Source organism: Leptidea sinapis, chromosome 2, assembly GCF_905404315.1.
Source record: "Leptidea sinapis chromosome 2, ilLepSina1.1, whole genome shotgun sequence".
Classification (NCBI taxonomy): Eukaryota; Metazoa; Arthropoda; class Insecta; order Lepidoptera; family Pieridae; genus Leptidea; species Leptidea sinapis.
The window spans coordinates 24,561,990-24,850,347 of NC_066266.1; the positions used below are offsets into that span (position 1 = coordinate 24,561,990).

General features: G+C 36.0%; 6 protein-coding genes and 2 non-coding genes across 8 annotated transcripts; 5 read left to right on the top strand and 3 right to left on the bottom strand.

Annotated features, from left to right (window-relative positions):
• Nucleotides 1–2,792: 2,792 nt before the first annotated feature.
• LOC126977853 (gelsolin-like) lies at nucleotides 2,793–22,714 on the top strand. Its single transcript, XM_050826494.1, has 11 exons — nucleotides 2,793–2,932; nucleotides 6,483–6,563; nucleotides 7,890–7,964; nucleotides 9,109–9,301; nucleotides 10,483–10,598; nucleotides 12,883–13,060; nucleotides 15,241–15,341; nucleotides 16,987–17,103; nucleotides 18,348–18,416; nucleotides 20,708–20,770; nucleotides 22,007–22,714. Exons 1-11 carry the CDS (start codon nucleotides 2,816–2,818, stop codon nucleotides 22,121–22,123), a joined length of 1,227 nt encoding a protein of 408 aa, XP_050682451.1. The 5' UTR covers nucleotides 2,793–2,815; the 3' UTR covers nucleotides 22,124–22,714.
• Nucleotides 22,715–38,618: 15,904 nt separating this feature from the next.
• Nucleotides 38,619–80,416, bottom strand: LOC126973975 (prion-like-(Q/N-rich) domain-bearing protein 25). Its single transcript, XM_050821324.1, has 12 exons — nucleotides 80,413–80,416; nucleotides 80,163–80,312; nucleotides 77,199–77,402; nucleotides 74,304–74,308; nucleotides 71,385–71,532; nucleotides 68,292–68,462; nucleotides 66,221–66,367; nucleotides 65,250–65,369; nucleotides 63,235–63,363; nucleotides 61,394–61,534; nucleotides 60,121–60,249; nucleotides 38,619–38,788 (listed from the first exon to the last, which is right to left on the bottom strand). The coding sequence occupies exons 1-12, from the start codon at nucleotides 80,414–80,416 to the stop codon at nucleotides 38,619–38,621; spliced, it is 1,518 nt and encodes a 505-aa protein (XP_050677281.1).
• A 6,029-nt stretch (nucleotides 80,417–86,445) lies between these two features.
• LOC126973983 (serine protease snake-like) lies at nucleotides 86,446–113,591 on the top strand. Its single transcript, XM_050821333.1, has 8 exons — nucleotides 86,446–86,450; nucleotides 102,741–102,833; nucleotides 104,343–104,410; nucleotides 105,570–105,730; nucleotides 106,865–107,056; nucleotides 108,033–108,222; nucleotides 110,133–110,302; nucleotides 111,738–113,591. Exons 1-8 carry the CDS (start codon nucleotides 86,446–86,448, stop codon nucleotides 111,912–111,914), a joined length of 1,056 nt encoding a protein of 351 aa, XP_050677290.1. The 3' UTR covers nucleotides 111,915–113,591.
• Trnav-uac (transfer RNA valine (anticodon UAC)) lies at nucleotides 86,553–86,625 on the top strand. Its single transcript has one exon. It is a non-coding gene; the product is annotated as a tRNA-Val (tRNA).
• Trnaf-gaa (transfer RNA phenylalanine (anticodon GAA)) lies at nucleotides 106,548–106,621 on the top strand. Its single transcript has one exon. It is a non-coding gene; the product is annotated as a tRNA-Phe (tRNA).
• A 2,570-nt stretch (nucleotides 113,592–116,161) lies between the features above and the next one.
• Nucleotides 116,162–120,222, bottom strand: LOC126974637 (transmembrane protein 267). The gene is made up of 2 exons (XM_050822170.1): nucleotides 119,718–120,222; nucleotides 116,162–116,713 (listed from the first exon to the last, which is right to left on the bottom strand). Exons 1-2 carry the CDS (start codon nucleotides 119,994–119,996, stop codon nucleotides 116,384–116,386), a joined length of 609 nt encoding a protein of 202 aa, XP_050678127.1. The 5' UTR covers nucleotides 119,997–120,222; the 3' UTR covers nucleotides 116,162–116,383.
• Nucleotides 120,223–120,367: 145 nt separating this feature from the next.
• LOC126973989 (tubulin beta chain-like) lies at nucleotides 120,368–153,936 on the top strand. The gene is made up of 12 exons (XM_050821341.1): nucleotides 120,368–120,811; nucleotides 125,721–125,832; nucleotides 138,203–138,325; nucleotides 140,662–140,763; nucleotides 143,228–143,355; nucleotides 145,057–145,224; nucleotides 146,914–147,028; nucleotides 148,198–148,268; nucleotides 150,103–150,242; nucleotides 150,890–151,049; nucleotides 151,849–151,950; nucleotides 153,850–153,936. Exons 1-12 carry the CDS (start codon nucleotides 120,755–120,757, stop codon nucleotides 153,934–153,936), a joined length of 1,365 nt encoding a protein of 454 aa, XP_050677298.1. The 5' UTR covers nucleotides 120,368–120,754.
• Nucleotides 153,937–240,247: 86,311 nt separating this feature from the next.
• On the bottom strand, nucleotides 240,248–249,117 carry LOC126973998 (uncharacterized). The gene is made up of 5 exons (XM_050821354.1): nucleotides 249,109–249,117; nucleotides 246,737–246,901; nucleotides 245,042–245,671; nucleotides 241,411–241,557; nucleotides 240,248–240,837 (listed from the first exon to the last, which is right to left on the bottom strand). Exons 1-5 carry the CDS (start codon nucleotides 249,115–249,117, stop codon nucleotides 240,730–240,732), a joined length of 1,059 nt encoding a protein of 352 aa, XP_050677311.1. The 3' UTR covers nucleotides 240,248–240,729.
• Between the last annotated feature and the right edge of the window lie 39,241 nt (nucleotides 249,118–288,358).

Consider the following 288,358-nt stretch of genomic DNA (forward strand, 5'->3'; position numbering starts at 1 on the left):
ATATCAACTAAATAAATAACGTTTGCCCGGAGTCTATAAAGTATTTTTCTTATATTCAGTATTATTATTCTTAGAACACACAGCAAGCAAAATTATTCAAGTTTACGTGATTTTTATGCACTAACTTGTAGCCGGAACTAAAACAAAGCCTATATAGATATATCTAATTGAGGAAAACATTGTATTTCTCACAACACGACCTTAAAAGCCTTTTGTTAACGTGCGCTCGTGATTCATTTTATGGCGTCACAGTGAAGTGATTCACTGACTCAGTGTTTGTTTTGATTCCTTTTACGGTCTAGTAATTAATATAACAAGCTAAACAAGACAAATCGAGTCTGACAGTCACAGCGAGGGTTCCGTACAATTTTTTAATGATTTCATTACAAATTGGTATTCAAACAAAACAAATCTTATAACTATATTTACAATACTATGACTACACACACACACACACATACTCACGCCTTGTTCCCGTCGGGATAGGCAGAGACAATAGAATGCCATTTGCTTCTATCCTTACAAACCTCACGCGCTTCCTCCACATTGATTACTCTTTTCATACATGCTCGCCGGTTGCGGGTGCTTCGGACCTCTCCTTTTCTCAAAACGTCCCCGATCGACGAATGTTCTACGAGGTCTCCCGCGACCGACTTGCCCACATACACTTGCCTTATATATTTGATGCGTCATTCTTTCTTCACTCATTCGCTCCACGTGTCCAAACCATTTAAGCATTCCTTTTTCAGTCCTTGTCACAACATCCTCTTTCAAACCACAGCGCGCTCGTATTACCGCATTCGGAATTCTATCAGTCAGTCTTAGCCCACACATACTACGCAGTGATCGCATCTCAACTGCGTTAATTCTGCTTTTATGCTTCTTCTGCCATACCCAGCTCTCACTTCCATACATTAACGTGGCGACAAGCACTCCATTATGTACAGCCATTCGCGCTTCTATTGGCACAGTCTGACCGTTTGACTACATATAATTAAAACTATCATTACATTATTTTAATGATAATACGGGACCTAACTAAGCGGTCTAATCGTGGAAACAGGAGCCCATTACCAGTGGGAGGCTCATTTGCACCGGAAACCGGCTAGATTATGAGTACCACAACGGCGCCTATTTCTGCCGTGAAACAATAATGTGTAAACATTATTGTGTTTATGTCTGAAGGGCGCTGTAGCTAGTAAATTACTGGGCAAGTGAGACTTAACGTCTTATGTCTCAAGGTTACGAGCGCAATTGCAGTGCACTCACAATTTTTAAGGGCAGGGCGCATCAATTACCATCAGCTGAACGTCCTGCTCGTCTCGTCGCTTATTTTCATTTAAAAAAAAGTCTATATGCAGCAATTATATATCGAATTTCGAAGGCACAAACCCCATTAAAATATACTGTACTTTAGCAAATCTTATATCTTAAAACGCAAATCTTTTTTTTTTTGTTTTCATTTATTGCAGTAGCCTTTACAAATCTCATGAGTACAGTCTGCCAAACTACGTAAGTAGTTTGTCGGCAGCAGCTTGTATATATATATTCTGCATCTCGAAAACGGCTCCAACGATTTTAATAAAATTTAGTATACAGGTATTTTCAGGGGCGACAAATCGATCTATAGGTTTCATTTAAACAAAACCTAGTTAAATCCGTATTTTAATGAGAAACAGCTACAATAACATTAGAATACAAAGGTAAATTTCGCCACTATATACAATAATATGACTATAATATCCAAATGATTTGAGTTTTCTTTAGTGTTAATTCCGCCAATATTTGTCTTTAAACAATTCGACACGTGTTTCGCCTCTACACTACAATAGTCTCATGCCAGATTTTGGCGACTATAGAGACTATATAGTCTCATGCCAGATTTTGGCGACTATAGAGACTATATAGTCTCATGCCAGATTTTGGAGACTATAGAGACTATATAGTCTCATGCCAGATTTTGGCGACTATAGAGACTATATAGTCTCATGCCAGATTTTGGAGACTATAGAGACTATATAGTCTCATGCCAGATTTTGGCGACTATAGAGACTATATAGTCTCATGCCAGATTTTGGAGACTATAGAGACTATATAGTCTCATGCCAGATTTTGGAGACTATAGAGACTATATAGTCTCATGCCAGATTTTGGCGACTATAGAGACTATATAGTCTCATGCCAGATTTTGGCGACTATAGAGACTATATAGTCTCATGCCAGATTTTGGCGACTATAGAGACTATATAGTCTCATGCCAGATTTTGGCGACTATAGAGACTATATAGTCTCATGCCAGATTTTGGCGACTATAGAGACTATATAGTCTCATGCCAGATTTTGGAGACTATAGAGACTATATAGTCTCATGCCAGATTTTGGAGACTATAGAGACTATATAGTCTCATGCCAGATTTTGGCGACTATAGAGACTATATAGTCTCATGCCAGATTTTAGAGACTCAACATGTCCTGAGGATGCCTCGTGTAGAGGCGAATCACGTGTAGAATTATTTAAAGACAAATATTGGCGGAATTAACACTAAAGAAAACTCAAATCATTTGGATTATTATGGATTTCCGCAAAGTAACGCCTACTTCAATAAAAAAATTACTATAATAGCCCAGATGGGACATTGGGTGATCCGGATAGCAGAAGACCCCGGTTCGAATCCAAATGCCTTATAAGTTTTCTTTTGTTCAAGTTTTGTACAATGTTAAAAATCCAAGCAAGGCTCGGTCGTCCAGATATTATGTTTAAATCGTATAAATTATTTGTAAAACAGGTTTATAACAATACCGATATGATTTCAGTATGAAGCTGTTGTATGTTTTGGCGTTACTGGCGCTTTCTGTCTGCGTCTCTGCCAGGACTACAATGAGACAGAACTCCTCACCAATCTCGCCACAGATAACATCCCTCAATGACAAGGTATTTTTTTTTAATTTATTTACGGCTTCGGAGATCAATTGTTTAAGCCAAATTATTTGAATATCATACACAATATATTGAATACAATACCACAAATTTAAATAATTTTATTCAAAATAGGATGTGACATCAATTATTGAAAGTAAAATCTACCACCCATTCAAAAACGAATGCAGCAGTCCTGAGAAGAATGGACGCAACAAACTCAGCGGGCTTTTTTTTCATCAAAAAATATGTTTATAAAGTAATATTGTACAATACTTGGATACTTATTATTTAATTAATTAATTATTTCACTAGTACGTCGTCCCATTGACATACATTGTGCACTCACCTTATGTGAGTTACCGTCGATAAGTTTATTGTGACGGAAAACTCAACGATAGTTACGATTTTCATCTCAAGTAAGAGATAGACTGAATATTGGGAGCGGCCGTAAGTTCATCAATCCTTTTTACTGAGATATTTTATACGTCTACATATTCTGTGACAGCTGTGAAAACATCGAATAATTTTACGTAATTCCAGAAAAACTTTCCAAACCACAATCATGTCGAAATTGAGTTAAGAACACAAAACGTGATTCATATTAACAGACTGACAAAAAATGGCAGTCCAACTGTCACTCTTTAAATGACATCATGACTTAATAGCCCAACCCACGTGTATGGAACACACTACTTTAAACACGAATTCCTTAAAATGTCATGTTTGTAGATTGGAACGTTTTTTAGGAACTATATCCAATTGAGGTTTACAGTTAACCTGTATTTTGAGCAATGCACGCACACTAACGCATAGCTACATTCAAATCGCTTGTGTAAGACGTAGCTTGTCACGCACACTAAAGTAATAAGCCTGGCCTGTTTTCATCGGTTGTCTAGCAGCAAGAGGCGTATAAATTATCTAAGCCTAATATTAATACCATTAAAAATATTGTTAAGTAACCACTTCTTCTCAATAATTACTAAAGTTTGCTACGCTTTCTGATATATCTTTAATTAATAATTTTCAACAAGAAATTTTGTCGGCTATCTTGGTAGCCATATTGGATTTATAATGACAACTGTTTCAAAATTAATTGCATTATATTATCTTAACAAGTGGGAGGCTCCTTTGCTTTGGAGGGCGCCGCAGCTAGTGAAATTACTGCGCAAATGAGACTTAACATCTTATGTCTCAAGGTGACGAGCGCAAATGTAGTGCCGCTCAGAATTTTTGAGGTTTTACAAGAATCGTGAGCGGCACTGCATTGTAATAGGCAGAGCGTATCAATTACCATCAGCTGAACGTCCTGCTCGTCTCTTATTTTCACAAAAAAAATATTATGTTCTATATATCCTTACGTGGCATGTAAAATAAAATGATGTTAACTTAGCTTAAGGATTGGTCTCCGCTGCTCTTCAACTAGATACCGCACTACCTAAGAAAAATAGCTATTTTTATTACGGCAACTATTAGATGCTTGTGTGCGTGGCATCTTTACACTCAATGGCATCTTTAAAATATCGTAACATACGCTTAGTGTTGTTTTACATTAAAATTAATAAAATATAAAATACTTTCTGATGATATTATGTGATCCCAGTGTCTTTCTTATTTCTTGTCGTATTATTTTTACAATGTTTTACTACTCGACCCGGCATTTTAGTTTCAATTGACACACTTTTTACACAAATTATCTTGCCCCAAGTGAAGCATATATAGCCTGTGTTATGGGTTACAAGACACTGATATATTTAATACAATATACTTACTTAAACATACATAAATATATTTAAACATCCATGCCTCGGAAACAAACATCCATATTCATCATATAAATGCTTGCACCTACCGGGATTCGAACCCGGGACCTCTAGCTTAGTAGCTAGGATCGCTAACAACTCGGCTATACAGGTCGTCAATTATTAGCAAAGTTTAACAGAACATGTGCCACGTCAACATTGTTCGAAACGGGCTCGAGTACGCCCACTGGGACGTAGTATTAGTTACCGCACTTTGCGACTACGCCTGCGGTATCTAGTTGGAGCGCAATGGACACCAATCCTTAGTCTACGGATGTGAAATAAACTTCTGCAAACAGAACAGATAATGAGGAAATATGTAATTGTAACATACTTGTTCTATTCGAGTTATCATCTACCGATTAAATGATTGCTATACCAGCCTTCACTTAATTACCATTCGTTATTACAGATATTTACAAACTTATTTTAAAAGTAAGGTTGGTATTTTAACTTTTTATGTGACGTACTAGGGCACTATTAAACGATTTTAAATACTAGCTGACCCGGCAAACGTTGTTTTGCCATATAAATAATTTTTAGTGTAAAACCGTTTCTTGGACATTGCTACTTTATTATTCTAAAATAAATGATTTTTTCTAAAATAAACGTAGCCTAAGTTACTCCTTATTACATAAGCTACCTGCCTATAAAAGTCCCGTCAAAATCGGTCCAGCCATTTCAGAGATTAGCCGGGACAAACAGACAAAAATTAATTGTTAAAAATTTACATTGGCATATGTACCGTATATATATTCATTTACATGTAGTAAAAAACGGTTATTTCAATATAACAAACAGATAGTCCAATTTTATTTATATATAACGGTTATTTTAATATATATATATTAATCGACTTATTTTTTTTTAATTTTTAGTGATATTGTAATGTCACAGGTACTCAAATAGTGATATTGTATCGGCCGTTCCCATTATACTATCTACAGATAAAGATAAATTACTACCTCCCTCTGTCAGTAATTAGCTGTCAATAATCTGAAGCTATCCCAATATACCCGATAAGTCATTCTTATCGCCTTATATTGGGACGCGTGAATTGCAATTTCCATACAAACTTCTATCGCTGGTAAGCTATACGTCGTCCCATTGACAGACTGCGTGTACGGATAAGGTGAGTTACCGTCGATAAATTTATTGGGACAGAAAAGTCAACGATAGTTACGATTTTTATCTCAAGTAAGAGATAGACTAAATATTGGGAACGGCCGTAAGACAATTATATTTTGAGAATTTTACTGGTCGTTATTTTAAGAGGCCATCGCAGATTGGCCAGTTTCTTGTACTTATTGTATAGCCATTATTTTTAAATTATGCATTAGTTTAATCAAGTAATTGTTATCTAAGTGAGTCGGCCTTTGTTTACTAGTAGGTCCCAAAACATACTAACATTGTTAATCACAACGCACAAGCCGAGCGTAGCGTGCCGCGGCAGCGGCCGGCGAGTGCCAGAACCGAATCGGCCCTTGTTCACGTTCAGTACGTCCCAAAAACATTTGTTTTTGTTTGTTGTAATTTTGTAGGTAGTTTTCACTTTTGGTTTAAAATATCTTTGTTGTTTTTCTTATAACTGTCCATTGTAAACATAATTAGTATTTAATTTATGGACCTGTTTTGTCTTCTAGTTTATGTAGGTATATTTGTAACCTAATACTGTTTTGTTCCTGAATAAATAAATAAATAAAAGAATAAATCAACATATATTTATTCAATAATTTGATAGCTGTTTTTGTGTGTTACTTCAGGATGCTCGTGAAAAGGCAAGAGTTCATCCAGCATTCGCAAATGCAGGCCAAAGAGCTGGTGTGGAAATCTGGAGAATCAATGTAAGTATATATGTAATAATATTTGTTATTTGTTTCGCTTGACAGCCCTAACGTAATATGGCATTAAATGCATAAGCTTGGACAGGAGACAATTGAGAGCCCTCACGGGGTTTCTATCCGGCCATTGAAAGCTGAATGAACCTAGCCAGAATGGGTCTCAATGAACCAAACCTGTGCAGATTCTGTTGCGAAGCCGCTGAAGACCCCAAACACATCCTTCTGGATTGCGAAGCCATTGTCAGAATCAGGCTGGGGTGTTTTAAAATACCTTCACTTAAAGCAGAGGACGTGCCCTGCCTAAATAAATCCTCTGAGGACCCTACGCCTTTTAAAAGTAATAGGTCTCGAGGATATAATTTAAATCTCGGCACAGTAACACGTTTCCTAGTTAGTAGCCTCGATTCTCCTCCTTAACTTTTGAGTTGATGGTAATCGCGCTAGCGTAAGCAGGGGCTCAATAGATCCTAGGATTTAAGTGCATTTTAATCCCCAAATCATAATAATAATAACGTAATATGGTGATGATTATGGAAATAATCAGTAGTGGACGAGCGGGGTAACAAAACGGAAGGGTCCATACGGAAAACGTATTAGAGATAGACCTCACACAATATGGGAAGACTATATAACCATATAGCTGGCCCCTACGCCCCAGCCCTCCCCTAGAGGGGCCTCCTCTACCCTCTTCACCTTCTTGTAGAAATAATTTACTTACTTTCTAGTTTTTTTTTAAATAATATTCTAATAAGCATTTATCATGGAGAGTGTTCCGAAGAGCTGTTTCACCTGATTCCTGCCGCCGAATTCCACCTTCGCACGACACGCCACAAGTTAGGATATCATCCCCACCATATGGATGTGTGGCGGTCCTCCATAGTGCGGTTTTCAAGGAACTTTCTTCTACGTATTACAAAGCTGTGGAATGAACTTCCTTGTGCGGTGTTTCCGGGACGATACGGCATGGGTACCTTCAAAAAAAGCGGGTACACCTTCCTTAAAGGCCGGCAACGCTCCTGTGATTCCTCTGGTGTTGCAAGACGATGTGGGTGGCGGTGATCCCTTAACACCAGGTGACCCGTACGTTCGTTTGTCCTCCTTTTCCATAAAAAATTGCCTATTTTGATAGCTGCTAATTGAATAGGTATATAAAGTATCTAGCAATTAATTGAACAGTCATCTGCATCTATACTATATAATCAAAAATTTGTATTTTTCGATGTTGATTACTCTTTCAGCATAATCTTTTGAACGAATTTTCGAATGCACATAATTATTTTAGGACCTGTACAACTCATTTTAAATACAATATGATTTTATACTTGACAGAACTTCGAACCAGTGGCCGTGCCACAGAGTGAGTTTGGGAAGTTCTACAAAGGAGATTCGTACATTGTTTTAAAGGTATGTAAACTTTTAGAAGCTATATTTCTTTTGGGCAAGTTAGAAAAAAAATATCACAGTGAATTTTTACGATGCACGTGCAAACCGATATCTAAAAATGGTAGTCGATACCCTGACGTTAGTTGGTCAACTAGACCATTTATATCATACTTCAGCTACCATAAAAAAAGAATATAAATACCACATAATAAGAGACGGGACTGCCTAAGTAAAAATTGAATTTTGCTTTAGTACGAAACGTGCAGTCATTTGAAATAAGTGTGAAATACACAGTATGGCGATTGGCGATGAAGTATAATCCGGCTGAGTTTGAAAGCGAAGAGTTGCATAAAACGTATTGGATTACTCCTTTGTTTGCAAGATTATAGCCGTCATCTGTCGATCTCTCAATGACTGCACGTTTCATACAATCGCTTTATTCTTATAGAGTTTCGGTAGGCTGTCCGCGACGGTCAAAGTGAACGCACGTTCTATCGGTTCTATTTTGTCGAAATCGAGTTCAAGCACGAAGTAGAAGATATAGAACAAAGAAGGATATAGAACAGTTTATCGAGTCACCTAACCAGTGGCAAAGATTACCTACTGCTGGATCTGAACTTCAATCTAGACAGGAGTACCCGCTGTGTGCGGAAGTGTGAACGCGGAAACGAGAACGCGGAAATTTGACTGCTAGAACGCGCACAGCGGGGTGGACCCTTATAATAAGAACCCGCGACCGCTTAAAAGAAGGATGACAAGATGAGATGAGATGATTGATGATTATGCAAAAGATTTAATTTTGATATATAATTAAAGCCTCTAATTGACAGATAAAATTTAATATGACATACTATATTTAGCTTTATCTTTATTTAGTGAAGTGAAAACTTCTTTAGCGGGGTTGAGCACTTGGGATGGGTATAAAATGTTAAACTCGCGTCAGAACACGTGGCCTGATTGAAGATTCGTAAGACAGTCGTTGAAATTATGGATGAAAGATTTACAAAATATTTTTTGAAAAAATGCAGTTCTTGAAAATTATTATTCTTAAAAACATCAAAAAAAGTCTAGATTGGAAGGCCTAAATCAAACTCTTAATTATAAAGCTTAACAAATAAAAATAATGAAAGACCACTTATTTACAAGGACAAGTATTTTGTTTTAGACAACATCGGATAAACGCAACAATCTTTCGTGGGATATACATTACTGGATCGGAAGCGAATCCTCCCAAGACGAAGCTGGCGCGGCCGCCATTCTGACAGTTGGTCTTGATGACAAGTTCGACGGGAAAGCTGTTCAGCATCGGGAGAGCATGGGACACGAGAGCCAGCAGTTCTTGGGATATTTCTCATCAGGTACCATCATCATCATCAGCCGGAAGACGTCCACTGCTGGACAAAGGCCTCCCCCAAAGATTTCCACGACGATCGATCCTGCGCTGCCCTCATCCATCGTATTCCGGCGATCTTGAGCAGATCGTCGGTCCATATTGTGGGGGGCCTACCAACACTGCGTCTTCTGGTTCACACTCATCAGGAATAAATACCTAGATGGTATTATATACTTGATAGTTCATAGATTTTTAGTAATTAAATTAATTAGGGTAGGGCGCTGGTGTGGTACGTGACTTGCGTCGACACTCGGGCTCCTTCTCATGTCCAAGTTACGTCAGTTGGTGCTGGGGCTGCTGCTTCGACTGCCGAAGACAGCTACAGTAGATCTTTGTACCGTTTGCTGTCGAGACACTTGTCCGCCCGTGGGGCCCAGAGGCGCGGAGAATGTACAAAGTACTATCTTCTCGCCTCAAAAGGGCTACTATCAAGCGCTGGTAGCTATTTGGGTCAACGGATCAGCCCTAGCTATCCAACGTGGATATGCTGGCAGTATTTTTGGTACGCTACCCCGTAATGATAGTCTTAATTTAATGTAATCATAGTAAATAGAATTATAAGTTTATTATTATTTTTTAAATTATTTTGAAATTTGCACTACAACTGTTTTGAACAAATTCTGTTAAGGTTCTGGTAAGTGATACACCCTGCCCATTACAATGCAGCGCCACGGGGGGTTTTTCGATGGAACCCATATAGAAAGATGCATCGCACAGGTAAAACTATCCTCGACTGGTAAAACTATACTCAACTGGTATAACTATACTCCACTGATAAAACTACGCTCTATTGATAAAACTATCTTCCACTGGTAAAACTATCCTCCACTGGTAAAAATATTGTCCACTGGTAAAATTATCTTTCACTGATAAAAATATCGCGCAATGATGTAAGACTCACTGAGAACTTATTTGCAAAGATTGCTAGCTTCGGTCGAAGCATAAACCCCAGCACCCACTGACGTAACTTGGATATGGGAATGAGCCAGAGTATCGACGCAAGTCGCGTCCCACACCAGCGCTCTTCCCCATGCTCAAGCCCCCATCATTCCGTCAGGTCGCTTTTAATATCATTTGGCTATAAAAAGGCTGCTTAATTAAGAGCTGCAAATAACAATAATATATATTTATTTTCTTTTATTTAAGCCATCCGATACATGGACGGCGGTAACGCATCTGGCTTCAAGCATGTCACCACGAACCCTGGTGCGGAAAAGAGACTGTTTCAGGTGAAGGGAAAGAGGAACATTAGAGTGAGACAGGTAAGTTTCTATTTATATTTATTTTGGGCGTATTAAGAAAGAATTATCAAAGTGAAGTATTACGATGGGCGCGCATACTGCCACGAAATTCGACACCCTGACGTCAACTAAACCATTTGTATCCAAGCCTCAGGCTAGCGAAACTCTCTAAGAAAAAAAAACTGCTACTGTCAGCCGCATTTTCTGACGTAGCATTCAAATGAATGTATTAAAGATTTCTAGTTCATTAAAACAAACTGTTGTTGAAGTACTGTCAAATTAAAAATATTTGGGATTAAACTGTTGGTATTGTTTACAAAACGTTAGGCACTCGAGTGGTTTTGACTTATCATGTGATCAAAGTACTGCGAGTACCTTACCTCGAAAACGCCAGTGCTCACAGTAGAATACGGCGGCGATTTTTGACGTCATATATTTCCCTAGGGTACCGCGGCAGTATACTGGCAGTCTATAACGGAGCTAATTTTTCTACAGTGATATGGCACTGTGCAGTGCTCGCAGTGCATATCGAAACATACCTTAAGAAAATAGCGATTCATTTAATTGTATAAAACGTGCAGTGATTGACAGATTGACAGATTGACAGATGAAAGCTATTGTTATTGATTTTGTTAATCTTGTAAATAAAGGAAATCAACTACGTTTTAAGCATCTGGTCGCTTTCAAACTTGAGCGGATTATACTTCGTCGCCAACCGCGATACAGTAATTTAATTCATTCAAACTTATGTCAAATCACTGCGATTTTCATACTAAACTAAATTTCAATTTTTACTTAGGCAGCCCCGCCTCTTATTACGTAGTACATCCTCTTTGCAAAGCCAAGTTACACTATAACTCATAAATGTCTAATGAATCACAACCAATGGACGAGAACTAAATAAATTTCAGTGAGTATAAATTGTTAAAAAAATCATTTCTTTTTTATATTTTAAAAATAATTTAGCTCTAAAACAGCTGGTATATTAAGAGTGGCAAAAACCCTGCGAATGACTTCATTATTGCTGGCATGACTGATACGGCCAGCGTATATAAAAAGATTAAAATATAAAATAGGCGAGAATTGACATAAACCATATTATAATGTCACAATGCATTTGAATATCGTTTGCGATTTCTGATGACGAGGACAGATTAGGAATGGAGCGACAAAATTGTACGAAATAATTTGATTAAAAAATGGAGTCCGCTGAGTTTCTTGCGCCCGTTCTTCTTGGGATTGAGGCAGTATAGTCTCGAATAGGTGGCAATTTTTACGTTTAATATATAATATGCTCATGGTTAGTTTGAGAGAGGAGGAGCCTCTACCGATGCCGTATGTATTTATGAGCAGTGAAAGATATGGAAGCCAGGCAGACTGGCGCCGTAACGCGTTCGGCGTTACGTTACGAAGTGGTAAACCCGCCCATAAGAAGTTATCACTTCAAAAAGTTATTGATATACTAATTATAAACCCATTTATTCCGAAACTATATATCTTAATTTATATAAATTATGTGACACGTTGTTTGTCCATCGCGGACTCCTAAACTAATGAACGGATTTTAATGGGGATTACTTCATTGAGTGCAGTTTGGTGCAACTTGAGAGATAGGATAGTTTTTATTTCGATTTGGGACTCATAATTATTTTTATTTTCAATATTTGTTTTGTATGGACATATTATCTATGAGAGGATTTAGTGACGCACGGTTTGACAGTTCCACTGTGAAACAATTTCATTATAACAACAGGGAGCATTTTTTACGAAATAATTCTTGATGTTTTGAAATATTATTGGCAAATTCCTAAAAAACAGTATTTTTTTATTATCTACAGAACAACGTCTGCTGGGCAGCTAGTATTCTATAATTTTTAAATCAAATTTACAAAATATCTCTAACTTGGCGTGCCTATTGGCCTCTTCTTAAGTTTTCCATTGTTACCAATCTCACGTGACACACTTCCATTTAGCACCCGCTATCAACTTTATTTCATCTTCACATGTAGTAAACTGTCTACCTCGGCTTCGCTTGCTATCTATTGGATACCATTCCATCACTGCCTGTCTCCATTTTCTTTTTATCTCTCTCATCAAGTGCCCTACCCACCTCCATTTCTGTTGGCCTACTCTTTCCAGTATCGGTGGGTTTCGTTTCTCATCCGAAAACAATGTTTATCACTCTATCTCTTCTTTTCCAGCCTGATATGCTTCTCTCCATTGCATTGACATTTGGCTAATCTATCTCTTAGAGATTTGGTCACCCGTGTTTCTAGTGATAATCTACAGCTTCCTAATTCATCAGGTGGACCCTCTTATCTCATCAATGAACAAAGGAGATTGCTTCATCCTTGACATCGGGAACGAGATCCTCGTTTACGTCGGAGATAAGGCGAAGAACGTCGAGAAGCTGAAGGCAATCTCAATGGCTAATCAGATCAGGGACCAGGATCATAACGGAAGAGGAAAAGTCGAAATTATTGGTGAGTAAGAAATACCAATTTGTTTATACATGAAACTAGCTGATGCCTGATGAATTGAAGATTATCTCATGTCCTATTCTTTTTTTTATGGAATAGGAGTACAAACATGCGTACGGGTCACCTGGTGTTAAGTGATCACCGCCGCCCACATTCTCTTGCAACACCAGAGGAATCACAAGCGCATTGCTGGCCTTTGAGGAAGGTGTACGCGCTTTTTTTGAAGGTACCCATGTCGTATCGTCCCGGAAACACCGCACAAGGAAGCTCATTCCACAACTTAGTAGTACGAGGAAGAAAGCTCCTTGAAAACCGTACTGTGGAGGACCTCCCCTCCACACATCCAGATGGTGGGGATGATATCCTAATTTGTGGCGTGTCGTGCGAAGGTGGAATTCAAGTTCCGGTTCCCGTTTTCCCTCCCGTTCCCAACATATTATAAGAATCTTATTTCGAGCAAGTTTGCCCTGGCAGACTAAACCAACTATTGGTATAGTTATAGCTCATCGACGTGAAAATCAGTTTTACACAAATCCCGCAGGAACCATGAATTTTCCGGAATAAAATGTAGCCTATTTCCTTTCCTAAGATCTTATCTATCGCTGTACCAAATTTCATCAAAATCGGTTCAGTAGCTCTGACGTAAAAGCGTAACAAACTTACATTCACATTGATAATATTAGTAGGGATGTTTCTTTCGGTTTGGGAATCGAATAAGCTCATGCCACTATAAAGCATCGGCCAGACCGGCAAGACGGCGACCATAGCGACTGCGAAGCGGAAACATCAGCCGCGCGGCGGTCGCCTCCCATTACCCACTAGGGATGGTCGATATTAGAAAACCATCGATGTTAATATCGATGTAAACATCGAATCAAAAGTATCGATGTGTGATAAATATCGATTGAAAAACATCGATATATCTGAAAAAATAGATGTTTTCAGTAACAAATAAAACTGTCTATCATATTGAGAAAATGTGTTTATTATCACAGAAATTCCAAAGGTAAAGTGTCTAAATAGTCACCTATTGGAAAGTAGTAAATAGTCATGGCTAATAACTATGTAACTTGATAGTTTAACGTAGTATATCCGATACACACCTTTGTGGCGCCCGGAATGTGTATTATAGGAATGAATGAATTATAGGAATTATTGACGTTTCGATATATAATTATTATAATATTGATGTGTTAAAGCCAACACATCGATATCAAAACATCGATGTTTATTCACCATTCGATGTATATTGATCATCCCTAGCACACACCTACAACGCGATTCGACCGCGTCTGCAGAGTGAGACACACGTCGCTTCTAATTATCGGTTATATATATAAATATTTTATCCCAGAATCACGTAGTTCCTATGGCATAGTAAACAAAACAAAATCCACTCAAATGCAGTCGCAGGCATGATCTATTAACACAAAATATATTATTATATATTTTGTAACCGTACTTACCGTGTGGTTTGTACCGCAAGGGCATACAATAAAAGGTAAAAAAATATGAAAATAAGAGACATTATTATCATGCAGCGCCGTTCAGGAAACAAAACAAATCTTATATATATATATAATTAAAATACTATCACTTCATAAAAATAAAACTATCATTACGTGGAAGCGTACCAAGAATACTGGCAGCAATACCGCGTTGGATAGCTAGGCTGATCCGTTGACCGAAATAGCTGCCATCGCTTGGGTTTCCAGTAGCCTTATTGAGGCGCGAAGATAGTATTTTGAACATTCTCCGCGCCTCTGTGCCCCACGGGCCAAGTGTCTCGACACCAAACGGCACAATGATGTATGACTCACTGAGACCACCATATTTGCGACGCTTCGGTAGTCGAAGCAGCAGCCCCAGCACCAACTGACGTAACTTGGACATGAGAAGGAGCCAGAGTGTCGACGCAAGTAGCGTCCCACACCGGGGCATTTCTCCATGCCCAAGCCACCAGCGTCATTCCATCAGGATGCTTGCCAACGGTTTTGAATTGAGTGCTAGTACAAGAGCGACCTTGAAACATATAGTTAATTATTATTGTATTGTTTGTGTAAGTGTTTTTATACAAAGTAATTAATTAATTATTTAACATTTATTGAAATTGGAGATGGTAGTGGCTTGTGATGATTTAAAGTGTGTGAGGTGATAAAATCATTCGCAATTATGATCCGCAGATAAATATTCAAGTGATGTGGATATCGAGAGGTTCTTCACAACCCTTGGATCTGGCAGCAAGAATATAGTGCCCGAAGACAGTGCTGGCGGTGACGACCAGGTGAGTTATTTGACACCTTTTTTCTCAGTTTTATTTCTACGTACGAAAATACCTTTTAACTCATAGACGACTCATCATGAATCATGATCATTACCTGAACAATAAATATATATTATGACTATTACCTTTTTTATGGAAAAGGAGGACAAACGAGCGTACGGGTGACCTGGTGTTAAGTGATCACCGCCGCCTACATTCTCTTGCAGAACCAGTGGAATCACAGGAGCGTTGCCGGCCTTTAAGGAAGGTGTACGCGCTTTTTTTGAAGGTACCCATGTCGTATCGTCCTGGAAACACCGCACCTGGAAGTTCATTCCACAGCTTTGTAGTACGAGGAAGAAAGTTCCTTGATAACCGCACAGTGGAGGACCGCCACACATCCAGATGGTGTGGATGATATTCTAACTTGTGGCGTGTCGTGCGATATTACACGTTGTGACCGATTACAATATGTTGTGTATTATTTATCTGACCTGAAGTATACTGGGTTATATGTCGATGGTTCAAAACAATGACGTTCTATACATATAGACAATGCACCTCATACAAAATCAAAGCCGAAATATGGCACATGCCACAAATGACCACATTAATCAGCTTCGACTGCTATGTCTATACATTTCCGATTGTGTCCTTTCATCTGTGCCATTCTGACAAGCGGGTCTTTTCTGGTGACTTGTCAATAATATTGTACCATATTTAATGAAAAAATATTCGTTTTTGCATATCAATCTTATATAATAAAATTACCTTACCGTTGATAAGTCTCACCATCTTTTTTTTAGTCGTTATTGTATTATTTAAGCACTTTTTATAGCACACTTATGCTTGTTGATTGACACACAGTTGACACAATACTAAGGAGAAAAGTGTGCTTAAGCACACTTTTGCCGTTCCGTTATCAGACTGCGAATGATATATATGTATAGAACGTCATTGGTTCAAACTATAGTTATTGTCAACTTTATTGAGCGAAGCTGAGCGGAGCTCCCACCGGGTGACTCCAATTGATTTCTATGTTAAATTGTTTCTCGGCCATTTCTTGACCGATTTTAAAAATTATTGAACTCTTTCAAATATTATATGCATTACAATCGCTATTTATATTTATTTAAAAACTAGTTGACCCGACAGACGTTGTTCTGTATATAATAAATAATATAATGTTTTTTATGAATTTGTCAGTAATATATCATAACACCAAGAATTATTTCGTAAAATATGCTCCCTGTTGTTGTAATGAAATTGTTTCACAGCAGAACTGTCAAACCGTGCGTCAATAAATTCTCTCATAGAAATTATGTACGGACACATAAAAGGAAAAACAAATTTGTTGTTTTTATTTAATTTAGCAGCATTTTCCTATTTATTCACCTTTTAAACCTTCTCTGGACTTCCACAAATAATTCAAGACCAAAATTTGCCAAATCGGTACAGCCGTTCTCGAGTTTTAGCTAGACTAACGAACAGCAATTCATTTATATATATATAGAATAGATTAGCCGATTCATCAAATCACATTAAGTTTTTAATGTTTTGTTTTTGTACACAGACTTAGTTTACCTCGCTTCGCTCAAATATATACCGCAGCGAAGTGGTTCGACGAACCACTGCGGCATCCTAGTTTTTCATTCTTTCGTTTCAGACCTTCGAAAAGAGTGAAGAAGACTCGGTGACCTTGTACGAGGTTTCAGACAAGTCTGGCTCGCTGAAGGTGACACCTCTCAGCAAACCGTACACCCAGGAGCAACTCAAGCCTCAAGTACGTTTGTATATTTTAAATTATACTAGCTGACCTGACAGACGTTGTTCTGTAGATAATAAAGAAATACTGTTTTATAGGAATTTGCCAATAATATTAACAAGAATTATTTCGTAATAAATGATCCCTGTTGTTATAATGAAATTGTTTCACAGCGGAACTGTCAAACCGTGCGTCACTAAATTCTCTCATAGAAAATATGTCCATACAAAACAAATATTGAAAATAAAAATAATTATGGGTCCCAAATCGAAATAAAAACTATCCTATCTCTCAAGTTGGACCAAACTGCACTCCATGAAGTAATCCCCATTAAAATCCGTTCATTAGTATTAGGAGTCCATCGAGGACAAACAACATTTATATATATTAAGACTTTGCCTGATTAATCCAAACATTAAAGTGAACGGGTACTGCGGTAGTTCTTGACTTTGTTTTTATATTTAAAAAACAAAGTCATAAATATAAAAGTGGGAGACTCCTTTGCACAGGAAGCCGGCTAGATTATGGGTACTACAACGGCGCCTATTTCTGCCGTGATGTGTAAACATTACTGTGTTTCGGTCTGGAGGGCGCCGTAGCTAGTGAAATTTCTGGGCAAATGAGACTTAATATCTTATGACTCAAGGTGAAGAACGCAAGTGTAGCTCAGATTTTTGGGTTTTTCGAGAATCCTGAGCAGCACTGCAATGTAATGGGTAGGGTGTATTAATTACCATCAGCTGAACGTCCTGCTCGTCTCGTCCCTTATTTTCATAAAGAAAAAAGAAAAAGAAAGAAACACAATTTTAATCAACCTTACGCGGGTGCTACTCACCTACGACTTCTGAACGGCTACGCGGCGTGGACCACGTAGGCGTCATTACCTACGATAGCGCGGATACTAGATTACTTACAGGTTGTTCCAAAATGATGTTGATTTATTTAGATGAATTATGTAATTTTTATTTTTGAGTTATTTTATGATTGCGTATTATTATGAAGCCCTACGCTGTATATTTTAAAAGGCATAAAATGCATTTATTTTCTCAAAATTTATTTCTTTGCAATTCTTTATGATGTCATTTCTAATATAGTAGGTACTACTACCGATTCTGAAACAAATGGCGCTGTGTAAGAGAAGAAGCGGCGCAAGAAACTCTCCCAGCATTCTTTTTTTGAGCTCTTTTTAATGAAATAGACAATATTGTACTGTCATTGCTAAGATGCCGATTTAAGATGTTTTACACTGTTGATTGTTACAGGAGAGCTACATATTAGACACAGTTAGTGGCAGCATCTATGTCTGGGTGGGAAAGCAGGCGACACCTAAGGTGAGTGCGAAAGGTTTTCTCACTCTTTTTTATAAGTTTACTTTATACCAGTGTAAGAGACAAACACTCCTCTCATTACGGCGAGACTAAATTTAAAATGTTCATGCGTGATAGTTTTACAGATGTGTTGGTGAGTTAGTGAGATATGCAGTATTTTGTTTTCTTGATTCTTTAGTTGTGTGCTAAACAAACTTGACAGCGTTGCACTGATATTTTGAGTACTTTTATTTGCGTCTATAAAAATAAGCTATAAATAATATATAATATATAAATAAGCTAAAAATAAGTTGTGAAACGTGGGAAATATTCACAATTTATTCAACTTCAGTGACAGTTTTAATTAGAATCGAAGGAAACATGGTGCGATGTTGTGTTTTACGATGTAAAAGTGATAGTGAAAGTACACTTGTGTTATATTATGTACCTATATACAGGGTCTGTCGTAAATAATGGATAATCGGATAAGTGGAGGTAACCCCGATGTCAGGCTACAATAAAATCTAGTTTTTACGTCAGTTTTACCAACAGTGTAAAAATGATGCATACTTTTAGTTTTTTTTTCTAAATTTTTGCTCCTTTGACCATTCAATCGATTGCCATTTCTTTAAAATTAGGTATTTTTGTGTATTTTTTTTGGCATCGTACTCCTAAAGACTTGTTTTATTAAATTTAATTACATTTATAGTCGTTGTTATCGTAAAATATTATTAAAACTAACATTTTAAGTAAATTATTTCCGTTTTTTTGTAATTACTTGTAGTTTTGCCCCTTGATTGTGAAAAAAAAAAGTATGGTGCTAAAGCTGCCCATTATTTTAAAAACATGGCTAGTATGTGTAGATTCTAAAAAGGTATGATAGTGGGTACCTAAGCAAATAATATTAGCTCCAGGAGCAAAAGAACTAAGCTAGGTCGGGATTTCAATTTCTCAAGTAGTGTCATAATTTTCGTGATTCAAGCTATAACACACCAAGACATGATTTTATTCCATTAAAAATGCAATTTTAATCTAAATAGTGTCTAATCATCTGTTAATTTGCATTCGTAAAAAATACATGCGACTATGTGTAAGGATAAAAAACCAAAGCTGATGCGCTGTCCTTCTCACACGCAAGGAGGCCTTTGTATAACCGTCTTTGTTGTTTTTTTTACCTGAAGATCCCTTTGAATTTGGAATAAACTTATAGTAACTGGTTACACATAGTCGCATGTATTTTTTACGAATGCAAATTAACAGATGATTAGACACTATTTAGATTAAAATTGCATTTTTAATGCAATAAAACCATGTCTTGGTGTGTTATAGCTTGAATCACGAAAATTATGACACTACTTGAGAAATTGAAATCCCGACCTAGCTTAGTTCTTTTGCTCGTGGAGCTAATATTATTTGCTAAGGTACCCACTATCATTCCTTTTTAGAATCTACACATACTAGCCATGTTTTTAAGATAATGGGCAGCTATAGCACCATACTTTATTTTTCACAATCAAGGGTCAAAACTACAAGTAATTACAAAAAAACGGAAATAAATTACTTAAAATGTTAGTTTTAATAATATTTTACGATAACAACGACTATAAATGTAATTAAATTTAATAAAACAAGTCTTTAGGAGTACGATGCCAAAAAAAATACACAAAAAATACCTAATTTTAAAGAAATGGCAACCGATTGAATGATCAAAGGAGCAAAAATTTAGAAAAAAACTAAAAGTATGCATCATTTTTACACTGTTGGTAAAACTGACGTAAAAACTAAATTTTATTGTAGCCTGACATCGGGGTTACCACCACTTATCGGATTATCCATTATTTACGACAGACCCTGTATATAAGATATTATGTCGACGTCTATTTACTATACTTTGTCTATGATAATTATGGAGGGCAGAGACAAGGAGAATCATCTGTGTGTGTATATGAAAAAGTGTCCGTCAAAATATAGAACCTCATTGGTCATAATGCATAAAATTAGGGTGGCGCTAAAGTAGCAACTTGTGGAAATTTTCAATAATTAACTACTTATTCGATAGTAATATTATTTTTTTAACTCGGCATACTTCAATTGGTTTACAATTGCTACATTCATAAATACCTCATACCATACCCTGTGCCTACACCAGCTCCATTGTGGAAGCTTTTTGAACTGTTATTTACAGCTCAAGCTGGACACTTTTTCAACTTTACTCCCTTAAGAGACGATTCTCCTTTCCTCTACCCTCCATATCTATAAGGCGAATTGTGTCGTTTTAACTTTTTTGTTGACAGTGACGCTTATATATTTTTCAGGAAAAATCTGAAGCTATGTCTAAAGCGCAACAGTTTCTAAGTTCAAAGAACTATCCATCCTGGGTAAGTGATTTTTGTTGATCTGAAAAACAAACAAAACGTATATATTTATTTATTATCCGATTGGCACGGCAGTGCAACTTAATTACTGTCTAATTAAACGAAACGCAAAAAAGGAAAGAAAAACAAACAGAGAAAGGAATAGTTAAGAGTAATTGAATGAATTATAAAATTTCAATGCTTCAGAAACTAGGGAAGTCCACCCAACATTGAATGGGTCCCATTAAGCATTCTTGTCCAAGAGCGCGTTGAAAGATGCCAATGAGCGCTGTATAGGTGCCATGGCTCGGGCAACGGTGCGATGATGCGGGACTATGAAAAGTTTATGTTTTCGTGGGTGAAAATTATTTCATTTAGGAACACGTATACAACTGTGGGCCTTATGAGAAAGCTCTTGGTCGCTCAGAGGGCAATGGAGAGGGCTATGCTCGGAGTTTCCCTGCGCGATCAAATCAGAACTGAGGAGATCCGTAGGAGGACCATAGTTACCAATATAGCCCAAGTGATTGTTAAACTGAAGTGGCACGGCACATAGTTCGACGGACAGATGGCCGTTAAGGCAGTAAAGTCCTCGAATGGCGACCATGTACCCGAAGACGCAGTGTTGGTAGGTACCCCCACAAGATGGACCAACGACCTAGTCAAGGTCGTTGGATGAGTGCAGCGCCGTACCGATCGTTGTGGAAGTCTTTGGGGGAGGCCTTTGTCCAGAAGAGGTCGTCTTCCGGCTAGTGATGAATTAAGTGACAAGATGAGCAGGACGTTCAGCTGATGGTATTTAATACGCCCTGTCCAATACAATGCAGTGCCGCTCAAGATTATTGAAAAACCCAAAAATTCTGAGTCATTCAGGATGCCGGCTAGATTATGAGTATCACAACGGTGACTATTTGTGCCGTGAATTAGTAATGTGTACGCACTACTATGTTTCTGTCTGAAGGGCACCGTAGCTAGCGAAATCACTGGGCAAATTAGATTTAACATCTTATGTCTCAAGGTTGACGAGGGCAATTGTAGTGCTGCTCAGAATTTTTGTGCATTGTAATGGTGTATCAATAATCTTCAGCTTAAAGTCCTGATCGTCTCATCCTTTATTGTCGTAAAATAATATTTTGCCATTAACTTTCGATAAATATGATGATTTTTATGGTTAAGTAAACATTTATCTACAAATAATAAATACTAAAATAGTAATAATAAATACTAATTCAAAGAAGTAATTGATTCTTTCTATCACAGGTTCATGTCGCTAAAATTCCTCAAGGAACCGAGCCGGCAACATTCAAGCAATACTTCACGACCTGGCGTGACGTTGGCATGTCGCATTCAAGACTCGTACGATCAGCTGGCAACTAATAAAAAAAAATAAAACTCCCGCCATTTTAGTTTCTAGCATGCTCCGTAGTCTCTGGTATTTTGTTATTTAATGCGTTGCTTAACTACCATAAAATGTGGCAGTAAAAATACTCGTTATACCAAAAAGTTTGTTACAAAAAATTTTGTAATATCATTTTGATTTCATCCCGCTATTTTAGTTTCTATCATGCTCTGTAGTCTATGGTATTTTGTTATAATACTTCGCTTAAGTACTATTAACTGTGGCAGAAAAAATACTCGTTAAACCTAAATTAGTTTCTATATATGCTCAGCAGTCTATGGTTTTTGTTATAATGCGTCACTTAACTAACTTAAATTGGGGCAGTAAAATACTCGTTACACCAAAAAGTTTGTAATAATAAAAATAAATATGTTGATTTCATGCCGCCATTTTAGTTTCTACCATGCACTCTATGTTATGTTGTTATGCGTCGTTGGCATAAAGGTCTCGTTACCAGGCCATAAAATATTGTCTAAAAATATGCGTTGTATAACTTCCAAATACTGTGGTAGTAAAATACTCGTTAAACTAAAAAGATTGTAATAAATAAATAAAGTTTTATTTTGATATCATAGAGTTTATTTACTAAATTAAATATTATTTTACACGCAATTAGACCTTACTGCTTCACGGCAGAAATAGGCGCCGTTGTGGTACCCATAATCTAGCCGGCATCCTGTGCAAAGGAGCCTCCCACTGGTCAATAATATTACTGTCCCATCCCAATCTTGTCAATAATATAAGTGTCTGTCTACGTGTTGATATTTAGCATCAAATAATTTACTTTATACTTAAATGGTTGAATGGAAATTCAATATAAATTAATGCTTCAGCCGATTTATTGCAGTGGTGGCGCGATGGTGGTTTGGTTCTTATTCCTGCACAAGTTGAATCTTGAAAGCTTTTAAACCAATATCCTTTTTTATGGATGAGGAGAACAAACGAACGTACGGGTCACCTGGTGTTAAATGATCACCGCCGCCCATATTCTCTTGCAACACCAAACGAAGCACAGGAGCGTTGCCGGCCTTTTTTTGAAGTTACCCATGTCGTATCGTGCCGGAAACACCGCACAAGGAAGTTCATTCCACAGTTTGGCTGTACGTGGAAGAAAGTTCCTTGAAAACCGCACTGTGGGGAACGCCACACATCCAGATGGTGGGTATGATATTTTAATTTCTGGCGATCGTGCGAAGGTGGAATTTGGCGACAGGAATCAGGTCAAACAGCTCTTCGGAACACTCCCCGTGAAAGAAGAGACATATAATGAAGCGACGCGACGTGACTACGTAACGCAAGGTGATTGACCCGTTGACAGAGTTCTGGATCTCCGGAAATTCGAGCAGCTCTGCATTGCAGGCGGACTGGCCGTAGATGAGAGCAACGCATAGTGAGAAGTCTGGAGGCCCACTTGCATAAACTCTCGGGAAGCCCAAATGAAAGAAGCTTTGAGAGAAGTGTCTGGTGCCATACACGATCAAAGGCCTTCGCTATGTCCATCTATGTGTTAGGTATACCAGAAGATCGCCTGCCAACTATGACTATGGCGAAAGCCGTACTATCGGTCGTTGATCAACTGGTGACCCTCTAGATATACCAGTAGCTGGCTGGTTTATTATGCTCTCCATGATTTTGGAGAGCAGAGAGATAACAGCCATAGGCCTGTAGTTAGCTGGACCAAACTGTCTCCTTTTTTTGGATCGCATGGACCAGAGCTGATTTCGACGAGTACCGCCGTCAACTCAGAGGCACATAAGGAGTGGAGAAATACCATCCGATCCACTCGACTTCCTGACGTCCAACGAAAACAAAGCTCACCGAACAGTTTTCTGTCTGAACTGTACTTCAGGCATAGCGCTCTGACACCGCGGGATGGTCGTCGATGTTTTTCCGTTGTCTTCAAGGGTCGAGTTGGAGGTAAAAACTAAGAGCCCACAGACGATCGGCTTTCTCTTTTGCCGTAATGAATAAAACAAATGTATAAACATAAATATTTCATGTACACAGGTAGATTTATTAAATTACGAATTAAAATATTTGTATGAATTTCAAGAGCAAACATACAAAAAAAAATATTCAAACAGGTAGATTTCATAAATTAATTCCATAAAGAGTGATTAAGGCTACAAGCGTCAGGAATGTTCCGCTGAATGCGACTGCCGATGACACTGAAACGAAAAAAAAAATTTAAAATCCGAGCGTCACTCTATAAGGATATGTTCCAATATGCACTGCGACCACTGTACAGTGTGACGTCAATTTAGTATACTGTGAAGCCGTTCCTTTATAGCCAGTTATATTGGTTATTATTTAAAACGGAACGCAATCCCGTATACTGTCAGCCGCATTTTTGACGTAGTATTCAAATGAGTGTATTAAAGTTTTCTAGTTCATTATATAAACTATTGTTGGAGTACTGGAATCAAATTAAAAATATTTGGGATTAAACTGAAGGTATTGTTTATAAAACGTGAGGCACTCGAGTGGTTTTGACTGATCACGTGATCAAAGTACTGCGAGTACCTTACCACGAAAACGCCAGTGCTCACAGTAGAATATGGCGGCGATTATTGACGTCATATATTTCCCTAGGGTACCGCGGCAGTATAAGGTAACGAATTTTTCTACAGAGATATCACTGTTCAATGCTCGCACTGCATATATATAAAAAGGAAACATACCATAAGAAAATAGCGACCCATTTAATTGTATAAAACGTGCAGTGATTGACAGATTGACAGATAAAAGCTATTGTTCTTGATTATGTTAATCTTGCAAATAAAGGAACTCCACTGCGTTTTAAGCACCTATGCGCTTTCAAACTCAGCCGGATTATATTTAGTCGCCAATCACCATACTGTAATTACTATTTACAATCTTATGTCAAATGACGGCACCTTTCATACTAAACTTTATTTCAAATTTTACTTAGGCAGTATACGTAGTATTTACATCCTCTTTGTCCGATGGAAGTGAAATCGTAAGCTGTTTAGTTTCTTTAAAATTCGACATTTCGATACAAATCCGTTAAGTATGTCTTATCTTCACGAGTCCGAGTGAATGTTTTTATGCTCTGGGGAAGCACAGGGCAAACATATCGAAAACAATCACTACTGGATACTGCGTATTATATTCAATCTATGTTTCTAATGTTCGCTATTTAGGTCTCTATGGGTTATAAAGTAGATGCGTTTCTAACATAATCATTTTTTGGTATACATTCTAAGATTCAAGTGTTCCCTACTGCTAATACTATGATATGGAAAAAAGGCATGAATAAATCATTCCCGACTCGTAGTCACACCAGTTTGTTGCACCAGTAAAGGAAGGTGTACGCACTTTCTTTGAAGGTACCCATGTCGTATCGTCCCGGAAACACCGCACAAGGAAGTTCATTCCACAGCTTTGTAGTACGTGGACGAAAGCTCCTTGAAAACCGCACTGTGGAGGACTGCGACACATCCGGATGGTGGGGATGATATCCTAAGTTGTGGCGTGTCGAGCGAAGGTGGAATTCGGCGGCAAGAATCAGGTGGCTCTTCACAACACTCCCCGTGATGAAGCGATGTCTCTACGTAACGCCAAGTGATCCAGCCGTCCACAAAACACTAGGTCCCCCGACTCGAACTGCTCTGCGTTGCAAGCGGTCAAATGGATCGAGCTAATACTGGGGTGAGCCAGACCAGAGATGACAGCTCCAGCAGTACTCTATGTGTGGCCGGACCTGCGCTTTGTACAGCGCTGGAATGTGGGCTGGCTTGAAGTATTGCCGTGCTCTATTTGTGACGCCCAGTTTCTTCGAAGCTAATTTGACTTTGCTCACCAGATGTCCACTCTCCAATGTGACTTCGAGTAATTCTTTTTCCTCGTCGTAACACCAAGGGTTTTACATTCTGTTGGTAATTGAAATAAGTTATGTGTCTATTTATATTCTCATGATCTCGACATTCTCGATAATTTAGATAACGAATGACTATGGACGGAAAATGTTTTTTTCCTCGTCTTCACACCACGGGTTTTACTACACCATTTATATCTTGACGCCAGTGGTGTTATGTTGTATAAACAAATGGCGCTCTGAAAGAGAAGAAGCGGCGCAAGAAACTCTCCCAGCATTCTTTTTTTGCGCTCTTTTCAATAAAAATATACAATATTGTACAGTCATTTCTATCGCTATAAAATAATCACAATCTAGTCCCAGGCTGTCCGATCATTTAGATATTCAGCAGTGGAGTAACAGGATTTACTACAGAGCCAATTTTTTATAAATCATTTAAATTTATTTATAGATAATGCCTGAACAGTCGCTGGAAGTTTATTATAAAAGTGTATACATTTACCATTAAAGCTATTATGTATCTTATGAAGCCTACTAGAATTAGTTACAAGCAATCCCTTATTCCTAGTGATATAATAATGAAAATCTTTGTTTTGAAAACGATTTTTGTGAACGTATATTAAATTTTCATAAATGAACAGTCATAATATATATTTCTTTAAATTTTTCTTTGAGAGACTGTTCAGCTCTGTTTTGCAGAGCAAACACTATATCAATGTCAGCAGCATGACCCCATAATAAAATACCGTACGTCATGATGCTGTGAATATAACTGAAGTACACTAATCTAGCAGTCGCAACATTCGTGTACTCTCTAATCTTTCTAACGGCATATGCCGCAGAGCTGAGTCTATCTGCTTGATGGGCAACATGTGGACCCCACTGACTGGCAATATGTGGACACCTGAAGCTTTTAATCTAACGTGATACCCAAGAACACCGTTCCGTGTCCAGAAGTTCCGATCTCTGGTCATTTATAAGTACGTTGGTTCGTACCTCCGCTGTGTTTGGTGTAAGGAATTGTAAATAATTTGTTTTTTTACTGTTCAAGTGCAGATTATTCGTCTCAAACCAACGCACTATAGAGATAGTGCTCAGAGGAGAGTGCATTGTTTACCTCGTCATCAATATCTGCACGTCGCTTCACTTTAAAAATAAGTGAAGTTTCATCAGCAAACAATAGAATCTCATGGCTATCATCTACCACAAACGGTAGATCGTTAATATGTGTGAGACCCTGTGGAACACCTATTCCCACAGGTTTACCCGAAGACCGTTTGCCATTTACATCGACTATCTGAACTCTTTCGCTTAAATATGATTTTAACAGATTTAGAGCTTAATTTTTCATTCCATAATGCTTTAGTTTTAGGAGTAAAGTTTCATGGTGGACGCAGTCAAATGCTTTGGACAAATCACAAAAAAGTCGCTTTAACTTTATGACTTTATGACTGTTTTTAATTTTATCTGCAATGAAACGTGTATTCGCTTCATGACAAACTACTTTAAAGAGCTTGGAGTATTTTTTGTACATATATTTTAAATTCTTCAGTATTATTGTAATGTTTCTCATGATAAAGGTCATATGAGCGTTTACGACTTTTGTGGATACCCATTGTTGCCCAATCACTAAAACAATGTTTGTTGTTTACTTTTACCGTTACTGGAGTAAAAATCCTGTCAAATTCCTCACAGAAGGAATTGAAGACTAAGTTATATTGAAAATTAGCGGTTTCACCAAAGTGTAAAAATGGTATCCTATTTACCAAATTATTTCTAAACCTCTCAAGACGGCTATGATGCAGTGGGGGGCGGTATACATTTACAATATGGCTCTAGTTCTATACAAGCTATCTCCATTTGTTGTTCTATAGAGAGATTAGCAATATCTCTTCTATTTTTACATTTTAATCTATTATTAATAATAATTAGGGAACCTCCATGTATTGCCCTACTTCTACAAAACGAATTTACTACTTTATGTTCTCTAAAACTAAACTGGAGCTGATGACTTTTACGCCAATGTTCTGTTATACATAATATATCTATATTACAGCAGCTCAAACAGTTAAATTTCTAATTCCTTACTTGAGATACCTTGTATATTCTGGTGAACAATATTTATGAGCTTTTTATTATGATTATCTCTAGCAGTAACAGTTACATTTGGTGAATGTTGCCTGTTTTGTATGATATTGCAAGAGTTGTCCTCCCTTGTCGAATAACTTAATTTAAATTATTTGAAGAAAAATCTTCATTGTTATACTTTTGTACATTAATACTAATACATTTCCCAATAGTGGCTTGTATGTCGATTATTTTACAATTATGCCCAATAGAGGCATGTTTAATAAAACTATAAGCTACTAACGTAGCCAGCTGTCGCTTAAATATAAGTGGTAGGTATAGGCTACCAATTCAAATTCAAATATTTTTATTCAAAATAGGATTTATAATCACTTATTGAACGTCAAAATCTACCACCCATTCAAAAGAGACTGCCTCAGACCTGAGAAGATGGGCGCAAGAAACTCAGCGGGCTTTTTTTATATAAAATATGGATTACAATGTAATATCGTACAATAAACATTTACAATTAAAGAGCCTGAGGGTGTTCGCTTTAATCCCAGTCCGTGGTGTCATTAAGAAAGTCGCTTATGCTATAATAACCTTTCCTACACAAACGATTTTTAACAATTATTTTAAATTTCGTAACACATTTGTTTTGTACATTTTCTGGGACCATATTGTAGAAGCATATACATCGCCCAACAAAAGACTTACTAACTCGACCCAACCGAGTAGTAGGCATAACAAGTTTATGTTTGTTCCTCGTGTTAACATTATGAATGTCACAGTTTCTAGAAAATTCCTCAATGTGCTTATGAACATGCAAAACATTATCAAAAATGTATTGAGAAGCAATGCTACCATTATTTAATTTCAGCTTATAATTAATGAAATTATTTGTATCAAATAAAATAAAAGTTTTTCTATTGTGGAATGTCGCATTATAAAAGTAGTATTCATATTTTTATATATATTTTTCTATATTGCTCCTGTGTCAAATCCGCGGAGTATAGGAATGTACACATCATCACTTTATATCATCATTAGTTTTTCTATTATTTTTGTACTTATTAACGGTATCATCGCATTTAGCAAGTACCGCATCCCAAAAATAGTCAGTAACAAGAAGATGAAGTAACGACACTTTCGGTTCATAACGTTGGTGGATACTCACCAGACAAAAGTGTTACAAATTTTAATACCGCGTCTGAATTCATATGTGAAGTTGTACTAGCGCCATCTATAGATGTTATGCGAAACGATAATAATCACAGCCAATAAATAATAAGGAAGATAATTACCTCACTAACGCTTAAAGTTAGAATATCATGGGTTAGGATAATCATTTTCCATATAAATATGGATATAAAAATACAACCCTAAGGGTAAGAAAACAAGAAAGCAGGGGATGGTTGATTGTTCACTCTCTGATTGTAATGTATAACCACCAGAGGTGGGCGTTATAACACACAACACATTATATATTACAATATATTTTTACAACAGTATAACACATAAAATTTGCCACTAGACTGTTATAATATAAATTATTTACATAGTGTTATAATCCGTTTGAAATTTAATGACAGCGCCATCTATGCACACGAGCGAAAAGTGGTGCGTTTCTTTAATGAAATAAAAATTTTGTAAATTTAATATTTTTAACAGGTGACACTTTTTCTAATTCGCTTTAGTAAGTCCTTAGTCTTCAAAATAATGTGAACACTTCCAATATCACAATAAAACCTATTTTTACTTGCAACGAACAAATATAAAATTATAATACTGTTGTTTTAGATTGAAAGGTATTGTAAACACTCTTGCTATAAACATTAGAGCTATTTCTACTTGCGATGAGACGAAGATAAATAACATTTTGGATAAAACAACACTTTCATTCATTATAATATTTACAATGCGAATCATTATTTTCGAGTTTTTAAATTGACAAACTGCTAACTTTGTGTTTCGAAAATTATTATTATCATTTTTAAAGCAAAATGTTTGTAAAAACTATAGTATGAATTGTAAATTAAATGGATATGTGTATTATGTAATACATCTTGAGTTGTTTTTATTTTTTTATGTAAATAGACAAGTGTTAGTGTAAAGATAAAAGTTTTGTGAATAGTGTAAATATACGTTTAGTTAATAGTTTCTTTAACTCATTAGTCGATAAGATTGTTCTGTGTAGGTAAACAGGTAAAAAAAGCTTTCTCAAAAGCACAACAAAACAATACCATCTACCCAGTATCTACTTAGTGTTAAAGTAATTATTCCTCTTCAAATATGTTATATTATAACACTAAATAACTTCAAACCGCAACAACAACTATCAGCGTAAATAATTTCGATTAAAATTTATAACATCTAATATATAATAAGGTATAACAGTTTACAAAACAGTTAGAAAAATATAACACAACAGTATAATTATTCATTGAAAAATTATAACAGCTTAGCCCACCTCTGATAACCACGCATATTCCGATTTTGATATTTTTTGAAGTGAAAGTTCTTTGCACACCTGAGGGTAGATTTTTTACGGATGAAAAGCAATAATGTGACACGTAAATGTGGGACATTTTTGTCCAAGAAGAGGAAAGCGGTTGACTCTCTCAATGGGGACTTCTCGGTAATGGCTCCCTCCGAGCCAACTCGATACCCACATAACGTAGAACACAGACCCGACATACTTGATGTTGCTTTATTCAAAAATGTAACACTTAATGTAAATTCAATAGAAGTAGTTCACGATCTAGACTCAGACCACCGGCCGGTCATTGTAAACCTAGGCCCGCCCGTTAATTACCAGTCACCCACTAACACAGTGATCGACTGGCAACGGTTGGAGAAGGAACTCGAGACCACAACGTCCGAGCACCTGGATTCAATACCTGACGTCATTGACTCGGTTGACGTAGCCCAGAGTTAACGTAGATCTCCATCGCGATCTTGAGCTGCCGACCATCGCTCAACATTTCAAGGAGATATCGCGACGCTACTTTGATAAGGTTGCCGAGCACCCTAATATCTTGGTTAGAGAGGCATGTGCTTACACTCCTCTAGACCACAGTCTGAACAAACAGAGGCGACCTCGACACGTACTTTCTTCAATACGTAAATGTATTTTACTCCTCTCGGAAAAAAAAATCTCTCAATGGTATGAAAGGGCGAACATAGCATTGGCATTAGCATAAGGCCTAGCACGCACTGCGGAAAAAAAACTCGATTTGTGTCAGTTTGTACTCAGGTCTCAGCCGAGACGCATGTAAATGGACAACAGCTTATATTAATTGTTTGTCCTTGCATTATGTATTATATATCTATTAAGACGTATCAATAGACACTGGAGGAGGAAAAAATGATTACTATTATTTATTAACGAAAATTAAGCCAGTATATTTTTTCCCGCCCATATACCATGCCCATCATACGACTTGTGTCAACAACAAAAATAACAATGCACTAAAGTTTGCAGATTAATAGGCATTACATATGTATAATTCTATCCAAAAATATATTTATATAATTATTTGTCTATAGGCTCTGTCTGTACATATTTTTTTATACATTATGATAACTATCGGCCTTCCAAATAAACTTGGTATAAAGTTATAACTGATGATAAACAAAGAAAATGCAAAATGTTTACAATATCGTTGACAACACTGTCAATACAATGATAATTCTGAAGTTTTCCGAATGACAAGCTGCCTTGCAAATAAACGCGGGAAACGTTATACGTCCGAACAAACCATTCGTAAGCAAAAGTCTATTTGTAAACATTTTACTTATTTGTAAGGCCATAGGTTGTTATAGGTTGCAGGTTCAGTGCAAAGCCCTAAACAAAATAAAACTTAATATTATAAACAGCTTACTTACTGTTATTATTTAGGTTGTCTGGCCCGCTTTTGTTTTATTCTAGACGAAGCTATCCCGTTCAAAGTCACGCGTGGCGAGTGTAGGTACCTTTATAACATTTGGCTTGGCACCGAAAAAGATCTCATAAATCAATAGAACAAATACCAATTAATTTAGAAAATGCCACCAGTAATATCACTAAATTATGAATTGAATGAAAAACCATTAAAATCTCATCTGACATATATACAAAAATAAATTCTCTGCCACAAGTACATATTATTGTAACTAGTGTGACTTTCTGCAGGCATTTCAATGCACTGAAACTTAAAGATATGTTGCGATAGATATGTAACAAATTTCCTTATTGTACGTTTCTTAATCTGGAGGGAAAAAAATATCGAAATAGCACGCCGTATAATGTGTGAAATAAAATTAATCTTATATTTGACCAAATAGACTACAATAAAAGGTTTTTTAATTTCAAAAAACAAAGACCTAAAAATCGTTGCACATTAAAAGTAGCGATACTATATTATTTTTAAAAAGTGACTTATGACATAACTACAAAAAATGATCAAACTTTAACTTCACCTCAGGATGCACCAAAGAACAATTCCTTTTTATTTTAATCCAATTAAAGTTGACGACAGTAAAAATGGGGAAAAACAGTTTTTTCGTCCCAAAAATAATATTAATTCAACATACATTTGTAAAGTTCTTCACCCAAATGTTGCTGACTTTCTAGCAAAGAAAGACTTAATAGAAATCATGGTTGAAGATCTGCAAGATACAAATAAAATTGACATACTATGCTTCACGGAAACGTACATTCAAAAGGGCATGAAGGTAATATAAAACTAAATGGGTATCTGGTAGCATAAAATTACAGAAGAATAAGAAGAAGTGGCGGGTAATACCTATATACCTTGTGTGAACCGAAAGCAGTGAACAGGTGCTGCAGTAGTTTTTGACTTTGTTTTTATATTTAAAAAAAAAAGTCATAAAAATACCAGTGGGAGGCTCCTTTGCACAGGAAGCCGGCTAGATTATGGGTACCACATTCGCGCCTATTTAGTGTCAAGTTGACGAGCGCATAATTGTGGTGTAGCTCAGATTTTTTGGGTTTTTCGAGAATCCTGAGCTGCACTGCATTGTAATGGGTAGGGCGTATCAATTACCATTAGCTGAACATCCTGCTCGTCTCGTCCCTTATTTTCATAAAGAAAAAAGAAAAAGAAAGAAACACAATTTTAATCAACCTTACGCGAGTGCTACTCACCTACGACTTCTGAACGGCTACGCGGCGTGGGCCACGTAGGCGTCATTACCTACGATAGCGCGTATACTTACTAGATTACTTACAGGTTGTTCCAAAATGATGTTGATTTATTTAGATGAATTATGTAATTTTTATTTTTGAGTTATTTTATGATTGCGTATTATTATGAAGCTCTACGCTGTATATTTTAAAAGGCATAAAATGCATTTATTTTCTCAAAATTTATTTCTTCTGAATTCTTTTTGATGTCATTTCTAATATAGTAGGTACTACTAGCGATTCTGAAACAAATGGCGCTGTGAAAGAGAAGAAGCGGCGCAAGAAACTCTCCCAGCATTCTTTTTTTGCGCTCTTTTTAATGAAATAGACAATATTGTACTGTCATTGCTAAGATGCCGATTTAAGATGTTTTACACTGTTCATTGTTACAGGAGAGCTACATATTAGACACAGTTAGTGGCAGCATCTATGTCTGGGTGGGAAAGCAGGCCACACCTAAGGTTAGTGTGAAAGGTTTTCTCACTCTTTTTTATAAGTTTACTTTAACCACTTGGTTGAAATCCATGAATTATGTGGAAATGGAAGAGCTATTTAAATGCACGGAGTAAATTTTAGGTATACCTTCTTGATAGTACAATAAGTAGTGTTTTACGAAAAGTAACAATGACACACACCACACACACGCAGTCATGCTCACACACACACACACACATATCCTGTTTGTGTAATATTTTTCTTTTGTTACATCATATTTTTAGTTTTAATATGTGATCCCTAGTTTTTGGTACTGTTAATTTTAATTGATATGGAATAGCGTGGCCTTCTGGCTGTTTCTCACTTAATAGAAGGTCACATCCACTATTATGTTCAACTTCAGTGACAGTTTTAAGTAGAGTCGAAGGAAACATGGTGCGATGTTGTGTTTTACGATGTAAAAGTGATAGTGAGAGATCACTTGTGTTATATGTAGCTATATATATAAGATATTATCTGTCTCATGTTGGCTACGCCAAGCCGATGTCTATTTACTATACTTTGTCTATGATAATTATGGAGGGCAGAGACAAGGATCTGTGTGTGTATATGAATAAGTGTCCGTCAAAATATAGAACCTCATTGGTCATAATGCATGAAATTAGGGTGGCGCTAAAGTAGCAACTTGTGGAAATTTTATTTTGTGGAACTACTTATTCGATAGTAATATTAATTTTTTTAACTCGGCATACTTCAATTGGTTTACAATTGCTACATTCATAAATACTACATACCATACCCTGTGCCTACACCAGCTCCACTGTGGAAGCTTTTAGAATTGTTATTTACAGCTCAAGCTGGATTCTCCTTTCCTCTACCCTCCATATCTATAATGCGAATTGTACGGTCTCAACTGTTTTGTTAACAGTGACGTTTATATATTTTTCAGGAAAAATCTGAAGCTATGTCTAAAGCGCAACAGTTTCTAAGTTCAAAGAACTATCCATCCTGGGTAAGTAATTTTAGTTGATCTGAAAAACAAACAAAACGTATATATTTATTTATTATCCGATTGGCACGGCAGTGCAACTTAATTACTATCTAATTAAACGAAACGCAAAAAAGGAATAAAACAAACAGAAAAAGGAATATTAAAGAGTAAATGAATGAATTATAAAATTTCAAAGTCCACCCAACATTGAATGGGTCTCTGTATAGGTGCCATGGCTCGGGCAACGGTGCGATGATGCGGGACTACGTAAAGTGTTTTCGTGGGTGAAAATTATAACATTTAGGGGCACGTACAACTACGGGCCTTATGAGAAAGCTCATGGTCGCTCAGAGGGCAATGGAGAGGGCTATGCTCGGAATTTCCCTGCGAGATCGAATCAGAACTGAGGAGATCCGTAGGGCATTGGGCACGGCACATAGTTCGACAGACAGATGGCCGTTGTGGCAGTGAAGTCCTCGAATGGCGACCATGTACCGGAATACGCTGTGTTTTTTTTTGTATTTATTTATAACATATATCAACTTACATTTAAATTAAATTTATTTACTCGCCAAACGTTATGTTTATCGGCGAGATGCGCTCATTAATTTTATACATAACCTACTAATAACCTAATCATATACAAACATAACATAAAATGGTTCGAAAATTAAAGTATAACAATGCAAGCTGCGAAAAACTATATTATTATGATATATTATATTTCTATATTTATTAACTAATATTGTCTAATAATACATTCTTAAGCTTTTTCTTAAGTAATCCAATTTTTACCTTCGGGGTCTGTCTTAATATGTCTATATTATTAAATACATAGAGTACCATATATCTATCTGTACGTTTACCGTTATAATTTGATATTTTATTATTAACTAACTTTTGTTCCCTAACCCTTCTAGTATTATATTTATTATGCAGAGTCTTTTTATACCTATCACTATAGTAGTTTCCACGCCTATTAAATATTCGACTTTCTGTTCTATCGGTAGTATTTCACATATATAAAATAACTTATTGTACTCTTTTTTGCATGCCATTTTTACTTTATTACTTTCTAAATATTTAATCAACCGAATTTGTAGATTCTTAATGTCTCTAATGTAAGATATAAGTGTTTGCCCATACACTACCAAACCATAAGTAATCAATGAGTCTGCGAGCGCGACTACGACTTTTAATGTGTCTAAATTTAATATTTTCATATGTGTGTCCTATTATGGTAAGATGCTCTCGGTTAATATGTTTTGCGTTTTTATTATGTGGTGAATGTATATGCATGCATTTTGTTTTATTGAAATTAAGAATAATACCGTTGTCACTTCGTGATATTTTCAAAGTCGATCTGCACGTTTTTTTGTACAATAGAGATATCTTTTGACCGGTATATTACACACATATCATCCGCATACATAAATACTTGACAGGTTTTGACTACGTTTGCCACACTATTGACATGCATTACATACCCTACTGGCGCAAATACTGATCCGGTCGGGACACCTAAATTCACTACTGCGTCCTCCCCAGCGACTCCAATTATCATAGTACGTATTTTCCTATGAGCCAAATAGCTTCTAAACCAATTATTAGTAGGGCCACGTATCGCGCATTCATGCATGGCCTGTAGTAGTATATTATGGTCCAGAGTGTCGAAAGCCTGTTTGTAATCAATAAAGAGCGCTATCAGCTGTTCACCTGAGTCTAATGCTTCATTTACATACTCGGCAAAGCTGGTAAGGGCAGTGGCAGTGCTCCTTCCTTTTCTGAACCCGTGTTGCGAGTCAGACAGTATATTATGTGTTTCCAAGAATTTACTTACTTGTCCCACTATTATTTTTTCCACGATTTTATCAATTACTGATAATATTGCTATTGGCCTATAGTTGGCGAATTCTACGTGGCTTCCGGACTTGTATATAGGGCGAATAATAGCACTTTTAAGCTGGTCAGGATATACGCCTTTCGTTAAACACATATTAATGAAATTAGCTAATATGGAACTTATTTGTTTTCTCAAATATTTAATATCTTGCACTCTTATTCCATCTAAGCCTGGTGATTTCTACTTGATAATGAAATTATGATTTTTTCAACATCTGACGGCAATACCTTCATAAACCTGAAACTTACACTACTTTGACATACGTACTCCTACTTACTACTCCCATACGTACTACTCCATTTTGTTTTACATATATGTTTAATATCATGTATTTCTTTAGTAAATGTCTGTGTAAAATTATTACAAATATTTTCAATGCTTTGTACTTTCCCTAAATGTTTCATAATAACACTATCTAAACTAGTTTTATGCCGACCCAACCATTCATTTAAATTTTTCCATATTTTTCTAAAATCCCCATTACATTTTAATATTTCTGACTGTCGATATTTATTCTTTGCCTCAATAATTAATTTATTAACTTTATTTCTATACCGTGTGTATTCTAAACGCTTATTCATGTTTTTTGGTTCCGCTTTCCAAATTCTAAATAAGTAGTTTGTACGCATTAACATCGAATACAAGTTGTGATCTATCCATGGTTGTCTTAATCTTTTATTCTGTTCAGTCACAGTAACTTCACAGGCCGTATAAAAATTATTAAAAATACTACACAACAATTGAAATAATATTAGTGGACATTCTAATACAAACAGTTGGGTCCAATCGTACTCGTCAAACTTTCGTTGCAATAACTTATCACTAATAATTGTTCGCCTAATGACACTGTCTTTACTGCTTGATATTAAAGCGCGACTATCTCCTTCACTCTCAGACAAGTTTAATGACAGTCCTACTGCATGATGGTCCGACACGTGAGTTTCGAGTACAAATGAAGTTGCATCACCGCGGCCGTCTATGTATCTCGCTCGTACCCACACGTGATCACGAAGCACGACGTGTCATTCCGCCCGTCCACTATCGCTTCGCGTGTAACTCACTCACTGCTGGGTATTACTCATTGAAGGCCCCATTCACACAGGCTGTTTTTGTAATTCGTCGTTACTGGGTTTGTGATCCCGTTTAGAGTATTTATGTTTGTGTCGCCGATCAAGATTATAGTTTCGGTTTTTGGTATAGGTTTTATTATGTTTTGAAGTTCATATATAAAGGTTAACTTGTTTTTCTTTGGTGGTCGATATATGGCAAATATATGTGTTTTAGTCTTTCCACTTGTCAACTGCCCGTGAATTACTTCAACGGATGTTTTATTTATTCCTTGCGCCTCGAAGGCAAGAGTATCCTTGGCGTATATTAATATACCTCCTCCTCTGGTTGTTTCTCTAGTCAATATATGAGTAACATATCCATTTATTTGGTAAAAAATCAATTCTTCCTACTTAATATTTATTTCACTTAGGATCACTATATCTATTATATATTTACTTTCTTCTAATAATATAAGTATTTCATTATATTGTTTCCGAAGTGATCTTATATTTTGATACAAAATATGACTGTGTCCTTCTGCCTGTCTAATGTCTGCACTAAGTGTCTTCATATCAAAGTACCTTTTGTATGTAATATCATTAATTAATATTTCTTCTAGAGAATCGAATGTTATAAATAATCACCTAGTGTGTACCGATCGTGCTAGCAGCACTGAATTAATCCTTAATTTGTGATTTCTCTAAGTCTATTTCTGATCTTATGTTAAAAATTCGTTTCTCTTCGCTATTTTTTTTAACTAATATATTGCCATTTTGTACCCAAATGGCAATAACCTTTTGGTTTCAATTTATTTCTCACCAACCACATAAGTTGACGTTTATACTTTGGCAGGGATTCGTTAATATATATTTGATCATTGTTATTATTATGGTAGATATTAGTATAAGTAATCTTCTTGTCCTTTTTCGCCATCATCCACATTCTACGAGTGTTTTTAGACTTGAGTGTAGCTACAATAATTTTGTTTTTAGCGCCGCTAGTCATTTTGTTTTTACCCTCATAGCATCTTCGATATCATCCGGGCTTACATTCAATATTTTAGCTACACCTTGTACAACCGATATGGTGTTTTCATTAATCTTCTCTTCTATTCCGTGGATTTCCATTTCTTTTTCCTTTTCTTTTACTTCTAAGTCTTGTACTCTTTCTTCTAGGGCTTTATTGCATTTTTCTAAATACATATATATTTTTTTGTTCTAAGGCCTTAATCTTCTTCTGAGAATCCTCTTTGTATTCCAATAATTGTTGGTACATTTCAGCATAGAACTCGACACTATTGGTCAGGTCCCCCAACTTTTTTTCGACGCTATATAGTACTTCGAGTTTTTTGTTTACCTCATACAAAACCTTCGCGCCTGATACTTCTGATGGATTTATGTTAATTTTTAGAGATTGTGCTAGATGTGTAGAGGTACATTTATTCTTCAGGCAATCATCACACATTGTGGTTTGCATAAACTGCTTGTTTTGTTGTACACATTTTTTGTGATACACGCCTTCACATAAACCTTTACACTTCACAAAATCATCTTTATTAAGTGACATAAAAAGCTTACATTTCTTGCACTGAACCATTATTACGATTATTACTTTACACTTAAAATATATATGGTTTAAGAATCTTTATTTCTCAAAAGAAATTACAATTCACTTACTGAGAAAACTTAAATTATCTTAAAAGTAAAAAGTAAGTAATTTACGTACAAAGCAAACGAGTATGAAAAGTAACAAAAGAAAGATTTACTAATATCTAATAGTACAACAAAATATAATAACACACTAATAATATGAGAATCGGTAAGTAGTCACAATTACAATTAGTCACAAACCACTAGAACAATAAATGAAATATGGCAGCACGAACAAAGTGAACAGAACCGGATCGCGCGTCACAGAATAAGATAACTGAATATGGCTTGACATTAGGAATGACAAGTTTGGAAAAATTTTAACTTTAAAAGTATTGTGTAGTATATTGAAGTACTTACTATGGATATTTTATGTTTTTAATTATTTATTATATTATCTGTTTCAATGATTAAAAGTACTTACCCAAAAATATTAATTTTATGTTTTTAATTTGTGCTTAATTAATTCCTTTAACTTAAGAATTACATATGTGATTTTCTTATTATTTATTTGTATCTATTTAATCTAATTTAGATGACCGAAATATTTTTAGTTATATATGATTTTAATAGCCTTTTAAACCGCAAACTATTGACGGTATCTTTTATGTCATTTGGAATATTATTATAGAGATGATCACCTTCATACATTAAGCTATTTTTACCATAATTCGTTCTTGGTCCTCTAAGAACCAGGTTATTAGCACTCCTGAGCCATCTCTTTTGGATTTGAATCTTCTTGGTGAAAGATATTTGAGTACGTATGTCTTTATTAAGTATTTTTCTTATAAGTAAGCAAGTCTGGAATATAAATATTTGTTTTACGCTTAATATTTTTGTATTTTTATATATTTTGTCAGTCGCCGTTGAGAAGTCTAAGCCAAATAATGTTTTTAAGAGCTTGTTTTGCCTTATTTGCAAGGTTTTTAAATTTGTTTTTGCGGCTGATCCCCAGATCTCAACCAGATACTCTAGATGTGGTTTGACTAGAGAATTGTAAATTATGTATCTTATGTTTGTTGGAAGACATTTAACACAGCCATTTAACGCACCTGTTAGAGATCGTATCGTAGAACAGACCTTCTCAATATGTGGCTTCCAGTTTAGTTGATTATCTAATATGAGACCGAGATATTTTTCACTTGATTTCTTGCATATCACTTGATTATTTATGCATAATGGTTCATAATCCGGTACCTTTTTATTTTTGGCCGCAAAGATAACGTAATTTGTCTTATCAACATTAATTGTCAGAAGGTTACTTTAAAACCACATGTTAAGACGGTCGAGATCTGTTTGTGCTTTTTGGATAACTTCCTGTATAGAATTACCAAAGTAGAATAAACATGTGTCGTCGGCATAGAGACTTAGATCTCCTTTTAGACCTAAAGCACTAACGCTATTTATGTAAACTAAAAAGAAAAGAGGTCCTAATATCGAACCCTGAGGAACTCCATACGTAATAGGTTGAGGTTTGCTTTCATTCTGGCCTATTCTAACTACTTGGTACCTATCAGAGAGGTATGACTTTACTAAGTTGAGTGCACTGCCACCAACACCGATTTCATATAATTTATTAATTAGCTTTTCATGGCTGACAGTGTCAAAAGCCTTTTTTAGATCTATAAAGACTCCAAGTGTAATTTGTTTTTGGTCAATGTTGATTCTAATGTTTGTAACTAGGTCGATTGTTGCTGACAATGTATTTGACTTAGGTCTAAACCCGTACTGTTTTTCATAAAAGAAGTTTATTGACTCGAGGTAATTTTGAAAGCGATTATAAATTACCTTTTCAAAAACTTTGGAGATGACCGGTAACACAGAAATTGGCCGATAGTTATTAGGATTTAGCCTACTTCCACTTTTAAAGATTGGTGTCACTTTTGCAACCTTTAAACTATTTGGAAAAGTTCCTTGATTTAGGCATTTGTTTATGCAAAGTGTAAGTTCGCCTATAATTTGGGTTTTAACACAAATCAGTGATTTCGTGGATGGTGTCAGTACACCATCCAGTCCAGAGCTAGTATTAGTGCTTAGTTTATCAATTATCTTATTTATTTCATCAATTGATGTTAGTTCTAAGTGAAGTAGGGTCTTTGGGTTAACTTGGTTACGTGTTTCTTCGTACGGTTGAGCGTGATGGTAGATAGTGGGAACAGAACTAGCCAATTGAGATCCTATAGTAGAGAAAAATATGTTAAAATGTTCGCAGATATCCTTTTCGTTTGCTATTTCTCCAATTTCGGTCTCTAGCTTCAGTGGTTTAGAGTTTTCTTTGGATTTATTAAGAGAGAGAGAGTTGATTAGGTTCCACATTTTAGATGGCTTTTTTATGCAGTTTATAAACTGTTTCTTGTAGTACGAGCTCTTGGCTTGACTGATTTCTCTACTTACTTTATTACGATGATCTTTAAACGTTTTTTCTATAATTTTATCATTAGGTTTCTTTCTAAAGTTCACCCAAAGTATATTTCTCTCGTTAATCAGGTTTAATATTTCTTTGTTTATCCAGTCTTGCCTGGGTGGATTTAAAATTTTATATTTAGTAACTTGACATTTCTTAAGGCTGGTTAGTAACGTCCGTTCTAAAACTGCATAGTCATGGTCAATATTTAGATTTTTATTTTCCTGTATGATTTTATATAGCTTTGTGTAGTCAGTTGCAGTTTATTTAGTCTTTTCAGTGGGTTTGGGTTGCTATTGGTAAATTTCTAAGTACATCTGCTTATGGTCTGACATCGCAGATTCTATTATGCTTAGATTATACTTAATGTCCTTTATATTGGTACACACATGATCCAGTATAGTTTTAGATGTCCCAGTTTCTCTAGTGCAAAAGATTTTGCTGATTTTGTTCAGAATGTTAAATCCATTTTCCTTCAGGAAATGTTTAAATTGCTTCGTGCTGTCATCAGTTTTGAGCAGATCATAGTTAAAATCACCAAGAATAAGGGCTCTCTTTCTCTTCTGTACCTGTGCCGAAAACAACTCAATGAAGTTTTTGTCATTTGTGCGTCCTGGTTTGTATACAACGCCTATTTCTAGAGACATTTTTTGTATCTGTATCCACAAAAAATGGTTGTCATCTACTGTTATATCCTCTCCTATTATTTCTATGGTTGCAATAGTGTGTACATCCTTGAATATGTAATCGTGTGGCGGCTTCATCACATTTGATCCAGGTCTCAGTCAAAACCACTAAATGAATTGTCACAGGAAATTGATGTATAATGAATTTCAGCTTATCAAATTTGCCCTGCTTGACAATGCTGCGTGTATTTGCATAGAAGCATTTCAAAGATTTTTTGGTAGGGCAAATATCACTGTATGTCTTAAAGATGTTATGTTTAATAATATCACTGCTTGAATTCTTTAAATTTTTATTTTCTTGATTGGTTAGTTTTTTGTTTGGATTATTTTAGGAACACCTTTTACATATTTTAAAACTAAGTTGGTTTCACCTTCTTCTGTCCGTCGACAAAGTTCTGCTTTGAGATCTTTGAAGAGCTGCTTTTATTGTGGTGTTTGATCTGAGAATATCAGAACTTCTTTTGGTTGGACTAGTTTCCTGTGACGTAGGATGTGCTTTGAAGTTTCCTCGGACTCAAAGCATACCTTGAGGAGGCGATTTTTTCCAGTTATATACTTTCCAAGGCGTCGTACATTTACCGGCTCAGATATATTATCAGCTATTGTATGTAGGAGTTTTTTAACTTCCTTTTTATCCAATATTTGTCTTTCTTCAGCGTTTGTTGAATTTGGCTCTATGATACCAGAGATAATTATGTTCTTTGAACGAATTATGCGATCATTGACTTCACGGACTAAAGTTTCTTGATTCATAGAGGAGGGCACTTGCAAATTATTTGAGGGTTCAGATGCTTTTAGTGATTGAATATCCAACTCTAGGGATCTTATTTTTTCTTGCATTTCCTTATTTGTCGAGGCCAACTGTTCCAACTTAGATTTAAATTGATGTTGTTCATTTGTAATTTTTTCCATAGAACAATGAATGTTTGACACTTGTTCTTTAATTGTATTAACATCTAGACTAAGTTGTTGAATATTTGCTGTTTGGGTGTTGCTGGTAGATACTATCAAAGACATCATATTGTTTATTTTTATACTTAGTTCTGAGAGCTCAGATTTAATACTGTCATTACTGTCCGGAAGCTTACGTTTGTTTCGAACAGTGACAGTTGATATATCAGTATCTGATGCTGAGTTTGAATTTAATAGGTTTGATTTAAGGAAGTTGAATTCTGCTGTTTTGCCACTTCCAGTTAATGACGACTGTACATCTTTGTTGTCCATGTTTCTAGTCGTAGTTTACTCGCCGTTCAACAAAACTTGTTTAGCATAGGTGGAGTGGGGTGGCATTTTACCGCGTTGTTCTCACTGCAACAGAAACTTAATGTCCGAAGCGCCGTAAAATGTTGTTTTCAATTTTTTAACTTATGCTCTTGACTTTAATATCAATAATTAGTTGAACACAATTTATAATTTTTATAAATAACTGCATACACGTCCGCTCTGTACGCACTCGTCTACGTCTCTGAAACAACTAATAAAAAAAATTAAAACTCCCGCCATTTTAGTTTCTAGCATGCTCCGTAGTCTCTGGTATTTTGTTATTTAATGCGTTGCTTAACTACCATAAAATGTGGCAGTAAAAATACTCGTTATACCAAAAATTAGTTATTACAAAAAATTTAGTAATATCATTTTGATTTCATCCCGTCATTTTAGTTTCTATCATGCTCTGTAGTCTATGGTATTTCGTTATAATACTTCGCTTAACTTCTATTAACTGTGGCAGAAAAAATACCCGTTAAACCTAAATTAGTTTCTATATATGCTCAGCAGTCTATGGTTTTTTTTATAATGCGACACTTAACTACCTTAAATAGTGGCAGTAAAATATTCGTTACACCAAAAAGATTGTAATTATAAAAATAAATATGTTGATTTCATGCCGCCATTTTAGTTTCTACTATGCACTCTACTCTATGTTATGTTGTTATGCGTCGTAGGCTTAAAGGTCTCGTTACCAGGCCATAAAATATTGTACAAAAAAATGCGTCGTATAACTTCCAAATACTGTGGTAGTAAAATACTCCTTAAACTAAAAAGATTGTAATAAATAAATAAAGTTTCATTTTGATATCATAGAGTTTATTTACTAAATTAGATATGATTTTAAACGCAATTATTTAGTATGTGGAATGTATGTAAGAAAAGCAAAATAAATGCGGAATAAATCTCGGACTTTTGTGCACTTCTTATACTACAAATTGACCTCTTGAGACATCCTTTTTTTTTTATGAAAATAAGAGACGAGACGAGCCAGACGTTCAGCTGATGGTAATTGATACGCCCTGCCCATTACAATGTGCCGCTCAGGATACTTGAAAGACCCTAAAATTCTGAGCGGCACTACAAATGCGCTCGTCACCATGAGACATAAGTTGTTAAGTCTCATTTGCCCAGTAATTTCACTAGCTACTGCGCCCGTTAGACCGAAACACAGTAATGTTTGTACATTACTGCTTCACGGCAGAAATAGGCGCCGTTGTGGTACCCATAATCTAGGCGGCATCCTGTGCAAAGGAGCCTTCCACTGGTCAATAATATTAGTGTCTGTCTACGTGTTGATATTTAGCATCAAATAATTTACTTTATTATAAAATTGTTGAATGGAAATTCAATATCCATTAATACTTCAGTCGATTTATTGCAATGGTGGCGCGATGGTGGTTTGGTCTAATTCCAGCACAAGTTTAATCTTGAAAGCTTTTAAACCAAGATCCTTTTTTTAATGAATGAGGAGAAAAAACGAACGTACGGGTCACCTGGTGTTAAATGATCACCGCCGCCCACATTCTCTTGCAACACCAAACAAACCACAGGAGCGTTGCCGGCCTTTTTTTGAAGTTACCCATGTCGTATCGTCCCGGAAACACCGCACAAGGAAGTTCCTTCCACAGTTTGGCTGTACGTGGAAGAAAGTTCCTTGAAAACCGCACTATGGGGAACGCCACACATCCAGATGATGGGTGTGATATTTTAATTTCTGGCGATCGTGCGAAGGTGGAATTTGGCGACAGGAATCAGGTCAAACAGCTCTTCGGAACACTCCCCGTGAAAGAAGAGACATATAATGAAGCGACGCGACGTGGCTACGTAACGCAAGGTGATTGACCCGTTGACAGAGTTCTGGATCTCCGGAAATTCGAACAGCTCTGCATTGCAAGCGGACTGGCCGTAGATGAGAGCAACGCATAGTGAGAAGTCTGGAGGTCCACTTGCATAAACTCTCGGGAAGACCAAATGAAAGAAGCTTTGAGAGAAGCGTCTGATGCCATACACGATCAAAGGCCTTCGCTATGTCCATCTATGTGTTAGGTATACCAGAAGATCGCCTGCCAACTATGACTATGGCGAAAGCCGTACTATCGGTCGTTGATCAACTGGTGACCCTCTAGATATACCAGTAGCTGGCTGGTTTATTATGCTCTCCATGATTTTGGAGAGCAGAGAGATAACAGCTATAGGCCTGTAGTTAGCTGCACCATACCAGGAGATCATACCATCCGATTCACTCGACTTCCTGACGTTCAACGAAAACAAAGTTCACCGAACAGTTTTCTGTGTGAACTGTACTTCAGGCATAGAGCTCTGACACAGCGGGATGGTCGTCCGATGTTTTTCCGTTGTCGTCAAGGGTCGAGTTGGAGGTAAAAACTAAGAGCGCACAGACGATCGGCTTTCTCTTTTGCCGTAATGAATAAAACAAATGTATAAACATAAATATTTCATGTACACAGGTAGATTTCATAAATTACGAATTAAAATATTTGTATGAATTTCAAGAGCAAATATACAAAAAAATATTCAAACAGGTAGATTTCATAAATTAATTCCATAAAGAGTGATTAAGGCTACAAGCGTCAGGAATGTTCCGCTGATTGCGACTGCCGATGACACTGAAACGAAAAAAAAAAATTTAAAATCCGAGCGCCACTCTCTAAGGATATGTTCCAATATGCACTGCGACCACTTTACAGTGTGACGTCAATTTAGTGAAGCCGTTCCTTTATAGCCAGTTATATTGGTTATTATTTAAAACGGAACGCAATCCCGTATACTGTCAGCCGCATTTTTGACGCAGCATTAAATGAGTGTATTAAAGGATTCTAGTTCATTAAAAAAAGCTGTTGTTGGAGTACTGACAAATTAAAAATATTTGGGATTAAACTGAAGGTATTGTTTATAAAACGTTAGGCACTCGAGTGGTTTTGACTGATCACGTGATCAAAGTACTGCGAGTACCTTACCTCGAAAACGCCAGTGCTCACAGTAGAATATGGCGGCGATTTTTGACGTCATATATTTCCCTAGGGTACCGCGGCAGTATAAGGTAACGAATTTTTCTACAGAGATAGCACTGTTCAATGCTCGCACTGCATATATATAAAAAACATACCATAAGAAAATAGCGACTCATTTAATTGTATAAAACGTGCAGTGATTGACAGATTGACACATAAAAGCTATTGTTCTTGATTATGTTAATCTTGCAAATAAAGGAACTCCACTGCGTTTTAAGCAACTGTGCGCTTTCAAACTCAGCCGGATTATATTTAGTCGCCAATCACCATACTGTAATTACTATTTACAATCTTATGTCAAATGACGGCACCTTTCATACTAAACTTTATTTCAAATTTTACGTAGGCAGTATACGTAGTATTTACATCCTCTTTGTCCGATGGAAGTGAAATCGTAAGCTGTTTAGTTTCTTTAAAATTCGACATTTCGATACAAGTCCGGAAAGTATGTCTTATCTTCACAAGTCCGAGTGAATGTTTTTATACCCCGGGGAAGCACAGGGCAAACATATCGAAAACAGTCACTACTGGATACTGCGGATTATATTCGATCTATGTTCCTAATGTTCGCTATTTAGGTGTCTATGGGTTATAAAGTAGATGCGTTTCTAACATAATCTTGGTTTGGTATACATTCTAAGATTCAAGTGTTACCAACTGCCACTGACTTCTACTTTAAATCACTGGACTGGCGGCTGACAAAGTACTTTTGTGCCTGTTTGATATTCGCCACTTTGGTGCTGTTGGCCATGCAGCGAGAGTCTGCGGTACTAAAACTAATGATGACAACCTCAGCAAACATAGATAGATGGTAGGAAACTATTTACAAAAAAAATAAGTACTGTATTACGTTGATTCTTGAAGTAGATAAAACACGGAAAACGAACGAAATTAATTCAAAATGCAAAAATACTTCAGAGTATTGCACGTTCCTTCGCGACCATTTGTATTATACGTTAAAATTTGTTCTCTAGAAGCTCGCGAGTGGCGCTTCAAATAGGCACCAAAAATTTGCTGTCAAACATATGGAACAGCCTGTCCAGTGGTATTTATACAGGTCAGTGCCTACTGCTAATGCTGTGCTATGGAAAAAAGCATGAATAAATCATTCCCGACTCGTGGTCACATCACCTAAAGTCAAATATTAAACAAAGAGAAAGCTGCAAACCTCATCTTCAAAAAAAAAATATTCTTACATTACCGTGCACGTTTATATTCGAAATATGTAAGTTTGTAAGAAAACACCCAAATCTATACACTAAAATCATAGACGTGCCCCGGCACAACACACCTCGCTATAAAAATAATCTTATGCAAACTAACTCTAAATTAACATTACACAGTTCCGGTTCCTACCCAATGTCAGTTAAAATTTATAATAAGTTACCAGAACACTTAAAAGCCGAAACCAGTATTAAAAAATACATAACCTCTATGAAAAAGTTACTTTTGTAAAAATGTTACTATTCTATTAATGAATAACTAGAGGAAAAATATATTTGAATGTCTGCCCCTCTGTCGTTCATTGCTATGCCTTATTACGAGTTGCATGTGATAATTACTTAGTACTACAGTTTTGTTTAGTAACTAAGTCGCATGTAACGCAATTTTATAAAATAAATAAATACAAAGTTTGTAACCAATGTGACTACAAGTATTTCTTTTTCCTCGTCGACACACCAAGGATTTTACATTCTGTTGGTAATTGAAATAAGTGAAGTGTCAATTTATATTCTCATGATCTCGACATTCTCGATAGTTTACGGCGGTTCCCAATATTCAGTCTATCTCTTACTTGAGATAAAAATCGTAACTATGGTTGGGTTTTCTGTCTCAATAAGCTTATCGACGGTAACTCACCTTATCCGTACACGCTGTCTGTGAATGGGACGACGCGGACGTATAGCTTACCAGCGATACAAGTTTGTATGGAAATTGCAATTCACGCGTCAAAATAGGCAAAGATGTATAACTTTTGCACGTAGTATTTCCATACAATTGTCTAAAGATGAATAATTATTTATAAGTTTCGTTTGCGTATTAATAACCAATTTATCTTTTGCAATTTCCTTTCCTTGGGCATTTTACAATGTCAATTTACATGTCCTCATTTAAGAAAGTTAATTAGTGTATTAATTACTGTCACATAATAATTTTTGTTAATTATTTCGTTTAGTGAGGAGTGCTAACTTTCGCAAACATTATGTGTTCTGTGTCTTTCTCCGTAAACGTTCCATTCTGCAATGAAACTTTCATGTTTGAGCCTGTATTTCTTCATGTACGGTAATGATGAGATAGCAATATTTATTTCTTGATAATGCACAAGATGATTATGATTAGAGAAGATGCACAAACAAATGAAAACCTTAATGAATTTATTTATACTGATATACTTGGTTGTTTTTTATTTGAATCATGAATGGGAAAGAGTCGTAGGACAGTTACAGGTATAAATGTATAAAATGGTTATACATTTCATAACTCAATTTCATTCGTAATTTAAAAATTTTGAGGCTATGTCAAAAATTTGTAAAAACAATAGTTGTAGTCTGTAGATCTTTTTATTACCTACCTACAACTTTGCCAATTGACTTGCAGTTTTGCCGGAAATCAAGATAAACCGTTTTTTATCTTAAAACACCCTTTTCCACTTCCCGACCTCAGATCGCCCGTAATCTATTTTTCCTTTCATTTTTATTATATATCTCTTCCGTTACCAATGGGTTTCATCCTACTACTATTAATTCATTTTTTATCACTTTCAAACTTCAAACTTCATAATAATAATATCAATAATAATTAATAGTAGAACATAAATTTAAGATTTAAACTTTAAAAGTTCGCTTAATAGCACTGTTTTTAATTGATTAATAATGGTATCATTGCATTCAGCAAGTACCAATTTTTCAAAAACAAGTAAAATTCTATGGCAATACAAATTTGAAGACTTTGGTAAGTTTCATAAATCATGAAGTTGCTAGATACTGACCTGACAAAAGTGTACAAAATTTTAATACCGTGTCTTAATTCACATGTGAGGTTGTACTAGCGCCATCTATAAATGTTATGCGAAACGATAACTTAAGGTTACAGAGCCAATAAGGAAGATAATTTAGTCACCGACGCTTCAAATTAGGATATCATGGGTTAGGGGATAAACTTTTCCTATATAAATTTGGATATCTATATATATAAAAATGAATTGCTGTGCGTTAGTCTCGCTAAAACTCGAGAACGGCTGGATCGATTTGGCTAATTTTGGTCTTGAATTATTTATGGAAGTCCAGAGAAAGTTTAAAAGGTTGAATAAATATGAAAATGCTCGGAATCAAATAAAAAATTATAATTTTGATTTTCCTTTGTTGTGTCCCCCGTTGTTCAGAAATCAAATAAAAATAATTGTTTAAAATGAATAACTAATTACAATTTTTGTATCTTTCTAACTTGCTCAGAAGGTCAAAAATAAACTTAATTTTAGTTAGCTATAGAAAGTTGTTAACTAACCATCAGATTATTTTTATCTTAGGTTTTGTCAAAAAATAACATTTCTTTTTTTTTATATATATTTAGTTTATCAGAAAGCTTTAAATTGATTAACAGACTGTATCATAACTGTGTGTGTCTATCAATATTAAATTGAAACCTTATAAATAGTCAGTATTTCAGGAAAACTATGTTTCGTAAGTAAACAACATCATGTGTAAGTAATCGAAAATAATAATAAAATTTAAATAATACCGAGCATTTCTTTTTATTTATTTTAATAAAAAAGGATTCCTTTTGTCTGTATTAAGTTGATTTCATACAAAAGTTTAGGTCTTTTATTTATCCATTGAGGCAGTATGAAGTCTGCTGGGTCAGCTAGTTCTATATAAAATTCTCGTGTCACAATTTTAGTTACCTTACTCCTCCGAAACGGCTTTACTGTTATTTACGAAATTTTATATGCATGTTCAATAGGTCTGAGAATCGGCGACTATCTATTTTTCATCCCCCTAAATGTTAAGGGTGATCCACCCCAAATTTTTTTAGACGTAGTTTTTTATTTTATTTTTTTATGATAAAGCATTAAAAAATACATACAATCGTAAATTTTCAACCCTCTACGATCAACCCCTATTTTTTTATCGCGATTTTTATATTATTCTGTTCCATCCACAAATCCGCTATAGGGTTGCAAGATGGCAATGGATCAATACTTATAATAATTGTAGTACGATAAATTTGGTAGGTCTGAGAATCGGTTGCATCTACTTTTTACACCCCAAAAATTTTTTAATTACTTTATATAGCAATACAACGATTGCTGGGTCAGCTAGTTTGGATATAAAAATACAACCCTAAGGTTAAGAAAACAAGAAAGCAGGGGATGGTTGATTGTTCACTCTCTGACTGTAATGTATAACCACGCATATCCCGATTTTGATATTTTTTGAAATGAAAGTTCTTTGCACACCTGAGGGTAGATTTTTTACGGGTAAAAAGCAATAATGTGACGCGAAAATCTGGGACGTTTTTGTCCAAGAAGCAGTTGACTCTCTCAATGGTATGAAAGGGCGAACATGGCAAAAAGCACATAGCGCCGCTCGTAAGTATAACATCTTCCCTACTGCTTGTTTCATGCGGCCAATTAAAAATAATTTAATTAATAATTTATAATAACTATAAACGAGTATTAAGAGTTAGTTTTCCAAAGAAGTTTCACTTCTGACATGTGTACGCACGCATTTTTTTTATTTTTATTGAATAGCGTACCTAGAAGGGGGTCCCATATAAATTTGAAATGGAATCCTCCCTTAAGGGTGGGAAAATAGGGGTTAATGCGGAGTTGTGTATTACATAAAAAAAGCTCACGTTGAGCTTTAGACCTGTCAGTCTCTTGTTGTGTATTATAACTCTCTGTCTTTGCATTTCTGATAAAGCTCGTTCATCATGAAGTTTTTAGTAATACCTTATTTGGTTTAAAGATACTTTCGCGTTTATATTCTATATCTTTATTTAAATATAAGAGATTTCCTACGATAATTGACTCATCACGAAGTCTCAGAAACTTGGAAGGTAGGTTATTTCTAGGATGTAGGTGTCAGCTAAGAAACGGAATTGAGAAACTCCTCCCCTTAAGGGATGAAAGAAGGGTAGAAGGTTGTATGAAAGTCCTATGTTTTTGAAGTTAGAGACGTGGAAATCGACATTTAGGTTATTAGCTTTAAATAATAAAAGTCTGTGTAAGTCATTTTAGGAAAGGTGGTAAAGTTTGTTTAAAAATGGAAAATGATCTGTAGGTTATTTATAGGGGGCAACTGCTAGTTGTATTTAAAAGAGATATAAAAAGCGCTGATTCACTCTCTCACTGACTAATCATGAAATCAGTCGTTGATCAACTGGTAACCCTCTACATATACCAAGAGCTGGCAAGAGCAGAGAGATAACAGCTATAGGCCTGTAGTAAGCTAGACCAAACTTTCTCCTTTTTTGGATCGGATGGACAAGTGTGGAGTGGAGAAATGCCATCCGATCCACTCGACTTCCTGATGTCCAACGAAATCAAAGCTCACCGAACAGTTTTCTGTCTGAACTGTACTTCTGGCGCGGGATATTCATCGATGTTTCTCCGTTGTCGTCAAGAGTCGAGTTGGAGGTAAAAACTAAGAGTCCACAGAAGATCGGCTTTCTATTTTGCCGTAATGAATAAAACAAATGTATAAATATAAATATTTTAGTTACACACGTAGATTTAATAAATTTAAAATATTTGAAAGAATATCCCGTAGTCAACAATACAATAACAGATTTTATTTACACATGTAGATTTAATAAATTACGAATTAAAATATTTGTATGAATTTCGATAATAAACATACAACAAAAATATTCAAACAAGTATACTTCATAAGTTAAATCCATAAAGTATGAATAAGGCTGCAAGCGTCAGGAATGTTCCGCTGTTTGAGATTGTGACTGCCGATGACACTGAAACGAAAAATATAATTAAAATCCGAGCGAAACTCTAACAGCCGTTCTCAATATACTATCTTTAGAGAGAGATAAATTACTACCTTCTACTGTCAGTAATTAGCTGTCCCCATATACACGATAAGTCATTCTTATCGCATTGGGACACGTGATTTGCAATTTTCATACAAACTTCTATCGCTTGTAAGCTGTACGTCCTCCCATTGACATACAGCGTGTACGGATAAGGTGAGTTACCGTCGATACGTTCATTGGGACAGAAAAGTCAACGATAGTTACGATTTTCATCTCAAGTAGGCCACAACCGGAGATAGACCGAATATATGGAACGGCCGTAAGAAAATAGCGTTTCATTTGATTGTAAACGTGCAGTCATTGACAGATGACAGCTATTGTTCTTAATTTTCTCAATTTTGTAAATAAAGGAATTCCACTACGTTTTAAGCAACTATTCGCTTTCAAACTAAGCCGGATTATACTTCGTCGCCAATCGCCATACTGTAATTACTATTTCAAACTTATGTCAAATGACGGCACGTTTCATACTAAACTTGATTTCAATTTTTACTTAGACAGTCCCGTCTCTTATAACGTAGTATTTACATCCTCTTTTTGCGAGGGAAGTGAAATCGTAAGCTGTTTAGTTTCTTTAAAATTCGACATTTCGATACAAATCCGGAAAGTATGTCTTATCTTCGCGAGTCCGAGTGAATGATTTTATGCCCTGGGGAAGCACAGGGCAAACATATCGAAAACAATCACTACTGGATACTGCGGATTATATTCAATCTATGTTTCTGATGTTCGCTATTTAGGTCTCTATGGGTTATAAAGTAGATGCGTTTCTAACATAATCATTTTTTGGTATACATTCTAAGATTCAAGTGTTCCTACTGCTAATACTATGCTATGGAAAAAAGCATGAATAAATCATTCCCGACTCGTAGTCACACCAGTTTGTTGCACCAGTAAAGGAAGGTGTACGCACTTTCTTTGAAGGTACCCATGTCGTATCGTCCCGGAAACACCGCACAAGGAAGTTCATTCCACAGCTTTGTAGTACGTGGAAGAAAGCTCCTTGAAAACCGCACTGTGGAGGACTGCGACACATCCGGATGGTGGGGATGATATCCTAAGTTGTGGCGTGTCGTGCGAAGGTGGAATTCGGCGGCAAGAATCAGGTGAAACAGCTCTTCAGAACACTCCCCGTGATGAAGCGATGTCTCTACGCAACGCCAAGTGATCCAGCCGTTCACAAAACACTAGGTCCCCCGACAATTCGAGCTGCTCTGCGTTGCAAGCGGTCAAATGGATCGAGCTAATACTGGGGTGCGCCAGACCAAAGATGACAGCTCCAGCAGTACTCTATGTGTGGCCGGACCTGCGCTTTGTACAGCGCTGGAATGTGGGCCGGCTTGAAGTATTGCCGTGCTCTATTTGTGACGCCCAGTCTCTTCGAAACTAATTTGACTTTGCTCACCAGATGTCCACTCTCCAATGTGACTACGAGTAATTCTTTTTCCTCGTCGTAACACCAAGGGTTTTACATAAAGTTGGTAATTGAAATAAGTTATGTGTCAATTTATATTCTCATGATCTCGACATTCTCGATAATTTAGATAACGAATGACTATGGACCGAAAATGTTTTTTTCCTCGTCTTCACACCACGGGTTTTACTGCACCATTTATATCTTGACGCCAGTGGTGTTATGTTATATAAACAAATGGCGCTCTGAGAGAGAAGCAGCGGCGCAAGAAACTCTCCCAGCATTCTTTTTTTGCGCTCTTTTCAATAAAAATATACAATATTGTACAGTCATTTCTATCGCTATAAAATAATCACAATCTAGTCCCAGGCTGTCCGATCATTTAGATATTCAGCAGTGGAGTAACAGGATTTACTACAGAGCCAATTTTTTATAAATCATTTTAATTTATTTATAGATAATGCCTGAACAGTGGCTGGAAGTTTATTATAAAAGTGTATACATTTACCATTAAAGCTATTATGTATCTTATGAAGCCTACTAGAAATAGTTACAAGCAATCCCTTATTCCTAGTGATATAATAATGAAAATCTTTGTTTTGAAAACGATTTTTGTGAACGTATATTAAATTTTCATAAATGAACAGTCATAATATTTATTTCTTTAAATTTTTCTTTGAGAGACTGTCTATAACCAAGCTGATATTATATTGCAAGAACAGCTCTCTTTTGCAGAGCAAACACTATATCAATGTCAGCAGCATGACCCTATAATAAAATACCCTACGTCATGATGCTGTGAATATAACTGAAGTACACTAATCTAGCAGTCGCAACATTCGTGTACATCTTTCTAACGGCATATGCCGCAGAGCTGAGTCTATCTGCTTGATGGGCAACATGTGGACTATCCCACTGACTGGCAATATGTGGACACCTGAAGCTTTTAATCTAACGTGATACCCAAGAACACCGTAGTGTCCACAAGTTCCAATCTCTGGTCATTTATAAGTACGTTGGTTCGTACCTCCGCTGTGTTTGGTGTAAGGAATTGTAAATACTTTGTTTTTTTTTTACTGTTCAAGTGCAGATTATTCGTCCCAAACCAACGCACTATCTCTGAGAGCGCATTGTTTACCTCGTCATCAATATCTGCACGTCGCTTCACTTTAAAAATAAGTGAAGTTTCATCAGCAAACAATAGAATCTCATGGCTATCATCTACCACAAACGGTAGATCGTTAATGTGTGTGAGACCCTGTGGAACACCTATTCCCACAGGTTTACCCGAAGACCGTTTGCCATTTACATCGACTATCTGAACTCTTTCGCTTAAATATGATTTTAACAGATTTAGAGCTAAATTTTTCACTCCATAATGATTTAGTTTTAGGAGTAAAGTTTCATGGTGGACGCAGTCAAATGCTTTTGACAAATCACAAAAAAGTCGCTTCAACTTTATGACTTTATGACTGTTTTTAATTTTATCTGCAATGAATGCAATGAATGAATGAATGAAATTTAATTTTATCTGAATGAGCTTGGAGTACTTTTTGTACATATATTTTAAATTCTTCACTATTATTGTAATGTTTCTCATAATAAAGGTCATATGAGCGTTTACGACTTTTGTGGATACCCATTGTTGCCCAATCATTAAAACAATGTTTGTTGTTTACTGTTACCGTTACTGGAGTAAAAATCCTGTCAAATTCCTCACAGAAGGAATTGAAGACTAAGTTATACAGAAAATTAGCGGTTTCACCAAAGTGTAAACATGGTATCCTATTTACCAAATTATTTCTTAACCTCTCAAGACGGCTATGATGCGGGGGGCGGTATACATTTACAATATTGCTCTAGTTCTATACAAGCTATCTCAATTTGTTGTTCTATAGAGAGATTAACAATATATCTTCTATTTTTACATTTTAATCTATTATTAACAATAATTAGGGAACCTCCATGTTTTGCCCTACTTCTACAAAACGAATTTACTACTTTATGTTCTCTAAAACTAAACTGGAGATGATGACTTTTACGCCAATGTTCTGTTATACATAATATATCTATATTACAGCAGCTCAAACAGTTAAATTTCTAATTCCTTACTTGAGATACCTTGTATATTCTGGTGATCAATATTTATGAGCTTTTTATTATGATTATCTCTAGCAGTAACAGTTACATTTGGTGAATGTTGCCTGTTTTGTATGATATTACAAGAGTTGTCCTCCCTTGTCGAATAACTTAATTTAAATTATTTGAAGAAAAATCTTCATTGTTATATTTTTGTACATTAGTACTAATACATTTCCCAATAGTGGCTTGTATGTCAATTATTTTACAATTATGCCCAATAGAGGCATGTTTATTAAAACTATAAGCTACTAACGTAGCCAGCTGTCGCTTAAATATAAGTGGTAGGTATAGACTTCCAATTCAAATTCAAATATTTTTATTCAAAATAGGATTTAATATCACTTATTGAACGTCTAAACCTACCACCCATTCAAAAGAGACTGCCTCAGACCTGAGAAGAATGGGCGCAAGAAACTCAGCGGGCTTTTTTTTATATAAAATATGGATTACAATGTAATATCGTACAATAAACATTTACAATTAAAGAGCCTGAGGGTGTTCGCTTTAATCCCAGTCCGTGGTGTCATTAAGAAAATCGCTTATGCTATAATAACCTTTCCCACACAAACGATTTTTAACAATTCTTTTAAATTTCGCCCAACAAAAGACTTACTAACTCGACCCAACCGAGTAGTAGGCATAACAAGTTTATGTTTGTTCCTCGTGTTAACATTATGAATGTCACAGTTTCTAGAAAATTCCTCAATGTGCTTATGAACATGCAAAACATTATCAAAAATGTATTGAGAAGCAATGCTACCATTATTTAATTTCAGCTTATAATTAATGAAATTATTTGTATCAAATAAAATTAAAGTTTTTCTATTGTGGAATGTCGCATTATAAAAAGTAGTATTCATATTTTTAAATATTTTTCTATATTGCTCCTGTGTCAAATCCACGGAGTATGGGAATGTACACATCATCACTTTATATCATCATTAGTTTATCTATTTTTTTGTACGTATTAACGGTATCATCGCATTTAGCAAGTACCGCATCCCAAAAATAGTCAGTAACAAGAAGAAGAAGTGACCAAACATTCAGTTCATATCGTTGGTGGATACTCACCAGACAAAAGTGTGACAAATTTTAATACCGCGTCTTAATTCATATGTGAAGTTGTACTAGCGCCATCTATAGATGTTATGCGAAACGATAACTTTAGGTATCACAGCCAATATTAAGGAAGATAATTACCTCACTAACGCTTCAAGTTAGGATATCATGGGTTAGGATAATCATTTTCCATATAAATATGGATATAAAAATACAACACTAATGGTAAGAAAACAAGAAAGCAGGGGATGGTTGATTGTTCACTCTCTGATTGTAATGTATAACCACCAGAGGTGGGCGTTATAACACACAACACATTATATATTACAATATATTTTTACAACAGTATAACACATAAAATTTGCCACTAGACTGTTATAATATAAATTATTTCCATAGTGTTATAATTCGTTTGAAATTTAATGACAGCGCCATCTATGCACACGAGCGAAAAGTGGCGCGTTTCTTTAATGAAATTAAAATTTTGTAAATTTAATATTTTTAACAGGTGGCACTTTTTCTAATTCTCTTTAGTAAGTCCTTAGTCTTCAAAATAATGTGAACATTTCCAATATCACAATAAAACCTATTTTTACTTGCAACGAACAAATATAAAATTATAATACTGTTGTTTTAGATTGAAAGGTATTGTAAACACTCTTGCTATAAACATTAGAGCTATTTCTACTTGCGGTGAGACGAAGATAAATAACATTTTGGATAAAACAACACTTTCATTCATTATATTTCCAATGAGAATCATTATTTGCGAGTTTTTAAATTGACAAACTGCTAACTTTGTGTTTCGAAAATTATTATTATCATTTTTAAAGCAAAATGTTTGTAAAAACTATAGTATGAATTGTAAATTAAATGGATATGTGTATTATATAATACGTCTTGAGTTGTTTTTATTTTTTTATGTAAATAGACAAGTGTTAGTGTAAAGATAATAGTTTTGTGAATAGTGTAAATATACGTTTAGTTAATAGTTTCTTTAACTCATTAGTCGATAAGATTGTTCTGTGTAGGTACACAGGTAAAAAAAGCTTTCTAAAAAGCACAACAAAAAAATACCATCTACCCAGTACCTACTTAGTGTTGAAGTAATTATTCCTCTTCAAATATGTTATATTATAACACTAAATAACTTCAAACCGCAACAACTATCAGCGTAAATAATTTCGACTAAAATTTATAACATCTAATATATATTAGGTATAACAGTTTACAACAACAGAAAAATTATAACATATAATTCATTGAAAAATTATAACAGTTTAGCCCACCTCTGCAAAATACTAGTTGTTGTTTTAATACTATCTGTAATAATAAACTAGCTACTGTACTGGAGCGTATAATTTACGTTGTTTGGTGTTACTTGTTAGCGCCATCTATACGTATTCCATAGTACTTTCTCTTGTGGTTAACTTTGAATTTCAAAAGCTGTGTTTAGGTAAAACTGTACTGACCTAATTATTTTAATAGTTCTGATGTAATAAAAATAATCATTATACTTTCGTATTCATTATATTTCAATATTACCTATGCTTAAACAGTGATCCTAACCTAGTACATAATAAAAATGTGCCCTTATCATACAAAGAATTCAAGAAGAAATAAACATCATATAATATATATTTCAGTAGGCACTATCAAGTTACCAATATAGGTTTTTCTTACGAAGAGGTGAGCCGTGATACGAATACGAAAAATGATATGAGAAACAAAAATTTAAGGTAGATACATAATGGAAATAAATATATAGAGTCTTTCATTTGAAATTTACTTTTTATATTTTAATTACCTACCTATTTTATCTAATAGTATGTTAAATAAATGTATGAATATGATGTATCTATTATTTACGAATACGTCTGAAAGAAAAATATTCAGTACACAATATAAGTAATCAGGGTTTTTCTTATCCCACATTTAAAAGAAGAGATTAGCCATAACTATTTTATTACCTATTGAATCAAAAATAATACAACAGACCTATACATCATACAATTATAGCTGTAACAAAATACTAGTTGTTACCTACTAAATACTCCTAATCATTTGTCCAGTAACAGCTATTATTTAAATATCTGTTGTTACTAAAATACTAGTTTTTAGTAAATACTTGTTCAGTAACAGTTGTTACTCAAATATTTGAGTACTATATAGTCGTTACTAAAATACTAGTTGTTATCAAATACTTGTTCAGTAACAGTTGTTACTTAAATAACAGTCGTTACTAAAATAATAGTTGTTACAAAATACTCCTAATACTTGTCACTGTTATTTTTGATATCCTGTCACAGTGACAACCGGTGATATTTTAATAGCTGTTACAAATACCTGTGACGATAAATACGTCTCACCCCTATTCAGTAGTAGTAAGTAATGTATTGGTATACAAAATACAATAAGCGGAAAACGCGAAGGCAGTTCAAGAGCTCAAACCATAAAATATGGAGGAGGGCTTTGCCAAGAAAAGGCAAACATCAACTGTGGCAGTGGGTAGGGCACATAGTTCGATGGACAGATAGCTGGTGGGACAGGAAAGTCCACGAATGGCGATCACGTACCGGAAGACGCAGTGTTGGTAGACACAAGATGTACTGACAATCTGGTCAAGATCGCCGGTATACGTTGGATGAGGGCAGCGCAGGATCGATTGTCGTGGAGATCTTTGGGGTGGCCTTTGTCCAGCAGTACACGTCTTCCGGCTAATGACGATGAAGTAATTTTCCTTAATAAAAGGCGAACAAGTAAAATGAGTAACTAAGTAAAAAATTATGCAAATACTTACTACAAGTTCCTAGTTCTTCGGAGAAGGGATAGTCAAAATCACACTGACATAGTCCGTTCCTGCAGACTGTCCTATCTGTTAAATCAGCCAGATAGCATTGACTAGTCCTCGAACAAGGCGAAAATAATTCTGAAATAAATTACATATAATCAGGGACGAGTAAAAAAAGAAGGTCTCCGTGTCGTGATATTAGCAAGTGAAGCACCGTTACGCTAGTGTGTGTGTGCGGTTTCGGGGGATACTAGTTACACAATTTTTTCTCCCTTAAATAATCATATATGCAAATACTTATACAGTATCGTTTTTACAATTTTTCACAAGACAAGACGGCATTTTTAAAATATTTTATTGAGATGCAAACTGATCTGACACAGAAGATGACAATTCTCATAATGGCTGCCTATCGGCCTGTAGTAGTGTGTGTGCGTGGGCCTATATATTTACACGTGTTGTTTTGGTGCTACACTGTTATGTAAGTGACACGTCTCTTTACCTTTGGGGAAGTGGTGCTAACTCCTATCCTACTTTCCAAAACCCTTCCGCATCGCCCCTTCCATTAAAGATATCATATTATTAATTACGCACTAGGCCCTTTTCAGTGCAATTATCTGATCTTACAATCGAGGACTATTATTATGGAAGGGTAAGACAATACGGATCAACTAATGTTAAGTGGACTATATAGGACGTTAAATGAACATTGTTATATTTTCTATAACTTCAAAAATTTTTAAGTTATACTTCTTTAGTCGCGTTATGAAAAGATTATGAGAGTGAAATTTTAAGATGCGCGCGCATCACTATAACACAAAAGTAGCAGGTTGAAGTTGGTTCCTAAAATTTTCTGACGTTTGCGTCATTCGTTATTTCATTTGGTTTCTTCGTCCATTATTAGGCAGGCAAAGGGTTCAAGCCCATGCAGCCGTATTCATTATTTTAATTAATTGTCAAAGCCAATTCCTTGCAAGATTTTTACAAAATTGTTGTTTCTTAAAACGTAGAATAGCACTAGGAATAAATAATTTTAATGATATTTGCTTCGTTAGGCCAAATAATTATAACTTCTTGCGTGCATACATAAAGAACACAAACACTTTTTATTCTAAACTTGATCAAATGTGAAAAAATCTTCAAATATATCTTAAAATAGTTTTAACTCAATGTGTAACGTGATCAAGTGAAATAAAAAAAAAAAACGAATAAAAAATTTAGTCTAAAGAAGTCTCCATGTATGTACAACAATCCTATCCGTAATTTTATAGGGTAAACGTACCAGTAACAGGCCAGCAGCTTCCGTCCCTGTGGTGGTTTCCATGTGTGCACACGCACTGGGAGCTGACACAGGCCGACGACTTGCCTAGACGTTCTGTGCATTGTGCTGATACTGTGCAGTTCGCTTCGAATCCGTTTGCAACTGGGAGGCAAAAACAGTATTAATAAATACCTATATTACATTACACTTATATGTAATACTCTAGCTGAACCAGCAAACGTATTGCCGATATTAAAATCGCGATACAAAAGTAACTGTTGATCATAGATGGGTGAAAATTTGAAGTTTTATGTATTTTGTTTAATGCTGACTCATAATCAAACAAATTTAAAAAAAATTGTCAAAAAAATTAAAAAAAAAACTGTTAACATTTAGGGGGATGAAAAATAGATGTTGTCCGATTCTCAGACCTACCCAATATGCACTCAAAATTGCATGAGAATCGGTCAAGCCGTTTCGGAGGAGTTCAAAGTTGAACACGAAAAGAGAATTTTATATATTAGAAATTACGTGAAAATGCCAGCCATCTGTATATAATTACTAAATTAGAATTAAACATTGCTAAATGTGGAATTATAGTACTAAAACTACTGTAATTAAAATAATATTTATTTACTCTAAAATAAAAGGGAAAATTGTTTGTGGTAAATATGTCTTGTTTTTACTTATTAATCGATCTCTAATTTTATGTAACAGTCAAATCACTCATTCTTTTATTTGCCATCAGACAGATATTTTTATGCATTAAAATACTAAAATAAAATTTATTGAAGTAGGCGTTACTTTGCGGAAATCCATATTTATCCAAATGTTTTGAGTTTTCTTTAGTTTTAATAAACAAATTCTGTTGAATGAACAAACAAATTTGGTCCCTTCACCATTGTTACGTATCTCTTCCGGGTCAACATGTCCTAGAGAGAGGCAAAACACGTGTCGAATTGTTTAAAGACAAATATTGTCGGAATTAACACTAATATTTGGATAATACTAAAATAATTAGTGCTCTTATGTATTAGCTAAACGTATTCGGTATTCCTATAATTAAAATAATATCCCATCCTGCTCGCACCTTGGTAGTACTGCATTGGCAGGCAGAAAGACCCAACCTCGTGTGGTGTTTGGCGCAGTACCGAATTAAGCAAACGCGGAACCCGTAGCAAATTCTTTCAGAGAGCCCTTGGTCTATATTGAAAATAGTCATGTCACCGACTGTCTCACGTAGATTGTATTAATTGTAAAAGTTTCACGTTTTTGTGCCTTCAAATAAATTCAATAAACCACATCTTAATAAGTTTCATTCATAAATTACGCTTAAGCAGAGATGAGTTAGAGAGAGATGGTTTAAATATGCGTGGCCCCCTTTCGCGCGGGGCCCGTAGCAATTGATACTTTTACTACGTGGCTAATCCGGCACTGGTTTGGTGTGGTTTCTTCTGTTGGTGTTTCATTTTGTGTATAAGTATAATGGATGTATACATGAATGGGGAGTATTTAAACTGGTATTTGTTGCATACATTTTGCTGGTATGTATGTTTCTTGTGCTCTCAGTATTATATAGTTATTTAAAGAAAATTAACAGTAATTGTAGACAAGTTATATCACTCCTGTCAGAGCACCAGAGCCAGGATAAAGCTTGTAGTGCAAGTTTTGTCTCTTTTGAAGTTGTAATTCTTAGTAAATCATTAACATATTAAAATTTATCAATTTTTGCTTTCAAGTAAAGCAGAAAACATGATTAAACAAGAATTTGGCGCCGTTAGTTAAGTTATTAAAGTAATTAATATGACAACAACTGCCGTGATTGAATTAATGTTTATTCTCTTGGAATATATTTCACATACCTTCCCAACATATATCTTCATACGCGACGAATTCATCTTCACATTGACATGTTCGACCCGTCGTTCCATTTTTGCAAACTGTATTCGCAATAGCGCAGTCTTCGTTCACCAAACACGCACCGCCAATAACTGAAATGATCCGTTATTGACATATTTACCCTGTTTGTTTATATTATGTGCTGTGACTGAAAAAGAGAGAAAATAGAAAAGGATTGTGTGGTTTTATGAAACCACGGTAAAAGTGAAACTTTTTTTCACATTATAGACATTTAACTAAAAATTTTTGGTATAATATTCCATAATGGGTATAAAAATCGCTTTATCAATCTTAATTTTATACTTGGAGTAATAATGGAAGACTCCAACTAAATGAGTAATAGTCTATACACAACACGGTCAGCTGCTGCGAACTATAGGCGTCGCCCGACAGTCACGCGACGTGGAACACACAGACGGAAAAGTTTGAGACGGTCGATGTAATAAAAGTTTCACTTTAACAAGAGCAGTTGATGCATCAATTCGCATGCATTGTAAATTAGTAAAGATATTATGTGAGAAATGATATATCTAAACTAATAACTTAAAATTGCATATTATCGATATAAAATAAAAATATATGAAGACAGGGTAGGACCCACCAGGCACCCCAAACAGAGCCCGTTCACGAGCATGACGCATATCTTAGGGAAGGAAAAGACCCCCACGACGCCGCGACGAGCAGAAGAGACTATAGGCACAATACCAGTAATAGAATAGTACCGTAACTCAATGGTGTCCTTGTAATTTATACCAAAGTCTTGGCGGGGAGCTAGGATTGGTGTATACAAAAAGATTGACGGCGCGGCGCTGCTAATTTAACTCGGACAGCGACCAGTCTCGGCGGCGTACGGCGTGGCACTTATAGTATTGTCTTCCCAAGATTGCTTAGCGGACGTGTAAGACATGTGTATGTGTGCGTGCGTCGATTCGGGCGCTCTAGTATAAAGCTTATGTTCCGTTCTATTCTTGTTCTGTATTGTGTTGTATTCGTTGATTCGATCAAGACCTGGGCGGAGTTTCAGTCTTTCCAGAGGTGCCACATTGATTACCGATATATCGAAGCGTGTTTGTATAAGAACGCCACCATGTCAGTCCGTCTCCAGGATCAGATCTCGAAGCCTATCCGACTGCAGCGGAGAGTCAGACAAGGCGATGTCATATCTGTTAAGCTATTCACCGCTGCGTTGGAAGATATCTTTAAGCTTCTGGACTGGAACGGACTGGACATCAACATCAACGGCGAATACATCACTCACCTTCGATTCGCGGACGATATCGTAATCATGGCAGAGACCATGGAAGACTTAAGCCATATGCTCGATGGCCTCAATACAGCTTCCCAAGGAGTAGATCTCAAAATCATGTCAAATGTCCATGTCGCACCTACTCCCATAACAATTGGGAACTGTACTCTCGAAATTGTCGAGGATTACGTCTACCTCGAACAAACAATCCAGTTAGGCAGGTCCAATTTCGCACGAAGGTTTTCAACCAGTTTGCGTTGCCAGTAATGACTTACGGTACGTGGTCGCTAACTATGGGCCTTATGAGAAAGCTCAAAGGGCAATATGTGTCCCTGTGAGATCGAATCAGAAATGAGGAGGTCCGTAGGAGAACCATGGTTACCGACATAGTCCAAATGATTGCGAAACTGAAGTGGCAGTGGGCAGGGCACATAGTTCAACGGACAGATGGCCGTTGGGGCAGTAAAGTCCTCGAATGGCGACCACGTACCGGAAGACGCAGTGTTGGTAGGCCTCCCACAAGATGAACCGACGATCTGGTCAAGATCGCCGGGATACGTTGGATTAGGGCAGCGCGGGACCGATGGTCGTGGAGATCTTTGGGGGAGGCCTTTGTCCAGCAGTAGACGTCTTCTGGCTAATGATGATGATGATGAACTAACTCTTCCATAAAAAGTGAATAAATACGCATTGCTTGCAGCTTAAATTAAGATACAATCTCTTTCTTATTACCTGGTGCGCAGGTGTCCCCTATTTGCTGGTAACCTTCAGAACAGCTGCAAGTTCCATTGGTGCACACAGCGTTGTCTGTTCCTGTGCACTCTTGACTCAACTGACACGATTCCCCAAGCTCTGTTATGAAAAATTTATACATAGATTTACCTATATCCAATAAAAGAAAAAGTATTTATGTCATACGAGTAGTTCAATTGATTTAGCCCTGTGCTTCCCCGGGCCATAAAAAAATAGGGAGGGCCAGGGTCCTAGGGTGTCGTAAAAGGCCACTAAGGACATTTACCAGTGGGAGGCTTCTTTGCACAGGATAACGGCTAGATGATGGGTACCACAAACGGCGCCTTTTTCTGCCGTGAAGCAGTAATGTGTAAGCTGTACAATGTTTCGTTCTGAAGGGCGCCGTAGAGATGAGACTTAACAACTTATGTCCCAAGGTGACGAGCGCAAATTTAGTGCCGTTCAGAATTTTTGGACTTTACTAGAATCCTGAGCAGCACTGCATTGTAATGGACAGTGCCTATCAATTACTATCAGCTGAACGTCCTGCTCGTCTCGTCCCGTATTTTCATAACAAAAATACATGAGTCAATCTCCCCTTCAACTTGAAGCATACGATGGACAATTTCAATAATAAATGGTTTATTATCGAAATGTAAAGTAATTAAAGCCATCAATGTAGCACAATTCCTCATCAGATTATTCAAAATCTGGCTAAGGCTAAACGAGGATGAACTCGCCACTTTTTATTTTTTTCTCATAAACTTTCTTTTCCTACGTACACAGGAGTGCTATCCCTTCGAGGTCCAATTTGATACTGTCTCAGTATGATGTCGTGACTGTGGTGTCTGTATGGTATCTAGCTTGGTATCTTACGATCACCATGGCCGCGCGACTGGTTGCGCCACCGTGGTCTCCCGGTGAAATATAGCCCTAAATTGTAGTCAGATTTTTAAATACATCATACTCACTCAAACCTGAAGTGAGGCACAGACCCTCATACTCTGTAAGGTGCGGCGGACACCGGCAGTATCCAACGCCCTGGTCATCTTCCACGCACTGAATCTCAATCTCTCCCGCCAGGCAGTCGCTATCCATGGTGCATGTCTCACCAACACCTGAATATAATCATATTTATCACAACAAATGTTCCAAAGAGCTGTTTTACCTGATTCCTGTCGCCAAATTCCACCTTCGCACGACACGCCATAAATTAAGATATCATCCCCACCATCTGGATGTGTAACGGTCCTTCACAGTATAGTTTTTATGGAGCTTTCTTCCACGTGCTTCAAAGCTGTGGAAAGAGCTTCCTTTTGCGGTGTTTCCGGGACGATACGAAATGGGTGCCTTCAAAAAAAAGCGCGTACACCTTCCTTAAAGGCCGGCGTCACTCCTGTGATTCCGCTGGTGTTGCAAGAGAATGTGGGCGGCGGTGATCACTTAACACATAGGTGACCCTACCGTACGCTCGTTTGTCCTCCTTTTCCATACAAAAAAAGAACTGTTTGATCTTTTATACTTTCCGCTGAATTCCACCTTCGCACCAACTTATTCATCATCTGTGGGATTTTTCCTGATCGTTCCAGAATAGTGTGATTTTCAAGGAACTTTTTGCCACGTATATACCCTAACGCAGTATACTTAAGCCGGTACGACGTGGGTACTGGATACCTTCAAAATAAGCGCGTATACCTTCATAAAGGCTGAAACTCTCCTGTAATTCTACAAGCATCATAAGGGAGAGCGGGCGGTGGTGATCACTTAACACCAGGTGACCCATAACTCCTCTTCCATAAACAAAAGACACCTCTAGGGATTATTGTTGTTTTGAAACATATCTGTTCAGATATTCCCCTCTACTACCCTCGACTAAAGGCGTTCTCAATATTCAGTCTATCTCTTACTTGAGATAAAAATCGTAAGTATCGTTGACTTTTCTGTCCCAATAAACTTATCGACGGTAACTCAAGGTGAATTATGTCTGACGCAATTGTAGTACCGCTCAGAACTTTTGGGTTTTTCAAGAATCCTGAGCGGCACTGCACTGTACTGGGTGGGGCGTATCAATTACCATCAGCTTAAAAAATAAACGTATCGACGATAACTCATCTTATCCGTACACGCTGTCTGTCAATAGGACGACGTATAGCTTACCAGCGATAGAAGTTTGCATGGAAATTGCAATACACGCGTCCCAATATAAGGCGACAAGAAAGGCTTATCGGGTATATTGGGACAGCTTCGGATTATTGACAGCTAATTACTGACAGTAGAAGGTAGTTATTTATCTCTATCTGTAGATAGTATATTGGGAACGGCCGTAAGACTACTACGCAGTCTACTAGAGAAACTACTATTCAACGGTAAAGAAAATTAAAAAAAAAATTATACTTATGTAAATTGTTATCTTCTTTGAGATAACTAAAACGTATCCCTACTTTAAACTAGTTAGACTTGGATTAGGTTCATCATAGAATTAGATCACATTTATATTAATGTAACTCGATATAAAAATAAATATAAAAATATAAAAGAGTGGCAATGAGTTTCTTGCTACTTCTTCTCATTAGCTCAACCCTTTACGAAGTAACGGTAGATTCAATAAGAAAAATATTTAATTTTTTTTTGACATTCATAAGTGTCATTTCCGTGACCTACGTGAATAAACTGATTTTGATTTGATTTGATAAAAGAATATACAAATGTGTATACAATATGTTAATTATCGATAAAAATTATGGATTGATCCCAACCCTTATATTTGGTTTACTGTATTGGCAGCTCTGCTAATACGTCATTAGGTGATTATGTTGGTATCAAGATATAGACGCGTTTCATCCAAGTGGCATTTCTCGCCATTTTCTATGGCACTCACGTCTCATGAACGTAGTGGTTCAATTCTCTTTGTAAACATGTTCTTCTACTAGTAGACTAAATTCGCCCATTTTTTTTAGTAAAACTTCAGCATGAAATTTTTGAATAAATTTATAAACATTACACACTTTTTATGTTCAAAACAAAATAAAGTCATGCGGGTACCTGCAAAAAGCCTGCAGAGATTTCTTTCAGCATCCCAGACCGAATCCTCAGGGATACACTCGCAGTTCCTCATTTGCCAAGGGTCTTGAGGCTGGCCACACCTTGCAGCGACCCCGAAGGTGTGGCAAGCCTCATCTATCACACAGGAATCCACCGCAAGGCTGCGGGAAACTGGAATCGGAAAAGATCATTGATATATCATTGTGTGCCATTTCTCAAAACTGCGGTTTAAAAGGAATTTTTTCCGCATGCAACAAAACTGTGGAATAATGACAAGTCAAAAAGACAAAGAACAATGGCGAAATTTTACCTGACTATAGGAATAACCGTCTAAGGTTAGGATAGTTACTAAAAAAACTTCGTAGATAAATTGACTTGTTAGATAAAATTGTATTGCAAAAGGAACCGGGGAAATAAATAAAATATTTATTTCATTTTCACATTATATGCTGTCACGACTATAAATGACTATAAATAATACTATATGAAATCACATCCATTTTAGGTTAGATCAAGGAAAGCTATCTGTCAATATGACTGACAGCGATGATCGAGTGATCAATGAGTTTCTAATTTCTATACCTGTCACATATGATGCTAATAATACCTATCAATTATAGTTACCGCTGTTGTGTTGTTTTGTGCTTTCTTTATTTTAATAAGTAGTTTCTATTTTACATGGCTTGGTTTTGCACTTGAATAATATCTTTGTCTCGTTTTAAACTCTGAACCTCGTTTTGAACTACTTCTGCTCTCCATTACCGGACTACGATATGCCCCACGATTTGGTATAACGTACGCTGTTTATATAACAATAAACAAAATAAAATATTTTGCATGTTTAATTTACTGCTACTTACCTACTTCTACAAAATAAGATCTTGGATTGAGAAAAAGACATTAGAAAACTAGGTACTTATTTTACCAGTTTTTTAAGATTATAAAAATGGAAGTACTTAGTTTAAAAGTCGACCCGAGCCTTAAATTCGGGCGTAGGTTAGGCACACTTTAGAAGTACCTACGACTATGGATTGCGCATTTGACTTCCCTCTTATAAAATTACTTATAAAGCTATGGACAACCAACTCTGGTTTGTTGTAAATAAACTGTTATTACCATTGCATTAAGTAACAAGTTTCCATTTTATCATAATATAATACTCAGAGTTGTTGACCGTAGACAGTAGTACCGTAGACGTTAGTAATTAGGTAGGTATTTATTAACTATTTGCCTATGGTTACTAGTTCCTATCCTTAAAGATTTTTGGAATTGGTGTTATTCAGTGTTATTGTTGTTGAAACATGTTAGTTGGAATATAATAGATAAGTATAATATAGTTAGAACGGTAAAGTTATAAAAATAAAAACCTAACCTAAAAACTCAAACAAAATAATCATTTATTTCTCCATTATCCCGGTTCCAAATTAAAAATGAATAATGTCAGTAGATGCAGAAAATTATAGAGAATTAATTAGTACACGACAGTTCTTGAGACGCTTCCATTCAATTTCAAATATTTTGTAGTATGAAACATCGCCATTGTTCTTTGTGCGTGTGTCGTGTCGTATATCGATTAGAGATCACGCCTCTACCTGCCGCAGCTTTTTCCGGTAGACATCGCGTCGATATAGCGTGCAAAGAGAAGTGGAAGAGAACGCCAAATTTGCCTATAAAAAGTTTGATGTACTAAGGGCAAGACTTCTTCTGTAATACGGCTCCACATGGAGTACTGTCCAGGCAATGCAATATGTATCCCACATTGGTTTTCTAGCAAGGTAGGCACACGGACTAGTAAAAAATAAGGACTCCTTGTCACCTTATATAACAGTGTAGCACCAAAACAAGCCGATTAACGTGTAAAAACATAGCCCCACGAACACACACTACTACAGGCCGACTGTCTACTAACTACTATCGCCATCGTCTGTGACAGATCAGTTTGCGTGGCAATAAAATATTTTAAAAATGCCGTCGTGCGTTGTGAAAAAGTGTAAAAACAATAACATAAAAGTATTTGTGGATATATGACGATGAACATAAAGGTGCTTCACTTGCTAATAATAATAATATGTCATTTATTTCAGGCATTTTAAAGCCATTACAGTAAACTCACCTCCTATTAAAACTTTTTGTTAGAAATCTTACCATTTTTGTTGATATTCTACATACATACATAAACTCACGCCTTATTCCCGTCGGGGTAGGCAGAGACAATAGAATGCCATTTGCTTCTATCCTTACAAACCTCACGCGCTTCCTCTACATTCATTACTCTTTTCATACATGCTCGCCGGTTGCGGGTGCTTCGAACCTCTCCTTTTCTCAAAACGTCCCCAATTTGATCGACGAATGTGCTACGAGGTTTCCCGCGACCGACTTGCCCACACACACTTATGAATAGGCAATTCGCGCTTCTATTGCCACAGTCTGACCGTTTATGCATGCAGCGCTCCATTCACACAATTTCCCGCAGTCACTCTCCTTTCAATATCACCTTTATATCTTCCGTCTCTTATAAACATGCTACCCAAATATACGATTGTTGATATTCTATCGAGGATAAATCCTGCCATTTTGAACAACTTATTAGTTAGGTAAACGTGAGATATGAATCGCATTTTGTATTTTTTTTCTATCTGCTTTCATTTTTAGAAATACATATCTTTTCAAAGTTTGTTCCTTATCAGCAACAGAATCCATTGGTTGATGTATTTTTTTTTTGCAAAATCATTCGGGTCGATTTCCGTCAAATGTTCAAGAAATTATAAAAAAAACTGAATATGCAGTTGTCGCTTTCTTATAAATCGAGAGCATGACTTCTTTTACGACTTTTCACTAAGTCTCGTAGTTTCCGACTTGGCCATCACCGCCCCTCTCAAAAAACCAACCTGTATATATATATATATATATATATATATATATATAAAAAAACCAAACTTCTATTGTAATTAACGAGTACTTACATTAAACCTTTTCAACAATTTATTCGGTATTATCATTTTAAATAAGTACTCCAGTGTACGAGTGACGACCGTGTCAGGACGCGACCGTGATAGGACACGTACCAAACGGTATTTGATCACATCAAGTTACCTTTAATACAATCCCTCATGTTGATATCGTAGAAGAAGTTAGGTCTGCAGGCACAAATACCGTCGATAACAACAGAGAGCAGTCCGTCACACTGCTCAGGAGTCGAAGGTGAGCCCAACTCTGAAATACAACAATTAAAAACCTTAGCCTTCGATCAAATCTTAATATATATATAAATTACGTGACACGTTGTTTGTCCGCGATGGACTCCTAAACTAATGAACGGATTTTAACGGAATTACTTCATAGAGTGCAGTTTGGTTCAACTTGAGAGATAGGATAGTTTTTATTTCGAATTCGGGACCCATAATTATTTTTATTTTCAATATTTGTTTTGTATGGACATATTTTCTATGAGAGAATTTAGTGACGCACGTTTTGACAGTTCGCTGTGAAACAATTTCATTATAACAACAGGGAGAATTTATTACGAAATAATTCTTGATGTTTTGAAATATTATAGGCAAATTCCTATAAAACTCTCGACTGGGACAGTTGGACCACTGCCTGATCTGGAGCACCGATTGTACGCCTTACAGGGTTCCGCTTTTTAGGTTGATGCCGCGTATGTAAAATTCCTCCATGGCACCGTGTTTAATTTGCTTTTCACCTTGGACACTAACAAATCGATGGCATTGCCGGGAATGAGTCCGATAGTAATGGAATGGGATGCCGGGACATGTGCTGCCGTCTTTTGCCTCACCTACACATCATGAGTAGTCTCGAAATTATGGATGACGGCTTTAGTGCACCCAATCCCTAAGAAAGGCAAATCTGCCATGCTCTGGGATTCCCGAGACAGAGTAATATTGTCCGATACTACTCACCAGCATAACACATTTGATTGTACATGTAGTATCCCGTCCTGCAGACACAGACTCCAGAGCTACACTCCTGAAGCTCTGCGCAGTCCTCGCTGGAGGCACAGGATGTGTTATGAACAGCATCCACATCCCGATCCGATAAGCCTGAACGTTGCTCTGGCGTGGCGAGTTTTACTGTCAAATAATAAAAATATAAATAACTAACGTCTTTTAACCACCCCATTTCTTCTTGTGTGTGTCGTAAGAATAACAAGAGCATCTTTCCGAGAAACATCATCAGCTAATGCGATCGCCAACCCGCCTGCCAAGCAATGTGACTAAGGCAAAACCCCAGAACTCAATGACTCACACTAAAAGGCCATGGCTTTCAGTCCCAGGTGGATCCGCTCGTGATGGCCGCGGTAGCAGCCATATAAGTGACAGGGTAGGGGGTGCTAAGAAACCCCTTACTTGATCTGGTCGATCGCCGGGATAGGTTGGACGAGGGCAGCGCATGACCGATCGTCTTGGGGGAGGCGTTTGTCCAGCAGTGGACATCTTCCGGTTGATATGATGATGATGAAGTCAGTATATTGTCTATTGTCTATATATATAAAAATGAATTGCTGTTCGTTAGTCTCGCTAAAACTCGAGAACGGCTGGACCGATTTGGCTTATTTTGGTCTTGAATTATTTGTGGAAGTCCAGAGAAGGTTTAAAAGTTGAATAAAAGGGAAAATGCTGCTATATTAAATAAAAACAACAAATATGTTTTTCCTTTGATGTGTCCATACATTATTTCTATGAGAGAATTTATTGACGCACGGTTTGACAGTTCTGCTGTAAAACAATTTCATTACGACAGCAGGGTGCATATTTTACGAAGTAATTTTTGATGTTATGATATTATATTATTGACAAATTCATATAAAAACATTATTTTATTTATTATAATATACAGAACAACGTTGTCTTGCACCCATACTACAGGCTATGCCTAGTTTGGGGCAATATAGGCTTTTACTGCCGTGAAGCAGTAATCGGTAAGCGTTATTGTGTTTCGGTCTGAAGGGCGCCGTAGCTAGTGAAATTACTGGGCAAATGAGACTTAACATCTTATTGCAATGTCGCTCTGAATTTTTGGTTTTTTGTAATGGGCAGTCAATTCCCATCAGCTAAACGTCCTGCTCGTCTTGTCCCGTATTGACATAGTAAGATTATATTTATAGCATGACACTGTTCAAGAACCATGGAAGTACTTGCTTACAAGTTAGTGTTTGTCCTTCACCGATGCAAGTGAAGCTGCCCTGGTCACAGACACCTCCAGGAAACTGACAGTCTTCGTTCACCACACAGCCACCTCCAACACCTGATGGATGAAAACAAAAAAAAATAATCGCCACATAAAAAACCACAATCTGAGAGTTGAACAAGACATATCAAGATTTATGAACGTGACGTCACTCGAACGGTTGGCGCAGTAGAAGAGCGCTCAAACAGAACGCGAAAGGTCGTTGTGAAATTAATCCCAGAAGTGAGGGTTATCACTTTAAAAAAATAATACATTGTTAAATTTGAAAGAGCGACATCTCAAGTCAATTTCCAAATATTGGGGTTGAACAGGTTATTAGCTGTAAAGTAGAGGATCTATATATACAGGTGTAGATGAAGCTACGACCTGAGAGTGACGTCACTCGAACGGTTGGCTGAGTGGAAGAGCGCTCGCACGGAACATGGGAGGTTGCGGGTTCGAGTAACGAATAATAAATAATGTATTCATCATAATACAGTGCTCCCAAATTAATAATGCGCATAACAGATCTTCGCTAATGGGCTATTCTATTCCCGGAAACACCCGAATCATTCAATCATAGACATAGACATAGACATAGACATATTTTATTTCACATCATCATCACACAATTTAATTAACAAAGTTTTATTATACACCTTAAAGTAAAACATAACAATATCGCTTAAAGTTAAATAATATTTGTGAACATAATTATATATTTTACAATAGAATCGATAATGATGCGAAAATGGACACCGCTCAGCGTATGCTGTAGCAAATGCTACAGCGCTGGTTTTCAGCGTAGCCCATTACGAGACAAACTCGCGCTGTGGTTTAGAAACGTTTTAAAATTTTTAATTACTTACAGCATAACACATACTTACTTAAAACTGAAAACCTACCCAAATACCTTATACGTAGAAAAACCAACATTAAAGAATAAAGAAAGACAAAAATTACCAATATAAAAGATACAAAATATGCAAAACTTGATAAAAAAATATAGTACACAACAAAAAATACAAACGCTGCGATTACAATATAAAATTAAAATAAAATAAAATAAAGCCAGTTCAGAAAATATATATATTCAGTTTACCTAAGATAAGTGGGGACTATTTTGCCACCTATTTGTAAATCTTTTTGATAGTTTACTAAATAGTTTTTGTATTTTAATTTAAAACTATATATGGAGCAACTATTCCTAACTGGTGGTGGTATATTGTTCCAACACTTAGTGGCAGCGTAACGGAAACTACCACGAAAGGCAGAAGTGCGGTGAGGAGGAATAGTAATTGGAATACTTCCTGTTCTGATAGGATACCTTGTTTCTGATGCATGGCGCCATTTCAGTTTTTCGTACAGATATTCCGGGCGACCTTTGCGTATTACACCGAATAAAAGAGTGGCCAAATGAAGCTCCCTACGTAACGTCATCTTAAGTATACCGGCGTTGTTTAGGTGTGGAGTGATATGAGTTCGAGGCGGTAAGATAAAGCAGAATCGAGCACAGGCGTTTTGGACCCTTTGAACGATTCGTTCAGTACGCGCAAGCAACCGCGAACCATATACTGTATCACCGTAATTAAACAAAGATAGGATTATCGAGTCACATAGTGTAATGCGATGATCTATACTTAAGAAGTCTCGAATACGATATAATATTTTGAGCCGGAAAGCAGAATCGTAAGATCCCTAAACAATGCACTTGCATTTTGCACCTTGTGCGAAAGAAATAGGAGTCAAATCACAATACGAAAACAAATCGGGCGGTCGGCTGTGGTAGCCGGTCAGTCAATGGTCTTTAAGTATTGGTGCCGACTGCACGTGTTCAGTCTATGTGGAATTATATAGAGCTCCTATTACACACCCCTCTTGTCATTATTATTGTAATACTAGCTGACCCAGCAAACGTTGTATTGCCGATATTAAAATCGCGATACAAAAGTAACTGTTGATCGTAGATGGGTGAACATTGAAGTTGTATGTATTTTTTAATGCTGACTCATAATCAAACAATTTAAAAAAAATGTAAAAAAAAATTAAAAAAAAAATTCGTGTGGACCACCCTTAACATTTAGGGGTATGAAAAATAGATGTTGGCCGATTTTCAGACCTACTCAATATGCTCACAAAATTTCATGAGAATCGGTCAAGCCGTTTCGGAGGAGTAAGGGAACGAACATTGTGACACGAGAATTTTATATATAAGATAATACTACTAAATTATGCAAAGGTAATGCATTTTACCACTCTATATAGATATCGTCTCCCGACGGTCGGGAAATACGACCGTTGCCGAAAAGTGGCGAAGATCTGTATGCGCATTATTAATTTGGGAGCACTGTAATGTATTTGTTCTTCATGACTTTTAATTATGTACCAGTGGGAGGCTCCTTTGCACAGGAAGCCGGCTGAATATGGGTACCACAACGGTGCCTATTTCTGCCGTGAAGCAATAATGTTTAAATATTACTGTTTCAGTCTCAAGGGTATCGTAGCTAATGAAATTACTTTGCAAATGAAACTTAACGTGTCAAGGTGACGAGCGCAATTGTAGTGCCGCTCAGAAATTTTGCGTTTTTCAAGAATCCCGAGCGGCACGTATCAATTACCATCAGCTGAACGTCCTGCTCGTCTCGTCCCTTATTTTCACATAAAAAAAGATCCAGTGTCAAATGATTTATCGACAAACCTGAATCGTGACGTCACCTTATTGTCATTTTCCTATAATCATAATAAGCATGTAGGTCGAAATTCGCTTGAACATACCAAGGCAACTGTTATAATACAGTCCACCAATTTCCATACAATCGTTTTCGTGCAAATAAGAACCTAATAAAGTGAGTCATTAATCAATTTTGTCAATAGTACCTGATGCGAGAGTAAAGGCATTACGCTGGATTCCAAATTACAATGGGGCCCCCATATTGAAGGATTGGCGAACAGACTTAGTTCTGCAGCATACGCGGTTAAAGATTAACTGAAGATTAGACAATTAACTGACATAGATACGGCACGACTAGTATACTTTAGTTATTTCCATAGTATTATGTCCTATGGTATATATTTATGGGTTAGCTGCCGATATTAATACAATATTTGTGCTGCAGAAAAAGGCTATTCGCGCTATTTATAACCTAGGTCCTAAAGAATCATTTAAAGCAAAATTCAAAGAAATTAACACTTTGACTGTTGCTTCTCAATATATTCTTGATAATGTAATGTATGTTCATAGAAACATAAGTGAATTTGCTTGAAACTGTCATAACCATAATGTTAACACCAGGAACAGACTTAAGCTTATAATGCCTGCTACTCGGCTAAGTCGAGTTAGTTAGTCTTTTGTGGGGCGATGTATATGCCTTTACAACAAGATCGCAGAAAATGTTCAAAACAAAAGTATTAAGTTATTCAAAAGAAACGTTAAAAACGTTTGTGTGGCAAAAGTTACTATAACATAAATGACTTTCTTAATGATACCACAAATTGGGAATGGAGCGACCGCCCTCAAGCTATTAAATAATAAGTTTAGTTGCACAATGTTACTTTGTAAACACATTTTTTGATAAAAAAAAGCCCCCTGAGTTTGTTGCGCCCGTTTTTCTCAGGCCTTCATTTTGGAATGGGTGGTAGTTTATTTGACTTTCAATAAGTGATGTCACATCCTATTTTGAATAATAATATTTGAATTAGAAGGATGTGATGTAAACTCACCAGTAGAAAACCTTCTACATTCGCCCCGCTGCCTCTCCTGGTAGCCGGCAGCACATTTGCAGGTGCCATCACACGACAGGCTGTATGGGTCCCTGGGCAGGTCGAGGCACTCTTCATTGTGACTGCAGACTTCTCCGAAGCCGACTGTCCTCCAGCAGCGACCGAGGAAGTAGTGGAACCCTTCACGACACCCGCAGGTGCCCGCTGGGAGTTAATGAAAGAATGTTTTGTTGAAGTTGATTTTTAAAGTCAGTAAATAAAAATTTACACACGAGGACTCCACAGATTTACACACGAGGGCTCTCCAGATTGGCCAAACTATATAGACACAATCGAAGTATAAATATATTTGTTAATAAATTTAATATGTCTTATTTTGCAATTTAGTCACTAATGTATTTATTTGATGAGCACTTTTTCCCTAGGTCGAATGTAATATATTTCTCACAGTTTTAAATAATTTAAAATATTGAAATACTAATATAATTTTTTTTATATTGTTATTAACTTCCTAAAACGTAAGTAATGCTTTGTTTGTGTTCGTTTGTTAATTGCTCTCGATTTGCACCCATAATTGGAGTGTCACTTAAATAGTTCTATCTATGTTAGTTATTAAGGGATTGTATTGGTGCTCACCCTGTTGGAGCAATAAATAAATAAATAAGAAATGCACCCCACCAAAACACACACACACGTCATATATAGATAATACCTCCACAGATTTACACACGAGGACTCCCCAGGTTAGACAAGCTATACAGTCGAAGTATACATTAAAAGAAATGCTCCCCCATAAAACACACACACACACACACAGGTCATTTTATAGATAATACCTCCACAGATTTACACACGAGGACTCCCCAGATTAGACAAACTATACAGACGCAGTCGAAGTATACATTAAAAGAAATGCTCCCCCATAAAACACACACACACACAGGTCATTTTATAGATAATACCTCCACAGATTTACATATGAGGACTCCCCAGATTAGACAAGCTATACAGACGCAATCGAAGTATAAAATAAAAGAAACGCTCCCCCATAAAACACACACACACACACGTCATGTTATAGATAATACCTCCACAGATTTACACACGAGGAGTCCCCCCCAGATTGCCCAAACTATACAGATGCAATCGAAATATAGATTAAAAGAAATGTCCCCCCCCCCCAAAACACACACACACGTCGTGTTATAGATAATACCTCCACAGATTTACACACGAGGACTCCCCAGATTAGACAAGCTATACAGACGCAATCGAAGTATAAATTAAAAGAAATGCTCCCCTATAAAACACACATACACACGTCATGTTATAGATAATACCTCCACAGATTTAACATTAACACACCTCAAGTTAGGATATCATCCCCACCATCTGGATGTGTGGCGGTCCTCCACAGTGCGGTTATCAAGGAGCTTTCTTCCACGTACTACAAAGCTGTGGAATGAGCTTTCTTGTGCGGTGTTTCCGGGACGATACGACATGGGTACCTTCAAAAAAAGCGCGTACACCTTCCTTAAAGGCCGGCAGCGCTCTTGTAATTTTCTGGTGTTGCAAGAGAATGTGGGCGGCGGTAATCACTTAACACCAGGTGCCCCGTACACTCGTTTGTCCTCCTATTCCATTAAAAAAAAACCTTTGTGGATAAAAGCTACGTCTTAACACTCCCGAAACGTCGGTCACATTGCTTGAGTGTGCGTGCGTTGCTGAAAATGGACGCTATGTTTGACCTGTTCACAGCCGCTGTCACAGTTTCTCTTGACGTGTTCAGCATAGGCAAAGAATATAATATAATACTACAAGTACAGAAGTCTCACTCCGCAAAATCAATTTAAGAAATAGGTACTCTTGCGGCCTTACAATAAGGTATGATTCGGATCGCACAGCGCTACTAACCTACATTTTTATTCACCTAGAAGTTGCCTCTCTTTCTAATGCGTGACTCTTACCTCTTCTGACGACATTAGGGTTGACTTCTTTACCTAAAAGTGTACCTAACTAGTATAAGGTCATCTTATAATAATAGCTCAGGTTTTTCTCTAATATAAATAGGTATGTAATCGTAATTTTAAAACATTGTTATATCGTTGTCAAATCTACAATGTCAGACCACGACATAGTAATACCAACTTAGCATTGGAAATAAATAGCTACCTAGTTATCATGAATGGTAATTTAATTATAATAATAATCACTATATATTAGATTGTTCCAGGGTCTTTAGGAAGCTTAAAAAATTTAAATATGGGTCGCAATGACCGTCGAAGTAGGTGAACAAAACTCGCGCGTGCTTCACTGCTCGCTGTGAGTCCCTACTGAATAGCCTCTTTGTAGAGGCCGCCGCGCGTACTTACGGGGAGTGAGACAGGCCTGGCATAGGTGACTTTTTGGCTTATTTGACTCACTTTGTTCCGTTGCATTCCGACGACACTCAAAACTGGAGAACAATCTGGAACATTGATGGTCTTCTAGACATGCCGATGTGTGGTAGGGTGCAACTGGAACATTTAACAATAATTTAAAAATTGGACTAGAAAAATATAATAAAACATAACAATATCACAATAACAATATCTGAACTTTATTAATTTTTCATTCACAATTTCAGTTAAGAAATCGGACTACTTTATTGGAGTTTGAATCTTGAGTCTTCTGGGGGTTAAATTGGACAAAATTCAATATACCCCATTCCGCGACCTTGTCAAGAGAGAACTCGATAGAAGACACAAGTTTCGCCCGGTACTGGTCGACGATTTCCCGAGAGAGACCTGCATGGCCCGTGTATACGGCATCGCCCGTGCTGTCGTCCGTTGGAGGTGTCCAACATATCATTGATATTCAGAAGAAACAGCGTGGGTATCTCCCACCATATCATATTTTATTTTTGTTGTCAAATTTTGTTGTTAAATTTTGCTAAATTTTCGTCGTTTCAAAAGCAAGACCTACCTCCAACGCAGACAGTCCCTCCTTTAACACTCTGCTGTCCGGGGGGACATTGGCACACTCCCTCGTTGCAGATCCCTCCTTGCAGAATTGAACATTCTTCATTCGTGGTGCACGTCCACACCGCTGCCGCTTGGTGTATTGAGAGAGAGGCTGTTCAGAAAAATTTAAATATTTTTTTGTTTAACCGCATAGCAAGAGTAGGAATTGATACGGACTCAGTACAAAATGTGGTCGCACCTTTTAAGCCTACCCATCTCTGCCTGAGCATATTTTTTGACTGAAAACTTTAAAGAAGAAGTGATATATCAGTTAGTTTTATTATTACCATTGGGAAGCACTTTTACCCAGGATGCCGGCTAGATTATGGGTACCACAACTGCGCTCTTCACCTTGAAACATTAGATGTTAAGTCTCATGTGCCCATTAATTTCACTAGCTACGACGTTCTTCAGACCGAAACACAATAATTGTTAGGTACATTTTACTCCTTCACGGCAAAAATAGGCGCCGTTGTGGTACCCATAATCTAGCCGGCATCCTGTGCAAAGGAGACTTCTCCTGGAGGGTGGTTTCCCCCTTTAAGCAATATCGCAGCTTTGCCGGCCTTTTAGCCAAGTGTTCGCGAGTTCTGTCAAAGAATATATTATAATATTACAAGTACAGTAGGCTAACTCCGCATAATCAATAAAAGAAATAGGGACTCTAGAAGCGATACAATAAGGTTCAATTAAGATCGCAGAGCGCTATTAGCCTTACCACATAAACGTTTTTTATACAATTCTTTTGAATTTCGTTACGGTTTTTTTCATTTTTATCGCCCTATAAAAGACTTAGTAACTCGAATTAACCTAGTACTAGGCTTAGCTTATGTTTGTTTCTAGTGTGAACACAGTTTCTAGTAAATTCGCTTATGTGCTTATGTACATACAGAAACATTATCAAGAATATATTGTGATGCAACAGTCGAAATGTTTATTTCTTCATCTACACCCATGATTTAAATCCTCTATTAAAGATTCTGAAACAGTTAGCTTATTGCCAACATTAAAACATCCAATGTTCTAATAACCATTACATTATCCAAAGAGTGTTGTAATGTTGTATTGATTTTCATAACAACACTCCTATTTTTTTTTTCATTCCCTTCATGCTCAAAGAGTTTTAACATACAGCCACATTCTTATTGCTCGATGCGTGGCATCTGTATGAATTTCAAAAAAAGAACATTTTGGTTTACGCGCGCTCCACACTCCCAGAACGTCGTGCTCCGTAAAAAAAGTAGGTTATTAGAATCCCCGCCATTTTTCTTCGATATTTTTATTGTTTTGTTTACAAAAAATGAGTGATTAATTTCCAAAAGAACATTACACACATTCAAGTGAATTTTAATTATTGCACTATACAAAATGTAAATTACTAGTAAAATAAATAATTCTTTCATTAATACTTTGTTTATTTGTATATCCATCAGCAATGGATGATATAACGTTACTACTAGGACTGGCTGTTTTAATGTTAGCAGTAAGCTGTTTCAGAATATTTTAGAGGATTCATATTTTGGGTGTAGATAAAGTCTTGTATGCAACTGTTGATAATTAGGTATTAAAACACTCATGTGATACTATTATCACCATTTAATACCCCCTTATTACGCAACAGTTGCATAAATAACTATTAAATTTTCTCTTAATGATTCTTTAAGACCTAGGTTATATATAGCGCGAATAGCCTTCTTCTGAAGCACTAAGATGGTATTAATATCGGCTACAATGCTCCATAACAATATTCCATAGGACAAAATACTATTTATTTATTTTATTTAATATTGACACAAATTATCTTGCCCCAAACTATGCATAGCCTGTACAAGGGTACAAGACAACGATATATTTAATACAATATACTTACTTAAACATACATAAATACATATAAACATACATGACTCGGAAACAAACATCCATATTCATCATATAAATGATTGCACCTACCGGGATTCGAACCCTTCAGCTATATGGGTCGGCTATGAAAATAACTTAAGGCTGGGGACCGAGCCAACGGCCTTGAGGAATCGAGCAGAGCTAGGTTACCTCTCTCGCATAAGATGGCCATAGTTTTAATTCAGAATTAGAAGCATTTTTTATTTATTGCAAACATAATACAATTTTCTTTACAAAAATAACAAAACTATGTCATGTTAAATAGTATTGGTAAACAATTAATAATTTTTCATACAATTTTTATCTAGATTGAAAGATTAACATGGCACCAACTGTAAAGGGTGTTAGGGGTATTTTGTTGATTTTTTCCGCAATGTCTATTAAAGATAGAAATGTAAAGAAAATATGAATTTTCTTCTCATATCCGTATAAGAACCAAAGTCACTGATATAGCCCAAATGATTGCGAGACTGAAGTGGCAGTAAGCAGGGCACATAGTTCGACGGACAGATGGCCGTTGGGACAGTAAAGTCCTCGAATGGCGACTACGTACCGGAAGACGCAGTGTTGGTAGCCCTCCCACAAGATGGACCGACGATCTGGTCAAGATCGCCGGAATACGTTGGATGAGGGCAGCGCAGGACCGATCGTCGTAGAAATCTGTGGGGGAGGCTTTTGTCCAGCAGTGGACGTCTTCAGGCTGATGATGATGACAAAAAATAAATGTTGTATGTAAACCGTTAAAAAATGGTTACAATTATTCGCTATTTTGGCGATTTCTTGAAATAGCGGCCTTATATGTAAACTAAACATGGAACAATTTTATCAAATTAACTAGCCGTTCCCGCCCGATTTGCGTTAAATTAAATTTTATTCACCTTATTACAAATACAATAAAAAAATAAGTAGATTAACCATAACCATAAATCTAGGATAAATTTCGCATCGAATGGTGGTAGTTTCATGTCGATACGATCAGTGGTTTAGGTGTGATTGAGCCTCAAACAAAGACCATTTTCATTATATATACAGATATATTGTCATCGGTCCTCGATAAATCAACGAAATTTGGCCGTCTAAAGTGGGTCAAAATCGCGCTCAGTCGGTTACAAACAAACATACATACAGGTGAAGGTAATAAAAAGCGTGGAATAAAGAAAATTTATTACCAAATTAACTTACCAATTAATATAAGTCCAATGTGAGGCATAGTGACTCAATAACGCGGTCACCCGAAAACTAGCGGTCGTCTGACTAATAATGATTTGATTAATGTTATCTTTTATCGAATTGTAGACTTTAGTATTTATAGACAGAACAACAGAATAAATATTACAATTTAAAGGATTATTTAAGTGATAAGAAAGCTTAGATTTAATATTATAATATATTTCGAATGTACTGTTCGAGCACTTTATTTAGGCACATAATATAATACAATGGTTTATTGGTTTTAACAAATTCTCCATAACAAATAGATGGCAAGAACCATCTTTTAAGCATATAAAGAATGCTTGTGCCAGGAGGCTCAGCTCTTTCTGAGTCTTAAATTAACATACTTACAGTACATAATAATATTATAATACGGGCGCATTTTGTTTCTTGCCAGATGTCTCCGGCAAAGACAATCGCCGTATCATTGGTATGCGAGAAGATCTTAGCGTTGTTAATTTGTAAATTACAGAGATCATTGATGTAAATTAAAAATAAAGTAGGACCTAACACGCTACCTGGAACGCCACATGATACGTTGACATCCTGACTTGACCACCGGCCCAGTTTAACCTTTTGCTTCCTATTCTATAATTAATTTTTAAAAATGGCAAGTTGTGTGCATCTAATTCCAATAGATTCTTTTTTTTTCGTCGTCAATGTATTCCGAGGATCTTGACCAGATCGTCCGTACATCTTGTGGGGATCTAGCAACACTGCGTCTTCCTGTTCTCCATTCGAGGACTTTACTGCCCCAACAGCCATCTGTCCGTCGAACTATGTGCCTTTCCCACTGCCACTTCAATTTCGCAATCATTTGGGCTATATCTTTGGTTCTCCTACGGATCTCCCTGTTTCTGATTCGATCTCGCAGTTAAACTCCGAGCATAGCTCTCTCCATTGCCCTCTGAGCGACCATGACCTTTCTCATAAGGCCCATAGTTAGCGACCACGTTTGCGTACCGTAAGTCATCACTGGCAACACACACTGGTTGAAAACCTTCGTCTTCAGACACTGTGATATTTGCTACGTGAAGATTTTACAGAGCTTCCCCAATCCGAGTTGGATTCGACGAGTGACCTCTTTCACGAAATTGGACCTACCTAACTGGATTGTTTGTCCGAGGTAGACGTCCTCGTCAACAATTTCGAGAGTACAGTTCCCAATGTTATGGATAGACTTTTATGTAAGCATAATATCATATACATAATACATACAATTAAATGGAGACGTGTTACGCGAGTCGTGACCGTTTGAAGTGGCTGAAAAGCCGTATCTAGTACCTTCCCTCGAGAGCCCAGGTGAATTCTGGTTTCCGTGGACGTCCGTCGTCCTTCAAGGGAACGAGATGATAACGGAATGCCATATTATATGCATACCTACGCATACCAGATAAGTTATCACCATATTTACTCGATATATCCTACTTGCTAAAACAAGCCTCGAAACACGCTGCAATTTTTGGTATAAGTAAGTATTATTGTGATAGGTTCAGTAATTATCGAAGGAAAAAAACTATTATAAAACATATTTACAAACACGAAAAAATAATAGGTAATACACAAAGACAGAAACTTTGAAACAAAAGATCGTCTGTTCAGTTTTATGTTGTGAAGCTAGCTACAACGCTGGTAGATATTCTGCAGACGACTATGGAGTGGTTGCTACGCAAGTGAACATATTAAATCAAATCATAAAAACAAAAATTAAATTATAAACAGAAATAAATTAAAATACTTACTTAATGAACAAAAATAAAATTGTGAACAAATATATAGTTGTGAAATAAATTCTCGTTAAAACAAGACATGTAAGTAACCCAATAATAAAAATTACTTATTAGTAAAGGCTAATTAAAAATAAAAATTTGGTACTTAAGTAGTTAAATAGGTATAATCTGAATAAGTACCTATTAGGTAAATGATATTAAACTATAAAATCCGACATAAAACTTCCGCCAAAAAGATACCAAATCTTTTTGGGTTGATAATAAAATATAAACAAATAAGTCAACAAGCTGTTCTAATATCACGCTGTGAGAATTTAAGTTTATCAAACAAATATGGCGGTTGATGCGTTTTAATAATACCAAACAGTAACGTAGCAAAAGTTGGGTCTTGCCTCTATTTGAAGTAAGTTTCCTTTTATTAGTTTGGAATATATTATTAAAGACGTCTGTTGTTTACTGTGTCTATATAAACAGATTATAACATAGTTGCAGGTGTTTGATTGTGCATATGTGATTAGATTTTGATTAAAATAATCAGAAGACAGTAATTAATTTTTATAAACGTTCTAATATCTCAGGTTTTATTAATAGTAATGTCTCATGATTAGCGCCATCTACTGTTTTGATAGAATATGAAGAATGAAGCTTGTTGCTTAAGTAACTGGACTGTTCATAGGACATCAAATTGATATTAATGGGGCTGCTAAATAAAACATTGAAGTCGAAAAGTATAAATTAAATTTAACAGAACCTATCTTTAGTAAAATAATCAATTATTAGAATAATTTACTTTCTATGAGTCTGAGATATTCTCTTAGTTGATCAGCGCCATCTCGTGTAATCATGTGATACTAAGTGTTAACATAAATACTATGAGACTTGAGACTACGACGAAAATTCAAAAGATAAGTTACTAAAATTTAATCTTGAGATACTAATATTATAATCCAACATGATTAATAATAATTGTTGTGATAATTAAATAAAAGAACATATTATCATACAGTAGTTTCCTATTATAGGTATATATTATTATTAATAATATGAAATGATTTTTTCTTAATACTTTATTTTTAAAAGCCATACAACATAATGATTTAGTCGGCTAATCTGAAATCATTCCGCAGTAAAAATTGAGAGCAAAATCTACAAACATAGCTTTTCAGAAAATAATCCATTTAATTGTGTTTAGAAACATAAATATTTAATTACTTATAGATTATACTTACATGGATTTGACAAATCATTAATCAAATTGTTGAAACAAGAAACAAAACAGCCTAGATGGAGCGTTATAATGATAATATCAAAATTAATATCACAAGATATTAATGTAATTCTTGATTTCTTGTTTTCAATGTTGCAGGGTTAAACTTAAAAGTATTTTAATATCTACCTACCGCTATGACGTATGCACTCGTTGTAGCACCATTTTGATTTTTGTTCTTTTTCTGAACTTTAATATAATAATAAGCTCTATTTATTACACTATTTCATTTTTTCGCTCATAGGGTTCCGTGGTGTAGTGGTTATCACATCTGCTTTACACGCAGAAGGCCGCCAGTTCGATCCTGGCCGGAATCATAATTTTTTGTTGTATTTTAATTTTTGTTCTTTAACTTCTTTTATTAAATAATTATTTGTTTTAAATAAATATGCAGTATTCCTAACAAGGACACACTTTTAAGGCGTATCTTAAAACTTGTTTATAAGCTAAACCGGATTTAGTTAAGTTCATTGCAATTGCCACAGAGTAGGAAAGTACAGATAAATGAGATTAAATAAATTTTGGTAATTTTACTGTTTAAACGAATGATCACCATGATGATGTTTAAATTAATCCTTTGCTTACATATATTTTATTTACGGGTTTGAATCCCGGTAGGTGCAAGCATTTATATGATGAATATGGATGTTTGTTTCTGAGTCATGGATGTTTAAATGTATTTATGTATGTTTAAGTAAGTATGTTGTATTAAATATATCATTGTCTTGTAACCCATAACACAGGCTATATATATGGTTAACTTGGGGCAAGATAATTTGTGTAAAAAGTGTGTCAATATTATTATATTATATTATTTACATTATTATTAATGCACTACTGTCCATATCGTCAATAACATAACGGAATACAAAATGACTAAGGGAGTGTCTAAGAAAAAATTTTAATTTATTTTAGTACGAATTAATATTCACAAACCTAACAGGGGAATTCCTTGTAATCGAGTATGTTGAAAAATTATTTTAATATTCAAATTACAATTGTATAACTTTTTATTGAAACTTCATGCTACTCCTTTAATTCAACATTTTTTTTTATTTTTTATTGTTCAAAATATACAACTTCTAAACAATTTAAGCCATCCTCATGTTAATTCAATCTTAAGTGTTTATGTGAGGAATAGCGAGTTCACTTATTCTAAACTTAAAACATTTTAATATAAAATAATTATCATTCTAAAATTATCCAATTTAAGACGAAAATTTTTTATACATACAATAACATGACTAAATTTAAAAGCAAAGGAGACAAAGTACCAAAAACAAAAAAAATAAATAAAAACATAAAAGCAGTAGCTAAGCTAGGCTACATTTACTACAGTAGCCTAGCGAATTTCTCTAAGAAAAAAGCGAATCACTCGATTGTATGAAACGTGCAGTGATTTAACATAAGTTTGAGATAGTAGTTACAATATTAGGGCGATTTGACATAAGTTTGAGATAGTAGTTACAATATTAGGGCGATTTGACATAAGTTCGAGATAGTAGTTACAATATTAGGGCGATTTGACATAAGTTTGAGATAGTAGTTACAATATTAGGGCGATTTGACATAAGTTTGAGATAGTAGTTACAATATTAGGGCGATTTGACATAAGTTTGAGATAGTAGTTACAATATTAGGGCGATTTGACATAAGTTTGAGATAGTAGTTACAATATTAGGGCGATTTGACATAAGTTTGAGATAGTAGTTACAATATTAGGGCGATTTGACGTAAGTTTGAGATAGTAGTTACAATATAAGGGCGCCGAAGTATAGCTATCTGGCTAAGTTTGGATGCGAACAGAAAACTTACGACCATTACCAATATTCAGTCTATCTCTTACTTGGGATAAAAATCGTAACTATCTTTGACTTTTCTGTCCCAATAAACTTATTGACGGTAACTCAAAATTGCAATTCACGAGTCCCTATATAAGGCGATAAGACTTATTGGGTATATTGGGACAGCTTCAGATTATTGACAGCTAATTACTGACAGTAGAAGGTAGTAATTTATTTCTATTTGCAGATAGTATATTGGGAACGGCCGTTAGTGGATTCAGGCTATCACCGTTTTTTGTAAGATTAATGCCGTCCTCTGTAAGTCTGTCAATGACTGCACGTTTCATACAATCGAGTGAATCGCTTTTTTCTTAGAGAGTTTCGCAAGGCTGCTGTAAATGTTGATATAAAGGTATTCCACCTTGCAAGGAGTTTCTTACCACATTTTTTCAACCTTTTTCGAAATTGTAGTAAACTGGCAAAAAGAAAAAATCCTCTGACATTTTTTTTTTAGAGCTATGGTAAGAAGAACATCGGCTCAAACCAAAATTATCTCTAATGAATATTTCAATATACTCGATTACAAGAAAAAACCCCGTTAATAATATAATAACCCCCATAAACCTTATGGGCAAAAAATATCTTAATGTAGGTTAGACCTCCATTATTTCGCTTTTGCCATTCTTATGTCAATATGTGACTTAGGTGAAAAAAGTGATTTTGGTTTGATTTGATTTAAAAAAAAAATTAAAATTTACACACTTTTTACGCAAATTATCTTGCCCCAAGTTAAGCATATATAGCCTGTGTTATGTGTAACAAGACAACGATATATTTAATACAATATACTTACTTAAACATACATAAATACATTTAAACATCCATGACTCGGAAACAAACATCCATATTTATCATATAAATGCTTGCACCTACCGGGATTCGATTTAGAATCTTTATTCAATGTTTCATAAGCTTGTTTTTCAAATAGTTGTATCTTAGATTAAGGATTGTTCTGCGTTGCGCTCCAACTCGATACCACACTACCTAAGAATAATAGCTTTTTTGCTAGGGCAACTTTATATTGTAGTGAGTTTTTGTAAATATGCATGCTTGTGTGCGTGGCATCTTGACTCACAATGGCATCTTTAAAAATTTTGTAACATACGCTTCGTGTTATTTTACATTGAAATTAATAAAATACAAAATACTTACAGATGATAATATCATCAGTATGTATCACATATTATGTGACCCCAGTGTCTTTCTTATATTATTAAGCTATTCATAGCTTCTATCGCGGGCCTTGAGCGTGGAGACCGAATCCAGAAATTCCGTAACGAAAATAACCTAACACTTACTTACTAGATCTATATAAATATTTCTATGTCTTTTTGTGCAGAAGGTCTCAGGTTCGAGCCTGGGGTACGTCTTGATTTTTTTAATTTCATTTTTTTTATCACGATTTTTAATTTTTATTATTGGCATTTTTAAATAATTTCACCTGTCCCGTTGTCTGTCTGTAATCAAATCTTGCAAGTTAAATTTTACTCACTTCCCATTTGCTTTTTTTTAAATTAATTTTATGAAAAAAAATACTGCATAAATAAAATAAATAAATAATTATAATTGCATAAGTTGATAAAAAATGCTATGCAATAGCTTTACCGCGGCAGTCCCTGAGTGTCACACGTCTTTTTTTTTCAAAGTTTTACAACGCAACCCGAAATTTTAGTTTCAACTATCAGCAAAGTTTAACAGAACATGTGGCACGTCAACGTCACACATTGTCCGATACTGGCTCGAGTACGCCCACTGGGGCGTAGTATCAGTTGCCGCACTTTGCGACTACGCCTGCGGTATCTAGTTAGAGCACATCGCAGACCATCATTAATCTAAGAGTTGTACATAGAGAAACACAAAATAAAAAGTTTAATGGTATATTTATAAGACGTGTTTGCTCTGTATATTTCATACTCTACGTCTCATTAAAAAACAAACTAAGTATTTGAATCTCAGTGTTTTCCTGTTCATGTGATAGCTGAGTCTTCTGTTGATGTAAGGCAGGAAGCGATACGTAAATAAAGAAAACAATAATTCAGCTTATTGGAAAATATTACGTAAATTATGTAAGTTTTTTTTTAATTTATCAATTTATACTGTTACCCCGATAGGCATACAGCATTTTTTAATATTGGATTTTATAGAGGTACCAACATAAGACGAATGAAAAATTATTATGTTACTAGCTGACCCGACAGACGTTGTTCTGTATATAATAAACAAAATAATGTTTTTATATGAATTTGTCAATAATATATCATAACATCAAAATTTACTTCGTAAAATATGCACCCTGCTGTCGTAATGAAATTGTTTTACAGCAGAACTGTCAAACCGTGCGTCAATAAATTATTCTCTCATTAAAAATTATGTATGGACACATCAAAGGAAAAACAAATTTGTTGTTTCATTTAATTTAGCAGCATTTTCCTATTTATTCACCTTTTAAACCTTCTCTGGACTTCCACAAATAATTCAATAATTCCTAAATTTGCCAAATCGGTCCAGCCGTTCTCGAGTTTTAGCGAGACTAACGAACAGCAATTCATTTATATATATATATATATATAGATTTAACAAGTAAATTTTATTTGGCGGTTATCTTTGATAGGGTAAAACCGCCAAATATCGGCCATGTTAACATTTGCTATTTAACGTAGTTAATTTAACATAAACTCGTGATATTTTTAAAGAATCATTGAGAGCTAAATTTAAAGAAATAAACATCTTGACTGTTGCCTCTCAATATATTCTTAATAATGTAATGTATATACATAGGCACATAAGCGAATTTGCTAGAAACTGTCATAACCATAATAAATAAGAGTTTTTATACTTCACAATTATGGATCAACTACACCAAAAGATCCATTAACATCCTCAGGGTTCAATATAATGATGCCCTTCGCATTTTATTAAAAATGCCGAGGTATTGTAGCGCGTCGGGCATGTTCGCCGACGCTGGAGTCCCGGACTACTACGGTGTTATACGGAATAGAATAGCGGGTTTCTGGGAAACCGTCCGTTATTCTAATAATAAGAGGATAAGGTTGTCGCTGAGGCATCCCTTGACAATGTGTTTTACAAACACTGGCTAAGGGTACACCAGATCCCTAACGTAAAATGACTATTTATTTTTATTTATTTTGAAGTGACTTTAATTTTATATTAATTAATTATCTTCATACATATTCTTTTTATAATTTTAAAATATTTTGACTACCTACTTATATGTAAACATGTTTTCTATGGGTCCCTGACCTGCAATAAAATGATTTTATTATTTATTTATTATTATTATAATGTCAACACCAGGAACAAACATAAACTTATAATGCCTACTACTCGGCTAAGTCGAGTTAGTAAGCCTTTTGTGGGGCGATACAATATGCTTTTACATCAAGATCCCAGAAAATGTTCAAACAGAATGTATTACGAAATTCAAAAGATTTGTTAAAAAACGTTTGTGTGGTAAAGGTTATTACAACATAAATGACTTTCTTAATGATACCACAGATTGGGAATGACCGCCCACAGGCTATTAAATAATAAATTTTACTCTACGATTTTACATTGTAACCATTTTTATAAATTTGTTTCGCCCGTTCTTCTCAGGTTTGAGGCATACCTTATGGAATGGGTGGTAGTTTTTGACTTATAATGAGTGATTTTTATTGCGCCCAGACAAAGGGGAAGGGCCACCCTCCGGGATAACGACGGGAGGGAGGTGGTCATTGCTCAAGCATACCAACGCAGACTCAGTCTGCGTTGGTTATGTGGGACTCACGTATAGCCTAAGTGCCTACCCACTCAACACCACCTGAGGTTGGCTTTGGGCAAGCCTTCATCGAACGCGACCTTCTCTTGGGGAGGGAGAGGCGGAAGCGGCACTCCCTATGGAGTATCCGCTGGGATAAGTGATATTAATACTATCTATATATATAAAAATTAATTGCTGTTCGTTAGTCTCGCTAAAACTCAAGAACGGCTTGACCAATTTAGCTAATTTTGGTCTTGAATTATTCGTGGAAGTCCAGAGAAGGTTTGAAAGGTTGAATAAATAACTAATTCTTGTAACTAATTCTAGTAGGCTTCATAAGATACATAATAGCTTTAAGGGTAAATGTATACACTTCTACAATAAAGTGCCAGCCACTGTTCAGGCATTATCTATAAATAAATTTAAATGTTTTATAAAAAAAATGGCTCTGTCGTAAATCCTATTACTCCACTGCTGAATATCTAAATCATCGGACAGCCTGGGACTAGATTGTGATTATTTTATAGCGATAGAAATTACTGTACAATATTGTATATTTTTATTGAAAAGAGCGCAAAAAAAAAGAATGCTGGGAGAGTTTCTTGCGCCGCTTCTTCTCTCTCAAAGCGCCATTTGTTTCCGAAGCGGTAGTAGTATAAGAAATGACATGAAAAAGAATTCTAAAGGAATCAATTTTGAGAAAATAAATGCCTTTATGCCTATAAAGAATTCAGAATTAAATTAAGACAATAATTTTGTTTTACTTTGAAATGTCCCCCGTCGTTCAGAAATATAGTTTATCAGAAAGCTTTTAATTGTTTAACAGTCGGTATCATATCTGTGTGTGTCTGTCAATATCAAATTGAAACCTTATAAATAGTCAGTATTTCAGGAAAACTCTCTTTTGTAAGTGAGCAACAACATGTGTAATTAATCGAAAATATAATAAAATTTCATTAATACCAAGTATTTCTTTGCATTTGTTTTAATAAAAAAAGGATTCCTTTTGTTTGTTTTAAGTTTATTTTATACACGTTTAGGTCTTTTATTTATCGAATGAGGCAGTACGAAGTCTGCCGGGTCAGCTAGTTTTGAATAAAAATATAAGAATTTGAATTTTAATTCTTTTTCTGTTTATTACGTATACAACACAATGCAATATTTAACAGCCTTAAATCTTATATCTTTAGAATGCTAAGCGACAAATAAATAAATAAAAAACTCTCGCAAATGATGTAAAAAGAAGAATATTTATAAATAATTTTATGGTTTTGGGTCTGTTTAGTGTTTTCCTTGTTCATTTTGCATTCAGGTTAACTTTGATTGCGTGGCATGGTCTGAGAATTTTCTGCAGGTACACAAAAATATTGTTCACATATAACATACACTTTAGATTAAGGATTTGTCTCAGCTGCGCTCCAACAAGATACCGCAGGCGTAGTCGCAAAGTGCGGTAACTAATACTACGCCCAAGTTTGCGTACTTGAGCCAGTCTCGAACAATGTGTGACGTTGACGTGCCACATGTTCTGTTAATCTATGCTGATAGTTGAAACTAAAATGCCGGGTTGAATAGTGAAACTTTGTAAAAATAATACTACAATAAATAAGAAAGACACTGGGATTACATACCATCAGTAAGTATTTTGTATTTTATTAATTTCAATGTAAAATAACACGAAGCGTATGTTACAAAATTTGAAAGATGCCATTGAGTGGCAATTAAACAGATAGTATTCTTAGGTAATGCGGTATCTATTTTTACCAATGGGAGGCTCCTTTGCACAGGATGCCGGCTAGATTATGGGTACCACAACGGCGCCTATTTCTGCCGTGAAGCAGTAATGTGTAAGCATTACTGTGTTTCGGTCTGAAGGGCGCCGTAGCTAGTGAAATTACTGGGCAAATGAAACTTAACATCTTGTCTCAAGGTGACGAGCGCAGTTGTAGTGCCGCTCAGAATTTTTGGGGGTTTCAAGAATCCTGAGCGGCACTGCATTGTAATGTGCACATTGGGCGTATCAATTACCATCAGCTGAACGTCCTGCTCGTCTTGTCCCTTATTTTCAAAAAAAAAAATCTAGTTGGAGCGTAGCGGAGAACAATTCTTTGTGTAAACCGTACACATATTAATCATTACAAAAAGGTCGGGCTATGTAGAATAGTAATTAAGAGATCGTTAATATACATTACCTATGTTGTTCTCGTACTGGGAAATTAAAAAACATAATAATTTTTAATTATTGGGAAAACTTAATTATAACATGATAAACATTTGACGACCCATATAGCTGAATGGTTAGTGACCCTGACTACTTAGCAAGAGCTCCCGGGTTCGAATCCCGGTAGGTGCAATCATTTATATGATGAATATGGATGTTTGTTTCCGAGTCATGTATGTTTATATGTATTTATGTATGTTTAAGTAAGTATATTGTATTAAATATATCGTTGTCTTGTACCCATAGTACAGGCTATGCCTAGTTTGGGGCAAGATAATTTGTGTAAAAGTTGTCAATATTATATTATACTGTTATTATTTCTATTCCGTCTAAGATTATGGACATAAATGCCTTAATATAAGAATGCCTTTATATAGGACATTAAACGAAAATTTTTACTTATATTTTCAGTAAAAATTAAAACAAAAGTATTGCCCTGTTATTTATTAAATACGTTACATGAGAAATAAATAACACTCGAAATTGTTGACGAGTACGTCGACCTCGGACAAACAATCCAGTTTAGCAGGTCCAATTTCACGAAAGAGGTCACTCGTCGAATCCAACTCCGGAAAGATCCAAAGATCCAGATCCGGAAAGCAGAAGACCCCGGTTCGAATCCAGATGTTTTATTAGTTCCTTTTTGTTCAACTTTTGTACATTCTTAAAAATCCGAGCAAGATTCGGTCGTCCGGATACTACTCTTTTATGAGCCTATGATGAAGATACAATTGATTTACCGTTAGATGAGATACGAAAACCAAAATCATATGATTTAATTTCATAGCCGTGATTGCTCTTATGTGAGTTGAACGCGCTATTTATGATGGCATTATTAAGTTTATGCGTAGTTAGAATTGTAATTATCTATACCTGTATATAATTACGTAGATCAGTATTAATATACATTACAAGTTGATTATAGAGGTCTGGTTTATCGGTACTTTTATGGCCGCTAGATGAGGAAGAATAATTGAAAACACCAGCCATTTATTTGCGCATTCGATGACAACCAAAGTGTATTAAGGTTGATGACGACTTACTAACGGCCGTTCCCAATATAATATCTACAGCAGTAATGTGTAAGCATTACTGTGTTTCGGTCTGAAGGACGCCGTAGCTAGTGAAATTACTGGGCAAATGGGACTTAACATCTGATGTCTCAAGGTGACGAGCGCAATTGTAGTGTCGCTCAGAATTTTTGCGTTTTTCAAGAATCCTGAGTAGCACGGTATTATAATGGGCAGGGCGTATCAATTACCATCAGCTGAACGTCCTGCTCGTCTCGTTCCTTATTATCATTTAAAAAAAAAGATAAATGACTACCTTCTACTGTCAGTAATTAGCTGTCAATAATCTGAAGCTGTCTAAATATACCCGATAAGTCATTCTTATCGCCTTACGACCTTTCCCAATATTCAGTCTATCGCTAACTTGAGACAAATCGTAAGTATCGTTGAATTTTCTGTCCCAACAAACTTATCGACGGTAACTCACCTTATCCGTACACGCTGTCTGTCAATGAGACGACGTATAAGCTTACCAGCGATAGAAGTTTCTATGGAAATTGCAATTCACGCGTCCCAATATAAGGCGATAAGAATGACTTATCGGGTGTATTGGGACAGCTTCAGATTATTGACAGCTAATAACTGAGAGTAGAAGGTAGTAATTTATCTCTATCTGTAGATAGTACCGCCACCATCTGGATGAGTGGCGGTCCTCCACAGTGCGATTTTCAAGGAGCTTTCTTCCTCGTACTACGAAGCTGTGGAATGAGCTTCCTTGTGCGGTGTTTCCGGGACGATATGACATGGGTACCTTCAAGAAAAGCGCGTACACCTTCCTTAAAGGCTGGCAACGCTCTTGTGATTCCTCTGGTGTTGCATGAGAGTGTGGGCGGCGGTGATCACTTAACACCAGGTGACCCGTACGCTCGTTTGTCCTCCTATTCCACAAAAAAAAAAGTGACGAGACTAGGAATACATAAAACTTATAGTAAGTGATAAGTCCTGCTCGTTACAATACTGTGTGCAGGATAACGTCAAAATCGACCGCCAATATACATTAATTAAAATCAAAATCACTTTATTCATGTAAGTTACGTAAATGACACTTATGAATGCCAAAAAAATATTTTTCTTATTGAATCTACCGCTACTTCGTAAAGGGTTGAGCTGACGAGAAGAAGTAGCAAGAAACTCATTGCCACTCTTTTATATCAAGATTTACATTTCCATCAATTTCAATTACAATATAATATGTAAAATGATGCAACAAACATAGTCAAACGTCAAACAGTCAATGCCTTACACGAGTAAGTCGAAAAAGTAAATGTAAATTAATACAAAAGTTATTGAGTACAGTAGCTGCATCATCCACACACACCGTAAATAAATAAAGGTATTCTGTGAGCATCTTATAAGCGATTATAAATAGATATATATATATAATAACTTTTAAGAATCTGAAACCGAGTCTCCGGCAACAGGATCATCCCGCCACTACAAGCAGCGCCCGTTCACGAGCATGACGCATGAGCCAGCCATCGCCTCCCTCAACCATATTTTAGGAAAGGGTTCGAAACCACAAGCAGTGCAAGAAACCACAACATTTAAGCGAGCATGTCGAAACCTGTTACGAGAACTCAAGCAAACAACAATAAAAGAATCCTAATCTACATATCATGCAATGCCACGACAAATGCTAGATCTAATATTTCTATACAAAATATTTAGAAACAGCTCGACAGTCCATCACTCGTGCACTCCATCAGCTTACGAGTTCACCGCCGAGTACCAAGGCGAGCGCAGGTCGGATCTGGCCTGTTCCATCAGCCATTTGCCAAAACTAGCCTTAAGCAATGTTCTCTATAACTTCATCTGTGGTGAAGTAGATTTTTTTTTAAATGAGAGGGGGCAAACGGGCAAGAGGCTCACGGGATGGGGAGAGGTGAGGCAATCCATGTACATCCGCAACAACAGGTGTGTCAAGAAATGCGTTGCCGGCCTTTTAGGTGGGAGTATGCTTTTTTCTTGAAGGGTCCCTAAGTCGTATCTGTTCGGGAAGACCGCTGCCGGTAGTTGAATCCACAAAGTGGCTGTGCGAGGCAAGAAATTTCGAACAAAACGCGCGGTTGTGGAATGCCAGACGTCTACGTGATGCGGATGGTACTTTGCACGTAATGTCCGATGGTGGAATTCGGCCGCTGGAATCAACCGGAACAGCTCCTCTGAGCACTCCCCGTGATAAATGCGGTAGAAGATGCAGAGAGAACCCACATCTCTACGCAATGCTAGAGAATCAAGCCGATCGGAGATGACTTGATCGTATTTATATTTATAATATAATATAGATATTTTCAAAGATTCTTTACCTGCGTTTATAAAAAAATATTACGAGATTGTTAGGCGCCAAATGATTAATATTCTTCTTCTTTTCAAATTCGTGTTTTGATTTTATAATTTTTGCTTTATTTTATATAATTGTTTTCTTGGTGTCACGGAAGCAAAGACTGTGCATGTTGTGACACCTTAATTTGTTGTAAATTCAACTCATTATTTGTTAATATTTAATATATTTTAAGCGTATTAGAATGTAACAGCTAATTGTTGTCCTATAAATAAATAGGTACTCACTAATTCGCCGCAAAGACCCGTTATTTTAAATTCCATGTGTAGTTTCTGTCTCTGGACATGATAGGGTTTTTATTCTTCAGTGACATAATGAAATGTATTATTTTTTGTTGCAGATAGAACATAGAAGAACAATGGATTAACAATTTTTATAAAAAATGTTGTTATTACCGTTGATTTTCCTTCTGTTTGCGTCGGGGTTTACCCAACGTGGTAAGTTTACAACGATTGTTTTATCAACGAAAATCAGGAAGTCAATTTAGTCAAGTATTTTTGGAAATTCTATGAGTATTTATAATAAGTTTTATTGGTCAGTCAAATGGCATCCTAGAAAATTGCTACAGTGTAAGACCTTTTACCAGGGAGGCTCCTTTGCACAGGATACCGCACAGCTGTCATTTTGAAATATTTTGTAAAGTTTTGTGGGTGCAATAGGTAGTACCGTCGACTCTCACCACGTAGCCCCTGGCTCGATCCTCGCCCACCACACGGACTAGTGAAAAAATAAGGACTCCGTGTCACCTTACATAACAGTGTAGCACCAAAACAAGCCGATTAACGTGTAAATACATAGCCCCACATATACACAGCCACACACTTACACTACTACAGGCCGATAGGCGGCCATTATGAGAATAATTGTCTCAATAAAATATTTTAAATATGTCGTCGTGCGTTGTGAAAAAGTGTAAAAACGATACCATATAAGTATTTGTGGCCATATATGATAATTTAAGGGTGAAAAAATTGTGTAACTAGTATCCCCCGTAACCGCACACACACTAGCATAACGGTGCTTCACTTGCTAATATTACGGCGCGGCGTCCTTCTTTTTTTACTCGTCCGTGGCCCACCATGCAGCAATGTGTTTTCGGTTTTCTAAGATAAATAATTTAACTCGGACAGCAACCAGTCGGCGGCGCCGTATCAATAGTTTTGTCTTCCCAAGATTGCTTAGCGGCTGTGTTAAACGTGTGTATATGTGCGTGCGTCGATTCAGGCACTCTAGTATTTAGTTATAGTACTTTTATATTACTGTATCTTATATCTTTAAACGAGCAATTCTTGTATATACTTAAATAATCTGAGTCCCGGAAACGGCTCCAACGATTTTCATAAAATTAAGTATACAGGGGATTTGGGGGGCGACAAATTGATCTAGCTAGTTCAATTTAAAAAAATGTTGTTTTATCCATGTTTTAATGAGAAACAACTACAATAACATTAGAATACAAAGGTAAATTACTCCACTATATACAAGACTATAATAGCTCTGGTGGGACATTGGGTGATCCGGAAAGCAGAAGGTTTGAATCCAGATGTCCTATTAGTTAATTTTTGTTTAAGTTTTCTACATTCTTAAAAATCTAAGAAAGGCTCGGTCGTCAGGATATTTGTGTTAATACGGCAGTAATTACTGTTTCAGTGGGAGATACATGCGTGGAGCGATATACAAACACACAGGGCCGCTGTGTACCATCCGACGTTTGCATCTCGGCTAGGGAAGATCTTAAGTAAGTAACAATTTACATTATATTAATTCTCTTACTGCCTTATCTGGTCTGGCGCACCCCAGTATCTGCTCGATCCATTTGACCGCGTGCAACGTAGAGCAACTCGAATTGTCGGGGATTCAGTGCTCTGTGAACACTTGGCTGGATCACTTGGCGTTGCGTAGAGACGTCGCTTCATTGTGTGTCTTCTACCGCATTTATCACGGGGAGTGTTCCGAAGAGCTGTTTAACCTGATTCCTGCCGCCGAATTTCACCTTCGCACGACACGCCACAAGTTAGGATATCATCCCCACCATCTGGATGTGTAGCGGTTCTCCACAGTGCGGTTTTCAAGGAGCTTTCTCCCTCGTACTACAAAGCTATGGAATGAGCTTCCTTGTGCGGTGTTTCCGGGACAATACGACATGGATACCTTCAAAAAAAGCGCGTACACCTTCCTTAAAGGCCGGCAACGCTCTTGTGATTCCTCTGGTGTTGCAAGAGAATGTGGGCGGCGGTGATCACTTAACACCAGGTGACCTGTATGCTCGTTTGTCCTCCTATTCCATAAAAAAAATATATATAAAAGAGAATGTATGTTTGTATGTTCCCTAATAACTCCTAAACTATTCGACCGATCTCAATGAAATCTTTTGTAATAGATTCGTTGGAGCCCAAAAAAGGTTTACATATATAGTTTGTCGTATCACGTTCATAATAAAACTTTTCGAAGGTTTAAAGCTATATTAGTTAAAACGTGTTTTAAGCCTATCGAACGTTCGATTAAATTTTTTTATTCATATTCGTTAGAAAAATCTCCCATAACTAATATCTATCTCTGTCTCTATAATACGCAATGTTGTCATTTCGTACAAAAACACATGATTTTAACTAATTTAATGAAGAACGGTCAATGGAAATAGGCATCTTTTCAATGTCAATGGTTTGTCAGTTGTCAAAAGTCGATGTCAAAATAATTTCTAACGCTCCAAAAATCAATGTTTTGAACTCTGTCGGTTGTCAATTTATGACAGATATCCAACAACTCTGAGAGAGCTATTTAACACATTATTTAACGAACAGCTGATCGATGTCGGCCATGATTTTTTGCGTTCGAGTGCTTAATAGGTTTATAGAAGGGTCCTAGTTACTATAAGTCACGTCAGCTTTATCGAAGAGATAATAAGCGTTTTAGCTCTAATATGCGATTATGAATAGAATTTTTTAACAAGTGTGTATTAGCGATGTATTTAATCTCCGCAAAGTCATTATGAATAAGACAGTTAGTATTTTCTTTTATTAACGAGTGTTAAACATTTAAATAAAATACTTATTTCTTAATGTCTCTACTAGTTGTAAGTCTATTATATTTAAAGGGCAGAGATTATCTAGAATTAAAACTGTAGTAATCTCTGGGCGATTTGAGACTTGAGGGTAACTGGTTTTTACGAACGTTAAAATACGATATATATGTATGTCAATGACCCTGCAGACTGAGCTAGAGGTCACGGGTTCCCAGAATCCCGGTGGGTGCAATCATTTATATCTTATATATAAAATTCTGGTGTCACGGTGTACGTAGTTGAACTCCTCCAAAACGGCTCAATCGATTCTCATGAAATTTTGAGTGCATATGGGGTAGGTCTGAGAATCGGACAACATCTATTTTTCATCCTCCTATATGTTAGGGGTGGTCCACACCAAATTTATTTTTGAATTTTTTTGACATTTTTCTTTGAATTTTTTGATTATGAGTCAGCTTTAAAAAATACATACAACTTAAAATTTTCACCCATACGATCATACGATATACGATCAACAGATACTTTTGTATCGCGATTTTAATATCGGCAATACAACGTTTGCTGGGTCAGCAGTTTTATATATAAAATTCTCGTGTCACGGTGTACGTAATTGAAGTCCTCCAAAACGGCTCGACCGATTTTAGTGAATCTTAGCGTGCATATCGGCAAGGGTGGAGAATCGGACAAAATCTATTTTTCATCCCCCCAAATGTTAAGGGTCCACCCCAAAATATTTTTTTTTCGACAACATTTTTGGGTTTTTTTTTGCCCAAAAAACAACGTTTGTTGGGCTACAGCTAGTGATGAATAAGTTTGTTAGTGTCCGAGTGTTGGATGTTTATATCTATATGTATATGTATGTATAAGTAAGTATATCGTATAAAATATATCGTTGTCTAGCACCCATACCAAGCTATGCCTAATTTGTGTAGAAGTATGTCAATCAAAGAGGTCTCAGGACGTTCAGCTGATGGTAATTGATACGATTATGCCCTACCCATTACAATGCAGTGCCGCTCAGGATTCTTGAAAAATCCAATAATTCTTAGCGTCACTACAATCACGCTCGTCACCTTTAGACCTATCTACCTACAATTTGAAGCGTTTAGGTATGGACGACGCCTATTTCTGCCGTGTAGCAGTAATGTGTAAGCATTACTGTGTTTCGGTCTGTAGGGCGCCGTAGCTTGTGAAATTACTGGGCAAATGAGCATGCTTAACATCTTATGTCTCAAGGTGACGAGCGCAGTGGTAGTGCCGTTCAGAATTTTTCGGGTTTTTCGAGAATCCTGAGCGGCACTGAATTGAAATGGGCTGGGCGTATCAATTACCATCAGCTGAACGTCTACTCGTCTTGTCCCTTATTTTCATTTAAAAAAAATACTGGTTTGGTGTAGAGACACTTGGCCCGTGTGGCCCAGAGGCGCGAAGAATACTGGAAACCCAAGCGTAAGAAATGATAGTTTAGATTTGAAAGAGCGACACCTCAAATAAATTTTCTAATATGCAAATATTGGGGTTGAGCAGGTTATCAATTACTGTAAAGTAGATCCTGTAGATGGAGCCACAACCTGAGAGTTGAACAAAGCATACAAGATTTATCAACGATACTTCACTTTACGTTGGTTACAGCACCGGCACGGAACGCCGGAGGTCGTGGGTTCGAGTCCCGCATCGTTCAGAAAATTTTGTTTTTCAAATTTTATTTTTGTGTACTTAATTGGATTTATTATTCAAACAAAACAAATCTTATAACTATATTAACAATACTACGACTACATAAAATTAAAACTATCATTACGTGGAAGCGTACCAAGAGTACTGGTAGCATTACCGCGTTGGATAGCAAGGCTGATCCGTTGACCGAAATAGCTGCCAGCGCTTGGGTTTCCAGTAGCCTTATTGAGGCGCGAAGATAGTATTTTGAACATTCTCCGCGCCCCTGGGCCCCACGGGCCAAGTGTCTCGACACCAAACGGCACAAAGATGTATGACTCACTGAGACCAATTAATATAATAATGTGTAATTTATTCCAGAAGTGAGGGTTATCACTTTAAAACATAACAGATTGTAACGATAGTTTTAAATTTATGTAATAATAGTATTATTGTTAATAGAGAAGACTTTGTTGTTTGAATGACTGTATTTTATACATTGGTTTTGTTTATTGCAGCAACAATGGTATCAACCCTACCTTCTGTTCATATTCCTTTGACCAGGCCCTCGTGTGCTGTCGAGATGGCTCCAGTATCCTGAGGGTTGCAGAGTAAGTTACAACTTCCAGCTCCTTAATTATTGCATTTATAACTTACTTCGCCATATTATTATGGTATGGACCTTTATTATTAGGTTAGGGAAAGCAAGAATTATTTTTGCAAAGCTTGTTACTGTTGATAACTTCGTTAGGAGTTAGAGCTCAGCCATGTTCTAGTAGATTCTTGTCATAATGTAAACTACATACCTACTCTCCAGCAAAATAGCTATTTTGTGGAAAAGGGCACCAGCTTTTATGTCTGTTTCACATAAACCTACTGTCTGTATGTACCTAGTTTATTTAAGAAGTCCTAGCAGTAACAACTACTTGTCTAGATGCATTTACAAAACTTAAGTACCTATGTAGGCTTCTTCTTAATGTTTGTATCTAAAGGTTGTGTTGTATGCAGTAGGTATTATGAGTATGTAGTAACTTGTACATGGTTTTTTGTATAATACGTTTTCTTTTGAGACAAATACCTTTGTATTTGTATTGATGTACAATAAATAACTAGACTCCCAAGCGTCTATTAAAAGGTCGTCAAAAAATGTTTGACCAGCGTTGTATACAGTGTGTTAAAAAACCCTGTACGTCAATTGACACGTATATGAAGGAGAATGCGGGGACACCATTAAAAATAAAATCAAAAAATGCTACAGCAAAAAGTTCAAATTAAATATTTTCAAAAATGTTGAGAGCCCCTGACTTATTATTGTTCCAGTAAACTAAGGTCATCGCCCCGACGTCAGTCCAATGGCGGACAGCTAGCTTTAATTGAGCGGCGGCTCAAACGAATAAGGCGGGGCCTATCGCACCGTTGTATTGTGTTTATAGTGTGACAAATGTTACCGATTTTAGCAATGATATTATAGTATTAAAAGAGGTAGATATGTCACTAGCGCGCCGAAAATCAATCGTCTAAATGGAGTCAATTGGTTCATGTGGTCGTAGTCGCTCTCTCGATACGAAAACGGTACGCACGCGTTTCTTGTTGACAGATTTGCTTACAATTTTATATACAGCATGAAAATGCCGTCTTGTGTAATGCGAAAATGCACTAATTACGCAAGTAAAAAAAGCAAAATACATGGAATTACATACCACAGGTAAGGAATCATGAAATAAAGTATTTCATTTGTTTTCAATATTTCTCTAAATAAAATAAATATGGCGATACGACATCGCGTGCCGGACGGAATAGTGCAAGAGCCCGTGAACCCCAGACCTACGTTATTGTATAAAAGCTAAAAGTTTGTCAGCGCATGCTTCCAACACAGGTAAGAACGATGGACCATTATAAATAAATGTTAAATGATTAATGTGTGTGTAAGTGAATCATTATTAAAAATCGAATTTCGTCTAGGTACCCTATCTATACTTTTAAATATCATTGGATTTTAGTAAATTTATAGACGTTAATTCGTTGACTAGACTAACTGCATAATGTATCTGTTTCCGATCATTACAATGATTATATTGATAAAAGGGTCATAGTAATTGATTTGTATTTTCTGATTTTAGCAAACGACCAGTGTGGTCTACATCTAACAGCGCGAATGGCAACCGACAAAGAAGACTGAGTGAACGAAGTAAGTTGATCTGTGCCGAGTAATACAAAAAAATAAAACACAAAATGGCGTCTGGCGTAATTGTATCTCTTTTAATCGTTTGAAGCGTCATATCTTTCACTTATTATGTAGCAGTAAACCCTTAACTCTTTTGGCCTTATAAATAAACTTGGTATAAACCAGAGAATATACAAAATGTTGACTATTTCGTTGAAAACTATTAGGTAGGACTGAAAACAATGTAATGATAATTCTGAAGTTTTGAACCCGAATGTCAAGCAGCTTTGCTAATAAACGCGGGAAACGTTATACGTCACCGATTTGCAGTGGAACGCATAATATATATTGGAAAGCATATCCAAAGGCAATCGGCGCCCTCTGAACCGCGTTACGGCGTAGATTCGGCGCGATTTTAGCGCTCGCGCAGCGTTCCGCCACTGCGTATTATTTTACGTTTAGCAATAGATTACATAAAACTTATAATGTTAACACGAGGAGCAAACATTGTTATGCCTACTACTCGGCTAAGTCGATTAAGTAAATCTTTTGTGGGGCGATGTAGGTTTATGCTTTTACAACAAGATCCTAGAATATGTTCAAAACAAAAGTATTACGATATTCAAAAGAATTGTTAAAAAACGTCTGTGTGGTAAAGGTTAGTATAACATAGATGACATTCTTAATAATACCACTGAAGAATGGAGCGACCGCCCTCAGGCTATTAAATAATAAGTTTAATTGTACAATATTACTTTGTAAACATATTTTTTGATGACAAAAAGAAGCAGAATTGCGCCCATTCTTCTCAAATCTAAGGCATTCGTTTTGGAATGGGTTTTGAAATTTGAAAATGCTATTTTGAATAAAAATATTTGTATTTGAATATACTTAGAATGATTTGCGTGAATGTATCTGAAAGCTAGTGAAACAAGCTACAAGACATAATAAACCATCTCATAGACAAAATAAAGGTCAGAACTTGGTGAGGGAATAGGGTGCCGTACGGCACTTTCGGTTCTGGTGTATCTGAAAAATCTAGTGCCTTGGGGCACTGCAATTTGGGAAGGATATAGCGGAACGCATATTACATATTCTTAGTATATTTGTAAGGCCGTTACAATATAAAACTTCTACCCAGCCTCGATAAACACAGATTAATAGTGATGTTCCACTGTTGCAGAATGCGAGGAGTACAGCAAGAACGTTATCCAGACCGTAGACTTCCTACCACTCCTGCCAGACCCTGAAACTCATTCCATTTCATCAGCGAAATGTGACTACACGAAAGTAGAGCTGATAGTTGGTGGTGAAAACGCTAATCAGGGGGAATTCCCTCATATGGTAAGTTTTATATCGATATTAATTTAAATTAGATAATTTATACTTATAATTAAAATAAACACATGGGTTAAGCAAGAACTCCTTAACCGTAATCGTATAAAAAATATTCAACAAAAAAAAATCAATATTCCATAATATCATTCCGGAACATAAGGAATCTAGTAGCCCCGCGCTAGCGTAGTCACTGACACCTACTTCGTACCGTCTTATGCGACTACGATAGAGTGTAAAATTTTGTTTCGTAAATACCTAAGTCAATAAGTACAAAATCCATCATTAAGCACAAAGTCAGTCAATAAGCACAAACTCACTCTATAATCTATGTGTATATTGTGTATTAATCCTAGAAGTGAGGGTTATCACTTTAAAAACATAACGTATTGTTTAGATTTACAAGAGCGACATCTCAAGTCAATTTTCTAATATGCAAATATTGGGGTTAGTAGTAGGTAGATGACGCCACAACCTGAGAGTTGAACAAAGCAAACAGAATTTTATAACGTGGCGGTACTCAAACGGTTAGCTCAGTTGGTTAGAGCACCGACACGGAACGCCTGAGGTCGTGGGTTCGAATCCCGCATCGTTCATAAAATTTTGTTTTTCAAATTTTATTTGAGTATTAATCCTAGAAGTGAGGGTTATCACTTTAAAAACATAACGTATTGTTTAGATTTACAAGAGCGACATCTCAAGTCAATTTTCTAATATACAAATATTGGGGTTGAGCAGGTTATCAACTGTAAAGTAGATCCTGTAGATGAAGCCACAACCTGAGAGTTGAACAAAGCAAACAGAATTTTATAACGTGGCGGTACTCAAACGGTTAGCTCAGTTGGTTAGAGCACCGGCACGAAACGCCGGAGGTCGTGGGTTCGAATCCCGCATCGTTCATAAAATTTTGTTTTTAAAATTTTATTTGTGTAGAAAACCCATCATTAAGCATAAAGTCAGTCAATAAGCACAAACTCACTCTATAATCACAAAGTCAAGAAGCAATAACCTTAAAGTACCTAAGTCAATAAGTACAAAATCCGTCATTAAGCACAAAGTCAGTCAACGTCCATCTATAATCGAAAAGCTAAAAATTACTTAGACTTATTTATAGTCAGGTTTTTCTTTTATTGTTTGCCACAGGCTGCCATCGGATGGGTGGAAGACAACTCCTATGTGTTCCTCTGCGGTGGGAGCCTCATCAGCTCCAGGTACGTGCTGACGGCGGGACACTGCATCAAGGTCCCCAGGCGAAGACCAGAGGGACCATCCATTGTTAGGCTTGGAGATCAGAACTTGGATCCGAATGTTCAGGACAGAGCTACTCCTGTTGATGTAAGTTATTCTTTTGAGGATTTTATTTTCAAATACTAGGGACTAATGCGTTACTTCCACGAGCGAGTGTATCACGACGATTCCCCCTTTTTACTATCGGGTAATATCCACAAGACGACGATTATCTCGTCAACAATAGGGAACTCTCATGATCAAACGTATAGTAAGAGGCGACTTAGGACAATTACCAGTAGGCTTCGCTGCACAGGTTGCCGGCTAGATTATGTACCACAACGGCGCCTTTTTTTGCTGTGAAGCAGTAATGTGTATTCAAATTGTGTTTCAGTCTGAAGGGCATCGTAGCTAGTGAAATTACCGGGCAAATGAGACTTAACATCATATGTCTCAAGGTGACGAGCGCAATTGTAATGCCACTCAAAATTTTTGGGTTTTTCAACAATCCTGAGCGTAACTGCATATCAACTGTATATACGCAGGGCGTATCAATTACCATCAACTGAACGTCCTGTTCGTCTCGTCCCTTATTGTCATAAAAAAGCCGCGTGGACATGACGTGTCGCTACGTAATCTCCGCTCGACGCGGACGGCGGCAGCACGTTGTAGGTACAATTAACTCTGCAGATTCCGCAAATCCAAAATTGTCCGCCAGCAATTTACGGCCGCTCCCAATATTCAGTCTAACTCTTACTTGAGATGAAAATCGTAACTATCGTTGACTTTTCTGTCCCAATAAACTTATCGACGGTAACTCACCTTATCCGTGCACGCTGTCTGTCAATGGGATGACGTATAGCTACCAGCGATATAAAGTTTGCATGGAAATTGCAATTCACGCGTCCCAATATAAGGCGATAAGAATGACTTATCGGCTATATTGGAACAGCTTCAGATTATTGACAGCTAATTATTGACAGTAGAAGGTAGTAATTTATCTCTATCTGTAAATAGTATATTGGAAACGGCCGTAAACTTGTCAATAACAGTTTCAGAAAAATATAAATTCCTTGTTTACCAGGTACCAATTAAGAACATAGTACCTCACCCAGAATATCGACCTCCCGGAAAGTACAACGATATAGCTCTCCTGGAGCTTCACACAGACGTGGACTTTGAGACCAACATCCGCCCCGCCTGTTTGTGGACGAAGCCAGACTTCGCTAAGCATAGCAAGGTCCTGGCTACTGGCTGGGGAGTTACTGATCCAAGTAAGTTCTCGAAGTTACGCTTAATTCATGCTAACCATTGTGGCATGTGGGATATACTATATTTCATTTCGAGTGCGGAAAGCCGTAGTCGGAACAAGTTGCAGTAACGGTTCCGCACGTGTACTGAACAACTATTTTTAATACAGTTGCGTAAAAATGAAGCACAATAAACTCAACTAACTAATCGTGGAAAATGGCGCCAATTGTAAAATAATAAAAGCATTGATTTATTTTTGTTTTCTTCACCCATTCTGGGTAGGCAAAGGGAACTATGCCCATACAGCCAAGTCTTCAGTGTATTTTTTTTTATTGATGTGAAATGAAAATGTAATTTAATGAGATGAAATGAAATGAAATGAAATGAAACCTAACCTAACTCATTGAATCAAATCAGAGCCAGAATCATAAAAACTTCTATGATTTTTTACATTATTTTGACATTACTTTGACAGTTGGAAAAGAGCACTCACGAGTTTGGAAAAGCCCACATCTTATACGTCCCTGCTATTGCACTTTTTGCGCAACTGTATTAAGAAATCTTCAAAAGAGTATCCTCTAAAGTCTGAGAATGAAGATAATCTTCGCTTAGCAAAGCTAGGGTAAACAACTGAATTAAGTAAATTCTAGAAGTCACGCTTCTTTCATGTTAAACATAATGGCTGAATGTATAATAAAGCTTCAAGGAGCAAATCCTTTCAATCGGAAAATGAAACTTGTCTTTAAGCTCTGTTCAAATTGATTCGAATAACGCGCGGGACGCGGGACGGAAGTCGCTCGGACCGATTGTGTCAGCTAACTTGTATGGCCATATTCAAATTGACGCGAGCAGTCGCTCAAGTTGAAGTGAAACAAGAGCGGGACGCCCGGCGGGATTGTTTGATCTCACAATGCATGATGTTTTTCCACTGAAGAACCAAAAATGACACGCGGGAAGTCGCGTCAGTTTTAGAGACTAAGCGAGCGAGCGAATTACGCTAAAACGCGTCTCGCTTCCCGCGCGTTATTTGCCTCAGTTTGAACAGAGCTTTAAACGAAACTAGGTCCTATCTACGAAGTACCTATTCCAAGTAAGTTTTTCGATGCATATTGACGCTGTAGGATAACGTGCCTTGGCCGTGACGTCACTTTATGTGTGTTCTACCACATATATCACAGGGAGTTTTACGAAGAGCTGTTTGACTTGATTCAAATTCTGCTGCCGAATTCCACCTTCGCACGACACTTCAACTCCACCATCTGGATGCGTGGTGCTCTCTGCAGTGCGATTTTCAAGGAACTGTCTTCCACGTACAACCAAGCTGTGGCATGCGCTTCCAAGCAGTGTTTCCAGTACGATATGACATGGGTATCTTCAAAAATAGCCTGTATTTGGTGTTCTTGTTGCTCCTATGCTGCAAATGGCTTTACGTCAACATCCCATAGCAAAATTTAGTCACAACCCGAAAATATATTTAGCAAGTGGATGTCGTGAAAGCATTGTAGGTTTTTGGCGGCAAAACATAAGTGTTAAATCGCCACTAACATTCTCCCTCCCTAGTTAAATTATTTTTGAAGTCAAAACTTCTTTAGCATTGTTGTGATTTGAAAGTCGATGAAACGAAAAAGTGAGACAATAAAAAGAGCCAGACACGATTTAACGTGGGAAAAAATGAACTGAATGAAAATGATCATAGTTTAAGAAGAGGTTGTCTTATGTATGACGCGTATACCTTAATATATCTCATGCGCACGACGTATTACTACATTAAATATGGTAGCGGTGATAGTAATGTCTTTCATAGCGATTGAAATCATGTGTCATCCTAGCAACATGTACCAGAACTTCATATGCAGTTTAGAGGTTCATGCAGAATGCAGGTTTCACTTCTGACATGTGTATTTTGTACGAACGCAAACTTTATTTATTTTAGACTCCCGAAATCCGCAAACATCGAAGGAACTACAGAAGGTGTCGTTAACGTTACTTCAAAATTCGCACTGTGACCGACTCCTGGAAGATTCGAGAAACAGGCATTGGCAAGGATTTGCTCCGACGCAGATGTGTGCAGGAGAGCTCAGGGGAGGAAAAGATACTTGTCAGGTGAGTTGACAATAGTAGCCACATTACTTACTTGACTAGGTACTTATTATTATTATGATTTGGGAATTAAAATGCACTTAAATCCTAGGATCTATTGTGCCCCCTGCTTTCGCAAGCGCGCCTCTTCTCAACTCAAAAGTCAAAGAAAAGAATCGAGGCTACAAACTAGGAAACGTGTTACTGTGCCGAGATTTAAATTATATCCTCGAAAGCTATTACTTTTAACACGCGTAGGGTCCTCAGAGGGTTTAGGCAGAGCACGTCCTCTGCTTTGAGTGAAGGTATTTTAGGACACCCCAGCCTGATTCTGGCAATGGCTTCGCAATCCAGAAGGATGTGGTTGGGATCTTCTGCGGCTTTGCAGCAGAATCTGCACAGGTTTGATTCACTGAGACCCAATCTGGCTAGTTGCCCATTCAGCTTGCAATGGCCGGATAGGAACCCCGTGAGGGCTCTCAGTTGTCTCATGTCCAAGCTGATGCATTGTAACTAGGTACTAAAAAGGCATTTATTATCTTTAAATTGAGTCCTTTAGAATTATTTTTGATGTCATTTCTATCACTACCACTGCTTCGGAAACAAATAGCGCTCTGAAACTCTCCCAGCATTCTTTTTAATAAAATATTCAATATTGTACTGTCATTTTTATTGCTATAAATAATCTTAATCTAATCCCAGGCTGTCCTATCACTTACATATTCAGCCGTGGAGTAGTAGGATTAACTACAGAGCCATTTTTTCTATTAAACATTTAAATTTATAAGTATATACAATCTGCGGTGCAGCGAACCGTGAATGCGATAACACGCCAATCCATGATCTTCATCTCGCACATATCTGTCATTGTCATCGTTAAGGCAGTGTTCCTAACAAACGTTTTGGTTCAACTATTGTTTCTCTGACTTACTTTACAAATCCAAATGCAAAGAAAAGATCTTTTAATTTTTAGATTTATTATATACCCTATATGACCCAAATAATGTGGCTTTCTATTGGTAACAGAATCTTCAAAATCGGTTCAGTAGATCCAGAGATTATCCTCTACAACATCACAAACATTACCATCCTAATATAATATATTAGGATTTTTTATGACAATAAGGGACGATACGAGCAGGACGTTCGGCTGATGGTTGTTTATACGACCTGCCCATTACAATGCAGCGCCGCACAAGATTCTTGAAAAACCCACGTCATCAACATAAGATGTTAAGTCTCATTTGCCCAGTAATTTCACATGCTACGGCGCGGCACCCTTCAGACCGAAACACAATAATGCTTACACATTACTGCTTCATGGCAGAAATAGGCGCCGATGTGGTACCCATGATGTAGCCGGCATCCTGTTCAAAGAAGCCTCCCACTGGTAAATAGATTTGAAAAAAATCTTCGTGAATTTTATATTTGTAAAGATAAAAGTCTGATTGTATTCCAGGGTGACTCCGGATCTCCTCTCCAAGTGGCTTCCAGCGAGAACCAGTGCATCTTCCACATAATGGGAATCACATCATTCGGACGGAAGTGCGCCCAGTCCGGTAAACCGGCCATCTATACACGGGTCTCTAGCTATATTGGCTGGATTGAAAGTGTTGTGTGGCCAGGGGAGTCGTAACTTTAGAACTTACGTTTTATAATTATTAGCTAATAAGTGAAAATAATCTTCTGTAGTACCCCATTACATCATCTCTGGACCTAACGTCGATGACGTCACATCGTCATTCATTGATGTAAATGTGTTGTGTTGTGATTAAAAATCAATGAAACAATGAAGGTTAAGTCAAAGAATATATAATAGTAAAAGTACGGTCTCACTACGCAAAATCGATTAAAGAAATAGGGACTCTTACGATCATACAATAAGGTGTAATTCAGATCGCTATTAACCTATATTTTTATTCACCTAGACGTTGCCTCTCTTTCTATCGCGTGACTCTCACTTCTTCTAACGACATTAGGGTTAACTTCTTTACCTAAAACTGTACCTACCTAGTATAAGGTCATCTTATAAAATAGCTCAGTTTTTCTATAATATAAATAGGTATTTAATCTTTATTTTAAATCAGTATTCTTTCGTTGTCAAACCTACATTTGTTTCACATAGTAATGTATGCGTTGGAAGACCACGACATAGTCAAACCTACTGAGCATATACTATACAAGGAAATAAATAGGTTGCTATCGTGAATAGTAATTTTATTATAATAATAATCTCTTTAAATTAGGTTGTTTCAGCGTCATTAGGAAGCTATAATCTAAATGTGCATCGCAATTACCTTTAACATGCTTTGCTTTATTTAAATTTCTCCATTTTTAAAAGATCATTCGGATCGGAGTGAAGTAGATGACAACAAGGCGCACGTGCGTCACTGCTCGCTCGTGAGTCCCTACTGACTAGCCTACTCTGTAGAGGCCGCCGTACGTTTACGATTTCGATACCTACACGGGGAGTGAGACAGGACTGATTAAGTACAAAGAGTATATTTTTTAGCGACACAGAACAACAGAAACTACAGAACTATTATCAAAAACAAGCATTGTTAGCACGAAAATATCACATGTATACCTAACGGTAATGAAACTGCAAACCGTACTGACTCAGAACGAACGCGAGGGGGGGGGGGTGAAAGGGGAACGGGAGGGGGTATTACGTTCCAGCGAGGTCCAGAGGTAATGTGGCAGTGTTGTACTACTTAATAATTCCTTGTCAAATTAAAAAAAGAACGCGTCTAGCAAAGAGTATAATAATATTATATAGGGAAAAGAGAGCCCTCTCTAATATATATATAATAACTAACTAATTGCAATTTTTTACCATGTTGAAATTGCGCGTAGAGTTAGTTATTTAATTTTGCCACAACATAGAACATAAAGGATAGATTTAGTAGTGTAAATATGCAAAATTGAACACGAGAGCTACATTCATGCGCTAACGCTAAAAGTAGCCGCCATTTTATGACCAGTGGGCAGTGACACAACTAAAGAAAAGTTGATAGGTTTCAAAGCGAGTGACAGCTGACAAAGCTTTCATTTTCGGGCCAACTAACAGATGGCACTACAGTCTTCTGAAAACGTCTCTATAAGGCGTCTGTCCCACCCCTGGCGTCTAGTATCACGAGGCGTTTCCGAATGGAATAGCCGAATCTAATGTGCCGTAGACGGGGTTTTGGCATACATAATATTTTTTTTTCTGCAAAATAAATTGTGAGCAAACTGTAAAGTAAAAATATGAAAGAGCTCGTGTTAACAGAGTTAATATGTCAGAACAAATATAATTAATAGAAATTTCAAATTGTTTTTATTTAACGTTTCATTTCATTTTAAGAGTGATATTTATGTAAAAAATAAACAGAAAATACATTACCTACTTGACACAGTCACAGAAACAACAATCTTTAATTTAATGCATTTCAACGGCGACATTGCCATATAGAAACGATGTGGTGAATGATTATTTTTTAACATCAGATATTTATATAACCTATAATAATAACAGGTGGTTGATATTTTAATGTGTGGTAACACTTGTATTAAATATTCAAAATGATTAAGAATAGTACATTAATTTATCACTGACAAAGGTAATAATTTTATCCTGATAAAAGAAAATTATTGAAGGTAGTTTGAAAATTAACCTACCTTCAATAATTATTTACATTAAAAAATTTCATTTTGAATAATCTCACGTGAGATAAGGGGTGGTGGGAGAGGAACAAGGAAAATCTCACTGCACCAAACGATGAAGAGGGGGGCACATAGCCTCTCACATGTAAAAGGGCTTCAATTTAATACGAGAAGTGTTTATTGGGGAGGGAGGGATTTTCTCCTTCTTTCGTTGCAACACTTGTACATTAATTGGCTTACAAATTCAGATATACTTTATTCAATTAGGCTTAAATTAAGCGCTTTTAAATCGTCAATATAAATATTTCTTTTAAATTACTGAATCTACCGTATGTTCGGAAAAAGTTGAGCTCGTGAGCAGAACATACATGTAACTCAACGGCCACTCTTTTCAATCAAATAGAGTATTTTACAATATCTGTAAAATACGTAAGAAATTAGTTTGTAAGGTGCTTCATCCAATATTTGAGTCGTGTTTAAAGAATATAAATTATTTCATAAAAAGTAATAAAGTATTAACTGTATAAATATTACTTAATTAACTTATTATTTAATAGCCTAAGGGCGGTCACTCCATTCCCAATCTGTGGTATCATTAAGTCATTTATGTTATAGCAACCTTTACCACACAAACGTTTTTTAACAATTCTTTTGAATAACGTAATACTTTTGTTTTGAACATTTTCTGGGATCTTGTTGTAAAAGCATATACATCGCCCCACAAAAGACTTACTAACTCGACTCAGCCGAGTAGTAGGCATCATCAGTTTATGTCTGTTCCTGGTGTTAACATTATGGTTCGTGTGAGGATTCTTCGTGAACGTGATTACTGTCACAATTAGTAACTACATTTAACTCGTGCTTCCTACTCCTGAGTATGTCAAGTCCACTTCCATTAAAGTTTCTTCACAGCATCTTTATGTCGTGTCAACAACACTCCTTTTCTAATATGTGATAGTTTTGTTTTCATCAATCTTAATATATAAAAATTACGTGACACGTTTGTCCTCGATGGACTCCTAAACTAATGAACAGATTTTAATGGGGATTACTTCGTGGAGTGCAGTTTGGTCCAACTTCAGAGATAGAATAGTTTTTATTTCGATTTGGGACCCATAATTATTTTTATTTCCAATATTTGTTTTATATGGACATATTTTCTATGAGAGAATTTAGTGACGCACGGTTTGACAGTTCCGCTGTGAAACAATTTCATTATAACAACAGGGAGTTTATTTTACGAAATAATTCTTGATGATTTGAAATATTATTGGTAAATTCCTATAAAACAGTATTTTTTTATTATCTACAGAACAACATCTGTCGAAGCAGCTAGAAATTTATATGTTTAACATACTTCTCTCCATCCTATTTGGCACACCTTGAGAACTTTTCTTTGTTTGTCAATCAGGGCCCATGTTTTGCAGTCATAAGCCGAGCACGTCAAAATACATCACGTGTTAAATGATTTGCCAACGTGCCAAATTATAACAACATATCAACCAATTTGACGACCCAAATAGCCTAATCATAACAAAATGGCAACCAATTTGATGAGCTATATAGCCAACTCATAAGAAAACGGCAACTTATTTGATGACCCATATAGCCAAATCATAAATGGCAAATTATTTGACGACACATATCGGCAAATGATAACAGCATGTCAACAAATCATAAAAAGCAACTAATTTGTTGACCCATATAGCCAAATCATAAATGGCAACTTATTTGATAACCCATATAGCCAAATCATAAATGGCAACTTATTTGTTGACCCATATAGCCAAATCATAACAGCATATCAACCAATTTGATGACACATATAGCCAAATCATAGGAAAATGACAACCAATTTGATGAGCCATGTAGCCAAATCATAACAGAATGGCAATTGGACGAGTCATATAACCCAGAGGTTAGTGACCCTTCCTACTGAGCTAGTGGTCCTGGGTTCGAAACTCGGTAGGTGCAAACATCTCTATGATGAATATGGATGTTTGTTTCCCAGTCATGGATGTTTTTAAGTATTTAAGTCTGTTTAAGTAAGTATATTGTATTAATATATCTTGTCTTGTATCCATAGTACAGGCTATGCCTAGTTTGGGACATGAGATAGGAAGATGATATGAATGATTAGTGGTATTTGGACTAGAAGAGCAAATGACAGAAATGTGGAATAAACTGGAGAAGGACTATGTGTCAGAGGGCACACTGTTAAATTAAAATATAGAAAAATATATGTATATAATTTATTGTAAATAGAATCAATTATCATAATAAATAATATTCTAATCATCACTAATAATATAAATATTATTCATAATGGTCCGCTAACTTAAAACAGCCGCTAAGGAGTGTTTTTTCTCATTCTGACTTAGGTCAATAGAAAAAGACAGAGTGCGAATTAGCAATGCTTTAAGTCAGCAGACTATTATGAATAAGGGTGTTAATCTTTTCCTAAACCAACATACTATAATGTATGTTAGTATTTTTACTTCCTGGTTTATAACACTGATGTAAATATGACAATACCAAAGGTAAAGTCGCTGTCACAAATATATATAAATATTTATTCAATGGGACTGTATGACCGAATGGATACAACCAGATACCTCTCCTTGTAGAGTCCCGTATGTGGTGACTTGTATATGCTATTGTTATCATATATGTCAGTAAATATATGTTTAACTTTTGGTATATATAGCTGTATAAAAGTAGCACTAATGTGATAAGGAGCCAAAGTGTAGTACAGTGGAATATTCCTCTTTCTTTTAAGCTCATCAAATCCTGAAAGAATATAAGTTTGTTTAGTTTCATTTTGATACAATTGATATGAGCCAGTGTTCGGGCAGTTATCTATTATAAATAAATTTAAATATTTTATTAAACAAATGGCTCTGTTGTAAGTCCTCCTACTTCACAGCTGAATATCTAAGTGATCGGATAACCTGGGACTAGATTATGATTAATTTATAGCAATAACAGTACAATATTGTATATTTTATAAAAAGTTTTTGCGCCGCTTCTTCTTCTCTCAGCATTCTGTTTATGATAGAAGAAAAATTTTCAAATACCTTTTTTATGTCAATAGGGGACAAGACAAAGAGAATCTTCAGCTGATAGTACATACATACATATACACTCTGCCTATTACAATGCAGGATTCTTGAAAAACCCAAATTTCTGAGTGGCACTACAATTGCGCTCATTGCTTTGAGACATACTATTTTAAGTCTCATTTGCACAGTAATTTCACTAGCTACGGCGCCCTCAGACCAAAACACAATAATTCTTAAACATTACTGCTTCACAGCAGAAAAATTCGCCATTATCTATAATCTATTATAGATAATGGCGAATTTTTCTGCTGTGAAGCAGTAATGTTGGCTAGAGCCAGCACCCTGCAACGGAGCCTCCCACTAGTAAGCCCTGTTGTACCTTTTGGGCATGTATACTATACAACAGTCATTCCACAAGTAATTAGCATTTATTTTCTTATTTAGATTGCTTCCATTTCCAATAATTTTAGGACTAATTCCACAAAGACAAGGGATTTGCGAAGACCTCCAGAGGTCTTGCAATGACTTAGTCCAAGGGTGTTCAAATGCTTGCTCCTACTGGGATTTAGTAATCAACATCACTATGTAGGTTTCCCCCGGCCCTCTGGCCTGCCTTGTTATAAGGCAACACACCAATGGAACATAATCAGAGGACAGGCAAAATGTAGCAAGAGATTAATGCATTGCTACACAGGTTACATGAAAAGGAAAAGAGGTAGACCTTATCAAAGATGGGTGGACTAGAAAAGAACTGTCGCAGGTGGCACATGGAGTAGAACTATGGGGGTTAGACATTTATGGAGGAAATTGGAGGAGACCTTTGCCAACAATAGGCAAACAGACAAGGTTGTTGATGGAGTCTAAATTATATTATTTTACTTCAACATAGATATTCTAGGTTTTTTTTTATGGAATAGGAGGACAAATGAGTATGGGTCACCTGGTGTTAAGTGATCACTGCCACCCACATTCTCTTGCAACACCAGAGGAATCGCAAGAGTGTTGCCGGCCTTTATGGAAGGTGTACACGCTTTTAGGTTAAGTAAAACAGTGTGAATAAATCTTGTCTGAATATAGGCTTATTTTATTATAAAAGTCAACATAAGGGGATATATGAGGTTATGTTTTCAGGCAAAAAAAGGCTCTAATAAAAAAATAACATGTGATGATGAGTCACAGCACTTAATGAAGTGGGAACTTCTTTAGCATTGTTGTGATTTGAAAGTCAATGAAACGAAAAAAAGGCAGTAAAAAGAGACAGACACAAAACATATAAAATAAGATTTAATGTAAATGGAATAGGAAGCATCGTACAGTGTTTACTAAAACCAGGTGATCATAGTTGAACAAGAGATTGTCTTATGTATGACGCAAGTATACCTTAACATATTCTGATGTCATGTGTACGACATATTACTACATAGACACCAGGAGAAAATAAATATGGTAGAAGTGATAGGAATGTATTGTACCAGGACTTCATACGCAGTTTTGAGGTTTAATGTAAATTTTGCATTGATATAGTGATTCCTTGAGGTTTTGGACGCCAAATTAAATTTGAAAATGTGCAGCAGTCGCACTGTGTCAACAACAAGATCAAAAACAGTAATTGGCACAGTATTCTAAAGATATATGGACCATATTAAGACCAACCAACTTAGTTACCATAAGCCTCACACATCATTTATTGAAAATGTGAGCTCTGAGTCTGAATAAATCTATGTAATGTATACAAATCTAAATTTATATAAATGAATTGCTGTTTGATAGTCTCGCTAAAACTTGAGAACGGCTGGACTGATTTGGCTAATTTTGGTCTTGAATTATTTGTGGAAGTCCAGAGAAGGTTTAAAAGGTGAAAATGCTGCTAAATTAAATAAAAACAACAAATTTGTTTTTCCTTTGATGTCCATGTGTGTGATACATAATTTCTATGAGAGAATTGATTGACACACGGTTTGACAGTTCTGCTGTGAAACAATTTCATTACGACAGCAGGGTGCATATTTTACGAAGTAATTTTTGATGTTATGATATATTATTGACAAATTCATATAAAAATATTATTTTATTTATTATATACAGAAGAATGTCTGTTGGGTCAGCTAGTAAGATATAAAATAATTATAAAACTTTGTATCACTATGATCATAACTAAAACCTGCATTTATCCTGTTCCTTAACAACACTTGTCTCATTATATTATTATTATATTCATACATATGAATTGCACACATTCTTTTTTTGTTTGACAACTACTTTTACCCACCACACAAAATAGGCACATAGTAGATGTCAAGTTGCAAAAAACCCATAGAATCTAATAATGGAAACTTACCACTGGGTAATAGTAGGTTAGTCATTTTCTATTTTTTTTTTTTAAATGAAAATAAGGGAAGTGACGAGCAGGACTTTAAGCTGATGGTAATTGATACACCCTGCCCATTACAATGCACTGCTGCTCAGGATTCTTTAAAAAATTCTGAGTGTTACTACAACTGCACTCATCACCTTGAGACATGTTAAGTCTCATTTACCCAGTAATTACACTAGCTGTGGCTCTCTTCAGACCGAAACATAGTAACACTTACACATTACTAGTACTACTTAGGCGCCGTTGTGGTAACCATAATCTAGCCGGAATCCTGTGTAAACGAGCCTCCCACTAATGTAATGAGCTTAAATAACTGTCATTGCATAATTATATTGGAATTTTAAAAGGAAATATTTACCTTTATATAAACAGATTTAGCCACAAGAAAGTGATCAAGATCTATGAATGATGATATAATTGTACAAAATGCGACATTGTAGAAGTAAGCTTGCTTCGTTAGATCGATTCCATCCATAAATAACATTGCCGAGAGCATACCAATTAGTGCATGCACTGTATTATCACTTATGGCACGGAATAAAAACGATTCCGAATATTTACACTTGAGAACAATGTAATCGCCGACAATTGCCACACAACATATCGTTATGGGTAATAGTATTCTCATAAATTTCATAGTACTTTAGTGGTTAGCTCACTGAAAATAGTTGGTTGGTACGTAAAATTTTGTTCATTGTTAACAATTTTCCTAATAAATTGAAGACATTTTGTAGATACTTATAATGTCGATGCTGTAAGAATAAGTCAATATATAATGTATTTAGATTATATTACAATAAAAACATGTCTTTTTAGGTTATTTATATCGTTTTCCTTATGTTTTGATGTCATGTCCATAATTATGAATTAATGACATTTGCATTATTTGTTATGTCAATCTTCAATCGTCAGTTATCATTTGACTTTGACAATGATAAGTGACAAAGATAGCACTCGTCAACTTTTTATTTTTATATTCGATTTTCTAAATTATCAATAGTTTTTACTAATAAAAAATTGTAAAGTTTAAATCAGAATTAGACATATTAAGATGTAAGTTAATTGAGTTGAAAACTTGTAGTTACAAATATATTATAATTCAAGATATATCTTAGCTGTGACAAAATCATAGACAACCAAAAATGTACCACTCCTTAAAATCCTATCAAAGACTTCATTGGCATTGACAATTGTACGCTGACCTTCGTTGTTCAACATACGCAAAGTTTAAACGGGTCTATTAAAAATTGTTATCTAATCTACAAGTTTTTATCAGAATACCGATAGTAAGTGAGTACCAGCAGATTTTCAAGCGTGACTGACAAACGCAGAGTGCAGCGGCATAGGTGCATTGAGTAAATCAAATAAGACCTTTTTACATTACAAAAAGACAAAATGCGTGAAATTATCCACGTGCAAGCTGGGCAGTGCGGAAATCAAATTGGATCAAAAGTAAGTACATGCTGACCTACTAAATTACGGTATCATTGAGTAAAATAGACATTTTTTCGTTGAAAGTTATTTCATTTTCAATTCATTATTAGTGATAAGATACCTTTTTATCTATATCGGCTTAGTAATAGCGAAATCTATAGCAAACCTCAAATTGATTGCTTTTTAATGTTGAGCTGATTTTATTTGAATTTATGTTTTACGGTTAGCAGAACCATGAGTAGCTATTTAGATTTATGAGGTATTTAATGAAAGTTGTAAAAGCAAGAGGCACTAACTACATAATAATAAATACAAAGTACCGATATTCAAAAGCATTTCTATTGACTGTTGTATTCTGCTAGTATACGTTAGTTTTAACATTCCAATTTTGAATATTTAACATAGTTATTACAGCATCTACTTTTTCTTGGTAAAATATTCAAAATTGGAATGTTATAACTTACGTCATACTAATTAGTTCGTAGTTTGGTTGTTGGTTGACATTTTGGATTTTAAATAGGTAGGTTGATATGGCAGGACGACGTCTTAAAGTTGTTACGTAATAAATAAAATGGTTTCATATAAGTAATACATAATTAAATTATAATATTTTATTTATTCCTACTAGAGTTGGTTTTTGTCCCTGGATTTTAATAGAATTTTCTTACCAGCTCATCGATAGTGTATTATCTCTGTTATTCTATAAAAAAGCGTCATTTAAAGTTAAAAATTTCAACGATCGATAAATTGCACGCATTGCGGCAAAATTTTATGAGTACTTACTATGTATAGTGTAGGTAACTATTGCATCCTGGAGGTGTCTGCATTTTGGTGCATATCTAAATAAATGTATATATGTATACACATTACATATATACTAGGATGCCGCAATCGCTCGTTGTACCGCTTCGCTGCGGCGTATATTGGAGCGAAGCGACGTAAACTAAGTCTGTGTACAAAAACAAAACAAAATTAATCAAATAAGATTTGTTCAATCGACTCAATTTTTAAATAAATATATATAGCGCGTGCTAATTTAGAATAAATTGTAAATCATGTTTGTTTTTAATTATAATAATTGAATCAACTCGAAATTCAAAATTCTGTCTCAACACTAACTTAGAAAACTTCGATAGTCTTCTTTCTATTAGTTCAAATTTTTTTAAATCGATCCAGATTTTTTTTTATGAAAATAAGGGACGAGACGAACAGGATGGTAATTGATACGCGATGTCCATTACAATGCAGTGCCGCTCAGTATTCTTGAAAAATCCCAAAAATTCTGAGCGGCACTACAACTGCGCTTGTCACCTTGAGACATAAGATGTAAAGTCTCATTTGCCCAGTAACTTCACTAGCTACGGCGCCATTTAGACCGAAACACAATAATGTTTACATTACATCTTCACGGCAGAAATAGGCGCCGTTGTGGTACCCATAAACTAGCCGGCATCGTGTGCAAAGGAGCCTCCCACTGGTGTAGTATTGAGTGGACTTAGAATGACTTTTTTGTTGCAATTTATATTATTTCACAATGCACATGCTATGCACATTTTGCTGTAGGTACATATCTCCTTTGGAATTGTTCTTCTCCCTTGCTCTGTTTGTCTATACGTTAGTGTATTGTACGTCTACAGCGCCATGAAATACTGTACCTACTTACATAATAATGCGAAATTGATTTTTGAGTGCTGCAGCGAGTTTAAACTTAACATAAAAAAAACTACGTTTAAAAAACCGACTTCCAAAACTGAAAAGTATCAAATAACTAAAAATTTAATTTAATACACCTCTTATGCAAACCTTTTATATTAATAAAATACTATTATTTATATGTGCTACCTATTGATAGGTTTTCAGTCGGTGCCAAGCCTTAAACAAAATAAAAATTAATATTATAATAGCTTAATTACTGTTATTATTAAGGTTATCTGGCCACGCGTGTCTGTCCGCTTGGGTTGTTTTGTTCTAGACGAAGCTATCCCGCTCAAAGTCACGAGTGGCGAGTGTAGGTAGTTACCTACAGTTGGCTTGGCAACGACTTCAAAGCTATTAATATGTAGTACATACAAATAATAGTATTTCATTAATATTAAAGGTGTATTAATTTAAATTACTTACTTTTTAGTGTCAGTTAATAATTATAACATACTAGCTGACCCAGCAAACGTTGTATCTATACTATCTATACTAATATTATAAAGTTGCAGTGTTTGTTTGTTTGTTTGAACGCGCTAATCTCTGGTACTACTGGTCCGATTTGAATGATTCTTTCAGTGTTGGGTAGTCCATTTATTGAGGAAGGCTATAGGCTATGTCTTTTTATTTTCAAAATTAGGGATCCGTAATAAAATTGCTATTTTGTAACACAAGGTGTAAAATCGAAAAACTATTTTTGCGTGCGCTGCAAAAACTATTGACAATAGAACAAAATGATGTACAGGTATAATATAGGCAATATTTTATTACTTATAAAACTATCGCGTGAATTATACTTTATATGGCAAAACAACGTTTGCCGGGTCAGCTAGTTGCCATATAAAGGCCAATAATTAATATATTTGGGGTATAAAAATTAGATGTCGACCGATTCTCAGACCTACCAAATATTATCAAATCGTACATAAAATGTATCGTACTTCAATCATAATTTTATTCGATTGCCGTCTTGCATATTACTCTGTTCCATTCACAGTTAATCTACCAACTATAGTTGGCTAAAATTAAGTATACGTTTTACCTCCTGAGAAAGTTAGAAAGCTATAAAAATTTTAATTAGTTATTCATTTTAAACTATTCTTTCAATATGATTTCTGAACGACTCGGGACACAACTAAGGAAAAACAAAATACTTGTTTTTGTTTAATTCCCAGCATTTTCATATTTATTCACATTTTAAACCTTCTCTGGACTTCCACAAATAATTCAATACCAAAATTAGCCAAATCGGTCCAGCCGTTCTCGAGTTTTAGCGAGACTAACGAACAGCAATTCATTTTTATATATACTAGTGGACCCAACACACAAAAATATCATCAAAATCGGTCCAGCCGTTTAGGAGGTAGTTCAATTGTGAATCTAAACCATCCTCGATTCCCCTTGAATTCACATAAAAAATTTCGTCTAGGAGGAGTTCAGTGACATACACACGCACACAAGAATTATATATATAAAGATAGATAATCAGGAATTTGAATTTGAAGAAACACAATATTTAAACTATCGAAGGCAACACAGATTCTGGATAAGGCGACGCCCGGCCGCTCGCAAACACGCATCCCCTTTTTGCCGCGCCCCTTGATCGCTAGACGCGGCTCAAAACTCTATAGAAAAATGAGACATCTCCTCTCCTTTCCGCTTGATCCATTTCCAACGAAGCTAAAATGAGAGGAGGTGATTTTTTTTTAATTAAACGCTGTAGAGATGCCATAAGAGTGGCGCTTACGGTATACGCCTTCTCTCACAGCCTACTGATTTTAGTAGTTTTATTTTAATGTTTTAAATAGTGGAACAAAATATGATTCAGACATAGAATGTTTTGAGTCACACAATAGGTGTGGTTCATTTGTTTTATACTAGATTATATAATATAACTTATGATTGAATGGGTCCTTCCCGGTTTTTTTTATTATATATATAATAAATTTTTTTTTTTTTTTGAGAGGAGGTGTAGAAATAACGAAAACTGATTGATTATCAAAATACCTCTCCTCTCCTCTTTGGTGAATATCGGGCCTTAAGGTGTTTTTAGACAAGTTTTGTGGTGAAAATATAGGATTTGGAGCTATGAACACTACTTTATCCTGTTACACATACCCTTAAGTCTTATTTGTAGGTTGCTAATGCTTATTGTTGGAGTTAGCACTCCAGAGCTATTACGAACTACCAGTTTTCTTTGCAGTTAAACAAGTTTTTTCTCGGCATCATGCATTTGTTTAGTATACTACTATCATAAAAGTTGTTCTTATAGATTTTACTTTTTTATGTAGGTACATTTATTTAGATTAGTAATCAATAATGAGGATTGTAGGCAATTAAGCAGTTTGCGCCTGTTAAAATGTTACATTTTCGACCCAAGAATATTGAAAATATTGGCTTAGTTACATAGGAGCCGTGAACTCATATCGCTCAAGGTCGCCGGCATTTAGTGTCGCCTTAATGTAAAAACATCACGACTGCGGGTGAACCCTTTATTGCGTCACAAAAAAGCAAGATCCTTTATCGCTATTTTCATGGTTCTGTATCTCAAAAGGAAAAAACTGTATACTTATAGGATAATTATGTTACCCTTTTCGAAGTCGTTTAAAAATTTGAGTTTTCATTTTGCTTAAAAACTATTAAATTATTAAAAACAATTTATTTTTAATAATATATTATTCAAACAAAAACATTGAATTTTTCACTAAATCCATTCAACTTCACGTCTTGATATACACAGCACTAATGTTGCACAACACGTCAGCTGTATAGCTACAGATACACTGCTATAAGCATTTCGGTGACGCGAACTCACGAGATTTCACCCATCCAAAAAGTATATATTTTTTGAAGTTATACTTCTTTGGGCGCGTTATGAAATAATGATGACAGTGAAATTGTAACACAAAAGGGTGAAATTGATTCCTAAAATTTTCTGACGTTTGCGAAATTAGTTATTTTTTTTTGTGTCTTCGTCCATTATTAGGATAGGCAAAGGGTTCAAGCCCGTACAGCCGTATTCGTTATTTAATAATTAATTGTCAAAGCCATCGTTGCAATATTTTTAAAATATTGTTCTTTCTACAAACGTAGAATAGAACGAGGAATAAATAATTTTAAAGATTTTTGCTTTGTTAGGCCAAAGAAGTATAACTTCTTGCGTGCATACATAAGTACACACACCATTTTTTTATGTTTTTTTCTTCAATAATTTTGAGTTTGTTCTCAGTTCTGGGAGGTGATATCACATGAGCATGGGATTAACACCACTGGGATGTACGTGGGGACGGATCCCATTCTACAGGAACGGCTTAGCGTGTACTACAACGAAGCATCAAGTGGTAATGTATTTTTTTTTCTTATAGCCAATCACGGCTGTTTTAGAAAACTATGTCTAACTTAAGAAATTTTATTGTTACCTATGTTATAGAATATCTCTGCTAATATTATAAACTAGCTGACCCGGACAACGTTGTTTTGCCATATAAATTATTTTTAGCGTTAAACCGTTTTTTGGACATTGCAAAATTACTTTGTTTCTAAAATAAAATAATTTTTCTTAAATATACGTAGCCTAAGTTACTCCTTACTACATCAGCTACCAGTAAAAGTCCCGTAAAAATCGGTCCATCCATTTCAGAGGTTAGCCGGAACAAACAGACAGATAGAAAGACAAAAATTGAAAAAAAAAATGTTATTTTATTGTATGTATCGTATATATTCTATTTTCTAATATATAAAATTCTCGTGTCACGGTGTTAAACTTTGAACTCCTCCGAAGCGGCTTGACCGATTCTCATGAAATTTTGAGTGCATAATGGGTAGGTCTGAGAATCGGACAACATCTATTTTTCATCCCCCTAAATCTTAAGGGTGGTCCACACGATTTTTTTTTATTATTTTTTTTATTTTTTTTTTAAATTTGTTTGATTATGAGTCAGCATTAAAAAATACATGCTACAAATTTTTACCCATCTACGATCAACAGTTACTTTTGTATGGCGATTTTAATATCGGCAATACAACGTTTCCTGGGTCAGCTAGTATTCATACACTTGTAGTAAATAACGTTTTTTTCAGTATTACAAACAGACACTCCAATTTTATTTATATGTATAGATGTGAATGTAGGTTTAATTATTACGCTTTTACGCCGGATCTACTGAACCGATTTTGATAAAATTTGGTAAAGCGATAGACTAGAGCTTGGGAAAGAACATAGGCTACTTTTTATCCCGGAAAAGTCCATGGTTCCAGCGCGATTAGGGAAAAACTGAAATACATGACGAGGTGCTATAACTATACCGATAGTGGGATTAGTTTCCCGAAGCAAACTTCATCGAAATAAGATTCATGTAATATGTTGGAAACGCGAGCGAAAAACCGGAACTGTAATAGGACATGAGATACCTAATCTTCTATTCCAAACTTGCTTATTAATTAAAAAACCCTTTATCTAGACGGCCGTAGTTGCGGGCATCAGCTACTATATTCATAATCTTAGATGTTCGAGATAGATTGCGCAAAATCAATGTCGTACTATCAATGTAAAGAAGAAAGAAAGAAAGAAAAATGTTAATTGATTGAAAGATTATAGTTCTTAAAGTTATAATATTCTAATTATGATCTAATGACGCCAATGGGCCCCCAACTCAGCATAATTGCCAACCTGTATAGCCGAGTGGTTAGCGATCCTACGGTTCGAATTCCGGTAGGTGCAAGCATTTATATGATGAATATAGATGTTTGTTTCCGAGTCATGGATGTTTAAGTAAGTATATTGTATTAAATATATCATTGCCTTGTAACCCATAACACAGGCTATAGATGCTTAACTTGGGGCAAGATAATTTGTGTAAAAAGTGTGTCAATATTATTATTATAGTTGTGGTTTCGAAAGAATCCACAACTCTGGTCTTCCGTGGAAACCCAGCGGCCGAGCATGTCTACATCGTTTGCCGATAGATGGTGCTAGCACCAGAATGTATGTATTTAAAACGCGCCTTAAGTACTTGTTTTGATATTGTTACGATATTTAATATTTATATTTGTTAATTAGGTTAGCCTCTAGTTTATTATTGTTACTAGACTAGTTACTAGCCTCTAGCTTATTATTATTAAGAAAATTTGATGATTCGAATTCATTAAATTCAAGAAGAAAGAATAAAGTATTAAATTAATTGTACGTGCCGTTTTATACGTCAGCTTGAGTAAAGAGCTCTTTTATAGGGCCGGGTTGGTGTCTTATTTGCATTCCATTACGCATTTAAAGCTCTCATCAGAGGTGTGTCATTGAAGGTTTATAAATTAATTTAATTCAACTGTTTTAGGTCAATGGTCAACAGGTTGAAAAAACTGTTAAATTCTCAACGGGTTTTGAAAAATCGGTTAATGCATTAATTAATAGGTTTTTATTAGGTTTATATTATGCTTCATTTATTGCGAGTTACGGGTGAAGACGTTGTTTAAATTTATTAGCTTATTATGTTCAACAGGTTTTTGCGTTGAAGAACAGTTAATTCAATAACCAACATAAAACTGTTTATTTATTGATTTAACGAACACATCTAGCTCTCATTAATGATTAATATTATTATTATATTTAATAAATACTTACCCCTAATCTAATTCATAATGGTGCGCTAACTTAAAACAGCCGCTAAGGAGTGTTTTTCTCATTCTGACTTAGGTCAATAGAAGAAGACAGTGAGAATAAACAATGCTTTAAGTTAGCAGACTATTATGAACTAGCTGACCCGGCAAACGTTGTTTTGCCATATAAAGTATAATTCACGCGATAGTTTTATAAGTAATAAAATATTGCCCACATTATAGCCTGTACATCATTTTGTTCTATTGTCAATAGCTTTTGCGGCGCACGCAAAAATGTGTTACAAAATAGCAATTTTATTACGGATCCCTAATTTTGAAAAAAAAACATAGCCTATAGCCTTCCTCGATAAATGGACTACCCAACACTGAAATAATCATTCAAATCGGACCAGTAGTACCAGAGATTAGCGCGTTCAAACAAACAAACAAACACTGCAGCTTTATATATTATTAGTATTAGTATAGATAAGGGGGTTAATAAATAATATTAAGTAAGTTAGTATATACTAACCCCCTTATTTATAATAGTCTGCTAACTTAAAGCATTTCTAATTCTCACTCTGTCTTCTTCTATTGACCTAAGTCAGAATGAGAAAAAACACTCCTAAGCGGCTGTTTAAAGTTAGCAGACCATTATGAATAAGGGGGTAAATATTTATTGTTTTTAATCTTCGAAACAAGAAAGTAGTGTATTTCTATTTCGTAATCTTTACCTTATAATAATATTGACACGAGAGTGGGTCAGGGATTGGAAATAATACTCCGCTTATAGGAACGAGTCTTCATTAGCGTTCACTTTTTTCCGAACTTGCACTTCACCGGTCTGCCGCTGTTCCTCTTGTGGGTGGCGGTACCTTCAACGCGTCACACCGCACCGAACACTAAGTCTCTTCTATCTTCTTCTTCTTGGAACACTTCCACTTATCACTACTTTTTCTTTTCTTCTTCTTTACACTCTCGAGTCAGAACTAGAACTGCCGTAGGCCACGCTTAGTACGGCTTATAAACCCACGGATCCGTTCTATTTTCAAAATGATTCTCCCATTCCATCTTTAAATTTAAATTGTACTAGAAAATTCTTATAAGTATTTTTATCCTGCTTACACATTTTCCATCCCTTTTTTTCTGTTCGATTTGATCCTGAACTTACTAGAAATTTCCTTTAACTTTACAAAACCCAAAAAATTCCATACACTGGTAGGTGTATCGAACCCGAGTCTACAGCGTCTAAAGTAAACACTTTTACGCCAAAGCTACGAGTATTGCTGACGGAGCTGTTGAAATTATCAATGTCTTGAAGTTTGACAACTCTCGTCATATACTTCGAAGCGTTGCTACGCAACAATATTATTAGGTAGATTATAGATATAATTAATGGGATACAAAGTGAAAGTCGTTCAACAATCAACATAATTGATAAAAAAATAGCTAAATTTATGAGAACATTGGAAGTAGAACTGCTCCTCTGCGTTAAATTATTAAAGTACTTTTGTTTCATTTACTGTAATGGGTTTAAAATGCCTGAAATAAATGACATATTATTATTATTATTATATTCCCATATAATTTGGCTACAAATTTACTTCGACCAGTACTTGCATCGAAACTTAACAGTGCTTTATCTATATATATATATAAGAGATTTCCACGTATATAGTCACTCATCACGATATCTCTGGAACCATTAGAGCTAAAAACTTTGGTAGGAATATTCTTTTCACCAAGTAGAGGTCAGCTAAGAACGGATTTACCAAAATTCCATCCGCAATAGTTTTTTTTTTATTATGAACAGAACAACGTCTGTCGGGTCAGCTAGTTTGCTATATTTACCATTTTTACTGAGATTGTCCAGATATCAATGATTCCATTAGGAAAATACTTTTTATAAATAGTTTTTTTCTTAACAATATGTTATGTTTTTAAAGTGATAACCCTCACTTCTAGGATTAATACACAAATAAAATTTGAAAAACAAAACTTTATGAACGATGCGGGACTCAAACCCGCGACCTCCGGCGTTCCGTGCCGGTGCTCTAACCAACTGAGCCAACCGTTCGAGTACCGCCTCGTTACAAAATTCTGTTTTCTCTGTTCAACTCTCAGTCAGTTTTTTTTCTTACATTAAGATATTTTTTTTAATTTAAAATATAAACCCATTTGCCCAACGCCCCAAAATTAACGGGTGGTTTTAATTTTTCTGTTCCTTTAGAAAATACAATACCACTAATATACTCAAATGATTAAAATTCTTAATAAAATTATTTAGTGGTCTCTAAAAGGGTTGATAGAACCATAACAGCAAGTAAAATTATAGGGCTACTTGGGAAAGGGTGTAATCAATATTATGATATAAGATACATAATAGCTTTAATGGTAAATTAAACACTTTTATAATAAAGTCCCAGCCACTGTTCAGGCATTATCTATAAATAAATTAATAATAAAAAAATGCCTGTGTCGTAAATCCTATTACTCCACAGCTGACTATCTAAGTGAGTGACAGCCTGGGACTAGATTATGATTATTTTATAGCAAAAGCAATGAAAGTACAATATTGTATATTTTTATTAAAAAGAACTCAAAATAAGAATGCTGGGAGAGTTTCTTGCGCAGCTTCGACTCACTCAGAGCGCCATTTGTTTCCGAAGCGGTAGTAGTATCTAGTATATTAGGAATGACATCAAAAAGAATTCTAAAGGAATTAATTTTGAGAAAATAAATGCGTAGAGGATAAATGTGAGTCGTTCGACAGTCTAGAGGACTTGGCAACGATAACAAGAGACTGGTTCCGTCAGTAGAAGGGCTGGGTCTGGAAGTAAACCATGAGCAGAACCGCATCCTCATGAAGCAGGCATTGATATTTTAAACAAATAACTATAGTGCTATATAATATACAAAGCAAGTGTGTGTGGGCAAGTCGGTCGCGGGAGACCTCGTAGAACATTCGTCGACCAAATTGGGGACATTTTGAGAAAAGGAGAGGTCCGAAGCACCCGCAACCGGCGAGCATGTATGAAAAGAGTAATGAATGTAGAGGAAGCGCGTGAGGTTTGTAAGGATAGAAGCAAATGGCATTCTATTGTCTCTGCCTACCCTGACGGGAATAAGGCGTGAGTATGTATGTATGTAACTATAGTGCTATTTGTAAGTGACTTGTAGGTAATTGTTTATTTTATTATAAAGCAAGTGTACCTATCTAATAAAGTGTACAAGTATAAATACTAGTTCATTTAATTTTATCGTATTATATAATATATAATATCCGGACGACCGAGCCTTGCTCGGATTTTTCAGGATGTACAAAACTTGAACAAAAAAAAACTAATAGAACACCTGGATTCGGACCGGGGTCTTCTGCATTCCGGATCACACAAAGTCAAATCTGAGCTATTATAGTCTTGTATATAGTTTTCACTTCGTGATGACCACGACCGCTCTATCAAGAGTGTAACGACCTTTACCTTTGTATTCTAATGTTATTGTAGCTGTTTTGCATTAAAACACGGATAAAACTACATTTTTTTTAAATTGAAACCTAGCTAGATCGATTTATCGCCCCCGCAACTACCTCTATACTAAATTTTATGAAAATCGTTGCAGCCGTTTCCAAGATTCAGATTATATACATATATATATACAAGAATTGCTCGTTTAATGATATTAGATAGTATATGCTATAATATGATAAAATATTCAACTTCATTAAAATCAACCAATAACCAAATGTTGTACTTTGCAAATAATAATATCTAATATATAAAATTCTCGTGTCATGGTGTTAAACTTTGAACTCCTCCGAAGCGGCTTGACCGATTCTCATGAAATTTTGAGTGCATATTGGGTAGGTCTGAGAATCGGACAACATCTATTTTTCATCCCCCTAAATCTTAAGGGTGGTCCACACGATTTTTTTTTATTATTTTTTTTAAATTTGTTTGATTATGAGTCAGCATTCAATAATACATACAACTTCAAATTTTCACCCATCTACGATCAACAGTTACTTTTGTATCGCGATTTTATTATCGGCAATACAACGTTTGCTGGGACAGCTAGTCTATATATATACAAATGAATTGCTGTTCGTTAGTCTCGCTAAAATTCGAGAACGGCTGGATCGATTTGGCTAATTTTGGTCTTGAATTATTTGTGGAAGTCTAGAGAAGGTTGAAAGGTATATAATATGAAAATGTTCGGAATTAAATAAAAACAACAATTTTGTTTTTCCTTTGATGTGTCCCCCGTCGTTCTTAAATCAAATTTAAAGAATAGTTTAAAATGAATAACTAATAAGAATCTTTATATCTTTCTAGCTTTCTCCGGAGGTAATAAAAAAACTTAATTTTAGCTACCTATAGTTGGTAGATTTTATGTACGACTTAATATTTGGTAGGTCTGAGAATCGGTCGTCATCAAATTTTATACTCCAAAAATTTTAATTTTTTTTTTCTTATTACTTTATATGGCAATACAACGTTTGCTGGATCAGCTAGTGAGTAAAATTTTTCACCAATAAAATAGCGATATTTTTATCTGTTAACTATTAACTAATATAAAATTTCAACCATTATTGACACATATGCATAGGAAGTATCGGTACTGCATCTCATATTTTGAACTTACAGTATACTTATACCAGTGGGAGGCTCCTTTGCACAGGATGCCACCTAAATTATGGGTACCACAACGGCGCCGTTTCGGTCTGAAGGGCGCCATAGCTAGTGGAATTACTGGGCAAAAGAGACTTAACATCTCATGTCTCAAGATAATGAGCGCAATTGTAGTGCCGCTCAGAATGTTTGGGATTTTCAAGAATCCTGAGCGGCACTGCATTGTAATGGGCAGGTCGTATCAATTACCATCAGCTGAACGTCCTGCTTGTCTCGTACCGTTTTTTCATATAAAAAAAAACTTAGTTTTTTAATTGTTACGCTTACACGATACAACTGTAAAATCGATTTTTATAAAATACTAGCTGATACCCGCGACTTTGTCCGCGTACACAAATGACTAAGCACGTCCCTACTACTTATAAAAAAACATTTCTTCAAACTTCATTAACCTTATATTAAATGAAGATATCGACATATTTTATCAGTACGTATACATAAAAATAATCTGATAGATAGTTAACAATTAAATTTATGTTTTTATTTAATTCCAAGCATTTTCATATTTATTCACCTTTTAAACCTTCTCTGGAGTTCCACAAATAATTCAAGACCTAAATTAGCCAAATCGGTCCAGCCGTTCTCGAGTTTTAGCGAGACTAACGAACAGCAATTCATTTTTATATATATACTAGTTGACCCGACAGAAGTTGTTCTGTATATAATAAATAAAATAATGTTTTTATTTGAATTTGTCAATAATATATCATAACATCAAGAATTATTGCGTAAAATATGCACCCTGCTGTCGTAATGAAATTGTTTCACAGCAGAACTGTCAAACCGTGCGTCAATAAATTCACTCATAGAAATTATGTATGGACACATCAAAGGAAAAACAAATTTGTTGTTTTTATTTAATTTAGCAGCATTTTCCTATTTATTCACCTTTTAAACCTTCTCTGGAGCTCTACAAATAATTCAAAACCTAAATTAGCCAAATCGGTCCAGCCGTTCTCGAGTTTTAGCGAGACTAACATACAGCAATTCATTTTTATATATATAGATAGATATAGACAAGGCACTCGTCAGTGGTACAAAAATATTTCCCTGTAATGGCTGTACTTCTAACTAAGTAAAAGTAAGTAAGTCGTAATTCCGCCTCGCGCAGCAGTGCTTGCTTTTAGCTGTTCACTAAACTAAAAATGAATAATGGGATGTACTTCACGAATTTACTAGTTTTAAGAACTTATAAACGAACCCAAAAGTATATACTGCTTATAATGTAGTACCAGTTTTTGAAATGGGGCTAACTTGGTCGTGATAAGCTAAGATGCCTCTTTAAATATCAGTAAAGTTTATTCTATAAGTTATTCATAAATAGAGATGTGTCATTGAAGGTTTTTAAATTAATTTAATTTAACTGTTTTTTGTTTTGTCAATGGTCAACAGGTTGAAAAAACTGTTAAATCGTCAACGGGTTTTGAATACCCGGTTAATGCATTTATTAATAATTTAGGTTCATACTTCATATTATGTTAATAACATTGCTAAATTTAATTTATACGTAGTACCTATTTCGTCAATATATTAGCTTCGTCAATATAATAGTCGAATTTATTAGCTTATTATGTTCAACAGGTTTTTTCGCTGAAGAAAAACAGTTAATTCATTGACGAATGTAAAACTGTTTATTAATTATGCTTCATTTAATGCGAGTTGCGGGCGAAGACGTTGACTGAATTTATTAGCTTATTACTTTCAACGGGTTTTTGCGTTGAAGAAAAACAGTTAATTCGTTGACGAATGTAAAACTGTTAATAAAAACAGTCTATTGATTCAACGACCACCTCTATTCATAAGTCATCTGTAGTTCTAAAATGATTTTAGGCATTATGAAATATGAATTTCTAGTTGTGCTCAGTTGGTATTACATTTGACAATAAAATACCTGACAGTATAGTAGGAATAACTGAATACATATTCACTTTTTTATCAAAGAAGTCTTACTATAGTATAGTAGATTATATAGAGAATAATTAATAATGATGCATGCTTCTTGTCTGGTTCTACGCCGGTTGTCTGGTTTTACCAGTATTTGCGATAAAAAAATTAGGCAGCTGACGGTAGGGCTGCAGATATTGAAAACATATTTGTGCTGCATAAAAGAGCAATTCGAGCAGTCTATAAAATGCGTTCAAGGGATTCATTGAGAGAAAAGTTTAGTGAAATAAATATTATGACAGTACACTGCCAGTACATATACGAGAACCTCCTATATACGCTCATAAAAATGTTAGCCAATTTAAAAAGAATAGTGATGTACACAGTGTCAATACTCGAAACAAACATAAACTCGCAATTCCATCTACTAGGCTCCGTAAAATTGCTAAATCTTTTTAAGAGGATTGTTTTATATTTTATAATAAACTCCCAAATGAAATTAAAATATTACCTATTAAAAAATTTAAATGTGTCGTAAAAAATAAATTAACATCTAAGGCCTATTATAATGTGAAAGATTATATTTTGAATGATAAAGATAGTTGGAATTAATGTTCTAAATTTTGTTAATGAATATTGTTATACTCATTTGAATGCTATTGTAACTTTTGTACTCCATCCTGACTTGCACTAAATAACTTATAAAGTTTTACAGTGAATAAAGATTTTTTTAACTTGGACTTGGACTTACCAGTGGCAGGCTCCTGTGCACACGATGCCGGCTACATTATGTGTACCACAACGGCGCCTATTTCTGCCGTAAAGCAGTAATTTATTAGCATTATTGTGTTTCGGTCTGAAGGGCGCCGTAGCTAGTGAACCTTCCAATATTAAATCTATTACTATTTAAATACGTTCTTTTTTGGTTTGTTTTGTACTTTTGTCTTTTTATATTAAGTGTATCCTGTGAGTGTTTTGTGAAATAAATGTTTTTCTTTCTCTAAATTACGGTGCAAACGTGACTTAACATCTCATGTCCCAAGGTGATGAGCGTAATTGTATTGTCGCTCAGAATTTTTAGTTTTTCAAGAATCCTGAGCGGCTCTACATTATAATGGGTAGGGCGTATCAATCACCATCAGCTGCACGTCCTGCTCGTCTCATGCCTTATTGTCACATATTCACTTTTTTATCAAAGAAGTCTTACTATAGTATAGTAGATTATATAAAGGATAATTAATAATGATGCATGCTTCTTGTCTGGTTCTACGCCGGTTGTCTGGTTTTACCAGTATTTGCGATAAAAAAATTAGGCAGCTGACGGTAGGGCTGCAGATATTGAAAACATATTTGTGCTGCATAAAAGAGCAATTCGAGCAGTCTATAAAATGCGTTCAAGGGATTCATTGAGAGAAAAGTTTAGTGAAATAAATATTATGACAGTACACTGCCAGTACATATACGAGAACCTCCTATATACGCTCATAAAAATGTTAGCCAATTTAAAAAGAATAGTGATGTACACAGTGTCAATACTCGAAACAAACATAAACTCGCAATTCCATCTACTAGGCTCCGTAAAATTGCTAAATCTTTTTAAGAGGATTGTTTTATATTTTATAATAAACTCCCAAATGAAATTAAAATATTACCTATTAAAAAATTTAAATGTGTCGTAAAAAATAAATTAACATCTAAGGCCTATTATAATGTGAAAGATTATATTTTGAATGATAAAGATAGTTAGAATTAATGTTCTAAATTTTGTTAATGAATATTGTTATACTCATTTGAATGCTATTGTAACTTTTGTACTCCATCCTGACTTGCACTAAATAACTTATAAAGTTTTACAGTGAATAAAGATTTTTTTAACTTGGACTTGGACTTACCAGTGGCAGGCTCCTGTGCACACGATGCCGGCTACATTATGTGTACCACAACGGCGCCTATTTCTGCCGTAAAGCAGTAATTTATTAGCATTATTGTGTTTCGGTCTGAAGGGCGCCGTAGCTAGTGAACCTTCCAATATTAAATCTATTACTATTTAAATACGTTCTTTTTTGGTTTGTTTTGTACTTTTGTCTTTTTATATTAAGTGTATCCTGTGAGTGTTTTGTGAAATAAATGTTTTTCTTTCTCTAAATTACGGTGCAAACGTGACTTAACATCTCATGTCCCAAGGTGATGAGCGTAATTGTATTGTCGCTCAGAATTTTTAGTTTTTCAAGAATCCTGAGCGGCTCTACATTATAATGGGTAGGGCGTATCAATCACCATCAGCTGCACGTCCTGCTCGTCTCATGCCTTATTGTCACATATTCACTTTTTTATCAAAGAAGTCTTACTATAGTATAGTAGATTATATAAAGGATAATTAATAATGATGCATGCTTCTTGTCTGGTTCTACGCCGGTTGTCTGGTTTTACCAGTATTTGCGATAAAAAAATTAGGCAGCTGACGGTAGGGCTGCAGATATTGAAAACATATTTGTGCTGCATAAAAGAGCAATTCGAGCAGTCTATAAAATGCGTTCAAGGGATTCATTGAGAGAAAAGTTTAGTGAAATAAATATTATGACAGTACACTGCCAGTACATATACGAGAACCTCCTATATACGCTCATAAAAATGTTAGCCAATTTAAAAAGAATAGTGATGTACACAGTGTCAATACTCGAAACAAACATAAACTCGCAATTCCATCTACTAGGCTCCGTAAAATTGCTAAATCTTTTTAAGAGGATTGTTTTATATTTTATAATAAACTCCCAAATGAAATTAAAATATTACCTATTAAAAAATTTAAATGTGTCGTAAAAAATAAATTAACATCTAAGGCCTATTATAATGTGAAAGATTATATTTTGAATGATAAAGATAGTTGGAATTAATGTTCTAAATTTTGTTAATGAATATTGTTATACTCATTTGAATGCTATTGTAACTTTTGTACTCCATCCTGACTTGTACTAAATAACTTATAAAGTTTTACAGTGAATAAAGATTTTTTTAACTTGGACTTGGACTTACCAGTGGCAGGCTCCTGTGCACACGATGCCGGCTACATTATGTGTACCACAACGGCGCCTATTTCTGCCGTAAAGCAGTAATTTATTAGCATTATTGTGTTTCGGTCTGAAGGGCGCCGTAGCTAGTGAACCTTCCAATATTAAATCTATTACTATTTAAATACGTTCTTTTTTGGTTTGTTTTGTACTTTTGTCTTTTTATATTAAGTGTATCCTGTGAGTGTTTTGTGAAATAAATGTTTTTCTTTCTCTAAATTACGGTGCAAACGTGACTTAACATCTCATGTCCCAAGGTGATGAGCGTAATTGTATTGTCGCTCAGAATTTTTAGTTTTTCAAGAATCCTGAGCGGCTCTACATTATAATGGGTAGGGCGTATCAATCACCATCAGCTGCACGTCCTGCTCGTCTCATGCCTTATTGTCATAAAAAATATACGACGTCCATTGTCTATATGTATAGAATGTCATTGGTGACTGCAGACAAAATTCTAATATTTCTTTCGTTAACAGGCAAGTATGTACCTCGGGCTGTTCTTGTTGACCTGGAGCCAGGTACCATGGACTCCGTACGGTCTTCGGAGTATGGGCAGCTGTTCAGACCAGATAACTTTGTTTTTGGACAGAGCGGTGCAGGTAAGTGTTGTCATTAAGTATTTTTGCAATGGCATCTAACGCCCCTGCGTTATTACAGAAGATTACATTTAGGATACCTCGTATATGTGAACGTAACAGTAAAAAAACCTTATTCTCAATTCCGATCAGTAGAAATTGTTTTACTCACAATGTTTCATAAGAAGTGCCTGTCGACTTTATAATAACTCCTTTAATCATATTCATATATTTTGTAACTCCATCAATGACTTTCTATTATGACCTGTATAGCCGAGTGGTTAGAGATCCTACCTACTAAGCTAGAGGTCCCGGGTTCGAATCCCGGTAGGTGCAAGCATTTATATGATGAATATGGATGTTTGTTTCCGAGTGATGGATGTTTAAATGTATTTATGTATGTTTAAGTAAGTATATTGTATTAAATATATCATTGTCTTGTAACCCATAACACAGGCTATATATGCTTAACTTGGGGCAAGATAATTTGTGTAAAAAGTGTGTCAATATTATTATTATTATTATTTATAGAACGTCATTTAACTCCATAAATAAATTAAAAACATACCTTATAATCAATAATAAAAAAACCACATTTAAAAAAATCGACTTTAAAAACTGAAAAGTATCAAATAACTAAAAATTTAGTATAGAAATTTACATACAAATAATAGTATTTTATTAATATTGGGTTTGCATATAAGAGGTGTATTAAATTTTTAGTTATTTGATACTTTTCAGTTTTTGAAGTCGGTTTATGTAAGCGTAGTTTTTTTTACGTTTTAGTGTTAGTTAAAAATAATATATAACCAACTTGAATGAAAACTCGAATAAAAAGCCGTACACAGAAAACAATACTGTCATCCAGTATCCACGAAAATTTTCATATAAATGTTCATAAAATGAAAACTACTGGGCCAAACTATGTAAAATTTTTATGGGACTATCATTATATATCATATCTATTTTGCATCAAACAAAAGAAGAATTACGAAAATCATGTATATACATAAAAAAAATACCGATCGAATTGATAACCTCCTCGTTTTTGAAGTCGGTTAAAAACAAAATTGATAAATTTAAATAAGTTACATACTTTCCTATTTATATTAACTAATAGTTATTAAAATAGTTGTATGAAACTGTTTGTTCCTTATATAAAAAAATACCGTACCTCGAGCGAAATAATAGCGCCTTTTAAGAGGCAGGAGGATGTGCCAAATGTATACAAGAAAATTATTCTTGTGTACGGACAGCACAACTATAAAAATAAATACTTTTACATTATTTTTATAATTTTAACAGTTGTTATGAGGTCATCTAAAAATTGCCAAATGGTGCAACTTTTTTTTGCTTAGCCATTTTTTTATTGCTTAAGTTGGACCGTACAACCCAGCCTAAATTATCGATACACGATGCCGGCTAGATTATGGGTACCACAATGACGCCTATTTCTGCCGTGAAGCAGTCATGTGTAAGCATTAGTGTTTTCGGTCAAGTACTGGGCAAATGAGACTTATCATCTTATGTCTCAAGGTGACGAGCGCAGTTACCGCTAAGAATTTTTGAGTTTTTCAAGAATCCTGAGCGGCACTGCATTGTAATGGGCAGGGCGTATCAATTACCATCAGCTGAACGTCCTGCTCGTCTCGTCCCTTATCTTCAAAATAAAATAGTCTATAGTATAAGAGCCGTGAAAATAAAATGAGACATAACTTAGTTTTGCCATAGTAGCTCTGTACACATTTCTGTTTAACTAGAAAGGGACAGAAGACTACTCTAAATGTTATAATCTCTGTAATTTTCTATAAGTCTATATATTCTTTTCTTTAATGTCGTTATTTTTATCTTAATTTACAATAAAAATATTTTTAATATCAGTTAATTAGTCAAATATGCAATTGTTATCTCTTTTAGCTGGTACTAAGGTGAAATAGATTATACGCGATTAGCCACGCCCATCATGTTATCGTCTATCTTGATTGGTCCTTAGTATATACATGTGACACGCACACACACATTCACACGTTTTTCCCGTCGTGGTAGTCAGAGACAATAGAACGCCACTTGCTTCTATCCTTATAAACCTCACGCGCTTCCTCTACATTCATCACTGTTTGCATACATGCTCGCCGGTTGCGGGTGTTTCGGACCTCTCCTTTTCTCTCTTCATTATACTGCAATCTCTGTACTTCAATTACGTGAACATCCCTACAGTTCTGCCGACAAAATGGCCGAAAGTGTAAGTCGTGTGCGTTGAGTCTGTGTAAGACATTTTGCGCGCAATGCGGACTTATGTGCCGCGCGGCACGTAGTGTGTAATCTGCGATAGGCCTTAAAACTATATAATGTGATTTTAGGTAACAACTGGGCAAAAGGTCATTACACCGAAGGTGCTGAACTGGTGGATTCAGTTATGGATGTCATACGGAAGGAAGGTGAAGGCTGCGACAGTCTGCAAGGTAAGTAGAATTTCCATAAACTAGCTATAAGCTCAAATGGTATGGCGTTTGCACACTAAGCTAGATGGATACCACAGCGGCGCTTTTTCTCATATCTACTTTATTATCGAGGAAGATTTAGTATAGAATAGTGTAAAAAAGTGCGTGCGTACAAAGTAGATGTGTCAGAAGTGAAACCTGCATTGTGCATGAACCTCTAAACTGCATATGAAGTCCTTGTACATGTTGCTAGGATGACACATGGTTTCAACCGCTATGAAAGATATTGCTATCACCGCTACCATATTTATGTTCTCCTGGTGTACAGTAATACGTCGTGTGCATGACGTCAGAATATATTATGGTATACTAGCGTCATACATAAGACATTCTCTTCTTCAAATATGATCGCCTGGTACCCAAACACTGTATAATGCTCTCTATCTCATTTTCTCCTCTCATTTTATGTGTCTGTCTCTTTTTACTGTCACTTTTTCGTTTCATTGACTATCAATCACAACGATGCTAAATAAATTTTCACTTAAACAATACCAAAGAGTGTAAGTTTAAAAAGCAAGTAAATGATATTTTAAGTGAACAGGATTAAAATATATATAGTTTTTTTTATATATATAAAATCTCATTAGGTAACTCTTTTGTTTAAATATAAAGTAAATTTTGTAAATAACTTAGTTTTAAGACATCAATTTTATATTTCTTTCCTCTTTATGTATGTACATATTACTTTAATTAATGTTTAACTTTGTTATTCATCATGTAAGATACTAGTAACTATAAAATTAACCTGTGGGTAACGGTGTGGGTTCTCACTAAAATTAATTTAATGTCTACTTTACTTTGAAATTGTAAAATGTATTGTGTGAACTGTTAGTTGTCCCTAAGAAATAAAATAAAAAAAGAGTGCGGAAACACCGAACAATAAGGCTCATTCTATGGTTTGGTTGTATGTAGAAGGAAAATTATAAAGCTACAACAGACATCCAGTTGAGGATGATATCCTAACTATGATGTATTTTAAGTTGTTTGAAACCACAGGCTTAAGGCTCTCAATCTAGTCTTGATAATATTCTATTATGTTCATAAGCACATTAACGAGTTTGCAAGTATGCCTACTACTCGGTTAACGGCCGTTCCCAATATGCTATCTACAGATAGACATAAATTACTACCTTCTACTGTCAGTAATTAGCTGTCAACAATCTGAAGCTGCCCAATATACCCGAGAAGTCATTGTTATCGCCTTATATTGGGACGCGTGAATTGCAATTTCCATACAAACTTCTATCGTTGGTAAGCTATACGTCGTCCCATTGACAGACAGCGTGTACGGATAAAGTGAGGTACCGTCGATTAGTTTATTGAGACAGAAAAGTCAACGATAGTTACGATTTTTATCTCAAGTAAGAGATAGACTGAATATTGGGAACGGCCGTAAGTCGTGTCAGTAAGTCTTTTAGTGTCGATGTATATCCTTATACAACATGATCCCAGAAAATGTACAAAAGTTTAAAACAATTGTGAATAAACATTTATGTGATAAAGGTTCCTATAACATAAATTATTTTATTTTAATGCTACTACAGACTGGAAACGGAGCGAACACCCTTTGAGTATTCAATTATAAATTTTAGTCTGCGATACTATAATGTAACTAAATTAAGAAAAAAATTAGCACGCTGAGTTTCTTGCCCGTACTTCTTAGATCTGAGGCATACAATAGTAGAAAAATCATTCGGGTCGATTTCCGTCAAAAGTTCAAGAAATATTAAACAATTTAATATGCAGTTATTGGTTTTTTATAAATCGAGGGCATGACTCTACTACTAATTTCCGACTTGGCCATCACCGCCCTCCTCAAAAAACCATCCTGTATAATATAATCTACATAATCTCTTATCAGGGCTTTTTATTATGCAAAACCTGGGCTCTGACCCAACAACATAGACAGAAAATTGCAGTGTGTCAGCGGGCAATGGAAAGTATCATGTTGGGAATAAAAACTAAGCACAGAGTCTATAATACTTTGATACGACAAAAAACAAAAGTTATGGACATACTAACGCGAATTGATCAGCAAAAATGGAGATGGACAGGTCATTTGCTGCGCTGCAACTTAGAAAAATGGTCCAAGCAGATTACTCTCTGGTACCCAAGTCAAACGGCTCAGTGGACGGCCACTAAAAAGATGGGAAGATGAAATATCCCAGACATTAGGCCCATATTGGACCAGGGTTGCTCTAGACCGAAAGTACTAGAGAGAATCGGAGTTGGCCTTTGCCAATAGGCTTCATCGAAGTCAGAGATATCATATAAATGTTTCTGTTGAATTTGGAACGTCTAGCTACCGAAGTTGAATCTTTTATAATTGTTTAATATAGTTTTAGATAAGCTAGGGTAATTGGAAACAGACTTCGAAAGAAATAAAGGTTTTATTTTTTATTTAATACACTCTTATACTTTCTAGGCTTTCAGCTGGCACACTCCCTGGGTGGTGGCACAGGTTCCGGTATGGGAACGCTCCTCCTCAGCAAGATCCGAGAGGAATACCCCGACAGGATCATGAGTACCTTCAGTGTCGTACCATCCCCCAAGGTATGGTTATTTAAAAGGCTTATTACATTACCATCTATTTTCCGGTGGGATGCACCTTTGCCCAGGATGCCGGCTAGATTATGGGTACCACAACGGCGCCTACTTCTGCCGTGAATCAGTAATGTGTAAACATTACTGTGTTTCGGTCAGAAGGGCGCCGTAGCTAGTGAAATTACTGGGCAAATTAGACTTAACATCCTATGTCTCAAGGTGACGAGCGCAGTTGTAGTGCCGCTCAGAATTTTTGGGATTTTCAAGAATCCGGAATGGCACTGATTTGTAATGGGCAGGATATTAATAACCATCAGCTGAACGTCCTGCTCGTCTCGCAATTTATTCACATAAAAAAAAACATTGTAAATGATTACCTGAACGACAAAAGCGCGTGGTTGCATTAACATAATAAGTAATTTACTTAGAATAAGGATTGGTCTCCGCTGCGATCCAACGAGATACCGCACTACCTAAGAACAATAGCATTTTTATTACGGGAACTATTAGATGCTTGTGTGCGTGGCATCTTGACACTCAATGGCATCTTTCAAATTTTGTAACATACGTTTTGTGTTATTTTACATTGAAATTAATAAAATACAAAATACTTACTGATGATATGTGATCCCAGTGTCTTTCTTATTTCTTGTAGCATTATTTTTACAAAATTTGCTACGCATTTGACGAGTTAGAGCGTTAGTCTGCCCGATTATTGTTCGAATATTAGTAATTGTGTTATTGGAAATTTATTCTCAGAAGCTTAAAAATTGATCAATTTGATTTAAAAAATCATTTCTTAGATGATGTTGTCGAATAGTAATCGGGCAGAGTAATACCATAACTCGTCAACGGTTGCAGCCGATGTGTGTCGACGCCAGGGAGACATCGCCTTTTATAGATATCTGTCCACCTGTCACTGTCAACAATATGTATAGTTATATAGGCTATATATAAGTATAGTAACTAGCCTAATTGATAGCTTCCGTCTCACTCACACGAGAAAAAGAAAAACTTATGCGAGTCTTATGTAAAGAAATGAGATAGAGTGATTAGATTTTTCGTTTCGCCATGCGTGCCGGTTTGTTTAATGTCAGCACACCCGGTGTGCTAAACAAACTTGACAGCGCTGCATAGAAAACTTGCGAAACGTGTGAAATATCCACTATTTATTCAACATCAGTGACATTTTTAACTAGAATCGAAGGAGATATGGTGCGATGTTGTGTTTTACAATGTAAAAGTGATAGTGAAAGAACACTTGTGTTATATTATGTACCTATATATATATATATATATATATATGATACTAGCTGACCCAGCAAACGTCGTATTGCCATATAACATATTTAAAAAAATCAATTACTAAAATTTGATGCAACCGGTTCTCAGACCTACCAAATATACTACAATTATTGTATTCGTTTGCCATCTTGCAACCCTCTATCGGTTTTGATGGATGGAACAGAATGATATAAAAATCGTGATACAAAAATAGTTGTAGATCGCAAAAGGGCGAAAATTTAAAATTGTATGTATTTTTCAATGCTGAATCATAATTTAAGAAGAATTTTATATATAAGATTATCTGTCTCACGTTGGCCATGCCAAACCGATGTCTACTACTACTTGGTCTATGAGATAGAGTCTATGGTTATGTGTACACGTAATCTATCAATCGGAAGTGACATGCGCCATCTTTATTTCCAGGTGTCAGAAGTGGTCCTTGAACCATACAACGCCACGCTGTCAGTGCACCAACTGGTGGAGAACACAGACATGACATTCTGTATCGACAACGAAGCGCTCTACAACATCTGCTTCAGAACTTTGAGGCTTACCAGCCCGAGCTACGGAGACCTGAACCATTTGATATCGGTAAGAATAACAGATGGCGCTGATTCGCAAACTTCCAAATATTTATATGTTTAAGTTTAAGTTTTTTATATATAATAGTACAAGTTAATGGATGTATCATTCCGCAAAAAAATTAAAAATATAAGGACTCATGCGGTCATACAATAAGGTGTAATTCAGATCGCACAGCGCTACTAACCTACATTTTTATTCACCTAGAAGTTGCCTCTCTTTCTATCACGTGACTCTTACCTCTTCTGACGACATTAGGGTTGACTTCTTTACCTAAAACTGTACTTATCTAGTGTAAAAAATAAATAAATCTTATAGAAATGGCTCAGTTTTTGCTACAATATAAATAGGTATGTAATTGTAATTTTAATACAATATTATTTAAAGCCTGCATTAGTTGCAGATAGTAATATATGCGTTTGAAGACCACGACATAGTCAAACCTACTTAACATATAGGAAATAAATAGGTAGCTATCATGAATGGTAATTTCATTATAATAATAATCAGTTTAAATGAGATTGTTTCAGCGTCTATTGCTTGCCTACTGTGTAGAGGCCGCCGTAAGTACTTACGATATCGATACCTACACGGGGAGTGAGATAGTCCTGATATTGTTAACGTGAGGCTCGCAAAAGGATTGAATAGCTTAAAAAAATCGCACGCGTGTGGGTGTGTGCGCGTGTGTGCGTATGTGATTGCGCGCGCGTTGTGTGTGTGTGTAGGCTCTGCAGTAGGATCAGGGTAAATCTTAAAAGGAGCTGCAAATCTAAAATAATACTTGTAATTTGTATATTTTATTTTACTGACTTAATAATTAATAAAGCTATTTATATAAATAATAATAAAATAAAACTTAAATAATGTAACAAAATTAATTAATTACAAATAAAAAATATCATTAATATCGCTATCGGCAGGTAAGATGGCCATGAAGCTGACAACGTTACCTCTTTGTATGGCCAAACTTATCCTTTGACAGAGGTAGGTACCAGATCTTGGGTCACCTGTAATCGGTGAGACGCCTGGATAGCTCTTTTACGAGTTTTTGTGCCGATGAACCCCAAGGACCCATCGTCTCCACCCCAAAGGGAACAAATATGTATCCATCACCGAGTGATGCATATTTCCTCGGCTTTAGGTTTTCGGCAGATTGCCGCTGCACCCCCCGCTCTAGATGAATGTTCAATATGAGAGGGGGCTAGCGTGTCCACACAAGTCGCATCCCACACCAAAGGCTTTCCACGACTCCAAGGAATCAATTTCATGCCATCAGGCCTCTTACCATCATCACATGAAATTCCATTCCATTCCTATCCTCTAGGATAGCCGGCACGTTGAAGGTAGTAAAGGCCCGACGCAAGACGTCGTTTAAGGCGGCATGGCGTGAGAGACGGCCCGCAATGCGGCGGTAAGATAAGCCATGGTGACCAAGGCTGTCTACATTGCCTCCGCAGCGGCACGGGAACTGTTCTAGGGATACCCAGTCGTAAACCAACTGCGATTGAGAAGCTTTTATTTAACTCAATTTTGTACTATACTGATGTATCTGTTTTATTTCCTTAATAAATAAATAAGCCCTTTCTCGTGCCCAAGCCACCAGTGTCATTCCAATAGGACGTTTGCCATCCCGGCGGTTAATACCATTTGGCTCTAACAAACTAGACATTGGGTTCAGCCGAAACGTCTTATTCACAGCAAACAATGTCTGGAGTTACTACGTGTCTTCGTTTCCCTGGTCAACTGAATGCTGACCTGAGGAAGCTTGCTGTCAATATGGTGCCCTTCCCGCGGCTTCACTTCTTCATTCCTGGTAAGCATGTAATTTTTCATAACTAAAATTTGAATACAATATGTGTGCTGCAGAAGAGGGCTACTCGCAATATTTATAACCTAGGTCCTAAAGAATCATTGAGAGCAATATTCAAAGAAATTAACATCTTGACTGTTGCTTCTCAATATATTCTTGATAATGTAATGTATGTTCATAGGCACATAAGTGAATTTGCTAGAAACTGTCATAACCATAATGTTAACACCAGGAACAGGCTTTATAATGCGTAGTACTCGGCTAAGTCGAGTTAGTAAGTCTTTTTGTGGGGCGATGTATATGCTTTTACACTAAGATACCAGAAAATGTTCAAAACATAAGTATTAAATTGTTCAAAATAATATTGTTAAAAAACGTTAGTATGGCAAAGGTTACTATAACATAAATGATTTTCTTAATGATACCACAGATTGGGAATAGAGTGGCCGACCTCAGGCTCTTAAATAATAAGTTTAATTGTACAATGTTACTTTGTAAACATATTTTTTGATGAAAAAAAAGCCCGCTGAGTTTGTTGCGCCCATTCTTTTCAGGCCTGAGGCATTCATTTTGGAATACGTCTTAGTTTTTTTGACTTTCAATAAGTGATGTCACATCCTATTTTGAATAAAAAAAAATTAATTTGACGTCCCATGCAGCCCTAGTGGTTAATGACCTTGCCTGCTGAGCTAGAGGTCCTGGGTTCGAATCCCGGTAGGTGCAGACATTTTATACGATGACTATGTATATTTGTTTCCAAATCATGGATGTTTTTTCTATTTATGTATGTTTCAGTTGGTATATGGTATTTAATATATCGTTGCAACCCATAGCACAGGTTATTCCTAATTTGGGGCAAGATAATTGTGTAAAAGTGTGTCAATTATTATGACAAATAATCATGGTCATTTTGATGTGCTGAAAGACGTCCACTGCTGGACATAGGTTTCCCCCAAATATCTCCACGACGATCGGCCCTGCGCTGCCCTCATCCATCGTATTCCAGCGATCTTGACCAGATTATCGGTCCATCTTGTGGAGGGCCTACCAACACTACGTCTTCCAGTACGTGGTCGCAATTCGAGGACTTTACTGCCCCAACGGCCATCTGTTCCTCAAACTGTGTTGTAAATGTAAGTAAAATAAAAAGATTCACTTACGTTCTTTTGCAGGTTTTGCTCCACTAACGGCGAGGAACTCTATGCAATACAGAGCACAAAACGTATCGGAACTCATGACTCAAGTAAGTTTCAATTAAAAAAAAACACTTTTAGTATTTGTATTTACGCATGCGTAGAAAAACATATGATGCTAGCTGACCCGACAGACGTTGTTCTGTAGATAATAAGAAAAAATACTGTTTTTTATGAATTTGTCAATAATATTTAAAAAAATCAAGAATTATTCCGTAAAACATCCTCCCTGTTGTTATAATGAAATTGTTTCACAGCAGAACTGTCAAACCGTGCGTCACTAAATTCTCTCATAGAAAAAATGTCCATACAAAACAAATATTGTAAATAAAAATAATTATGGGTACCAAATCGAAATAAAAACTATCCTATCTCTCAAGTTGGACTAAACTGCACGTCGTGAAGTAATCCCTATTTAAATCCGTTCATTAGTTTAGGAGTCCATCGCGGACAAACAACGTGTCACGTAATTTATATATATTAGGAAGATTAAAAATGAAACTCAGTTATGACAAAATAATGATAGCTATACCTGTTCGAGGAAGAGATGGTCTCTAGAGTCCCCGCTAATCCTCTAGGAACTCCTAGGTGCTAACGTTTGCTTAATGTCCTCCCGGCATTTGGTGAATGAATTGTGAGTTGCATTACACCGAGAACTTTGATGCGATTCGATTAGGTCGTTGAACTGATGAATTATTAATTAATATGCGTATTGCGACTCTGCCGGTGTTTGGTGAGAATTTGTTATTAAACGGCACGAGAGTCAGTTGTCATTAGATTAGCCAATCAGATACCAATATGCCTGTTGTATCACTCTATTTCTATAAGAGCTATCTCCACTATAGTTTGCCATAACAAAAGATTACAAAAATTACGGTGCAACCAGTATTAAGTTTTGAGATTTCATAATGTTTAAAAATTCAGCCGGATGACGTCCACTGACGTTCGGTCCTGCGCTGCCCTCATCCAACGTATTCCGGCGATATTGACCTGATCGTGGTTCATGTGGTGTGGAGCCTACCAACACTGCGTCTTCCGATACTTGGTCGCCATTCGAGGACTTTGCTGCTCGTCCGTCGAGCTATATGCCCTGCCCACTGCCACTGCAGTTTCACATTCATTTGAGCTATGACGAGCTATATACCCTGCCCACTGCCACTTCAGTTTCGCATTCATTTGAGCTATGACAAGCTATATACCCTGCCCACTGCCACTTCAGTTTTGCAATCAATTGAGCTATGACGGGCTATATAGCCTGCCCACTGCCACTTCAGTTTTGCAATCAATTGAGCTATGACGGGCTACATAGCCTGCCCACTGCCACTTCAGTTTCGCATTCATTTGAGCTATGACAAGCTATATACCCTGCCCACTGCCACTTCAGTTTTGCAATCAATTGAGCTATGACGGGCTATATAGCCTGCCCACTGCCACTTCAGTTTTGCAATCAATTGAGCTATGACGGGCTATATAGCCTACCCACTGCCACTTCAGTTTTGCATTCATTTGAGCTATGACGAGCTATATACCCTGCCCACTGCACCCTTCAATTTCGCAATCATTTGAGTTTTGTCGAGCTATATACCCTGCCACTGCACCCTTCAATTTCGCAATCATTTGAGTTTTGTCGAGCTATATAACCTGCCCACTGCCACTTCAATTTCGCAATCATTTTAGTTTTGTTGAGGTATATACCCTGCCCACTGCCACTTGAGTTTCGCATTCATTTGAGCTATAACGGGCTATATACCCTGCCCACTGCCACCTTAGTTTCGCAACCATTTGAACTTTGCCGGTGATTTTGATAATCCAATAGATATCCTCATTTCTGATTCGTTTCCGCAGTTATCTATATATTAAAGTGTTAATATTTTAATGAAACAGATGTTCAACCCTGGAAATATGATGACCGCGTGCGACCCTCGTCACGGTCGCTATCTAACAGTGGCGACCATGTTCCGCGGTCATATGTCCATGAGAGAGGTGGACGATCAGGTCCTTTCTATACAAAATAAGAACTCCAGGTAAGCTATTTTTGATATTCATACGTCTACATATGACAGCTGTGAACACGCCGAAAAAAAATAGCGGTCAACTGTTAGCCTCTATTTGCAGCAACGTACGCACACTGAAACAAAGTGGCTGACGTATCGCGGTGTCAGACGTAACTTGTCATGCACACATACGTGGGTTATTATAAACCTGGCCTGTTCTCATGCGTTGCCTAACAGCTAAAGGCTCTATATGACTACATAAAATTAAAACTAACATTACGTGAAGCGTACCAAGAATACTGGCAGCATTACCGCGCTGGATAGCTAGGCTGATCCGTTGACCGAAATAGCTGCCAGCGCTTGGGTTTCCAGTAGCCTTATTGAGGCGCGAAGATAGTATTTTGAACATTCTCCGCGCCTCTGGGCCCCACGGGCCAAGTGTCTCAAGTACAATAAATTAATTAATTATTGTAAATATCATTTTTGTGCACGATAGCGCAATAAATGAATATTGTCATGAACCACGTAATTGCTAGTACTTTATGCTGATAAATAAAGCAATTCGTGCGAAATTATTCCCTAACCATTCCAAAAATATTCAAAAATGCATAATGTTAATGTTCTAGTTTTCACTTATGCATTCCCAGAGAGTAATTATTTTTTTTTAATCATTGCAGCTACTTTGTGGAATGGATTCCCAACAACCTCAAGGTGTCAGTATGTGATGTTCCACCGCGAGGTCTCAAGATGTCCGCTACCTTCATTGGAAACTCGACAGCTATCCAGGAGGTATTCAAGCGTATCTCTGAGCAGTTCACCGCCATGTTCAGACGGAAGGTATTATATTACATTATGTCTTCTGAACTAAAAATACCTAGTTTTAAACCTATAAACAGTTAGACTCACAATTGCCTATTAAAAGGTCGTCAAAAATATCCGAGCGGCGTTTTATATACAGGTGTCCCAATACTATGTTACTTAAGAAGAGTTATTAGTTATTGGCCATTCTTTCGATTGGCATCATAAAAGTAGGGGTGTTTTTTTTTTACATTTAAGTCGGTTCGATTCCCAGACGAGGCAAGTAATTTTTAGAAAATCTTTGAATGCAGAATTCCTAACTTTTAAACATAACAAAGTCTTCTTTCAGTAAAATAGCCTATCTTCGATATTTAAGGTACTTTCCCTTCATGTCCCATAACTTTGGGACGCCCTGTATATTAACTTTCACAGATAACACTAAAACATTCAATCAAATTAACACCTTATTTGAAGGCCGTAATGTTCTAAGTCTATTATGTACGCTCATTAGAGGCTTGGACGCGAACACGAGGCAAGAACATTATGTTTTACCAATTGGAATGTAATTATTTAACAAAATGATTAAAAACGTCAAGTTAGTTACACAAGATGGGCACTTGTCTAAGATACGACAGTTCATCCTTTTTAAGTTAGGATATACTGTTATTTGGATAGTTTTTCACTTTGTCATTGCGTGGAGTTGTGTTCAAAGCGCGGTCGTAACACAACTGAACGATAACTCTGCCTTTTGCATCACACAATGTTTGTGAGTCGAGTTGTTTATTGGACGTCAATGGCAAATGATTAAAATGTTTATTTTGTCATTATTTTATTCTAGGCTTTCCTCCACTGGTATACCGGTGAGGGTATGGATGAGATGGAGTTCACTGAAGCGTCGAGTAACATGAACGATCTCATATCGGAGTACCAGCAATACCAGGTAACAGAATTATTTGTTTTTTATATATGTCGCTTCATTATGTATCTTCTACCGCATCTATCACGGGGAGTGTTCCGAAGAGCTGATTCATAAAAGGCATTTATTTTCTCAAAATTGATTCCTTTAGAATTATTTTTGATGTCATTTCTAATAACTACTAGATACTACTACCGCTTCGGAAACAAATGACGCTCTGAGAGAGAAGAAGCGGCGCAAGAAACTCTCCCAGCATTCTTTTTTTGCGCTCTTTTCAATAAAAATATACTTACAATATTGTACAGTCATTTCTATCGCTATAAAATAACCACAATCTAGTCCCAGGCTGTCCGATCATTTAGATATTCAGCAGTGGAGTAATAGTATTTATGATAGAGCCATTTTTTTTTATAAAACATTTAAATTTATTTATAGATAATGCCTGAACAGTGGCTGGGACTTTATTGTAGAAGTATATACATTTACCCTTAAAGCTATTATGTATCTTATGAAGCCTACTAGAATTAGTTACAAACAATCCCTTATTTCTAGTGTTATAATAATGAAAATAATTTCCTATTATATAAAAATTCACTTGATACCTGCCGCCAAATTCAACCTTCGTTCGACACGCCACAAATTAGGATATCATCACACAAATTAAATTTATGAAGGATGTGGGAATCGAACCTTCGACCTCTTGCGTTACGTTTGAGCGCTTTTCCACTGAGCCAACCGTCGGAATGACGTAAAGTTTATGAATCTTGATATGTCTTTGTTCAACTCTCAGGTTGTGGCTCCACCTGTACAGTTGATAACCTGCTCAACCCCAATAACTGCATATTAGGAAATTGACTTGAGATGTTGTTCTAACGGCCGTACCCAATATTCAGTCTATCTCTTACTTGAGATAAAAATCGTAACTATCGTTGACTTTTCTGTCCCAATAAACTTATCGTACGGTAATCCGTACAAGCTGTCTGTCAATGGGACGACATATAGCTTACCAGCGATAGAAGTTTGTATGAAATATGCAATTCACGCGTCCCAATATAAGGCGATAAGACTAAGGGTATATTGGGACAGCTTCAGATTATTGACAGCTAATTACTGACAGTAGAAGGTAGTAATTTATCTATATATGTAGTAAGTCTTATATCTCCTTTCTATATGAATATGATCTATCGTTAGACACACCTTAGACAAGCTTCGACTCGTGTTTAAATATAAGCAATGTCTATAGATTAATTAATGCTAAGCATCAGATATACAAAAGATTATAATAGAACTTTATTTTCTTAAGACTCTAAAGTCTAAACCAATCTCAAAATCACTGCAACACACAAAAAAATAATCAAAATCGGTCCAGCTTTTTAGGAGGTAGTTCAATTGTGAACCTAAACCATTCTCGAATCCACCTGAAGACACACAGAAAGTTTCATCAAAATCGGTCCAGCCGTTTAGGAGGAGTTCAGTTACAACCACGCACAAAATAAATATATACATTAAGACTAGCTGACCCAGCAAACGTTGTATTGCCGATATTAAAATCACGATACAAAAGTAACAGTTGATCGTAGATGGGTAAAAATTTGAAGTTGTATGTATTTGTTAATGCTGAGTCATAATCAAACAAATTTAAAAAAACATGTCAAAAAAATTTATAAACAAAATTTAGCGTGGACCACCCTTAACATTTAGGGGGATGAAAAATAGATGTTGTCCGATTCTCAGACCTACCCAATATGCACTCAAAATTTCATGAGAATCGCTCAAGCCGTTTCGAAGGAGTTTAACTACAAACACCTCGACATGAGAATTTTATATATTAGATATAGCTTAAATTAAAGTCTTTCTGTTTGTTGTACGAAACTAATTGTTCCCTTCCAAATATATGTTATCACCTCACATTTATCTGTTTAGGAGGCGACAGTCGATGATGAAGAGGTGGAGTTTGAAGATGAAGAGGAGGCAGTGGTGACCAGCGCAATGGTGGACCACGACAATTAAATTTAACTTATATCACTGGAGTTTAATACTTAAAAGCAATCATCTCGGAAATTGCCAAAGGTGTTTATATTTATATTTATAAATATCAGCTTAAAACAATATACAGTAATGAAAGAACGTTAAAATTATATTTAAATACTGGTGTACAATATCCTATTTAGTTTATTAATAATAAACTACTAGATTCAAAATCGCCTATTAAAAGGTCGTAAAAAATGTCTGAGCGGCGTTGTATAAACGTATACATTAACTTATACAGACATCATTAAAACATTCATTCAAATTAACACCTTATTTCGTGGTAGTAATATTCAAACTGGTACATGAATAATGTAGTTAAAAATGATCAAAACGGATTTCAGAAAAATAAATCCACGACATTGGCGGATTTAATCTAATTGACGAAATTATAACAAATATTGAATTTTATAATGACGTAATTGTACTATTTTTTGATATGTCAAAAGCCTTTGACATTGTTTCTCATAATATTTTATTAGACAAACTTGAGAAATCTGGAATAAGAGGACTAGCACTACAATGGATGTCGTCCTATCTTAGAAATCGACTGCAGTGTGTTGAAATTACAAAAGTAAATAAGAAAAATGAAATTGTTAAATATAGATCACCCTACGAGAATACAAATAGTGGCGTACCACAAGGAAGTGTGCTTGGACCTTTGTTATTTCTCTTATATATTAATGACCTCCCAAATGTGACATTACATCGTTGCATAATGTTTGCGATGACATTTCTATTATTGTTAATTCTAAAAATAGTTCTGACATTGTTAATTTTGAATATGACGTAAATAATACAATTGATTTAGTAATAAATTGGATGACATGTAACAACCTAAATATTAATTTAGCAAATACTAACTTTAACTAAACAAAAAACAAATCTGATGTAGATTTAAGAATTAATTTCAGAGGACAATCAATTAAAGAAGTACAAAGCAGCACTTTCTTAGGTATAACCATTGATACCTACTTAACTTGGACTCACCATATAGACAAGATTTGCAATAAAATTCCGTTACGTTCTTTCAAGATTACACCAAACTGCATCTGTGGAGATAGCTCTTTTAGCATATCATGGTTACGTAGCCTCGAATCTTAAATATGGTTTATTATTATGGGGCTCATCAACTCATTTTCAAAGAGCTTTCGTAGCACAAAAACAATGTGTTCGAGCTATATTAGGTATCCCCCCGTACGAATCTTGTAGGACACTATTTCGTAAGCTGAATATATTAACACTTATTGGCATGTATATATTGGACATGCATGTTCGTTAAAAAACATAAAAATTTGTTTAAAACTGTTAGACAGGTTCATACACGCTGCACCAGAAATGGTCATACACTGGTTTTGGATAGACCACAACGTACTTCTTTGCTTCAATGTAACGCATACGGCATGTGTGTTAAATTATTTAATAAAATACCCGAATGTGTACAAAATTTACCCGAATATAAATTTGGATTAACTCTTAAAAAATTTCTATTGACATCAGTATATTATAATGTAAGTGAATTCTTGAATTGTCACATGGATATTTAAATTTCTTATTTATATAAATAATTGTAAATCACTGACATTTGCATGATTTGTATAGAGCTAAATAGCAAACTGTAAACATTTGTACTATACCATGTTGTAATGAAACCTATTCAATGCAAATAAAGTTTATCTTATCTTTATCTTATCAAAGTCTTTAATAGAAGCTCATTGATTCTGATGCGAAATGTGCGAAGGAGACGTCCAATAATTAAATTGGTAATTTATCTGAATAACCAAACTCTAATTAATAAATTAAGTCTGGATATGCTGTTAATGGGACAGTTTTTCATTGAACATTGCGTGGCGTTGTATTCAAAGCGCGGTCGAAACATAACTGAACGATAACTCTGCCAAGCAGAGTTTTGCTTCAGGCAATTTTTGGGCTTGATTGTGAGTTTAGTGGTTTATTGTATGTAATTTTTTTAACATTGCCCACTAGAGTAAAAAATCTCGTAATGTGGTTAACATCTCCATATTTACTTCTCCAAAGCTCTAATAAAAATTATTTTGACATATCGCAGCACTAGATCCTCAATTATTGTCCATTGGAACTCTTATTGCATAAAAGAGCTAAAATGTTTTAAGCTTAGATTAAAAATTGGTCTCCGCTGCGCTCCAACTAGATGCCGCAGGCGTAGTCGCAAAGTGCGGCAACTAATACTAGGCCCAAGTGGGTGTACTCGAGCATGTTCTGTTAAACTTTGCTAATAATTGAAACTAAAATGTCGGGTTGCGTAGTAATTTTTTGTAAAAATAATACCACACGAAATAATAAAGACGCTGGGATCACATATCATCAGTAAGTATTTTGTATTTTCTTAATTTCAATGTAAAATAACATGAAGCATCTAATAGTTGCCGTAATAAAAAAGCCATTGTTCTTATATAGTGCGGTATCTAGTTGGAGCACAGCGGAGATCAATCCTTAATCTAAGGTTTTAATTGGTTTTGTAGTCAAATAAACCTATTCAATCTAAATTGCTTAACAAAATACAAATAGTTTGATACTAGAAGATGCTTTAAAGGAGTAAACTCCAAAATATAAGATAATTAGTTATAAGGCTTGCATTTAAATATGTTTTTTTTAGTTGCTAGCAAAGTTAATAACTTAAGTTTACTTTAAGTACATTCTCTCTCTCGCCATGAGAAAGTTGCAGTGGCAGTTAAACACATTTATTCAACTTCGATTAAAATCATGTCATTATGCAATTATTAGTTTTTACATAAACAATGAAAATTAATACTTAAGAAGGTAAACTCCAATAAGTTATATGCTCAAAATCTTAGGTAATTTATGCGTCTAGATAGACTGTGGCAGCTGTAAACACGTCGAAAAAAATAGCGGTTAACTGTTAGCCTCTATTTTCAGCAAACGCACGCACACTGAAACAGTGACCGATGCATCGCGAGCGTAAGACGTAGCTGTTGTCTAGCAGAAAGAGGCTCTCTATAGACGCATAAATAATCTATGGTTTAAATAGTCAAAATGAAGTGGAGCGAAACGTCGTTTAGAATTTATTAATTATATTAACAATTAACATAATATTCCATTGCGTTCAAGAGCTGTGGCGGTCGCTATTGGCGAAACATTTACTTAAATATAACAATTTTGATTTTGTCTATACTTATCGATGACAATTTTGACATGTATTTAAATATTCTATTGCTTATGAGATATAAACTCAGTTTATGTAAACTCGCTCAAAAGGTATTGATTACACCACTTTGTGTTGAATCGAGATCAAAACTGGTATTTGAACTCACTTTACGTTAAACTGAGTTTTATTAAACTTGGTTTTAAGTGTCAATGGTGAAATCGGCCTTAGTTTCATAACGCACTAACCTAGGGCACGCATTACTTCGGGACTATTATTAAGTTGATTTATTATGAGATCATTTTGTGCATTGGCGAGTGTATTGTTGATATTTTGATAATAATTGTTACTGTTTGTCTAATGGTGCTTATAAAACGGATATACTTTGGGTATGTTCCGATATGCACTGCGACCACTGTACAGTGTGACGTCAATTTAGTATACTGTGAAACCGTTCCTTTATATCCAGTTATACTGGTTACTATTTAAAACAGAACGCAATCCCGTATACTGTCAGCCGCATTTTTTGACGCAGCATTCAAATGAGTGTATTAACATTTTCTAGTTCATTAAAAAAAACTGTTTATGGAGTACGAATTTTTCTACAGTGATAGTACTGTGCAGTGCTCGCAGTGCATATCGAAACATACCCTTTACTGCATTATGTAGCTGTTAAATTGTCGTCAACACTACCAGTATGTTTGTCTACACTTAGTAAAAAACCATAGATAACATATACGTCTAGGTAGGGGCTCTTGCTGTGAGGCAACGTATGATAATATGCCAGGTCTTAATCGCGATATGTCAATCACTTTATTTTAGTGTGCGTTGAAAATAGAGGCTAACTGTTGACCTCTATTTTTTTTCGACGTATTCACTGCTGTCACAGTCTATCCAGATCTATAAATTATCTATGGTTGATAGTTTGATAATAATTGTTACTGATTGCCTAATGGTGCTTAAAAACTAGAAATATTTCCTTCAATATGTGCCTGTTAAATTCCCGCCGACATTCCCAGTATGTTCCTGATACATTTTCTAAACTTATTCAAAAGCAATGGAAAATTTATACGTCTAGATAGTCTCTCGCTTCTAGACAACCGATGAAAACAGGCCAGGTTTATTACTTTTGACAAGTTGAGTGACCAGCTACGCCTTACACTCTTGTACGAGTGGGAGGCTCCTGTGCACAGGATGCCGGCTAGATGATGGGTTCCACAACGGCTATTTCTGCAGTGAAGCAGTAATGTGTAAGCATTACTATGTTTCGGTCTGAAGGGTGCCGTAGCTAGTGAAATTACTGGGCAAATGAGACTTAACTACTTATGTCTCAAGGTGACGAGCGCAATTGTAATGCCGCTCAGAATTTTTGGGTTTTTTCAAGAATCCTGAGCGGCACTGCATTGTTATGGGCAGGGCGTATCAATTACCATCAGCTGAACGTCATGCTCGTCTCGCCCCTTATTTTCATTAAAAAAAAACACTCGCGATTTGTATAACACTTTGTGTTACTGAGCATGCGTTGCTAAAAATTGAGGCCAACAGTTCACCGCTATTCTTTCGACGTGTTCACAGCTGTCATAATCTATCTAGACGAACCGTTATCAACGCACGCACACTGTTTCAAAGTGACTGACGTATCGCTAGTGTATACATGTCATGCACACTACAGTAATAAACCTGGCCTGTTGTTATGCGTTGCCTAAAAGCAAGATGTTCTAACAAGACATAATTATAAATAATCTAAGAAACAAACTGAGCCAAAAATAAATCTTTGAATAAGCGCCTCAACCCGAAATCCTATTACTTAGCTGTTGAATAGTATATATATATATAATAAAATTTACCTATCATTTGAATTTTATGTTTTCTTATAATTATTATATTCGTCATATTTTAAAAATCAACTATTTATATTATATTTCTCTATAGAAATTAAACCAATGGGACGCTTCTAATGTAAATCACACACAATGCGTGCATGATCTAAAAGCGTCCCATTTGGGACTAATTTTGACAGTGACGTTTACACGAAGCTTGTCTTTGTCCCTTTATTTTTTTTTAATTACGCCGTTTCTAGAACTTTGTGGATGCGTTTTTGGGACTATAATATAACGTATATATTTTAATATCATTGGGTATCATCTTTCTTTTTTGTTTATTGTTTTTTATCTGTTTATCATCTACCGCCATGTAAGTCCTAATTCGGGCACAAAGATATAGTATCAGCTTGAATTGTCTGTAAGCGTAGAATAGTGTGTGTTTTATTCAATTATTTTGTTAAAAATTTGCACCTGTTCCTTAGTAGCAAGTAAATAATTTTTGTATTAATAAAATATTATTTTAATATAAATTAGTTTTATTATGCTGATACAATTCATGTTAACCCCGCGCGAAGATATGGTTATACTCCCGCCATGTTGATGACGTCAGGCCTGGGCATACTTCAATAACCAATCATAAGTAGACGACATATCATCGACCTGTATAGCCGAGTGGTTAGCGATCCTACTTACTAAGCTAGAGGTCCCGGGTTCGAATCCCGGTAGGTGCAAGCATTTATATGATGAATATGGATGTTGGTTTCAGAGTCATGGATGTTTATATGTATTTATGTATGTTTAAGTAAGTATATTGTATTAAATATATCATTGTCTTGTAACCCATAACACAGGCTATATATGCTTAACTTGGGGCAAGATAATTTGTGTAAAAAGTGTGTCAATATTATTATTATTACAGTTCGAAATCTGGCTACTGACGTCACACCTATGGTATTGGCTATGTTAGCGGCAGGTATGCAGTCATTCTCACATGGAGCACTGTTTTCATCTCAAGGCGGTTGTGCGTATACAAAGCCTGGCATAAAAAGTATTAAAATAGGGTAACGGGTTCTTTAAAAAAAATATCATTTAGACTTTAGAACCACCACTGGAAAATCCTTTCACAATTGCAAGGGTAATTTAACACTTTTTAAAAATAACTATAAATGAAAATGATAGCTTTAGTAGGTAATTGGGGAGCCATAACACATCCACTCCCATTTAGTCTCTTAAAAGGCATTTATTTTCTCAAAATTTATTCCTGTAGAATTCTTTTTGATGTCATCTATACATTTTTTTATGGAATAGGACGACAAACGAGCGTACAGGTCACCTGTTGGTAATTCATCACCGCCGCCCCCAATCTCTTGCAACACCAGAGGAATCACAGGAGCGTTGTCGGCCTTTAAGGAAGGTGTACGCGCTTTTTTTGAAAGAACTCATGTCGTATCGTCCCGGAAACACCGCACAAGGAAGCTCATTCCACAGCTTTGTAGTACGAGGAAGAAAGCTACTTGAAAAACGCACTGTGGAGGACCGCCACACATCCAGATGATATTCTAACTTGTGGCGTGTAGTGCGAAGGTGGAATTCGGCGGCAGGAATCAGGTTAAACAGCTCTTTGGAACACTCATACATACATAAAATAAAATTGGAGTGTCTGTTTTTAATATAGAATATATATACGGTACATACACCAACAATCATTTTTTTTTTACAATTTTTGTTTGTCTGTTTGTTCCGGCTAATCTCTGAAATGGCTGGACGTATTTTGACGGGACTTTTATTGGCAGATAGATGATGTAATAAGGAGTAAATTAAGCTACGTTTAATTAAAGAATCGACTGTTAGGCGCTGAGTCAGCTAGTTTCTAATATACTACACACTACTACCGCTTCGGAAACAAATGGCGCTCTGAGAGAGAGAAGAAGCGGCGCAAGCAAGTCTAGCATAGAATATACTGTAATAGTACAAGTACAGAAGTCTCACTATGCAAAATCTTAAAGAAATAGGGACTCTTGCGGTCACACAATAAGGTGTAATTCAGACCGCACAGCGTTATAACCTTAAACTTTTATTCACCTAGAAGTTGCCTCTCTTTCTATCGCGTGACTCTTACCTCTTCTGACGACTTTAGGGTTGTCTCGTTTACCTAAAACTGCACCTACCAAGAATAAGGTCATCTTATAAAAATAGCTCAGTTTTGTCTAAAATATAAATAGGTATGTAATTGTAATTTTAAATAAGTACTAGCTGACCCAACAAACGTTGTATTGCCGATATTAAAATCGCGATACAAAAGTAACTGTTGATCGTAGATGGGTGAAAATTTGAAGTTGTATGTATTTTTTAATGCTGACTCATAATCAAACAAATTTAAAAAAAAAAAAGATAAAAAATTAAAAAAAAATCGTGTGGACTACCCTTAACATTTAGGGGGATGAAAAATTTTCAGACCTACCCAATATGCACTCAAAATTTCATGAGAATCGGTCAAGCCGTTTCGGAGGAGTTCAAAGTTTAACACCATGACACGATAATTTTATACATTAGAAGAAAGATTATTTCGTTATCAAATCTGAGTACATTAGTTGCCAGTATGGTTTGGAAGACCACGGCATAGACAAACGTACTTAGTATAGAACTAATAGGTAGATATCATAAATGGTAATTTCATTAAAATAATAATCACTTTGAATCAGTTTCATCGTCCTTAGAAAGCTTATTTTTTTATTAGGATAGCAACCGCTCGTGAGTCCTTACTTGATAGCCTCTCTGTAGAGACCGCCGCGCGTAGTTACGATATCGACACCTACAAGGGGAGTGAGACAGGCCTGACATTAGATGAGAAGGAGTGACTGAAAAACAGCGCTGCATGAAACATTATCCCATGTTGGGTAAAGCTAAGCCTTCTCATTTTGCCTGTTGTTTCATTGCCTAGCCTAATTATGCATTTGATTTGTAATTTTCTGTATGACAATAAAGAATTTTTTACTTAAAATATATTTGTACTTTACAAATAATGGTAGGACAAATTAGTTTTGAAACGTCAGATATGGTATTTGTGGGAAATGGCTCTCATATCTGGTCTGGTGCACCCTAGCATTAGCTCGGAACATTTGACTGCATGCAACCCAGTCCCCGCTGCTGACTTAATCTCGATTTCTTGGCGTTGTATACAGCCTTTCCTTGTTGTGCCTATTCCACTGTATTTATCACGGGGAGTGTTCCGAAGAGCTGTTCGACCTTCCGAAGAACTGTTCGATTCCTACTGCCGTATTACACTACTGTAGTACGACATACCCACAAGGCGACACAAGGTACATAAAAGCTCACCTGTGTAATCTATAAACTATAGCTACGAACCTAACTCACCTGCCAAGCACTGGGATTAGGGCAAGCTCCACTCCAATATAAGAGGCCTACTGAGCTAGTGAGCGAGGATAGATATGATGATGATAATTTACATATTCATCCATTTCTGTTTCTATGTAATATTTCAATGTTAACGCAATAACGCACTCGCATAAAAAAAAGAGAATAAATGATAAGTTAACTACCTATTCTAGGTAAATCAGGATAAGTGAGTACTTATGTGAGAAAAACGTTAAATAAATCTAGGATTTATGGTTTTGAAATTGCAGAAATTAAATCCGGCTCGTAGGACCACAATAATGGAGGGGATCTACAGGGGTAGATCTTTGTTGAGCTTAAAGTTTGTATAATAAGATATTGGAAGAGACATTTATATGAAAATATAGGCCAAAATTACACCGAAATATCGCGGACACTGCACTTGCACGTAGGTTAAGGCTAGATTGGATGGACGGCACTAAAAGTTTGCAGCAGATGAGGAGAATCGCGGCGACAAGGCCAGGCAAATATACAGCCCTTCCCACGAGGTAAATGATAGTTCGCCAAACACACACGTAGCACAAACAGGCCTGCTAAATTCACTGTATTACGCATAATTTTAATGTTCGGAGTAGTAATTACACTACATAATAAAGTTTTACACAAACAATAGCTCGATTTATTATGGGTCGTGCTTAAATGGTGCCCGCCATTACAGGAAAGTTTGACAGATTTAGCAAACGTTTGTTTGATGATGGTCAACGGTGCACCGACCGAAGGAGGGGATGGGAGGAACATGAATACCAAGTGTAATTCAAGAATTAACGACAATAACATTTACATTTTTGACTTCTTCGTGTACGGGATCTAGTACCCATTTATCCCGTGACCTCTTGTATTCCGTGCGAGCGCTCAGGTGGAAAGAGCGCTTCCACGGAACGCGAGAGATCGCGGGTTCCAGTCCCGTATCGATCGTAAAATTTTGTTTTCAGTTTTATTTGTGTAATTAATTACAGAAGTGAGGGTTATTATTTTAAAAACATACAATTTGTTTCGTACCTATTAAAATATTTGGGAATTTCTTCCATCAATTGACAAATTATATTTTAATTAAAATAATTTGTTAACATTGATTTAAAAGAGTGGCAATATGTTTCTTGCCACTTCTTCTCAACAAAGCTCAACCTTTTCCGAAGTTATGGTAAATGTAAATCTTACATCATTTCACAGTCTGGTTATACAGGTTGGAAATTTCCTTGAAAACTGCACTAGGTAGACGTAGAAAACTGCTTAGAAAAAAACTAAAAGTATGCATCATTTTTACACTGTTGGTAAAACTGACGTAAAAACTAGATTTTATTGTAGCCTGACATCGGGGTTACCTCCACTTATCGGATTATCCATTATTTACGACAGACCCTGTATAAGAACTGAAAGTAGGAATGATCAGCCTAGCGAAACTCTCTAAGAAAAAAGCGATTCACCCGATTGTATGAAACGTGTAGTCATTGATACATTGACAAATGCTATAATCTTATAAAAAACGGAGATAGCCGAAATCACTGACCTGTATAAATACCACTGGACAGGCTGTTCCTTAAGTTTGATAGCAATTTTTTAGTGCCTATTTGAAGCGTCACTCGTGAGAGTCCAGAGAATTAATTAGACGTTTAATACAAATGGCTGCACAGTAACGTACAATGAAGTATTTTAACTACTTTATGTACTCTGAAGTATTTTAATATTTTGAATTAATTTCGTTCATTTCCCGTGTTATTTATTCTTCAATAATCAACGTAATAAAGTACACATTTTTTTTGTAAATAGTTTCCCACTATCTATGTTGTCCACTAGGTTGTCATCACAAGTTTTAGTACTGCAGACTCTCGCTACATGGCTAACAGCGCCAAAATGTTGAATATCAAACAGGCATAAAAGCACTTTGACAGCCGCCAGTCCAGTGGTATATAGTAGAGGTCCGTGGTCGAAATACACTACGTTTTAAGCAACTGTTCGCCATAGTGTAATTACAATTTCAAACTTATGTCAAATCTCACTGCACGTTTCAGTCCACGGCAGTCCCGTGTTTGTAGCGTGTCGGGCGAAGGTTGCGATAGGGAAGCATAGGGACATAAATATGGTAGCGGTTATAGTAATGTCTTTCATAGCGGTTGAAATCATGTGTCATCCTAACAACATATACCAGGACTTGATATGCAGTTTAGAGGTTCATGCAAAATGCAGGTTTCACTTCTGACATGTATACTTTGTACGCACGCAATCTTTTACGGTATTAGAATACATCGGTATGAATGAAATTATTTTCACAACTTCACAGAAATGTATTGCAGTCTGGATAGGATGGTGTTTTATCATCTTATTTAACACCTATACCTACACTATTTTTTCCAACTTGTAAACTTTGTAGGTCTTTCGACACATTTAAAAATAGATTTTCAGCTGTTACAATAGAAGTGTTTATATTTTCACACTATACAATATTTAAACGAAGTTAGTCAGCCAGCATACGTGGAGCTGGTAGGTACAATTTCCCGTAACGATAGTTTTAATTTAATGTAAATTTATATATATAAACATTGTTTCGCTTAATTAAATGTATCATGGTTAAAAAGGTGGATTTGACATAAATCACACACTTTTTTTTTTATTGTTGGCAGCCTCTAACTCCACTGAGGATTCACTAATCCTGCTAGTAATTTTGTCATAATTTCGTAAATTTTTGTCGCAGAACAATATTTTTTGCACTTCTTGTTTTGAATTTCTTAACTCTACCGAAAACTTATGAAAAATTAATTTTCACGACTAACTTGAGACAGCTTACATGGCTAAGCATTGACCATAGAGTAATTATGCGTTACTTTTCCAAGGTCATAGATGTCAAAACTCAAGTAATAAACTCAAGTTATTTGACAGATACTCTTGCTTCAGTGCCATTCTTAGAGTTTGATCTTTTTGCTGTTGTCTCAATGATCGAATAATCAGTCGCAGATCCCTCCGTCTAGGTCTTACGAAATTGTTATCCAAGTTTTGGAGTAGAGTAGTTGAAAGTAGTACAGCCTTCGCTGTCTACAATAATATCCATTGATAACATTTGGATTGTAGCAAACGTGTTGTTCTGAGGTAAATGTTTTGGTGTACCTTTATCTTTAGGTTTCTAATTTACGGACGCGCTAAAATTAGTATTATTGATATAACAATTTGAGTGATACATAGTTCATACTTTTGGCCTTTAATTAATCAACATGGAAGCCGCTTATGACAAAAGTTTTTTGCGTGGTGCTCTAGATATACTTATATTAATATTTGCAGGAAGTTATTGGCTACGACCATCATTCGGATTTCACTATTTTGTGCCAGTTATTTATAGTAAACAAAAATGAGATGTGTTGTACCAACTTGCAGAAATGATCATAAAAATGTATCAAAGGCTGAAGGGATAACATTTCATGTGTAAGTATAAAGATTGATATTTATTCGAATTTTCACCATACAACATGGAGGAGACAATCAGATACGATAACATAACAACACAATAATGCTGAATGCAATAATTGAAGTGACTTTCAAATTACACATAAAATGCAGATTTTTGATATAAATGATCATTATTTGGAATGTTAGATAGTTTACTGTATCAAAATTTTCATGTTGTATGTTTGTGGATAGATAGGCACATGTTTTGTTGTTTATACTTGAATAAAAGATATATATTAAGTTGTACACCCACATTGCATTAATACTCAGGATTCTTGATATATCACTGACCTCTACTATATACCACTGGACTGGCGGCTGTCAAAGTGCTGTTGTGCCTGTTTGTATATCACTGACCTCTACTATATACTACTGGACTGGCGGCTGTCAAAGTGCTGTTGTGCCATTATGGCGCTGTTGGCCATATAGCAAGAGTCTGTGGTACTAAACCTAGTTATGAAAAACCCCAGCAAACATCAATAAATGGTGGTAAACTATATACAAAATTACAAATTATATAACACGGAAAACGAACAAAATTAATTCAAAATGCAAAAATACTTCAGAGTATTGTACATTCCTTCACTTACTTGAGGTAAAAATCGTAACAATCATTGACTTTTCTGTCCCAATAAACTTATTGACGGTCACCTTATCCGAACATGCTGTTTGTCAATGGGATGACATATAGCTTACCAGTGATAGAAGTTTGTATGGAAATTTCAATTCACGAGTCCGAATATAAGGCGATAAGAATGACTTATCTGGTATATTGGGACAGCTTCAGATTATTGACAGCTAATTACTGACAGTAGAAGGTAGTAATTTATCTCTATCTGTAGATAGTATAGTGGTATCCTTTCCAATAAAAAAAGAATCATCGAAATCGGTTGGCGTGTTATTGATTTATTCGTAAATTTATCACCCACTTTGTATAGCAAATTTAAGACATTTATGTTTTTCTCATAGATGCCAATGTCATATCTGGACCAAATTACAATGCGAGCACACAGGTAACACCAGCTTTTAAATAAAAAAAGAATTATCAAAATCGGTTCACCCAGTCGAAAGTTTTGAGGTAACAAACATAAAAAAGAACATACCTAGGAATTGAGAAACTCCTCCTTTTTAGCTATAGATAACATCTAAAGACTGTTATTATCTAGAGGTGTTACTAAAGGATTGCGGTGGCAAGACAGTCTACTTTTATATCTTTCCGAGGCTAGCCTTATTTCACGCTTAAATGTGGTGATATTTAATGTTAGGATATACTTTGATGATACTTAGTGCTTTAAGCATTAGAAATACTTAATATGATTATAAAGCCTTTTATTCAACTAAAAACAAACAATACAATTTCTAACTTATATAAAATCCAGGTAGTCTTCAGCTATTTGGCATAAGGCCTCCTCCAACCTTTTGCACTCCTGTTGTCCTTGGCAACCCGGCTCCAGGTCACTTCTGCATATTTGGCAAGGTGATCCTCCCATCTTTGGTGCGGTCTTCCCCTGTTTCTGATACCATTCTGTGACCTTTTTGTTCCACTTATCCTTCCCTCTACTCATATGCCCAGCCCATTTCAGTTTCCTGATATTTGTTCCTATGTCTCGAACCTTTGTGCTTTACCTGACCTCTTCTAGCCTTACTTCTAGAAATACTTATTATGAATGAATATTTAATTAACTGAGAAATAAAAAACAGTAGCCAACCTTGCCTGAGTAGATGTGTTGGTACATACATACATATAATCACTTTTTCCTGTAGGTGTAGGCAGAGACCACTTCTATCCACTTGCTACGGTCCTTACATACTTGTTTTGCTTCGTCCACTTTCATTATTCCTTTCATACATGCTCATTGGTTTAGTATACTCTTGACCTGGCCTTTTGTCAAAACTAACGTGATTTGATCTCGAAACGTCTACTCCTTCCAACACTTTCTTCGTCAATCATTCTCTAGACATGGCCAAACCATCTCAAATAATAATAAGAAGATTTGTTGGTATTGTGTCCATTAACTTAATTCTTTTGTTTGTAAACCAATTGAAAAAAACAAATTAATGTCTTGCTTGCCACAGAATATCAGTGAAACTCCTTGTTTCTTTGATTAGTGTAAGGTGTAGTTAAACAAAAGGGTTCAGAGGCTTAAAAATAATCATAATACTCAGAAAATAAACTTAAATAAATAAAACTCAAAATATGTTCTATAATTCTATTAATTCAGTATAATTAAAAATATAATTTAATTAGTTGTTTCACCTGTACCCAAATGTGAGACATTACATAAAACAATTGGAAAAACAAACTAACGACCGTTTTCAATAACATATCTCTAGTTATCGATAAATTGCTGTCACCCTTTAATGACAAGATCTTATCTATTCATGGTTATGTCCAATATAGGTTAGATGTTAGACAATAGGTTATTGAAATGTAAGTAAGCGTAAAAGGATAGATTTATTTACCTCTACTACTATCAGTGAAAACCCTTGTTTTTAATTAGTGAAAAGTTTAGTTAAACAAAAGGGTTCAGAGGCTTAGAAATAATACTAATTATAATCAGAAAATAAACTTAATAAAAAATCATCTTAAACTGCAGTTAAAATTCAATCTTTTTGTGTTTTTTCTGTTTTTCTTTTAAGACTTTTTCTTCTTTTTAAGACTTAAGACCTATAAACAAAAGAGACCGTGTTGTCTATGGCAGCTGTCAACAGGTTGACTTGGTGGGTACCTACTGAAAGTCATTGTTGGAATTAGAGTGATTCAAATTTTTTAGTCTGAAAATGCTGAGTAGGTGTCCTTTTAATGTCAGCATATTTTTAAATCAAATCAAATAAAAATCAGTTTATTCACGTAGGTCACGGAAATGACACTTATGAATGTCAAAAAAAATAAAAATTTCTTATTGAATCTACCGCTACTTCATAAAGGGTTGAGCTAATGAGATCAAGATTTACATTTACATTGATTTACAAATCATTTCAATTACAATATAATAATATTATGTAAAATGTAAAATGATGCAACAAACACACTCAAACGTCAAATAGTCAATGTCTTACATGAGTAAGTCAAAAAAGTAAATGTAAATTAATACAAAAGTTATTGAGTACAGTAGCTGCGTCATACACATACACCATAAATAAATAAGGTATTCTGTGAGCATTTTATATGCGATTATAAATAAATAAATACATATGTATATATCTATGCATATATTATATTTATTTTGTTAATTATACTATGTATATTCTCTTCTATTCTTCCTACTGTGGTTTCTGTGGAAGATGTGGAAGATACACCACACATTTACTAGTATTATGTTAAAGTAAACTAGCAGGCTTTGAGTATGTGTCTCCTAAAAGGCATAAAAAGACATTTATTTTCTCAAAATTGATTCCTTAAGAATTCTTTTTGATGTCATTTCTAATAACTACTAGATACTACTACCGCTTCGGAACCAAATGGCGCTCTGAGAGAGAAGAAGGCGTGCAAGAAACTCTGCCAGAATTCTTTTTTGGCGCTCTTTTCAATAAAAATATACAATTTCGTTGTCATTTAAAAAGTGACAGTAGGGCTGCCATTTTTGTCAGTCCGTTCATATGAATCATGTGACCAGTTTTGTGTTCTTAACTCAATTTCAACATGATTGTGGTTTGGAAAGTTTTTCTGGAACTACGTCCATATTATGTAATGTGTGATGGAAAAAGCTTACTTTACTTTAATAGGCGAAAGTTATTGACGTCTTACATTTTACAGATTCCCACAGGACCCAATAATCAGGGCAGCCTGGGTGCATGCTGTTGGTAGAGATGGTTGGGTGCCCAAAATATGGCACTTTGTGTGTTCCGACCATTTTAGACCGGAGGATAGATTAGTAACTCCAGCTGGCCTACGGAAGTTGAAACCAGGAACCATCCCAACACTTTTTGTGAGTACTACTTTTTTAATGGAAAAGTTATGGAACCAATAAGTGTATGTGTCACTATCACACTCCTTTGCTGAACTAGAGTATTTCCAGCCGTTTACGAAAGTGTATGTGCTATTTTTACAGCTCCCATGTTGTGCCCTGATAACACCTCACAAAAACAACACAACTTGAATTATATTTTGTACTAGCTGACCCGGCAAATTATTGTTTTAGGGCAAAATTATTTTTAGGGTCTACCTCTTCTCGGACATTGCAACATTACTTTATTATTCTAAAATAAAAGATTTTTTGTAAAATAAATGTAGCCCAAGGTACTCATTATTACCAGCCATTTCAGAGATTAGCCGGAACAAACAGACAGACAGAGAGACAAAATTTGTAAAAACTGTTATTTTGGTGTATGTACCGTATATATATTCATATATATGTAGTAAAAAACAGTTATTTCAATATTACAAACAGACACTTCAATTTTATTTATATGTACAGAATGGATTGTAAAATTATTTGGTTTTTCGCCACTAGTCATAAAAGTGTCAGATTTTTTTTTATTCTCAGAAACAATGGTGTTGTTCATAATAATATAGATAATAACTAACTTTATTTCGCAAACATTACAATAATTAATAATAGAATTACATGTTACAAATGTTTCTAAATTATATTATTAATTATATACCTACAATACAGGGAGCAAAATACTATGTTACTTAAGAAGAGTTATTAGTTTTTGGCCATTCTTTCGATTGGCATTATAAAAGTAGGGGTGTTTTTTTTTTACATTTCAGTCGGTTTGATTCCCAGACGAGGCAAGTAATTTTTAGTAAAATCTTTGAATGCAGAAGTACTTACTTTTAAAAATAACATAAAGTCTTCTTTCAGTAAAATAGCCTATCTTCGATATTTAAGGTACTTTCCCTTCATGTCCCATAACTTTGGGACACCTGTATATTAACTAGCTGACCCAGAAAACGTTGTATTGCCGATATTAAAATCGCGATACAAAAGTAACGGTTGATCGTAGATGGGTGAAAATTTGAAGTGGTATGTATTTTTAATGCTGACTCATAATCAAACAAATTTAAAAAAAAATGTGAAAAAAATTAAAAAAAAAAATCGTGTGGACCACCCTTAACATTTAGGGGGATGAAAAATAGATGTCCGATTCTCAGACCTACCCAATATGCACTCAAATATCATGAGAATCGGTCAAGCCGTTTCGAAGGAGTTTAACTACAAAAACCGCGACATGAGAATTTTAAATATTAGATTAAGTGACACGTTGTTTGTCCGCGATGGACTACTAAACTAATGAACGGATTTTAACGGGGATTACTTTATGGAGTGCTGTTTGGTCTAAATTGAGAGATTGGATAGTATTTATTTCGATTTGGGACGCATACTTATTTTAATTTTTAATATTTGTTTTGTATGGACACTTTTTCTATGAGAGAATTTAGTGACGCACGGTTTGACAGTTCCGCTGTGAAACAATTTCATTATAACAACAGTGAACATTTTTTATCGAAATAATTCTTGATGTTTTGAAATATTATTGGCAAATTCCTATAAAACAGTATTTTTTTATTATCTACAGAACAACGTCTGTCGGGTCAGCTAGTTTATAATATAATGTCATTAGCTACACAATGATATTGAGTTCAGTCGAAGTTAATTTTTATTATTTACTATTTTATCGTCAAGAAAGTCTTTTAACGACTAGTATGCTTTTTTATTAAGCAAGATTTGAGTGAATTTTTTTTATGGAATAGGAGGACTAACGAGTGTTCGGGTCACCTGGTGTTAAGTGATCACCGCCGCCCACATTCTCTTGCAACATTCCTCTGGAATCACAAGAACGTTGCCGGCCTTTAAGGAAGGTGTACGCTCTTTTTTTGAAGGTACCCATGTCGTATCGTCCCGGAAACACCGCACAAGGAAGCTCATTCCACAGCTTTGTAGTACGTGGAAGAAAGCTCCTTGAAAACCGCACTGTGGAGGACCGCCACACATCCAGATGGTGGGGATGATATCCTAACTTGTGGCGTGTCGTGCGAAGGTTGAATTCGGCAGCAGGAATCAGGTTAAACAGCTCTTCGGAACACTCCCCGTGATAAATGCGGTAGAAGACACACAATGAAGCGACGTCTCTACGCAACGCCAAGTGATCCAGCCGTTCACAGAGCACTGGGTCCCCGACAATTCGAGCTCTGTGACTTTTTAAAGTAGAATATATTTTCGCGCTTAATATTCTCAGGTTATTGTAAATTGTTGGTCCCGGGCAAAAGATGCTGTTTCGATACAACTCTGTTCTGGACTTCAATGCTCGTAATTTATAGTAGTTTCGTTTCGAAATTAGGGTTTCATATTTATTTATGTTATTCTTTACCATAACTGCTACTTCATAAATATATATATTTTTGCAGGTTCCAAACCATGATACTGAATCGAAAGAAGACAAAAGCGATGGACTAAAGGTGAGACTAACGAGAATGTGTGATTTTATGAAACCACGGTAGAAGTGATTTTTTTTTTCACATTATATACATTTAGACCAGTGGGAGGCTCCTTTGCATAGGATGCCGGGTAGATTATGAGTACCACAACGGCGCCTATTTATGGGTGAACAGTAATGTGTAAGCATTACTGTGTTTCGGTCTGAAGGGCGCCGTATCTAGTGAAAGTATAATAATAAAATAAAAAATCTTATGTAAAAACAGTTATTACACTCGTTTTAATCCTTTAAAAGTGTTTTATTTAAAAGCTTAATATATGTGTGTAAATAATGGTGTGATCATAGTTTAACATGCACTCATTGGCTTCAAGAGATAGTTAAGTATGTTTATCTGTCCGTAGGTATGCAGAGTATGTCTCAACTCGGGTGTCAAGTTGTATCCAACTTATTTAGATGACTTGGATGAAATATATCAACAGATTAACTGTATTGAGGTGAGTCGATATGTAAAGATGGCTTTCATCATTATCATCATCTGGAAGACGTCCACTGCTGGACAAAAGCCTCCCCCAAAGATTTCCACGACGATCGGTCTTGCGCTGCCCTCATCCAACGTATTGCGGCGATCTTGACCAGATCGTCACTCCATCTTGTGGGGGTCTACCAACACTGCGTCTTCCGGTACGTAGTCGCCATTCGAGGACTTTACTGCCCCAACGGCCATCTGTCCGTCGAACTATGTGCCCTGCTTACTGCCACTTCAGTCTCGCAATCATTTGGGCTATATCAGTGACTTTGGTTCTTATACGGATATGAGAAGAAAATTCATTTTTTCTTTACATTTCTAACTTTAATAGACATTCTGAAAAAAAATCACCATTAAACACCTAACTTTTACAGTTAGAGCCATGTTAATCATTCAATTTATATAAAAATTGTATGAAAAATTATTAAGTGTTTACCAATACTATTTAACATGACGTAGTTTTGTTATTTTTGTAAAGAAAATTGTATTGTGTTTGTAATAAACTTCGCCACTTCAGTTTCGCAATCATTTGGACTATGTCGGTAACTTTGGTCATAAGCATAGTCATTCAGTATACCTCAACAAAAAGGCTAATAATATGGTATGGTATAATCGGGCTAATTTCTACAAATCGACGACTGCGCGCCTATTTTGCGTGTGAGGGAATATATTTGTTATTCCTGCCGCTCCAATTCCTCCAGAAACTTAGCAACCAGTGGGAGGCTCCTTTGCACAGGATGCCGGCCAGGCGCCTAGTTCTGCCGTGAAGCAATGTTGTGTAAACATTACTGTGTTTCGGTCTGAAGGGCGCCGCAGCTAGTGAAATTACTGGGCAAATGAGACTAGCGCAATTGTAGTGCCGCTCAGAATTTTTGGGTTTTTCAAGAATCCTGAGCGACACTGCATTGTAATGGGCAGATCGCATTGCCATCAGCTGAACGTCCTGCTCGTCTCGTCCCTTATTTTCCAGAAAAAAATACATTTTTCGGACTCGGTTGGTATGAAGCGCTGGGACTTTGGTATAAATTAAATTTGCTTACAGGATGTTATTGACGGTTTGCCCCAATATGTCTGCGGAGAGTGTGGAATAACACTTCTGAGATACAACGAATTTAGGAATAAATGTCTGACATCCTATTCGATGATGCACAACATAATTGCGAAAGGAGAAACGGTATGTTAATATAAGTATAATATAGCATTTGTTCAGATCTTAACTTACATGGATAACTAACAATACTCTAAAACAAATAAAAAAAAAAATTGTGAGCCGTCACGGGACGCCTGGCAGATGTGAAAATTCGAAATAATTTTGTACAAGTAATAGGCACAAAAGTACAGATTATGACAGGAACTAAATATGGCATGAAAAATACAATATTACGAATTTCCTCCAGAAAATGATTTTATTCTAATATAATTGTTAAAATTATATAAGTTCTGTTTTCCCACAATAAACAGTACTAATACTTATGTAATTTTAAGATCGCGTCACACGCGCCAATTTGCGTGTTCCCAAACCTAATACAAATTATGCCCAAAATTCCATAAATCCGCGTCTGTCACGAACTTATAATAAACATTCACTTATCAAAAGAAAGTTAAAAACAGAAATAATAAAACATCATCATAAAAAATAGTAATAATTTCTAACGCAGGACACACAAACACATGCGCAAGCGCGCGCGCTGTTGTGTACGCTTTTGATTACTTTAATAAATAAATAAACATACATAAATACATATAAACATCCTTGACTCGGAAACAAACATCCATGTTCATCATATAAATGAAACCGCTTATGTGACGACTAGTCATTTCGGCCGGATGAAGCCCACTGCTGGACAAAAGCCTCCTCCAAAGATGACCGGTCCTGCGCTGCCCTCGTCCAACGTATTGCGGCGATCTTGACCAAATCATCGGTCCATCTTATGGGGGGACTACCAACACTGTGTCTTCCTGTACGTGGTCGCCATTTGAGGACTTTACTGTGCTTACGGCCATCTGTTCGTGATTTTAGTTTTCTTACGGATCTCTCATTTATGATTCGATCTTGCAAATAGACTCCGACCATAGCCCTCTCAATTGCTCTCTGAGCGACCATGAGCATGATTATGATTCAAGATGCAGGAGATATCATATATTACCACTCCACGAGAGACGCAAAATAGCTGATATTCTATTCTTAACAAAAATAGCACAATGTCACATTGACGCTTCCCATCTTCTCTCGAATATAAATTTAAATATTCCCAGAATCTCTGCAAGACATCCTAAATATTTACATATACCCCACTGTGCGTCAAATTACAAACAAAACTCATTCTTCTCAAGAGCATCTCACTGCATAAATAATCTTAAAGGCTTTCCTGATTTTGACCTGTTTAATTCATCCACAAATTCTATCAGATCAAAAATTACTAAAAACTGGTTTAATGTGTTTCCCTAACTGTTACTATAAACATAATTGAACGTAGTGTTTAAATTCTCTCTGAACATAATAAATGTAATACCTATGTAATTATTAACATATTATATATAATACTTGTATAAGAAAATATAAATAAAAAAACGTACCTATATTACACTATGTGTTATTAGAAACAAAATGCGAAAACTATTAAATGGTGTAAAATGTTCACACTATTATTTAGTAATTAAGTTATTGTAAGACTGTAAGTTTTCCAAATAAAATAAAATAAGAATATCAGGACCACAGTTAGCGACCACTGACAAGTCAGTCATCACTGACAACACACACTGGTTAAAAACCTTCATCTTTAGACACTGATATATTTGGGACGAGAACATGTTACGGAACTTCCCGAACGCTGCCCATCCGGGTTGAATTCTGGTGGATGGCAATGCAATTATAGTTCTTAAACCAAACTAAATGTTTCCAGCTGTCTATGAACGCGATCCAATCATTGAAACGCTGTAAGAACTCGCTAGGCTCGAGGTTGTCACTGAAGAGGTTCCAGCCGGACCATTTTGACGTCATCATAGTTGAGTACGACGACGACACAGTAGAAGACTTTGACATTGTCAAAGATGAGCTGGCGACTGTCAAGAGTGAAGTTGAAAATGACGTTGACGTCGATGAAGTTGCGAACGATTATGACGATGGCGAGACTGATTTTGACACGGGTCTTGAGGAATTTTTTGACGGTGACGAAATTGTCGGAGAAGAAATTGGGAGTGCGGAGATTCTGAACGTGGATCACGATTATGATGAGGTTAAATATGAGAATGGTGAGGATAGTGATGTCATTGATTTTCGGAATGTTTTCATCAAAAGTGAGAGTGACGAGTTTTCCGAAAATGGTTTTGATGAGCAAAAGTCGATACAAGTGAGGGTTCCCGACAGCGAATCGAAGCTTGATAAAAGGAGGTTAGTATGTTTAATTAACGTTTCTTATGCCTTAAAGACAAGTCGTATTAATACAAAGCCGAAATATGGAACATGCCCCAAAACTACACCGTAAGACTGATATATCTTTACATTGCCGCATTAACACCAGTTGTATAAAATATTATTTCTCAATAAGGAGCAATGTAAAACATTCAGCGTACTGCCAACATTAAAACACCCAATGTCCTTGTAACCATAACATCATCCAAACGAGTGTTGTAATTAAATTCAGTACAACATTACAACACTCGTTTGAATGATGTAATGGTTACTAGGACTGGCTTTTTTAATGTTAGCAGTAAGCTTACTGTTTCAGAACCTTTTACAGAGGATTCATATTGTGGGTGTAGATAAAGTCTTGTATGCAACTGTTGATAATTAGGTATTTTAAACCCCTTTAATACCCCTTATTACACAACAGTTGCATAAATAACTATGAAATCTGTTTCTATAGTGAGCATAAGGACACACTCTTAAACTTCATCTACGTTTTAGGAAGATGCTAGGAGTAGATCTGGACCCCAATATGTTCACGATAACAGAGCTGACGTTTGAGGAGCAGGTCGCCATGGTGATGAAGAGGAAGGAGTCCTCCAACTACAAGAATGGATATTGGAAGTGTAATCTGTGTTTCAAGGGTTTCCTAGACCAGAAGGCATACAGGAGCCACATGATACGACACACTAATGTAAGAATTACAAACATTTTTTTATTTTTTATGTAGTTTTAAGTCTTCTTTTTCTTTGTATTTTAAAGACCTTTTTTTTATACACGGTAAAACTCAAATGAGTTTTTTTTTTATGGAATAGGAGGACAAGGAGCGTACGGGTCACCTGGTGTTAAGTGATCACCGCCGCCCACATTCGAAACACCAGAGGAATCATAGGAGCGTTGCCGGCCTTTAAAGAAGGTGTACGCGCTTTTTTTGAAGGTACCCATGTCGTATCATCCCGGAAACACCACACAAGGAAGCTCATTCCACAGCTTTGTAGTACGTGGAAGAAAGCTCCTTGAAAACCGCACTGTGGAGGACCGCCACACATCCAGATGGTGGGGATGATATCCTAACTTGTAGCGTGTCGTGCGTAGGTTGAATTCGGCGGCAGTAATCAGGTGAAACAGCTCTTCGGAACACTCGGACTATATTATGATTATTTTATAACAATAGCAATGACAGTACAATATTGTATGTTTGATTAAAAAGTGCGCAAAAGAAAGAATGTTGGGAGAGTTTCTTGCGCCGCTTCTTCTCTTTTCAAGCGCGATTTGTTTCATTAGAAATTTGATTAGAAATGACATCAAAAAGAACTCTAAAGGAATCAACTTTGAGATCAATTTTACCAGTAGGAGGCTCCTTAGCACAGTATGCCGGCTAGATTATGAGTATCACAACCGCGCCTATTTCTGCCGTGAAGCAGTGACGTGTAAGCAATGCTGTATTTCGGTCTGAAGGGCGCCGTAGCTAGTGACCGTAGCTACTGGGCAAATGAGACTTAACATCTTATGTCACAAGGTGACGAGCGCAATTGTAGTGCCGCTCAGAATTTTTGTATTTTTCAATTGTAATGTGCAGGGCGTATCAACTACCCTCAGCTGAACGTGCTTCTCGACTCGTCCCTTATTTTCATTAAAAAAAGAGAAAATAACTGCCTTTTATGAAGGCACAAAATGAAGTGACGTCGCAACGCCCAGGTTTTTTTTTTATGAAAATAAGGGACAAGACGAGCAGGACGTTCAGCTGATGGCATTTGTTACGCCCTGCCCATTACAATGCAGTGCCGCTCAGGATTCTTTAAAAACCCCAAAAATTCTGAATGACCCTACAATTGCGCTCGTCACCTTGAGACATAAGATGTTAAGTCTCATTTGTCCAGTAATCTCACTAGCTACGGCGCCCTTCAGACCGAAACACATTACTGCTTCACGGCAGAAATTGGCGCCGTTGTGGTGCCCATAATCTAGCCGGCATCCTGTGCAAAGGAGCCTCCCACTGGTAACTGATCTATTCTATTGGTACAAACGCAGAAATGTGGCGAGTATGAATGCGAGGTGTGCAAACTTCACTATAAGCGAGCGTACGCCGTGCGTCATCATATCACGACCTGCCACAAGGAGCGATACGCGTGCAAGCTGTGTCCTTACGTCGGCTCGCAGAAGTAAGTCGCATTGTAAAGTGAAACTTTTATTACATCGTCTCAAACATTTTCGTCTGTGTGTTGCATGTCGCGTGACGGTCGGGCGGCGCCTATAGTTCGCAGCAGCTGATAGTGTACTGACTATTACTCATTTAGTTGGAGACTTAGTCTACTTTTATTATTTCCCATTATCATTCCAATTTTCCAAGTATATAATTATGATTGATAAAGCGATTTTTATACCCTTAATGGAATATTATTCCAAAAATATTTAGTCTATAATGTGAAAAAAACAATCACTTTTACCGTGGTTTCATAAAACCACACAATGCTTTTTGTTTTTAAGTCTGCTAATTAATTTTTGAAGTGAAGCTTTAGGCGCAGGAGGGTAAATTTTTTACGAATGAAACGCAATAGAGCGTCTCGAAAATTTGAGACGTGTTTGTTCAAGAAGTGGAGGATTTTGTTCAAAGGAGAGAGCGATTGACACCGATTGAGGGAGAGTATTTCTTACTCTCGGGTTTCCCTACTAGCGTTGTATCGTGCAGGTTTAGCGCGCGGCCGCTAGTAAGTAGAACATCTTCCCTACTAGCGTTGTATCGTGCAGGTTTAGCGCGTGGCCTCTAGTAATTAGAACATCTTCCCTACTAGCGTTGTATCGTGCAGGTTAAGCGCGAGGCCGCTAGTAAGTAGAACATCTTCCCTACTAGCCTTGTATCGTGCAGGTTAAGCGCGAGGCCGCTAGTCAGTAGAACATCTCCCCAACTAGCCTTGTATCATGCAGGTTTATTTTATTTATTTATTGGAGGGCTTTTAATTAACATATTCTGTTAAAAATTTAAGTGGACTGTACTTTAAGGCTTTAGAGGTAGTTGTTTAGTGCAGCATTTTCCTCCAAATCAATATAACTATCTAAGGCCGTTCCCAATGTACTATCTATAGATAGAGATAAATTACTACCTTCTACTGTCAGTAATTAACTGTCAATAATCTGAAGCTGTCCCAATATACCCGATAAGTAATTCTTATCGCCTTATATTGGGACGCGTGAATTGCAATTTCCATACAAACTTCTATCGCTGGTAAGCTACACGTCGTCCCATTGACAGACAGCGTGTACGGATGTGGTGAGTTACCGTCGATAAGTTTATTGGGATAGAAAAGTCGACGATAGTTACGATTTTTATCTCAAGTAAGAGATAGACTGAATATTGGGAACAGCTGTAAGTGACTGACAGAACTAAAGATGAAGATTTAAGGTGAAGATGGTAAAAGACTTGCGACTCACTTGTCTTTGAAGACTCGATGTCTCCAAGGAATAGCGCCGCCACGTGTTCACTCACTTAGCCGGCCGGCATTTATATAAATGATTCTCAAATTAATTGAAACAATAGCACCTTTGATAAATTCTTCTTCAATAAGGAATATAATATGTTGCTCGAGCCGTCGATACAGTTAGGCGAAATTTCAGTAAGTGAACTGCAAAACTGCTGCTGTGATTCGGGTTAGAGATTGCGTCATATTAGGAAGTTCGAAATGAACAAGATATTTTGAATGTAGGTGCGGAATGAGAAAGGATATAAGAGTAATTCTGCCATGCCACTTCCTAGATTCAGTTTTTCTATACAAACTGAATTAGTCCAAATCCAAATAATTCTTTAGTAGCTTATTGAAAGTATTAAACCGCCCATTCGAAAAGACAGGCCTGAGAAGAATCATTGACGGCAAAAACAAGGTAAGATTTTTTATCATGTCCAAATTAATAGTGTTGTCAAAGCCCGCTTGAATTGTATTGAATCAACAACAGGCCTGTCTCACTCCCCGGGTAGGTATCGAAACCATAAGTACGCGCGGCGGCCTCTACAGAGAGGCTATCTAGTAGGGGCTCACGAGCGAGCAGGGACACGCGAGCTTAGTCGTCATCTACTTAGCCGATCCGACTGATATTTTAAAAATGGAGGAACATAAATAAAGCAAAGCATATTAAAGGTTATTGCGATCCAAAATTATTTATTTAAGCTTCCTAAAACCGCTGAAACAAAATAATTTAAAGTGATAATTATTATAATGAAATTACCATTCATGATAGTTACCTATTTATTTACCGCATAGATTACATCTGTAACTAATGTAGGTTTGACAACGAAAGTTTATGTTTAAACAAAAATATTTATTTAAAATTACTATGACATACCTATTTATATTTAAAAAAATCGTGAGTTATTTTTATAAGATGACCTTATGCTAGGTAGGTACAGTTTTGGGTAAAGAAATTAACCCTAATGTCGTTAGAAGAGGTAAGTGTCATGTGATAGAAAGAGATGCAACTTCTAGGTGAATAGAAATGTAGGCTAGTAGCGTTGTGCGATCTGAATTACACCTTATTGTATGACCGTAAGAGTCCCTATTTCTTTAATTGACTTTGCGAAGTGAGACTTAGTTTAAATTATCTTCATTTTTCAGGTTTTCAGCACAAATGCACGAGAAATGGCACAACGGGGCGGTGTACCAATGCGAACATTGTCAGGAGACTTTTGAGTGAGTACTGTTGCTATTTCTAATACTGTAAAACTAATGTAGGTCGTGATTCATCTGTGGTAAGCATTTCTCATTGCTATAATTTACCAGTGGGAGGCTCCTTTGCACAGAATGCCGGCTAGATTATGGGTACCACAACGGCGCCTATTTCTGCAGTGAAGTAGTAATGTGTGTTAACATTACGTAGCTAATGAAATTACTGGGCAACTGAGACTTAACATCATATGTCACAAGGGGACGAGCGCAATTGTAGTGCCGTTCATAATTTTTAGGTTTTTCAAGAATCCTGAGCGGCACTGCATTGTAATGGGTAGAGCGTATCAATTACCATCAGCTGAACGTTTTTTATCAATTCTTTTGAATAACGTAATACTTTTGTTTTGAACATTTTCTGGGATCTTGTTGTAAACGCATATAAATCGCCCAACAAAAGACTTACTAACTCGACTTAGACGAGTAGTAGGCATAAAAGTTTATGTATGACAGTTTTTAGCAAATTCACTTATGTACCTATTAACATACATTACATTATCAAGAATATATTGAGAAGCAACAGTCAAGATGTTAATTTCTTTAAATTTTGCTCTCAATTCTTCTTGATGTTTTGAACTGATGACCATAATCATGAGTGTGTCGATATATTAAACAATTTGTTATATTTAAAGTGATAACCCTCACTTCTGATATTAATTATCCAAATTAAATTTGTAACTAATACCTCAACCTGAGAGTCGAACAAGAAATGCCAAGATTTATCAACGATACGTCACTCGAACCGTTGGCTCAGTTGGTAAGAGCGCACGGATCGAACCCGAGAGGCGCTGGCTTGAGTCCCGCATCGTTCATAAATTTTGTTTACAAACTTAGATTAAGGATTGCTCTCAGCTGCGCTCCAACTAGATTCCGCACACGTAGTCGCAAAATGCGGCAACTAATACTAGGCCTTAGTGGGCGTACTGCAGCCAGTCTCGAACAATGTGTGACGTTGACGTGCCACATGTTCTCTTAAACTTTGCTAATAATTGCAACTAAAATGCCGGGTTGCGTAGTAAAACTTTGTAAAAATAATACTACAAGAAATAAGAAAGACACTGGGATCACATATCATCAGTAAGTATTTTGTATTTTATTAATTTCAATTTGAAATAACACGAAGCGTATGTTACAAAATTTGAAAGATGCCATTGTGTGTCAAGATAGTTAATTTAGGACTGGTAGTGCCATGTTGGGTCCTCACGGACACAACCGAATTGGGCCGGCACGCCCGGAGAAATACCACTCCCCCACTCGAAACCGGCGTGAAATAGCGGCAATGCCGCTGTGTTTCGTCCGGTGAGTGGGGTATCCGGAGGCCCCCCCCTCCCAAATACAAATGGCAGCACAGACTAAAGAGAGACTACTCCAGGACGGTACTAGGCTATGCAGCCCTGGAGCATCCGTCCCTGGGCGTCCACAATTAGGGCCTGTACCTAACAGTGGTTGCCCAGGCTGCCCCGCGTATTCTGGAGGGGGCAAATCTGCGCTGACTCGGGGCAAACAGAGCAGGAGGCTCAAACCACCCTCCTACACACTCGCTGTGGACTTTTGCAACATCAGGGGGCTTCAATCAAAATTAAATGCCGTCCACTTTCACCTGGAGACGGTGAAGCCGGCCCTGCTCTTTTTAACCGAGACACAGATATCCTCCCTGGCTGATTCATCTTACCTTTCCTACCCGGGGTATAATTTGGAACACTCCTTTATACCACGGGCTGGCGTGTGCGTTTACGTCAGGGAGGATGTCTGTTCTCGAGAACAGACATGAGTTTTCTTGAAGGACAGGACCTATTCATCATCTGGCTGCGTGTAGACTGCGATGACCATCAACGCAGAGACTGACCGGCTCCTCGAACACATCCAAATGGCTACAGATTCCGTGTTGGAGTAGATCCCCACTGCAGAGATCGTGTTTCTTGGCGATTTTAACGCCCACCACGCCGAATGGCTAGGCTCACGTACCACCGATCATGCAGGGAGATCTGTTCACGACTTCGCCTTAGCATATGGTCTGACGCAACTGGTTATTGCGCCAACGCGAATCCCAGATGTGCAAGATCATACACCTTCACTGTTGGACCTTCTGTTGACCTCACATCCGGACGGCTACCTAGTTTCCGTTGACCCTCCTCTGGGATCGTCGGATTACTGCCTGATCCGGAGCACCGTGCCGATCACGCGCCTAACACGGCCCCGCTTCTTAGGTTGTCGCCGCGTGTGGCACTATAGGTCAGCAGAGTGGGACGAGATGCGGTGCTTTTTTGCATCCTACCCGTGGAGGCAGATCTGTTTTTCGCTGGGAGATCCAGATGCCGCTGCTGACGCTGTTGCTGATGTGGTACTGCAAGGTATGGAACTCTTCATTCCATCCTCCTCTGTGCCTATCGGTGGCAGGTCCCAACCATGGTTTGACCGCTCCTGCAAAATGGCCTCTCGCCGAAAGCAGGAGTGCTATCAGGCTTGGGTCAATGCGGTGGTATCTAAGGATTTGAATTCCAGCGAACTTAAAAAACACTTCAATCATGCCTCCAGGTCCTTCAAAAGAGTTATTGCTGACGCGAAGTCGAAGCACATTGGCAGAATTGGCGAGAGACTTGCACGCCTTCCCTCAGGAACTCGTGCGTTCTGGTCGCTCGCCAAGGCTGTCCAAGGAAACTTCTGCCAGCCAGCCATTCCGCCACTGCACAGGGATGATGACTCGCAAGCCCATGACGCGAAAGAGAAAGCTGATCTCCTGGGCTCCCTCTTCGCGTCCAACTCGACTCTGGATGACCAAGGTGCACCACCACCGCATATTCCGCGGTGCGATTCATATATGCCGGAGGTAAAAATCCGGCATAGTGCCGTGCTTAAGGTGCTTCTCACCTTGGACATTCACAAATCGAGCGGACCTCCGGCATAGTGCCGTGCTTAAGGCGCTTCTCACCTTGGACATTCACAAATCGAGCGGGCCCGATGGCATTCCGCCGATAGTGCTGCGGACATGTGCTCCGGAACTGGCGCCGGTCCTTACCCGTCTTTTCCGGCTCTCCTACTCATCAGGCGTAGTCCCGAAATTATGGAAGGCGGCTTTAGTGCACCCGATCCCTAAGAAAGGTGTACGCTCAGATCCGTCCAACTACCGCCCTATTGCCATTACCTCCATTTTCTCCAAAGTAATGGAGTCGATCATCAACCGCCAGCTCTTGGGATACCTAGAGGGGCACCAGCTGATCAGCGACTGCCAGTACGGTTTCCGTCAGGGTCGCTCAGCTGGTGATCTTCTTGCATACCTCACCCATAAATGGGCGCAAGCGGTTGAGTCGAAGGGAGAGGCGTTGGCGGTGAGTTTGGACATAGCGAAGGCCTTCGATCGGGTGTGGCATAAAGCGCTTATAGCGAAACTGCCATCCTATGGGCTTCCCGAGAAGTTGTGCAAATGGGTCACTAGCTTTTTGGCTGATCGGAGCATCAAGGTTGTTATCAACGGTGCCTGATCCGACTTAAAACCCATAAACGCTGGTGTCCCGCAAGGCTGCGTGCTATCCCCTACGCTGTTTCTTCTGCATATCAATGATATGCTGCAAATCAGCAATATTCATTGCTATGCAGACGACAGCACAGGGTATGCTTCCTACACCGGCCGTGCCAACATGTCCCGGGATAGCGTCGACGAGAACCGGAACAAACTTGTGTCTGAAATCGAGACTATGCTTTGCAAAGTCTCGGAATGGGGCCGACATAATTTAGTCCAATTCAACTCCAAGAAGACACAAGTTTGTGCGTTCACCACTAAAAAGTCTCCCTTTGTCGTTTCCCCTCGATTCGAGATCACTCCTCTAACTGCCACAGCCTGTATTGGCATACTTGGCGTCGATATATCGAGCGACGTTCAGTTCCGTGGTCACTTGGAAGAGAAGGCCAAACTGGCCTCTAAAATGCTTGGTGTACTCAGTAAGGCGAGACAGTACTTCACTAAAAAGCCACCGCCTGCAACTTTATAAGGCGCAAATTCGGCCTCACATGGAGTACTGTTCTCACCTCTGGGTGGGTGCTCCCCAGTACCAGCTTCTTCCATTTGACCGCATACAACGAAGAGCGGCTCGAATCATCGACGATCAAGTCATCTCCGATCGGCTTGATTTTCTAGCATTGCGTAGAGATGTGGGTTCTCTCTGCATCTTCTACCGCATTTATCACGGGGAGTGCTCAGAGGAGCTGTTCGGGTTGATTCAAGCGGCCGAATTCCACCATCGGAAATTACGTGCAAAGTACCATCCGCATCACGTAGACGTCTGGCATTCCACAACCGCGCGTTTTCTTCGAAATTTCTTGCCTCGCACAGCCACTTTGTGGAATCAACTACCGGCAGCGGTCTTCCCGAACAGATACGACTTAGGGACCTTCAAGAAAAAAGCATACTCATACCCACCTTAAAGGCCGGCAACGTATTCTTTGACACACCTGTTGTTGTGGATGTCCATGGGCGGTTGCCTCACCTCTCCCCATCCCGTGAGCCTCTTGCCCGTTTGCCCCCTCTCATATAAAAAAAAAATTATGCCACACACACAAGTATCTAATGGTTGCTGTAATTATTGTTCTTAGGTAGTGCGGTACCTAGTTGGGAGCGCCGCGGAGACCAATCCTTAACCTCAGGTTACAAATTTAGTCTAAGCCTATAATATATTTGTACATCATAGTTATAAGGGTAAATGTATACACTTTTATAATAAAGTCCCAGCCACTGTTCAGGCATTATCTATAAATAAATTTAAATGTTTTATTAAAAAATGGCTCTGTCGTAAATTCTACTACTCCACTGATGAATATCTAAGTGATCGGACAGCCTGGGACTATATTATGATTATTTTATAGCAATACAATATTGTATATTTTTATTAAAAAGAATGCTGGGAAAGTTTCTTGTTTCCGAAGCGGTAATAGTATCTAGTATATTAGAAATGATATCTAAAAGAATTCTAAAAGTATCGATTTTGAGAAAATTAATGCCTTTCATGCCTTTTTGTATTACAGGAAGGTGACGACTTACAAAGGTCACCTGCGGCTTAAGCACCCGTCGAACCACGTGTGTGAGCTCTGCGGGTACTCCTTCGTTAGCGAGAAAGGAATTGAGATGCACAAGACGTTGAAACATCAGATGGATGCCGACCTATTGGTGAGTATTTAGCTGATACAGACATACCAGCAGGTGCAACTTCCCTACATTGGCACATGCAAAAAAAATTTGAATTGAATTCAAATTCAAATATTTTTATTCAAAATAGGATGTGAAATCACTTATTGAAAGTCAAAAAAAAATCTACCACCTATTCCAAAATGAATGCCTGCCAAACTCAGCGGGCTTTTTTTTTTCATCAAAAATATGTTTTACAATTAAAGTAACATTGTACAATTAAACTTATTATTTAATAGCCTGAGGGCGGTCGCTCCATTCCCAATCTGTGGTATCATTAAGAAAGTCATTTATGTTATAGCAATCTTTACCGCACAAACGTTTTTTAACAATTCTTTTGAATAACGTAATACTTTTGTTTTGAACGTTTTCTGGGATCTTGTTGTAAAAGCATATACATCGCCCCACAAAAGACTTACTAACTCGACTTAGCCGAGTAGTAGGCATCATCAGTTTATATCTGACAGTGCTGCCATCTATTCTATTAGATACGCAACAACTTCATCAAGATGGCGATCATTTTACATACATGACAGATGGATAGATGGAGCTAGTGATAGCAAAAAACTCCCTTAACATACTTATTAAAATGTTGTAATCATAGAATGCCTCTATTTATTTAAAGGTAACCCCTGAACTAAATACAATACGCGGCGCCATCTCTTAGCTTGGGTACACTGATTTAACAAAATAAAAACATCAGTGGGAGGCACCTTTGCACATGATGCCACAGCGGCGCCTATTTCTGCCGTGAAGCAGTAATGTGTAAGCATTATTGTGTTTCGGTCTGAAGGGCGCCGTAGCTGGTGAAATTACTGGGCAAATCAGACTTAATATCTGATGTCTCAAGGTGACGAGCGCAATTGTTGTGCTGCTCAGAATTTTTGGGTTATTCAATAATCTTGAACGGCACTGCATTGTAATAGGCAGGGCGTATCAATTACCATCAGCTGAACGTCCTGCTCGTCTCGTCCCGTATTGTCATAAAAAAGATACACGCATACCAATACAAAGTGACATACAAATCGCGAGTTGTCTAGCAGCGAGTGGCTCTATTTAGACGTATAAATTATCTCAGTGTCATACAATTGTCATACGAAATTATCAAATCTTAATTGAGGTATTCTTCTTTGGCGTTATAAAACAAAAATCCTTAACTTGCTTTTATTCCTCGTGCCATTTACGTTTGTAGAAAAAATAATAAGTTACACAAATAAAATTTGAAAACAAAATTTTATGAACGATGCGCGACCTCTCGCGGTCCGTGCGAGTGTTCTGCCAACCGAGCTAACGATTCGAGTGACGTATCGTCATAAAATCGTGTATGCTTGGTTCAACTCTCGGGTTGCGGCTTCATCTACAGGATCTACTTTACAGTTGATAACCTGCTCAACCCCATTATTTGCATATTAGGAACTTGACTTGAGATGTCGCTCTTGTAAATCTAAATTAAAAATAAAAATGAATTGCTGTTCGTTAGTCTCGCTAAAACTCGAGAATGGCTGGTCCGATTTGGCTAATTTTGGTCTTGAATTATTTGTGGAAGCCCAGGGAAGGTTTAAAAGGTAAATAAATATGAAAAAATGTTCGGAATTAAATAAAAACAACAATTTTGTTTTTCCTTTGATGTGTCCATACATAATTTCTATGAGAGAATTTATTGACGCACGGTTTGACAGTTCTGCTGTGAAACAATTTCATTACGACAGCAGGTTGCATATTTTACGAAGTAATTCTAGATGTTATGATATATTATTGACAAATTCATAAAAAACATTATTTTATTTATTATATACAGAACAACGGCTGTCGGGTCAGCTAGTCTAAATTAAAAACCCTGACTTCTGGGATTAATTACAAAAATAAATTTTTAAAACAATATGTTATGTTATCAACTGATCCTGTAGATGAAGCCACAACGTTAAGCAAGTTTATTAATAGCTAATCGTCAAAGCCATCTTCGCAAGATTTTATACAATATTGTTCTTTCTACGAAAATAGCAGGAGCAATAAATCATTTTAGGGATTTTTGTTTTGTTACGCCAAAGAAGTATAACTTCTTGCGTGCATACATAAGTACGCACACACTTTTTTATATACAGAACAACGTTGTCGGGTCGGCTTGTATGATTATAAATATGTTGTAGATGCCCGAAGATGCTCCCTACTGCCAAGATTGTGATCTGAAGTTCGCATCGCAACAGGCGTATGACTGTCATCTCAAAGTCACCGACAGACATTGCAAGACCACGTAAGTAAATTCAACATCAAAATTTATAATTCAACATTATAACACTAGAAATATGGGATTGCTTGTAACTAATTCTAGTAGGCTTCATAAGATACATAATAGCTTTAAGGGTAAATGTATACACTTCTATAATAAAGTCCCAGCCACTGTTCAGGCACTATCTATAAATAAATTTAAATGTTTTATTAAAAAAATGGCTCTGTCGTAAATCCTATTACTCCACTGCTGAATATCTTAATGATCGGACAGCCTGGGACTAGATTGTGATTATTTTATAGCGACTGTACAATATTGTATATTTTTATTGAAAAGAGCGCATAAAAAAAGAATGCTGGGAGAGTTTCTTGCGCCGCTTCTTCTCTCTCAGAGCGCCATTTGTTTCCGAAGCGGTAGTAGTATCTAGTAGTATAAGAAATGACATCAAAAAGAATTCTAAAAGAATCAATTTTGAGAAAATAAATGCCTTTTATGCCTTTTAATTCTTGAGGAATCAATTTTGAGAAAATAAATGCCTTTATGCCTTTAACATCTATTTTTCATACCCCTAAATGATAAGGCATGATACTGGCCTGATAATACCTGAACATATTTATTTTTTGATAATTTTTTTTATTTTATTATGATTCAGCATTGAAAAATACATACAACTTCAAATTTTCACCCGTCTATGATCAACACCTATTTGTGTATCGCGATTTTAATATTATTCTGTTCTATGAAAGTGTTGGAAGGGGTAGACCTAGGCGGACGTTTCGAGATCAAATCAGGGACGTCTTGAAAAAAGGCCTGAGGGCCTACCATCAACTTTTAATAAGTGATGCGAATCCGATGCACTTCAGTTTAGGTACCCAAACTGAATCACTAAAATTCGTACCATGAAGTGCCTTTTACTGAATGGCGTTTGGATCGCTTATGAAAAATGAATTTTAGCGTTTTTTTTTTGCGTAGAAAATACTTAAAATACATTTTAAAATTGCGCAATTGCGTCAAATTATAAACCATTAAGGCCTTTTTTATACTTATTAAATAATAACAATATAAATAAATATAGTTCTTTGAATTACAAATTAAATGTTTGCTTATGTGTTTTCGTAAAAATAACGAGTTATGAACGCACCTCCATTGATGTTTGATTTGACAGGAGCACAGAGTACATTTTTTTTAATTCGTTCTTGCGAACAGGCTATGGCCCGGGCCCTTACTGCCTCGTCTTTAGTATTTTCATTTTTAGTATTTATTTTCAGTATTTTGTTTTACAAAAAAGTCCTATAAAGTATTCTCATCTCATCTTTAATCAATAAAATTTATTCTTTTCTATGTTTTCACTATTTTTTAAAAGTTATTAGCAACACGATTCACTTTCTTCTAAGGAAGTAGCAACTTTTTTCGAATTGTTCACTTTGACCAATAAGCTATCCAGTTTAGGTTGAAATAACACCTCATGGTACGAATGAATGAACGAACTAAATCAGTTTGCGATTCAGTTGATATCATTTATGACATTCAATTGACATCATTGCGATTTAATCAGTTGATTTGACGTCAACCTAAATTGGATAGCACTAATCACGTCGTGGTACGAAATTGCAAAGCAGTTCATTTTAAGTTGTCAATTAAATCTCAATAAGAGTTCATGGTAGGCCCGTAGGTCAAGAGTACCCTAAACCGAAGAGCATATATGAAAGGAATAATGAAAGTGGACGAAGCGATACAAGTATGTAAGGATCGTAGCAAGTGAAAAGAAGTGGTCTCTGCCTACCCCTACGGGAAAGAGGCGTGATTATATGTATGTATATATGTAATGCTCAAAGGAGAAATTTCTTGCCACATACAGCCACTTTGTGGAATCAATTACCGGCTGTTGTCTATAACCGATACGTCTTAGGGACATTCAATAAAAAAGCATACTCACTTTCAAGGCAAGCTCTTAACAAATGTGTTTACCAGTGGAAGGCTCCTTTGCACAGGAACCCGGCTAGATTATGGGTACCACAACGGCGCCTATTTCTGCCCTGAAGCAGTATAGTGTTTCGGTCTGAAGGGCGCCGTAGATAGTGAAATTACTGGCCAAATTTGACTTAACATCTTATATCTCAAATTAACGAGGGCAATTGTAGTGCCGCTCAGAATATTTGGGTTTTTCAAGAATCCTATGCGGCACTGCATTGTAATGAGTACGGCGTAATTACCATCAGCTGAACTGAAGCTGTTTGTTTGTTTGTGAGCCTCTTGCTCGTTTGCCCCCTCTTATATAAAAAAAAATATTATGCTCGCAGGGGTCTGCAGTATACTAACAGGCCGTCTCAGCATCCCAAGCGGCGCAAGTTCAAGGAAGAAGAAGACGGCGGCTTACCTCTCATACCCTGTGAACAGGTAACACGAAAAGTCACTTATTTTTCTTTAACGTAGGTAGTGTAAAATTGGCAACATTATTTCACGAATTTACAGTAGCCGGTGAGAGATGGAATGATAGTGTCACAAAAGGACACTAGCCGATGTCAGATGGCAATATTATGCGATATAAAAATAATAGTTTAAAAACTATTATTTATTTTATTAGTTAAATTTTCTCAAAAAGCGTATTTTTAAAACTATTAATTAAACCTTAAAATCAATCCCTGCCTTATCGACTATAGATAAAAATTATATAAATTGACAAAAATCTTAGTTTGCAAATTGAATAATGGAATAATCATATCAATTTAGTGTAATGATCTCGATAAATCTACAAAGTTGGAATTATATTTGGCCGTTTAAAGTGGGTCAAAATCTCGTCTAAAGGAGTCAGTTACAAACATACGTACAAACATACAAGTGAAGCTAATATAAAGCGGATAAATGACATTAGCCGTTGTCAGATGGCATCGTTTTTTTTACAGAGTGTCAATAGCCGATTTCAGATGGCAACATTATTTCATAAAGTGACACTAGACGTTATCGTGGTACGCTCCCTCATACCCTGTGAATAGGTAACACGAAAAGTCACTTACTTTTGTTTGAAGTAGGTAGTGTAATATTGGCAACATTATTTCACAAATTTACACTAGCCGGTGATAGATGGAAAAATTGTGTCACAATAGGACACTAGCCGATGTCAGGTGGCAATATTATTTGATAAAATGACATTAGCCGTTGTCAGATGGCAACGTTTTTTCACAGAGTAACAAAAGCCGATTTCAGATGGCATCATTATCTCATAAAGGACTGCCTAGGTCCAAGGAATACACTCCATTTATAACGAGCACGGTCGAATCTGGGCCTCCATTCTCCTTTGAACAGAATTATTAGTACTTACAATGCTGTTCATAACTACACTGTCAATGGTGATGATAATGCTATCTTCTCTGATCACCTCAACAGCTACAAAAGAAAAATACAGCACTCTGTTATGTCCTCACACTCTGTTATGTACTAGCTTTCGCCAATATGTGTAATATGTCTTATTTTGCACTTTAGTCACTTATGTATTAACAATGATTTATTTGATGAGCTCTTTTTCCCTTGTCCGAATTCAATTTATTTCTCACAGTTTTAATTAATTTAAAATTTTCCAATACTAATATCTTATCTTATAATATATATAAATTACGTGACACGTTGTTTGTCCGCGATGCACTCCTAAACTAATGAACGGATTTTAATGGGGATTACTTCATGGAGTGCAGTTTGGTCCAACTTGAGAGATAGGGTAGTTTTTATTTCGATTTGGGACCCATAATTATTTTTATTTTCAATATTTGTTTTGTATGGTCATATTTTCTATGCGAGAATTTAGTGCCGCACGGTTTGACAGTTCCGCTGTGAAACAATTTCATTATAACAACAGGGAGCATTTTTTTACGAAATAATTCTTGATGTTTTGAAATATTATTGGCAAATAGAACGTCATTGGCAAATTCCTATAACACAGTATTTTTTTTTAACTACAGAACAACGTCTGTTGGGTCAGCTAGTATTTATATAAATATATATATATTTATATTGTTGCACCATTGTTATTTTTTAGAAATATTGTTGGTGGAGCTAAGTAATAAACTTACGCGTGCCCAAAACGAAACTAGCATTTCAGCCTTGTGCGGGATTTTAAGACATGAGTACCTACAAAAGAACACGTACACCTTTCTAAAAGGCCGGCAAGATTCCTGTGATTCCGCTGGTGTTGCAAGAGAATGTGGGCGGCGGTGATCACTTGACATCGCCCGTTCATCCTCACCTTTAATAATAAAAAACAACATTGATACTGTGCAGACGAATCGCTGTGAATAGCGAATTTCGTGGCCATTTTGAGCGTAAGCGCATTGCAATCTCTGCGCTGGCTTTAATTGAGAAAGTTCAATGCGATTTTTGATACATGGATATATGTATATCTATATATATGTTTTAGTTTTTTGTTAGTATTTAGTATTAGTCGAATCACAACTACTATAGCTTCATATATATAAAGAGTTAATCACGTGGTTAGTGGTTAGCGAATGCTTGCGTATGTAACGACTGACGGCCAATAACTGGACGGGTGATAACGCCACGCGGATCGGCACGAATACGATTATGAATATTAGAGTATCGAATAGTATTATTTAAATCTTATATACATATTTATATTTTACACCGGTGCATTATATTTTACAGTTCTTATATGTACTTGCTTGTTCTATTATTCATGGGAAGTGATTTTTTTAGATTATACATTAATGTATTAAATACCTCTCTACTCCATTTAAGTGTGTGTGTAACATGGTTACAAAATTTTGCTCTTATTGCATTATTTTCTGCTCTTCCAACTGAGCTAATCGTTCGAGTGACGTATCGTCATAAAATCTTGTATGCTTTGTTCAACTCTCAGGTTGTAGCTTCATCTACAGGATCAACTTTTCAGTTGATAACCTGCTCAATAATTGCATATTAGGAAATTGACTTGAGATGTCGCTCTTGCAAATTCTAAACAATTTGTTATGTTTTTAAAGCGATAACTATCACTTACACAAAATCACTTTAAAAACATAACTAATTTTATAGTAACAAGGTTTATTTTATTATCTTTACCCATAATATGAATCCTCTATAAAAGATTCTAAAACAGTTAGCTTATTGCCAACATTAAAACACCCAATGTCCTAATAACCATTACATCATCCAAACAAGTGTTGTAATGAATTTCAGTACAACATTACAACACTCGTTTGGGTGGGTTGGTTTGGGTAAGCTAACTGTTTTAGAATCTGTTATAGAGGATTCATATTATGGGCTAAGATAAATTCTTCTATGCAACAGTTGATAATTAGGTATTAAAACACTCATGTGATACTATTATCACCCATATTTGTGTTGTAATACCCCTTATTACACAACAGTTGCATAAATAACTGTTGTACTGTTAACACCACCGCTTCTTTTTGGTAGTTTAGTATATTTAATCTCTTGTTTTAGTGCGGAGATCTAATGCAGTCTGCGCAGGCGTACTACGCGCACTTCAGACGCGCGCACCCCGACAAGAACCGAACCCTGTACCCCACCTTGAAAACCCCGCTCATGTGCGAGATGTGCGGAAAGATATTTCAGGTGATATTGGAAAACTTTTCAGATTAGCTTATCATTTTAACTTGTATAATTTTTTTTTATATTATATTATTATTATTATATTATATCACATTAAAGAAAACCGGTAACTTCACAGCGATTAGAAAGTTAAACTTCTGTACTATTGCGACATATTCAAATTCAAATATTTTTATTCAAAATAAGATTTATAATCACTTATTATACTTATACACTTGAGTTGACACTATACACTTGAACGTCAAAATCTACCACCCATTCAAAAGAGACTGCCTCAGACCTGAGAAGAATGGACGCAAGAAACTCAGCGGGCTTTTTTTTATATAAAATATGGATTACAATGTAATATCGTACAATAAACATTAATAATTAAAGAGCCTGAGGGTGTTCGCTTTAATCCCAGTCCGTGGTGTCATTAAGAAAATCGTTTATGCTGTAATAACCTTTCCCACACAAACGTTTTTTAACAATTCTTTTAAATTTCGTAACACATTTGTTTTGTACATTTTCTGGGACCATATACATCGCCCAACAAAAGACTTACTAACTCAACCCGACCGAGTAATAGGCATAACAAGTTTATGTTTGTTCCTCGTGTTAACATTATGAATGTCACAGTATCTAGGAAATTCCTCATTGTGCTTATGAACATACAAAACATTATCAAAAATGTATTGAGAAGCAACAGTCAAAATGTTTATTTCTTTAAATTTTTCTCTTAATGATTCTTTAGGACCTTGGTTATAAATGAGACAGTAGACGTTCATGTGATGGTGATTTATACGCCCTGCCCATTACAATGCAGTGTCGCTCAGGATTCTTGAAAAACCCAAAAACTCTGAGCGGCACTACAACTGCGCTCGTCACCTTGAGACATAAGCTATCAAGTCCCATTTGCTCAGTAATTTTACTAGCTACGGCACCCTTCACATCGAAACACAGTAATGTTTACATATTACTGCTTCACGGCAAAAATAGGCGCAGTTGTGGTATCAATAATCTAGTCGGCATCAGGTGCAAAGGTGTCTGGGTCCACTGACAGTAAAAATATAGGTAGTAATTTATCTCTATCTGTAGATAGTATATTGGGAACAAATTGCTTTATAAGGTAAAAATCAAAATTTAATGATAATCCTTCGTTGCAGACAAGTACGTCACTGCGGGAACATAAGTGGCTCCACACCGGCGAGAGGCCGTACACATGCCCGCTGTGCAACAAGTCGTTCCGCACCAAGTATTACTTCAAGATGCACACGCAGATCCACAGTAGCACCCGCACGTACTACAAGTGTCGCGTGTGCCACAAGAACTTCTCATCGCCGGCTAATAGGCTGCGGCACATGACCGTAAGTACTGGTCCCAACGGGCGAGATTACACAAAACGCTTATAAAATCTTTCCTCAGGTGCGAGTGAGAGCGCGATATCGGCAATACTACTTCCACTTACCACCCGGATCACGTTGACGTCTGGCATTGACGTGGTGACGTCACGTGGAATCAATTAGCGGTTTTCCCGACTAGATACGATTTAGAAAAAGAAAGAAGCATACTCCCACCTCAAAGGCCGTTAAAGCATCTATCATCATTAACACATCATTTATAATTTAGTCCAATTCAACCCCAAGAAGACACAAGTTTGTGCGTTCACCACTAAAAAGTCTCCCGTCGTCGTATCCCCTCGATTCGAGATCACTCCTCTAACTGCCACAGCCTGTATTGCCATACTTGGCGTCGATATATCGAGCGACGTTCAGTTCCGTGGTCACTTGGAAGAGAACGCCAAACTGGCCTCAAAAAAGCTTGGTGTACTCAGTAAGGCGAGACAGTACTTCACTAAAAGCCACCGCCTGCAACTTTATAAGGCGCAAATTCGGCCTCACATGGAGTACTGTTCTCACATCTGGGCGGGTGCTCCCCAGTACCAGCTTCTTCCATTTGACCGCATACAACGAAGAGCGGCTCGAATCATGGACGATCAACTCATCTCCGATCGGCTTGATTCTCTAGCATTGCGTAGAGATGTGGGTTCTCTGCATCTTCTACCGAATTTATCACGTGGAGTGTTCAAAGGAGCTGTTCGGGTTGATTCCAGCGGCCGAATTCCACCAACGGACATTACGTGCAAAGTACCATCCGCATCACGTAGACGTCTGGCATTCCACGACCGCGCGTTTTGTTCGAAATTTCTTGCCTCGCATAGCCACTTTGTGGAATCAACTACCGGCAGCGGTCTTCCCGAACAGATACGACTTAGGGACCTTCAAGAAAAAAGCATACTCCCACCTTAAAGGCCGGCAACGCATTTCTTGACACACTTGTTGTTGCGGATGTCCATGGGCGGTGCCTCACCTCTCCCCATCCCGTGAGCCTCTTGCCCGTTTGCTCCCTCTCATATAAAAAAAACTGATGACTATCATCATCATCAGCCAGAAGACGTCCATTGCTGGATAACTGTAGTTCCATTAACACACTGGTAATATAACACGTATTATAGTAGAAGTTAGAGATAGCAATTATTTTAGAAATATTTCCACGAGTGAGACCGTGATATTGACAATACTGCTCCCACTTCTGGTTAGTATCGTTCTAGTTACAAACTGTTAATATTACACGTATTATAGCAGAAGTCAGAGGTAACCATTATATTATAATTATTTTCACAAGTGCGAGTGAGAGCATGATACCGACAATACTGCTCCAGCTTCTGATGACTACAGTTCCATGTACACACTATTAATATAACACGTATTATAGTAGATGTTAGAGATATTTCAAGTGAAAGCGTGAGATCGATACTAATCCCACTTCTGATAACTATTGTTTCAGCTCCACACAGGCGAAATGCGGTTCGAGTGTGACAAGTGCCATAAGCGCTTCAAACAGTCCAGCGAGCTCAAGTCCCACTACGACCACATCCACCTGAAGAAACCATGGCCCAAGCGGATCAGGAAGAAGGGTCAGGTATGTTAGATCACATCAGTAGTACACATCCTCAACACCAACATAATAACCAAGAGATGCGCTACCAAAGGGTTGTGTTTTTTGGAGTTTACTCCTTGAGGCGACACTAAATGCCAGCGACCTTGAGCGATATGAGTTCACGGCTGCCGGCCCGCCATCAATGTAACAAAGCTGATATTTTCAAAATTCTTGCGTGGAAAACAGTTTATATGCTTACAATCCTCGTTATTCACTGAATAAATGAACCTACACAAAACAGTACAAGCTATAAGAATTACTTTTCTGAGAGAAGTACCAAAAAAATGCGTCACGTCATGCCAAAAAACTTGTTTAACTTCGAAGAAATGTGGTAGTTCTAAAATACTCGGCAGTGTTAACTATAACCAACAGCAAGCATTAGCAACCTACACATAAGACTTAAATATAGGATATGTGTAACAGGATTAAGTAGTGTTCATAGCTCGAAATGCTATACTTTCACCACAAAACTTGTCTAAAAACACCATGTTTGCGTGTTTTCTGCTTACTCTTCGCCTTAAGAATCGATTTTCATATAAGTCGCCCGGTATAAAATATAAAAAAAATATGAAGAGTAAAATCTGCTCATCGAAATTTGATAGTAACGTTTTTCTCATTTAAATAAAAACAGACTTTGTCTGCTTAGAAATAAGGCAACAATTAGCATTGTATTTTCCTGTCAGCCACCTAGCGTTACTTTTGATAATTATTTTATTTTGCAATAAGAAGTGTTGTGGCTAATGAAAGTTAGTTTCGTAAACTTTATTAAATGGCGTTAAACAACAGACTAACATCTAAGTTTAAATTAAAAATAAATAATACTAGATTAAACGTCATCTAGTGTCACTTTCATAACCTATTTCGTATTTCCAAACCGAACACTGAATCTATCGAGTAATACGACAACATAACGGTTTTCGATAGATGGCGCTGATCACAGATTTTTAATAATTAGGTACCTGACCATAACAAAAATCACTATTAACTATGAAGTTTTTTTATTTTGTTAATATCTATTAATATCTTTATATTTTTTTAATACTTACGCTTTTATTAGCTTCTGCTGTATGTCTGTTTTAACCGACTCCATTGGACTTGATTTTGTTTAGTACCTGTTCAAAGACAATCGTTCTTAAGGAGTAAACTCCAGTCGTGCGTTTGAGCTGACACACAACTTTTTTTTTATTCATTTTTTGAAAATAAGGGACGAGACGAGCAGGACGTTTAGCTGATGTTAATTGATACGCCCTACCCATTACAATGCAGTGCCAATCCCTAAAATTCTGAACGGCACTACAATTGCGCTCGTCACCTTGAGACATAAGATGTTAAGTGTCATTTGCCCAGTAAATATAGCTACGGCGCCCTTCAGACCGAAACAGTAATGTGTAAGCTCATGGCATATATAGGCGCCGTTGTGATACCCATAATCTAGCTGGCTTCCAGTACAAAGGAGCCTCCCACTGGTAAAGTAAGTTTGGGGCCCTTATTTTCATTTAAAAAAATCCAATGCCGTCTCTGGTGTTGCAAGAGAATGTAGGCGGCGGTGATCACTTAACACCAGGTGACCCGTACGCTCGTTTGTCCTCCAATTCTATAAAAAAATACAACTCACCATTTTTTTTTTCTAGGAGGGCGTTGTAACTGAGTCTGTAATTACAATGTGGCTTGACAACAGCCAGTCTGATGTTAAAACCGAAATGATCGAATCGAGCTTGTCATTCGAATAATATTTCGATCGACAGCAGAGCTCATTATAATTATTTTTTCTACGAATATGATATAGATATAAATATATTTATATACTACACCGCCACATTATCTGTGGACCTCGCTGGAACGTGAAGTCCCCGTCCCGTTCCCCTTACACCCCCTCGCGTTGTCCTGTTGCGTCAGTACGGTTTGCATATTCATTTTTTGGCTTTTTATATGAAGTTTTTGTGGTTAATCTGTGTATCAATATCTTTTGTTATTCTGTGTCGCTATACTATATTTTTTCATAATAATAATAATAATCCGAATCACAGTACCCTTTACATCAATCGATTGCAGAAAAAAAATCATAGTTTATTTATTTATCTGATATCTTTAAACGAGCAATTCATGTATATATATATATATATGTAATCCGAATCTTGGAAACAGCTCCAACGGTTTTCATAAAATTTAGTATACTGGGGATTTCGGGGGCGATAAATCGATCTAGCTAGGTTTTAATTTTAAAAAAATGTAGTTTTATCCGTGTTTTAATGAGAAACAGCTACTACTACTATATACAAGATTATAATAGCTCAGATGGGACATTGGGTGATCCGGGAAACAGAAGGCCCCGGTTCGAATCCAGATGTCCTATTAGTTTTTTTTTGTTCAAGTTTTGTACATTCTTAAAAATCCGAGCAAGGCTCGATCGACCGGATATTTAATAATAAAATTAAGATATTATTGAGTGATGCTTGTTTTGCACACCGTAACAAATCGACGATGTGACGTCATCGACGTCAGGTTCAGCGAATTTTAACCGCGGTTTATCTACGGATTAAAGTTTAAAATGACGATTTGCGAACGCTGTCTGCTGCCACGCATGCGCTCTGTCAGTCATCAATATTCTAACGGTCGGTGCGTGTTTTTAAATGTAAAGTCATTGACGTACGATAAATAACTAAGACTCCCAATCGCCTATTAAAAGGTTGTCAAAAATATCCGAGTGGCGTTATATATACATATACTAATACAAACAACATTAAAACGTGCATTCAAATTAACACCTTATTTCGTGGCAGTAATGTTCAGTCTATTGTAAACGCTCATTAGAAGATCGGATGCGAAAACGAGGCAAGAACATTTTGCTTTAGAATTGAAATGTCATTATTTAGCCAAATGATTAACATCTTTTAGTAAGTTTGGATATGCTGCTATTTGGACAGTTTTACACTGAACACTTTGTCATTGCGTGGCGGTGTATTTAAAGCGCGGTCGTTACCTCTGCCTAATACATGCGTAGGCAGAGTTTTGTTTCACACAATTTTTAGGCGTGATTGTGAGTCTAATTGTTTATTGTTCGTCAATGATTAACAATTGTAGATATAAAGAGTTTTGTTTTGAGGGTATGTATTGGTAAATACGTAATGGGAGTAGTAAAAATTTATTGCGTTTGTGAACTGTGGCCTTTCGATTTGATATTTTAAATAATATTGTACAGGGACATAAATGTTTACATTACATCATATATCAGACTTAGAATATACGACCTGACAGCCCGTTAACGCCTGACCCATTTTGATTTACACATTAAATTTGAGAACATCATTTATAGAGGATGCAGGACTCGAACACGCGACCTCTCGCGTTCCGTACGAGCGCTCTTCCACTGAGCCAACCGTTCGATTGACCGTGAAGTTCATAAATCTTGATATTTCTTTGTACAGCTGTCTTCCAAATTTTGTATTAAAAAAAATCGAGATTTCAATCTTTTGTTTGTTATTGTAAATCAATTGTTGAATTCAATCAGGCAAAATACTTTCATAATTATGTATGTATTCTATATTATATATGGATAATATGTGTAATGTCAATAATTTGTTATTTTTAAGTGATATTTCTCTTTTCTGGGATTAAATAAAGGAATTATATTTGTACCAAAAAATATGGACACTGCGGGTTTCGAATCCGCGTCTCTCGTCTGTAAATCTTGGTATGATGGTTCAACTCTCGGGTTGTGCTACATTAACAGGATCTACTTATAAATTAAATTATACATATTATTAATTTAGTTGAATATTAAATGATATACATATTATAATCCCCGCTATTGGGGCATGGGCGTGGCAGGCGGCATCTTCGTGACGTCACGTCCTGACAGAAACTTCAAAAATCATTGATGGGACAATCGTCTTGCGGAGCGGCCGTCTAAGAAGTATAATTATGATTTAATTTAAGTTTATCAATGTTTAGTTGTAATTGTATTAATGTTAAATTGTAATTGTAAATCTATACATATAAAATTCGAGTGTCTGTTTGTAATATTGAAATAACTGTTTTTACTGCGTGTAAATTACCCTTTTTTTTTGACTGTCTGTTTGTTCCGGCTAATCTCTCTAGGACCTCTCCTCTAAGGACCGATTTAAACGGGACTTTATTGGCAGGTAGCTGATGTAATAAGGATTAACTTAGGCTACGTTTATTTTAGAAAAATAACATAATGTTGTATGTCCAAAAACGGTCTAACTCTAAAAATAATTTGTACGGCAAAATGTTTGCCGGGTCAGCTAGTATTTAATATATTTTGTGAAGAAGTGGTGTTTTATTTTAATATCCTGGTCCATGGATTAATTAAAAAGGAATATAATGAATACCTGACGTCATAAAAAGCCAACCGCCGAAGAGTATTTTTTTTTTATTAGGAAAAGCAAACAGCTACAACTTACAAAGTACATAAAGAAAAAATATATAAGTCTAATAAAATTGTAGTCAAATACGCTATCCACATCTTACTATGTAAAACTTTGAGGTATTTAATGTTAGTTACATAGAAAAAATGTTTATAGAATACTAATTGAAACTACTAAAGACAAATAAACTATGTTCTTTATTATGGCTAGTTGGAGTAAATTAATTATAAATAAATCAAACAATAAACATAAAAAAGAAAACAAAAGAAATTATTATGTACACTACATTATGACTTATGATATTTACAATGATATTAATCTAAAGTACTTGTGATGTTTAGTAGGTATTTTTTATTTATTTATTAACAACCAACAGCTATTAGCTACCTTATATGTTAATTTACATAACTGTGAACCAATTATAGGTCTCCGCTAGTAGTTACAGAATAATTAATTTCAACGATAATAATAAACACTAAAGTAAACTAATAAAATACAATGCACAATTTAAATCAATTAAATAATTAAAACAGTTAATACACAAGTAAAGATTCAGTGACATTACAGTACTACTTTTAACTACTATCTTAATATACAAGAAACAAACTTCTAAACAATTTAAGTCGTCCTAATGAAACTTAACGGTCTTACAAATAAACTTGGTATAAAATTATGACTGATGATAAACAAAGAAAATGCAAAATGTTTACAATATCGTTGACAACACTGTCAATACAATGATAATTCTGAAGTTTTCCGAATGACAAGCTGCCTTGCAAATAAACGCGGGAAACGTTATACGTCCGAACAAACCATTCGTAAGCAAAATGTCTATTCGTAAACATTTTACATATTCTTCGTTTATGCTCAGTTATAACTTTGTCAATTTTATTTGTAAGGCCGTAAGTGTTTATGTAAGGAATAGCGAGTTCACTTATTCTAAACTTAAAATATTTTAATATTAAATAATTATCATTCTAAAATTATCCAAATAAAGTACATTTTTTTATACATACAATAACATGACTAAATTAAGCATAATATAGCAAAGGAGACAAAGCAAAATAAAAACAATAGAAATACTGACACACCCAGGCGGCTATGCTCATTAGGAATAGGCATTTCCTAGAGTATGTGGCCATGATCCGCGTTATTCATTCCCTAGAAATGTCTCTTACATCAACCTAAAAACAATTATGTTATATTACAGGTATCTATAATAGAATGTGGCAGGTCATTTACGATTTTGGGCAATATATAATTCCATTTTCTTTTATTATAGTTAGTCAATTTACACAAATTGACGTTACGCGCCCTTTAAAAGTATGTATGTAAATAAATCAAAAATTATCCAGTATGTTTTTGATTTGGCTCTTGAACTGGCTCTCGGATAAATGGAAAATATCAACAGAAACGAATTCTTTGCTGTAATTTTCAACTAATTGATGCAGAGGTCACCTTATTCCTACTAAATTTTCCAGTTGAAAAAAGTTTACGATTACACAGTCCTCGGATATGGGCTGTTCTAAGAATAACATAATTTAATTTGTTGGTCATTACTGTACAACCAAATTTGTTATTTATAATGCCGTGCAGAAACATACATTGAAGAAGTTTGCACCTTGATTGAAGGGATAGTGGGTACTTATCTATTAAGGCGACACTAAATGCCAGCGACCTTGAGCGATATGAGTTCACGGCTACCGGTGCGCCATCTATGTAACAATATTTTCAAAATTCTTGCGTAGAAAACAGTTTATATGCTTACAATCCTCGTTATTCACTACTAATCTGAATAAATGAACCTACACAAAAAAGTACAAGCTATAAGACTAACTTTTTAACTAAACTAACTTTTCTGAGAGAAGTACCAAAAAAAAGCGTCACGTCATGCCAAAGAACTTGTTTAACTTCAAGAAATGTGGTAGTTCTAAAAGGCTCGGCAGTGTTAACTATAACCAACAGCAAGCATTAGCAACCTACAAATAAGACTTAAGGATATGTGTATCAGGATTAAGTAGTGTTCATAGCTCGAAATGCTATACTTTCACCACAAAACTTGTCTAAAAACACCATGTTTGCGTGTTTTCTGCTTACTCTTCGCCTTAAATCTGCGTATGACATATTGTAATTGCCATAGCACAGTAACTAATGGATCTTAAGAATTTACGTTTATAGCGAGTAGCGTAACTGGGCAGTTTGGGCGTACCTCTAGGGTTGGTACAAAAATGGACGCGGCGCAGCCAATTTAACACGAACAGCGACCAGTCCCGGCAGCGTACGGTGTGCCCCTCAATAGTTTTGTCTTCCCAAGATTGCGTAGCGGCCGTGGAAATCGTGAGTATGTGTGCTAGCGTCGATTCGAGCGGTCTAGTATGAAATTAAATTACTGTGTAAGAATCGCCGCTAGCAGTGTGAGATCAAGTATAAGCATTCTCATATGGGTAATTTGTTATCATAAGCGGACCAAAACTTAAATAACATTTTTTTAAATAAAATTAAGGAATTTTTAATGACGAAGGAATATTATTCAGTTAGAGAATATTTAACAGACATGAATCTATAGTCATTAGAATAAGTTAATTTAGATATTAAAGTTTACCTTTTTTATTTTCACATTTTAATAATATTATGATGGATAGTAGACCGTACACTTTTATGTAAGTATAATGTTTTTTTTTATGTTACATGTTTTCACTGTAAACTTAGAGTAAGAATTGTAAAATATTATTTTTGCATGCCTACCCGGCAGATTGTTAGCACCTATGATTATAATGTAACACCAATGTACCCACTCAATCTATGCAAATAAATGATTTTATTTTATTTGTTCTTACAAAAACCCATGCAGATACCAAAAAAAATATTAATTTATTTAGATAATTTTAAGAGTATTTATTGCAAGACATATCAGGTTAAATAATAACCAAAATAACACTCTTAGGTATTTACGAGGGTACCTGGTGTTAAGTGATCACCAACGCCCACACACTCCTGTAACACAAGAGGACTCATAGGAACGTTACCGACCTTTAATGAAGGCGTAGGTACCTACGCACTTTATTTGGTGGTACCCATGTCGTTTCGTCCCGGAAACACTGCACAAGGAAACTTATTCCATAGTGTCGTTGCACGTGGAAGAAAGTTCCTTAAAAACTGCATAAGGTAAATGAATTTAGTGTAACCGTAATGATTCTAGAACACTAAACCCTCGTGGTTTTAGTTTACCACACATGACAAATCAATCACGCAATATGGGGCTTGGCTGTCAGAGTAGTCTATATGCTACTTAAATATGCTAGTATATTCTATGTCTATGGTTTTCATGGGAAATGGCATAGCCGACTATTAATATTATCAACAACAATAGTAAAAATGGAAATGTAAATTTAATTTCAAGGAATTGGGAGTTTTTTTTGTTTTACGTACAATTAAAACATTATGTTCCCCGCTAAGCGACGATACATATAAATGTCTTAGCACAAATTTTATAACAAAAATACAAGATGAAACAAATGAAGAACGTTGTCAGTCCAGGTGTCTTTTAATTTAAACTGCAATATTGAAAGAGATAGAGGCGAATGGGAGAGCCATAATTTTCAACCTGAAATTGTATGAATTATACTATTCGCCAACCAATTGAGGTTGTAATCCTGTATCACTGCAATTAATGTTTACTATCTCATTAACATCTGATATGTATTTTTTTAATCCTGGTGAAATGTCTGCTTGAGAACCCTTTGCCTGCGTAATAATTGACGAAAACTAATATAATACTGTTTTCAACATGTCATTTGTCATGTTTTATGTCATATCATTCTGATGTCACTTGTCAGATTGAAATGTTGAATGTTATTTTAATTTATGCAAAGTGTTTAAATTCTCTTTGATTTCTGCTTGTTGTTGTGATTGTATTTTAAATGAAATCAATTTAAATAATATTAATATGCTGAACATAAAATTTGTGACCTTATTTTAATATCGTAATACAAAATGCCATCTTGTAGTATTATACAGTGTAGCACACGGAAGGACAAAAACAAAGACAGATTGTCTTTCCACAGGTTAGTAAAAAGCTTTATTTTATATTTTTTGTATCAATACGGAGTACGACTGTAAGGCAAAGCCGCAAACTCGAATTTAGAAATACTGCAACGGCCATAATCCGAAATGCTTCGATGGATTTCTAATGTTCCATGGTACATCGAAAATGTTAACCTAAATCGAGAAATATATATAATAACTAAAGGAGGAATTTGCAGACTCACTAAACACATATTTCCAATTTGCAAGAAACTTAATTGGCTAAGAAACCTACAACAACTTTTAAAAGATTAAAAAGATGAACACTCCATTTTTGCTATCCAAATTCAATATAAACGTTCCTCCAAAATTAATAAGAAAAAATGCCTATTCTTTGTTTGTAGTACCACAATCTAGGACTAATCTGGGTCAAAACGCAACTATTTCTAGGCTCTGTAGGTCATATAACTCACTGGCCAAATCGCAGAACATTGATTTATTCATTCCTCTTACTCAATATAAAAAGATAATACTTAATTTACACATGTGACTCAGAAACCTTGTTTTCATATTTTCATTTTTATTTTAAATTATATATTACATTATTTTTAGATTTTAGTTTATAAATTGTTAAAACTACTGTCCTATAAGCGTAGTAAAAATTATGAATGCTGTGGTAGGTTATAAACGAAATAACTCTTATCCATTTTATTATTATATTTTAAGTTTAAGCATGTAAAGAGTGTAATTTGTTAGTTGCCCAAATAAATAAACACTACTAGATTAAAATCATAGATAATATTTAGCCAAATCACTGGATTTTGCCCCACACCAGACCTTCATTTACATAGGTACTTAAAGTCTCAAATGTCTCTACAGCATTCAAGATTGCAGGAAAAATGAGAATTTAAAAGTCAAGAATAATCTAATTTTATGTCACTTTATTTTCACCAGTGGGAGGCTCCTTTGCAGAGGATGGCCGCTGGATTATGCACAACGGCACCTATTCCTGCTGCGAAGCAGTAATGTGTAAGCGTAATTATTGTGTTTCGGTCTGAAGGGCGCCATAGCTGGTGAAATTACTGGACAAAAGAGACTTAACATCTTATGTCTCAAGGTGACGAGCTCTATTGTAGTGCCTCTCTGAATTATTGGATTTTTCATGATTCCTGTAAGGTGATGGGCGGGGCGTATCATTACCATCAGCTGAACATCCTACTTGTCTTATCCATTACTGTCATAAAAATAGCTAATCAGGTTGTGCTAATAATTATTGTATATTGTTTTAGATTTCCAACGGATGAAGCCTTAAAGGAAAAGTGGATAGAGGCTGTTGGTAAAGACAATCTGAATCCACGGCATAACCAATGGAATATCTGTGCTCAGCACTTTAAAGAAAGTGATTTCTGTGAAACCCTCGGTGCTCTACGAGTTGATTCAGTTCCGTCAGTTTTTCCGGTAAATACAAATGATTCTCTCAATAATAGTGGATATGTATTATGATGTCGCAAGAAATGGTAGTGGTTGGTGCAAGATGCTTACAATTTATCTCAGGGTGTTTTCTGAAGAGCTGTTTGACCTGATTCCTGCGGTCGAATTGCATCTTCATGGCATGATACAAACTTACATATCATTCTCACCTTTATTCGATGTATAGGCAAACTATGAAATGAGCTTACTTGTGCGGTGTATGGTATGGTATAGGGGCTCCTGTTTCCGCAATTAAACCACTAACATGGGTCCATTTTGCGTGCTGTAATGGCCAGTTACACCAACCAGCCCAGCTCCTTCCAGAAGTTCCGAACATTCCTGGGGTGTTCACAGACTTCTTGGAGCGACCTCGTATTGGTTAAGATTTTTGCCCATTGGTTGGCCACTCCCGCACATTCCAGGATTAGGTGAGCGACCGTTTCGTCTTCGGCCAGACATCCTCTGCACTTAGGACTGTCCGATACGCGGATTGTGAAAAGGTGTTTGCTTAGTGATGTGTGACCCGTTAGGGTGCCCACCATTATACGGATGTCATGTCTGTTGAGGCTGATAAGTCTACGTGTCAGTTTGGGCGACAGTGCAGGTAACGGTGTATCCAGGACCATGATTCATTCAAAAAAAGCATGTATACCTTCATAAAAGACTGACAACACTCCTGTGATTCCTCTAGTATTATGGTCAGCTACACAAAGGAAACGCTACTTAGTTTGCGGCCTATCTACAGCCGTTGTGGGGCATCAGCAAGGTTATGTCAAACAAAACTCTAATTTTAAAATATATAACATTCTCAGTGTTTTTGACGTTGAAGTCAAGGTGATTTGGCATAAACTAATCTTTTAGAAGAACCTTCAAATGTTACTTTGATTGCTACTCAATGTAGGTATTTGAAATAAGCGCGAAAATCGATGTGACTCTTATCGTAATATTTTTGTATGAAATGTGTAAAAAAAAAATTGTAACTGACAGTTTATTAAAATACAATATATATTCTGTATTTTAGCGAATATAGAACTTGTAATGTAACATATTCACACATTTATTAAGTCCTAAACACGGACATTTTAAGTGCCTCTTGTGTTTTTTTCCTCTTAACTCAAATTACTAGTTAGAAAAAATCAAACTGAGTTGTCTGTCATCTTAATAAAAAAGTCCAGATATAATCCATTTAGTATTTTGCTCAAAACAAGCAATACTGTTAATATATCAAGGGTATGCTGTGTCGAATTTCAATTCAATTCATTGGACCCATATGTTTGGTGGTCGTCCTAACCAAATCTCTCTTACCTATCAAAGGATCTTGGCCTGCTGAGATCTGCATTAAATCTCTGTCTCATTAGCCCAATTATTTCCACTTGCTTGAAGTAATTATTGCCAGTGGAAGTAATTATAATGCCTTATCGATTTTTAAATGTCGATGTATGTGTAAGTAACGGCCGTTCCCAATATACTATCTGCAGATAGAGATAAATTACTACCTTCTAATTAGCTGTCAATAATCTGAAGCTGTCCCAATATACCCGATAAGTCATTCTTATCGCCTTATATTGGGACGCATGAATTGCACTTTCCATACAAACTTCTATAAGCTATATGTCGTTCCATTGACAGACTGCGTGTACGGATAAGGTGAGTTACCGTCGATAAGTTTATTGGGAGAGAAAAGTCAACGATTCGACGATTTTTATCTCAAGAAAGAGATAGACTGAATATTGGGAACAGCCGTAAGTGGTTAGCTGGATTTATATTCAAAACAGGGATAGCAACAATAGGTTCTCTTTATTATGTATATAATAATAAAGCCATTTTATTCAACTAAATACAAACAATACAATTTCTTTTATCTAACTTATATAAAATCCGGGTAGTCTTCAGCTGTTTGGTATAGGCCTCCTCCAACCTTTCCCATTCCCTTCTCCAGGTTACTCCTGCAAATTTGGCGGGGTCTTCCCCTGTTTCTTGTGCCATTCCTAGGATACCATTCTGTGACCTTTTTGTTCCACTTCTCCTTCCCTCTTCTTATATGTCCAGCCCAGTTTCCTGATATTTGTTTCTATGTCTTGAACCTTTGTGCTTTTCCTGATGTCTTTTAAACTCGATCTTTTTTCTTGATTCCCATCATGCTTCGCTCCATTGAGTGCTAGCACATGTTTAATTTTTTAAAGTTTAATTTTGGTAAAGGCCATAGTATATAATGTGTTCTTTCAATGATTTGTTACAGATTGAAGTAACAGTACTTAAAATTGAAGATGCCATACCAGTACAGGTGAGGATTATTAAAGTGAAAATGTCTTTGGACATGTTAGCATTTTGAGTTTGGGGATAAAGTCAATGTATGAAGAAATATAAGTACAACCATCTATGCGATACCGATGCAGTTCAGTTTAGGTATCTAAACTGAATCACTAAAATTCGTACCATGTGCCTTTAATGAATGTCGTTTCGATCGCTAATGAAGAATGAACGAAATAAATTTGTCTGTGGTCCGCGATGTGAGAAAAAGATGACGCTCTACAGTCGTTGCATAACTTCGTCTCTCTTACTCGAACCATATGCGTTGCGTTTCGAAACATAAAATGATATGATTTTAGTGGTGTTTTTGCATAGAAAATACTACAAATACATTTTGAAATTGCGCTTTATAGTGTCAAATTATAAACCATTAAGCCCTTTTTTGTACTTTATAATAATAGTAATATAAATAAATATAGTTTTTTGAATTACAAATTAAATGTTTGCTTAGGTGTTTTCGTAAAAATAACGAGTTTTGAACGCATCTCCATTGATGTTTGATTTGACAGGACCACACAGTACATTTTTTTTTATTCGTTCTTGCGAACAGGCTATAGTCCGGGCCCTTACTGCCTCGTCTTTAGTATTTTCATTTTTGGTATTTATTTTCAGTATTTTGTTTTACAAAAAAGTCCAATAAAGTAATCTCATCTCATTTTTCATCAATAAAAATTTCCTTTTCTGTATGTTTTGACTATTTTTTAAAAGTTATTAACAACACGATTCACTTTCATCTGAGGAAGTAGCAACTTTTTTCGAATCGCTCACTTTGACACATAAGCTATCCAGTTTAGTTTGAAATATATGCCTCATTGTATGAATGAATGAATGAACTAAATCAGTTTGCGATTAAATTGACATAAGTTTGAAATTCAATTGACATCATTGCGATTTAGTTAGTTGATTTGACGTCAACCTAAATTAGATAGCTATAATCACGTCGTGGTACGAAATAGCAAAGAAGTACATTTTTGTTGTCAATTGAATCGCAATAAGAGTTCATGGTAGGCCCGCAGTACCTCTTTAATCCAAACACCGAAAATTTTTCATCCCGTTTGGATTCATGGAGCATTCAGATTATAGTTTAGAGAATATATTATAGGATATTTTTATGTTTTTTTATTAAAATAACGGACGAGACGAGCAGGACGTTCAGCTGATGGTAATTGATACGTTCTGCCCATTACAATGCAGTGCCGCCTAGGATTCTTGAAAAACCCCAAAAATTCTGAGCGACACTACAATTGCGCTCGTCAACTTGAGACATAAGATGTTAAGTCTCATTTGCCCAGTAATTTCACTAGCTACGGCGCCTTTCAGGCAGAACACAGTTATGATTATACATTACTGCTTCACGGCAGAAATAGGCGCCGTTGTGGTACCCAAAATCTAGCCGACATCCTGTGCAAAGGAGCTTCCCAATGGTAAAATGAATTAAAACATTTAGTATTGTGAAATTTCAAATGTAAATTCATCTGTAACCGTAACATTTACCAAACTTATGAAAATAAATCCAAAATTTTGGTTTTAAATGTTAAATTACTTCCACAATTTGCATTAAAACATTTGTTTGCCACAGGAATGTCTCCTTGGTCAGTACATTCAAGGCCTGTATTTAGTGAATAAGGCGTTCGGATTACAGAGGTGTTTGGATTATAATAATAATAATATTGAAACACTTTTCACACAAATTATCTTGCCCCAAGTTAAGCATATATAGCCTGTGTTATAGGTTACAAGACAATGATATATTTAATACAATATACTTACTTAAACATACATAAATTCATATAAACATACATAAATACATTTAAACATCCATGACTCGGAAACAAACATCCATATTCATCAAATAAATGCCTCATCCAATCACCTACCGGGATTCGAACCCGGGACCTCTTGCTTAGTAGGTAGGATCGCTAACCACTCGGCTATACAGGTTGTCGATTATGGAGATCCTGTTGTACGAGTACATCCATAAACCTACATATAAGTAAAACTAAATACAAATTTCCTTAAAGTTTCTTTGGTCTATGTGGGTGGCGGTGATCACTTATCACCAGGTTCCTTTGCACAGGATGCCGGCTAGATTATGGGTACCACAACGGCACCTATTTTTGCCGTGAAGCAGTATTGTGTAAGCATTACTGTGTTTCGGTCTGAACGGCGCCGTAGCTAGTGAAATTACTGAGCAAATGAGACTTGACATCTGATGTCTCAAGGTGACAAGCGCAATTGTAGTGCCGCTCAGAATTCTTGGGTTTTCAAGAATCTTGAATTTTGTTACCTATCTATCATTTAATTTAGTATTTTAAGATTGTAATAATTAGTTGTATATTGAAGGTGTGTGTTTTTATTGCTTATTTAGTGTTTCTATTCTATTCTTTTACATTTTCATATTAATTATTGTAAGTAATGCCTCAAAAAATTTCAGGTTTGCAAAATGTGCCTAATAACTGGCGTCAAAATGCATGATATGATTGAAAGAGACCTTCATCAGATGTATATAGACATAACAGGACTGCCTGTGAGTTTTTCTTACTTTTATATAAGTTATTAATGTCGTCAAAATGGATTTTCTTATATAAATTGGGCAAAAGGATAAAAGGTTAACATGATGGAGAGAGGTGAGGTAACCACCCATTGACCTACACAACACCAGGTGTCGACAGATGTGTTGCCGGTCTTTAAGGTGGGAGTATGCTCTTTTCTGGAAGGTTCCTAAGTCGTATCGGTTCGGTAAAACAGCGGCCGGCAATTAATTCCACAAAGTGGCTGTGCAAGAAAATTTCTTTCAAAACATGCGGTTATAGATTTTTTTCCGCCCATATTCTCTTTGCAACACCAGAGGAACCACAGGAGCGTTGCCGGCCTTTAAGGAAGGTGTACGCGCTTTTTTTTGAAGGTACCCATGTCGTATCGTCACGGAAACACCGCATGAAGAAGTTCATTCCACAGTTTTGTACTACATGGAAGAAAGCTCCTTGAAAACCGCACCCGATGATATCCTAACTTGTATCGTGTCGTGCGAAGGTGGAATTCGGCGGTAGGAATCAGGTGAAACAGCTCTTCGGAACACTCCCCGTGATAAATGCGGTAGAGGACACACAATGAAGCGATGTCTCTACGCAACATCTTTTTGAAAAATTTATGAATAATACGGGGTGTAAACTCACACCTAAGGAGATAACGCCCATGTGGCATAACCCAAAGATTATTCACGATAAGCCAATCACCTCATAACTCTAGTCTTAGCTGCATGATCTACTTTGTAAGTTGTTTGACGGCCGCGGCCGTTCCCAATATTCAGTCTATATGATAAACATTATTTGCATTCAATAGGTTTCATAACAAGATGGTACAGTACAAATGTTTACAGTATGCTGTTCAGCTTTATACAAAGCACGCAAATGTCAGAGATTTACAATCTTAATATATATAAATCACGTGACACGTTGTTTGTCCGCGATGGACTCCTTAACTAATGAACGGATTTTAATGGGGATTCATGGAGTGCGGTTTATTAGTCCAACTTGAGAGATAGGATAGTTTTCTATTTCGATTTGGGACTCATAATTATTTTTATTTTCTAAATTTTTATTTTGTATGTACATATTTTCTATGAGAGAATTTATTGGCGCACGGTTTGACAGTTCTGCTGTGAAACAATTTCATGTGTGTGACCATTTCTGGTGCAGCGTGTATGAACCTAACAGTTTTAAACAAATTTTTATGTTTTTTATCGAACAAATATACTTCCAATATAAACATGCCAATTAGTATTAGTATATTCAGCATACGAAATAGTGGTTTACAAGATTCGTACGGGGATACCTACTATAGTCCGAACACATTGTTTTTGTGCGACAAAAGCTCTTTGAAAATGAGTTAATAAGCCCTTCTTACTTGACATAAAACTCGTAACTATCGTTGACTCTTCTGTCCCAATAAACTTATCGACGGTAACTCACCTTATCCGTACACGCTGTCTCTCAATGGGACGACGTAGAATAGCTTACCAGCGATATAAAGTTTGTATGGAAATTGCAATTCACGCGTCCCAATATCAGGCGATAAGAATGACTTATCGGGTATATTGGGACAGCTTTAGGTTATTGACAGATAATTACTGACAGTAGAAGGTAGTAATTTATCTCTATATGTTGATTGTATATTGAGAACGGCTGTAAGAAGATATAGTCCTTCTTTAACATTTACCATTTACTTTTTATGGGTACCACAACGGTGCCTATTTCTGCCGTGAAGCAATAATGTGTACGCATTACTGTGTTTCGGTCTGAAGGGCGCCGTAGTAGTGAAATTACTGAGCAAATGAGACTTAACATCTTATGTCTCAAGGTGACGAGCGCAGCTGTAGATTGCCCTTCAGAATTTTTGGTGTTTTTCAAGAATCCTGAGTGGCACTGCATTGTAATGGGCAGGGCGTATCAATTACCATTAACTGAATGTCCTGCTCGTCTTATCCCTTATTTTCATAAAAATAAAATCATAAAAATAAAATACCATGTTACCCATCGGAATTGCAAAGGTAGGGTAAAACTATGAAAAGTATTCAGTATAGACATGGCTACCTTCAAAAAAGTTACCTTCCTTAAAGGCCAGTAACGCTCCACTGGTGTTGCAAGAGAATGTGGGCGGCGGTGATCACTTAACACCAGGTGACCCGTACGCTCGTTTGTCCTCCTTTTCCATAAAAAAATATACTTTTAAATAGTGTCAGTCGCTGTTCAGGTGCTATCTATAAACCAATTTAAACAAATGTCTCAGCTGTAATCAGTGAGAAAGGCAGCGAGGTTTCGGTAGATTTCTCGTGGCAGGTATCGTCATGCTCGCTTAAATGCCTCTGCTTGTGGTGGCGACGTGGGGCGGGTCGTTCCCTTCCCTAAAATATGGTCGAGGGAGGCGATGGCTGGTCCATGCGTCATGCTCGTGAACGGGTGCTACTCGTGGGGGCTGGATGATCTTGTTACCGGGAGGTCTGCTTGATGTGTTTTTTTATTATTATTATTTCCTTTAAAGTTAAAGTTATTATATATTTTATTTTATGAAATGCTCACATAATGCCTCTATTTATTCACGGTATGTGTGGATTGATGCATCTACTATGCTCAATAACTCTTGTGTTTATAAGTATTAATTTACTTTTTTTTTCTCTTTTTGACTTACTCATGTAAGCCTTTCAGTTTTTGACTTTTGAGTATTTTTGTTGCGTCACTTTGCATATATTGTAATTGAAATGATTTGTAAAACAACTAAAATGTAAATCTTGACTTAAAAGAGTGGCAATGAGTTTCTTGCTACTTCTTCTCATTAGCTCAACCCTTTACGAAGTAGCGGTAAATTCAATAAGAAACAATATTTATATATATTTTTTGACATTCATAAGTGTCATTTTTGTGACCTACATGAATAAAGTGTTTTTGAATTTGAAAAATTTGAATTTGATTATCTCGTACTATCAGCTATTTTATTAAAATGGACACAATAAATAATTCTGCGACTTTCTTGCACCGTTTGTTTCGTCAAAGCGGTGTTAGTGAGGTTACTTCAAACATTTATAAGTAACAAATGGGACCAAGTTCCGAGATCTTATAATATTGAACAATATAAAAATCAGCGAGAAAATGTTAAGAATTCTTGTTTGTTACAGATGTACTCAGATGATTATTTGCCACAGTTTTCTTGCGTGGAGTGTACGCAGCGACTGAGGAATTGCCACCAGTTCAGATTCAAGTGTCTGAAAGCCAATGCAATTATGCAAGACTTACTTGATAAGGATGACTGTGTATGTATCTCTTTTTTTTTATGAAAATAAGCGACGAGACGAGCAGGACGTTCGGCTTATGGTAATTGAAAAGCCCTACCCATTACAATACAGTACCCATGGACTGATTCTTGAAAAACCCAAAAATTCTGAGCGGCACTACAATTGCGCTCGTCACCTTGAGACATAAGCTGTTAAGTCTCATTTGCCCAGTAATTTTACTAGCTACGGCGCCCTTCAAACCGAAACACAGTAATGCTTACACGTTACAGCTTCGCGGCAGAAATAGTCGCCGTTGTGGTACCCATTATCTAGCCGGCATCCTGTGCAAAGGAGCTTCTGACTGGTAAAGTTGTAAACTCGTTGGGAAACAAAAACTCACTTAGATTGTTTTCCAATTACAGCTCTAGAGCGCATTATGCGGCAAAATGCTCAACGTTGAGTGTTCCAACTTCAGCAACGCTTCGCACAATCGAGCACTATCGAAAGTACTGCTTTCGTGTGATGCGTACAATAGATACTAACTCAGTAGCAGAAAATTAATGTGTGTTTTTTCTATAAATTGGCATTGATCCAAATTTTATTTACTATCGGTAGTAATATTGTTTATTGTTGAAAGGATTTTTTGCAACATCAGTGGAATCTACACTAATTTAAACGCCGTCCACCACCACCTTGAGACGGCGCAATATATTCTTATTATTTGTTCTAGGTCAGCATTCAAAATATTCAAAAAATAGATCGTGAATCAAATTGTTTAAAAAGTAATCTCACAAATGATTTCTTCACAAATCACTACGATCTTGAATTAGAATATGAGCCAAAAATCGAAAGTTTGAAGTCAGAGGATGATGATGAAAGTAATCATAACGATGATGATGATCTACACACGGAAGATGTGAAAACTGATGATATGAAAGACGAGAGTGGTACGACAAGTGATGATGATATTAGTTCCGAAAGTGATGGAAGCAGTGATTATACTTTAGATACACATAAGAAAAAGAGAACGAATGGAAAAGTGCTTGCCAACTTAAAGCGTAAGAGAAACACGACCAAGAAACAAACTGTGAAGAAGGTTACAAAGAAAGAGGTCGAACCTAAAGTTGACAGGCGTCGCAAACCTTTTTCAAATGGCGACGTAAAGGATGCACTCTTCACGATAACAGAGTTGTCTCAAGAGGAGCAAATAGCCGAAATTCTCAAGAAGCAGGAGTCTGCAAATTTCCTGAACGCAGTTTTCAAATGCACGCTGTGTTTTAAAGGATTTCTGGATGAGGGTGCTTTTAAAGCGCATATGACAAGGCATACAGATGTAAGTAATTTTATAATTGTTATTCTTCGACGCAATGGAATGTTAAAATGTTTAAAGGGGACTCATTGCTCTGTGAACGGCTGGATCACTTGGCGTTGCGTAGAGACGTCGCTTCATTGTGTGTCTTCTACCGCATTTATCACGGGGAGTGTTCCGAAGAGCTGTTTAACCTGATTCCTGCCGCCGAATTCCACGATCGATCGTGCGATCATCCCCACCATCTGGATGTGTGGCGGTCCTCCACAGTGCGGTTTACAAGGAGCTTTCTTCCACGTACTACAAAGCTGTGGAATGAGCTTCCTTGTGCGGTGTTTCCGGGACGATACGACATGGGTACCTTCAATAAAAGCGCGTACACCTTCCTTAAAGGCCGGCAACGCTCTTGTGATTCCTCTGGTGTTGCAAGAGAAAGTGAGCGGCGGTGATCACTTAACACCAGGTGACCCGTACGCTCGTTAGTACTCCTATTCCATAACAAAAAAAGGAACTTCAATTATATTTAGTTTGTTTAGTAAATGGGTAAGATGAATCCAGTGATGGTGTCTCAAGCACTCAACACAACTTAGTACTGAGTCAGCTCCTTTTAGCAATGAATCACGCGCCGCACAGTTTATTTACCTGTTTCATATGAATATTGATATTTTTAATATTATATTGCTATTTTTATCTCTCTTTAATTAATTATATAAAATTTTTTCTTCTTATCTGATGTGATTTAGTGTGGTAAGATGTAATTTATAGATAAATGTGTGGCGTTCAATATTATTGCTAATAAAGACTTTTCTATTTCTATTTCTAAATATTAGGGAATATGACATCGGAAATGTGTACCTAATCAAAAAAAGTTAATGAGTTAAAAATAAAACGAAAACGTATTTCTGAATGATTTTATAATATCATGTAGTAATAAAATGATAAATATGAATATAGTATTTGTGTAAACAGCTTTTACACTATAACTTTTTAATTGCCAATTTTTTATAGTATTAAAATAGATATGTTATTATTTAGAGATAGACATATGCCATCGGGGACTTTTCTGTAGAACTATTTAAGATAAATAATAAATAAATAAATTTCGTTTATTTCAAAGATTACATATACATTTTTTAGTGGTTGAGACTTCCCAGTAAGTTGTCTTAGGACACTTGTATTGGGAATATCTCGCAACTTCCTTAGCAGATACATTTTATTTAGTAAACAATATAGAAATAAACAGAAAAGATTAAAAACCAAATTTTACAATTTACAATTAATTGTGTGTTTGTGTGAGTGTGTGTGTGTGTGTGTGAGAGAGAGAGAGAGAGAGAGAGTGAGTGTGTGCATGTGGGTTTGAATTGGACCTTTAATTGGGTCCATTTATACAATACGTGTGTTTGTCATGTCAGTCTGATCAGAAGATTAAAACCAACACAGTTCCACAATACATTATTTTGTTAAATATCAAAGGGATTTGACAGTGTTTTCGTTGCAAACTCTCGGACGGCTTATTTTTTCTGACATATTCAACAAATGTATACATAAACTAAACAAAATATATTCTAAAACCTTCCTCGATCGTAGTTTATGAGTTTATCGCAAACAGACAGACAGACAGCCGCGGTGGAGGACTTTGTTATATAATATGTTGTTGTGTGTACAAAATCTAGTTGACCAGTTAACGCCAGGGAGTCGAATTTGCGTGACGGTGTGCGCGCGCATCTTTAAAATACACTCTAACAATTTTTCTGTAATGCGCCAAAAGAAGTAAGCCCTAATTTTGTTGTTTTTTTTTATGGCATAGGAGAACAAACGAGCGTACGGGTCACCTGTTGTTAAGTGATCACCGCCGCCCACATTGTCTTGCAACACCAGAGGAATCACAGGAGCGTTGCCGGCCTTTAAGGAAGGTGTACGCGCTTTTTTTGAAGGTACCCATGTCGTATCGTCCCGGAAACACCGCACAAGTAAGCTCATTCCACAGCTTTGTAGTACGTGGAAGAAAGCTCCTTCAAAACCGCACTGTGGAGGACCGCCACACGTCCAGGTGGTGAGGATGATATCCTAACTTGTGGCGTGTCGTGCGAAGGTGGAATTCCTTTTAATTACTAATTCCGAATTCCCAATTAGATGTATCGTCTAATTCAAAGTACGTAAATGTCTTGATTGCTTCCAGCAATGTGGAGTGCACGAATGCAAGATCTGTAAAGTACACTTCAAACATTCCCACGCGCTCAGGAAGCACATAACGGCTCATCACTCGCAGCGGTATTCCTGCAACGACTGTCCGTACGTCACAACGCATCGGTAAGTTTTATATCTGTAACCGACTTTATACGAGCTTTTATTGAATAATTCAAAATTATTCAAAATATTACACTTCATGAATGAATTTAGCTTACATTAAAAATATTTAAAGAACGAGTTTTTATTCATTATTATTCAAAATTATTCAAAATTTGTTATACTTCAGAAATTAATATTCAAAACATATTTTAGAAACGAGATTTTATTCAATAATTCAAATCTTTTTACACCACATAAATAATATTAGTTTTAACTAAAAAACTACTTTTTATTCAATTATTCAAATCTTGTAAACACGATAGAAGTAAAATATAAATTAAAAATAAATTATATTCAAATTTTTATTCAATTATTCAATATTATTCACAGCTTTGAACACGACTGAATATTTACAATTTTTTTTAAATTAAAACGATCACATTTTCGATATATTAAAATTATTACAATTCACATTCATTACAAGTTTTTAAATGCATCGGAATATTAAATTCAATTTTTCTTAGTATATTTCTCAGGAAACCCTTTTTATTTGATACAGCTATTCGAGAGGCGCGGGTTCGGGTCCCGCGTCGTCAATGAATTTTGGTAGAAATTACAATTTGTATATTTAATCCCAGAAGTGATCACTTAAAAATAAAAATATGAATAATTTACAGAACAACAGCGAGACTTCATGAAAGATGGCATAAGGGAACCAAATATCAATGCACACATTGTACCGAGCAATTCGAGTGAGTGTTTACTTTATAATATTACTAGTCATTCCCACACGCTTCGCTGGGCGAATTTCAAAAGGAAGCAACGTTGGAATTCAAAAAATAAGTAGCCATAAACCATCTACGATAAATTTCGCATCGAATGGTGGTAGTTTCAAGTCGATGCGATCAGTGGTTTAGGCGTGAAAGAGCCTCAAACAAATACCATTTTCATTATAGGCTGGATTCAGGCTGGCCGAGAAGTTGACGTCCAAAGCTAAAATTTGAATTTGGCTCATTTTATTGGCCAATGTTCTGGGAAGTTTTTAAAAATAGTTAGAAGCCATAGGCTCCCCATTTTTTTTTTGTTTTGATAACTTGAACATTTTCATGAATTTAGCTGGAGCAGTTATCTTGAACTTACGACTCAATTCTAAACTAGTTCCGCATTGTCTAAACTATTCATAGTTTCTTATGTGGTTATTGCAACTGTAGTTAATAATTATCAACAATAAAATTAACTAAAAGTGTTCAAAGAAATTAGAAAAAAGTCCTGAGCCACAATTAGGTGAAAAAAGCGGATAAAAGGGGAATAAAATTATTATCTCCTAAACTACGCAAAATCGTAGAACATACATAGGGGTAATCCGGATACTCATCACCATGAGGCTTTCAAATTTTAGATTTGGACTTCAACTTCTCGGCCACCCTGTATATAGATTATATCATACAGCGCTTATATCCTAGACTATCTATCTCTCCAACTACTTCCACTGCGGTTGGGTTAATGTAGGGGTTGATACTAAACATCCACAACGAATTATGGAGCCAAAACCTGAGAGTTAAACACGACATACCAAGATTTACGATCGATGCGTCACTCGGACGGTTGGCTCAGTTGGTAAGAGCGCTCGGACGGAAACCGAAAGGCGCGGATTCGAGTCCCGTTTAGTTTAATTAGTTTGCCAAATAAGTATCACTTCTGACATGTGTACTTTGTACGAACGGATTTTTTTATGACATTAAGGGGCGACACAAGCAGGATGTTCAGCTGATGGTAATTGATACGTCCTGTTACAAGGCAGTGCTGCTCGGGATTCTTGAAAAATCCAAAAATTCAGAGCAGCACTACAATTGCGCTCGTCTCCTTAAGATATAAGATGTTAAGTCTCGTTTGCCCACTAATCTCGCTAGCTACGGCGCCCTTCAGACAGAAATACAATTAGGTGCCGTTTTTGGTATCCATAATTTATTCGGAATCCTGTGCAAAGGAGGCTCCCACTGGTAGAATCAGTATGGTCAGTGAATTGTCTAATATTTTTCTTAATAATCCGCGTAAATTGACTCTGGAGCATAATTTCAGTAAAATGACAACATACATGGGTCACCTACGAAAGAAGCACCCCTCGGATTTTGTCTGTGAGATATGCGGCTACTCGTTTGTGAGCGAAAAGGGAATAGATCTACACAAGAAATTGAAACATCGACTCGATAATTGTGAGGTAAGAAAATATTATTTAATGTATTTGATGTAATGATTGTAAATGTGTGTCTTTTACATTTACCACAACTTAGGGAAATGTTACATAAATGTGTCAAAAGTGTTTTTTTTCCTTTACATTACACCACAACTTCGGGAAAGGTTGAGCATTTTGTCAGTTCAAGGTCGTTTAGGTCAAGAAAATGACATATATATTGCAAAAATTTTTTTTCCCTTTACATTTACGGCCACTTTGGGAAATGTTGACATTGGTGAGAAGGAGTGGCAAGCAAGTCATTGCCATCCTTTTATATCAATATTTACAGCGTTATCGTTTTACAAATTATTAAAATTAGTTCAGTAAAAAAAAAATATATGGTGCCTTCCATAAAATATGGTTGAGGGAGACGTTGGCTGGTCCATGCGTTATGCTCGTAAGCGGCGGCTGGACGATCCTGTTTCCAGTAATACTGTTTTATTATAGTTTTTTATATGTATTTTACTAGCTGCTGCCCGCGACATCATCCGGGTCGACGCTTTAAAGCATCAAATATATATAAATTTCGGCAATGAGCGTGACAATATGTAGAGCATATGTTGTAGCCCGACCTCTTGTTCAAATTGCAAAATTTTAATAAAATCTATACAGTAGTTAACCCGCCGCCGGACCGCACCATAGTATCGCGCATTCGGTTGTTTATCGTCATCGTCATAACTATTCAAATATTTGTCCAAATGATGTAGTGTAAAACATAAAGTTTATCTACTTTAAATACCAGATGCGATAAAAGTAATTATTATGATATAAGGATCAATTTGTTAGTACCAAATGTGCGTTAAAAATAAATTATCAATTTTTATTGTACTTATGGTTCACTATTTTGGCAATAGACGCATAACAGATAGATACATGTTGTCGCGAGTTTGTTTTGGGACTATTTAAGATAAGGATTTACATTATACATTACATAAGTGTAACTCGAACGGTTTTTGCATCGCACGCCAGAATAGCTCTCAGATTTTATTCCTACAAACTTGACACATATAAATATATTTTGGATAATTCACAGAATATATCTTAATCAATTAGCCTATGTGTTATTCCGATGTGTAAGCTATATTATTGTAAAATTTCATCAAAATCTATTACTTTTTGCGTGAATAAGTAACAATCATACAAACTTCCGCGTTTATAATATTAATAATAATGGACTAGTGGGATAATCGTTAGTAAAATGACACTTTTTCTCAGTAAAGCTGAACCTTTTCCGAAGTGGAGATAACTTTAGACATTTGTTGTAATAAGTGTAAACGTAATTAGATGATTTTGATTTGAATTTACTTTTACAGATTCCCGACAATGGTCCGTTATGTGGCCCCTGTAATATAAGATTCCAGTCCAAAGAAGCTTTGGACGTACATTTGAGTGTCTCCGGAAAGCACAGCAATGAGCCGTAAGTATTCACGAGGCATTTTTAGCCAGTACCAACACCTTTCATTATTAATATTTAGCGATCATCTTTTTTATGAGACTAGCAAGTCGTCCGTGTTTCGCCTCTACAAGAGGCATCCTGCGGCTCGAAGGACCAAATAATTATTTTAAGACCACTGTCGGCTGAGCGGACTTCTTGTGGGGTGGACTGTGCATAGGACTAGGAAACTAACCTGATGAAGCTGCTCTGCTAATCCGGTCCTTGTTTGTAGTCCAACATGTGTCCACACTTAACACCAGTCAGTTGGATTAATGGCAGGTCCATATGACACCTCACGCACACGGCAGCGCTAGACAGGCTCCTCCTTCCTCAATCTAACCAATTGTTTCTTTTAAAGGCTTACATAAAGACAGATTACAGATACTTATAAAATAATCGACATAGATAATATTACGGACGATGCGAGACTCAGGACAGTTTAGTTACAATTATCGACTGTGAAGTAGATCCTGTAGATGGAGCTCGAGTACCGCATCGTCCATGGAGATTGGTACAAATTAAATTTGATTTTTAATTGTAGAAAGCCGAACGAGAAAAAAAAGAAAACTGTCTACCGGCCCATAACTCGGTCACAAGAAGCAATTTCCTGCGAACAGGTAACTTATTTATGCGTTTGTTTCTTAAAATGTAACCAAATGGAGATGAAAATCTGTGGACCAATATGAAATAAGTTGTAAAGAGTAAGCCACCGCCTACCATATAAGGCGAAGATTCTGCCTTATGCAGGACTGTTCTCACCTCTGGGAGTTGTGCTCCCCAGTACCAGATTCTTTCTCATTTGACCGCATGCAACGAAGAGCGGCTCGAATCATCGACGGCGAAGTCATTTCCAATCGTCTTGATTCTTTGGAGTTGCGTAGAGATTATTTCTGCATCTTCTGCCGCATTTATCACAGGGGATGCTCAGTGGAGCTGTTCAGGTTGATTCCAGCGGCCGAATTCCACCACCGGACTTTACTTTAACGTCTGGGATTCTACAACCGCGCGTTTTTTATCAAAATTCCGTAAAAAGAGCATATATGACCTTCAAGGCGGGCAACGTATCTCTTGACACCTGTTGTTGCGGATTTCCATAGGCGGTTGCCTCACCATTCTCAATCCCGTGAGCCTCTTATCATCCGTTTGGCCCCTCTTATATAAAAAAAGATTTTGTATTACCACAACAAGAAAGAAAAGAAGCCACAATAAAAACCAATATGGCGAAATCCAAAATGGCCACCGAATAAAAACCACGTGTCTTTTACATGAGTATATAAAACATTCAATGCCAGAGCTTTGAAATAGATGTCATATTTGCATGCAACTGTTATCTTGTAATATTTCCTGTAACAATGGAGACGTCATGTCACAGAAAGTAGCTAATAGCGACTGAGCCAATGTTGCGGACCTCCGCATAATTGAGACACACGTGGGATAGCTGCGTGACACTTTCTCATGTATTATCTATTCTGTGTCCCACATGACCGTCATATTTTATTTCCGATACTTATTCGTCGTGACAACTATTATTATTATAAATACCAGTGGGAGGCTCCTTTGCACAGGATGCCGGCTAGATTATGGGTACCACAACGGCGCCTATTTCTGCCGTGAAGCAGTAATGTGTAAGCATAACTGAGTTTCGGTCTGAACGGCGCCGTAGCTAGTGAAATTACTGGGTAAATGAGACTTAGCATCTTATGTCTCAAGGTGACGAGCGCAGCTGTAGTGCCGCTCAGAATTTTTGGGGATTTTCAAGAATCCTGAGTGGCACAGCATTTTTATGGACAGGGCGTATTAATTACCATTAGCTGAACGTCCTGCTCGACTTGTCCCTTATTTTCATTAAAAAAACCTACCTTTTTTCAGTGCGGTGTACAGTTAAAGAGCGCACGCGCATACCACGCCCATTTCAGGAGGATGCACCCAGACAAGAACCGTACAAATTATCCTTCGATGAAGGCGCCGTGTATGTGTGAGGTCTGCGGGAAAATATTCCAGGTATTTCATGACCAAAGATTGCTTTGACACATTATCCGACGCCACGTGTAGTTGTCATTGCTTGTGGCGTTGGCGTGGGGCGGGTCGTTCGATTCCCAAAACAGTAGAGCCTACTAGAGTAACCGGCCCCTCCAAAAGCTGTATTGATAACATATTTACCAATTATAAACCCATTTGTAAGGCAATAAACAAATTGACTTCAGACCACTTTGGTCAATGAGTCTCATTTAATACAGAGATCAATACTAAAATTAAAAAGTTTTTTTTATTCCTGTGAATAATAAGCGAATGGAGAAATATGTCAGTTAAACTCTAAAATTTGGTTTCATTCAAATATAATATAAATCCCAATGAAATGTATGATATGTTATTTAAAATAATTAAAACAGAGTTTGCTTCTATATTTACTTCTAAAACAGTCAAATGAGGTGGTCTCCTGTCATTTAATGATTGGGCAATAGCTGGCATTCATAGGAGCAGACAAAGGCTATATGAACTGTATAGTGTGAGATCATTATATAATTATGACTGATCTTTTCTCGAGTGTGTGAAAAATCTATGCATGTCGGACAGATAATTAAAATGCACCGAATAAAATAAAGATGACTTGGAATGTGATTAACTGGGAATCTGGAAGAGTGAAAGATCGCAACATTGAATACAATCTATCAATTAACAATACTATAATTCTATCTCAGCAGGAAGTTGCTTCTGCTTTTGAGAATTATTTTCTGACATTCCAGTTTCTATCACAAGCACTCTTGTCTCCTACACCACTGTTGCTTAGTCACTTCTTCTGGAAAATGTTAGAGAATGTCAACAAATTTTCAATTTTAGTTTTGTTAGCCCTGGAGAAATAATTAAAACTAGAAAGATGACATGAAATGTTATTAACTAGGAAATTTTAGTCGCATAGCGTCTGGTATTACAGTAAAAAGCTTAAATAGGTTATAAGTTGTATTTAAAACTTTCACTTGTGACATGTGTCTTGTTTTTTTTTTTCAGAAACAGACACACTTGAGGGAACATAACTGGCTTCACACGGGCGAGAGACCCTACACATGTCCGATTTGTAAGAAGTCGTTTCGTGCCAAGTGCTACTACAAACTCCACGTCCAGATTCACAATGAAGATAGGACGTACTACAAGTGTAAAGTGTGCAACAAGAATTTTACAACGCCGGCTAATAGACTCAAGCATATGGCCGTAAGTAACATAACCTATAACCCATCCCTACTAATTTTATAAATGTGAAAGTAAGTTTGTTGGTTACGCTTTTACGCCGGAGCCACTGAAGCTATTTTTGATGTTATTTGGTACAGCGATAGACTAGAGCTTGGGCAAGGATATTGGCTACATTTTATCCCGGAAAAACCATGCTTTGTTTTATTTGTGAAAAACTGAAAACGTCGATGAGCTAGTAGGTTAAGTTTCCTATAGTAATATTTCTTGAAATAAGATTCATATGACATATAGGGAACAGGAGCGAAAATGAGAACCGAAACTGGAATAGGACAACCCTTAATCTACGCGGGCGAAATCGCGGGCATTAGCTAGTATATAATATATCTGTACTAATACTATAAAGAAAATGATTTAGCAGTTACAATTACTGGCTATATTTATGAGGAAAATTACAAAGTTAAAATATGCGAATTAATAATAATGTATATTATTAATTTAAATTAATATTAATTTACATTTACGAAACGGCCATTGTAAGCATGATATTGACAAACTGCTCCGCCTTCTGATGACTATAGTTCTAGAAGTGAATTGGCGAGGTAGGACTTATGATAGCTATGTTCTTTACCAATTACTTTAGAATTATTTACAAAAGTGCCGTTGAAATGCTCCCACTTCTGATGACTATCGTTCTTGATCAACAAAGGCAAGATGCAACTTATGATAGCTATGGAGATTACCAATCACATTAGAATTATTTACAAAAATGCCATTGAGAGCATAATATCAACAAGTCTGCTCCACTTCTGATGAATATCATTCTAGATCTGCATTAGTGAGATAGGATAAGTCCTATCGCTTGTAACTGCTATGTAGTTGACCATAATTGGTAAACTACAATAAGGGTTATTTACAGAAGTGCCATTGAGAGCATGGTATCGACAAGACTGCTCTCACTTCTGATGACTGTATCGTTCTTTATCTGCATTGGCGAGATACAACTTATGATAGCTATCTAGTTTGCAAATTACAATAGAATTATTTCCATTAATGCAATGCGAACGTAATATCAGCAAGACTGCTCCCACTTCTGATGACTGTATCGTTCTATACCTGCGTTGGCGAGATAGGACTTATGACAGCTATATAGTTTACAAATTACAATAGAATTATTTCCATAAATGCAATGCGAACCTTATATCAACAAGACTACTCCCACTTCTGATGACTGTATCGTTGTTTATCTGCATTGGCGAGATAGGACTTATGATAGCTATGTAATTTACCAATTACAATTGAATTATTTCCATAAATGCAATGCGAACGTAATATCAACAAGACTGCTCCCACTACTGATGACTGTATCGTTCTATACTTGCGTTGGCGAGATAGGACTTATGACAGCTATATAGTTTACCAATTACATTAGAACTATTTACAAAAGTGCCATTGAAAGCATGATATTCATAAAATTCTCCCACTTCTGATGACTATCGTTCTTAGTCAACAAAAGCAATATGCAACTTATGATAACTATGGAAATTACAAATCAATAAAAGTCATAGGACTTATCCTATCTCACCAATGCAGATCTAGAACGATATTAATCAGAAGTGGAGCAGTCTTGTTGATATTATGCTCTCAATGGAGTTTTTGTTTCTGATGACTGTATCATTCTTTATCTGCATTGGTGAGATAGGACTTAATACAGCTATATAGTTTACCATTACAATAGAATTATTTCCATAAATGCCATGCGAACCTTAAATCAACAAGACTGCTCCCGCTTCTGATGACTGTATCAGACTTTATCTGCATTGGCGAGATACGACTTGTGATAGCGATGTAGTTTGCCAATTACAATAGAATTATTTCCATAAATGCAATGCGAACGCAATTTCAACAAGACTGCTCCAAGTTCTGATAACTGTATCGTTCTATATCTGCGTTGGCGAGATAGGACTTATGACAGCTATATAGTTTACCAATTACATTAGAACTATTTACAAAAGTGCCATTGAAAGCATGATATTCATAAAATTCTCCCATTTCTGATGAGTATCGTTCATGGTCAACAAAAGCAAGATGCAACTTATGATAACTATGGAAATTACAAATCACATTAGAATTATTTTCAAAAGTGCCATTGAGAGCATAATACCAACAAGTCTGCTCCACTTCTGATAAATATCGTTCTAGATCTGCATTAGTGAGATAGGATAAGTCCTATCGCTTATAATTGCTATGTAGTTTACCATAATTGGTAAATTACAATAAGGGTTATTTACAGAAGTGCCATTGAGAGCATGGTATCGACAAGACTGCTCTCACTTCTGATGACTGTATCGTTCTATATCTGCATTGGCAAGATACGACTTATGATAGCTATGTAGTTTGCCAATTATAATAGAATTATTTCCATAAATGCAATGCGAACGTAATCAACAAAACTGCTCCCACTTCTGATGACTGTATCGTTCTATATCTGCGTTGGCGAGATACAACTTATGATAGCTATGTAGTTTGCCAATCACAATAGAATTATTTCCATAAATGCAATGCGATCGTAATATCAACAAAACTGCTCCCACTTCTGATGACTGTATCGTTCTATACCCGCGTTGGCAAGATAGGACTTATGACAGCTATATAGTTTACCAATTACATTAGAATTATTTCCATAAGTGCAATGCGAACGTGATGTCAATTAAACTGCTCCCACTTCTGATGACTGTGTCGTTCTTTATCTGCATTGGCGAGATACGATTTATGATAGCTATGTGGTTTGCCAATTACAATAGAATTATTTCCATAAGTGCAATGCAAACGTGATATCAATTAAAATAATACCATTTCTGATGTCTGTATCGTTTTTGATCTGCATTGGCGATATAGGACTTATGATAGCTATGTCGTTTACCAATTACATTAGAATTATTTCCATAAGTGCAATGCAAACGTGATATCAATAAGACTGCTCCCACTTCTGATGACTCTATCGTTCTTTATCTGCATTGGCGAGATAGGACTTATGATAGCAATGTAGTTTACCAATTAGAATTATTTCACTTTTTATTGCACTTATGCAACGCGAACGTGATATCGATAAGACTGCTCCCACTTCTGATGACTCTATCGTTCTATATCTGCATTGGCAAGATAGCTCTTATACAAATTAAATAACAATTATTTCATCGTTATTTCGTGCGTCGATCTAGATCCACATGGGTGAGATAAAACCCATTTTATTAGATAGTTCACCTATCACATACAAAAACAATTGCAAAAGCAATTGCAATGACACTTATGTCATTGAAAGCGTGATGCTTAGATGCAGTGCGGCTCCCACTTCTGATGACTGTTGTTACAGATAGCTTTGTGGTTTACAAATTCAACAGCAATTATTTCCAAAAGTGCCGTTTGAAGCATGCTGTCAACAATACTACTTCTACTTCCCAAAATTGTGTCGGTCTAGATCCACATAGGTGAAATGAAATCCATGATAGGTGTAGAGTTCACCTATTACATACAAAAAAAATATCCATAAGGGGGCGTCCATAAATTACGTGAGATGTTGAAGGAGGGGAGGGGGTCGAGTCAAATCTCATATAATCTTACGTTGGAGAGAGGGGGGGTCTCGGCAAATATCACTCAATTTTTTCTGATTGAAACAAAAAAAATATTCTATTTTGGTCCATTCAGATTGTACATGGTTAAGATTTAATTTTAAGCGTAATCGTAATACGATTAAGACCATCCACTAATTCGTTCGAAAGAAAATAATTTCATTCATACTTCGACGTTATACATCTACTGACTGTCAAACCGCCATATTTGTTTTATACCAAATAGCTCAATTTACATTACATATTTTTTTTTCCTATTTACAATTAAAATCCAACGCAATGTAAGAAACCCACATTTTGAAAAATCTCACGTGAGATTGGGTATGGGGGAGGGGGTTGAATAAAATCTCACAACATCTCACCAGAGGGGGGGCGGGGGGAAGGAAAGCAAACTCAAAAAAAAACACCTCACGTAATTTATGGACGCCCCCTAAGTGTCATTGAAAGCGTGCTGCTTATCTACAATGCGGCTCCCACTTCTGAATACTGTTGTTACAGATACACACGGGTGAGATGCGGTACGAATGTGACGTCTGCAAGAAACGTTTCAAACAGGCCAGCGAGCTCAAGTCCCACTACGACCACATCCACCTGAAGAAACCCTGGCCCAAGCGGATGAGGAAGAAGAAGGAGGTATGTAGACTCCGTAGCTAGTGAAAATACTGCCAATGAGACTTAACATCTTATGTCTCAAGGTGACGAGTGCAATTGTAGTGCCGCTCAAAATTTTTGGGTTTTTTAAAGAATTCTGAGCGGCATTGTAATGAGCAAGGCGTATCAATTACTATCAGCTGAACGTCCTGCTCGTCTCGTCCCTTTTTTTCATTAAAAAAAAACATTTCAGTAATGTCATCGTTAATATTTCTTATTTCAGGAATCGATAGTCGTAGATCCCGACCATCCAATGTGGTTAAGTTGCAACCAGTTTGTAGGTGACACCGGGATTGTGGACACCAGGTCCCCAGAGTAGATCACCTATCGATCACGTTTCACGGAATCACAAATCAATTCTTAACAATATGTTATGTTTTTAAATGTTATAATAATCCTCGTTTCTGGGATTAATCACACATATAAAATTTGTAAACTAAACTTATGAACGATGCGGGACTCGAACCCGTGACCTCTCGCGTTCCACGAGCGCTCTTCCACTGAGCCACCGCTCGAGTGACGTATCGTTCATAAATCTTGATATAAACTAATTTTTGGTTAATAAATTGTTTAGCTTTTAAAGAGCGACATCTCAAATCAATTTCCTAATATCCAAATATTGGGGTTGAGCAGGTTATAACTGTAAAGTAGATCCTGTAGATGAAGCCACAACCTGAGAGTTGAACAAGATATACCCAGATTTATGAACGATACGTCATTCGAACGGTTGGCTCATTGGAAGCGCGCTCACACGGTACGCGAGAGGTCGCGGGTAGGAATCTCGCTTTGTTCATAAACTTTGTTTAAAAATTGAAATCAAATGTATTTGACAGACCTAAAAAGAAGGGGCGCAAGAAACTCAGCGGGCTTTTTTTCTTCATTTAGTTTTAATATAATGTAGTATCGTACAATAAAATTTATAATTATAAACCCTTAGGCTGTCCCTTCGCTCCATTCCCAATCTGTCGTATCATTGAGAAAATCATTTATGATATAGTAACCTTTACCACACAAAGGTTTTTTAAGAATTCTTTTGAATTTGGTTGAATTGATTGAAAGAAATCAGCCAACTCGTTGATCGCAACGATGGCTGAATATCATTTAGCCGTTTAGTTAAAGTAAATTTGTAATGTTTGGTTAAGATATTGTTACGAAGAACACCTACAGGGTTCGGAAAACACCAGAATTAATCCGATGATAAATTATTATGCGTCGCAATAACACTAATTAAAAGAAGAGCTGTTTAACCTGATGCCTGCCGCCGCATTCCACCTTCGCACGACACGCCACAACTTAGGATATCATCCCCACCATCTGGATGTGTGGCGGTCCTCCACTGTGCGGTTTTCAAGGAGCTTTCTTCCACGTACTACAATGCTGTGGAATGAGCTTCCTTGTGCGGTGTTTCCGGGACGATACGACATGGGAACCTTCAAAAAACGCGGGTACACCTTCCTTAAAGGCCGGCAACGCTCCTGTGATTCCTCTGGTGTTGCAAGAGATTGTGGGCGGCGGTGATCACTTAACAACAGGTGAACCGTTTGTTGTCCTCCTATTCCATAAAAAAAAATTACTAATAAAAATATCAGTCGGTAGCTCCTCTGCACAGGATGCCGGCTAGATTATGCCACCACAATGGTGCCTATTTCTGCCGTGAAGCAGTGCAAGCATTACTGTGTTTCGGTCTGAAGGGCGCCGTAGCTTGTGAAATTACTGTGCGAATGAGACTTAACATTTTATTTCTCAAGGTGGTGAGCCCAATTGTAGTGCCGCTCAGAATTTGTGTGTTTTTCAAGAATCCAGAGCGGCACTGTATTGTTATGGGCAGGGCGTATCAATTACCATCAGTTGAACGTCCTTCCCGTCTCGTATAGCATCACAAATATAGGCATCGTCTAGACTGTTCATTTGATCGCTCAGTAACTGAATGAATCAAGAAAAACATGTTTTTGTAAACAACTCGAAGGTTCCAAGATTCCTTCATACCGTCAAGTACTTATCGAGTTCTCGTGAACTTTCGACCAACAATATATTAAAGGTGTTTATGTTAGGTTCTATATATAAGTTAATTTAGTAATACAACGTTGTTCGCTGTTTGAGATGCGGTCGCCATGTTTTTTCGGTGACTACTAGCGCTCCTGTGGAAAAAATGTGGACTTAATATAAATAATGCTTATTCAATCAACAATCGAGCTAGGCATTTAATGGAAGATTAAATCATGAAAGTTTGTTATTTAGAGAGGTTTTTCCTTATCAAATACGGATTCAAAACTAATTTGTTATAAAAACATGAGAATTATTTATATTTGCAAAATTAAAATCATAGTTTTATTATCTGTTTGTCGTCACGTGACCGAAAACGCCGACCGCCATTTTGTGACGCCACTATAACAGAAACAATATATCTTTAGCAACACACCAACGAAGGGGCTGTGAAAGGTTTTTGTATATTAATAAAAATCAAAAAGGATTTCACTGGACATCTGACGTTTCGTTTTAATATGACGTCACGATCATGGCGGTTCCATTTTTGGCGCGACTGTTGATCGCTTTAATTTTAATTTTTTATGGAATTAAAAATACCAGTTGGCTATCGATATTTACGATCATTTTTGAATATATTTTAAAAATTTGACGAATAGCCTATTGTTATAACATAGTCTTTTCTATTCTTTATATTATGGCTTTTGCGCAAAGGTCATCACAATATAGCCAATGTCAGGTGGAGGAGGCTGCCAAGTAAATAGTGATGGTGCATTGAAACGTATTGTTGAAGAGCATTTCAGCTTTAACGGTAATGATATGATATATATAAACACTTATATAAAATAGTTTATTTTATTTTAATATAAGGTAATGTGCGTGGCTGCCTGTTTACGACTTTCCAATCAAAATCGGTTAAAACAATAGATTCGCTTTCCTTTTCTAGCTTGCTATATCTGTTAGAGATGTTGCTGTCTATCTCGCACGCTTTTTGGTGTTGATAGCACTTTTCCTAACAACCCAGTCGTGACATATATGTCGTAGGTATATTGTCAAAACGGTAATATTTTAATAAAACGATATATTGTCAATCCACTTCATTACAATTTCACGGCCTGGTTTTAGTGACATTGTAATTTCACAGGTACACTATAGTGATATTGTAAGACAATAATTATATGTTTATGAGGCCGTATGTTTCTTGTATTTATTATATAATCATTATTTTTTGGTTATACGTTAGTTTAATCATCTAATTGTTATCAAAGCGAATCGGACATGATTCAGTTGTAGGTCCCAAAAATAAATTAACACGGTTAATCACAACTCACGAGTTGAGCGTAGCGTGCCGCGGCAGCGGCCGGCGTGTGCCAGAACCGAATGGATCCTTGTTCACTATTTCAACAATAATATGGAAAATTGTATACACGCTCCAATATTTACTATTATAGTTTTCGTAATTGGGGCTCGACGTCACGCATTGCTGACTTCATTTGTAATATACCTAGATTTATTATACTATCACTATAGTGTACCCGTGACATTACATTGTCACTAAAACCAGACTTTTAAATCGTAAGAAATGAAGTCGATTGACAATCTACTAGTTAATTTATAATGGGTATGTTCCCATATGCACTGCGAGCACTGCACAGTGCTATCACTGTAAAAATATTCCTTCCGTTATGGACTGCTAGTATACTGACGCAGTACCCTAGGAAAATATATGACGTCATAAATCTTCGCCATATTATACTGTGAGCACTGGCGTTTTCGAGGTAAGGTGCTCGCAGTACTTTGATCACGTGATCAGTCAAGACCACTCGAGCCTTACATACCTTCAGTTTAATACGAAAATTATAAAGTTCTGTAATTAGTTAGGATTAATAAAAAAAACAATGGAAGAATTGCAAAAATTAACCTTATTGGACTGTCTTAAAAATGTTCAATACAAGCTGAAAGTTACGCAGGAATTTTTCATCGTGCAATGATCGTGAAAAACTACTTACTTTTATTATATTATAAATTCAATTTACAATTAATGTTAATTAAAATATAAATATATATAAGTTTTTAATTTGACAGTACCTACTCCAACAACAGTTTTTTTAATGAATTGTACAACGTTAATACACTCATTTGAAACTGCGTCAAAAATGTGGCGTTCCGTTTTAAATAGTAACCAATATAACTGGCTATAAAGGATTGGCTTCACAGTATACTAAATTGACGTCACACTGTACAGTGGTCGCAGTGCATATCGGAACATACCCAATATCACGAGTAGAAATTATAATGTCACGGCTTTGACAGTACGACATATGCAATTATGTATAAATACTTTTTATCAACATTTAATTTGGTAGGTCGACAATTGGCGAAAAGGTAAATGTTCTAGCTCTTATCCCAGCTTAAATATCTAATTTATTTCAAGATAAAGTTATTGTTTATTCATATTTGTAAATAACAATCGCTTTAGTTTTAGCCTATTTTTTTAGAATAAGTTTTGATAATAAATATTTTAATTAAAGACGTTGTTTCATTTTTTTTCAAAACCAAGGCGTAATATTTTCAATTTCAAAAATTTTTTTTTTCTTTTAAAAATTGTTCGAAATCATCACAAATTCAAAATAACAAGTCAACGAAGTGATTGGGTGCTGATAAGTGCTGAAAGATCAGAATTAGAACTTCTAATAATGTCACCAACGGGCAATTCTCCGCCCGTTTTATATAAGAAGCGATTACAAAATTGTATGTGATCACTTTGTGCGTTTTTTATGATAAAGTTACAATATATTACTAGTGTACGTTTTTACTTTTTCCGCCCATTTTTTGTCATGAAGTTTTGTGAGTAGTGACGTTCGGCTGATGGTAATTGATAGGCCTTGCCCATTATAATGCAGTGCCACTCAGGATTCTTGAAAAACGCCACAAATTCTGAATGGCACTACAACTGCGCTTGTCACCTTGAGACATAAGATGTTAAGTCTCATTTGCCCAGTAAGCTATCTCTAGATAGTAAGTGATCATTCCGCCTGTTTTTAAATCAGTCATGAAGTAACAAGCTATGCCTAGATGATAAGTGATCATCCCACTCATTTTTATATCAGTCGTGAAGAACAAGCTATCCCTAGATGATAAGTGATCATCCCACTCATTTTTGTATCAGTCGTGAAGAACAAGATATCCCTAGATGATAAGTGATCATCCCACTCATTTTTATATCAGTCGTGACGAACAAGCTATCCCTAGATGATAAGTGATCATCCCACTCATTTTTGTATCAGTCGTGAAGTAACAAGCTATCCCTAGATGATAAGTGATCATCCCACTCATTTTTGTATCAGTCGTGAAGTAACAAGCTATCCCTAGATGATAAGTGATCATCCCACTCATTTTTGTATCAGTCGTGAAGTAACAAGCTATCCCTATATGATAAGTGATCATCCCACTCATTTTGATATCAGTCGTGAAGTAACAAGCTATCCCTAGATGATAAGTGATCATCCCACTCGTTTTTATATCATTCGTGAAGACGATTAGTGACACGACACAAGGTATGGCTACTACAATGTAGTATCGTAAATAAAAGTAAATCCGATATTATATGGTCACTTAAATAAAAAGGAACTCTCGTACAAAAAGCATTTAATTGATATTGCTATAAAACTATTACATAAATAAGTTATTACTACATTTTAATATTATAATAGAGAGGTTTGTCTAAAACGGCGTCATTTTTCTGTTCGCACGGCGGCCATATTGTCTGCGATATATCTATCTCGTTCCCACCTGTCATGGCGCCGGGAGCCAGTTGACCCTGTAAACGAATTCATGGGTTAAACCACCACTAGTTAGTTATTTTAGATTACGAGATCGTAAATATGCAGTTGGTCTTCGTACTGGAAAGTAATTACAGAATTATTAGATATTAATCATGGGCACTACCAACATAATGGCGGAGAGGGAGTAGCGTGAAGGATTGCCAAGCGGTTTATGAATAAAATTGTGGAGTGGCCGGACACACAATAATAGTATTTTTAAAGTTAAATTTCTTTAGGCGCGTTATGAAAAAATGATGAGAACACAAAAGAAACAGGTTAAAGTTGGTTGTCCTAAAATTTCCTGACGTTTGCGACATTCGTTATTTTTTTTTTTTTTTTGGTTTCTTCGTCCATTATTAGTACAGGCAAAGGGTTCAAGCCGAAACAGCCGTATTCAAAAAAAGTATAACTTCTTGTGTGCATACATAAGTACACACACACACTTTTTGTTATACATTATGTCAATGATACATGCTATAGTACATTCTTTGATTACAATATTGCTTAGTTTTGCAATAGTTTCTTGCTGCTTCTTCTCATTGAATAAATGATTTTCTCTATTCTTTTCATTACCGTTCTATCTCCTCTTCTCTTCCCTCGAGTCCTCTTCGGCCACGGCTTCTTGAGGTGCACGTACGTGATGTGGGATCTCTTCTCGCTCGCTTGCTTGAAACATTTGCCGCACATCTCACACTTGTAGGGCCGCAGACCCGTGTGTATCTACAACAGATTAACAAAAATATAACTATTTGTACTAGGATCACCATTAAGAGGGTTCTTGGGTACAACAGCGGCGCCTATTTCTGCCGTGAAGCAGATATGTGTAATAAACATTATCGTGTTTCGGTCTGAAGGGCGTCGTAGAAAGTGAAAATACTAGGAAAATGTGACTTAACATCTTATGTCTCAAGGTGACGAGCGCAGTTATAGTGCCCCTCAGAATTTTTGGGTTTTTTAATCATCCTGAGCGGTACTGCATTGTATCCTGCTCGTCTCGTCCCTTATTTGATTATGCCCTTAGAGCCGAATGGTTAGTGACACTAACTACTGAGCTAGAGGTCCCGGGTTCGAATCCCGGTAGGTGCAATCATTTATATGATGAATATGGATGTTTATATGTATTTATGTATGTTTAAGTAAGTATATTATATTAAATACATCGTTGTCTTGTACCCATAGTACAGGATATGACTAGTTTGGGGCAAGATAATTATGTAAAAGTGTGTCAATATTATTATTATTGTATTATTTTCATTAAAAAAAAGTAAGGAAAAAAAATCTCTTTTTTTTTGGAAAAATAATATTGATACATAAGTGATGGTAAAGATGGTATATTGTACTCACAAACATGTGCCGCTGACAGTTGCTGTGGGTGGAGAAGTTCTTCCCGCAGAGGGCGCACGTGTAGGAAGCTCGCGCTTCGCTATGGACCCGCCCGTGAGCCACAAGGCGCTGCTTCATGCGGAACGACTTGCCGCACTCCTCGCAACTGAATGGCCGCTCACCCGTGTGGACCCAGCGGTGGTCCTTGAGCAGCGCCTGGCTCTGAAATTATATTCAACTTAAATCAAATCAAAACCATTTTGTTCATCTAGGTCAAGCAAATTACACTTATGAATGTGGACCCAGCGGTGGTCCTTGAGCAGCGCCTGACTCTGAAACTATACTCAACATAAATCAAATCAAAATCATTTTGTTCATATAGGTTGAGGAAATTACACTTTTGGCTGTGGACCCAACGGTGGTCCTTGAGCAGCGCCTGGCTGTGAAATTATACTCAAGTTAAATAAAATCAAAATCACTTTATTCATCTAAATTAAGGAAATAACACTTATGAATTTGGACTCAGCGGTGGTCCTTGAAGCAGCACCTGGCTCTGGAATTATATTCAACCAACGTAAGTCAAAATCAAAAGTGATGATTAAAGAATCATCTAGCTCAAGGAGATGATACTTATAAATACACAAAGTTAATTCGTACCAAATTTTATGGCCGATGCAGGACTAGAACCCGCACCTTCGGTTTCCATCCGAGCGCATTTACCATCTGAGCCAACCGTCCGAGTGACGCATCGGTCGCAAATCTTGGTATGTCTCGTTTAACTCTCAGGTTGTAGCTCCATCTACAGAACCTACTTTACAGTTGATAACCTGCTCCACCCCAATATTTGCATATTAGGAAATTGACTTGAGATGTCGCTCTTTCAAATCTTTGTTGTATCGAGTTATATTGTTAGTTGAACAAGACATACCAAGATTTACGAACCATGCGTCACTCGAACGGTTGGCTCAGTTGGTAAGAACATTGGGACGGAACTCGAGAAGTCGCGGGTTCGAGTCCCGCATTGTTCATAAGTTTTGGTTACAAATTTAATTAGTTTAATTAATCCTAGAAGTGAGGGATACCACGTTAAAATATAACACTTTTTTTATACTAGATAAGAAAATAACAGGAGACAAAGGCCGGCAACGCTGTTGTGTTTCTCTGGTGTTGCAGGAGAATGTGGGTGGCGGTGATCACTTAACACCAGGTGACCCGTACGCTCGTTTGTCCTCCTATTCCATTAAAAAAAACACATCTTATACCTGGAATATTCTCCCGCAGACTTCACACATGCACGGCGACTTCATGGACGGGTACTTGGTTCGATTCTTGTCGGGGTGCATCCGTCTGAAGTGCGTGTGGTACGCGCGAGAGTCCACTAACTGAACACCGCACTGGAAAGAAGAAAGTTTCATTTTACGAAAATGTCAAACATATACATGGGAAACGTTGAGCTTTAAGTAGTGAGAAGAAGTGTCAAGAAACTTTAAATCATTTTTTATGACAATAAGGGACGAGGCGAGCAGGACGTTCAGCCGATGGTAATTGATACGCCCTGCCAATTACAATGCAGTGCCGCACGAACACATAGTTTACAGACTTTCAGTTTTAATTGTGCGATCATTTGGTTTTTATTCATTTTTGTTTATTTCAATATTGTTTATCAAATATTATGTATCCGTTAAGAAACTTGCGAAATATACAAGTGTCCTAAGACAACTTATTGGGAAGTCTCAACCACTAAAATGTAATGTAACCACTAAATCTTTGAAATAAACGTAATTTATTATAAAAAAGATATTAAATCTCATTTGCCCATTAATTTCACTGACTTAAATAATAACTAATAATAGCGTCATTACTACAAATAATTATTTCAAATAAAAATACTCAAGCATATTTATATTACTGAAAACGATGCTTTTTTAGGCCATAGAGCTTTTTCAAAGACTTAATAAAGTATGTACTTATGTTATACCTTTAAACGAACAATTCTTGTATATAATAATCTGAATCTCGGAAACGGCTCCAACCATTTTAATGAAATTTAGTATTGAGATAGTTTCGGGGGTGAGAAATCGATCTAGCTAGGTTTCAAAATGTAGTCTTATCTGTGTTTTAATGAGAAACAATTACATTAGAATATAAAGGTAAATTTCGCCACTATATACAATACTATAATAGCTCAGATGGGACATTGGGTTATCCGGAAAGCAGAGAAGCCCCGCACCGTTCCGAATCCAGATGTCCTATTAGTTTTTTTTTGATCAAGTTTTGTAGATTCTTAAAAATTCGAGCAAGGCTCGGTCGTCCAGATATTATTACTAATCGTGGCTATAAAAAAAGTATTAAATATATCGTTATCTGTCATCCATACATTCCTATATTAATAAATTACCTGTTCACATGATATAGGTCCCTCCGACTTCCTTATTTGGCTGGGGTACCTTCTATCTTCCGTCTCGTCTTCACTGGTCTTCTCTCTCGCTCGCACCTCGCGGGGTTTACGGCCCTTCCGCGACTTCTCTTTTGACTTCCTACGAATAAATCAAATCAAAATCACTTTATTCATGTAGGTCACGGAATTTTTTTATCTTATTGAATTTACCGCTACTTCGTATAGGGTTGATCTAATGAGAAGAAGTAGCAAGAAACTCCTTGCCGCTCTTTTAATTCAACATTTACAGCTTCATCGTTTTACAGATCATTTCAATTACAATATATGTAAAGTGATGCAAATAAAAATACTCAAACGTCAAATAGTCAATGTCTTACACCAGCAAGTCAAGTAAATTAATACAAAAGTTATTGATTACAGTAGCTGGTTCATTAACACACACCGTAAACAAATAAAGGTATTTTGCGAGCATTTTATAAGCGATTATAAAAAAAATATAATAATTTTTAAGATAATATCTGAAAAATATATATTAATAATATTGGGTTCAGGAATGTAATAATAATGTAATGTACGTTATGAATAATATTTTAATTACAACAGCTTTACAGACTTTCAAACACACTCACAGATACATAAATCCACAAACACTGTAAATAAATAAAGATAATTTGCAAGCATTTATTAGGGATTATAAAAAAATTAATAACTTTAATTTTGAAAACATGAAAAACGCCAATATTTTTATCCAGAAATTATATTCTCACATTAGCCAATCCTCTCCAAAAACACTATTTCAACAATGCACAGTATATATATCGACATTGAACTTTTCACTAGATCCATTCAATTTCACTTATAAGATATACACAGCACTAATGTTGCATAATACGTCAGCTGTATAGCTGCTACAGATATACTGTTATAAGCATTTCTGTGACGCGAACTCATGAGATTTCACCCATCCAAAAAGTTTCAAGTATCTATATATATTTATATTGATTTTTTAAATGATTTATTTATCGCGTGCTGCAATCACGAGCATGTCGGTGACGCGAACCCATAACATTTTCCCCTACTAAAAAGGGCCCAACACGGCTAAAGAAATTTTCACTTTAATAATAATTTAAATGTTAAAATGCTTTCGGATTCGAAGCCTTGCCTCGGGCTCGAGCACCGTCGATTATGGACCAATTCGATCTTCTATTTTTACCTATATGAATGGATGTTACTAGAAAAAATCAGATATCATTATACAGTCTATAAACAATTAGGAGACCCTTTCTAATATGTTATAAATTATATTTTAACTTTGCTTTTCTTAAGTTTCACATATTAGCTTTCTAAAATATTAAAAATGTAAATGGTATCACTTTTTGTCACCTTTTGTGGTATTCCTTCAGTAGTAAAAAACTAAATTCTTTATACCTTAGTAGTTTACCAGTGGCAGGCTCCTTTGCACAGGATGCCGGCTAGATTATGGGTACCACAACGGCGCCTATTTCTGCCGTGAAGCGGTAATGTGTAAGCATTATTGTGTTTGGGTTTGAAGGGCGCCGTAGCTAGTGAGATTACTGGGCAAGTGAGACTTAACATGTTTTGTGGCAAGGTGACCTACACAAATGTAGTGCCGCTCAGAAGTTTTGGGATTATCAAGAATCCTGAGCGGCAGTGAATTGTAATGGGCAGGGCGTATCAATTACCATCAGCTGAACTTCCTGCTCGTCACATCCCTTATTGTCATAGAAAAAAATGCTTACGAATCTTTGTTGTGCCTCCCGGAGACGCTCAGGTGCCTCTTATAAGCTTCTTCAGACAGGAAACGAACGTTACATAGTTCACACAGAGGTGCGTTTTCGGGAAACTGAAAATAACGACGGTATTGTAAATTAAATTTCACCTAGTAGGCCACACTTCGGAAAACTCTAGAATGAATAAAGAATATTCTAACCTATGTATATGCAACATAAATCAAATCAAAATCACTTTATTCATTCACGGAAATTACACTTATGAATGTCATAACATATCGAACGGCTGGATCACTTGGCGTTGCGTAGAGATGTCACTTCATTGTGTGTCTTCTACCGCATTTATCACGGGGAGTGTTCCGAAGAGCTGTTTAACCTGATTCCTGCCGCCGAATTCCACCTTAGCACGACACCCCACAAGTTAGGATATCATCCCCACCATCTGGATGTGTGGCGGTCCTCCACAGTGCGGTTTTCAAGGAGCTTTCTTCCGCGTACTACAACGCTGTGGAATGAGCCTCCTTGTGCGGTGTTTCCGGGGCGATAAGACATGGGTACCTTCAAATAATTTGAATGAATAATTTTATGTTATCTGTATAACTTAATGTATACATATACAACGCCGCTCGAACATTTTTTGACGACGTTGTCAATCAGACAGGCATATAAAAAGTCGAGTATCTTACCTCATAGCTATCTAGCCTATGTTTTAGTTTTTTATGTAGCTCTATCCCTTTCTCGCTCACAAAAGAGTACCCGCAAAGTTCACAAACAAAGTCCGACGGATGTTTTATTCGAATGTGGCCCATGTATGTTGTGAATTTACTGAAAATTTAGAATAGAATAGAAATTTATTGATAACAAACCACCACCGCACTATTATTAAATAAGAAACCAGAATAATATAATATAATATTGACACACTTTTTACACTAATTATTGCCCCAAGTTAAGCATATATATAGCCTGTGTTATGGGTTACAAGACAATGATATATTTAATACAATATACTTACTTAAACATACATAAATTCATATAAATATACATAAATACATTTAAACATCCATCACTCGGAAACAAACTATGTTATGGTAGATGACTTAAATATCCGGATACCATAAAAAAGATTCGGCCAAGTATCGTTATGTTGCTCCTAAGTATTGAAGAGTTCCATTACTTTGTCATGAATTCCGTAATCAGAACCTAACCAAACTATCTTTGAAGTATATCCTTTCCAATAAAAAAAGAATCATAGAAATCGGTTGGCGCGATATTGAGTTATTCGTAAATTTATCTTCCACTTTGCTATACGTATGTATAGCAAATTTAAGATTTTGATGGTTTTCTCATGGATGCCACTGTCAGATCTCAACAAAATTACAATGGGACCACACGGGAAGCATCAGCTTTCAAATATAAAAAGAATTATCAAATTCGGTTCACCCAGTCGAAAGTTTTGAAGTAACAAACATAAAAAAAAACATACCGACGAATTGAGAACCTCCTCCTTTTTTGAAGTCGATTAAAAAAGGTCTGATTCTATGTAACCGACAGAAGGTCCTACGCGAGTGTCCTGGACGCGAACGCGAAATTCGGCGCGAAAACAATTAATAATTGATATGTATTGGCGCAGCGCGAATCGAAGCGAACGCGATCAGTTCAGATCCGTCACTGCCTCCTTTTGTTAGGGAAAGGACGATTCGTACGCACGTAGAACAGAATCGCCGCATTGCACCGCATTAAGTCAAATTCACATTCGCGTTGAGTCGCCCAAGTAGGGCGCGGCCTTAAACAGTTGGGCGGCAGCTATTGAAACCACGGAGAAGGCCTTGCAGTTAGTCTGGATATAGCGAAGTCCTTCGTTTGGCACAAGGCGCATCTTCCCGAGTTTTTATGGAAGTAGACCACCAGTTTCCTCACTGGACGGATATAGATCGTAGTCAGCGGATTTCTCTCTAACACGAAACAAAATGCTTAGTTTCTGGAACACTTCATAAAATAGGCCTAGTACTATTCCGAGACTATACCACATGGGTACCTTCAAAAAAGCGCGTACACCTTCCTTAAAGGCCGGCAACGCTCCTGTGTCCTGGTGTTGCAAGAGAATGTGGGCGGCGGTGATCACTTAACAACAGATGGGCCCTGTACGCTCGTTTGTCCTCATTTTCCATAAAAACAGAAATAGGTCGGATAAAAATATCGATTTAATAATACCGGATCGGAAATGGATAAAACATCCTGTGATGAATATGGCAACTCTTTAACAAAAAGTTATTGTCATAAACCTCTACGGCCTTACAAATAACCTTGGTTTCAAGTTACACATGAGAATAAACCAAGAATATGCAAAATCTTTACTAATAGATATTTTTCTTATGATTGGTTTATTCGGACGTACAACGTTTCCCGCGTTTATTTGCAAAGCTGTATGACATTCGGAAAACTTCTGAATTATCATTGTATTGACAGTGTTGTCGAAGTCAAATAAACTTTATTCAATTAGGCTTAAGCTAAGCGCATTAGACTCATCACTACTAATAATTCTTTTAAATTACTGAATTTACCATATGTTCGTAAAAAGTTGAGCTCGTGAGAAGAACATAATATAAGAAAACGCAACGGCCACTCCCTTCAATCAAATAGAGTATTTTACAAAGGGTGTAATATACAAATTAGTTTGTAAGGCATCCAATATTTGAGCCGTGTTTAAATAATATAAACTATTTTATTAAAAGTAATAAAAAATTAACTGTATTAGTAAAAATTATCGTATATTGGATGCATTAATCTTTACAGCTTGAATTCATTGTTTGTGTAAGGATGCTTCGTGAACATGATGGTCGTGATTACTGTCACATTTAGTAATTGCATCCAACAAATACAATAATTTATTAACTTATAATTAACATCCGTTCAGGAGTTTACGCATGGACCAGCCATCGTTCTCCTCGCACATATTTAAGGTAAGGAGACGACCCGGCACACGACGCCGCCAAGCAATCAGTAAGCATGACGAACCATGTTATAGCCTACCTACGCATGATAACTAAAAATTACAAAATTAATGCTAGTCAGCGATATAGTCAAAATTTTTCATATTTGGTTTATTCTCAGATATAAATTTTTACCAAGTTTATTTGTAAGGCCGCTAGTGTTAACATCAACAAGATCACATTGTTCAATAGCTGTTTTCAAACAAAGAAAAACATAAATTACTATTGAAAAAAAAACTTGCTAACAAATAAAAGTGAGGATACTCACAGAAACTCCTCCATACAGTGGGGACACTGATATTTGGTTCCTTTGTGCCACCTCTCGTGCAGTCGAGCTGTCTGGCTGAAAGGAAATGTTCAAATTATTGGTCATTTCTGACCTTTTAATAGGCGGTGATTATACTTGTTTAAAGTACATAAATGCCTCCGATTATAGAATCCAAAAAACACGAAAAAGCAAGAAAAGCAAAACTGCAAATTATTTTGATCAGACTCACCGATGCGTTGTGACGTAGGGGCAATAATTGCAGCAATACCGCTGCGTGTGGTGCGCCGTTATATGCTTCCTGAGCGCGTGCGAGTGTTTGAAGTGAGTCTTGCATATTTCACATTCGTATTCACCACATTGCTGGAAACAGCCAAATATTTACATCTCTTTTTATATCACCACTGCTTAGGTATTGAGTGATCGCCATCACGGGTTCTTCCGTGGTATAAATATTAAATACTAGATAAGTCTCATGCACCTGTTCTTCTCAGGACTGAAGAGCGTTTGTAACGCCATAGAGGCTTTCTTATCCGTGAAGTGATATTAATATTTTTTCCAATTTCCGAATTTGTAAGTTCGTTGATTCGACGCTTTAACAGCGAAGGAAAAATAGATAATAATTGAAAACCACTTTTATAAAGGAATAGGAGTACAAACTAGTCTTTATGGAATACGCTCTTTCGCAACGCTGGCAAAATCCCATCCTTAGCTTTTTTAAGTTCCGCGTGACGAAGATAATTCCATAATTCGGTTCATCCGATCCAGATAATGTACAGAAGGAATAGTATAGGCCTCAGCACACAGCCTTGGGAAACCCCAGATTATATAATCATTTAGGTAGTTCATGCAATGAACGTTCAAAATTCACGTATCCTTCATCAAGTGAAAATAAAATTGGTGCTAGTCCTTCGTACATAGTCATTGAAAATAATCGTGAAAAATTGCCGCGTTACACATTAATTAATTTCCACCGTAACGACCGACTTAATCTCTCGTCTCTAGTCGTTCATAGACACCTTATAATTTAATAAAGACATATGTAATGTAAATATTAACATGTAAAAATTCAAAGTATGAATTAATAGAACTACTTACATCAGTATGTCTCATCATATGCCCTTTATAAGCATCTTCATCCAAAAACCCTTTGAAGCACAATGTGCATTTGAACACTGCGTTCTTATAATTCGCAGATTCCTGTCTCTTCTGTATTTCAGCAACTTGCTCTTCATATGTCAAATCAGTTATCGTAAACAGTGTTTCGTTCAAATCACCATTCAAAAAAGGTTTGCGACGCCTATCGATCTTTGGCTCTGTTTCTTTTTTTCTCACCTTCTTGGCAGTGTGCTTTTTATCTTTTTTCCGCTTTTTACGTTTCAAATTTATAAGCAAATTGTCGTCCGAAGAAAAGTTGTCATCCGACTTTATATTTATATCAGCATCGTTCGTTAAATCATCGTTTAATATATCATCATCAATTTTAATATCATCCTGTATCACATCTTCATTTTTAAGATCATCGTTATCTTTGTACAGATCTTCTTCGACTTTTAAATGATCAATTATCTTACTATCATCATATACTAGGCTGAGATCATAAATATCTGAGTTGTGTTTTATAGACAAATTGCTTTTCAGTAAACTTGTATCTCGATCTATACTTTTAATACTACTAAAGCTTAGCTGAAAATTATATTAAGGTAAGATCATATTGTTTAACACGTTTTTAGCACTAGGCATGCTTTTTATATGACAATAAGGGACATTACGAGCAGGACATTCAGCTGATGGTAAATGATACCTGCCTATAACACTGTAATGCCGCTCAGGATTCTTGAAATACTCAAACATTCTGAGTGGCACTACAATTGATCTCGCCGCCTTGCGACATAAGATGTTAAGTATCATTTGCCCAGTAATTTCACTAGCTACGGTGCCTTTCAGACTGAAACACAATAATGTTTACATTTTACTGCTTCACGGCAGAAATAGGCGCCGTTGTAGTACCTATAATCTAGTCGGCATCCTGTGCAAAGACGCTTACGGTTTACTTGATTAGAGGCATGTAACAAGTTTGTTCGTTTGTTGTTGATTATTTGCAATTCCGGTCTTAGAATATAAAAGACGGACTATATTGAAATATTCAATACAGAAGCTCATCAAACTAGCTTATTAAACGCTTCAAACCGGGGTAAAACCAATAACTTCCCGATTTTTTAAAATATTCAAGTGGGTAGTTATAAAATCAATATTAATTTCGAGAAATTAGCTTTTCTTCACATGTTGAGAGTAGAGCACTGCTTCACAGCTTCACTTATGAGGCGTGCAATAAACTTTAAAACTTAACAAATTGTTTAGATTTGCAAGAGCGACATCTCAAGTCAATTTCCTAACATGCAAATATTGGGGTTGAGCAGGTTATCAACTGTAAAGTTGATTCTGTAGATGAAGCCACAACCTAAGAGTTGAACAAAGCATACAAGATTTTATGACGATACGTCACTCGAACGGTTGGCTCAGTTGGTTAGAGAACTGGCACGGAAAGCCCGGGGTCGTAGGTTCGAGTCTTTCAAATTTTATTTGTGTATTACGGAGTACACTAGAACAGAAGATATAGGGTGTTTGAATAATTTATTTTCAAAGCGAATTAATTAATATATTAAAATTAGAGTCAATGAACCAAGATTTATGAATCATGCGTCATCCAGACGGGTGGCTTAGTGGGTAGAGCGCTGGGGCGAATCCCTAAATACAAATAAAATTTATAAACTGATTACAACTTACACGATCATGCTTATCCAATATTTGTTGCATCAGCGAATGCGATTTGAGGCATTTGTTTTTGAACTGACGAAAGTTAATCAGCCGCTGGGCGCACTCGGTACATACAAACTGGGGTAAGACTTCCGTATATGTCTGAAATTAAAGAAACGAGACTAAACTGGCTGAGTGGCACTACAATTGCGCTCGTAACCTTGAGACATAAGATGTTGAGTCTCATTTGGCCAGTAATTTCACTAGCTAGGGCGCCCTTCAGACCGAAACACAATAATGCTTGCACATTACTGCTTCACGGTATAAATAGGCGCCGTTGTGGTACCCATAATCTAGCCGGCAACCTGTGCAAAGGAGTCACTGGTAAAACAAAATATTAATTTATGAAATTGATCAAGAACGGAATGAAACTGCTGGGACACAGTAAATAGTGAAACATCAACGGAAAAAATTTAAAAATAAATATTTTAAAGCAAAGTCAATATGTTAGAATAAATAAGAAATATATTTCCAAAATAAATATTTCAACAAAAAATAATTTCATTGCAAATTGTTACAAAAAAATGTGCGAGTGTGATATCACATAAGTGTTTTAATACCTAATTATCAACAGTTGCATACAATACTTTATCTACACCCATAATATGAATCCTCTATAAAAGATTCTGTAACAGTTAGCTTACTGCTAATATTAATAAAGCCAGTCCTAGTTATCATTATACAAATGAGTTATTAGGACATTGGGTGTTTTAATGTTGCGTTTTAATAAGATAACTGTTTTACAATCTTTAATAAAGGATCTAAACTTTAAAGCATGGGTGTAGATAAAGAGTGTTTACTTCAAAATATTTGAATCTGTATAAGTAAGTCTTAAGCTATTACTTACAACTCCAGTGATTTCCTGATAAGTGTGATCTAAGTCGGAACACTGTAGCTGATACAGTTTTAGTTCTGTAGCCAAACATATTCTGCACGCCTGTGAAATAAAATATATAATATACCAGCTGAACCAACAGACGTTGTTCTGTAGATAATAAAAAAAAATACTGTTTTATAGAAATTTTCCAATAATATTTCAAAACATCAAGAAGTATTACGTACAAAATGCTCCCTGTTGTTATAATGAAATTGTTTCACAGTGGAACTGAAAAAATCGTGCGTCACTAAATTCTCTCATAGAAAATATGCCCATACAAAACAAAAATTATAAATAAAAATAATTATGGGTCCCAAGGCGAAATAAAAACTATCCTATCTCTCAAGTTTAACAAAACTGCACTCTCCATTAAAATCCGTTCATTAGTTTAGGAGTCCATCACGGACAAACAACGTGTCACGTAATTAATATATATTAAGATTTGTCATAAGCTTCATAGTGAAATAATTATAAAGATGAATTCTTGCAGCAATGAATAAACTCAAAAGTTATATGTGCGATTTCAAAAATACTTTTACCAGTTATTTTATACACAACAAAACAATATATATTCTACAGTATTTTTTCATACTCCTGTACTTAAATCTGTTATTTATACAGCCACCAACAGTAATATAAGTACATACTTTATTAAGCCTTTGAAAAAGTCTATATTCTATGGCCTAAAAAGCATTATTGAAGTAAAACTTCTTTAGGCTGCTGCTTCAACTGCCGAAGACAGCAGGTGTCACCAATATATTGGTCTATGTGCATCTTACATTTTAGTGCCGGTTGTACATGGAAGAAAGTTTGTTGAAGCCTGAAATATAGATAAATTTAAACTCACAGCGACTCTCGGAACAGCACCTGCCTTTAGCTTCCTCACTCCACCATTTGTATAATACATATCATCATCTACAAAGTGTTCCGAGCAAACCACATGTTTATTATCAGTTGCAACGTTGCCAATTGCTTCAAGCCAGACTGATCTCACATTTGATTCGTACGGCAATCTGTGAATGTGAATTATTATGTAACTACGCACTGGTAATAGGTTAAGTGGAGTTAGTGTAATTTCAATAGTTAACTATAATAATAGTTATTGAATTATAATAATAGTTATTAAATTAGGCGTTACTTTGCGGAAATCCATAATTATACAAATGATTTAAGTTTTCTTTAGTGTTAATTCCGCCAATATTTGTTTTTAAAAATAATTCTATGTTTCGCCTCTACACGAGGCATCCTCAAGAAGTATTGTCTCGCCAAAATCTGGCACGAGACTCAGTCTCAAGTAGAGGCGAAACACGTGTCGAATTGTTTTTAAAAACAAATATTGGCGGAATTAACACTAAAGAAAACTTAAATCATTTGTATAGTTAACAAAATGTTTACGTAGTAGAGTTTAATAAAGAATTATGCTAACCCATACCTTTAGCATTAAGGCAAATAATTTGGGTTGGACTTAGTATCCCATATCACGAATTAGGAGGTAAAAAATATTATAGTTGATAGAGATTTAGTCCACAATTATAATGATACCACTCTTATTACAAGATAATGCACCATTTTCATGAAAAATAAATTGGTTAGGTTATGTTAGAACAGTCAAAACAACACACGAGCCGAGAATTGCTGGCGACGAGTGCCAGAAACGAATTCTAGGCGTTTCCCATTCTTTCCTCCCCATAAAAATGTCATATTTTGAGGTTAACTTATAGTGATTTTTTCTCGGGAATGGTTTATTACCTTGTAACAGGAGTGGTAGCATTATAATTGTGGTCTAAAGTTCTATCAATTACAATATTTATTACCTCACAATTCGTGCTATGGGATACTAAGTTTTAACAAATAATTTCTATATCAAAATTGATTCTATAAGAATACTTTTAGATTTCAATCAAACTACAATAACTACTTCGGAATGAAATGGCACTTTAATAGAGAAGAAATGATGCTAGAGTATCTCCTTGTTTTTACTAGTATTTTCTTCATCTACAAGATTTATCTATTGGCATATCAGAAAATTGATTTGAGATGTCAATCTTTAGTTTTAATTTGAGCCCATGTGTATATTTCATATCCATAAATAGTCCTTAGAAAAGACTAAACATGGCATTGAAAAGGAAAACCTTTGAGGCATGTTTTCTTCCATGTTTGACTTATGGACACATGGACACTGACCATATCTCTAAGAGAAAGATTAGCCAAATGTCAATGCAATGGACAGGATGATGTAAGGCTCGAAAAGAAGAGATAAAATAAGAAACTGGAAAGAATAGACTGACAGAAGTCTAGATATTAAATAATCATATTAAAAGCTTCATAAAGTCAGCCAAATTATCATGTAACAACCATAGGCATAAAAGGCATTTATTTTCTCAAAATTGATTCCTTTAGAATTCTTTTTGATGTCATTTCTTATACTACTACCGCTTCCGATACAAATGGCGCTCTGAGAGAGAAGCGGCGCAAGAAACTCTCCCAGCATTCTTTTTTTGCGCTCTTTTCAATAAAAATATACAATATTGTACAGTCATTTCTATCGCTATAAAATAATTCAAATCTAGTCCCAGGGTGTCCGATCATTTAGATATTCAGCAGTGGAGTAATAGGATTTACGATAGAGCCATTTTTTATAAAACATTAAAATTTATTCATAGATAATGCCTGAACAGTGGCTGGGACTTTATTGTAGAAGTGTATACATTTACCCTTAAAGCTATTATGTATCTTATGAAGCCTACTAGAATTAGTTACAAGCAATCCCTTATTTCTAGTGTTATAATTATGAAAATCACTTTTAAGAGCAAAAAGGTGATGATTTTTGTGAATGTATATTAAATTTTCATAAATGTACTGACAATGAACAGTCATAATATTTATTTCTTTAAATTTTTCTTTGAGAGACTGTCTATAACCAAGCTGATATATTGCAGAAATAAGCCAAGTACAAGCCAGGTACATAGAACTTTCCTAAGCACTTCCTAGGTTTTTTTTTAATGAAAATAAGGGACAAGACGAGCAGGACGTCCAGCTGATGGTAATTGAAACTCCCTGCCCATTCAAATGCAGTGCCGCTCAGGATTCTTGAAAAACCCCAAAAATTCTGAGTGACACTAAAAATGTGCACGTCACCTTGAGACATATGATGTTAAGTCTCATTTGCCCAGTAATTTCGCTAGCTATGGCACCCTTCAGACCAATACACAGCAATGCTTACACATTACTGCTTCATGGTAGAAATAGGACCCGTTGTGGTACCCATAATCTAGCCGGCATCCTGTGCAACGGAGCCTCCCACTGGTGTTCAGGTTCAATGTTCCTACTGTATTATAGGGATTATAAGTGGCAGTTGACTGTTCAGCACTAAAACATCCTCTACAAAGAAGACAGTCTATGGGATGTATATGATATGAAGTTCTTCATATGCTCCAAGAAGTTATTGATAATTGATGCTCAAAATTAGTGGCAGTGTTTAGATACCATCCACTAAGCATTAACATCAGTAAGTATGATCTTATTGTATCACCGTATGGGGAGGGGCGGCTACTTCACACATGATACTCTTAGAAAAAGCACAGAGAGCTGTCCTGAAAGTGATTTTTAAAAAACCTATTAGATATCCAACACATAAACTATATAAAGACTTAGAACTTCTTTCTGTCCGAGGTATATTTATCTTGCGTGTTATGACAAGCATACATAAAGAGGTCTTGTATTTGCCTAGTTATAAAAACCTACTAGATAGCCGTTCGTACAAGATTCCAACACCAATAATAAATACAACATTTGCAAGTAGATTTAGCCCATTCTTACATCTGCTCGGTCCATCAGGTCAAATTTAAAATACAGTGATGGTTACACACACTCACTTATGCAGACATGGAAGCTATTCTTAATGTGATAGCTTAGCATTCATATAATGTTAATACTTTGTAACATGATTAATCAGATACTCACACCCAACACACACATACACATACAGAGTGCACTTTTTGACCTGTCGGTTCATATTGTTAACCATAGAATGTAAATTGGTTGCCTACAGGACAGGCTACGCCTAGTGTAGGGACCAAATATGTGATAAAGTGTCTGTATATAATAATAAATAATAAAAACAAAAGTATGAACAGATTAGTACATATAAAAATTGTGGATGTTTTAATGAATGTAGTTTTCAAATATAAAAGATAACAATAAAAAATATAGTTTGAATAAAACATTACTCACGAGTGAAAAGAAATACCCCGAGATTCAGCTGCATACCTCGAATCATTATTACACGACGATACACAACATTTCATTTTCGCTATATCGTTTTTATTAAACAACGATTATTAATTATTATATTTACAAAATTTAAGTGAATATTTTGTATTTTCAGAATTTATATAGTACTTTTTATTTTCCTAACAGATCAAATTACTCTAAGGCATATTGAATAAATATCAATGTGGACAATTTGATATACATGCACACAAAAATATGTCTTATTCAGTAATAAACTTCACAATTCACATCTCATTCTAATATTTATATTTACAATTTAACACGAATGTTTGGTTGAGCTTGTGATCGATATTATTTATAAAAGCCAAAGAGAATTTAAACACTATATTAAGTTCAATAAAAGCTACCTAATTATGTACCTATGTATTGTCAATTTGGCATTTGGCAAGGTATTGGCATTTTAAATATTTTGACATTTGACAATTGTCACCAAGTATATTTGGAATTGGCTTTGGAGATAAGTAGATTAAGCTTAAGCTGAACTTGAAAGAAATATACATTTTTGTAAAATAAAATTGTAAATTCAATTTAAACATCTCTACTGTGTTACAAATGAATTAAGAAAAGGTAAAGGTATAAAAGGTATCAAGTATTTCTGCAATAAGTGTTTGATGTGGCGGGGACTTACCATATAAACAGGACTGAGTAGTTTCATAGTTGTATTGACATTAATATTATACATACATACATAAAATCACGCCTCTTTCCCGTAGGGGTAGGCAGAGACCACTTCTTTCCACTTGCTACGATCCTTACATACTTCTTTCGCTTCGTCCACTTTCATTATTCCTTTCATACATGCTCTCCGGTTTAGGGTACTCTTGACCTGGCCTTTTTTCAAGACGTCCCTGATTTGATCTTGAAACGTCCGCCTAGGTCTACCCCTTCCAACACTTTCATTCACACTGGCCCTATACACTTTCTTCGTCAATCGTTCTTCATTAATATTATGAACAGCTTAATTACTGTAATTATCAACGACGTCTGCTCGCATGAGTTGCTTTGTTCTAGATGAAGCTATCCCACTCAAGTGCCTATTATTAGGAGGTAGATATCGCTGAGAAAGCCTTTGATTCGATCAAGGCCTGGGCGCTGCTTCAATTCAAATTCAAATTCAAATATTTTTATTCAAAATAGGATGTGAAATCACTTATTGAAAGTCAAAAAAACTACCACCCATTCCAAAGTGAATGCCTCAGGCCTGAGAAGAATGGGCGCAACAAACTCAGCGGGCATCTTTCCAGAGGTGCCACATTGATTACCGATATATCGAAGCGTTGAAGTTTTTGTATCGAAACGCCACCATGTCAGTCAGTCTCCAGGATCATATCTAGAAGCCTATTCGATGACAGCGGGGAGTCAGACATGGCGATCTCATATCGCCCAAGCTGTTCATCGCTTCGTTGGAAAATGTCTTTAAGCTTTTGGACTGGAACGGGATGAGCATCAACGGCGAATACATCACTTACTTTGGATTCGCAGACGATATCGTAATTGCTCATGCTTTACACATTTGTTGAAAATTTGATGAATTGTATATTTCTTTTTTATTAGAAGGGGGTGTATGTGAGGATGTAAATAATTATTGTGTGTATGTACATATTTAAACTACATTAATAAGTGCAAACTGTATTCACCCGCGCGCTGCCACCTCTGTGGCGCGCCTTTTGTTAATTATATATATTTAAATATTGAAAGGACTTGTTTATTATATTCCCCACACTATAACACACTATTAACCACTAAAAGTCAATTAAAAATATTATGCAAATTATGACCACAGAATACTATGGCTTGATGGTCAATAGGTGATTTAAAATCCTACTTTGACAACTTCGCTTTGAATAATATGTTTTTCAGATGCAAATACTATTTTCATAGATACCAATTTGTTAATTTAAATTAGTTTATATTAAGTATTACATTTTTGCATACCTACACCATGACTCATTCCCAAATTGGGAATGAGTCATGTCATGAGTCTTATAACTTTCATTCCAATTTTAGTATTTGTACTGCCGAAGCGAGTACACAAGACTCCAAAGTAATCATACAAATCAGTAAAGAACAAAAACAAAGTCAAGAGGATATAAAATAAAGAAAGGAAATTTGGATTTGTATGTGTCTAAATGCTTTTTTTTATACAATAAATTTCACGTTTCATGATCAAAAATCATATATATACATATATTTAAAATCATAATTCACCACAATAAATTATTGACAAATTGTCCAAAGGAAATTCACGCGTTATCATACAAATTTTCTATACCACTGTGCACAGAACACTTTTACTTTAACGAGCCATTGTGTGAATATTAACAGCAAAGTACACTGTTCCATTTGCTCCCATTATCTCAGAGGCGAAACATCTCCAATGTCGTGGTTTTACTTAAAGTGGCTCAAAATACTAATATTGATAGTCCTGAGCGTCTTAGCAAAATTAATTGAGTTCAGCCACACTAACTACCGGAAAAATAGCTTTTCTCCTTTGTAAGTCCAACATAAAAAAAGCATGTAAGCTCATCTTATAAGTTAGAACCTATTTTGTTATTACATTATTGTTTTTGATATATATTAGTCTTAGCCTCTTAGCTTGAGTAATTACAAAAATAAGTATGCAAGTGTAATATAATAGATGTCAAATTGAGTAATGTTCAATATTTTCGTTTCTTTGTAAATAGTTTCTGAAGGGGTAGAGGAACCTAGTCATAATTGTGTAAAATTTCTATAAATCGGTATAATTAAAGATTAAAATGCTTTTGTTGAGATTTTCTTGCTGATCGTACTTTTTGGAACTGTCCAAAGAGTATAATAATATATAGTGAATGGAACTGTCAATCGAGCCAGGTCCCAATTTGAGTTGTCTTATTTGAAATAATTCTACGTCTCAACAAGTTCTCAACTCTCGACTTCTCAAGTTTTCAAACTTCTCAACCTTCAGAGTCACAGATTTACACAAAACACTTTTACTCTTTCAGAGTTCAGGAGGAACATATTCATTTCGCACTTAAGATGAGTAACAAAGTTATAAAATGTGCTAAATGCGGTATAAAATCTACGGAAGATCCTTCTTTGACTTTCCATAGGTTTCCTCGCCCAACTACACTTGGAAATCTTAAGTGAGTAGTTTTTTACACATCTGCACCAAGCACTACTAAATAACTCACGGGTTTAATTTTACTATTATTATCTCCAGATTAAAAGTATGGGCAAAATATGTCTTTCCGAATGAGGATTGGACATCAGAAAAAAAATTGAAACGTTTATACACACGGCATATAATGATATGTGGAAAACATTTTGAAGATAGTTCATTCACTTTTAATAAAAAATTAAAATTGCATAAGTTTTCATATCCAAAGGGTGGACAAAATATATATGATGAGCTGCGCAACAATATTAGAAATACACAAAAAGTTCAAGTGAGTATAGTTCTCATTCATTCATATTTACTTTGAAGTAAACTATTATTCAATCTAAATTGGATATAGTTCCTGAAATACTCTTAAGTTTTATGGCATTCCACAATTTGGCAGTATTGTGATGTAGGTGTTATTAGATTTTTATTTATATGATATTACTAGCCATTCCCGCCCACTCTGCTGGGCGAATTTTAAAAGGAAATAAATTAAATTTTATTCATCTTATTATAATTATAATAAAATAAGTAGCCATAAACCATCTTGGATAAATTTCGCATCGAATGGTGGTAGTTTCATGTCGATACTATCAGTGGTTTAGGAGTGAAAGAGCCTCAAACAAAGACCATAGATAGATCAAGTCTTTATCATATCAACCTCAATGCCTTCTATAGCGGTTAAGTCACCAGTAAGTATGATGTAAAGAATATTCTGACTTTATACTCACAACAAATTAATACATAGACACCAGGAGATCATAAATATATTAGTGGTGATAGTAATGTCTTTCACAGCGGTTGAAATCATGTGTCATCCCAGCAACATGTAAGTTATAACAGTTTAGCTATTACTTCCAATATATCTTCATAAGTCTAAGATATTTTGGTTTCATACAGTAACAATTTAAGTTGTTTTCTTTTGGAACCCTATTCTGAATTGTTACTTTTGGAACTGAGGTATCGAACTAGGCTTTGCCAGGGAATTTGACGTGGACTGTATTAATAAAAGGGGGATTCAGGTGAACAGAACAGGAATAATTGGACATAAAGGGAATAGCCGGTACTCACCTCTTCTGCAAGATCCTGGGTTCTTCTATATACGCCTGAGTGTGCTGGCAAACCATAATATATATCGCGAGACACTTAACAAAGAAATCACTACGATCTTACGGCGGCAAATCAATAGGAATACAAGGATTTCCTTGACTTATAATTAAATGTTACAGTGCTCAATGTGTGTTAAGCCATACGACCATAGATGTCGCGGCTCTCGGCTTATTCTTAACTTGTACGGGCTAAGTTGCTAGGATAAAGGTGTAAGAGGTTAGGGAATAGGTTGTGTGTTATTTTGACACAGTGTTACCAATTTAATTTTTATTTGAATATATTATTGTTTACATTAATTTGGATAAAATTTACAGGATGTCCCGGAGCAGAAATCCTCTGGTGATACTATTGAGCCCGTACCAGAGCCGAATATTGAGGTATTTAAATAGATTAATAGATCAGAACAAACATCAACTTGTTATGCCTATTACTCGGTTAAGTTGTGTAAGTAAGTCTTTTATTGGGCGATGTATATGCTTTTACAATAATATGATCCCAATAAATGTACAAAACAAATGTGTCACGAAATTTAAAAGAATCTCAAAAGGGATTGCGTGGGAAAGGTTATTATAACATTAATGATTTTCTTAAGCATACCACAGACTGGGAATGAAGAGGACACCCCCAGGCTCTAATTATAAATGTATATTGTAAGATATTACTTTGCCATCCATTTTTTTATAAAGCAAAAAAAAGCCCGCTGAGTGTCTTGCACCCATTCTTCTCAGGTCTGAGGCAAACTATTTTGAATAAGTGGTAGGCTTTGATGTTCAATAAGTGATTTGAATAAAACTATTTGAATTTAATTATTTGTAGTGTTTGAAGTAATTTAAAAAAATCAATAATTAAAATTTTTGGGGTATAAAAAATAGATGACAACCGATTCTCAGACCTACCAAATATATCGTACTACCATTATTGTATTCGATTGCCATCTTGCAACTCTTAAGCGGATTTGTGGATGGAACAGAATAATATAAAAATCGCTATACAAAAATAGTTGTTGATCGTAGAAGGGCGAAAGTGAAGTGTTATGTGTTTTTCAATGTTGAAATATAATAAAATAAAAATAAAGAATTTGTCAAAAACAAAATAAAAAAAATATTTAGAGGTGGGTGGCCCTTATCATTTAGGGGTATGAAAAATAGATGTTGGCTGATTCTCTAACCGATATACACACAATTTTTCAAACAAATTGGTTTAACCGTTTCGGTCTAAAGGGCGCCGTAGCTAGTGAAATTACCGGGCAAATGAGACTTAACATCTTATGTCTCAAGGTGACGAGCGCAATTGTAATGCCGCTCAGAATTTTTGTATTTTTCAATTGTAATGGGCAGGGCGTATCAATTACCATCAACTGAACGTCCAACTCGTCTTGTCCCTTATTTTCGTAAAAAAAAAATTCAAAAGCAAGTGTAGTTTCTGACATACTAAATCATTTTGAAGCCTAATTAGAAACGCATTTAGGAAGGTGTAATCGCGTTTAGTTAGTACTGGTTTCAGTCGCATGTGGGTCTTCGTGCGTGGAGGACGTATTTAAGTTTTGCTTTGTGTTTCCGCATAAAAAAGTAGGGGTTGGGATATTAAATAACTGAATTTTAAGTCTTGATATGAATTTCCTGTTGCAATAAATCTTAGTGTTACGACCGTTTGAGGAAAGTATCTTGCTTTTTAATAAACTGTGTCACAATATTTAATAATATGTCAAACGATCTCGAATCCATTCGTAAATAATTTTTAAAGTCTGCTGGTTCTAAGGCCATACTTTTTTATTTTTACTTTATTCGACAAACCAACAATATTTATGCACAAATGTAAAAATATCAACAAGGAGACTTAAAACGAAAAGACACACAGCAAAAATATCAATTACTGGCATGTACAAACGATATAGAGACATACAGATTATTTAAAGTACCTAGTGTAACAAAAATAATAGTAATTTCTACAAATTAGCTCCCTTACGCAGTGAGTCAATGACATTACGACGAAAGCAGGTTGATGTGGAATTAAATAAATTGAGTTGCTGATTATTTTGAGAAACTGTATTAAATTGTCGACAAATACGATTGATGCAGGAGTGATATGCTAGGTTATATAATATAATATTCATGTTTGCCAACTTACCGCGCAGTAATAAATATTCTTTCACCAATGTTCCTCCTTTTCTTTTTTCCAATTTGGGACCATCCTCGTACTTATAGGACACGTCCGAATTCGTCGCACTTTAAGTGGTGACTGATTCAGTAACTAAATTTAGGACAGTGTGATCAGAAACTTCTCATCTATTTCTAAATTTGCTTCTGAATTCAGATGACTAAATTGAGTCAAGTGTCATAACCGCATTAGCTTACGGCCGTTCCCAATGAATATTGTCTATCTCTTACTTGAGATAAAAATCGTAACCATCGTTGACTTTTCTGTCCCAATAAACTTATCGACGATAACTCACCTTATCTGTACACGCTGTCGGTCAATGGGACGACGTATAGCTTACCAGCGATAGAAGTTTGTATGGAAATTGCAATTCACGCGACAAGAATGACTTACCTGGTATATTGGGACAGCTTCAGATTATTGACAGCTAATTACTGACAGTAGAAGGTAGTCATTTATCTCTGTAAATAGTGTATTGGGAACGGTTAGAAAGCTGAAATTATGTTGAGATTACAACAAAATTTCAGCTGTCAAATGACTACAAAAACGAAATCAAAGATTTAAGCTAACCTTACACTCCTCCAGAATGGACCTGCTCTGGATCATCTTCCGGAGTCACATCAGCAGATCGAAGCCTCGTCATCAGCCAGTATACATCGCGTGCTGTCTAAATCGGTGAGTAGTCTGACGGGGAGTGACAATCTGATTTCAATATGAATTTTACTAAACATAAATAATCTAGTTGTGCTGTACAATCTAAGGGTCCTTAAACCCTAGGGTATTTTCTATCTCGATTGATGAAACCTCCAATATTTAAAACAAACGCAACATAAATGTAGCGAGAAACAAAATGGCTGCCATGGAATTTAAAAAAAATGTTTCTTGTACAATAGTAAAGTGTTATGTCTTGTATGATGTAATAAATGCTTCTTGTACAATAGTACAGTGCTATGTCCTGTATGATGTAAAGAATGATTCTTGTACAATAGTACAGTGTTATGTATTGTATGATGTAAAGAATGATTCTTGTACAATAGTACAGTGTTATGTCTTGTATGATGTAAAGAATGCTTCTTGTACAATAGTACAGTGTTATGTCTTGTATGATGTAAAGAATGATTCTTGTACAATAGTACAGTGTTATGTCCTGTATGATGTAAAGAATGATTCTTGTACAATAGTACAGTGCTATGTCCTGTATGATGTAAAAAATGTTTCTTGTGCAATAGTAAAGTGTTATGTCTTGTATGATGTAATAAATGCTTCTTGTACAATAGTACAGTGCTATGTCCTGTATGATGTAAAGAATGATTCTTGTACAATAGTACAGTGTTATGTCTTGTATGATGTAAAGAATGATTCTTGTACAATAGTACAGTGTTATGTCCTGTATGATGTAAAGAATGATTCTTGTACAATAGTACAGTGCTATGTCCTGTATGATGTAAAAAATGTTTCTTGTGCAATAGTACAGTGTTATGTCCTGTATAATGTAAAGAATGATTCTTGTACAATAGTACAGTGTTATTTCCTGTATGATGTAAAGAATGATTCTTGTACAATAGAACAGTGTTATGTCATGTATGATGTAAAAATGTTTCTTGTACAATAGTATGACGTGTTATCTTGTGCCATGGTAAGGAACCCTTGCTATGCGAAATGTTATACCTAAAGAGTCATTGAGCGAAAAATAAAAAATGTATTAACTGTTGCCTCTCAATAGATTCTTGATAATTTTGTTTATGTACATAAATAGGCTCATAAGCGAATATTTACTCCAGCAGGCCTACCATCAACTTTTATTAGCGATTCAATTCCGATGCAGTTCATTTTAGGTACCTTAACTGAATCGCTAAGATTCGTACCATGAAGTGCCTATGAATGGCGTTTCAATCGCTTATGGAACAATGAACGAAAAAAATTTGTCTGAGGTCCGCGGTGTGAGAAAGAGATGACGCTGTAAGGTCGTTGCATGTCTTTATATGGAATTGGAGGATAAACGAGGGTACGGGTTACCTGGTGTTAACTGATAACCGCCGCCCACATTCTCTTGCAACACCAAAGGAATCACAGTAGCGTTGCCGGCCTTTAAAGAAGGGTACGCGATTTTTGTGAAGGTACCTATGTCGTATCGTCCCGGAAACACCGCACAAGGAAGCTCATTCCAAAGCTTTGTAGTACGTGGAAGAAAGTTCCTTGAATACCGCACTGTGGTAGACCAATTAATCAATTTTGATTAATACGAGTTATGAACGCACCTCCATTAATGTTTGATTTGACAGGAGCTTGTATGATGTAAAAAATGTTTCTTGTACAATAATATGAAGTGTTGTCTTGTGCCATGGTTTAATGCGAATTGTTACTCCTAAAGAGTTATAGAGCGAAAAATTAAAATACTGTTGCCTCTCAATATATTTGTATAAAGTTAAACACCATGACACGAGAATTTTATATATTAGATGTTAGTACCTAGTCTGCCGTAATACTGAAACAAAGAAAAGAAATATTTTCTTTTGCAAATAATATCTATTACATTTACAGTGCGTTAGTTTGATACATAAATATAAAACATATTAAAATACAAAAAACTTATTCGAAGTGGTTTGCATTTGTTGCAATACAGTCCTTTAAATTTTGAGGCCAATAGAAGCACGCTCTCTTTATATGATACTAAGTTAGAGGTCCCGGGTTCGAATCCCGGTAGGTGCAAGCATTTATATGATGAATATGGATGTTTGTTTCCGAGTCATGGATGTTTAAATGTATTTATGTATGTTTATATAAATGTATGTATGTTTAAGTAAGTATATTGTATTAAATATATAATTGTCTTGTAACCCATAACACAGACTATATATGCTTAACTTGCGGCAAGACAATTTGTGTAAAAAGGTGTGTCAATATTATTATTATTATATGGGAGAATTCTTTACTGCCATTCGTAAGGACTGCTTTAGGACTCCAAATCATAATAGTGTTAAGAGCAATCCGTACTCTCTTAAACTGACCATAAATCATAATCTATCGGATTAAGATCGGGACTAGACTACGGCCAGTTCAGTTCTGAAGAAGTACGAAACGTTCGTTTCCAACCAAGACTGCATAGACCGAGCTTTATGACCCGGCGCCAAATCTTGCTGGAAAGACCATTCTTGGTTATTGAACATGGTGTTGTTAAGGGGCTTCACTACCTTCCCAAGAATGGTATCTTGATACACTTGTGCCGATGTTTTGATACCTTTTTCAAAAAGTATGGCTCAGTCACTCCTTCATAGCTTATACCCCACCATACCATCAGTGAAGGCGGATAGTGCCCACTTGCCATGAGCATAAATACGATCATTTTGTTTGTTAAAATGTTGCTCAATTGTAAAAATATTCTCATCCGTAACCGAATTTTTCTGTGACCTCCTCTTTGCGTACCGCTTCAGTTGTTATTTGGAGTTTAGCGATTGGAATTCAAAAATTGTAGGTACAATAGAACAGTGTAATGTCATGTATGAAAATATGTTTCTTGTACAATAGTACAGTGTTATGTCTTGTTCGATATAAAAATATGTTGCTTGTACAATAGTACAGTGTTTTGTCTTGTTCGATATAAAAATATGTTTCTTGTACAATAGTACAGTGTTTTGTCTTGTTCGATATAAAAATATGTTTCTTGTACAATAGTACAGTATTATGTCTTGTACAATGTAAAATATGTTTCTTGTACAATAGTACAGTATTATGTCTTGTACAATGTAAAATATGTTTCTTGTACAATAGTACAGTGTTATGTCTTGTACAATGTAAAATATGTTTCTTGTACAATCGTATGAAGTGTTATCTTGTGTAATGGTGTAAGGAACTCTTACTGAGCAAATGCGAATTGTTACTCCTAAAGGGTCATTGAGCGAAAAATAAAAATAAAAAAACATTTTAACTGTTGCCTCTGAATATATTATTGATAATTTTGTGTATATAAATAGGCACATAAGCGAATTTTGTTCTCCCTTCTACTCGGCTAAGTGATCTTATCCGTACACGCTGTCTGTCAATGGGAGGACGTATAGCTTACCAGCGATAGAAGTTTGTATGGATATTGCAATTCACGCGTCCCAATATAAGGCGATAAGAATGACTTATCGGGTTTGATTGACAGCTAATTACTGACGGTATAAGGTAGTTATTTATCTCTATCTATAGATAGTATATTGGGAACGGCCGTTAGTCCATTTTTCTTTACTGTCTCGTAACATATGTCCCGTTCAACGCCATTTAAGCTAAACTATCTAACGTTCAATAAATGACTTCAAATCCTTATTTGAATTTAAAAAGTTAAAATGAATTGACGTAATTGTGTAATATTATTATTATCAGGCAAAAAAATTGTTATTTACAAGAGTGACATCTCAAGTCAATTTCCTAATATGCAATTATTGGGGTTGAGCAAGTTATCAACTGTAAAGTAGATCCTGTAAATGAAGCCACAACCTGAGAGTTGAACAAAGCAAATAGAATTTTGTAGCGAGGCGGTACTCGAACGGTTAGCTCAGTTGGTAAGAGCACCGGCAGGGAACATGTGTGCGCGTCGTGGGTTCGAATCCCGCATCGTTCATAAAATTTTGTTTTTCAAATTTTATTTGTGTATTAATCCTAGAAGTGAGGGTTATCACTATCTGTCATGTTATCTGTTAAAATCATAACAAATTGTTTAGATTTACAAGAGCGACATCTCAAGTCAATTTCCTAATATGCAATTATTGGGGTTGAGCAGGTTATCAAGTGTAAAGTAGATCCTGTATAAGATGGAGCCACAACCTGAGTCACTCGAACGGTTGGCTCAGTTGGAAGATTGCTCGGACGGAACCCGAAATTTTGGTTTACAAGTTTAAGTTGTATAATTAACCCCAGAAGTGAGGGTTATCACTTTAAAAACAATTAATAATATTGGATAAGATCTCATTTATTTGCTATCAAAAATTTTCTAGCAGCCACAGAATATGATAAAAACAACGTATTTAAAACGAAATCAGATATTTACACAAATAAAATTTTATGAACGATGCGGATTCATCCCTCCTCAAGTCAATTTCCTAATGTGCAAATAATGGGGTTGAGCAGGTTATCAACTGTAAAGTAGACCACAACCTGAGAGTTGAACAATGCATACAAGATTTTATGACGATGCGTTACTCGAACGATTGGCTCAGTTGGTTAGAGCACCGGCACGGAACGCCGGAGGTCGTGGGTTCGAGTCCCGGCATCGTTCATAAAATTTTATTTTTCAAATTTTATTTGTGTTTTAATCCTAGAAGTGAGAGTTATCACTTTAAACATAACAAATTAATCAGATATTTACTTATGAAATAATATACAATTACTATCCACTAAAATCAGCTAAGCAAAGAGTTGAACAAGACATACAAGATATATCAACGATGCGTCACTTGAACGGTTGGCTCAGTTGGTAAAAGGCATAAAAAAGGCATAAAAGGCATTTATTTTCTCAAAATTGATTCCTTTAGAATTCTTTTTGATGTCATTTCTTATACTACTAGATACTACTACCGCTTCGGAAACAAATGGCGCTCTGAGAGAGAAGAAGCGGCGCAAGAAACTCCCAGCATTCTTTTTTCTGCGCTCTTTTCAATAAAAATATACAATATTGTACAGTCGCTATAAAATAATCACAATCTAGTCCCAGGCTGTCCGATCATTTAGATATTCAGCAGTGGAGTAATAGGATTTACGACAGAGCCATTTCTTTATAAAACATTTAAATTTATTTATAGATAATGCCTGAACAGTGGCTGGGACTTTATTGTAGAAGCCTACTAGAATTAGTTACAAGCAATCCCTTATTTCTAGTGTTATAATAAGAGCGCTCGGACGGAACCCGGGAGGCTCTAGTCCCGCATCGTACATAAATTTTGGTTACAAATTTAATATGTTTATTTTATTATTACAGGATGAAAATCAACAGGCATCTTCTGCAGTTGTCGTGAAAACATTAATGGGCTCGACTGAGAAGGTATTCATATTTTTTTTTAATGTCAATAAGGGACGAGACGAGCATGACGTTCAGCTGATGGTAATTGATACGCCCTGACCATAACTATGCAGTGCCGCTCGAGATTCTTGATAAACCCAAAAATTCTGAGCGGCACTACAATTACGCTCGTCACCTTGAGAAATAACATGTTAAGTCTCATTTGCTCAGTAATTTAACTACTGCGCCCCTCATACCGAAACATAATAATGTGAGTAAATATTTATATAATCTAAGTAAAAGCGAACGGAATTTCGCGGGCAATAATGAAATAATATTTAAAAATATTAGAGTGATATTATATTTATATTTTATTCGAGTTGTTAGCGATCCTACCTACTAAGCTAGAGGTCCCGGGTTCGAATCCCGGTAGGTGCAAGCATTTATATGATGAATATGGATGTTTGTTTCCGAGTCATGGATGTTTATATGTATTTATGTATGTTTAAGTAAGTATATTGTATTAAATATATCATTATCTTGTAACCCATAACACAGGCTATATATGCTTAACTTGGGGCAAGATAATTTGTGTAAAAAGTGTGTCAATATTATTATTATTATATTGCAAATGTGTACTTAAGAGGTGTCTTCAAATAATAATTTCTAATCTAAATTTTAAAATGTCCCAAATAAAAACCGATTAATAGTTTTTGAAGATTTGTAAGTAATTTCACTAGCTACGGCGCCCTTCAGACCGAAACACACTTACACATTACTGGGTCACGGCAGAAATAGGCGCCGTTGTGGTACCCATAATCTAGCCGGCATCCTGAGCAAAGGAGCCTCCCACTGTTGAATAATTATATTAATAAATATATTAAGCAGTTTTTGCCTTGAAACGATTGATGACACCTTACTACTGGAATACTTTTTTTTTCTTTATTGCCCGCGAAACAACGTTCTCAATGGTTTTTACTTAGATCTTCAGAAGAATTCTCACCTACTATTCAAACTTTTTGTTAGAAATCTTAATTTTTTCCTTGATATTCTCACGGACTAGTAAAAAAAGAAGGACTCCGCGCCGTGATATTGGCAAGTGAAGCACCGTTATGCTAGTGTGTGTGCGGTTACGGGGAATACTAGTTACACAATATTTTCTCCCTTAAATAATCATATATGGCCACAAATACTTATATAGTATCTTTTTTACACTTGTCACAACGCACGACGGAATTTTTAAAATATTTTATTGAGACGCAAACTGATCTGTCACAGACGATGACAATTCTCATAATGGCCGCCTATCGGCCTGTAGTAGTGTAAGTGTGTGCGTGGCGCCTATGTATTTACACGTTAATGGTGTATGTGGATAATGCAGCTACTGTACTCAATAACTTTTGTATTAATTAATTTATTTATTTTTTGACTTACTCATGTAAGACATTGACTATTTGACGTTTGAGTGTGTTTGTTGCATCATTTTACATTTTACATATCATATTGTAATTGAAATGATCTGTAAATCTTGATATAAAAGAGTGGCAATGAGTTTCTTGCTACTTCCTCTCATTAGCTCAACCCTTTACGAAGTAGCGGTAGATTCAATAAGAAAAATATTTTATTTGTTTGACATTCATAAGTGTCATTTTCGTGACCTACGTGAATAAACTGATTTTGATTTGATTTGTTTTAATCGGCTTGTTTTGGTGCTACACTGTTATGTAAGGTGTTTAAAGTTTAATAAATATCAGTTATACCATACATGCGGGTTGGGCTACTAAGTGATAACATGATGTCATTTAAAGAGTGACAGTGGGCCTGCAAATTGTTGTCAGTCCGTTAATATGAATCACGTGACCAATTTTGTGTTCTAAGATCGTAACTCAATTTCGACATGATTGTGGTTTGAAACGTTTTTCTGGAAATACGTCCAATTACCGTAAAGTAATTTTAATATCGCCGCTCGATCGCGTAATTCACTATAGTTCTTGTATTATTGTATTCAGTATTGTGTCTTTAGTTGATATTCATTAGTGTAGTGTAGCTAACTTATTTATGTATGTTTTTTTAGATTATAAGTTGTGTAGTTATTTCTTTTGAGGTGTTTCATCTAGTGTGTGTTTACTGTTTTTTTTTTCCACTTTACTTACTCTGTTAATATTTATAGTTAAACAAGAAAAAATAATCGATATATTATAGATATTGTTATAATCTCACGGCTTACATATTATATAGTAGTAAGTATATATTTTCTCTATAAGTGAATATTGTTATATTCTTCTGACAAATAAAAGGCATAAAAGGCATTTATTTTCTCAAAATTGATTCCTTTAGAATTCTTTTTGATGTCGTTTCTTATACTACTAGATACTACTACCGCTTCGGAAACAAATGGCGCTCTGAGAGAGAAGAAGCGGCGCAAGAAACTCTCCCAGCATTCTTTTTTTTGCGCTCTTTTCAATAAAAATATACAATATTGTACAGTCATTTCTATCGCTATAAAATAATCACAATCTAGTCCCAGGTTGTCCGATCATTTAGATATTCAGCAGTGGAGTAATAGGATTTACGACAGAGCCATTTTTTTTATAAAACATTTAAATTTAATTATAGATAATGCCTGAACAGTGGCTGGGACTTTATTATAGAAGTGTATACATTTACCATTAAAGCTATTATGTATCTTATGTTGCTTAAAGTTCTTAAATCGTATTTTTTCCGTTTGTTTATTTATATCTACGTAATAAATGAAACAGGGGCGTTTTTCATTTAAAAGAAAACGTGGACCGTTTTGCAAACCTATTTTATTTAATATTTTCAGGTCTGTCGAATGTGTTTGGTGACAGATGTGAAAATGCACGACATGGTTGAGTCGGGCTTAGAACAGATGTATAAAGATATAACCGGCTTGTCTGTGAGTATTGTCATAACCAACAATCTGTCCTTAGTACTTATGAGATAGTGGGGCAAACAATTAATGATTGGCTTGTGTAAAATAATCCGTAGTAACACGTGGTGTTGCATTCTAAAACAAATAATTAAGAACCTAGAATTCTACAGTGAAATAGAGCCTCTATTTCTGCCGTGAAGCAGTAATGTGTAAACATTACTGTGTTTTGATATGAAGGGCGCCGTGGCTAGTTAAATTACTGGGCAAATGAGACTTAACATCTCAAGGAGACGAGCGCGATTGTAGTGCCGCTCAGAATTTTTGGGTTTTTCAAGAATCCAGATCGGCACTGAATTGTAATGGGCAGGGCGTATCAATTACCATCAGCCGAACGTCCTGTTCGTCTCGTCCCTTATTGTCAAAAATATTACTGAAATAAGGAGACAAGTATGTTGGATATCAAATTAAGGAGTAAACTCATTAACCTACAAATTTGAACTTTAAACTTAAAATGAAAAAGTTAATTTGCTAACTTGTTGATAAAATAACTGGCTTAAAGGAAAATAATCCTCTCTGTGTCTCAAACAATAAAACTCCATTTTAGATGTCGTTTAAATAGTTAGACACTGTTTAGTACAACACGTGTCGCGCCATGTTTAAATTATTAAAGTGAAACTTTTACTAAATCGTCTCAAACATTTTCGGCTGTCTGTTGCATGTCGCGTGACGGTCGCGCGGCGCCTATAGTTCGCAGCAGCTGACCGTGTAGTGTATAGACTATTACTCATTTGTGCCAGTGCTTCACGCTATTTTGTTTGTTTTTGTCAGTGTTTCATGTAAAAGAAATAAATTAAATTCCAAAACATTTTTAGTTAAATGTCTATAATGTGAAAAAAAGTATAACTTTTACCGTGGTTTCATAAAACCATATAATCCTTTTTTTTCTTCTGACATCGACTGTATTTATTTTACGCAAATTAATCGAGATCGAATATTATGAACGATGCCGGAACTCGAACCCGCGACCTGTTGCGTAGCGTGCGAGCGCTCTTCCACGATATCGATATGTCTTTGTTCAACTCTCGGGTTGTGGCTTCAGTCCCGCATCGTTCATAAATAAATTCATTCGTGTATTTAATAACATAAGTGAGGGTTATCACTTTAAAAAAAACAAATTGTTTCTCTAAACAATATGTTATGTTTTTAAAGTGATAACCCTCAGTTCTAGTATAATTTAGATTTACAAGAGCGACATCTCAAGTCAATTTCCTAATATGCAAATATTGGGGTTGAGCAGGTTATCAACTGTAAAGTAGATGCTGTAGATGAAGCCATAACCTGAGAGTTGAACAAAGCAAACAGAATTTTATAACGAGGCGTTACTCGAACGGTTAGCTCAGTTGGTTAGAGCACCGGCACGGAACGCCGGAACGTCGTGGGTTCGAATCCCGCATCGTTCATAAAATTTTGTTTTTCAAATTTTATTTCTGTTTGTGTATACTTGATGGCAGAATTACTTCGATGACCCGTGGCCTCAGTTTGCTTGTGTGGAATGCTCCCGGCGTCTCATTAACTGTCAACAGTTCATTAACAAGTGTCGGAGAGCACAGGAACAGTTGCATCAACTGATGGACTCGCATGACATCGTGAGTACATCTGCCATTTATTACATCTTAATATATATAAACTAGTTGACCCAGCAAACGTTGTATTGCCGATATTAAAATCTCGATACAAAAGTAACTGTTGATCGTAGATGGGTGAAAATTCGAAGATGTATGTATTTTTTAATGCTGACTCATAATCTTTAAATTAAAAAAAAATTTGGCGTGGACCAGTCTTAACATTTAGGGGGATGAAAAAAAGATTTTGTCCGATTCTCAGACCTACTCAAAATTTCATGAGAATCGGTCAAGCCGTTCGCCTATAGTTCGCAGCAGCTGATCGTGTTGTGTATAGACAATTACTCATTTGTGCCAGTGCTCTACGCTATTTTGTTTGTTTTTATTATTTCCCATTATCATTCCAATTTTCCAATTATAAAATTAAGATTGATAAAGCGATTTTTATAACCTTAATGGGATATTATTCCAAAAATTTTTAGTTAAATGTATATAATGTGAAAAAAAGTTTCACTTTTGCCGTGGTTTCATAAAACCACACAATCCTATTTTTTTATAACAATTGATTGATATCCTTCCGGGCCAAGGTATGACTGGTACCCTCATCATGACTTTTAAGAAGCACTAACTTTTACTAAAAATTCTTGTCATAACGGAAATTTAATTACAAATATCATATTACTAGAGAGAGTATGCCCAACATAAGGAAGAATGATAAAGTAAGATATACTAATAAAAACCAGAAATGCGACCGACGTTCTAACTTATGCATTAAAACTAAAATAATAATAATAATATTTATTGTTCTGTATTGTATATTGTAAAGAAATTTAAAAAATGATGTGGTGTCGTGGGACATCAGGTAGGAACGAAGTTCCTTCGGCTAATGTAGAATCGACAATCGACAATTGCAAAAAAAATCGTTCTAATATTGCTATAATCGTTATCATATAATAATATTGATAATATTGATAATATATACACTACTCGCTTGTGTATGCGTCTGTCGCGCCTGCGCACGTCTCTTTTAACGGTTTTATTCCACGCACTTTTTTCCACGGTTTTTTCTTACGGTTTTACTATCACATTTTTTTCAGTTCGGTCGCGCAGCAAAATCCCTATCCCCTCCAAGCCTGCCGTAAGGAACTTCGTTCCAATAACTTTATTTCCCAAACATCACAATAATTAATAATAGTTAGTAGTTACAAGTTACAAATAGTTCTAAATTATATTATTAATTATTTAAATACAATACAGGGAGCAAAGACAGCTAAACTAGTATGAACTGTGTTTCAGCTGTCAGTGACTTCTCGGTACCAGACATAGTTACCTATATAGTCAATGAAATTATCAAAATCAGATAAAATAAAATAAAAGTATAACTTCTAAGAATGTGTGTGTGTGTGAGTGTGTGTGTGTGTTTTGATATGTTATTGAAATGTAAATGGGCTGGCCTTGTCGCGAGATGTACATACCAGAGATGGACTGCGATAGTATAACATCTTGGAGTGGCCCAGCGGGCAAGAGAAGCCGAGGGAGACCACTAACCAGATGGGAAGACTACCTTAGACGGACTGGATCGACGTAACACAGGATAGAGACGCGTGGGCATTTTTTAATAATAATAATAATATTGACACACTTTTTACACAAATTATCTTGCCCCAAGTTAAGCATATATAGCCTGTGTTATGGGTTACAAGACAATGATATATTTAATACAATATACTTACTTAAACATACATAAATTCATATAAACATACATAAATACATTTAAACATCCATGGCTCGGAAACAAACATCCATATTCATCATAAAAATGCTTGCACCTACCGGGATTCGAACCCGGGACCTCTAGCTTAGTAGGTAGGATCGCTAACCACTCGGCTATACAGGTCGTCTTTGGAGGAGGCCTTTACCCAATCCGGGGTTCTTGCTAACAAATTTAGTTATAATTATTAATTTACTTAGAATCTTTAAAAAACTTTGTAAAAGCAAGAAATAAATGGCTTATTTATTTACTTTACAATATGTTATATTTTTAAAGTGATAACCCTCACTTCTAGGATTAATATACAAATAAAATTTGAAAAACAAAATTTTATGAACGATGCGGGTTTCGAACCCACAACCTCCGGCCTTCCGTGCCGGTGCTCTCACCAACTGTTGAGTTGGGTTGATCAGGTTATCAACTGTAAAGTAGATCCTGTAGATGAAGCCGCAACCTGAGAGTTGAACAAAGTATACAAGATTTTATAACGAGTCGGTTCTTGAACGGTTAGCTCAGTTGGTTAGAGCACCGGCACGGAACGCCGGAGGTCGTGGGTTCGAATGACGCATCGTTCATAAAATTTTGTTTTTCAAATTTTATTTGTTTATTTACTTTATTTGTCCTATTACCTTGATTTCAGATTAACATGGAAAAAATCACAAGCATTGACAGAGACGCAGCTAAATTAAAAAGCACACTATCAGTAGATGTTTCCAAAGATCACTATTCTTCAGAATTGATAATCAAAAATGAATGTGAAATTGAATATTTAGAAAGCGACGAGGAACTCTTCGATAATAATGATGTGATTAACATCAATAATGACGTTACAAATGTATGTGTCGTCGAAGGAGACAGCGAGGTGACTAACTATGAAATAGTTGTCGAACCCCAAAGAGATAATATGATTATCGATAAGGTTGTTACTGAAAATGATAAAGTTATGAATACAGATGGATTATATTTTATAGTGGAGGACACGGAAGAAATACCTCCAAATGATAATGATAATAATTTAAAGAGGAAACGGGAAGAATCTAAACAAACAGATGCTGTATTTAAAAAATGTCGCAATGTTATTGTTAAGGAAGATACGATTGTTGAAGGGTTTGTGATAACCAAATTGTCATCGGAGGAGCAAATTGTTGAGTTTGAAAATAGACAAGAGATGGATAGTTATAAGAATGCAGAGCTGAGGTGTACATTGTGTTATAAAGGATTTGTTCTTGGTGACACTTATAAGAAGCACATGATGATGCATAGCAACGTAAGTGGTTTTATATCTATAGTCCAGTGGTTAGTGACCCCGCCTACTGAGCTAGAGGTAATAGTTCGAATCCCGGTAGGTGCAATCGTTTATATGATGAATATATGAATGTTTGTTTCCGTAAGTATATTATATATATCGTTGTCTTGTACCTGAGTGGGTACAAGTCAGCGTAAAATAGGAGTCCATACAGTAAGTAACATTATCAAAAAAATGGGAAAAAATTTAACTCAATCGCTTTCAAATGCAAACATTTTATGTTCTTTTTCAAATTCTTCTTCTAGAATGTATTAGTATTGTTTTTTATGGCTGAAAAGGGCAAACGAGCGTACGGGTCACCTGGTGTTAAGTGATCACCGCCGCCCACGTTCTCTTGTAACACCAGAGGAATCACAGGAGCGTTGCCGGCCTTTAAGGAAGGTGTACGCGCATTTTTTGAAGGTACCCATGTCGTATCGTCCCGGAAACAGAGCACAAGGAAGTTCATTCCACAGCTTTGTAGTGCATGGAAGAAGATCTTAGGTCGAAATTGGTCCTATGAGGTTGCTAAGGGCATAAGCAGTAATGTATCGGTCTGAAGGGCCCCGTAGCTAGTGAACTTACTGGGCAAATGAGCCTAAAAATAATAATATTGACACACTTTTACACAGATAATCTTGCCCCAAACGTGCGGGTGCAAGATAACGATATATTTAATATAATATACTTACTTAAACATACATAAATACATATAAACATCCATGACTCGTAAACAAACATCTATATTCATCATATAAATGATTGCACCTACAGGGATTCGAACCCGGGACCTCTAGCTTAGTCGTCAGGGTCACTAACCATTCGGCTATATGAGTCGTCAACATTGAACAATTTTTTTTTATGGAATAGGAGGACAAACGAGCGTACGTAGAGGGTCACCTGTGTTGTTAAGTGATCACCGCCGCCCACAATCTCTTGCAACACCAGAGGAATCACAGGAGCGTTGCCGGCCTTTGAGGAAGGTGTACGCGCTTTTTTTTTGAATATTTTGTTGAACTCTATATTTTTTGATTCAAAATAAACTTGATCATATAAATATTTTTAGCGTCACGGTGATTTCGAGTGTGATATCTGCAAGGAACACTTTAAAAGTAAAGCGACGCTTCACAAACACCGAACGGTATACCATGAGATGCGTTACAATTGTAGACTTTGTCAATACTTCACGCTTAATAGGTGAGAAGATACTAGGCATAAAAGGCATTTATTTTCTCAAAATTGATTCCTTTAGAATTCTTTTTGATGTCATTTCTAATAACTACTAGATACTCATATGATAAAGAATCATTAAGAGAAAAATTTAAAGAAATAAACATTTTGACTGTTGCTTCTCAATACATTTTTGATAATGTTTTGTATGTTCATAAGCACATTGAGGAATTTTCTAAAAACTGTGACATTCATAATGTTAACACGAGGAACAAACATAAACTTGTTATGCCTACTACTCGGTTGGGTCGAGTTAGTAAGTCTTTTGTTGGGCGATGTATATGCTTCTACAATATGATCCCAGAAAATGTACAAAACAAATGTGTTACGAAATTTTAAAGAATTGTTAAAAAACGTTTGTGTGGGAAAGGTTATTATAGCATAAACGATTTTCTTAATGACACCACGGACTTGGAATAAAGCGAACACCCTCAGGCTCTTTAATTATAAATGTTTATTGTACGATATTACATTGTAATCCATATTTTATATTTAAAAAAAAGCCCGCCGAGTTTCTTGCGCCCATTCTTCTCAGGTCTGAGGCAGTCTCTTTTGAATGGGTGGTAGATTTTGACGTTCAATAAGTGATTTTAAATCCTATTTTGAATAAAAATATTTGAATTTGATCTACTACGGCTTCGGAAACAAATGGCGCTCTGAGAGATGAGAAGCGGCGCAAGAAACTCTCCCAGCATTCTTTTTTTTGCGCTCTTTTCAATAAAAATATACAATATTGTACAGTCATTTCTATCGCTATAAAATAATCACAATCTAGTCCCAGGCTGTCCGATCATTTAGATATTCAGCAGTGGAGTAATAGGATTTACGACGGAGCCATTTTTTATAAAACATTTAAATTTATTTATAGATAATGCCTGAACAGTCGCTGGAAGTTTATTATAGAAGTGTATACATTTACCATTAAAGCTATTATGTATCTTATGAAGCCTACTAGAATAAGTTACAAGCAATCCCTTATTTCTAGTGTTATAATAATACTGTAGATGAAGCCGCAGCCGTCAAATGGTTCAGAAAGTAATCCTATTAATATGATAAATGTGGTAGTTTGTATGTCTGGATGTATGTTTGTACTTCTTTAACGCAAAAACTACTGAATGGATTTTGATGAAACTTTACAATAATATAGCTTACACACCAGAATAACACATAGGCTATTATTTATGGAACTATCGCGTGAATTATACTTTATATGGCAAAACAACGTTTGCCGGATCAGCTAGTCAGAAATAACCGTGTGGTGTCGTAGGACATCGGATAGGTATGATGTTCCTTATTATAAAAACATTAATTTTACTAATTTACTAAAAAAGAAATGAAAAAATGCTTTAATGAAGTAGGCGTAAATTTGCGGAAATCCATAATTATCCAAATGACTCCCCAAAAGACTGGTGCCAGATATTGGCGTGTCAACACATCATTATTCGTGCTGGAGGGAAACAATTTGAGCATCTGCTTTAATTTTAGGAGGATAATAAAGTGTTACGATAATTTACCATTTTATTTTGATTAAATTTTCCATGAGTTCCTTTCGCAAAAAATACGAAATAGCAATTTTATTGGCAAGAAAAGTGGCAAGTGTTGTACTATTTTGAAATCTAGACTAAATGGGCCATCTTTTAAAAAAACTTGCCATAGGTAGTGTAGTACATTTTTTTTCCAACGTAGAGTGTCAAAGTTGACTGACATAAAATTTTATAAACCATAACTCGTCAAAATTTAATTTATTTTACTTAGTTAACAATGATTATTACTTTCATTTGTGGTTAACATTAATAGCACTGTTATTTGAGATAACATTATTAAAAAAATCACTGTAAAATTGTGAAAATTGCGATCACAGTACCTAAAAATGCGACAAAGGGTGTCAAATTTTTAAAATTTTCGAAAAATGTCTGTCATCGCTTGACTAAGTGACATAGATTTTTTTTCTTTTTTTTTTCCTAACTGGTATACCTTGGCCTCTCGCCCGGTACCAGGTTATTGTTGAGTTTTGGGACACCCTGTATATATATATATATATATATATATATATATATATATATAGATTTTAACATATTTTACATAATTGTAATTATATTTCAGGACTCACGCGAAACATCACGGCAAATTGCACGCGAAAGTAAATTTCAAGTGTCCACATTGTCCTCAAAACTTTTAGTAAGTAAACCTCTGTATAAATCTTGTATAAAAACGGGCAAAAAGGTTTAGTATATTTTATTTTATAAATAACTTCAATTTCTTCCTGGATGAAATGTATTCATCGAAGTGTGCGTGATACTAAGGTGCGGTCCGGCGGCGGGTGAACTATGCGGGCTATTTTTATCTGTTATTTATACAGCTTTAATTAATTGAAAGTATTTCTTTTTAAAAATAAATTTTTGTTCGTAAATAAATTGTTTTTTTTTTCAGTACTCGGTCTAAGTACAGAACTCACATGGGAGCGGAGCACCCTACAGAGTATATTTGTGTCCAATGCGGGTACTGCTCTATGAGCGAGGGACGGATGGAATGTCACAAGAAACAGGCACATGCGGTGGATGTGTGTGAGGTGAATGAAAATACGGAAACATAATAATAAATTGGACAAGTGGAAGGCTTCCTTACACAAGATGCCGGCTAGATTATGGGTACCACAACGGCGCCTATTTAAGCCGTGAACCAGTAATGTGTAAGCATTATTGTGTTTCGGTATGAATGGCGCCGTAGCTAGCGAAACTACTGGGCAAATGAGACTTAACATCTTATGTCTCAAGGTGACGAGCGCAAATGTAGTGGCGCTCAGAATTTTTGGGTTTTTCAAGAATCCTGAACGGCATTGTATTGTAATAAGTAGGGCGTATTACCATCAGCTGAATGTCCTGCTCGTCTCGTACCTTATTTTCATTAAAAAAAAAAGGAAGACGTCAAGTGCTTAAAAATGAGGAAGAGGAATTTGAGGTTGAAAAAACTAAAAAAAAACTAATTAATTCATCAGTATTTAAACTATCGTAGGAAACATAGATTCTGGATAAGGCGACGCCCGGACGCTCGACGTGGCACAAGATTCTATAGAGAAATGAGACATCTCCTCTCCTCTCCGCTTGATCCATTTCCACCGAAGCCAAGCGGAGAAACAACGAAATCTGATTGGTTATCAAAATACATCTCCTCTGCTCTTCACTTTCGTGGATATCGGGCTCTACTCCAAACTAGAGATTACCTCTAAACTCAATTTTGTTTTCGACGTTTTCACAGCTGTCATGGTCTATCTAGATGTATAAATAATCCAAGTTACATTTATGAGAATTTAATATACGTTCAGAAAAATCGTCACCTTTTTACTTTTAATAGTGATTTTCATTATTATAACAGTAGAAATAAGGGATTGCTTGTAACTAATTCTAGTAGGCTTCATAAGATACATGATAGCTTTATGGGTAAATGTATACACTTCTATAATAAAGTCCCAGCCACTGTTCAGGCATTATCTATAATTAAATTTAAATGTTTTATAAAAAAAAATGGCTCTGTCGTAAATCCTATTACTCCACTGCTGAAAATCTAAATGATTGGGCAGCCTGGGACTAGATTGTGATTATTTTATAGTGATAGAAATGACTGTACAATATTGTATATTTTTATTGAAAAGAGCGCAAAAAAAGAATGCTGGGAGAGTTTCTTGCGCCGCTTCTTCTCTCTCAGAGCGCCATTTGTTTCCGAAGCGGTAGTAGTATCTAGTAGTTATTAGAAATGACATCAAAAGAATTCTGAAGGAATCAATTTTCAGAAAATAAATGCCTTTTTTTTTAAGAAAAATACTATACATATATACTTGCTGCCTTATTCATAAAAAAACTCTTTTCGATGGTATAGAGCTATATTAGTTAAAATGTGTTTTAAGCCTATCTAACGTTAGATAAAATTCCTTATTCATATTCGTTAGATTAATCTCCCATAACTAATATGCAATGTTGCCATTTTGTACAAAAATCATGAGTTTAACTTATTGAATGAGGTACTGTCAATGGAAACAGACATGTTTTCAATGTCAATGGTTTGTCAGTTGTCAAAAGTCGATGTCAAAATAATTTCAAACTTCAAAAATCAAAGTTTTGAAGTCTGTCGGTTGTCAATCTATGACGGATATCCAATAACTTTGAGCGGGAAGCTATATAACACATTATTTAACGAACAGCTGATCGATGTCGGCCATGTTTTATTGCGTTCGAGTACTTAAAATAGGTTTATATAAGGGTCCTAGCTACTATAAGTCACGCCAGCTTTATCGAAGAGATAATGAGCGTTTTAGCTCTAATATGCGATTATGTATACCGTTTTTTAACAAGCGTATATTAGCGATGTTTTAAATCTCCGCTAAGTCATTATGAATAAAACAGATAGAATAATCTGGAGTATATAATCAAAGATTTTGTTAACATTTTTTTTAGATTCCCGACAATGGTCCATTTTGTGAACCTTGTGATATAAGATTCCTTACACAAAACGCCCTGGATGTACATTTGAGTTTTTCTGCACGGCACTGCGAAGACATGTGAGTATTATCCATCCAACCAACGTGGATTCTGTCGCACCCTAACAGCGACCCTATATCTCACACAATAAGGTCGAGTATTGTATAACTTGTAGTTATACAACTTGTTTACGTCTCTTGTTTACTCCACTGTACGACTTATTCCTGAAAAAATTTTAGGATTTGAGAAAACACCTTACAAACTAATAATTAGTTTTGAATATTACAGCCATTGTAAAATACTCTATTTGACTGAAAAGAGTGATCGTCGAGTTTCTTGTATGTTCTTTTTCCGAACATATGGTAGATTCAGTGATTTAAAAGAAATATTTATAGTGATTTAAGGCTAATTGAATAAAGTTTTAATTGATTGTCATAATGTGATAAAAAAAGATAGTATCCATTTTGTATTTGTTGCAGAATTGAAAACAATGGCGCAGAGAAATCCCCGGGGAACACGATTTTCGTGAAAGCGGTGTGAGGTCTGTCAAGTGTCTGGACGGGGCTATAAGCGAACCGTTTCCTGCCGACAGATATATTTACTAACTAACTGTGCATACCCGTTTCGCTGGATAATTTTTAATTGTAAACTTTAAAGTAATGTTTAAATTGATGTAAATAACCTATCAAATTTTTTTCATATTAAAAAAATTGCATGCCGTACGAGGGGCACACTGAAATGGTCGGGAATAGAACATCTCTGATTGAGTTACAATAAAACCTTTTTTAGAATTTGAAACCTCTTAGAACCTTAGTGACATTCATAAAATCAAAAAAAATATGTATATGGTTTAAACTTGACACGTCGTTGACAGAAATGGAGCTCACGCGTGAACATTTTCGTGCCATAATTTATCACAATTTTCGTCGCGGCTTATCTCAAGATAAATGTCTCAGTGAACTTGTTTCGATTTATGATGTTGAAGCACCGAGTCAAACGACAGTATACCGCTGGTATGCCGAGTTCCGACGCGGTCGTGTGTCGCTCAGCACTGTTTCTTCTGCAGGTCGACCAAGAACAGCGGTCACGGCTGAAAACATCGCAGCTGTGCGAACTATTGTATTAGTTGACCGTCATGTGACATACGAGCAGATTCAGGCTGTTATCAGCATCGGAATGAGTGCAATTCAGTCGATATTACATAATGAACTTTGTGTAAGAAAGCTAGTTTCCCGATGGGTACCCCACAATTTGTCCGAAGAGCAAAAGGGGGCTCGTGTAGATTGGTGCCGGAATACTCTGCAACGCTTTAACGGAGGGAAGTCAAATGCCGTTTATAATATCGTCTTTAGTGACGAATCATGGATTTATTCATACGAACCTGAAAGAAAACATCAGCCAGAAGTTTAGGTCTTCGAAGACGAGGTCTAACCAACGAAAGTGGTTCGCTCCCGCAGCGTGCCAAAGAAAATGGTCGCTACGTTTGTCTCGAAAAAGGGGCATGTTGCTACAATTCCTTTACAGGATCGCAGAACGGTTACCGCTGAGTGGTATATCACGGTTTGTTTGCCAGTAATGATAGCCGAACTCCGAAAAAATAACCCTAAACGTCGCATCATCTTACATCACAAAAATGAGAGCTCCCATACGGCTCGGAATACAAATGATTTTTGAAGCAGGAAAACGTTGAGCTGATGGGCCATCCTCCGTACAGTCCTGACCTGAGCCCAAACGATTTCTTTACATTCGCTAGAATGAAAGATTTATTACGCGGTCAACGGTTTGAAGACCCCGAAGCAGCTGTGGAAGTGTAAAAATCAGCCATTTTTGTCAACATCAACTTCAGACTGGAATTACTGTTATAATGATTGGTTCGCACGAATGGAAAAGTGCATTAAGTTGAACGGAGAATACTTCATAAAATAATAAAATACAATTTACCTATACTGTGCATGTGGTTTTTCTTATTCCCGATCATTTCAGTGTGCCCCTCGTATACAGAGCATTCAAATGAGTGTATTAAAGTTTTCTAGTTCATTAAAATAACTTTTGTAAGAGTACTTTTTGTTTTACTGATCACGTGATCAAAGTACGAGTACCTCGAAACAGCCAGTGCTCACAGTAGAATATGGCGGCGATTTATGACGTCATATATTTCCCTAGGGTACTTCGGCAGTATACTGGCAGTCCATAAAGGAACGAATTGTTCTACAGTGATAGCACTGTGCAGTGCATATCGGAAAATACCCCAAGTCTTATTATAAATCCATTATTCTCCATTATGTAAGTTCTACATTAGTATTATTATAACCTAATTTAAGTTCTGATTTTGTGATGTATTAAATAAATAAATAAATATTGTTTGGTTTATTGAATAAGCCGAACTTCACCCGAATGCCGAGGTTCAGTTAAACCGAAAGTAAAATGAAGTAAGGTCCATCCCTGATTATAATCTTTAGGTACTATATATCAGTGAGTGAAGAAAGAATGACTTATCAAATACTAGCGGCCCACTCCGACTTCACACGGGTATAAAATATTATATAGCCTATGTCATTAACTGAAAAATATTCATTTAAATCATATGCTGTAAAGGGCCATATAGATCTATATTAAATCAACAATTTATTTAAGGTATTTAATTAGATAAGGATTAATGCTGTATTGGTTAAAATCGCTGCGAAAATTAGCCATTATTTGTGGAAAAAAGTAAATGACAAAAAAAATTATTGTGGGATATCCATAAGAGATAGACATATACCATACAGGAGTTTTCTGTAGACCTTTTTAATGTGTACAATACTTAGTAGATTGATAAATCTCATAGTGTTCAGCCTGCGTTTGCAATGTAAGCGGAAAAAATGTATCGTAAAACACAACATCGCACCATGTTTCATTCGATTCTACTTAATATTGTCACTGATGTTGAATAAATAGTGGATATTTCACACGTTTCGCAAGTTTTCTGTGCAGCGCTGTCAAGTTTGTTTAGCACACCGGGTGTGCTGACATTAAAAAAACCGGCACGCATGGCGAAACAAAAAATCTAATCACTCTATTTCATTTCTTTACATAAGACTCGCATAAGTTTTTCTTTTTCTCGTGTGAGTGAGACGGAAGCTATCAATTAGTCTAGTTACTATACTTGGCCTATATAACTATACATATTGTTGACAGTAACAGGTGGACAGATATCTATAAAAGGCGATGTCTCCCTGGCGTCGACACACATCGGCTGCAACCGTTGACGAGTTATGGTGTTACTCTGCCCGCTTACTGTTCGACAACATCATCTAAGAAATGATTTTTTAAATCAAATTGATCAATTGTTAAGCTTCTGAGAATAAATTTCCAATAACACAATTACTAATATTCGAACAATAATCGGGCAGACTAACGCTCTAACTCGTCAAATGCGTAGCAAATTTTGTAAAAATAATGCTACAAGAAATAAGAAAGACACTGGGATTACATACCATCAGTAAGTATTTTGTATTTTATTAATTTCAATGTAAAATAACACGAAGCGTATGTTACAAAATTTGAAAGATGCCATTGAGTGTCAAGATGCCACGCACACAAGCATCTAATAGTTGCCGTAATAAAAATGCTATTGTTCTTAGGTAGTGCGGTATCTCGTTGGATCGCAGCGGAGACCAATCCTTATTCTAAGTAAATTACTTATTATGTTAATGCAACCACGCGCTTTTCTCGTTCAGGTAATCATTTACAATGTTTTTTTTTATGTGAATAAAGGGCGAGACGAGCAGGACGTTCAGCTGATGGTTATTAATGTCTGGCCCATTACAAATCAGGGACATTCCGGATTCTTGAAAATCCCAAAAATTCTGAGCGCCACTACAACTGCGCTCGTCACCTTGAGACATAGGATGTTAAGTCTCATTTGCCCAGTAATTTCACTAGCTACGGCGCCCTTCTGACCGAAACACAGTAATGTTTACACATTACTGCTTCACGGCAGAAGTAGGCGCCGTTGTGGTACCCATAATCTAGCCGGCATCCTGGGCAAAGGTGCCCCCCACTGGTAAATGGATGGTAATGTAATAAGCCTTTTAAATTAACATACCTTGGAGGATGGTACGACACTGAAGGTACTCATGATCCTGTCGGGGTATTCCTCTCGGATCTTGCTGAGGAGGAGCGTTCCCATACCGGAACCTGTGCCAGCAAAGAAGCCTAGAAGTAATAAGAGTGGATTAAATAAAAATAAAAATTGCCTTTATTTTTTTAGAAGTCTGTTTCCAATTACGCTAGCTTATAAAAAACAATATTAAACAATTAAAGTATTAAACTTCGGTAGCTAGAAGTTCCAAATTCAACATAAACATTTATAGGATATCTCTGACTTCGAAGTGCCTATTGGCAAAGGCCAACTCCAATTCTCTCTATTACTTTCGGTCCAGAACAACCCTGGTCCGATATGGGCCTAATGTCTGGGATATTTCATTTTCCCATCTTTTTTGTGGCCGTCCACTGACCCGTTTGACTTGGGTACCAGAGAGTAATCTGCTTGGACCATTTTTCTAGGTTACAACTCAGCAAATGACCTGTCCATCTCCATTTTTGCTGATCAATTCGTGTTAGTATGTCCTTTTCTTTTGTTTTTTGTCGTATCAAAGTATTATAGACTCTGTGCTTAGTTTTTATTCCCAACATGCTCCTATCCATTGCCCGCTAGTTTCTGGAAATTCTACTTACCTTGCAGTCGCACCCTTCACCTTCCTTCCGTATGACATCCATAACTGAATCCACCAGTTCAGCACCCTCTGTGTAATGGCCTTTGGCCCAGTTGTTACCTAAAATCACATTATATAGTTTTAAGGCCTATCGCAGATTACACACTTTACGTGCCGCGAGGCACATAAGTCCGCATTGCGCGCAAAATGTCTTACGCAGATATTACACAGACTCAACGCACACGACTTACACTTTCGGCCATTTTGTCGGCAGAACTGTAGGGATGTTCACGTAATTGAAGTACAGAGATTGCGGTACATTGAAGAGAGAAAAGGAGAGGTCCGAAGCACCGCAACCGGCGAGCATGTATGAAAACAGTGATGAATGTAGAGGAAGCGCGTGCGGTTTATAAGGATAGAAGCAAGTGGCGTTCTATTGTCTCTGACTACCACGACGGGAAAAACGTGTGAGTGTGTGTGTGTGTATGTGTGTCACATGTATATACTAAGGACCAATCAAGATAGACGATAACATGATGGGCGTGGCTAATCGCGTATAATCTATTTCACCTTAGTACCAGCTAAAAGAGATAACAATTGCATATTTGACTAATTAACTGATATTAAAATTATTTGATTGTAAATTAAGATAAAAATAACGACATTAAAGAAAAGAATATATAGACTTATAGAAAATTACAGGGATTATAACATTTAGAGTAGTCTTCTGTCCCTTTCTAGTAAAACAGAAATGTGTACAGAGCTACTATGGCATAACTAAGTTATGTCTCATTTTATTTTCACGGCTCTTATACTATAGACTATTTTATTTTGAAGATAAGTGAGGAGACGAGCAGGACGTTCAGCTGATGGTAATTGATACGCCCTGCCCATTACAATGCAGTGCCGCTCAGGATTCTTGAAAAACTCAAAAATTCTTAGCGGCACTACAACTGCGCTCGTCACCTTGAGACATAAGATGATAAGTCTCATTTGCCCAGTACTTGACCGAAAACACTAATGCTTACACATGACTGCTTCACGGCAGAAATAGGCGTCATTGTGGTACCCATAATCTAGCCGGCATCGTGTATCGAAAATTTAGGCTGGGTTGTACGGTCCAACTTAAGCAATAAAAAAATGGCTTAGCAAAAAAAAAGTTGCACCATTTGGCAATTTTTAGATGACCTCATAACAACTGTTAAAATTATAAAAATAATGTAAAAGTATTTATTTATATATTGGTGCTGTCCGTACACAAGAATAATTTTCTTGTATACATTTGGCACATCCTCCTGCCTGTTAAAAGGCGCTATTATTTCGCTCAAGGTACGGTATTTTTTTTTTATATAAGGAACAAACAGTTTCATACAACTATTTTAATAACTATTAGTTAATATAAATAGGAAAGTATGTAACTTATTTAAATTTATCAATTTTGTTTTTAACTGACTTCAAAAAAGAGAAGGTTTTTTATTATGTATATACATGATTTTCGTAATTCTTCTTTTGTTTGATGCGAAATAGATATGATATATAATGATAGTCCCATAAAAATTTTACATAGTTTGGCCCAGTAGTTATCATTTTATGAACATTTATATGAGAATTTTCGTCTAAATGGAATACAGTATTGTTTTCTGTGTACGGCTTTTTATTCGAGTTTTCATTCAAGTTGGTTATATATTATTTTTAACTAACACTAAAACGTAAAAAAAAAACTACGTATGTAAATTTCTATACTAAATTTTTAGTTATTTGATACTTTTCAGTTTTTGAAGTCGGTTTTTTTTTATTATTGATTATAAGGTATGTTTTTAATTTATTTATGGTGTTCAATGACGTTCTATACATAATAATAATAATATTGACACACTTTTTACACAAATTATCTTGCCCCAAGTTAAGCATATATATAGCCTGTGGTTAGCCCGGGTTACAAGACAATGATATATTTAATACAATATACTTACTTAAACATACATAAATTTATATAAACATACATAAATACATTTAAACATCCATGACTCGGAAATAAACATACATATTCATCATATAAATGCTTGCACCTACCGGGATTCGAACCCGGGACCTCTAGCTTAGTAGGTAGGATCGCTAACCACTCGGCTATACAGGTCATAATAGAAAGTCATTGATGGAGTTACAAAATATATGAATATGATTAAAGGAGTTATTATAAAGTCGACAGGGACTTCTTATGAAACTATTGTGGGTAAAACAAGTTCTACTGATCGGAATTGAGAATAAAGGTTTTTTTTCTTACTGTTACGTTCACATATACGAGGTATCCTAAATGTAATCTTCTGTAATAACGCAGGGGCGTTAGATGCCATTTCATAAATACTTAATGACAACACTTACCTGCACCGCTCTGTCCAAAAACAAAGTTATCTGGTCTGAACAGCTGCCCATACTCTGAAGACCGTACGGAGTCCATGGTACTTGGCTCCAGGTCAACAAGAACAGCCCGAGGTACATACTTGCCTGTTAACGAAAGAAATATTAGAATTTTGTCTGCAGTCACCAATGACATTATATACATATAGACAATGGACGTCGTATATTTTTTATGATAATAAGGCATGAGACGAGCAGGACGTGCATCTGATGGTGATTGATACGCCCTACCCATTATAATGCAGAGCCGCTCAGGATTCTTGAAAAACTAAAAATTCTGAGCGACAATACAATTAGGCTCATCACCTTGGGACATGAAATGTTAAGTCACGTTTGCACAGTAATTTAGAGAAAGAAAAACATTTATTTCACAAAACACTGACAGGATACGAAAAGAGAGAGAGAAAAAGACAAAAGAACAAAACAAACCAAAAAAGAACGTATTAAAATAGTAATAGATTTAATATCGGAAGGTTCACTAGCTACAGCGCCCTTCATACGGAAACACAATAATGCTAATAAATTACTGCTTTACGGCAGAAATAGGCACCGTTGTGGTACACATTATGTAGCCGGCATCGTGTGCACAGGAGCCTGCCACTGGTGAGTCCAAGTCAAAGTCAAAAAAATCTTTATTCACTGTAAAACTTTATAAGTTATTTAGTGCAAGTCAGGATGGAGTACAAAAGTTACAATAACATTCGAATGAGTATAACAATATTCATTAACAAAATTTAGAACATTAATTCCAACTATCTTTATCATTCAAAATATAATCTTTCACATTATAATAGGCCTTAGATGTTAATTTATTTTTTACGACACATTTAAATTTTTTAATAGGTAATATTCTAATTTCATTTTGGAGTTTATTATAAAATATAACACAATCCTCTTTAAAAGATTTAGCAATTTTACGGAGCCTAATAGATGGAATTGCGAGTTTATGTTAGTTTCGAGTACACTGTGTACACTATTCTTTTTAAATTGGCTAATATTTGTATGAGCGTATAGGAGGAATTGCTCTTTTCTGCAGCAGAAATATGTTTTCAATATCTGCAGCCCTACCCCACAATATAATAACGTAAGACATGACACTATGAAAGTAGCTGAAATATACAAGTCTAGCCGTTTCAACATCTGTCAGCTGCCTAATTTTTTTATCGCAAATACTGGTAAAACCAGACAACCGGCGTAGAACCAGACAACCGGCGTAGAACCAGACAAGAAGCATGCATCATTATTAATTATTCTCTATATAATCTACTGTACTATAGTAAGACTTCTTTCATAAAAAAGTGAATATGTATTCAGTTAGTCCTACTATACTACCACTACTATACAATACCAGAGTATTTTATTGTCAAATGTAATACCAACTGAGCACAACTAGAAATTCATATTTCATAATGCCTAAAATCATTTTAGAACTACTGGTGACTTATGAATAGAGGTGGTCGTTAAATCAATAGACTGTTTTTATTAACAGTTTTACATTCGTCAACGAATTAACTGTTTTTCTTCAACGCAAAGTAATAAGCTAATAAATTCAGTCAACGTCTCCGCCCGCAACTCGTATTAAATGAAGCATAATTAATAAACAGAGAGAAAAATATTAATAACTTTGATTCCGGGGGCTAACTAAAGGATATGTTTTTAATTAATTGTTTTTAAATAAACAACAAAAGAACAAACAATTATTTATAGCGAACAATTAAGAACAAACTACGAACTAACGATATGCGATATTGAAAATTCAAAAATAGAAAAAAAATTTTTTTTGGGGGGCTAAGTTTGATGAGCCACATTTACCTTAGTATTTCAGACTTACTAGTATTTATACAATTGTTATTATTATTATTAGAAGCTTCCGCTCCGCTCAGCAGTTATATTATTATATTATGCAAAAATATAACCGAGGTATGAGATACCTAAGCTACAAATTTGTGTTAATGGAAGTGGTAGCGAAAAGTTCATAGATTCATTTCCAAGCTCTCCTTTAAGAGAGCTCGGCTCATTTATTCGGCTCTCTACGCATGAAGTTAGTGATGTCATTACATGGATAATTTCTTCCAAAACGTTGTTCGACGCATCTCGTTTTTAATTGTATTTGCACTAGACATGTAATTAGTCAAATTCAAACAGGTTCATAACGTCTGTTACCATTTTTTCTGCGTTTTGATAATGTTAAATTTCATATATAATTTTTTAATACTTATAATATTGTTATTTTTAATGATATTGTATATTTTTATAAGCATTAAGGTGAAGCAAGTGAAGAACAAAATATTAAAAATAAGTTCGGAAATTAAAAAAATATCAACTTGTTATTAAATTAATTACATTATTATTTATCGCATTGTCTTACACAAGAAATGATGGTAATGATTAATATATACGGGTTGCTTTTCCCTAGAGCATAATATATTATTATTAGAGACCAGATTATATGCTACAAAACATGCCCAAAAATATGCAAGTAAAATAGCTAAAATATGCACGACAATCCATAAAAATGGCCAAAATATGCATACCATTAAACAGGGAAAGAAAAAAAGTCATATTTTTAAATATATATTTAATCTTATAAAGGCTTGTACTGACAATCATATTCATGAAAAACAAAAACTATTACAAGATATAGCTACTTAGGTAACAATGAAATTTAAGATTTACCTTTAAAATATGTTCTACTAAGTACTGTTCTAAATGTTCTGTAGACAAATTGTGTCTACGATCGCTTAATAAATTTTTGTAAGCGGATAAGGAGCGTTCTACGTCTTCTGAGGTAACTGAGCAGAATTTAAATTTGGGTGTACCTTATGTTTGGGCATAATATGATAAGCATCGAACGATGAGCGAGATCGAGCGTAAATATGCATATTTTTTTTTCGTAAATATGCAACTACCGCTGAAAAAGTACTAAATATGCAAAAGCATATACATTTGCATATATTCCGGTCTCTTATTATTATATTAGGTACATCAAGAGATAATCAGAGAAGATTTCAAAAGAAAAGTCGATTATCATAATTTATTTATTAATTTCAAGGTATATCAACAGCTATTTACAGAATATCATTATTTTGCGCTATTTCATACACTAAAATATCTGATAATGATTGTACCCATTATTCATTTATAGTTTAGTGAACAGCTAAAAAGCAAGCACTGCTGCGCGAGGCGGAGTTACGACTACACGTACAGCCATTACAGTTGAAAAATATGTCAATATCTTCATTTAATATATTTAATAAAGTTTGAGGAATGTTTTTTTATAAGTAGTAGGGACGTGCTTAGTCGTTTGTGTACGCGGACAAAGTCGCGGGTATCAGCTAGTATTTTATAAAAATCGATTTTACAGTTGCATCGTGTAAGCGTAACAATTAACAAACTAAGTTGTTTTTTATATGAAAAAACGGTACGAGACAAGCAGGACGTTCATCTGATGGTAATTGATACGACCTGCCCATTACAATGCAGTGCCGCTCAGGATTCTTGAAAATAACAAACATTTTGAGCGGCACTACAATTGCGCTCGTCACCTTGAGACATGAGATGTTAAGTCTCTTTTGCTCAGTAATTCCACTACAGTTGTGGTACCCATAATCTAGGCGGCAT

Excerpts from the sequence above, each read along its gene's own strand:
- LOC126973989 (XM_050821341.1), top strand. The coding sequence starts at position 120,755 with ATGCGTGAAATTATCCACGTGCAAGCTGGGCAGTGCGGAAATCAAATT. Across the intron at positions 120,812-125,720 it reads GAAATCAAATTGGATCAAAA|TTCTGGGAGGTGATATCACA; the intron begins GTAAGTACATGC and ends GTTTGTTCTCAG. Across the intron at positions 151,050-151,848 it reads CCGCCATGTTCAGACGGAAG|GCTTTCCTCCACTGGTATAC; the intron begins GTATTATATTAC and ends ATTTTATTCTAG.
- LOC126973983 (XM_050821333.1), top strand. Across the intron at positions 105,731-106,864 it reads AGGGGGAATTCCCTCATATG|GCTGCCATCGGATGGGTGGA; the intron begins GTAAGTTTTATA and ends TGTTTGCCACAG. Across the intron at positions 110,303-111,737 it reads GAGGAAAAGATACTTGTCAG|GGTGACTCCGGATCTCCTCT; the intron begins GTGAGTTGACAA and ends ATTGTATTCCAG.
- LOC126974637 (XM_050822170.1), bottom strand. The coding sequence starts at position 119,996 with ATGAAATTTATGAGAATACTATTACCCATAACGATATGTTGTGTGGCA. Across the intron at positions 116,714-119,717 it reads CTAAATCTGTTTATATAAAG|GATTTGATGAGCTTAAAAGA; the intron begins GTAAATATTTCC and ends ATATTCTTTCAG.
- LOC126977853 (XM_050826494.1), top strand. The coding sequence starts at position 2,816 with ATGAAGCTGTTGTATGTTTTGGCGTTACTGGCGCTTTCTGTCTGCGTC. Across the intron at positions 2,933-6,482 it reads TAACATCCCTCAATGACAAG|GATGCTCGTGAAAAGGCAAG; the intron begins GTATTTTTTTTT and ends GTGTTACTTCAG. Across the intron at positions 6,564-7,889 it reads TGGAAATCTGGAGAATCAAT|AACTTCGAACCAGTGGCCGT; the intron begins GTAAGTATATAT and ends TATACTTGACAG.
- LOC126973998 (XM_050821354.1), bottom strand. Across the intron at positions 241,558-245,041 it reads CATACTTTGAATTTTTACAT|ATTTTCAGTAAATTCACAAC; the intron begins GTTAATATTTAC and ends ATTCTATTCTAA. Across the intron at positions 240,838-241,410 it reads ATAGGCTAGATAGCTATGAG|TTTCCCGAAAACGCACCTCT; the intron begins GTAAGATACTCG and ends CGTTATTTTCAG.
- LOC126973975 (XM_050821324.1), bottom strand. Across the intron at positions 60,250-61,393 it reads AAGCTGCTGGCCTGTTACTG|AATTATTTTCGCCTTGTTCG; the intron begins GTACGTTTACCC and ends AATTTATTTCAG. Across the intron at positions 38,789-60,120 it reads CGAAGAACTAGGAACTTGTA|AAGAAAGAGTACAAGACTTA; the intron begins GTAAGTATTTGC and ends ATAAAGCCCTAG.